Source organism: Eublepharis macularius, chromosome 7, assembly GCF_028583425.1.
Source record: "Eublepharis macularius isolate TG4126 chromosome 7, MPM_Emac_v1.0, whole genome shotgun sequence".
Classification (NCBI taxonomy): Eukaryota; Metazoa; Chordata; class Lepidosauria; order Squamata; family Eublepharidae; genus Eublepharis; species Eublepharis macularius.
In genome coordinates this window covers 65,268,343-65,556,700 of record NC_072796.1, presented here as the reverse complement: position 1 = coordinate 65,556,700, position 288,358 = coordinate 65,268,343, and the positions used below count along the sequence as shown (strand labels likewise).

General features: G+C 41.4%; 3 protein-coding genes across 4 annotated transcripts; 1 reads left to right on the top strand and 2 right to left on the bottom strand.

The window, feature by feature from the left end:
* The first annotated feature begins 54,884 nt into the window (after positions 1–54,884).
* On the top strand, positions 54,885–242,599 carry GNAL (G protein subunit alpha L). The gene is made up of 12 exons (XM_054984614.1): positions 54,885–55,748; positions 110,837–110,909; positions 111,629–111,683; positions 111,846–111,965; positions 191,243–191,340; positions 228,554–228,608; positions 229,701–229,774; positions 230,542–230,600; positions 231,390–231,510; positions 234,292–234,422; positions 236,940–237,007; positions 237,582–242,599. The coding sequence occupies exons 1-12, from the start codon at positions 55,190–55,192 to the stop codon at positions 237,726–237,728; spliced, it is 1,560 nt and encodes a 519-aa protein (XP_054840589.1). The 5' UTR covers positions 54,885–55,189; the 3' UTR covers positions 237,729–242,599.
* MPPE1 (metallophosphoesterase 1) lies at positions 240,959–258,197 on the bottom strand. Of its 2 annotated transcripts, XM_054984616.1 has the most exons (10): positions 257,830–258,197; positions 255,378–255,494; positions 252,547–252,655; positions 250,888–250,991; positions 248,579–248,659; positions 246,976–247,084; positions 244,533–244,604; positions 244,311–244,433; positions 242,601–242,741; positions 240,959–241,277 (listed from the first exon to the last, which is right to left on the bottom strand). In XM_054984616.1, exons 2-10 carry the CDS (start codon positions 255,422–255,424, stop codon positions 241,092–241,094), a joined length of 972 nt encoding a protein of 323 aa, XP_054840591.1. In that variant the 5' UTR covers positions 255,425–255,494; positions 257,830–258,197; the 3' UTR covers positions 240,959–241,091. The 2 variants fall into 2 exon arrangements, with proteins under 2 accessions (XP_054840591.1, XP_054840590.1); XM_054984615.1 differs by lacking the exon at positions 257,830–258,197 and having other exon boundaries at positions 241,092–241,277; positions 255,127–255,484.
* A 3,313-nt stretch (positions 258,198–261,510) lies between these two features.
* Positions 261,511–274,909, bottom strand: LOC129333017 (centrosomal protein of 290 kDa-like). Its single transcript, XM_054984308.1, has 7 exons — positions 274,730–274,909; positions 272,148–272,290; positions 269,188–269,274; positions 267,499–267,589; positions 266,672–266,852; positions 262,690–262,787; positions 261,511–261,741 (listed from the first exon to the last, which is right to left on the bottom strand). The coding sequence occupies exons 1-7, from the start codon at positions 274,787–274,789 to the stop codon at positions 261,598–261,600; spliced, it is 804 nt and encodes a 267-aa protein (XP_054840283.1). The 5' UTR covers positions 274,790–274,909; the 3' UTR covers positions 261,511–261,597.
* Between the last annotated feature and the right edge of the window lie 13,449 nt (positions 274,910–288,358).

Here is a 288,358-nt window from a genome sequence, read left to right as displayed (position 1 = left end):
ACAGGCCAGTTTCTCTGATTTAGTGTAAACCAACATATTACTGTTGACTTTTATGAAACTAATCTAGGTTGAAATCTAGAAGGTCTGGCACTTTGGCAGTCATTATTTTTATGTCATACAGTATTCTTGTGTTCTTTCCTAAGCTTTGCTATTTCACAAAAAAGAGTATTATTTGTCCACAGGTCCCTGTGCTCAGTTTGCCATTCAGCATTTAGTACAGGATCTTAGCACCCTCTAGTGATGCTTTGGAACAATACCTGATGAGGCACAGAAGGAGCCATTTCGGGAGTGGATTCACACAGCATGTGAAATTGATACAAAGAATATGTATACACGCTTACATAGTTTTGAAAATAGTTTCTTGGGAAACTGCCATAAGAAGAGAGGAATGGGCCCATTGGCCTGTGGGGTTCCACAAGGTTCAACCTTATGCCCCATGCTATTTAATATTAATATGAAGCCACTGGGAGACGTTATCAGGAGGTTTGGACTACAGCATCACCAATATGCAGATGATGTTCAGCTCTACCTTTCTTTTCCACCTAATTCCAAGGATGTTGGTGATGTTCTGAACCTGTGCTTGGATTCAGTAATGGGCTGGATGAAGGTGAACAAGCTGAAACCAAATCCTGACAATAAAGAGGCTGTCTGGGTTAATCAAAAGGCAGACTAGGAACTTGAGATCTCACCTGTCTTGGATGGGGTTATACTTCCCTTAAAAAACTTGGGAGTGCTGCTCAACATAGCAGTCACCTTGGAAAGACAGGTGGCTGCAGTAGTTCAGAGTGTTTTCACCCACCTTCAGCTGGTGTGTCAGCTATGCTCATTCCAGTCCCAGTCAGATCTAGCCACAGTGGTCCATGCTTTAGTTACATCTTGACTGGACTGTTGCAATGCACCCTACTGGGAGCTACCCTTGAAGAGGGTTTGAAAGCTGCAGCTAGTGCAGAATGTTGCAGCTAGACTGCTGGTTGGGGCCAGCTATCAGGATCATGTTATCTCAATATTACAGCAATTACACTGGCTACCAAGCCACCCTCAAGCACAGTTCAAGGTGCAGATTTGGGCTTTAAAGCCCTACCCCGCTTGGGACCAGCAAATCTGAAGGACTGTCTTCTCCCATATGTTCCTGCCAGGAGATCACAGGAAGAGGCCCTCCTGACTGTCTCCTCAGCTAAAGAAACTCACTTGATGGGTACACCATAGGGTTACCAGTCCCCTGCTCCAGAGCTCTTCCTTGTTGCTCCAGGAACAACATCATTCCTGGTGCAATAAGGAAAGGAAGGCCCCTGAGGGAGTCTGATTTTTCTGAGGTAAGTTCCCCACACACACACACCCTACACCCCCTGTGATCCCCATGCCCCCCAGGTTGGACAACAGGGGACCTGGCAACCCTAGTATATGAGATGTCCCACAATTATGGAATAACATCCCCATGGAAAGGTACCTGGTTCCTTCACTATCAATCTTCAGGAGACAGCCAAAGATGTTTTCATTTAGGACTGCTTTTCATTAACTTTGTTTTTATGTTACTAGCGATTCTTTTTAAACTTTGTTTTTAATCTTTTATTGTTTTATTGTTTTATTTATATTATAAGCTGTATTGAGTTCCTGCATGGTAAACTAAAGGTGACTAAAAATGTTTTAAATAAATAAATAAACGTCCAGTGTTGTGACTTTCTCAGACTATCTATTATTAGAGCAATAATTGTGCACTTATGTGTAGGCAAGACCTGAATTCAGTAAACAGAGTACATTCTCTGAATGCAGATATTTATGATTTAGTCCCTGGCATATCCATTTAAAGGAACTTAGGTAATAAGACTGGAAAGACCACCACCATAGAGGATCACAGCCTGCCACAGTAGACCCAAATCCCTCCTTTGTGGATGAAGGGAAAGGCAGTTGAAGGGGTTAATGTAAAGAACTGGGCACCAATATCAGGGACGGATCGAGGGGGGCAGGGGGTAGTATGCCCCTGGCACTGCCAGGGAGGGGATGCTGGGAGCAACTGCCAGCTGCCGGGATTGTGCGAGCGGCAGCGCGGGCGGCTTCCCAGCCCCCCGTGCTGCCTTTCGCCTGCCTCGCAGGACAGGGGGTGGCTGGCTTGCTGCGTGCCCCCTGTCCTGCAGGGCAGGCAAAAGGCAGTGCAGGGGGCTGTGAGGCCGCCCACACCATTCGCCTGCCCCACAGGACAGGGGGCGGCTGGCTGCTCCCTGTCCTGCGGGGAAGTGAATGGCGTGGGTGGCTTCCCAGCCCTGTATGCTACCTCTGCCAGCGCACCGCGTGGGCGGCATGCTCCGCCCTACGTGATGACATCACAAAAGAGATGTCATCACGCAGCACCGGGAGCGAGCGCACTGTGTGGGCACACGAAGGGTCAGACTAGGGTTGCCCTGGGCACCAGCAACCCTAGATCCAGCCCTGACCAATATAGGTGAGACTTGCAAAAATGTATACCACATCATCCACATGGCATCCAAAGGCATTTTTACTGCAGTCTGTCCAAAAATATTGTACCAAGCCAGGTTTAGGAAACATTGCAACAAAATGGGGGGCAACCATAGAAGCAGAATGAATAGAGGATGATATCATGTGAATGCCCTAAAAACAGCACTGCTTTAACAAAGCCAAGGTGGAGCAAAACATCTCTCTTGAACCAGTCTAATTAATATGTTAAGGTATTTCCTATTAAGACTGTGCTTACTTTGTAGACATATCAGTGCATTTTCTCTGCGCTTAATGTGTTGTAATGTCTATAGCACATCTACTGCTAATGTGATAGCCATGTAGAATGTCCACAATACCCTTCTAACGGAAGCACTGATACAGCCTTTAAAGCATTCCTTTTCCATATAGCAGAGCCTCATGACTTCATGAACCTTTCTTGAGCTACTTTTTGAACACTTATTTTATTTTGATCTTTAAACACTCTGTGCCAACCATCTCCTCTTTTGGAACACAATATCTAGAGAAGTCTTATGACAGTCGACAGACCAATTTGTCCTGTCTTATCTTTAGAAAATGGCTCATAGTGGAAATCTAACAAGGCATGCATTTACTGATGGTATATTATTTACTGATTGTATTTAGAGAAAATATTTTGTATACTTAGCATTATATGCTTTATTTCAAGTGGATTTTTTAAAATTTTCAGATGACCTTCCTCTGTTAATTTAAGTTGTTTCTACAGTGGCAGAATGCACTGTTAAAACATCTACATTCAGCACAAATTCCATCGCATATGGAGCTAAATAGAATTGCTCTGACCTTGAGCATTGTGATTACTAACAATGTTGAAGATCAATAAGAGAGTGGGTAGCAGGATATTATAGCTTAGAAAAGTCAATCAATAAATCTTAAGTGAAGTCTTCATTTACCTGCTCTCAGAAACATGCTTTGCTGTAATTCCAAAGTGATAAGAATGCACATACAATAATAAATTATAATTCAAAAATACACAAATATATTGCCCCAACATATATTATTGCAGCAAAAACCTGCAATAGAGGGATGAAAACCTTGTTTAGTATTGCAAATGCAAACTACTACATGTACAGAGTGACCCGATCTTTGAGTTATGCCTGACGGGTAGGGATAGATTTATTGCTATGCTGGTGGAACACGATGCTCTACCTAAAGAAAAAATTGCGCAGACAGACTGATAGTCTTGTGCCAGCAGAAATCTGTTGTTGGGGGATGGGTTTTGAGGGGAGGGGGGAATGAATCAGGATCCTATTTCCTCACAGATAAAAATAGAAATATCTCAGGCAGTATTATGGAATTTTCCTGCATGAGATACTGTTCACATCATAGAACCAGGCCATTTTTTCTGTGAAGCCTGTCATTTCTCAATCTAAGCATTCTACCCATCACAAGCTGTGTCCTACTTCTGTTTGCTTGTTTGTTTTGTTTGTATGGAGGGTGGGTGTACTTGGCTGGGTGACATCCTCCTGAGAATGTTTGGTTCTTGCATGCATTGGTTGGTGTCTTCCAAACAGGGATGATATGGGTTAACCTTTAGTGTGTAATGTTTCAATTGGTGAGTGGAGGTGAATTTTCCAGAGGAGCTGCAGGATTATATTGAGAGTTTCTGTGTTAGCCATTATTTAATTTATTTATTTCTCCAAGTATTTATATCCTGCTTTTCTCCAAAAGGACCTGAAGCAGCTGAGAACAGGAAATAAACCAGCGCACAGCCTCTTGCCACACCCAAACTTTATAAGGTACCTGATACAGGAAGCAAAAAAGCAATCCTCAGCAAAGATTTTACATAGCTGACGAAGATGGCAGTCTTCTTCTCTTCCTTCCTACTCCATCATTCAACTCTGTTGCTATCTGAGCATTAAATTGTGATTATGTCATGCTAGCCTTTTCCATGGCATAGTAGCTTGATGTAGCAAGACCATAGGACTAGTTAGTCCTACTCTTGAAAAATATGTGCATCAAATGCTCATGCAATGAATAACTTTTGATCTTGCTTCCTAATAATCATACCCATTCACACAAGAGGTCAACAATAAAGCTACACCATGATTTTACAGCTTCATTACTTTAAATCTGATTACTTCAGTTCCTACAGTTCTATTTTAATCTTTAGTCTCATTGAACATAGGGCTTACTCTTGAGTAAACTGTCAAATAAAACAATGCACATAGAAACAGACAATGTACCAAAATATTTGATGATCTATTTATTTAGTAAATATATATCCCATTTCTCTAGGGACCTGTTCAAGACGGCTAACAACGAAAAACAATTAAACAAGGAGGTTAAAAACAAGCCATTAAATACTAGCCTGGTCATAAAAACAGCATAAAACAAAAATGGAGTAGCCTACCTAAAATGATATTAATAAAATAGTCCTCAGGCCATAAAGAAACCATAAAACAATTTTTTAAAACCCTTTAGTCAGAAGCCTGGATAAAAAGAAATGTTTGGGCCTGATGCCCAAAAGAAAGTGAAATAGGCACCATGTGAGCCTCAAGGCGTTCCAAAGGCTTCATGTCTATACTTTCTGCCTTTCAAATTAATTGGCTTAACTATGATTCCATTGATTCAGTCCCATGGTAATTGTCAATGCGATATCACAGCTACCAATGCTTCTTATCTTCTGGCAACAACCATTAGGACAACAGTAAAAGAAGAAACAAAACATTTCCATTAGGGAAAAGACAGTATGCCTTTCTTTCCAGTTCAAATATTGAACAACAAATTTGTGCTAGGAAAATGAGGAAGAAATTGTATTGCATTTCCAATATTTTTTTATGTAAAACATTTGTACACTGCCTTTCCACCCAGTTTAGAGACTCCAAGACAGTGAGCAGTCAATTTTAAAATACAGATATTAAATATTTAAATAAAACATATAAATACTGTGCAATCAGCTTTAGTGAGAATGGTGGGCTAGAAATAACATAAATAAAAAATAAGCACACAGACACACAAACATACCAACAAGTAGGAGGACCAATGAGAGTTAGTGAGGGAATATCAAACAAAACAAAATCTTCACCCACTGGTAGAAGACAATGATAGAGGAGACAGACTCTTTAGGGAGGGAGTTTCAAAGTGTTGGCACGTTGTCCTACAAAGCTGATTCTTTAGTTGAGCCAAGGTTCAAATGGGAGTAGGTGGTCAGTTATACTGACCCCAAGCCGTAAAGGTCTTCAAAGATCAATATCAGCACTTTGAATTGGGCACAGAAGCAAACTGGGAGCCAGTGAAGATGAAATAAAACTGGAGTGATATGCTCCCTACAACCCACTCCAGCCAACATTCTAGCCACAGCATTCTGTACCAACTGTAACTTCCAGACAAAGGCAACCCCATGTAGACCACATTGCAGTAGTCTAATCTAGATGTTGACAAAGCACTTAGGCAGCAATTAACTTTACCATAACAAGATACTAGAATACAGAATTGCAAGGAAAAATGAGATAGGAGGCAGTTGTATCAATGATTGCTTTTAGTTGCATTTTATTCTAATATGTAATCACGTTAACCCAATATAAGTTACTTTTATTGCAAATCCAGATTCTTCCCTCTTGGCTAGTCCACAGTAAATCAGCCCAGAGAGAAGAGATAGGTGATAGGCTGCCTAAACTGTGACCAGAAGTCGTGATGGGAAAAAACAGGGAATGGAGCTTACAGAAGGGGAAGGGAGACATGTTCACTACGGTGTAAAACAGGATGCCGGACCAGATAGAACAGTCATCTGAAACTACAGGGCACTTTAGGTCCTCTTTAAACTCTTCAGAATCTCAACAATGTCTGAATTTTGCTCAGTCTTTCAATGCACAAGATTCTTTAGCATACAGATCCCTTTCTTTAATGTAGACTGTTCTGTACATGATGGTAGACACACAAATTTGGATATCCTCATCAAGCAACAGGGGCTGCAAGCTTAAAGAATATTTATGACTGCTGTATGATGATAATATTTTGGAAACAAGAGTCCAAATGCCCATTTGTGACATTTTTACAGAATTCCAAACTACATGATTGTTGTATTGTCCAGAATTCCAAACTACATGATTGTTCCTGCCTATATGGTTGTAACATTCCACAGCAGCTTGGGGTCTTGAGGAAGATGAATCTCATGCTGTATGCCAGAAAGGGGACCATGGCCTCATTAAAAGCAACAGTATCTAAACATTCACTTTTATTTATCTGGGACTTAGGTGTGTCTAACTTTTGTTGTATTATTCCCGTAGAATGTAACTGGAGGATACAATTTCTATTTTACATGTCAAATATACACATTTTTAGATTTTTCCTTTTTTGCCTAATGTTCTAAAGAGAAAAGTGCATTCACTATCATCTGTTGTAGTTATTGTTTTATCAATTAAAAGCTATTAGAGCTCCTTTCCCCCAAATAGTTTATTTCTAGGCAGACCTTTAATATATATGAATTGGTCATATCTCATGCCGAAGAATCATCCTCTGTTTCTCAGACAACTCTCTATATTTTAAACAATGGATATGGTAAATTTCTAACTTAACTTGAAGTTGTTGCTATTGCTTTCATTACCATGGAGTGATTACAGCCTAATGGAAGTATCTGAAGCTCAGAACTGAGGCTCAGAAGGGGGTTATCTTGAAGCTTTCATAGCAGCCTATATACATAGGCATTATGGGGCCATTGAAAGCAATTGTGGTTAAATGTTATTTACATTTCCACCAAGGGAATATTTTGTTTGCCATACCCTTCCTATTTGCATGATAATGTACAGCATGCCTTAACATACCATATTTGTTCAGAATTATGAAAGACTGCATGACTAGCAAACCATTTACCTTTTCTATAGATGTAAAAATATTATGGATCTATAACACTACAGAAGGGCAAACAACCTACTACAGTGCCATCCTAAGCAAATTTATTCAGAATCCTGCTCAGGTCCACTCAGTGGGGCTTACTCCCTGGGAAGTGTTCTTAGAATGGCAACTTCCCTTTCTGGTTTCACTCTCTCTTCGAGTTAACTAGCTTTGTTCATTTTGAATTTTATTTAGCTGAGGGACAAATTACACTTCTTCTACAACTGTGGAGGGGGGCATCCAGTCTTCATTATAGAAGTGAAGGAGAAGGAGTCGTTTATCCATCCTCCCATACAGTTTTTCTCATCAAAGTTGCCCCATGCCAGGTATTATTTGTTTTTCAAGGTAAAAAAAAGTACCCCCTATACAGCAAACAACTGAGAAAAAGAAAGGATGTAACGATTGGGAAATCATCATGAGAAAAAGAAGAAGAAAGATCTCCAGTCACAGATGACCCATATAATATGTAGTTTTTCCCATAGTCGTAGTCGTAGTTCTAGAGATCAACACGGCTGATTCCGCACATGTTGGATAATGCACTTTCAATGCACTTTATCAATCGTTTGAGGTGGATTTTTTGTTCCGCACATGAAAAAATCCGTTCCAAATGATCTATAAAGAGGACTGGAAGTGCATTATCCAACATGTGCGGAATCACCACAATAAGTTATTTTCATAGCTGGAAATCCTAAATAAATGCCCTTGTTTTCCAATAATTGGTCCTTTATAATTCATCTAGATTATAGTAAAACCCTTCAAACTTTTTCTACTGAAATTTGTCCTGTAAGAATTTTAAACTGAAATTGACCAATTATGCAGTGCTATCTTAAGGAGTGGGAGAATCTATGTTCTTCAATATTTTAAAAAATGTCCCTTTTATGGGAATAATCATTCCTTATTTTCTCAGCATTTTTTATTTGTTCCTCTTCTCATCAAGATTTATTTACATTTCCAGTGGAGGGATATTTTGATGTCAGACACTTTCCTGTGTGTTTTTATTCTTGATAGATCATTTTGAATGTTTAATCCAGCCTTTGAAAGCCTGAGTGTGCAAATAATATTCACAGAAGAAAATAGCCAAAAGTTTCACTGCCATCCACTTTTTTCCCAGCCAGTCTTCCTTTTGACCTTCCTTTTGAGTGCAACAAGGACAAACGTGGCCAGGGTGGAGAAGAATCAGAATTTACGCAGTAGCTTAACAGGTAACTTATGCAAAGCTTTCACATTTCTGCTTGAATGTTTTAAAATTTTACTCAGCTTTTCTCACACAATGTTATAGGGGGTGTGGTTAAATGAAATTTCACTCACAACTTCCTAGTGTAAATATTTCATTTGTATTCCATTAATGTTCAGAGGTTAAGCTAAACTGCCTTTAAAGGAAGGCAAAAGTTTTCTACCTAGTCTTCAGTCTACCAGACCAAAAGGATACTAATTGAAATATTTTCATGGAAACCAAGAAAACAAGTCTTTTTCTTGTGTCAGCAGGAATTACCTGATGTGACGTTATTGTTTTGTAAACTAACATTTCCTTATTACACATAATGTACCTTTGTTCATGTATGGACAAAGATGTAAGAGATGGACTGTTCTATTGACATTTTGCTTGCCTTGCCACTCTCAAACAGGCATCTTTGCTGGGATGCTGACATGGGACTTTAATCACTCAGATGCTAACCAATATCTTATAGTTTGGAGCATACACCTCCTTCAAAATAAGGGACTGACATTTTTGGAATCATCATATGGCCACAAGGTGGCATCAATAACAACATGTGGCTGTGAATTTGAATGGAATTGTATTATACAGATGGCTGTCATTGATTTTTTAAAAATGTGAGCTTGTATGAACAAACATAAATAAATGACTTGTGTAAGTCTACATTGAAACCCCAGCCTGAAGGAAAAGACAGACACAGGCTTGGAATAAAGGGCCGTTTATTAAAATGACCATAAATGTAATGCACGGCAAGAGCTAACTAAGCGGTACAGGTCAAGCACTGGGGTCATACCACTGACCACCGCCTTGCCTGTCTGGGCGAACCCCACTGCCCCAGGTATAGGCCATCTCATGAATGGCTGGAACCCGGCAGCCAAGCCTTGGATTCCCCCTCAAGCACCCTTTACGCCCCAGCCGACTAGCATGAGGTTAGGCCTTGCTCCTGGGGATCCCCTCAGGCACCTGCCCTCCTAGCAAAGAGCCATCAAAAGCATCCCGCCGTCCTGGCAGACCCTGCACCCCACGCATGGGGAAATGCCACAGGGGCTCACCGGCCCGCACCCTATTCCCCAAATCTCCTGCCAACTATTAACTAAACAGCACAACTATTAACTAAACCCCCTTCCCAACAGCCAATCAGGGAAAAGAGGGAAAAATTCCTACCTGGCTCTGAGCCCAGCAGCTGGCTAGTCCTGCACTAAAAACAGGGTGAGGTGGGTGGGCCGAGTGATCGAAGAGACTGGAGCTGGGGAAGGGCGGAGCAGCCAGCAAACGGCTCCTGGCTCTGCCCCCCAGCAAAGCCCCTGATGCCCGGGAAGGGAGACTGTCTCCATTCCACCGGGCGGGGCTTCAAAGGGCAGCTCCCAGCTTCAGCGGCATTCTGCTGCGCTGGGAGAGCCGCATTGTCAAAAGTTGATGTGTGTGTATTCATTACCTGATATCCCCTGAAATGTGACAATACCTTATCATTCCCATCCTACATAGAAGCTGAAACTGTAAGTACTGGTACATACATCTTGTGTTGCCTCTTGTGAAATGCAAATATGGCAGACAAAAAAGTGTAGATCAGTCTGTGTAAATCTAACCCAATTCTCTTCCGTCCTGTTTTCCTTTTCCCTCTTCTTTAAATGTTGCTCAACTGACCTCAACATTACATGTCTTCTTGTTCTTATGAGGAAATCAAGTAGCTACCCAATCAGCTGAATAATAGACAGTTAACATAAACAGGATTTGATCAACTAGCTCTTAGGGAAATCATATGGACATGCATAAATATGCATAAATATACTTTGCTGTAGTATAGAGGTTAAGTGGCTGGACTGTGAATCAGCACTCTGCTGGTTCAACTCCCACTACTACCATGAGCTCTGTAGATGGCCTTGGGTAAGCCACTCCTCTCAGCCCTATCTCCCCAGCTGTTTTGTGGGCATAATAACACTAACTTTGTTCACCACTGAGTGTGGCCCTAATCTGTCCAGAAGAGCGGTATATAAGCACACTGTAATTATTCTAATTATACTACAGTTCTCCTAAGCCCTAAGTTACAACCACATACATCTTGAGAGGACATTGCCAGCAGAAAAGCCAGAAAGACAGTGAGCAACTCTCTGTGTAAAATGACGTAGTCTAGATTCAGTCTTCATCTTGGTTGTTTGCTGATGACACATGCCAGTCTTCTCTTGATCACATTTCAAGTTGAAATAGAGATGATATTCTCTAGGAAAGGTACCATTTGTAACCAAATTTCCTTAGAACTCATTACATACTCTGTGCAAATGAAGGGGTTTAATGCAAAATAAATTATTGCTTGATTAGTCATTTTTGGATACCTAGATTTCAAAGCGCAGTGTTACTGAAGACCTTGCAAGAGTCAATGTGTTATAATAATTAAACTAGCACCTTAGTACAGCAAACATATTTTAGTAGGTTTATTAGCAATCCATGTATAGATGATTTTCTTTAAAGCCTATCATATTGATCTGTTATATACTTTGCAGAGATCTAATATGTGTATTGCTGCTTGAAAATAAAACAAAATGGGTTTAGAATTTAATGACATATAACAGTCCAAATAAATAATGTATATACATGGTCAATCTCCAATACCCAGAAGACCATCAGTCTAACTTTAATGTTTTGAGATAAGCATCTATATGTGTTTTTAGATTTATCACTTGAATCCTCTTAATGCATTTGCCAAGCACATTAATATTTAACCAGCTGAAAAAATATTACGTCAACAAAAAACTAGACAGATTTACAGTTGCTGAGGTTACACACACACACACACACACACACACACAAACTTTGATGGCATGCTCAGAACTTAGGAAATCAACACACCACTTCTATCAAAGAGACAACTTTGATCTTTCATAAAAATAGACACATTTGCAACAATACCCAGTAGAGCCAACAGGTATGTCAATTCCACTGACTGGAAGAAAAGACCACATCATCCACATCCTACTATATTATAAAAAGCAAGCCATATTGGCAACAACTCACTTTTTATCCCCGTGCACCCGCAGGACCTCCACAAGGATAAAAAGTGAGTCATCGGCAACATGGCTTTTGTCAGAGGCCCCAAAGAGGCTGCCACGGTGGTGGGAAGGCCCAGTGTGGTGGTGCAGTCCTCTAGAGACCCCAAGGAGGCTGCTGCGATGGTGGGAAGGCCTAGTGTGGTGTTGCAGCCACTGTGGGGCCTTGGGGGGCTGTGCTGCTATGCTGGGCCTCCCTGATGCCTGTGCCAAGCCTCTGAAGGGCCACAGAGGTGGCAGGGAGGCTGAGTGCAGTGGCACAGCCCTCCCAAGCCCCTCAGCAGCTGTGGAGGTACTGAGAAGGCCTGGCACAGCAGTGCGGCCCTCCCAAGTCCCTGCAGCATCCGTGGAGGTGGGGTGGAAGCCTGGTGTGGCAGCATAGCCCTCCCAATGCCCCACAGAGGGGGCCCACTGAATTAGTTTTCTAGAGCCCATTGTATTTTTCCACACAATGGGCTATGTTGTAGCAGAATTGTAATAATTTTATTTAACCCGCTTCTGGGAAAAGATTGTCTCAATATTCTGTAATATTATTAACAGAAAGAAAGAAAAGTGGCAAGAATGCAGCAGTGCTACACACAAGATAGTCAAGGTGTCTTGAGTTATTTGAGCTGGATACATTCCTAATAGAACCAGACCTGTGATTGTACCTCAAGCTGCATGTCCTAGCAAATAATCCAGGCCTACTAACAGGAGTAGGCTTGCTATTCCCCCACCCCCACATACCTGGCCAGTGAGGGGCACATCCTCCAGGGTGCCCCCCAGCAGCATAACTGGGAAGCTGGGAGCACACATGCGCTGTGCGCATGCAAGGAAAGACACTGAAGCCACTGCAGGGTAAGTGCCAGGCTCCCAGTCTCCCATCAGGAGACTCAAGGGACCTGGCAACCCTAAACAGGAGTAGTCTACTTGATTGGCAGGAACTCAGTGCAACCAGAAACCAGGAGCTGAAGAAAGGTCAGACAGCTGGAAAACAAAGCATGGTTCCACAGCAGGAAGAACACCCAGGCCTCACATGACTTGTTCCAACAAGTCCATGAGCCAAACAGAGCCTTTCTATCCTCAAGGACCTGGCTACCTATTCCAGGCTTCTCCTCCTCCTTTGACGTGCAAATAATCTTATAGGAACAGCCTCTTTGCCTAGAACCTTGCATTCTTTTTGGAATTCTTTGTGAGTGCTTTGTCTTGTTTGGTGAGCAAGAGCTGGGTCTCATGAGGGCCTTTATGGACTCATGAAGGGCCTGCTACTACAGAGTTCTGAAAGGAGGCTCAAGCACAGCTGAGGTTCTGTACCATCAATCGCATGGGATGGGCTGTTTATGCTGATCAGCTGTCCTACACACCAACAATTTTGGTTATTATTGATGATGTGTGATCTTTTGCTACAGATCCCTGGAAGTATCATGATGAAGACTATGGGCCAAGCTACACATGACGAATGACACTTGAATGGCAAGTGTATTTCTCCCTGTTCACTTGCCCTCCACTCAATCCACTTGCTGTTCAAGTGTCATTCGTCATGTGTAGCTTGGCCCTATGTGGTTGTTCCATTCTCTCACTGAATATACGTAGCAAGGAAATCTTAAATAATTTTTAACTTAATCTTTTCATCCCCTATTGTTACTGTAAATTAACATGGCCTTGAAAAGCATTTTTCAACTAGACTTTTTAAAAATCTCCTTTGGAAGTTAGTTTGCAGGATGACAGACTAACTTGTCCCTGTCATTTCCTGCAAGGTGAATTACCATGAAATAAAGCCATAGGTTAGCTCAATCTCATCAGATCTCAGAAGCTAATAGAGTCAGCATTGGTTACTATACTTGAATAGGAGACCACCAAGGAAGACCAGGGCCAGAGTACAGAGGCAGGCAAGGATAAACCATCTCTGTTAGTCTCTTGCCTTGAAAAGCCAGCAGGGGTTGCCATAAGTTGTCTAAGATTTGATGGCACTTTACACACACACACAGCCACAGAATAGTTAGCGCAGCTATGAGCTGATGTTCTTATGCTGTATGAGGTCACTTTCACCTAAAATGACTCCAGAATGGACACGTGCGCCCTATGCAGGAAACATTTGGTGGATGTGCCTGATTCTTGTTTGGGCTGCAAAATGTGGTTTATAGTGGCAGAGTTAAGGTGAGCAGCAGGTGTCTGGTAATGAGACAGAGACTACAGGCTACAGTCCACCAGGATTATCCTTTTAACTCTAACTTTTTTATACCAGTGTGAACAGGACAGGAAATCTAACGTACATCACCTCATTTTTTAAAGGAAAAAATAATAAGCTCCCTGAGTTTTCCATACTTTAAGAAATCTTAGACCTCTGGGAAAGCGCAATTTTTAATAAGGCATTGCATCTGTTAGATATACTTAAATTGTATTTTAAGGATTCACATTGTCTTTTATTTATTTATTAGATCAAACCAAGCCTGAATTCTCCTTAGAAGCTAAAATAACAAGTCACATCATGAGAAGACAAGATTCTATGGAAAAGTCGGAGATGATTTGATGGCCACACACACACATTTATTTAATTTTTATTTACTTTTATTTATTTACTTACTTACTAATTTCTGGCTAAACTTCCTAGGTCTCTGTGTGTGTGTGTATGATTATTTTTACCCTGTAATTGAGAGTGTATGTGCACACCATCTTGTTCTTTAATAAAAGTTATTGTTTGACCTTAAGAACTAGCCTCATTTGCTGTTTCGGAAGGGACCTGGTATACACCGGTGATAGATCCCAGTTACCACCTCTCATATAGCTGTCTTCCTTGCTTGCTCATTCCCCCACAAATCATATTTATTGCAAGAAGACCACTTCTGGTAACAAAACCACCTGCTTAAGAAGAACTACCCTGGGCAATGTAATATAAGATACATTCCTACCTTGCTGTATTTCCCTAGGGAGCTATAATCAATAATTATGGGAGAAACTTCACTTTGTTGAAGACTGTTTGGTAGAAGGCTGAGGGACAAAGAGACTTTTGTACGGATAACACAAACATTTGTGCTGAAATACCCTTTATCAACTGTATTTTGAATAGAAATATATGCCATCAATAACAATACCTGTCAAAATTAAGACACCTTTCAAGAGTGTTGTCTTTGTTGGAAATACAAATTAAGCCAATAGAGAACAGCCAGGCATTGTCTTCCATATTTGGCTCATGGACTGGACACATCTTAAAGTTCATGATGCTGTTGCTGAGAAAGTAGATAATACTTACTGCTCAGTCAACCAATATCAAGGATACAATACCTTCAAGAACCACCACTGATTTATTTTCCTGGCTTATGCATTTAAACAGATAAGTCTTCTCTGCATTTATAATTTTGCCATGTTCATACTGGAACCATCTGCCTACAGAAATTAAGTTCTTATGCCTACAACTAATGGTCTTCCAGGCAATTTCCTGGCTGAAAAAACCTGTTTTGTGTCTGACAGAATACTGTCCTTCTCAAAAACGCATAAAATTGTCTGAAACCACTAAACTGATAGCCTTATTAATTATTCAAGCAGCAATCTAATTCTGGTTATAAATTAATGATAGCTCAACTGCCCCTGTACTGGCTAGATCGGCACCTCAGTTAAAGGGCACTTAAGGCTCAAAGGTTAACAGAGTAGCAGGTCATTATTATTAACAGGTGGTAATTGAATAGTCTATAAAGAGCATACTTGTGTTTTTAATTGTCCTGAGAATTAATTTTCTCAAACAATAAAGACACAATTGTGTCAATGGTTGGTCAGTTCATAGAAGCTTTGTTTGATGGTTGTCACATTGTCATGCACTGAAATCTGGCAATTTGTACTGAATCCATGGCCGAATCCACGCTTCCTTTTTGTTTCCGCGCCTTTTTCGCAAGTGGTGCGCTGTTCATGCAGATACTCACATGCTTTCCCATTCCGCGTGTTCCCTGCTATCACCGCACCACAATTGCGCCTTCCTTCCAAACCATGTGATAGTGGCGGAAATCCATTTTCTTCCCACCTTTTTTTTTCCCCCCATGCTGAAAGGTCGGTATACTGGTAAACCAACTGTAGTGAGCAGCGGTTTGCGCAGGAAAAGACACGGTCACTGGAGCATGCGCATGTCACACGGGGACTGTTTCCCTACTGTGCCCTGCCATTTTTAAGAGCATGAGGAGCCAAGCCGAGCAATCCTGTATTTCCCACAATGATCGTCTCCAGTAAACAGCAGGTGCAGAAAACAAATATATTCCAGAAAGTTTAGGACGCAGGTGGGAGATTCTACCATGTGCGAAAGACAGAATGCATCATCTCATGGTGTTGCGTGGCTGTGCTGCGAAGCATGCCAACCACAATCTCAGCCATCATCACAAATATGACACTCTGAGCATCCATGTTGTTAACTACTAAAAGCAGAAAACCACTCTGAGCAGCAGAATTTCCGGACAATGCCTTTAACGTGACAATCTAATTTGCCCTCCATACCAGCCAGCCAAACGAGCAAAAAATGAGCCAATCAAAGATGAAGGGGAGGGTGCATTGCCATTTCTTAAAAGTTGGAATATCGGTATACCGGAAAATTGACCTTTTTTTAAAAAAAAAAAAGGGAAGTGACGTGCGCCATCAATTCTGACAGCGGAAGATGGAACCAGCCACTGTAGCACTTTACTCAGTGGCGTGTGGAGAAATGATTGCACCATGAAGACGCACTGGAAGGGTGAATGTGATGATGCACAGCATGGTAGCGGAATGAACCCAATTGCCACGACTGCGCAAGATAAGCGGATGGTGAGTGAGTGTGGATTCGGCCCATGTCCGTTAAAGCATCTCTCAGAAAACAACCCAATTACCAAAGATTCAAGAAAAAACTCAAAATCCAGTCCCACAGCTAGTCTTATTAAAATGAATGGGATGCGCTTCATTTATAAGAACTTGAAGATTAATAATGGGAATCCTAGAGAGCTGTTTCTTTTTCCCTGTGTCTTCCATCCAAGATGGCACCTCTCTTGAAACTATCTTTTTGCAAGATGCATCATTTGGGATGATTCTGTACTGTCTAAACTTTCTTTATTTCCACCAAAAAAATTGTATTTGACCAGTCCTGGCAGTTGTACTGAAGATAAACAGATTGACCGCCTAATTTTGTTTGATTTGCTGTTATGTTTATCAAGAAAGCAGGAAATTAGACCAGAACAGCTCTCTCTGTAAAGTGTAGAAATAATTACTAAATTGCTAAAAATATATCTAAACATTAAAACAGTGTCTGAAATACACTTTTCAACTAATTAAGATTTTTTTTGGTGATTATTAACAAAAGTTGACAAAGAATGCATAATATGAAAAGCTTCCATGTTGTGGCCTGGGACTCTCATTCTTCTGTATTAGATGAAGTGTCTGAAGAAACAAAACTTGGCTTCAAGCTACTGAAGTAACCACTTCCTATTGATTCCCCAGAAACACAGGCACTGGAGACACCACCATCCTCTGTCCTTGGGGAGATGGCCCTGCCTGTACTTCTACAACTCTTCTTCAGAACTATCTGGGGTGGGCAGTCAGAAGAACATCACATGAAAATTTAACTTGACTCGGGCCTCATTTGTAAATGCTGAAAATTCTCTTATGCAGACAAAATTAGTTCTTCAAGAGGCCTTTCTATATGACAGTTATTCTGTCTCTTATCCCTGCCCTCACCCACCTCCTACCATGCTTGCATCAGCTGCAAGCAAGGCATTTTCCCATTTCTATCCTCAAGCTCATCCCTGTTAGCAGGAATGGCTCCAATAAAGAGCAATCCTCGTTTCATGTGGGGTCAGTATTTGGTTGAGATTCATGCAAGAATAATATAGAAAGTATATCTTACTATATAATTCCCTTAGCGTCTTCCTGACGATGCACATTTATGCTGGTGCGCATGTGCGGGCGCACCAGGATAAAAGGGTGCCATGGAATGACGCCTCTGGAGGGCTGCTAGCAGCGGAGGGCAGGGCGAGTTGGCCCTGCCCGCTGCCGCTGGGCTTCAGAGCCGAGGGGGAGGAGGGCAGTGGCGGCAGGCGGTGCGGGAAGGGTGGCGCGCCTGCAAGCCCCGGTGAGGTGGGGACAAAGTGCCCACCACCCTCTGACCCCACCCCCAGGCAAGCCACACCGCTTTTGCAAAGCCAGGGCGACGGGGCAGGGGCAAAGCTCCTGCTGCCCCGTCAGCCCCACCGGAGCTGAGCCACACCGCTCTCCGTGGAGCCGGGGCAACGGGAACAACACAGCCCAGCTCTGGCGGGACTCGCAGGGTGGTGGGCACTTCGTCCCCCCACCCCGTTGCCCTGGCTCTGCCCAGCAGGAGGAGGAGGAGGAGGGCGGCGTGCCTGCACACGCCGGGGGGGCGGGGGGCGAAGTGCCCATTACTCTCTGGGCCCCACCGGAGAAGGAGGGCGGCATGCTTGCAAGCCCTGGGGGAGCACCCACCACCCTGCGAGGCCTGCTGGAGCTGCGGCGCGCCACCCTCCATGGACCCAGGGCAAGGGTGCAAGAGCAATCCGCCCACCACCCTCGGGGCCCTGACAGAGCCACGCCACTCTTGGTGGGGACGGGGTGGACGTGAAGCGCCCACCATCCTCGGAGCCCCACTGGAGCTCGTGGTGTGCCCTGGCTCCAGCTGAACCCTCCCCAGACCCCCTCTTGCCCCTCCACCTGCCAGCCCTCCCCAGACCCCTCCTGCCTCTGAGCCCTCCCCAGACCCCCCCTTGCCCCTCTACCTGCCAATCCTTCTCAGACCCCTCCTGCCTCTCAGCTCCCCCAGCCCTCCCCTTGCCCCTCCACCTACCATCCCTCCCCAGACCCACCCCCCGCCAGCCCTCCCCAGACCCAGCTTTCTAGAGCCCGTTGTATTTATTTGCACAACCGACTTTGTTTCTAGTATTAAATAAATCAGCTTGTTACACCTGGACTCATTAAATTATGTTTCAGGGACAAGCCATGGCTTAGTGGTAGTACATCTGCTTTGCATGTAGAAGGCCCCTGGTTCAGTCCCCGGCATCTCCAGTTAAAAGGATCAGGCCTCTGCTTGGGACCCCGCAGAGCTGTTGCTACTATAAGTAAACAATACTGACCATAATAGACCATCTCATTTTTACATATATTGATATAGGCCTGGATAAATAAGATGAGATCCTTTCCTGAGCCAGTGAGTCAAAACTGTGCACAGAAACACCTCTAAGAACAACGCTGTGCAATGTGAACATATGCTAAGCTTTTGCCTGTGAGGCATGTGATTGCTGAGCCAGTCTCCCCTTCTTACACCCCACATCAACCTAGGGAATAGAAACTTAGGGAATGGAACCTGAAAGTGGAGTGCAGCCACGGAGATCACAGTATTGCCAGAAAAATAGCCATAACTGGCTTTAGCCAGTTCACGTCTAGAAACTGAAGGAAAACTCGTTTGGAATAGCAGCCTCACTGGAATTACCAACTGGGTACTTTTGACTTGGCTTTTGATTGGTTGTTTTCAAAACATATATCTTAATTCTGGTTGCAGCACAACATATAAGCTGGACATCTGTGCACCTGTAGCACCTTTACTGGTACTCTTACTGTAATGCATATGACAACTGCTGGTTTGCTCAAGGACACTGACACGGCGTGTGTTGCCCTGCATCAGCAGTCCTTTTATATTTTGCCACCCCATCACCATCTTCTTTCATGTTTACAGAATATACCCAATTTATTCTCTAGTGCTGGCCATCCTCACATTGTACTGGTCATTGGTTAGTTCTGACAATATCAAAGTATCCTTTGTAGCATCTAAAACTAGCCTTGTCATTTCTCTTTAATTAAAGTAAGCTTGCTGTAATCATTACCGTGCATTGCTTGTTGTGAGACTGCTACACGGGAAAAATCCAGCATGGTTTATGAGGTGTTAGTATAATAAAATAAAAGTAATAATAAAGTGGCTTGACTTCTGAATGTCAGCACCTCAGCAAAAAACTAGAATGGTTTCATTAGAGCATGGGGAGATTCTATAGCTCTACATGCTCTGCATTCTCCGTCATACTGAATTAAAGAATCTTGCATAGGGACTGAAATAGGCTTGTACCTTAGATGTTTGAAAGCCAGTGCTATTCATACTTGACAATTTGGAAATAGCTTCTTATATCTTAAAACTTTGCAGCGTCTGTTTCATTACTGACAATGCTTTGCAGCCTCCATATAGTTACAAAGAAGACTTTTGGGAAGACAGAAATGGAGTAAGTGCTACCAGTGGATAACTGTTAAGATATATTTATTTTATTTAAAAAATTTATCCCACTTTTCTATCCTCATAGATTTACCTAGAAACTATCTCCCACGAATCAAGATAAGCTTTAAATCATGGTGCAAATAGGTTCTGCACATCAAATCAGGTGATAAATCAGGTGATAAATCAGGTGATAAAATGCCCAGTGCAATACAGGCTTAGATTATTAGGATCTCCCATTACTTGATTTCTTCGTTATATTTCACATTTTCTTTCTAAGTGAAATTTTATTCCCTTTTTAATATTTAACTTTTTCAAGCTCAGTGGTTGTGCTGCTGGATAATAACTAATCAAAACCTCACCAAAATCGCATGATTCTTTAATATAGTTACTATAACTAATCTGAAACTAAACATTTCTGAACTTTGGAACTTTAGTAGAGAGTATTCATTTTATTAGAATATTTCTATCCTCTTTTATTACTGTCTATAGCAACTTGAAACAATTTACAAATCATCATACTGGCAATGAAGAACTTTAAAATCAAACCCATCCTAATTTAAAATAAGCACATCAACTAACTGCCTTGGAAAACTTCCTCGGAAAACTTCCTCTAGAAACATAACAGAAAATCTAGGTACCCTCAAAAACCATGTTAAAAACACGGATGTACGCTGCTTGCAGAACCTGTCCAGTGTAGGCGTGATGTACTCTCCCTTTGGGCAGCTGTTCCATAAGGCTAGAACCACCATAGAAAAAAGATCTGGCTCAAGAAAATCTGGCTCAAGAAATCAGTTAAGGCTGTAGGCTGACAGAAGGTTAGGAGGGAATCTGAGATGGTGCACAGTCTCATCATAGCAGGACAGGAAAGCCTTCAATTAGGCAGGCCCAGGACCGTTTTGAAGGTTAAAATCAATGTCTTGAATTGGACTCTGAAGCATTAGTTAACCAATGCAGCTGTTTCAAGGTGGTAGTAAGGTGATCTCACATCCATGCTACAACTAATGTGAGCAGACTATTTTATACCAATTTTGTACCAATTGAAGCGTTCATTTTCAAGGGCAGTCCCACATACAGTACATTGAAGTAATCTAGCTTTGATGTTACAGAAGCCTGAATCACAATGGTCAGAACAGCAAGGTCCAATAGAGGTGTAGTAATGGTATCCAGGTAGTTTTTCTGTTGGCCAAAAGGGGAGGAGAGAGTCCTCTTTGACCATGGGACTTGCATGAACAAAAGCCATATGGGACAGGGCTGTACTAAAGAAGGAATGTAGTGGTTAGAGTGTCTGACTAGGATCTGAGAGACACAGGTTGGAATCCCTACTTTGCTGTGGTGGCTTGCTGGGTGACCTTGGGCCAGGCACAAACTACCTTTGTCTTGTTTTCTAACAGTAATGTGAGATCTAAGAACGTTCCTAAGTCCTTTATAGAACCACGTCAGTTCAACATTATCCATTGTGGACAGTGCTGATCTAGTCTCCAATTGTGGTCTCTGAATTCCAAAAAACATGGTCTATGAACTCTAAAACATTCTGATTATTCTGAAAAACCTTGAACTTGGTCTGTTTTGATACAGCTATGATGGACAAAACAGAATCTTGTTTAAGTTATAAGCAGCCTGACCATGTACTCTCAGGACTTCAAAGATGTGGTGAAGGCCATGAGAAGATACTGATTCAGCAGTTTGTCTGAGAAAATAAGCACTGACTTTTGCGAAGATGCAGCATATTTTTGCTGTATAATTATTAACACAATAAAGGTGACTTGCAGCCAAAGGTGCAGAGTTGATATCATAATGAACCCAATGGCCTTGCATGCTCCTGTGTTGATGAAGAAGGGATGGGATGGATGAAGACTTCTTTAGTGGACAAGGAAAAGCATTTTTCTTGGAACCTATTAGTCATGTTGATTACCAAAAAGAAAGTAATTAGATGAATGGTCAACCATAGACTTAGTAATGAAATTTCAACAACCACAATAGGAAGAGCCTCTTGATATGGGTATGGTTCTCTTCTTTTTGAGTTCTTATTCTTGAATAGAAGGCAATGCAATCTCAGAAGACTCATCAAGATCCCACAGAATGCTTAATATTGTACTTCAGCTTGTACCATTTACTATTTTATCTATTTGCTTTGGTAGTCTGTAAAACTGCAAGAGGGAAAGGTAATATGTGGGCCCTTGTATGGAAAAATCCACTTGTAAGTATCTGATGAAAAGTTGGAAAACCTCAAGCCAGAACAGATTTCTATGACGCAAGGAACCACGTGGATGATAGTTGGCACAGACAGTTTCTTCAGACTAATGGGGTACTGCACATATTACTGAGTGAGGTTAACAATATATATGACACGCATATATAGTATGTGGTGCTGTAAAGCTAACTCCCTTTTTTCTGTGCTCCTGAAGATGGCTACACACTCATCCAATGTGTACAACCTGGTTAAAAACCAGCACTATACATTTCTAAAACGATAGATCCATTTTTCAGGGGGTGTTCCACAGACTGTACACTGGATTAGAGGCACTTTTCTGGGACTGGGATACAGCAACTGTTCTGATTGTGGTCTGTTGTTGGGCTATACCACATTGTGCTGCCAGTTAATATCTGTCTCACAAGTCCTGTTTTCTGCGGTCCTGCCTTCAGAGGTGATGCAGGGGGCAACCAGAAACAGTTTTTTCCCAGTAATGGCATTTTGCAGATGGAATTCCCTCCCCTTTAAGTCTCGGCTGGTGCCTACATCACTCTCTTTTAGGAACTGGGCCAAAATGTTTCTGTTTACACAGGCTTTTAATTAAGTGGTTGATTTTCTAGCACTATTTTTATAGTGTGCTTTATTCTGTAAACTGTTATTCATTTTAAGCTGCTCAATGATCTATGTATTTATGCTTTGACTGGATTTTTAAAGCTGAGATTTAATTAACAATGTTTTTATGTTTTTATTAACCACTTCAGGCCAATTCTCTGGGGAGGCAGAATAAAAATTACTTACTTATTTAGAAAATTTATATATTGCCTCTTCAGAGACCTGATCAAGGAAGTTCTGTTCAAGGCAGCTAGACCTGCTTGAGATGGCCATACAAATATTCCATTAGCTGTAGATCAGAATTTCTGGTCAGCAGCTCGAGGCTAATATTATAGCTGATAGGTCTGTATAGATGGGGTTGAGGGGGGAGAGGCAAAGGTTCAGGGTTTCTCCTCCATCTGCTTGGCTGTTTTACAGTCTAGGGGAGAGCAGGAGAGGAAGAGACTTATATGGAGGGATAATGGCAGAGTCTGCCCATCAGAGAATAATGGAAGGAAACGCTTCAATTTTGCTGCCTGACAGGCAGTGTTGCACAGACTGGGTGGGGCAAGAATAGAGGTAGGGGCTAAGGCTCTTAGCCATAGATATTTCATCTGTTTTGTAGATGGAGAGTATATAGAGATTAACAGGTTTTATGGTACAAGGTGGTACAATGCAACCATTTTGAAACATTCCCTACAAATCACTAGACAAAGGAAAAATAGTTCAAATGTCCTTAACATGCATTTTAGTACACATTCATTGTACAAGAATTTTAAGAGTGCCATATTACAATAAACCATTTTATTAATCAAGATTAAATTCAATTGTTCACGAGTTACATTACATTGCTGTCTAAATGTAAGACCACTAAGTAAGCATTTACTGGATATTCAAGTGCATAAGAAGAGCATAACTTTGATTAGGATTGCACTGATTATTATTTAATCCATCTCTAGATATTCCAATTCACAATTAAAGTGGAATTAATAGTGTGTGAATGAATGCACCAATATGGTTTATTGGTCTGATTGTTTTAAAAACATCTACGCTAGTTTCTCAGGAAGTTTGAAGCAGCATAAAAGTCCAGTCAAGACTGTGCTATTTCTTGTTTGCTTGAAATTTCCCTGTTTCAGTATGTTTTACACTGTAGTGCAAGGCATTTTCCATTGTGGAAAACAATTTGTATGTTTTTTGTTTAGATCTCTTGCTGAGATCTCACAGACGCTAAATGATCTGCCAAGTGGAGTGAACATAAGCTTCTTTGTATCATGCCTGGTGTGCTTCAATGTTTACCTATTATTTTATGTGCCACTTTTTAGCAGCCGATTAGAAAATAAAACATTGCTTAACATTGGGGAAAGAAAAATGTCTTTGAGGACACCACAAAGTTTCACTTCTGTACATTTAACTATAACCATTTTCATTCCAGCCATAATCTAAGAGACAAGGGCTAAATTTGTGTTATTCTATACTGGAAGCTATAGTACAGTAGCTTGTTGAAAAAATTCTTCCTGTCTGAGAAAATTCTACAATATTTTAGTTGTGGAATCTCTCTAAACAATACTTTTGACATGAGTTCTTCATGTGTTGGAAGATGCAATGTTAGCCAGGAAGTGTAGTTTTAAATGACAGAGCCAGTGAAAATTGTTCTGGAGGGTATAGATTCTCTCACAGCCCTCTGCCACCTCTGGCATCTCTTCTTCCAGAGACTTTGCCCTGACAAAGCTCAGTCAATTCAAAGTTTTAAACAGCAAGGGTAGCAAGGTAAAAACTCCAGAAGGGGAGGCAGTCTGGCATGCCAGAGGTGGCAGAGGGCTGTGAGAGAATCCATCCCCTCCAGAGTGATCTCCACTGTCTGTCTTTCAAAACTATGCTTCCTGGCTAACATTGCCTCTCCCAACACTTGATGGTCACGCACCCCAGTGTTTCATGTAGAGAGACTCTCAGATTAGATCCAATCTGCCAAACAATTGCTGAGATGGTCCCCCCACTCATATGTATGGGTTAAAAGGTCCTCTAAGTATAGCGCCAATACAGGTATATGGTCAAACCTTAACTAATCAAGAAATGACCAGAAACACAACCATTACTTAATGCTCTGAATATAAACAGCGATTTGTGACATTTGTGAATAGTTAGAACTTTCTGATCAGGTCATTATTCTAGCACAGGGCACACAACTCACACAGTTATAAACTGCTCACTGTCCCAGAGCAGAAACACTGCAAGAAGTTGGGCTGGGCCAGTGCTTCCATTAGGCACACCTATGCAGTTGCCTAAGGCATCAGAGGCGGAGGGATGCACCCTGCCCTGTCACCATTCTACCTGCCAAGTCAGGGTCTGCTGAGGCAAGTGGCAGCCTAGGATGTGCCCCTGGACTCAGTAGGTGCCCCATGGGGACTGGGAGCCAGGTCCTTTCCTTCCTCCTACCCCCATGGGTGAGGCCCTTTTCCAGAACTGTTATTGCAGGTGGTTGCTTCCCACCTCCCTGTTGTGTGGAGGGATAAGGAAGGTAGGCAGAAGCTTTCCCCCTTCCCACAGGAAAGGGATGAAGAGAGCATGTAAGTAGTCGGCCCTGGCCTCTGCCCTATTTCATAGCTGTTTGATAGGTGCCTGTGATATAAAAATCACAGGGTCCTCAGATTAATGCAGTCTGATCTGCAGCAGGGGGATTTCCAGCCACAGTTGCTGAGTTCTGCCCAGAAGATCAAGCATGAATAGGACATTCATGCTAATAGAGAGTGACAGTGCTGATTGTATTTACTGCCATCCCAGCTGCGGGGGTGAGGTGTGATAAGATAGGGTCTTGTTGAGTCACCCCTCTTAGCACATTCCAATATCCTGCTTCCATGATAAAATCCCCACCCCAAGATCAAGGAGCAATTAATTAGCACTGATAAGTTTATAATTTGTTCCTGGAAAGATGCCGTCCCTATCTAAATTTATCAACTCAGCTCTGGGGAGATTCATTAGCAAACTGTCCCTTTGTGAGGCAGCAGGAGAGACTTTGCATTTCCTTTCACACACCCCAGCAGCAAGTAATCACAGTAATCAAACCTTTGTAATTCCCAGGAACTGAACTGTAGGGTCTTTGTTCTAATGGCTGAGGGGACTCCCCAGCCTCAGGACACATTTTGCCCTATAAGAACCAGGGCTCTTGCCCCATTAAAACTGTGTGCGCTTACTGGATCCAAGTGCTGCTCCCATGGGGCCACTTTCCCAAGTCTCTCTCTGGCTGAGAATACTGGACGTTTGAAGCTCTCTTCCTCCATGGACTACTCTACTCTCAGAGATTGGTAAATATACTTTCCCCCTCCTCACTCTATTCCAGTTTATGGCTAGCTTCCTAGGACTCTGTGTGTGTGTACCAACCATTTTTAATTGCCTCTTGTGTGTATGTTGGTTTTTCCTCTTTAAATAAAAATACTCTTTGACCTTAAAAGCACCAATTCTTGTCTGCTACCTTGGGGAAAGGACCCCGTAAATACTGGTGGAGTTATCTTGTAGTTACCCCTCTCACATACCCTTGCTCCTTGCCACTAATTCCCCCCACTTACTTGCACAGAGCCCTATTCCAGGTAACAAGCAGAGTAGGCAGTGACTTCCCCATAGCATGGTGAGGGGGCTTCCCTGCACTAAACTGGGGTGCCAAAAATCCTTGGGCCAGCCTTGAAGTTGAGAGAGTATGGAATGCTGTTTTGCTGGTGTTTTCCCTCCCCCAGCCTGATGCAAGGAGCCCACAGGCCACACAACATAGTTCCATCATGGTGCATGCAGTCTCCAGGCTGTATGTTGTGCACTAAAGTTATAGTGCATCACTATATGGTTTCATTCCAGGCAACAGAAGAACAATTAGACTCACTGTATATTTAATAAGGGTTCTGGAACTTGAATTTTGCTTTGCTTACAAATTGTTAGTGTCTGAACTGTCCCTGGCAGTTAGGTCCCTCAAGCCCTCCACAGTTAACATGCAGGTGTTTCAGTTGAAGTAGCTTTATTGAGATCCATACAGTTCAGGATGTTCACACAAAGGTAGTAATTGGCAGAACTGACAATTCAAACAAAGGCATTACTAATTGTAGGGAAACTTCCCGCTCTTTGGGGTTCGTTGACATTCTGGCATGTAACCCCAAAGAAGTTACATGGGAACAGACTAGTTTGGACTACATGAAGTACAAAGGAAAATATCCCAGTCTCTGGGAAAAGATACAATGTCCGCTGCTAGCAGCTCGCCTTCAAGGACACTTGCTGGAAGAAGTGAAAGTACATATTTTCAACAGATAACGGAGAGGCCCCACTGGCTCTCCTGTAATTAATATTAGCAGTTAAGACACTCTCAGATGATCTACATAGAGTACAGCATATAACTGGCAAACAGCAATGACCATTACAAAATTCAGAATACAATCATGGCAGCTTTGCTGGCATATATGACATAGCGATTTATTCCTAGTGTGTATGAGATAGCAAAAAACAAGCAAATTGATTGTGAAGTTTATTGATAATGTTTCTTCTTTAGTTTGTGTGTCTGTTGCATTGCTTTATTATTTGCAGTAGATAGAATCAAAATGTTAATATGTGAGCTGTTCTATATGTTCCCTTCACAGTGAGTATGAGATCACGTACATTTGTTCTCACCTATAGATGCCTGTGTTGTATTGCTTTCTTATTGCCACTGTGCTCCCAATAGCAGCTCTACTTGGTCTTCTGTATTGGCTACTTTCTTCAGCTACCCAACACTTTCTTGTGCCAGTCCTGCAAGCCAGAATTGTAGTTACCTCTGAAATGGCCTTGCCCTTTATTGCTGAAGCTTGGCAAGGACGATCCTTTGGGCAAAAGATACAATCCCTCAGAACTGCATCCCAACTGAAAAGAGAACTTACATCTGGGAATGTATTTTGCATTTAATGAATCCATAAAATCTGACTAGGCAAGGGTGACAATAAATTAAAAAAATGAATCTTAAAAGAAATTACATACCCCATCTAGATCTCATTTTCACCTGGGTCCTTTTCTCACTGGGACTTTAAAGCATTTCAGTATCTGTTCTGGTTCCCATGTTTGTGGGAGTTTCACATTTGCAAGGTAGTCATGGGACACAGTCTTGATGTTTCTCTGCAGTATCCCTGATTTCCCCCCCTGCGGACATATCACGATTTTATTTTGAAGCCGCTGCCAAGTCCCATCTGGCCTGATTAATGTCAGTGCAAACTCTATATTCTCCTTTTGTTTCTCTTCTCCACCCCCTCCTTGTTCCCAGGAGCTGATTGGTCTGTCCACCTGTAACCACTCCTCCTCAGCTCTCTGCACTACTTTTCTGCTATTCGTATCAGTAAGGTGAGGTAAGGGTCATAAGGCTGCTTCTCCACTGGCTTACTTCCTCCCGTGTATGCCATGCACTCTCTTATTTATTTATTTTAAGCCAGGAACAATTCTTAACATTGTTGCTTATTCCATGCTGGCTTTAAAAGCCAGGAACAGATTAAATGGTTGCCTTTTCCTTCCTCCCTTGGGGTATACACACACTCTCTTTTTTTTGCAAAGGCAGGAATGGGTTGTAACATTGTAATGTTACTGCACAGTCCTCCTGGCTTTAAAAGCCAGGAAAGGATTAAATGGCTGCTTTTCCCTCCCTCCCAGGCATATTTTGGGCTTTGTCAAAAAGGAAAAAAAAACCAAGCTTTTTTTTTTGTACACTCTTTTGGAAATGGAGGCCTCCAGACTTACCTGGGGCCAGGTTGCTGCTGGCGGGCAGGAGGGAGGAAGCGAGGCATGGTGGCCACCACGTCAGAGAACTCACCTGGATTTCCTCAGGTGAGCCCTCAGCGAATCAGATTCAAATCCCTGACCGCCCAATCACGGGTGGTCTGGGATTGTTCTGTGGGGGGCGAAGCCTAGCAGCGGACTGCAGACCTGCAGTCTTCACTCAGGTCTGGCAGCTGGGTATTTATTCCACTGCCAGCCCTGCTGCCCCCCACTTTGGCTCTGACTTGCAAACAGAGCAGTCAATGGAGCAGAAGAGCAGAAGATCAAAGGTGAGTGATGGAAGACTGAGCCGGGGCAATGCATGTGCTGGATGCCGAGAGAGGTCTGAACTGAGCCTTTCGCTTTGGCCCAGCTGTTGAGCAGCACCAACCCCCGAACCTGACAGAAGACCAGCGTGGCAGCAAGCACCTGAAGAGGCCGGGAGCATGAGGTTGAGCTGAGCCTTGTGCCCTGGAGCAGTGGCGCAGTAGCAGCGGACCCGAAGAACCGGCAAAGAGCTCTCCCCCCCTTTTCCCATTCTCTATTAAGGTGATCGGGGGCTGCTGTAGGCAGTGTGCTTAGGCATTGGGCTCATGGCTCCTTCAAAAGTGGGAGGGCTGGCAGGGAGGACTCCCGGGCAGCAAGCAAGGCAGCTGGCACTGGGGCTAAACCCACCCAGAGGACTAGAATGGCTCCTTCTTCCCCTGGGAATGGGTCCAATGCAGCCAGGAGGCCAAGGCTTACATGGGGGCAGGTGGCAGGCAGCAGGCCCTCTCTTTCCTGACCCACCTCCAAGGGGTTGGGGGGATGACGGGGACTCCAGGCCAGGGATTCACAGGAGTGGCAAGGCAAAATGGAGCCATAAGCCAGCTACTTCTCTGGTAGGAGCCCCCACTCAAGAAAAGGGGCAGAAGGTACGATAGCCACCCAGGGCAGCTAGGGGTTGCACTTCTGTTAATCCTAACTCTAGTTCTTTACAGATTATCAGCCTGGCACTGGACCTCCTCACTGCTTGGGTCGAGCACTTGAGGAACTCCGGGCCTGAGGCAGCTCTATCTGCCTCAGAGTCTGTCGAGGTTCCCCAACAAAAAGAAAACAACAAAACAAAGAGAGGGCTTGCGGCAGCAAGACGGCGGGAGGCACAATCCCCTTTGTCCAACTCAGAAGACTCCAGCAGCAGGGAGCACCAAAGGCCCACCAAGAGGAGGAGGACCTCTCACAGGAAGGGAAACCACCGCTGGCATCGTGAGGAGTCAGACAGCGACTAGACCTCAGGTGAGTCCTATCATCAGAAGATAGGGCCCCAGAGGAGTATTAGGATTTGGCCTTGGTCTCCTGGCCTGGGCTCAGCGTAGGTGGGCCAAGGGCCCTGGGGAGGAGGGTGACCTCTGGGAGGTCTGGGACTCCAAGGAGATCCCCCCATTTGCTTCATCCTTCACGGATGATTAGGATCCCCCTGGGATCCACCTGGCTCGAAAGGTTCACGAACAAATTCTGGATGGATACTATGTAGACATCCTTTCCTTGCTTAGGCCAGAGGCAGAGGATGGGAGGTGTGCTCCTCCCTCAAAACAGGAGAAAAAGAGGGGCAAGAAGGAAGTGGTTGAACGCACGTTCAGCAACTGGCTGGAGGGGTTCACAGTACATGGGGGTGGTCCAAGCAGCCTACCCTAGAAAGGGGCTGGAATCTCACCAATAATCTAGGGAATGTGCTTCGGGCCTGGGCTTTAGCTGGGGATAATGCAGCCATGGATTAAACTGAGGCCTTCTGCAAGAGGGACTCGCATAACCCCAGGGCTAGGTGGGATCTCATCAATCAGAAGCTGTGGCTCTGGCTGGTGAGACCTTACACAAACGGTAGGGGGGGATGGATCACGTGGGGGGCGTTCAGGAGAGGCCCCATGCTTCATGCTGGGAATATAATCAGGGTAGGTGCCAGCGGCCTAAATTAGCACAATTGCAACGCATATGGGGGCCCACATTCTTGCCCCGTGGCTCCACCCCCTCTCAGCTATTTCGGGGTGGTCGGTCCTCCAACAATACGTCCCATACGGATGGAGGACCAGGCACCACCACATCCCAGTCTGCTGGCTTTTTTTTTTTTTTTGCACAGTCCTTAGGAAACAAAGTGACAGGGAAGCTGCCAGGAGGGTATGAAACAGCAGTATTTTAACCCTTTCCTGCATTGGCTTTTTAAAAAATGAGAGTGGAATCAGCATGAAAAGTACATCTTTTCCCCCAGAACTCCACCACCAATTGCCTCTCCAGTGGGTATGGGACAGATCAATCAGCAAACACAGGATGGGGACGGGTTCCAACATTGTAATGCAGGAGTGTAGTGCCCAATGTGTGCATGAGGATGGTAAATGTTATAATAAAAATGAATTTCACATTCACATACCAAAGTCAAATTCTGAAACTTGAACAAAACCCTTTATAGCATTGAATTTATTTTGCACAGAGGAAAACCAAAGTTGGTTAAGAAGTGGCAGCTTCAACTGGTTCTTTTTCCTTCTGTTTTTTCTATCCAAAGTCAGGTTTGTTTGTTTGTTTGTTTGTTTGTTTGTTTGTTTGTTTGTTTGTTTGTTTGTTTGTTTGTTTGTTTGTTTGTTTGTTTGTTTGTTTGTTTGTTTGTTTGTTTGTTTGTTTGTAGTCTGCCGTTCTCTCTGATACCTGAGATAGATTACACAGAGAAAGTCAATATAGTCAACAGCTAGGATAGTCACTGAACAAAATACAGTATGATCAACAGCTAGGATATACAATGAATAAACACAATTGGGTGATTCCAACATGGATGTACACGTCTGTTCATTTGATATCTAGTAGTTGAATGATTCTACTGAGGAGGACCATTTAACAGAGATTGATATAATGTTCTGTCTGTGATGGCTGATTCATACATGCTCGTCATTAGATGAAGTAATAATGAGCTTGCTTGTATGAACCAGCCCATAATGTGATATACACATACTTTATTCCAGTGAGCCAAGTTACAAAACAGTCAGTATGGACTACTTTTATTTAAGGCTTAAGCTGACTTGTACCATCAGTTTGTAAACTGGAACAACAGTGTATAAGGGACTAGGCAATTCAAACCATTGATATTAAACTGTTTTCCTGAGCTGTAAAGTCCATTCACTGGGGGGGGAAGCTAGATTGCAACATGACAACTCTGTTGAAAATGACTTTAGAGGGGGAAACTCCAGTTCTCAAATATCCTGAGAGATCTCAAATATTGTGATTTTATTAGCTCTGGAAAGGGATTATATGGTTATAAAAGTTCAGGTTCAGCTCAAGTGAATGAGGAAGTGGTCTAGCAATATTTTTAGGGAAGGTTAAGGATTACATAAACAACTGTGACTAAATTCCCAGGAATTGTAACTTGCAGAAAGAACAAATAGACAATTCTTTGTTAGTTATAGAAGCAGTTTATTTGAAAAAGAAACCTCTATTGCTTCACTAAGTAAACATTGTATGTTTTAATAGTTCATAGAATAACGTCTGGAAAGGACAATAACAAAGCTTTTCCCAACAGTAATCTATAAAAATACATGGGGACAAAGAACCTTACTATTTCCCACTTAGGTGGAAAATATTTGAATGATGGATGATTTGACTTTATTGGTGATGACTGCAAAAACTTCCTTTTGCCATTTACTTTGGCTTTATTTCTCCTCATGTTCATCACAGATTTATTTGGATAGCTTATTTTGATTACTTTTTTTCCTGAATGCAGGGAGTGTCACAGGTTGGACCCAAAGCATGACCAGTAGAGTAAGGCCAACAGAGTGGGTCTTCCCCACCACTCCCCTGCTGCTGTAGCCCTCTGAGCACCCTGAAATTCTGCTCCACTGGGGGGGGGCAGGACCATCTAGAACAACATGGGGGCAGGTGGGGCTTCGTAGGAGAAGGAGGAAATGGCAAAAATCACCCTCCCTTCCGTCATCAATGGAAATTCATGCCACTGGCATCACTGCCATGACATTGAGGGAATGACACCTTTGGTTTCAAGCCTATATTGTTGTTGTTTTACAATTAATTCATATTTGTCTGTTTTACATTAATTAGAGCTAATTAAACTTTGTAAAATTATTCAAATATAAATGAGTTTTACATGTTTTTCTCAGCAAAATATGTGAAGTAACACAAAGCATTTGGGTTTAGGATGTCCAGAAGCATTTTAATCTCCCTTTTGGACCTGGCTTCCGGTGCTGTTTCTAGGGTTGCTAACTCTGGGTAGAGAAATTCCTGGAGATTTTTGGGGATGTAGGGCAGGAGTTGGAGGCAGGCTTTGTGGAGGGAGTGACCTCTGCAGGGTATAGTCACAGAGAGTCTACCCTCTAAAACAGCCATTTTCTACAGGGCAACTGACCTCTTTAGTTTGGAGAGCAGTTGTACTAGTTCCAGGAGATCACAAGACCCAACTTGGATGATGGCAACCCTAGCTGCTACACTTTCATCTCATAGTTACACACATTTCAAATGAGTCGCTGTGTTAATCTGCTACAGCAAAAAAAAAAAAAAGGGGAGGATCTTGTGGAACCGGAAATATGTGGCATATGTTTCAATGGGCTAAAACTAGGGTTACCAGGTCCCTATCCGCTCCCAGTGGGAGCAGGGAACCTGGAACCTCCCTTGGCTTTCCTGGGACAGTTGTATTCCCGGGCTTGTGCGATATTGTCACTTCTAGGAAATGATGTCATCATGGCAGTCATGGGTGTGCTCCTGCACTTTGTACAAGACAAATCTAGCCCATTTGGGGCCAAAATTGGTCTCAGTGAAGTTCAGAAGTATGCCCACAGCTGGTGCGATGATGTCACTTCAGGAAGGGATATTGTCGCACTCCACTAGGACGACACCTGGTATGCACTTTCTTTCCTGGGTGCTTGGTGGTGGCAGCAATTGGTGTGTGTGGGGGGAGGGGGTTGCAGATAAGTGGGAAAGGAGGCAAACCGCCTGGAGACTGCCCAACACTGGCAGACAACTGGGAAGTCTAGCTAAAACTCACCATCTTGTGTACTTCATTCAATACATAAATATTGACACACATGGGGAGATTAAAAGACAAAAAGTATATATAATTTTACATTTTAATGTAAATTGTTCAAGTATAAAAGGTTAGCATGGTGATTATTTCCTTGGAAAGAATAATGATGAGAGAGCCATCTATATTGTCCTGTTTGGAAAAATAACAGGATAAAAAGCAAAGATAATAAGTCCTGGTTGTAAGAACTTGTTGGAGCTTTATTCTTAGCAAGGCCTCCCCAACATGCAAACAAAAGCAGCTAAGCTGGTGTTTGGAAGGGATCAAATAGTCCTTAAAAAGTAAGTATGCAACAAGAAAGGTATGTTCCAGCAGCAGCCTTGAATTCACTTGCAAGGGAATAAATCTCCCTGAATTCAACATGTAATGTTAGTCTTATATATAATACATTTTCCGGTAATAATTTCCTAATGTGATAAAAAAATTTAAAAACTAGACTAGAATGAAAATGTGAGAGAAAGAAACTCTGTGCCACTGAAAATGAGCCTGTCAAAGGGAGAGTTTTTTATGTACAGTAGGAATTTAGGCTTGCCCTTTCCAAGCCCAACAGTGCCACCTTTTGTTACCAACAGCCCAGCAAATTTTCAACTTGCCTTTCAAAACACAGCACTGTCATTTTAAAGTTAATTTAGTTTCATGAGCCACATTAGGCAAGGTACTTCCTTTTGCTTCAGGAAATTTTCAACTGTTTCCCTTTCCTAATTAAATTTTCTTTCCAGTTGTTTGCAAGACTTGGAAATGCTTTTTTTACAAAATAAAAATGGAAATTTTACACAAGATGCAAAACATTTTTTGGAATGCATCAGTCACGTTAAGTGCTACTCTATCTAGCAAGTAAGATGATGGTAATAGGAGGGCATTTAAGTTCACTGATTAATTTGAGATGCCTTTGCTCAAAGGTCTGATTGCCACATGCACCAGGATGAGATGGTAGAATTCTGAGGCAGTAGAATGAGCTGAACCACTTCAGATTGCAGGTAGCACCGTCTCTCATGTTAAAACTTACTGCAAATAAAAATTGCAACATCAGGGAGAAAGGGTCTAATGTAGTCTTCACATGCTATACTGTTAATATTAGGGAACCTAGAAAAATGTAGTCCCTCCTCTACGTTCTTTTTTTTTTCTTTTTAAATTCTTTTTATTTATTCTCTTAAATACAGAGCATAAAAGAAACAACAATACATAAAAAATATATCAATGCCTCTTAAAACACCAATAAATTTACACAGATCTTATTAAAATTAAAAACATAGGAATGATGGCTATAAATGGCGAATGAAATTTATACATTCTGAAATAGTAGAGTCCATTTTGTCTCAGCAGTTTGCTGCCTTCTTACCACTTCATTCTGCTACAAATGTAGACGAGGCCAAAGTCTGTTTTACTGAGCAGCATAAGCGTAGTTTACAATTTTATTTGTATCTCTGTTTTGTAATTGCATAGTCAGTAATACATTTATTTGAACATATAACAGAAAAATGTGAATGTTAGATAAAATGTCAGTCTTTGAGAGAAGAGAGAAAGGAAATCCATTGCCAATCAGCATTGTGAGGTTTCTTGATTTAGCCCTTTATCCTGATCAGGATAAAATAAAAATGTACCTATATTGTAGGTATGTTTGAAATTTAGCATATTGAAACAGACAGTTTAGTTTTCAGACCTTTTAATTCTGAACAACCAATTATTTTCCCATATTATGCAAGGTGTTGGCCTATATTAGTACCTATATATTTCCCAAACTGAGCAAATAGCAAATTTCATGGACCATATCAGATCCATAAAATGTTGGGGGAAGGAAGCTTTCTGCATCCTCTGCTTGGGCCATGCCCCCCTTTATGCGCCTGATTTTCAAGGGGGGGGGGAATTCTAGGAGCTCTATTCACAGATTCCCAGCATCACATGTAGTGATATTTCTCCTAAACCCACACAATCCTATCAAAGCAGTGCCTGGGCAGCCTGATCAGTCTCTGGAACTGGTAGTTGACCAGAAACACAGAGATCCCTAGGTGTTCCTCCTTGGCATTTCCTTTCAGACTGGTGTACTTGAGAGTTAAGGGCACTGAGACATCAGGGAGATGGCTAGAGTACAGATGGTAAAAACACCTGAAGAATCCACCCAAACATGAAATATAGCCTACCTGAAGACTTATGTCATAGCAGGGATGGAAATGAGAACACTGATAGCCCACTTTTTCATCAGAAGGTCCCAAAAGCAGCTTACAGTATTCTAAAAATACAATACTTTTTCTTTTATGTCATCAATTCCCAATATATTAAACCCCCTTGGTAGGCATGGAAAGGTAGTTGCTTTCAGGGGCATAGACTTTCCAATTTCCCAGGGGAGGCTGGGGCTGGGCTGGTCCTTAAAAGAACCGGGGTCCAGTGACATCATAGGGAGGAGCCAATGACACCACAGGGAGGGGCTTCCATTGCCACCATCTATGGAGGCGGGGCCATGGAGGATTTAGGGAGGGGCTCCCCACAAATTTAGGGGGACCCCGGCACCCATGATCATTACCTGCTTGAAAATCAAAAAAGGATTGGAAAACATTTTCATAAAAAATTTCTCTTGCATTGTTTGGCGCATATATTGTTGCTAGTGTGTAAATCTTGCCTTCCAGAAGCCTGATTTTCAGAATCATATATCTTCCATCAGAGTGAATGTGTTACCACGGATCATGTTTTTATTACAGACAATTCCAATTATTAGAGATAGTAAGCAATTTGAAAAGTGGCAGAGGAAGATTTCTGATTTTGTATGGGCAGGCAAGAAACCCCGAGTAAAAATGAAAGTTTTGTGTGATGCTAAAGAGAGAGGTGGACTGCAATTGCTGAATATCAGACTATATTATGAAGCAGTTTGTTTGGTCTGGCTTAAAGATTGGATGTCACTGGAGAATTGTAAGCTACTAACTTTGGAAGGCTATAAAAATTGTTTGGATGGCATGCCTACTTGTGGCACGATAAATTGAAAGCTGATTCTATGTTTCTGCATCATTATGTTAGAAGAAGTCTCTTCACAATCTGGAAAAAATATAAAAGACATTTGGGTGAAGGTATCCCCTCATGGGTGGTACCATTTGAAACTATCGACCTGAGAGCTATTTATAATAGAGACCAATGCCTGTCCTATAAAAAGATTCTTATCCAGGAACAAAATATGTTAAGAATTAAAACAGAAGAAGAGTTAGCTTTTTGTTATGGATGGTTTCAATATAGGCAGATAAAGGACTTACATAACTTGGATCATTCAAAAGATGGAATTAAATGGAAAGACTCAGAATTGGAAGAAGCTATACTACAAGAAAGTAAGAAGAAAATTTCAGAAATTTATAAAATACTTTTGAAGTGGTATACAGAGGATGAAACTGTTAAAGTCCAGATGGTGAAGTGGGCTATAAATTGTCAAAGAGACATAACAATGGAGGCATGGGAGTATTTGTGGAAAAATACATTGAAGATTTCAACCTGTACCAGTATTAAGGAAAACGTTTTCAAGATGATATATAGGTGGTATTTGACGCCAAAAAAATAGCTTATGGAAATGCTAAGATGTCTGACAAGTGTTGGAAATGTAAAAGTCATGAAGGATCATTGTATCACATGTGGTGGACTTGTGAGGTCGCTAGGCAGTACTGGGGAGATATTTTAGAAACGATAAATGAGATTTTGCAGATTTCAATAATAAAGAACCCAGAACTCCTGCTACTGAACTTAAACATGGGAGATGTTCCTATGCAACACAGGACATTGTTATTTTATATGACAACAGCAGCAAGAATATTATATGCGCAGAAATGGAAAGTGCAAGAAATACCATCTATTCGAGAGTGGATACAAAAGTTGCTGTACATGGCAGAAATGGACAAAATGATAAGAAGGCTGGGAGACCAGAATTCTGAAGAATTTTTCAAGGACTGGGAGAGATTGAAGGAATATTTGGAGAAAAAGTGGGACGTGAAGGGGAAATTATGGCAATTTGAAAGTTATTAACTGGGAGAATTATTAGAGATAGGGATCTTTACCATTTAAAGTGAAGTTTTAATTATTGTTAAGTTTAAGTCTTGAATAGATCTGATTTTAATGGATATTATTAGTTTATTAAGGAAATACGGGATAATATCATATAGAGGGAATAGATGAGTAAGTAATAAAATAAGATATGGGTTGGAAAGCTGTTGGAAGTCTGAGGAAAAGGGGGGAGGGAAAGGGTGGGGGAAAATTGATATTTAGGTTTTTAAATAAAAATTTTATTTGTAATTTGTACTCACCTAATAAAAATTTTTCAAATATATATATATATATATATCTTCCGTCAGAGTCTCTGAATTCTTCTGTAGCATTTATTTGTAAATTGTTTATATAAACTGCAACTCCTTTTTAAAATTATAAATTCTTAATAAACACAGAAATACATAAGAGCAAAAAACAGGAACAAAGCCCCAAAGAATCATAGAAATTGTAATATAAATAGTAGGAGTAGACAGTCCTGTGCTTCATCTGCCATTATAACTGAGTCCCTCATATGAGTTTGTCATTGCTTGCCCCCCTGACCAAATTCAAGGGGGCTTGAGCCCCTCAGCCCCCATGTAGTTCACTGGTTGCCTGGCCAAATCCAGGGGGCTCGAGCCCCTCAGCCCCCCCGTAGTTTACACCTATGGTTGCTTTGGTAGTGTACACTTCAGCAGCTTTTCCGTGGGGTCAGAAGTTTTAGAGTGTGAGGAGACAAGAGCTGCTGTTTCTCTGAGGTAATTCTCTTTGTGGGGTTCAGAATGGGCAATTGCTTAGGTGGTGTGTTCTTTGGTCCCTTCTTCCCAAGACTAGAGATCTTGTAATGTCCAGGCAACAAAACAGGGAAGATACAATTACTTCTCTGGAGTGATAAAATGTCCTGAAACAAAGGGAAGCATGGGAAGAAGAAAAACAACAGCTCCCCTCCACTCCTCCATGGTTAGCTCCTACACAGAATCAGCGAGAGAACAAAAGGAAAACCCCATTTCATTGGTACTTGCTTGCTACCATCTTATTTTCCGGTTTTCAGGCAGAGAAATTTCTAGGCCCACCTGTTCTTCACCTTAGCATCTTTATGTAGTTAGATGTAGTTAGACATGTATATGCAAACACACTAAGCTACAAAAAAACCCACAGGAACACAGGCATCACAAACATTGATTCAGGAGAAAAGGAAAGAGACTTTACTGGGAATGCAAACAGAAGAAAGGATTGCTTCAGAAACTCCAAAGGAAGAAGAAAGGGGGAAGATAGGGTGTGTGTGGGAGTGGGGGTGTCATGGTTGGAATGGAAAGCCAACATAGCAAAGTCCAGAAGATACTTCTAACACAGCTTTCTAAACTTTCCATTCGTTTCCCACTTTCATTAGCTCAGATGACCTTAAACATCCATTTGATTAGAGTTTTTGCACCCATTGATAGCAAACACTTCACACAAAAATGACCCAGTTGTCCTCTTGCATGTTCCACAGGAATTGTGCATAAGAGTTTTCATCTTCGGAGAATTTTTTTAAAAACTAGTAAAGTCTACATATCCTTCACCACAATTTGAGGAAGGTCATTTTGATGAATAGTTGACATCTTCCAGCTTGAGGGGAAATAATGATCTGAGTTGAGAAGGAAGGTGGGCATATTTTTACAGCTTCCCAAAGAACTTCAGTCTCCATTACCTGGATGCTTGCTTCTTAGAGCAAAGATGCTGTAAGAATGACTTAAGCATTCTGGGAAACTTACTCCAGGAAGGAAAATGTTTACAAAGCAAAGCAAATACACAAAAAAGTGTGGGAAGAATTACCGGGAGAGTAATGAGATCATTCCAGCTCCTTCTTACTTGGATATCACAGAGCAGAGTTTGAGCTAGAGGCTCTTCAGCTGCCACTTGTCATGGTTGTTTGAGCCAGGTTCAGATTAGCTGGTCTTTCCTCCAGAGGTTGGACAGTTGTTCTGTGATATGTATCCAACTCTATATGTATCTTGGCTGGGGAAGGCAGCTGGTAGAAGTTTGGTCCATGGTTGGCGTGAACCAAAGCTGTTTTGCCATCTTCTGGGCATGGACCAGGGGTCACTGGGGGAAGTAGTTGTGAATTTCCTGTGCTGTGCGGGGGGGGGGTGTGGACTAGATGACCCTGGAGGTTCTTTCCAACCCTATGATTCTATGATTCATTAAGGGAGCGGAATTCTTGGCCCCTTAAAGCCTTACAAAAAACATGAACACCTAGTAAATCCCTTCCTGTTACAGGCTTGTGACTGACTATATGATTTCAATATATGTCCTTACATTCCCACATACTGCAAATGTTTGAACTATAGTAGTCCACCCATATGGGCATGATATAAAGACCATTTTGGTAACCCTAGTGGGCCATCATGATGCGAACCTTGATAGGGGTAAAGCAGTTCTGATGATCTTGTCAGAACTCTATAAAAGCATACGAACATGGTTGGCCTTCTTGCACAGCTGGGCTGACTTCAAAATCTGAGAGAGGTTGGTGTTATTTGCAGAGTTGATGGCTTCTCATCTTTGGGGAAATTGTGTCTCATCTTCTTGGAACTCTTCCAGTAGGCATGAGAAGCCTGGGACAAAAATTCCAAGAGATGAAAATCTGCAGAAGTTTCCTTTAAAACTGTCCCTGCGCTTAATCCACAGGCTGATATCAGAGAGTTTTACAGAAGTTCTGGGGTCAGCTTCTGAAAAGGATACTCTGGGAAAAACTATGTGTGTCTATCCCTCTGGATCCCAGCCTAAGAGATGATTCATGTAAATTGCTGTTTCATTGTTAGTTCTCCATGCTGCAGCAATAGTATATGTAACTGGGAATTACCCATGTTGGGTGGATTACATGATTTCTTCCCATTACAGTGCCACTGGCTGTGGAGAGGTATCACAATTAAAATTCTCACTTGAAGAGCATTCAGGGTGGTGTGAATTGACAAGATTTTCTCTCCTTCACTGGGGTACTCAAGAGCAGGCAGGGATCTATTTTAAGAGACAGAAACAAAGCAGGGAAACCCCGGATAGTCAAAAGCTACAAGAAACAATACCGGGAATATACAGTCAAAATTTTTGGATTTTTATAACAATATATTGGTGCAAAATGTGCAAAAGTGCAAAGTGTCAACAATAAATACAATCTATAATAAATACAATCTATAATAAATACAAGGTAACAATTATACAAGGTAACAGTTGTTTGTCCGTGTTTTTGTAATGTTCATAAAGAAACGTCTGGGTGAGAGCTGCAGTAGAGCCTTCTTAGGAATGTAGGCAGACAGTCCCACAGAGGAGGGTGACCACAATCCAAATCAAATGAAAATATTGATGTGCCGACGGGATTATGCTTGCATATTATACCATTCCCGTTTCGTATACACAACTTCTTCCTGGGCACAGTTATTGGACTGTGGACATAAAGTCAATGTGTATTAAATATATTATCACATATAAACAATCAGAAATTGCATCTCATATTAAAAATATATGACTCACTGTACACCTTCCTAATGGTCTTCAATTAGAACAGCTCACCACATGATATTTTCATTACTGGCATGAACCACCATTTCAGTGCAACGGACATTTATTACAACAAAAGGGGGACTCCAATATATACAAAAGCTGACTAGCTAATTGATTCCCTTTAGGACATAGCATCTCTTAAAGATACAGTTACATCCATCATCCAACAAGCATCAGAATACAAACATACAACAAGGGCTCAGTTTGAATGACTTGATACTCTCTGTGATACAGCCATTAGGAGAAAAGGCAAAACACACTAATCTAACCACTAGGACTTACTATCTTAAAAAACAGAATAAACAGTCATATTATTGAATCAATTTGCATAGCTAAACACCCTCTGTACTATGGCCATAATGAAAAGAGGCAAAATATACTGATCTAACCACTAGGACTTATTACCCTAAGAAACAGGAATAATCAATCTCATTGTTGAGTCCATATGGTGCCAGACTCTTTAGTTTGAATATCCACTTTGTTTCTAATTGGAGCAGCTTTCTGGGGCTATCTAAAGCTGTCCTTCCATTTACGTGGGCAGCACCACACGCCCCCTCAAAATTAGAATTCAAGAACACATTTCGAGAATTAGGAACAGGGTAGGTGAGGCGCCACTGGTACAACATTACACTGCATGTCAGCACAAATTTCATGAATCTAAGATCACGGTAGTGGATATGATCCAGGAACCTTACACTTTAGATAGCCCCAGAAAGCTGCTCCAATTAGAAACAAAGTGGATATTCAAACTAAAGAGTCTGGCACCATATGGACTCAACAATGAGATTGATTATTCCTGTTTCTTAGGGTAATAAGTCCTAGTGGTTAGATCAGTATATTTTGCCTCTTTTCATTATGGCCATAGTACAGAGGGTGTTTAGCTATGCAAATTGATTCAATAATATGACTGTTTATTCTGTTTTTTAAGATAGTAAGTCCTAGTGGTTAGATTAGTGTGTTTTGCCTTTTCTCCTAATGGCTGTATCACAGAGAGTATCAAGTCATTCAAACTGAGCCCTTGTTGTATGTTTGTATTCTGATGCTTGTTGGATGATGGATGTAACTGTATCTTTAAGAGATGCTATGTCCTAAAGGGAATCAATTAGCTAGTCAGCTTTTGTATATATTGGAGTCCCCCTTTTGTTGTAATAAATGTCCGTTGCACTGAAATGGTGGTTCATGCCAGTAATGAAAATATCATGTGGTGAGCTGTTCTAATTGAAGACCATTAGGAAGGTGTACAGTGAGTCATATATTTTTAATATGAGATGCAATTTCTGATTGTTTATATGTGATAATATATTTAATACACATTGACTTTATGTCCACAGTCCAATAACTGTGCCCAGGAAGAAGTTGTGTATACGAAACGGGAATGGTATAATATGCAAGCATAATCCCGTCGGCACATCAATATTTTCATTTGATTTGGATTGTGGTCACCCTCCTCTGTGGGACTGTCTGCCTACATTCCTAAGAAGGCTCTACTGCAGCTCTCACCCAGACGTTTCTTTATGAACATTACAAAAACACGGACAAACAACTGTTACCTTGTATAATTGTTACCTTGTATTTATTATAGATTGTATTTATTATAGATTGTATTTATTGTTGACACTTTGCACTTTTGCACATTTTGCACCAATATATTGTTATAAAAATCCAAAAATTTTGACTGTATATTCCCGGTATTGTTTCTTGTAGGGATCTATTTTAAAGCAAAAAATGAATCACAGAAGTGTGGGCAGCCCCAACTTACTTCACTGGTTCCTTCCACATTTGTCTCCCAGCCAAGCTCTATTACTAGCAGTCAGCCAGTCTTGAGAAAAAGGCTAACAACTCCAGAAAAAGGCTGCTGTCAAAGTGTCAGTTTGCTTGTCAGTTCTCAAGCCAAAGCTACGCCATGTTCTCATGTTATAATCTGTAGTTGTTTAGTTCTCTCCCTCCAGGCCCAGGTGCTGCCCAGGACGCATATATCCATGGGAGCGAAGAATTCTTATCAACCCGTTCTGGCCGACCTTGACGTCCTCATCTTCCCAGGCCTTCTAGACAGGACTAAGGGGGGAGGCCGGGAATGGGTGTTTGAAGTGTTGTTACTTTCATTTTGTGTGTCATTCTCAACAAAGCTTTCATTCAGCCAAGGCTTTCCTAATCCTTGGAATATGGATACTTGTGTCCTGAGCATTGTCTTTCAATAAACCTTTTGGAATCAAGAAACTTTGTGCTTCTTACAGAAGGGGGGAGACGAACTCTAGATAACTGGGATTCCATAGTCTGACATTTTGTTGAGAATCCTTTTTACTCCCCCGACCCCTCAACTGGGAGAGATGGATACCGGATCACATCTGAAAGACCCGTCCGGACCAGGCAAGGAGGGTGAGGGGCTGATTTCACAGCCTGACGGTGGGACTGATCAGGCACGAGCGAGCAGGGAAGGCGCCAGGCTGAGAATTGGCGTGGGACGAGGTTTTCCCCCGTGGACATCGTTGTCTATGCCCTGGCAATGGGACTCGAGACCCCAGGATGCCCACGAACGACTCGCAAGCAGCATGTTCTCTCGCTCAATGCTTGGCTCTTTCCTGGGCCCCATGCCGGAGGACTCGAGGGGGCTTGAAGGCCAAGAGGACTGGGGAACCCTCCGAGTCAACACCCAGCCCCGGGACTATTGGGATGAGGAGAGTCTCCCGGATTGGGAGGCGCTGTGCACAGAGCTAGGCTGGGACAAGGTGGTTGCTGAACAAGCGGAGGCTGCGCGAAACGAGCCAGCAAATCCTAGCAGAGAAGGGAGTTGGAGTGGTGTGAGCCAGTGAGCCCAAGTGATGCAGTATGGAATACTTGCAGTGACTGGGGTTGCCAGTACAACCGAGATGTCGGACCAAGTCGCTTCGGGGGCAGCTGCCGCATCAGGTCCCCAAGCTCAAGTTCAAGAGGCTCAGGCCACGGAGGAGGCGGTGGAGAGAGCTGATCGCCAACAGAGAGCCAGGGAGGAGAGCTTGGTCCAACCGCATGGAGAGGAAGAAACGGAGCCCGACCTCAATGTAGAGGAGGAGAACCACTGCCAAGCCCTGGAAGCGCAAATGGAGGCGATGTAAGCAGATTTAGCGCAAGCCACCTACTTAATTGCATTGCTGGTCCAGGGAGAGGAAGGTGCGGGCGAGCTGGGGCCCAGGCCCCAGCGGGACTACAACAGTTACTTGAGTTAGTGGCGGCCAGAGGCAGTGCAAGACTGGTCGCCCCGCCCGCGCCGGTCCCACCACTCCCGGTGCCACCGCCGCTGGGAACGGCTGCTCCCACAAGAAATGGTGCACAAGGGGGGGCAGTGCCCCAAGGACTAGCGCCAGGAGGCCCTCCAGCGGGGGGGCCCCTTCTGCACCTACTGTCGGAGGAGCGGCCCCAGCAGGACCAGGATCTGCTACCCCTGCGACAGCCGCACCTCAACCTCAGGGGCCGGTGCCACCGCCGCAGCTGAGGCCGCAACCAGGTCCAGGGGGAGCTGGGCCACCAGGGCGGCTCCAAGTTCCACCTCCACCTCAGCCGCGTCCGGGTGCTCCAGGAGTGCTACCAAGACCAAGGCTGCTGAGACCTGCGCCGGTTCAGCCACATCCCCAAGGCATACCTCCTAGAGGCCCTGCACCACAACGGCCACCTGTCCAACCTGTCGATGTGGGAGGAGCCAGTAAGGGCGAATTACCGATGGGATGGATTAAGCTGGAAGCTACCTTTGACGGTGATCCCCGTAAGTTAGGGGGTTTTGTCGTACAAGCCCTGCAGTTCTTCAGTCAATGGGGTTACCTGTTCCCCAATGAGGAGAGCCGAGTGATGCATCTCGCGGCCCGCCTGGAAGGCATAGCAGCTGAATGGTATGTAACCCTCTACTACATGGGGGCCACAGAGCTGGGAAGTCTGCAAGCCTTTATTGCCGCGCTCAGAGCCCAGTATGAAGACCCTCTTGAAGGGGAATGGGTCCGCATGGAACTGCAAACCTTGTGGCAAGGATCCCAGTCAGTGAGAGATTATGCAGCCAAGTTTCGTCAGCTGGCGGCCAAGTGCCCACATCAGGAGGAAGGAACTAAAATTATACTGTTTTGGAATGGGATGAACCCCAAGTTTCTGGACAGGGCGCTAATGCAAGATGATCCACCAATGCTTCTGGGGTGGATACAACTAGCTTGCCAAGTGGAGAATCACACTCAAGTTGTCTGAATAGTTGAGCAACAACAGGCCACAGGGACCCGACGAGCCCCGTCAGGTCAGCGGGGAGGACGGGGCACTCCCGCGGCGAGGGGAGCCCATGAGACGAGGTGGAGACAAGAACTGTGCCTCCAATGTGGAAACAGTGGACATTTTGCAGCCCAATGCCCTCTCCGGGTGCAGGCGCCAGCGCCCCCAGCACATCCCACTCTGGCCCCACAATCCAGCAGGGGCCAGGGTATGGCTAAAAAAGGGCGCACCGAGACGGGCTTGGAGGCGGAGGAAGTGTGCATGGAGTTCGAAGCCCAGGTCCCAGAGGCCGATGAGCTCAGCCCGCCATCGGGAAACGAGATGGATCTGTCGTGAGGAGGCCCCAACGGCAGACCGAGAAGAAGACCACCCCAGAGGAGGTGAGAGAAAGAGGGGCCATATTGTTTGTTCCCGTTATGCTAGTAAACCCTAAGAGGGGGACCCACATTTGAGTCCAAGCATTAATTGACTCAGGATGCTTCCGAGATATTATAGCACCAGCGCTAGTAAACGGACTGGGTCTAGAAACGCATGAATTAAAAGTACCAATTATCTTTGAGCAAATGGATGGCTCTAATATGAACCCAGCTGTTCTAGAGACAGAGCAAGTGCCCACAGGCACGGGCAAACATTGGGAATTGTGTCCGTTTGTTGTAAGCCAAGCCACCAAATATCTGCTCATCTTAGGCAGTAGATGGTTATGGGTTCATAACCCCTACATCAACTGGGCCGAAGGAATGATAGTGTTTGATCAAGAATATTGCCAAAAACACCGTTGGAAGGCAGAATGGGGTGGAGTAGCCCCCACAAATTCTGAAGTCGCCCTGTTAACCGCTGAGGAGCTAAGTCTAATCCCTCCAGAATATCAAGACATGGCTCAAGCCTTTAGTGAGGAGGAGGCGGATAACCTGCCGTCGCACTGGAACACAGACTGTGCTATTGAATTAATTCCAGGAGAAAAGCTCCCCAAAGGAAAATTGTATTCCATGAGTCCGGCGGAGAGGCAGGAACTCAGAAAGTTCATAGATAAGAATCTGGAGAGAGGATTCATTCGCCCAGCTAACTCCCCACAAGCCGCCCCTGTGTTGTTCGTGAAGAAAAAGGATGGGGGACTCAGACTGTGTACAGACTTTCGAGGCATCAATGCTGTGTCTATGACCAATGCCTATCTGATTCCGTTAATCCGAAACCTGCTAAGTGTACTGGCGCAGGGTAAGATCTTTTCGAAATTAGATATCAAAGATGCATATTTTCATGTCAGGATAAGGGAGGGGGATGAATGGAAAACCGTGTTCAATACCCCCCTAGGCCAATTCGAATACCTGGTCATGCTGTTTGGCTTATCTGGGGCCCCTTCGGTATACATGTCAATGATAAATGAGGTTCTACATGAATTTTTGTACAAAGGGGTCATTGTTTACCTAGATGACGTGCTTATTTATTCAGAAAATAAAGCGGCACACGTAAAATTAGTCCAAAAAGTCCTGGCCACCTTAATGCGCCACAAACTTCCCATCAAGCTATCCAAATGTGAGTTTCACAAAGAGGAATTGGACTATTTAGGCTATCGTATTTCAGGGCAAGGACTAAAAATGGACCCGGCTAAAGTAAAAGCAGTGCAAGAGTGGCAGGCGCCCACCACACACAAACAATTACAGTCGTTCCTGGGGTTTGCTAATTTTTACAGACAGTTCATTGAAGGCTTTGCACAGATAGCCTTCCCCTAACAGAGTTGCTTAAGACAAAAGGGAAAGGAGAGCAAGCCGCCAAACCTATGGCCCGACTCCAGTGGAGCCCAAGCTGTCAGCTAGCCTTCGAAACGCTGAAGGATCGGTTTACTACCGAGCTGGTCCTACAGCACCCCGATGAGAACAGAGCCTTCATAGTACAAGTGGATGCCAGTGATTCAGCCATTGGGGGCGTCCTCATGCAGAAAGGGGAGGATGGTCAAGTGCAGCCCTGTGCATATTTGTCCAGAAAATTTACAGAAGCGGAACGGAATTGGAGTGTGTGGGAAAAGGAAGCGTTTGCTGTTAAAATTGCTCTGGACTCCTGGTGCCACTGGTTGGAGGGAGCGCGTCATCCCTTTCAGGTCTGGACTGATCACAAAAACTTAGAAGCGCTCCGAACGCCCCGGCGCCTTAATGCTAAACAACTCTGTTGGGAAGAATTCTTTTCTAAATTTGATTTCACTCTGAATTTCTTAACGGGCAAGTCTAATTTCCTGGTGGATGCCCTTTCACACATGCCCCAACACCAGAGCAGGAAGGAGGAGATTATTGACACAGTGTTTTCCCCCACTCAATTGGGGGGAGTGGTTACTACTCGTAGCCAAGCAACCAAGCAGCCAGATAACCAAAAGGGGTGGAGAGCAAAAGTGAAAAGCGAAGTGGAGAAAGAGGGGGAGCGAGCGCCCACAGGAAAAATGACACAAACGGCGGCTGGAGAGTGGTTTAAGGGAAACCAGTTGTACATCCCTGCTAGTTTAAGACGGATGGTGCTTCAACAATGTCACGATGCCCGGACCGCCGGCCATTTTGGATACCTGAAGACCTTACATTTGATACAAAGACAGTTTTGGTGGCCCAGTATCCGAAGGGATGTGTCTCAATATGTAGCTTCCTGCCCCACGTGTGTTATGGCAAAACCCAGGAGGGGGAAGCTCCCGGGACTACTCCAACCCTTGGAACTCCCAACAGTCCCTGGGAAGTGGTTTCCATGGACTTTATTACTGATCTCCCCCCATCTAAGGGTTGCACCTGTATTCTAGTAGTGGTGGATCTATTCTCCAAACAAGCCCACTTCATCCCATGCTCCAGTATTCCATCAGCTAAAAAGTTGGCCAGTTTATTCATGAAACATATTGTAAGACTGCATTCTTTTCCTTCCAAGGTAATATCGGATCGGGGAGTTCAATTTGTTGCCAACTTCTGGCGGGAGCTTTTACAAGTGGCGGGCATTGAACAAGGAATAAGCTCCGCCCACCACCCCCAAAGTGATTGACAGTCCGAAAGAACTAATCAAGTGTTAGAGCAATTCTGCCGATGCTATGTTAATTTCCAACAGGATAATTGGACCCAGCTCTTGCATCTTGCCGAGTGCGCCTACAACAACGCGGTACACAGCTCAACAGGAGAAACCCCCCTTTAAAATTGTCCAGGGCTATTAGTGTTCCCCTTTGAGGTGCAACCTCCCAGCACACGCTCGGGGGACTTGGGCGAATGGTGGACCGCCCTGGCAAAACAATGGGCAGAAATCCAAACAACTTTGACTAAAGCCAAAGCTGACTACAAGAAGTATGCAGATCGCCATCGTGTGGCACAGTGGAAATTACACCCCCGAGATAAAGTGTATGTCTCCACCAAAAACTTCAGAATGGAACAACCTAGTAAAAAGTTGGGTCTGAAATACTTAGGACCCTTCCCAATAAAGAAAGTAATCAATGATGTGACTGTAGAACTGGAATTACCAAAGAATCTATGCCAGGTCCACCCAACTTTCCACATCAGCCTGCTCAAGAAAGCACCTCCCCCAGATGAGTGGCATCCCAGCAGATTGGTGCCACACCCAACCATGATAGAAGATCAAATTCACTATGAAATTGAAGAAGTCTTGGATTCTAAACGCAGACACAATAAGCTCTTTTACCTGGTTAGGTGGAAGGACTTTGAGGAGGGGTTTCGTGAGTGGGTGGAAACTTCTCATGTAAATGCTCCTAGACTGATTGCTAAGTTCCATAAAAAGTACCCAGAGAAAGCAGGAGCAGAAGAGGGAGGGGAGAGGTCTTAAGGGGGGCAGAATGTCAGAGTGTATGAGTATGCATCCATCACAAAAGTTTTGTTCTAGTTACATGTCTAAACTGAAGTGTTGTCCCTAATCATCTACTTTTCATGTTTTTCCATATTTTGTGGCAAACCTGGTATGATCTTTTGGGAAAGATTGCAGTCGAAATGCCTTTACACACCATACAGATGGGAAGGTGTGAGTTTTTGTAGGTCCCACTTCTTTGCCCCAGTCTCCTGAGGCCAGCATTCCACCCCCACGGATAACAGTACTGGACTTTTTTTAAAAAACAGTAATTGATATATCACTGTAGCATTAACCTGTTTTTAATTACTGGTTTTAATTACAGATTCTTTTTATAAAAGCTGCCAAAAGCCCTCTAGCAGCTGCCAGGGGTTGGGGCAAGGAAAGTGCATTGAACACTACTGTGTGGATACTCTGTTTCTATTGTCTTTCCATTTGCAGTGGCAGTGGAAGGAATATAGTACTGTTGCCATGTGGCTACAGCCCAAGTTATAAGAAGGAACAAAGTTTAGTGGTCCTGCACCACATGATCCACTTTTCTTTAAAAACAGACACACCTCCCAATCTGTACATTAATGGGTAGGGTTACCTGGGATTTTTTTGTTTTTTTGGGGGGGGGTGCCTATCAGAACTAATAGCCTGATGGGTGGAGGTCTGTATTGGAAAAAAAGTATCCCTGCTTAGTGTATTTATATAAATTGGATATGTTAAGAGATCATAAATCAGTTTTCTCTGATAAGCAGAGAAGATCTGACTCTTCCTATCCATCCGGGATATTTTTACCCAGCCCTTCCTCCAAGCACTCAATAACGTTGTGGCCTCATTCAACTCAGTCGTCTGATATATTCTCTCATCCTGTCCTCACTTCTCCGTCAACGCTGGGCCTGCAATATAGTTCTGTCCTTGATAGACCAAAGATTTTACTCAGTATAAGGCTGCTTCATGTGTTCATTTTGTTTTAAAATGAGGCAGAGAGGATGAGAGTGAAAGTTTGTGACTTGACTGTTGACACGAGCTTCTTTTGCAAAGCAGAAAGAGCTTTGTTCTGCTTCTCAGTCCGAGGAGCTGATTTGTTTCATGAGTGGAGATAAGCATTCAGGAATAGAAGCCCAACCCATCCCCCTGCAAACTTGCTATCCTTCCAGTGACTCGGCCAAGATTTCAAAGTGCAGATAATTCTGACCTTGATGAACTGATGATCTAACTCTGAATAAGACAGCTTTACGTGTTCAGCAAAGCTGTCATGTGATTCTTTTGGAAAGCAAGGAGAGAGGTTTTGAGTTTGGTTGCTCCTCCTGTGGCAGCTATTTTTTTTCAGCTTTGTAATCATTCTATGGTGACACTCATCACCCTTTCTCAAAATTTCAAATGGGCCAACGGGCTCCAAAAGGCTGGAGATCCCTGCTCTAAATGTATACCTTATCAACAGTGTTTACTCTGACCTTTCCTGATGTGCATTTGTGCTGACGAAAGGTAGAGGTTTTTTTCCCAAAATGATAAGAACATTTATACATTTAATATTAGTATTTTGCTACATTATGTAAGTTTATTGTGGAAGTTTGATGGAGTAGACAGTAGAGGCCACTATAAACCTCCTTTTCTATTTACTCTGTAAATATTTCATTACACCATTCATTCAAATATATCCTTGAGTGAAAATTATCCAGTGACATGTACTATCAAGCAAGCATTTTACTCCGGGACCATGAGTAAGCATATTATATATTGTTGATGCATTAATGAGCTTTATTAATGATTGTTAGAGGTCTCAAGGTACTGCTTTAACCACAACAAGTGTTCTCTGTAAGAGGGCCAATATCATCCAAAACACAGAACCAAAGTTTTCTTAATATCCATCATGAACTCCAACATGATTGTGTGAGAGCAAGAGTCCCCCGTACCTCCACAGTTTCTCACACATTTAGCCAATGAACTATCTGGGCATCCAACTGCAAACTATTTATAAAAATTACCCGTTTCTGGTCTTGTCTTGTATTGTTCAGTTTAGTCAGGATTGCTTTTGTGTTGCTGTGACTCATCCACATTAGCAAAGCAGGCAGGAGACTTCAACCCTGTAGCCATCATGGGCACAAGGCATTTTAGATTACTAGAGAATGTATTCAGTTAGCGAGTGTGTTATATGCTTTTCTTTTTGACTGTGTGGATTTTGTATACGTCCTTTTCAACTTCCCAGTTATATCTTCACTTATTTCATCCTTGCCCCCACATTCATTCTACTTTTTTTTGTCTTCAAATAAGCATCTTGCTTGGAATAAAATACTGCTACCTTTTTTACTATGCCCTCTGCACATGCCACACAGGCTCCTGAAGCATTAATACTTCAGGGAAGCAAGGAAAGGGTTACCCTCCATCCCTTGGAGTTTTTTTTTTGTTTTTTCTCAATGAGTTCACTCCATCAGCTGCTGTCCAGGGTCCTAAATTAGTAGGAAGAGGTGGAGCTGTGGACACCTTTGATCTGAAGCATCCATGACTGATGTGTGTGAAAAAGCCTTCCCCCGCCTACAGCTTTGCAAGTGTCCTGGCATCTATTCTCTCTACACCTTGTCCTTTAGGTCACCACACCAAGTAACAAAACATGTATTTTCTAATGGTAAGGCCACATGAAGAAGGAAAAGCAGAGTCTGCAACATGAAGGTGACAGAATTGCTTGGTGGCTCAGTGGGAAGGAGCGCTGCAATAGGAAAATGAAAAAGTTGAAGAGACTTCTGTAAGGCAAATCTTAACTGTGAAGGTGCTGTTCCAACTTCAGTGGTTTTAGGTTAAATAGTCCTACATAATCCAACGATGTCCACAGGAAGTATTTCATTTTGCCTATCCAGCTTCATCCCATTGAGTCACACCTCCTCATGTCCCTTTGCTTGATTGCCACTGTCTGATCTTTTTTCCAACAGAAGACATAACAAGATGAGAAGATGTATACATACAATGCCTTCAGCAACATGGTGCCCACCATTGTTTCCTGAAGCTCACATACTTCTTCCCACAGTATTACTTCCCCAAAGCAAAGAGTCAATCCTGGCTTTCCTCTGCTTCACTGGGGTAGAAGGTGCTTCAAAAGAATACGAGATGTTCTGTGTGTCTGCAGAGGCCACCTGTTTGCAAACATCTGCCTACATCATAGGAAGATTCTTGGATTGGAACCACAGCTTTGTGGACTCTTCCAGTGTTTGGGGGCTGAATAAGCTCATGGCACCCATTTTATGGAGAGTTGCACACTCACCCTTGGTAGGCATTCTGTTGTGGAGCCCAATACCTATTTTCAAAATTGCAAAATCACCATCAGGTTCAACAAGTTTGGGGATCCCTGGCATAAACTATGAGTTCAAGACAATGCAGCTTAACACAATGTATAGCTTGTTGCTATTTATGTAAACAGAATTATGCTTGAATAGGATTTAATACTCTGTTTCTGTTTACTATTAGTGACATTGATCTTCCACCTATTTTGTTAAATGCTATGTTACGTCTTTTGAAAAGCTTGTAATATTTCTTATGATTATTTGGACATCATAGCCTTAAGTTTCCTCTTTCATATAGAATATATAATCTTATGCTTCTTATTACATAAGGAGCAATATTATGCTAATTATAATGAATTTCCTGCCTTTTGTTTTTCTGCCATTAGCTGTTTCCTTATTTAATTGCAGTTTTGAACTGGTGACCTTCATATGCTTAATTTCATTACTACCTAGTATATTTCTGTGAAAACATATCTGGGTAAATGGTCAATTTGCATGAGATAAACTTTAAAACAGTATTTCTATATTACTGTTTTTCTCCTTTATTTTTATAAATAGATATAGTTTTTAGTCTATGTAATTGAAATATGTTGATTCAATATCTTCAAGGGAATACATAATAGTAGTCTTGAAAAACTTTGCTCATTTTCATAGTACACTACATGTTATTTTCAGTTGACAGCTTTATTTGTATTTTAAGTATGAAGAGTTTGTTTTAAATATAATTGAAGCATATCAGTGGGATCTCAGTTCTTTAAGTGCTGTGGGAATTTGACATTCATATAAAATGGTCTACTAAATGTAAATATTTTGCTCAAAATAAAAAAAAAAACAGCATGAACGCCCTTGAGGAAAATTAATCTCAGAGCCTTAAATTTAAGCTGGAACTTTTCATATTAGTTCCAGGAGAGAGAACCAGGGTTTCCACCAAACAGCTGCATAGTGTGATTTGCAGAGCAGCTTCAGGTTCTATGACCCTGCTCATGGGCCTGTGCCCCTACTCCTGAAGCAGCTGTCACTCAAAGTGGCTGCTTCTAGCTGCCATCACTGATTTTCAGTGGGACCCATAGCTGGGTTTTCCTGTACCCACCATTAGAGAGGAAATGCAGAAATTGCTGCTTACTGCCCTTTGCACATGTGATCACATGGAGGTTTCCTCTATTGAAACAGCGAGGAGGAGGAATCATAGGAAAAGCCACAAGAAGGGGCGAAAGAGCCACAAAGAGCACACACACCTCAGAACAGCACAGAGTACACCTGCCCTTCAAAGAGGCCAGGTGGCAAAGACTTGCAAGTTGGATGTCTGAGGGAGCCCCAGAACCTCAGCAGTTGTCTTACTTATGATACTGGCCTTAGAGATTTGCAGTGTAGAATTGCCAGCAGGAGAGGGATGCAATCCCCTCCCTCCAGTTGGGCTTCTAGTTACATGTGCACTGGGCTATAGTTGCTGTCAAACTGGTTGGATCTAGAGATTTTCAGCACAAAAATGGCTCTTAATATGGGAATAATTATATGGTGTGGCTATAAACAGGAAACCGGTTTGCTGTACAGGGAGGGCCACTGAGTGTAAAGTAGCTTGAATAATGGCACATTGTTCCCTGGAATCTATTCCAGGTGTCCTGAAGGAAGTGGCCCAGTGAAGCCAATGCTAAGTACATTATAAAGGCTCTCACCCACTTATAGTTGCATTGTCACCATTCAAACACAATAAACAGCAGGAATTGCATCTCCTCAACTGCATTAAAATTGTTATTTAACCAATTCAGAGGGTTAAATAACATATCAGATGCATATCAGTTATGGGTGCCAGAAACTTGTTTCCAACCAAAGATCTCAAATGCAATACATGCAGAACATGGGAGAATATGCAGCAAAGTATGATATTTGAATCATATAGCTTTTCTTCATTGTTGTTTTCATCTAACAGAAATTTATAAAGAAGAGCAAAAGAGCCAATTACAAGTTCTCTTTCTTGCACTCAAAACATAACAGGAAAACAACCAGCAGTGAGTCCTTGCAGAGGCAGAATAGTAAGTTGACAAGACTTGTAGAAGTCAAAGAAGTGGCCCTGCAACAGCTGTGCTTCTTGAACAATACACCAAAAGCATGTCCTTGTCAGTTTTCAGGACCATCTCTAGCACAGTAGCTGCTGGGTCCCTTGAGCTTCTGCAGTAAGTGCCATGTGTTGAAGTGTGCAAAGGCTTCCTTCATTTGGTCTTCCCCCTCACCCCAGCACGGGATGTTAGCTTTTCCTCGAGTCCTTCAATGCATGGCATCCATGGCCAGAAAGAAGCAGATGCAGCAGTTACCACTCTGGAGCTCCTTGGGATCATAGTCAAAACGCAAACAACATTATATGCAAGCAGAGGTGGGGCAATACATGGGAAGGTGGTTTGCTGGATAAGGAAGTGTAAAATAGGAGGGGGCCAAGGCCCGCGTGTAAAAAACGCAAAAAACACCCCAGGCGTGTAACTGCGCGTGTTACTAGGCGCGGTGTTTAAAGAGAGGCGGTGCGCACGCGCGCACGCGCGCGCGACACTCGACGTGGGCTAGCTGCGCGTGAAGGGGAATCCTCCTTGACCAAAGTAAGGGGACCGGGACTGCGACTGCGTACGAGAGCGTGTGCGTGTTTGTGTATGTGTACACACACGCACACCCGCGCCTCGGCTTTCTCCCAAGCCGCCTGCAGCCTTGGGTTGCGCGGTGGGCTTGCGCTGGAGTATTTACGGTAAGGTGGACCCGCTGGGTCTGTGTCAGGTGATCAGAGGCGAGGAGCGGCTCCTGCTGCCGCCACCGCCTGTCCGGAGGAAAATGCAAGATGGCCCGGCAGCGGCGGCGGCAGCGGCGGGGCGCTGAGCAGGGGTTGCCTGGCGCGCCCTCGACGGCCCTGACGCGCGGTGGGTACAACGGGGAGCGCTGAGCGCCTTCCTCCTCCTCCTCCTCCTCTTCCCCTCCAGCCCAGACGCGCGCCCGGCTCGTTCTCTCGCTCGCTCTCTCGCTCGTCCCCCGCAGGGCAAGCAGCCATGGGGCTCTGCTACAGCCTGCGCCCGCGGCTCTTTGGCGACCCCGGAGCAGCAGGAGGCGGCGGCTCCATCTCCAGCACCGCCGCCACCACTTCGGAAACGGAACAACAGCCGTCGCCCAGCGCCGAGTCCGTGGCCCGGCCGCCACAGTCCGCAGCCCAGGCCGGGGGAGGAAGAGGAAGAAGCGCGGGCAGAGGCGGCGGCGGTAGCAGCAGCAGCAGCAGCGCCGGCGGGGAGGCGGAAGGCGCCGGCGGGAAGCCGCGCCTGGGGGAGGCGGACGGGCCGCTGCTGCTCCTGCAGAACGGCGGGGGGGACGGGGCGGCTCCCGCGGAGAAGCAGCAGCAGCAGCAGCAGCACGGGCCGCCGCCTCAGGCCAAGCCCGCCTCGGGCACCGCCGCCGCCAAGCCACAGTCCCTGGCGCTGCAGAGACCCTGGGAGAAGCAGCGCCTGGAGGAGCGCGAGGCGGAGAAGGAGGCGAGGAAAGTCAGCAAGAGCATCGACCGGGCGCTCAAGCAGCAGAAGAGGGAATACAAGCAGACGCACCGCCTCTTGCTGCTGGGTACGTACCACACCACACCGCTCCACCCGGCCGCGCCTGGTGCACAGGTGGTGTTGGATCCCGCCGGGGATGGCCACATGACAGCTGGGGGGGGGGCTGACTGCTTGGGGGAGGAGCGGAGGGACGCCCAGCAAGCGGGGCCACTCTTTCCCCCGTGCGTTCCCGCTGCATTTTTCCTCCTCTCTCCCCTCAGGCAAACGATATGGCCCATGTTTGCCTAGCTGTGATCTTTCATCTCCAGTTTCTTCGCCTTGCCATTAATGCTCTACTCGCCCTTATTTCTTTTACCTTTAAATGAACCTGGGTTCATCCAAGCAGTAGAACAGGAATGGTTATTTCCTCTCCTCAGCTTCTGATTCCCTTTGTGTGTGGTGCATAGTGCAGTGTATATCGGTATACCTGTTCAGAAAGCAAATTGTACTTGTATTGGCATTTCAAGACTTAAAAGGAATGGCGGTTAACAAAGAGAAGATGTTTGTAGCTGATATCCGTTGATACTTTGCTGCCACACATAACTAATAATGCCCTCATGGGAAGAGGTGGTATGATTTGGTGACTCATAAGTGAACCAATGGAAATACAAGACAATAATGGTTTCGGTAATTGTGGAAAGATTAGGAGTTGGTGGACATTACAGAGAAGTATTAAACCCAATATTTGCAGTAGTTTCTCATGGATAATGTTATTGGTAAGATTGTGAGGGATTAGAAGGGATAAATTCTCTAATGTGCTGTAGGAATTCTTCATACCTTATTGTTCATTTCATGTTAGCAGACTGTATTCATGGCTGAATCACCCATGTTGTGGTGTGTGAGGCTAAGAGCAGGAAAGACTGACAGAGATACCAGGATACAGTGAAGTGATTTGTAAAAACTTACTCTGGCAGCTCAAGTAAAACCTTACAGGTCTGCGTTTGGTAGGGGAGGCTGAAAATCTGGGGTTGTCAAACAACTTCACTTGCAGGAATATTTTTTCTTGATCTTGCTGTATTGTAACTCAATCTTAGGAATTGGACAAGGCCTGCCTTTTAAGCCTATGTGAAGAATTTCTTAGCTATTCATTTTCAAACCATGGTATCAGAGAAGGCTGTATAAAAGGTGATCTGTTTTTCCTTATGGCTTGTTGATACTTTCTAATTGATAATTACTAGTTCTCTCTAGGAGCTTCATTATAATTGCTGCTTTTACAGTGTGAAAGCTGTAGGGAAAATTAAGCAAAGTATCTGATTTCCCTGAAGAAATAACCTGGCTTGTATATTGTTTGCTCTTTAAGTGATGAATGAATAGTTGCATTTACCAGGTACGATCAGAAATCGCTTCTTTGTTATATTGCTAAAGAGTAGTTAATTTGAATGTCAAAATGGATTCCAGATTGTAGGACACTTTTTAAATCCATTTTTACATGCTTGCCTCATACATAACAAGAAAGTAATGGACCAGTTCAAAATATTTTGATTTGCTAAAGTGCCAGCAGTTACTGCCCAAACTCTGCCAGTTCTAAAAATAAACCAAAGCTCTGTGATTGTCTAGAAGTTTGTAGCGCAATGTGTATTATCTGGTACTCAGAAAAAGTCTACTTCAAATGGTGATTGGTGTTTCAAAATGATACTCTGTATATACATGGGTAGATGAAAGCTGGACAAATTAGAAACAGAGATGGCTTTTCCAGTGTTGTTTTGGAAAGTGTTTATGTGCGTGGAATGGTTGAATGTATTAGTCAGGGGTGGGGAAGGGGGGAGGAAGGAAACAAATTTGGGATGTCACTAGAACGCTAGTATAATTGATGTAGCTGATCCAACTTGCATGGTTGCTATTTTCTTGTTGACTGCCTGCTGTGAAGATGACAAGTCTAGGCAAAAAATTGAGTGCAGTATGCCGTCTGTTAAATTTCTTGTGGAAATGTATTCTTATACTTATTTTCTGTTACCATCTGGATGTAATTTGATTAGAGACTTGCTTCCTTAGGCATCACAATAATATGCATCCTCCTAATGACTGATAAAATATTTGTCTTGTGATAAGATCATATTTTTGGTTATGCCCGTAGTTGTACATTGTTATTATGGCTGCATGAGATGATCTTTGGAGAATGGAAGTATGGTTTTGCCTAGTGGCAGACTGGAAGGGCTATGAAGCAGGGCTCGTCCAAAGAGTTTTGGCTCCTTAAGTGAACTTTTGACCTTTGCACCCCACCTCTTTTAAGTGTGCTTCAGTGTGGTATACAAGAATAATTTTATATTCTTGAATGTAAGGGGGGAATTGCCTTGTAGGAGGTTGCATCCAAAGGTCAGTTTCCTGGGAGTAAGCCCCACTGAATAAAATGACAGGTACTTCTGAGTAACCTGCTTAGGAGGATTGCTATCAGAGCAACTTCCCACTCGCTGTTTTAAACTGAAATACAAAAGCAAAAAAATGACTTCTTAAAAGCAAAATCACTAATGACTTTTTTAAAAAAAACCCAAGACTAGCTTCCAGCACAGATAAAGGAGCAAAGATCAGTAGGGCTTAGATTCTGAGCCTCTGAGAAACAAGGTTCACTGAAAGAGCAGCAACAAGGGGTGGGGGGGGGGGTTAAAGCTAACACATTCACTCTGGTCAGGCTGGTGAACATGGTTAGAATTGCTCCCCCACAGCTGCTGCAGCATCTCCCCAGGTAGGCATGCAGCACCTAGATCTTCTTCCTCGACCTCATGCAGGAGAAAAGATTCTGGGAACTCTTCTTTTGGTGAGTGGCTCTGCTCCATCCCCTGACATCCCAAGCAGTCCTCTTTTCTCCCCATCACTTAACCCCTTCCTGCCCAGGAGCTGCAGGGGCTCCTTTATCCTAGCTAGGATCTTTTGAGAAAGGTATGTTTTATTAAATACTTCACTACTTTTTAGAATGTATGATAGTCACATTTTCAAATGTAGAATACAAATTGGTGGTCCTATTTTTACAGTCTGAGTTTTCCATTACAAATATCAAGTAATCTTGTAAGACTGAGTAAGAAGACCATGAAGCATTTACATAGTTTGCCGTTACTTACTCAGTTCGCTAATGGCTGTTTCTTTTGTCCTTTAATATATAGCTGGCAATTAGTTTATTGTTTTAAATTATATTGCATCTCTTCATTGTAAACACTTCTGCCAGAGTTGAATCTTGTAAAATTTTAATTAACCTTTTTAATGCAGGAAGCCACCTTTTAAAGCAAAATCCTCAGTTTCCTATATGAAATTGAAGAATTTGCTGAAATCTAAAGCTGAGCTGAAAGAATCTGAGTTTTTTGCATGTTTCGCTTAGCTATAATTGGTGACCATTGCTTTAACAAACAAACAAAAAAGATGACACTTTGAGAGTGCTATTAAAATCTCACAGGAAAACAGCTGCTTTTCAATAATAACAAAAATGAAGACTGGGCTTGGCCTTACTTATTAAACTGAATTTCCAACATAATTACTTTGCTTACTTAAAAAAACAAAAACAGTGCCCATCTGGTAAAGAACAACAGCAAATGATACATGTGCTCCAACATGCTCTTTCTTTTATTAAACAGTTCACAGAAATACATTCAAATACTGATCTTTTTTGACCCTCAGAAAATCCAAAAAACACTTGTTTGAGTTTGCATTTGTGTCCTGGTGAGTTGACATTTGCAGAAGATAAACTGTATCACCAAGTGGGGAATTTGATGTTAAACTGACATAACCAATAAAAGCAACAGCAAACTCCCATGACAGTGATGATACCTTGCAAACACTAATAGTGCTTTAAAAATGTAAAAATATCTGCTTTATTCCATTTGTCCATAGACATTGGCAGCCAGTACGTAGTGCCACCCCAAATAATTGTTTGCAGCACCACATAGCACTCTATAATGTTGCAAAATCCACAAACTAGTTTTTGCTGTAGTCCTTACGTCTGCAGTGTCCACAAGCCAGACCAGCTGCCTGAGTCACACATTGCTGCTGGCATGTAAACACTACTTGTAATGCAGATGGTATGGGTCACCAGTGTTTGGCAACTAATTTTCAAAGACCTTTGTGTACCCATGTTACACTTAAATCTGTTATCAACCTGAACAATAATGACATTTTTGTGCAGTGCTAGTTAAATATTTTTGTTCTTTTTATTTGAATGAATAATAGTAAGAGGGGGCTGATAACGTTCACCCAAGGTTCTTGATGACTGTCTTCGTAAACTGAGAATCACTGGCTAAGATCCTGCCTAGAATTTCTGTGGGCACAAGGAGAGGATGTGGGATTTTCTCTGATTCCCCCTCCCATGGCAGCCTAAATCACCAGCTTAAATGCTGCACTTGGGGGATTAGGGATACCCAGAGTGGGAATCGGAAGTCACCCCATGGAAAGGGAGAAGCTAGTAAAAATCCTCCCCTTACTTGTGGAAATTCTAGGCAGGATCCAAGCCATTCATGAATGGAAATAGCTGCCAGACTGTTTGGGGGAGAGATGCTGTTTCCATCAAAGACAGAACTCTTACCGCCTTCTTTGCTCCCCTTCCTGTCCTGTGGATTAGTTTGGTGATGACAGTTATTTTTTCTTTAGTAACTTTTGAGCAGTTTTTTGGTAGAAGTGATACTTTTCTGTTGTCCTCTTTTGATCTTGTAAGCAGATTGACTCCACACACTGAGCAGAGAAAAGTAAGTCAAAAGCAGCCAAATAGGTAAACAAACAGATAAAACAGGTTCACTGATAGATATTTAGTGGTAGAGGACCAGCAATGAAAGTTATAACATCAAAAAGTGCACTGCAGTTGCAGAAATAGAAGTTGCCTTCTGTAGTTAATGCACTACGGTAGCCAACTCCAGTTTGTGAAATTCCTGGAAATTTGAGGGTGGATCTTGTGGAGGGTAGTATTTGGGGAGGGAGGATCCAAAGTGAGTTAGCTGTGTTAGTCTGTAGTCGCAAAATAGTAAAGAGTCCGGTAGAACCTTTAAGATTAGTCCACTGTATTGTTGCATAAGCTTTTGAAAACCACAGTTCTCTTCGTCAGATGTATGGAGGGTATGAAGAAACTGGCCAGAGATATATAGGTGGTGAGGGGGGAGTAGATGCAAATCAGTTGCAGAAGTCATGAAAGAGGTGGAGTGCACAATTCAGGCTGGATGGGGAGGGAGGGATCTCAGTGGGGTGTAATGCTATAGGAACACCCCCCCCCCCCCGCACTCATTTTCCTGGAGGAAATAGGTTCACTGATAGATATTTAGTGGTAGAGGACAAACAATGAAAGTTATAACATCAAAAAGTGCACTGCGGTTGCAGAAATAGAAGTTGAAAAACAAATGAAAAACTTGGTTCATGCAATTGGCACTTCCATGCAAATACAGCCTGGTCACAGTCCTGTTTGACAGTCACAGCCTTCCTGGAGTTAAAGGCAATGACCACAGCAATGTTTGAACAATATTGTCTCATTTTTCTGTTTGATAATTTCTTTTTGGAAAAAAATTATCCCAACCTGTGTTTTGTTCTTATTCCACTAAGACTATTCTGACAATATTTTTCTGATAACCCTTTCTGTTTTCATTCTCTGGCTTTTTCCCCCATGATACTTTGTGTTGTCTCTGTATACCCCCCCCCCCTTTAAAACTTTTTTTCCTGTTTTTTCTGTTTTCTATGCTCATTATCATCTTTCTTTTTCCGGTAATTTTTTTTAAATAGCACAATAATTGTGGTAGAAAAAATCTGCTTGAATGCCTTGTGTACAAAGTGTTTCAGTGAAGTGATCATTCTATTAATTTGTATATGAATTTATTTTTGTTGGTTTGGGCATTATGCTCAAAGGTTTGTGTTATTAGTTTAATCCTGATGGTGGCAGCAAATGTTAATAAAAGAACAGCAGCATTCTCTGGATTACACCTGTGTTCACCACAGCACAATCATATGTATGTCTGCTATGAATAAAATTGTGCCTAGTGGGGCCTGCTCCCCAGTAAGTGTGTTTAGGATTACAGCCTTAACATATTTAAATGTATATACCTTCTAATAGAGGAAATTGGGAGGTAGTCTTTTGAGACTCTAGTATCTGATATTTTGATTTGTGGAAATGAACCTGTTTCCTGAGGAGCAGGCTTCACTGAACTTGACACAGTTTACTTCACAGAAGACATGCATAGTATTGGATTTGGATCCAGGAAGCTATATTTGCTTTGAGCATGTTTTCATGAGACTCCTGAGAAACAGTGACCGTACATTTAACTATAGAAAACTGAAGATACTGAATAAGCTCAGATCTTGGGAATATGTGTATCTTCTATATAAGAACTGTGATGATAACACGTATCAATTTCATTTTTGCCAGAACTTGGCTCAGCAGAAATGTATTATCCAATCAAAAACCTCTACTGCCTCTCACCATGAAAGTGATAGTTGGATCTCACCATGATCTCCTGATAGATACATCTCCAAATGTTTCAGCAAGATAGCATGATCTGCTGTATCGAAGGCAGCAGATAAATTCAGCAGGAGCAATAAAAGAGGCATAACCATTGTCTGCATTCAGATAGTAATCAGTTTAGTGTAGTGGTTAAGAGCGGCAGGACTCTAATCTGAAGTGCTGGGGTTGATTCCCCATTCCTCCACTTGAAGCCAGCTGAGTGACCATGGGTCAGTCACAGCTCTTTCAGAGCTCTCTCAGCTCCATCCACCTCACAGGGTGATTATTATGAGGATAATAATAACACACTTTGTAAACCACTCTGAATGGGCATTATAAATCAAATGTTATTAAGTAAAGACACCAGCACAGTCTTGTCCCATGGCCCAGCCGGAAGCCAGACTGAAAAGGGTCCAGAGTACATGAGTTATTCAAGAAGGCCTATAGTTGGTCTGCCACTGCCGTCTCAATTACGTTGCCCAGAAAAGACAAATTAGAGTATGTCTGTTCATGAAGAATTGGATTACTTTGCCATGATTGCCCCCCCTTCCCCCTCCGTTTCCCTAATACACCTGATAGGAAAAATATTAATTCACAAATTATTAACTTGTAGTGGTTCCTTGTTTGTCTCTGTCCTGTTACAGTAGAGTGTGGGGAAACTGTATGGCTTGTCTCTCTAGCCTTGACCATTTTACCTCCCTGCCTGGCCTCAAAGCCAAACGTTGTTAGTTCTCTCATACCAATTTGATGTATGCATTGTCATACTGTCCCCTGAGAATTGTAGTTCAGTCAGTCCTGAGTGTGTGGACAGCATGATGAATGCTGCTAACTGATAAGTGTCACAAACTGGCAGGTGCAAAAGCAGTATATATACTTTACCATGATTAATTTTAAATGGTGCATGGCCTGACATGATGACCTTGGGGCACTGGTAATCTAATGAAGCCAGTAAATTGTGTTTCAGAAGCATCTGTTCACTGTTTAGATGCAAAACTACTTGAATTGGTGTTTGTTTTGAATTGCAAGCAGATCATCAAGGCAATTACCTGTGGTTTTCAACTTGACACAAAACAGGCATTATATACAGGGTCAGTTCACTTTTTTAAAAAAGTAGTTTTATTTAAAAAGCAAAAATAGAAATGACAGTAGAAAGTGCATAGAAACTTACATAAAATACAAAGCACTACATCTGAGTTACATTTAAGCTACAACAGAAAAATATATTCAAAATATATAACAGCACAACTAAATTATATAATAGTTCTCTTCCCCTCTCCTTAAGTGCTTATATCCAAACTAAGGTCAGTCATTTATAATCAGTCATCTCTTCTATATTTTATCTCTATAATATGATTTCCTTAATTTATTTTAGTTTCAACCTAAGTAATTAAAGAAATCTTTTTATTTTTTCCAGAATTCCAATATTGGTTTGTTATGCACATAGGAAGTTAATTTAGCCATTGATGCATATTCATACAGCTTGTCTATCCATTCAGGCATATCAGGGTGCAAATCTGTTTTCCATTTTGCTGCATATAGTACTCTCACGAAAGGTCTTCCTGTTCTTTTGTAATATTAGTAAAATATTCGACTCAGACCTGAGCTTGAAAATCTTCTGCATCTCTTCATGTATTTTTATCCAATATCTTTGTGCTTCCTTGCATGTTCACCACATGTGATAAAATGTTGCATCCATGCATTGACATTTCCAACACTAATCCTTACTCATTCTTGCAATATCTTTAGGTGTAACAAACCATCTCAAGAACCTTTTATACCAGCTATCTCTTAAAAACTGGCTATCTGTAAATTTAATATCTTTGGTCCATAGATTTTCCCATTAATTCATGGAGACTGATTTGCCAAAATTTTTCATCCGTTTTACCATACAGTGTTTAACTTGTTTCATTTCAGTGTGGTGTTGAAATAGAATTTTGTAGATTTTTCCGAATAAATGCTTCTGGTCACCACTTATTAGTAATTCAAAATCTGTTTTTTCTCTTAATCTGCCACCTTCTTTGCGAGTTTGTTCTTTGAGCTTTGATACTATTTGATGATACAACAGCCATGGAATATTTTTCTCTTGAGCTTGAATTTCTTGCCAGGTTTTCACCAGACCTTGCTTGTCTGTCATAAATTCATAACTAAACAACAAGGTCAGTTCACTTTTTGAAATCTTTTTTGGAACAAATTGCATCATCTTTGCTAAAAGTATACGTTTTGGAGCACACCTTGGGATAATTTTGAAGGGGTTTCATTTTGTTTTTCAAGGTACAGATCATCTAAACCAGAACTATGGTAGACCATAAAGTTGAATGCTGTGACCCTCACAGAAAATTTTTGAGTATCCATAGGTGCAGCTGTGACAAATGCCCCAGGAAAACTGAACTTCCTGAGATCATCCAGAATGGATTGATCGTAAGTGAGGATAGCTAATTGGTTAGCACAGCTCTTTAGCAAAAATGGAAGTCACTATAGGTGCTTTGAGGGTTTTTTTGGTGATACTTCCCGAGTCTTTCTTCAGGAAAGCCATTTTCCCCTTTTATATTTGGATTCACTAGGAAGCCCATTGGACTGCATCTGTATTGTAGAACAAGAAGCAGAGGCCGGAACTGGTACATTCACTTTAGTCATTATAATGATATGAGCAATATTGTTGAGCAAGGCATGTAGCCTGCTAATCAGCTTCTTTGCAGGTTTGGTGCCTGAGGCAGGCTGCTGTTTAGATTTGAGGCCCGTTTCCAGGATGCTGGAAAGGGATTTAATGATGAGAAAGTGGAAAGGAAAGCTTCAGTTGCCTCTAAATCTCTATAAGTTGATGGGAGTCTGAGGTAGCAAATCAGTGTACCAAAGAACCTCTCAAAATGTTGGGGGGGGGGAATTGATTTCCTGTGTAAGAGTGTAGGTACCTCAGAGCCTTTGACCATTATGCATTTGCAGTCTTCTTCAAGTAACTTGGGCTCAAGATCATATGCCTCTGAACAATGAACTGAAATATATTCATGGAAGAAAACCTCTTGACACTCCCTCAAAGAGTCATAGTAAGGATCCTTAAATGGTGGTCCATATGACTTCTAGACTGCATGGTCTTCTGCAGCATCCCTGGATCAGGTACACTCTCCGGCGAATGAGAATGTGGAAGGAAAGAGGTGTCTATGCTCATTATTTTTGCATTAGCACCTTGACACGTGGAGAACCGCCTTTTCATTTTCTTTATCAGAAGTCTGGATTTGCCCAACTGAAAGAAGGGCTTCATCATGCAGTTTCTGGGTCTGTTTGCCTCAAAGGTGTGAAATGTAGAAGAGTGCAGCTGCATAAGCAGGCTCAAGTAAGAGTCAGTGGGTGATCCTCTCCCCTTGCTCCAGCTTAAAAGTCTCAGAATAAAAAGTCTCCAGGAGAACCTTGGGATCTTTTCCTATGTGTATCCCTACTGAGCCTCTAAAAGATCAGGCTTTCTTGAAGCTGCTGGGGCATGTATATGGATTCTGCAGAGAGGTACACACTTGCAAGTGCATTAGGGAGAAAAAAGATGGTGAAATTGCCATGCCGTCTCTCATCTGCCTTCCTGTTACATAAGAGAGGAAGAAGCTAAGTGCAAATGTGCCATAGAATTGATTTTTCTAATGGTTCTCAATATAATATTCCAGTTGCTTCCGCAAACTTCAACCTATTCCTGAACCAAGTTTATGAGAGGGAACAGAGGCACAGAAAAACTGGGTAGAAATCAAGAAAAACTCAGTAAATTGTTAAGGTCAAAAACAAAATCAGAACTGTATGGAGAAATAATGCCTAAGTCCTGCTTTATACTCCTAGGAGATACAAACTTGAAATTGTATCAAATTTTTCTTCCTCAGATCCTAGGGAATGAGCACATCTTGCTTCCAATATCACATACTTAATGTAAATATTTATGTAATTGTGGGAGCAGGGCTTTTTTTCAGGGGGAACGGAGTTCTGGAACCTCTTGAAAATGGTCACATGGCTGGTGGCCCTGCCCCCTGATCTCCAGACAGAGGGGAGTTTAGAGTGCCCTCCGCACCGCTCAGCGGCACGGAGGTCAATCTAAACTCCCCTCTGTCTGGAGATCAGGGGGCGGGGCCACCAGCCATGTGACCATTTTCTCTGAGGGCAACCCACTGAGTTCCACCACCTCTTTTCCCAGAAAAAAAGCCCTGTGAGGGAGTAATCTTAAGCGTTTCTGCTTGGAGGTAAGTTCCATTTTATTCAGTGGGGCTTAATCCCCACTGTTGTTCCACAATACAGATGCAGTCCAATGGGCTTCCTAGTGAATCCAAATATAAAAGGTGAAAGGGTGGTGTTGTGAGCTACAGAACCAACGTACACGTTTAATATCTGAACTGAAAAGGGGTCTTTGTTTTCTTTTTGTGGATATAAATGGCTTGTTAGCTTTGTAGGGGCTGTGGCTCAGTGGTAGAGCATCTGGTTTGCATAGTGAAAGGCTCAGACAACTCCAAGTAAAGGAATCAAGTAATTAGTCATCTGAAAGTCGCTACCTAGATACCAGTAGTACCTATAAGTCTAACAGAATTTGTGGTAGGTATGAGCTTTTGTGAGCTACAGCTGTGGCTCACAAAAGCTCATACCCTACCACAAGTTTTGTTAGTCTTATAGGTACTACTGGACTCTTGCTCTTTTCGACTGCTATAGACAGACTAACACAGCTATCCACCTTGATCTACCTAGACAGTCAGTGTACAATGCTGATCTGGATAGACCAAAAGGATAAGGCAGCTTCATGTGTTCCCAGATGTGATGAAATCTCATAATATAGAAGTAAAATGCAGCTTCTACCATTTAATTATAGTTAATAAAAGTAATGTTCATGGGTAAGGGATACCTTGGCATAGCTGGCTCTCCAAAACTATTGACGAAATCACACCCCATTGCCCTCTTTGCCCCTGCAGCCGCCAAGTGTACAGAGGAGAGAAGCTGGCGCTGAGACGGCTTTGAGTGTGTGTGGCGGTGATCTCGTGGTGAAGAAGCAAGAACATCTTATAGGTTGCTTATGAAGTCCTATGAGGTGGCAGTGAAAGCTGCGAAGAAGGAATACGCAGCTTCCATTGCGTCAGCTAGCTCACGCCCAGCTAAATTATTTAATGTGGTACATTCACTGGTCTCCTTATCAGGTGGAGACCATCAAAATTCGAATTCAGCCATTAGCTGTGAGGCTTTTGCGAGTTTTTTTGCTGGCAAAGTCTTGTCTCCGCTGTGATTTGCCAGCCCCAGTTGATACAGTATGTGAACTAGAGGCCCCATGGCCGTCTTTGGGGTTTGTATTCGATCACTTCAGCTCTCTGTCTGGGGAGGAGGTGGACAGGATCTTGCAAGTGGTGAGGCCTACCAGTTGCCTCCTGGACCCATGTCCATCGTGGCCGGTGAAAGCCAGTGTTGGTGGACTACAGGACTCGTTGGAGGCTATTATCAACAAGTCTTTGGGCTCCGGGGTTTTCTCCGGGGCACTAAAGGAGGCAGTGGTGAGGCCCCTTTTAAAGAAACCATCATTGGATACCGCCAACCCACTCAGTTACCGCCCAGCCTCAAACCTCCCTTTCTGGGCAAGGTGATTGAGCGGGTGGCAGAGAAACAGATGCAGAGTTTCCTGAAGGAGAACTCAGCCCTGGATCCCTTCCAGTCCAGCTTCTGCCCAGACCATGAGACCGAGACACTGCTGGTCATTCTCACAGATGATCTTTGCTCTGTTTAAAGAGATTAGGGCCCGGCCGGATCTGCTATCTTTCCACTGGACCTGCAAGACAGAGCTGTTCCGCCAGGCGTATGATTGACACCCCTAGGCCTCCCTGCTGGCCACCTAGAGGAAGCTGTACCCCTACAAAGGGTACCTACCACCTAGTCTTTGCCAAATACTTCTGAAGGTGGTTAGGTGGTGGTTGCTGGAGAAATCTGCTGCTATATGTCCTTAAAATCTGCTGCTGCATTGTTTTGTTGTGTGTTTTTAAATATTTAAGGAGCTTTATTGGTTTTAAAGTTATATGTATTTTATACTACTGTATTAATTGTAATCCGCTTTGAGCCTGCTGATGCAGAGAGGGCGGAATATAAATCGAATAAAATAAATAAATAATAATTTCTGTCTTATGTAAACACTGCACCTTAAAACATCAGTAGGGTTTTCAACCTCCAGGTGGGGGCCTGAAGTTCTCCTGGGATTATAGCTGATCTCCAGATAGCAGAGTTCATTTCTCCTGGAAGAAATGACCATTTCTATGGCATTACATCCCCATTGTGCTCCCTCCCCAAACTTCCCCCTTCCCCAGGGACCAGCTCCAATTCTCCAGGAATTTCCCAAGCCAAAGTTGGTGATCCTAAGCAGCAAAGTGGTGGTTTGTGTTACTATGTGCTTTGTCGACTTATCCATGTCAAACGTACTTTGTGAGGTCTATGGATCAGAAATCCATTGAGCATTTATTTAGTTCTATTTTTTGTTACAAGAGACCAGTGAAATAAAAATAATCAGAAAAGACCATTATTATTACAGAAAAAGTTGATCACTCAGAGAAGGAGAATGCTTTAATAGAAGCTTTAAATAGCATCCAAACTGTAGCTACACAATTTATTTAGGTCATCCCTATGAAAGAGACAACTTGAACAGAAAACACAAAGATTAATTCGCTTTGGCATTATCTTGAATTGATTTATAAAGTGCATAAACACTTTGTAGCCCTCTACATCACTTGCCATATCAAAGGGGCAAAAGAAAAGTAAACCCAATGTGATTTAAGGTTTTTTAATGCCAGCTGCCAGGGGAAACAAAATCTATGTAAAATAGATGATTCGGCTACATTGGCAAAGGAAGCTCTGAGGTACACTGCACCCACTGTGGCATTACCAAGGTTCTGTTTCCTAGAAGAAGCTTATTCCCTAAGTGTGGTCTGTCCTTGGCCTTGCTCATGAGGAGCTGCCCCAGTAGGCCTTTGAGCTGCTGAGCTTGCCTGGCCTTGCTTGCGAGAAGCTGCCCCAGCTGGCTTCTGTGCTGCTGAGCTTCCCTGGCCTTGCTCGCGAGGAATTGCCCTGGCCAGCTTCTGGGCTGCCTGCTCATTGATGCTGGGCGGGGCTACCCATCTCCTCCCCCAGAATGTCTGTGGCAGCTCCACCTGGAGGGGCTTGGCTCCTAGCAACTCCTGAGCCAGGCTACTGTCCTCTAGCCGGGGTGTGGCTCTGGGCTGTAGTGGCTGCTTCTCCTCCTTGGCTGGTAAGGGCTCTGTTTGGGCTGCTTATTCCCCTTGCCTTGGCCCTTTTCCTCTGGCCTGCTTAGCCCCCTCTCTTCCCCCTGGAGGGTGGGACTAGCTGGTCTCTCCCTGCTCCCTCCAGCCCTCTGAGGCTTTGGCCTTTCGCCCCTTCCCCCTGGAGTAGGCAGGTTCTGGACCTGGTTGCTGGCTGGGGTGGCAGGGCCACTGCCTCCCAGTTGCCTCCCACTGTTCCCTCCTGGCAAGTCTGGGGGCTGGGACTCAGACCCCGGACATGGTCTGTTCCTGGTATGGAATGTAAAGTCTGCATATACGCAGGCACAATTCTAGAGTGACATTTTGGGGAAAGAGCAAGGGAGAAGAGAAACTTTTTAAATTGAACTAGATTTGATCATTATTATACATAGATTAAACTGGAACAAGAAAGGAAAGCCCTTTTCTGCTAGAAGCAGAAACTAGAATTGTAGGTTACTTAAGTTACTTTGTATGTTAATAGGGCAGGATTTGTCTTGATGAGTGTATCAGAAGGTATTGTAAGAGATGCTTTTGATTGGAATGGGATGTATTGCTCTGCAAGCATTTTGGTGCAGGTGTGGGGTGGATCCTGTAGAATCATACAAGCATAAGGGGTTTGGCAGAGGTTTTCCACATAAATCAGACTCTCTCATCATGAAGTGAATTTTTACTGCTTTTAATCCAAAGCATGGATTGGATTGGCTTTTTCACTCGGTCTCACCTAATTCTTATCCTTTCACCAATCCCAATAAACATGCCTTTCATCTATGCAGGTCCCATGATTCCAGTCATAGCCTTTTTGGTGCTCAGAGGGAACCCTCTCCTCCTATGAAAACCAGAAAGAATTGTGTTGGTGCAATTGCATCCAGAAAGGACTCAATAACAGAATCACAGAGGACTCAGCAATTTCCTAAAGGGGATTGCATTCTCCATGAAGGAGCAGTTGCATAGCTTAGAGTGCTGCTGGATCCTGGCCTAAGGTTAGAGGCTCAGGTCTCTTCCATGGCACGTAGCACCTTTTGGTATCTTTGGCAGACATGCACACTATGACCATTTCTTGAAAAACATGATTTGGCTATTGTGATCTGTGAAGTCAGATTATTGTAATATCTTTTATATAGAGCCATCTTTGAAAAGTGGCCAGAAATGTTGGTTGATCTAAGTGCAGTGGACAAGCTATTGCTGGATACATGGATTATGTCACCTCTGTGTACTGAAAGATGGGCATTGGCTGCCTGTTTCTTGGCATAATTCAAAGTGCTAGTTCTTAACTTGGAGCCAGGACAATTGAAGAACTATCTTGTCCCGCACTGTCCAGCTTGCAGTTAAGATCCTTTTTACATGCCCTGCTGTCCAAGAAGCTGTCTGCAGATAGCAGAGACAGGGCACCTGACTCAGGGCTTTTTGGGTGGTGGCACTCATATTTGGAATGCTCTCCTTCTGACATTTGCCTGGTGACTACCTTACTGTCTTTTTGGCCCCAGGACAAAACACTTCCTTTTACACAGTCATTTATCTGAGGAGTTTTATCTTCGTTGATTGCTTTCATGATATGCTTCTGGTTTGAAAACTCTTAAGAATATGCTCCTGCTATGTTTATTTATGGCTATAATCTCAATAAGAAAGCCAGAACGCATGATTAAATATGGCACCTCCAAATCTTGTACATACACATCTATATTTTGAAAACACCCTGTGCCTCTGCCCCATGGTGCAGAATGGTAAACTGCAGTACTGCAGCCCAAACTCTGCTCATGACCTGAGTTTGATCCTGGCAGAAGCTGGGTTCAGGTAGCCAGCTCAAGGTTGACTCAGCCTTCCATCCTTCTGAGATCAGTAAAATGAGTACCCAGTTTCCTGGGGGTAAAATGTAGAAGACTGAGGAAGGCAATGGCTAACTTCCCTGTAACAAAAAGCCTGCCAAAAAACCGTCGTGATGCAACATCTCCCCCCCCCCCCAAATGGGTCAGTAATGACCTTTACCCTTATCTATGTTTATATAACTTGTTTTATTTCTTGTGAGGTTCAGTTTCTTTAACTTGTATATTTAGACCGTTGGAGCTGCTGTAGTTTTGGGAGTGGAGCCACTAATTCCCCTCAGAGCTGAGAGAGCCTGTGAAGAGACAGTTATAGCCAGTTAGAGATGGCTGCACTCGTTGTTCTCTGTTACTGGTTATTTGTTAAATAAATGTTTATTGTTTGAAGCACTGCAGTTGCCTTCCAGTCTCAATACATATTAATAACTTTATTATATTTTTATTTTGTGAGTCATCTTGGACATGTTGCTGCTATATACATTTTCTAAATGTGATAAATAATAACACAAACTAGCTCTAAAAGCATAAAGGTTTTCAGAGCAGTATCAGTTGGTTTCTGCCTCAGTATTCTGGTGGTCAGTTGGTTGCATTGGTCTTGAGAGGCATCATTGTGGCTCACCTAGACTGATCTCCACTCAGTAGATATAAGAACAGGGTGTTTCCGAAATACAGAAGTGTATGTACAAGATTTGGAGGTGCCATATTTAATCATGCGCTCTGGCTTTCTTACTGAGATTATAGCCATAAATAAAATTTGCCACACAAATACTATCTCCAAAGCCATACATTTATTTGTTTAAAACATTTCTCTGTTATTTTCCCAGGCTCCAAGGTAGCCAACAAAAATATAATAACACAACACCTAAAAGTAAAATCAACAATAAAAGCAGTTAACAACAATACATACAGTATCCTACAGTACTTGCAGCTCAGCTTCTCCTAAAAACAGCAGGGGGCATTCTTCCTCTTCTGTAGTTCATGCAGTGTTCCTTAATTACAAAAAGGACAATGGAATTTAATTTCAAATTGAGGTCTGTCTTTGTCTTTATTCTATTACACTCCTGGTAACAACAGGGCAGTACAAGGAATACAAGAGCAATACTGCATCCTAAAAGGAAGTTGGAGCATTCATGTACTGCGAATATGGTCATTCTCTCCTCCCACTGTTTTATTGTCATTTTGCTCTTCTCTTCCTCCTGCTCTTGTCTTGACTTCTTCCTCTGTGGTGACTGCAGCATCCAATTAATATCTTTCCTTCTCCTCCCCTTAGGGTCAGGAAGGAATTTTCCTTCAGGTCAGATTGGCTGGGAATCCTGGAGCCTTTTTTGCCTTCTTCTGGGCATAGAGCAAGGGTCACTGGGGGAGGTGAGGGGGGGAAATAGTTGTGAATTTACTGCATTGTGCAGGGGGTTGATGTCCCTTAGGGTACCTTCCAGCTCTGTGTTTCTATTTTTCTGCTGTCATAGGAATCTCATCGTCCCCTAGTTATTCCAGCACCCACTTCAAGACGCTTTCCCTATGTGTAACAGTTGCATTGCAGCATATGGAATTAGCTGTTTCTGGTGCACAAATAAAATAATGCTGTAATGAATTTTTGTTACTTAAGCTTTTTCTGTCCTGTATATCTCAAAAATTTAGGAAAACTTGCGCATCAAAATGTAGAAAAATGCAGCATAAGCTCACTAGCCAAAAATAACATCCCATGATTAAAATTATTCATAAAAGTAATAATAAAAATGTAGTCATTAAGTTTACTGAAAACATTTGCTTGCCAAAATGGCCGATGTTTGGAAAACTACTACTACTAGACTTTGTCTAGGACAGACTGACTGTGGGCCTTGAGAATATCTCCCCCAGCCCCACAGCCAGGTCCACATTGGTACCACCAATGCATTTGAGCTGGAAATGAAATAAACAACTTTCTAAGGCCAACAAAGACCCTCTGAGGCATGACATACTATAAAGGTGGTTACGAAGGTATAGGTGATACATACAATAAACATTGCAATAGACTACAATACTATCTTTTATAGAAGCAATCTCCTGTGCCTTTCCTGATTATACTACCGCTGTAGTAATCCCTTTATAAAAATCCCTCCTAAACATTTCTGTTTTGCACGTTCTGCGAAATGATAGAAGTGTGAGTGCCTTCCTGACCACCCCAGGCAGGTTGTTCCACAAGATTGGAGCCACTACAGAGAATGTATATGAATGAACAGTTGGCCATTTTACTTGTTCTCAGGGTGGATGTTCTACGGTAATGATGTAATAACTGCATTGCACGTTCTCATTTTCCTTCCAATGTCTTGCTGTGAATAATAGGACTAAGTTTCTCACCTCAAGGGTATGTTTGGAATCACATAATTTACACAGTTCAAATGCTGTTGTGGTGGATCACTTAAAATTAGGAACATGATAATGCCAGCAGTGGGTACTGAGAGTATGATGTCATTAATGAGTATAACATTCACCTGGTAATTGCAATAGTACACAGAGCTACACAGTCTGTACACCCCAACTAATGCATTTGCTAAGACAGAAGGCTCTGTAGTTGTTGTATATGAAAATTCATATCTACATTCGTAAGAAATTGCTGTATTAATTCTGAATTTTTCTTCTTCTATAATTAATGATATACAGTGATCTTCCAGGATATTCTTATAAATTGATAAACATTTTATTCATTTCTTTTGGCCTATCTTCCTTTATGCCAAGCATTGTGGCTTGCTTCGTAAAATATTCGCAACGCTTGTAGGCAGTGCAAAATAGATGAAATTCTCTTCTCTTTTAGAGAATATTTTTGTTCCAAATTAAGCTTTTTTTCATTGTATAGGTTTTTAGGCTTATACCTCTAATACTTCTAAAGGTGGGAGAACATGACTGTGTGAAGCAGATGCCACTGCTGTTCTGTTGCCTGGCAACAGGTGCTTGGTTACACAATGGCTGTCACAGATTCTCTCTTTCATATTTAAAGCATGTCACTTCTGGTATGTAAAATTCACAAATATAGTTAACATTGTCCCACTGCTGAATGCAGGCTTATAATTGTTTTCATGTAAGGGCTTTGTTCTTTGGCTGCTTAGGTTGAATGCCTCTGTAAGTAGAATTGGTCTGGTAACAGCTGATGTAGCACTGTTGAAACTATGTGAGTGTAGACCTGATTAGTGGATGGATGGCACACTATCCGTGTACACTTCTCTTTCTGAGGAAAAGTGGAATATTGAGCATGCTTAATAAAATAAAGTATATGCAATCAAAATATTTATTTTGCCATATGATTATCTACTAGAGCTAGTTTGGTGTAGTGGTTAAGAGTGCGGGACTCTAATCTGAAGAACCAGGTTTGATTCCTCACTCCTCCACTTGAAGCTAGCTGGGTGACCTTGGGTCAGTCACAGCTTCTAGCTCTCTCAGCCCCATCCACCTCACAGGATGTTTTGTTGTGGGATAATAATAGCATACTTTGTAAACCACTCTGAGTGGGCGTTAAGTCATCCTGGACGGTATATAAATCAAATATTATTATTATTATTATTACTACATGAAGTTATAAAGCACACTTTTCAAGTTGTTCCAAAGACATTTTTGACTGAGCCATTATTTGAGTCTATAAAGGTCATATCCTTTCAGAGAGGGTTCTAAGACAATTGAACAATTTGAACAATTGAAAAGGTAAGGATTTGTTTACCATTTTTATCTTGCTGTAAACATTTAAGGCTTAGAAAACTGATAAAGGGTTTCTTGTGCATCTCAGGATCCCGTGAGCCTGCAAAATACATGTTTTCCATTGCTGGCCATGCTGTAAATCATCTGCACAAGACAGATATGGAGGATGTTAACATGTTCGTTTATATTAACACATATCAGTGTCAGAGTTGAGCCTGATAGTCTGTAACAATAAAAGGATACGTGTATCTGTTTGTGGCATATGTAACTCATCAGAAAATAAAACTAGGAGTTTCAGTATTGGCCACCAGCTTAAGGATGTCATGGGAGTTGCAGTGAAAAAATGAAAGGAACACTAACATCCTGGTCCAGATTATCTCCAGAACTACCCTGTGCTAGTTGCAATGAAAATGACAGTTTACCCAAGTCTTTTCATTCAGTATTCAAAATCCTATTAAATATGTTAACTTGCTGAATAACCAACTTGCAATATTGGTAGAAGAATAGTAAAAGCTAAAATTTTATGAGACTGTTTACCATGGTCTTTTCCACACCAGGCTTTTTCATTGGTTCTGGCCCCATTCTGCATCAGTTTCTGCCGGAGTTCTGCACACATGGTCAAAATACCCCAATTCAGTCTACAGTCTGCTTCCAAGACATGGAAAAAGGCTGCATCGGCCACAGAATCTATCTTTCCCTGGTTTTTCTGCTGTTTTTCACCCTGCACATATACCTCAATGATTTTTTTCCAGCAAAGTCAAACCGGGGCTTTTTTGAAGTGCAGAGTGGTTTCTTCTATATGAGGCCTGGTCCTGGTGCTGCCTTTCACCCTCCCCTTTATCTCTCTGCATTCTAATTGGTTGCATAGCAACCAATCCAGTTTTCCCCTGATTTATAATTTTTTAAAAAGCAGCAGTGTTGCAGATGTTGCCTTAAAAAAAAAACCCTTGCAACTGATGGGGAGGGGACAGCTGCAATATGGCTAACAGAAAAACTCTTTGGAGAGCCTTGAATCCCACTTGATATTTTAAAGTATACCTCTGTGCTTCCTGTACTTTTTAGCCCATTCTTTTTTTAAATTAACATCATTGCTGCAAGGTTTGTGCCTTTAAAAAAAAACTTGCAAGTTTCCTCACCTGATCAACTGATGAAACTGACATGTCCTCAGCTGATTAACGGATGTGTTCCCCAGAAAGCCCTCAGCAGACATGGAGTGCACGGGGCAAAATAATTGTAATAAAAATATTGCAACTGCAGCAAGCTACTAGGTTGGTTCGCAAAGTGAGCAGGGGCTGGTTCCCAGTATGTAAGAATATGTGAGTGGGCTAATGTCAAAAATACAGCTTGAGGAATGCAACTGTTATGAATGCAACTTGCAGGTTATGCTACCGTTCATGAATTTACTGTGTGTCTTTTTAGATTAGCTAGTGGTGCTATAACACCTGATTGAGAAGGGTGTATACCCATGGAAAACATTTGGGAATATGAAGATAACTTGGAAAATCTTCAGAACTCAGAGTTTCAAAATGAAACTGACCATTATATGAATCAAACATGGTTATGTCAAAGGGCCATTTTAGCATTTATAAAACAGAGAACTGCTTGGAAAATTACCAGGAATAGCAAAAGAATAGCAAGTTGATGGATATGATGATGGATTCTGACCAAATTGTTAATTATCCAACTGAATTTTTGTACCCTTCAGAAGTATCAGAATTACAAGTATATATGTTAAAGTGCACCCATTATATGTTTGTTATGTCTGAATCCACTAGCAGTCTGGTGTGGAACTGGATAGGTGATAAAGCAGCTTTTCAACTATGTTTTCAAAGCTGCAATAATCCTGCCAGGATGTATTTATTCCAAGAATTCCTATAATGCCTATAGACTTTCCATTTCTATTTTAGCTTCAGTCTATTATTCAACTAAATTTTGCAATGAGCATCAGTAAAATTCAAGGAAAATCATTAGAAGGACGCATGTTTTTAAAGGTGTTCTGATGGATTTCTTTTACAGAATTCTTTTTTTTTGTCAAACAAAATGTATTGAAAACACCTACCAAGAAAGGAGAAAAATATAGCTGAATACTACTTTTGGAATTAATCCATGGAGTGCACGGGGCAAAATAATTGTAATAAAAATATTGCAACTGCAGCAAGCTACAAGGTTGGTGCGCAAAGTAAGCAGGGGCTGGTTCCCAGTATGTAAGAATATGTGAGTGGGCTAGATAGATTGTGAGCTTGTTAATGTTTAAACTATCACAATTTTTATCATTTAAACTGCTGCTTTACTGAATGAAATTTACATTTCTACTTTCAGATAATGTTCAAAGTAAGTTTTTATACTTTCCCTTATTACAATTTTATTATTCATGTTCTAATAAACATGCAACACTTCAGACAATTATATGCTTATTTCAGGTAAAAGGCATGTTCTCCCTCTGAGGCAGAGGACATCTTGATGGGTGATTCCCACCCACTAGTCAGGGAGGCAAGAACAAGTTTTCTATTTCCTGTCTTCCTAGTGGGAGTCACCCTTTCTTTCAGTTTCATTCCTGCCTCAACAGGGAGAGCAGCTTCATCCGTGTGCTGCCTTGCCTTTCTACTGTTTTTCTTTCTTTCCTTCGCTTCTACTTTTCAGAACCTGAAAAAGTTCTTGCCTTGTTTACTCCTTTCTACTCTACCTCTTTGCTATTCTCTTTCTCTCTGCGTGCCTGCTAGAAGGCTTGCAGGGGAAGCTTTCTCCTTCCTTCCTTTGGCTGTGGCGGCCATTTCATGGCAAGACAGAATCATGGACCAGCAGAACATGCTCTTCCATCACAACAGGATTCCTCTGCGAAGGAGAGTTGGAAGCCCCCCTCACCACTGCTTCCTGGCAACAACCCCAGAGACAGTGGGGCAAACCACGAGGAAGCCACAGCTGCGGCCACTCATATCATGAAGAGACCAGAAGCACAAAAGGCGTTATTCCTCCCTGGGCAAAGGAAACACAGCAGCCATTTCTGGCCTTGCAACATTGCCAACCAGCTGGGAGGTGGCTATGGAGTAGATTCTCCACATCCTTAAGCCAGTCCAATGGCGTAAGACCCAGTGCGGGGCAGCCAAGCCGGTCTGAGATTCAACAATCATTCATGCCTCCAGAGCCCATGGCGAATGAAGGAGGGCTACTCATGAGTAATGCGATGGGATCGGGACCCGTGGTAGTACCTCAGGGATTCCTAATTGTCGTTAGACAGATTATTTAAAAAAAGAAAAGAAAAGCTAGCTTATCTTATCTCAGAAAGCCACGGCAGCCATTTCTGGCCTTGCCAATGCTGGCAACCTTGCCAACAGACCAGGAGGTGGCTGTGGAGTAGTTTTCAACATCCAAAGCAATCAACAGGCGCAGGACCCAGCGAGAGCACCAAATAGCAATGGCCCCAGGGTCCAGTGCTGCTGATGGTCTACTTGTGAGTAAAGCAATTGGGTCAGGCACTGCAATGCTATTCTCAGATTTCCTAAACTTGATTACATAAACTGAGACTGCCAATTTTTGTCAGAATGCTGAGGGAAGAGACAGGCCTCCCACCCCCAAAACAGGGAACTCTGGAAGAGACCATTTCTTACAAAGGGAATCCTAGCAGGCCCTCTGAGGCAGCTAGAAAGGAAACCTATACCAGAAAAAGAAAGGGAAACTGAAACTTATGCAGATAGTGAAGTTTTTTCTCCCTGTTGTCCATATATGCCCTTTTTTCCTCCAGGGAATGGGCCCTTCTCTCCCCAGGGTTCTCAATCTCTTTTAATCAGCACAGAGTAAATTTATTCTGTAGAAATAAAGAAAAGAGCACAAGGCCTAGCAGCTCTTCAGCCAGCTCATGCAGACATGAGTAAACCCTGGACTGGAGTAGAACTGCTCCAGTTTTTAGTATCCTGGAACCAACATAAAACATGAAACAGACGTCACAGCATTACAATTGCCTGTGCTGAGAGAGTTCTAGCTGCAATTGTATTCATCCTATCTCTGGAATCTTTCCTGTACGACACCATTTTTAACAAGAGACAGTTTGGTGTTATGGCTGGAGTGTTGGGCTGGGATCTAGGAGATCCAGATTCTCATGCCATTCTCCTTGGGAGATCTGCCTGTGGCCTTGGGCCTGTTGCATTCTCTAGGCCTGGCTTACCTTTGGGTTTGTTGTGTGACTAGAATGGAAAGATTTGAAATGTTGTATTCACCTTGGAGCCCCCACTGGGGCTGAAAGTTGGAGTTTAGATAAACACAACCATCTTTATACTCAGAAAGGTGCCCCGGGGCAAGAAGTCCTTGATGAATAAACTTTCATTGAATTGGCTACTGGCAGGGCCTCTGCTGTAACTCTTAGCAAATATATTCTTAGTTCCAGTGGTCATTATTGTTGTTGTTGAGGATCTGCAGATTAAATCGCACCTCATCTCTATTTCACTCTCTGTAGACAGCAAAAGCTATAAACTGTTAGTCTATGAGACAACCAGAATTCTCTGTTGCAATTTTTCCTTTAAGCTACTGATGAACAGGTCATTATGATCGCTCTGCCATCCTCTTGAAGGGAGTATGAAATGTGTTTAACCCTATCCTAGGGCATAAAGGGTATGGGCCAAAGTGCTTTGGATTGAGGCCATTGATCATCTCGAATAGCAGATTGCATCCTTGTAAAAGGTAAAGATAAAAGCCCAATGGCTCCCTAAGAACTAATGTTTATTTGCTATGTGTTTTTGTGAGTTCAGTTTACTTTTTCAGATATCTGTGAGTTTCATAGTGACTGTTGCTGTGACTTTACAGAGACTCTGAATCCTTTGGTCCAAATAGATAGCACTCTTATTACAGGTAAGTGCATCCCTTCTTTCTCATGCCTGCACTCGTCCAGGACAGGAGGAAAAGGAGTGTACACCATATTCTTCACAGTACCAAAAGAACGGAGATTGGAGGGTGATACTAGACTTAAAATATTCAACAAGTTCATAAAACTTAGGCATCTTAGTTTGGAGACAATGAGATCCATCACAGAATTCCTACTAATGAAGGGCCCATAGCACAGTCACAGATCACCTGTCTTGCATACAGAAGGACCCAGGTTCAGACCCTGGCATCAGTTGTTCATGGATCTCAGGGCCAACTTACACCAAAGGAGTACCTTACTGTACTAGATCTAATGGAAGCATATCTCCACATTCTGATCGTGTCCAGGCACCGAAGACTCCTCCATTTCTGCGCAACGGGGCTCCATCTACAGTTCAGAGTACTTCCATTTGGCCTCTCTAGGGCACCGAGGGCCTTCACAAAGAATTTGATCAGTGTAAAGCTAAGGGAGGAAAAGCATTAATCTACACACGTACCTGGATGACTTGCTGATCAGGTTAAGCTCTGCATGCCTACAAGCTTACAGTTCCTGATCAATTTACAGAGAAGTTCTTTATAATCCAAACAGTGACTAGAACATCTGGAAGCCCTGTTAGAACAACGCACAGTTGTTTGTTCCTAATTGAAGCAGTGGCAAAGAAGAGACAGGAGATGTCACAAGGGATCATCAAGGCCAGGTATTTATTGATGACATTGGCGAAACTGATGGGTCTACTGATTCCAAGTATTGATTCCATCCAGTGAGGTCGACTACATACAAGACCCTTACAGACTTCTGAGACTCTTCCAACTACAAATTATGAACAAGAAAGGTTTTTCCATTCAATTCCCCCTCACAGTAAAAATAAATAAAATAATATTTTTTTTAAAAAAGCCTTGTGTGGTGGACACCTATGACCAGCCTTCTGCAAGGAAAGCAACACTGCATTCCAGTACTGGAACAGGTTCCACAGACACCGGACTCTCCGGATGGGAAGCTGCACTAGAAGATCCACCAGTGCAAGGTCATTAGTCCAGCAGTGAGATGAGACCCTCTGTCAACCTACTGGAGCTTTGGGCCATTTATCTAGCCCTGCTACACTTCAGACCACAAATACTAGATGAACACGTTATAATCAGAACAGACAGCATGTCGACCAATTTCACCAGGTGCTTCCATCTCGAGGACAAAGTAACTGATGCATTAACATCACAGCGGCCAAGCATTCTGCTGTTTGCCTTCCAACCACTCCGATTCTCCTGAAGCCAATCAGGAAAATAAGAGAACAAAAACAAACAAACAAAAAAGCAGAAATCATATTGGTAGCACCCTACTGCCCTCAGCTCCCACAGCTCTCTGCTCTTCAACAGCTGTCAACACTTCTACCACTGACTTCTCCAATATCTCTGGATATGCTCCAGCGATGCCAAGTTCCGCATCCACACCTGGAATAGCTACATTTAACTGCATGAAGAGTGAGCGAGACACTCTTGGCTAGGTTATTCCCAAAAGCAACCAATATGTAACTGGCCTCTAGGAGACAGTCCACTAACAGGATATATAATGCATCATAAAAAGCCTTCACAGGAGATACAAAAGAAAAAGGGGTTAATGTCATGAAACCCAAAACCAGATCCATTCTATACTTCCTACAGGTCAGTCATGCAAGCGGTCTCAGACCCTCAATCTTAAGATGTCAGGTCACAGTCTTAACAACAGTACTGCCACGGTACTAGGGTCTGAGTCTGTCCAGACATTTCATGTATGTAGCTCCCTCTAGTGTTATAATCTGAAGGATCTGCCACAGTTTCACCAATTTCTGACTTGGAAAATGCATACAGTTGTGTATGCTGTTACCAGACATCCCTTTAAGAGCCTGTCAAGGAAATTCCTCTTATGTGCTTGAGGGCTTTGTTCCTCTCCACAGTTATATCTGCAAGAAGAGTATCGGAACCGGGTACCCTGTTAATTAGCTTGAGCTACGTATCTTACACAAGGACAAAGTGGTCCTGAGAACAGATCCTACCTTCATACCAAAAGTGAACTCTCCCACAGATCACTGGTATTATGTCTACTATCAGTTGACCAAATACTTTCCATCCCAAAGAAGAAAAGTGGCATGCTCTGAACATAAGACTTATTCTAAAAGCATTTCTTTATAGAACAGAGCAAATCTGGAAAACAGCTTCCTTATTTATCTCTATATCCTCACCGAATAAAGGGATGAGGATGTCTATATCTGCCATTAGCAGTAACTTCAAGGCATGCATTATCGAAGCACACAAAATGCAAAAAACTAGACATACCAGCTAGGATTACTACTCACTTAATATGAAGTGCTGCACCAGCACAACATTTTCCAGACATACTACAGTTAAGAGATTTGCAAGGCAGCTACTTGGTCATCTGTATCTACCTTTATTAAACACTGTAAGCAGAACACTTACGACTTAGCTGATGCCGCGTTTGGCAGAAGTTTATTACAACATATTTTATGACCAGATGACAATGACCCACCCAGAAAATAGGGACACTGTTCTGGGAAGTCCCATCAAGATGTCCTCTGCCTCAGAGGGAGAACAGACCATTGGATACTCACCGTGAATGGTCCTTCTCCTTTGAGGAAAGGAGAACATCTTGCCCCTACCGACGTCATTGTCTTTTCACTCTTCTTCTGCCTGACAAATTTACTTCCTGTCCTGATGATTCCCCTTAACATGTTTGTTCTCACCTTTCTCCTTGTTATTCAATTCTAGAGTGTCGTATTCATACTTATGACGCTGTAACTGCTTTCAGAGTTGCCAAAACTGAAAGAAAGGGTGACTCCCACTAGGGAGACAGGAAGTAGAAAACTTGTTCCTGCCTCCCTGACTAGAGGGTGGGAATCACCCATCAAGATGTCCTCCTTTCCTCAGAGGAGAAGGACCCTTCACAGTGAGTATCCAATGGTCCATTCTCTTGATAATTCAGAAAGTTAAGAATTTTGTGAAGGAGATACTGTACAGTATACAGATTTTTAAATTGATAGCATTTAAATGACCTCACCTGGATATCCCAGGCTAGCCCAGTCTTATTGACTCTCAAAAGCTAAGCAGGGTTGTACTTGCAGTGCAAAAAAAGGGCCATACCAATGCAGAGTCAAGGAAGAGGGGAAAAAACAGGTTTAGTGGAATATTTTATTTGTAATTATGGATCTACAATTACAAATAAAATATTTCTTCCGTGGTACCTTGGTTTTTCCCTTTCTCCTTAGTACTCTCAATGGCAAACCACCTGTTTGTCTCTTGCCTTGAAAATCCTATGGTATTGCTGTAAGTTTGCTGTGACTTGATGGCACTTTACACACACTTTATTTAAATAATAAATCAGTAATATTAGAATAATATGGCAGTGCATCTACACTGATCTCATGGTCTGTTTTGTCATTTGCAGCCCACCTTTCTTGCTGAGACTCAAGGCAGATTATAAAATATAGAAAGCAATTCAATCAAACAGTATAAAACATCCAGTAAACAACACAACAGAACTAAGGTTACAGAATTAAGAAACAATGCAAACATGCAAGGCATGACATAACATAATGCAGAAAGTGGTTTTCAAAGGTAGACGGCAGTGTAGTAAAAACAAGATGATACATAACAACGTGCAGTATGGTGTGGTAGAGCCAGTGTGGTGTAGGAATTACAGTGTCATACTAGAACCTGGGAGGCCCAGGTTTGAATCTCTGCTCTGCCATGGAAGCTTGCTGGATGACCTTCAGCCAGTCACACCTTCTCAGCCTAACCTACCTGACAGGGTTGATAGAATGGAGGAGAGGAAAATAATATAAGCCACTTTGGGACCCCATTGGGGAGAAAGGCAAGATATAAATGAAGTAAATAAATAAACAGTAATGTACTGCAATCCTGTTCTCTTAATAGAAGTGACCTCCTGAACTGTTCCATTATGCTAGCATAACAATCTCTTTATTAAAATGCCCTTGTGAACATTTTGGTTTTGTACATTCTGCAAAATGTATTTACTTAACTGTATTGGAGTCTTATTTTTCTTTTGCAGCTGTCAGTTTGGTGCCAGTTTTATTCTATCCTTGGCTTACCTAGGTATGGAATGTTGTTTTTTAGCGCTATGTTCACCTGTTAATCATAGATTCATAGGAGTATAAAGGATGAGGTCAAGTGATTGACCTCTTATTAACACACAGAATTCAAGCCACAGTATATCATAAACACAAGAATATGGATGAACACATGAAATTATTTGTATGAATAAATGCTTATCTCTATGTTAAGTGCACACAAGATAAGCATGACCCTATGGCCTCTGATACATTTTACCTTTTCCCTTTCTTTGTGTCTAGGATTTTCCTTTAGCTCAGGGCTAGGGCATATAAGGCTCTCTAGCAAATTATCTACAGATTCATTGTTATGGGAGAAAAGAGGGGCACCACTTTTCTAGGAGAGGGAAAGCCTTGACAGACCAAATATAGTCGGGATTCAGAATCAAAACCAATTAAACAGAGGTTTTTTGACATCAGACATGAACATAGGTTGTTTTCTGTGCTTATCTACTCCCTTCCCTCCCCCTGTTACGTAAAGTTAACTAAACACTTCTCAACTTGATCAAGTTCCAATTTGCTGTAATGACTGAATACAGATGCTTCAACAAATTAGAGCTTTTTTTGAACACAAGTTGTGTTATCATGCAGCAGCAGGACGAGGGATCTTAGACCCATGTGCAGATGAATGAGGTCTGTTTTCCAAATCTGGTCCATATTCACTATGAGAAAGTGTAAGGATGATACAGCATACCTAGGATTACCAGACTCCAGGTGGTGGCGGGAGATCTCCCAGAATTACAGTTGATCTCCGGGCCATAGAGATCAGTTCCCCGGGAGAAAATGGCTGCTTTGGAAGATGGAGTCTATGGGATTATACTCTGCTGAGGCCTCTCCCTTCCCCAAATCCTGCCCTCTCCAGGCCCCACTACCAAAATCTCTAGGCATTTCCCAACTTGGAGCTGGTAACCCTAATCATACCACCTTTTGTTACTCCTATGCTGAAGGAGCTGTTGACTTAGATTTTATTTATATGCAGCTTGAGGGGATCTCGCATACACAGCACCAATAACTAGGGCATCACTGGACAAATTGATGAGATTCTTAAGTAGGTTCATAACAAGCACTGAGACCTGTGATGTGGTGAAATCAGAGAAAGTTTTATTGAGTGGAATAGGCATAAGAACATTAGTCATGCAGAAATTAGCACCAAATGTTAGAATGCCCATATTAAGATGCAGCTATTACATATGGCCATACGCTGTCACATGTATCACTCACTAAGATGTCAGAGGCCAAAGGAGTAGAACATAAGGAGAAAAGAGAGGTTTACAGTTTCCTACCCGCACATCCAAAAGGTCCAAGATTCTCAAGCAGCAATCCCAGACATCTGGAAAAACGAATAATCCAAAAGGAAAGATTGGAGGGAAAAGCGAAAGTAATGTGACAGTGTAGCAGGTAGGGGATTAAGCCATGGGTTTACAGTAGGTCAGAAGAGTACTTTGGGAACAGATTCTGGCTGCAGTTTTAGAATTAGATGTTAGAGAGAAGATCAGTGTTCTCTATCAGACAGAAGGTAAATATCCATATACTTTGATATTTATAATTGTTCTAAGCCAAATGCAGAGGTCACGTAACTTGCCAGTCTCTGAATTATTGATAATTAACAAAGATATTTTTTCTGTAGTTTTTTTTACAAAGACAAGCAGCTTAGACTATTATGTATATTAATAATACATACTGTTAAAGATACTAGTAAAGCTTTTTTTAAAAAAAGAAAACCCAAAGCCAGCTTCCCAGCAGAATTATTTGAGAAACATTGTGACTTGTGGGCAGACCTGCTAACAAAGAACTATATCATGGTTTGTTCTTAAGCAACAATTCATGAAACTTGGTGGGAAACCAGTACCATCATTATCTCCAACGCAGGACTAATATGGTGTCATATTGCCCTATCTCTGTCTATTACGATTACAAAATTTGCCCTTCGTTCCTTGCTGGAAGATTAAATAAAATAATAAATTGTTATATAGATAAAAGCCAGGCAGACTTCTTTCCAACCTGTTAAATCATGCGTAATAGGTCAGGAATACTTGGCATTATTCATCAGTATAAACACAGAAATACATTTGTGGCAGTTCTTCCCCTAATGCTGAAAAAAATATTTTGGTTTCCTGAAAGGAGTCTTCCTGAAGCACAGCAAGTCACAGGATTTGGTGAATATTTTCTCTAGGAAGTGTGCTCAGCATATGGCAATGCTAAGGCCTGTGTAAAAGGCCTGGTTAAACATTTGGGCCTGTGACTTCTCTGTATGCAGAGACCCTTTACAGGGCTAAGCAATTCTCTCCTTCCCCTTCCTCTTTTGCAATTTTTCTTGAACTATTTTAAAATGCTATTTGGTAAAAGAAAGGGGAGGGAGCCATGAGAGCTCATTCGGGGGAGACTTTACTCCACTGGCCCTGATTCTCTCTACCTCTGACACTGTTTTCCTTCCCTTCCACTGGCTCCATCCTCTTCTTGTGTCTTCAATTACTTTTAAAAGTTTAAAAATAAATATATAAAATGAGAAGGGCAGAAAAACTTGGCAAGCACCTTAAGGATTCTGTTGTGAAGGGAGTTTGCCTAAGCCAGATGTTTATTCACTGCATGGCCAGCAGGGCATGAAGATGGCATTCTCTTGGTGTTAGCAGGGCCAGATCTAGGGTTGCTGGTGCCCGGTGCGCGCGCTCCCAGTGCAGCATGATGACGTCATTTTGATTATGTCATCACGCAGGGCGGTGGAGGCAGCATGCGGGGCTGGGAAGCCACCCGCGCCATTCGCCTCCCCGCAGGCAAAAGGCGCGGGCGGCCTCACAGCCCCCCACACTGCCTTTCGCCTGCCCCGTGGGATAGGGGGCAGCCAGCTTGCCGTGCGCCCCCTGTTCTGCAGGGCAGGCAAAAGGCAGCGCGGGGGCTGTGAGGCCACCCGCACCATGCACCTGCCCCACAGGACAGGGGACGGCCGGCTGCCCCCTCTCCTGCGGGGCAGGCGAATGGCGTGGGCGGCTGCGCTGCCCTTTGCCTGCCCCGCAGGACAGGGGGTGCGCGGCAAGCCAGCCGCCCCCTGTCCCGCGGAGCAGGCGAAAGGCAGCGTGGGGGGCTGCGAGGCTGCCCATGCTGCCGCCTGCGTGCTCCAGCAGCTGGCAGCTGCTCCCGGCGCCCCCTCCCTGGCGGCGCCGGGGGCAGACTACTCCCCCTGTCCCCCCTCGATCCAGCCCTGGGTGTTAGGCAGCATTTGACTGAATCCTACCTGCTGTATAGTATGAAGGGGAATTTTAGTGGGGCTCAGTATCTTTTGGCACAATTCTGCATAGGAAATAAGTAAGATGCCAATAAATGTTTTTCTTTAAAAAGAATAAGAGCAACATTTTACATTACTGAGCAGGTGGGGTACGTAAACATAAAGGTAGTCCCCTGTGCAAGCACCAAGTCATTACTGACCCATGGGGGGATGTCGCATCACAAAGTTTTCTTGGCAAACTTTTTGTTATGGGGTGGTTTGCCATTGCCTTCCCCAGTCATCTACACCTTACCCCAGAAAACTGGGTACTCATTTTACTGACTTCAGAAGGATGGAAGTCTGAGTCAACCTTGAGCCGGCTGCCTGAACCCGGCTTCCACCAGGATCGAACTCAGATCATAAGCAGAGCTTGGGCAGGTGGGGTACTTAACTCGAGAAAGACTCAAAACATGTTTCTGATTCTTCTTTTGGAAAATGTGGGAGGAAAGGCATTAGTGGTGTGCTGCTGTTATGATAAAGCATTTCTCCTATGGTAAAGTCGAGAACACATTTTTGCATAAATGATATCAAGATATATTGTCGAAGGCTTTCACGGCCGGAGAACGATGGTTGTTGTGGGTTTTCCAGGCTGTATTGCCGTGGTCTTGGCATTGTAGTTCCTGATGTTTCGCCAGCAGCTGTGGTTGGCATCTTCAGAGGTGTAGCACCAAAAGACAGAGATCTCTCAGTGTCACAGTGGAATGAACAGAGCATGGTTTCCAGTTCTGAAAAACACCAGGCTAACAAAACACTCTACACCCGACAATAGCCCTGCGGAGAAGATTAGCACATCAAGCACCAATCCATATGCAAAAGAACCTCCTCAGGATACAGTGAAGCCTCCCGCCATTAGCATTCCACACCCTGGGAAACTCTTACAGGATGACTCAACCCCACCCCTCCTGAGTAGATACAAATGACCTGCCAACACCTTTTCCACACTGTGACACTGAGAGATCTCTGTCTTTTGGTGCTACACCTCTGAAGATGCCAGCCACAGCTGCTGGCGAAACGTCAGGAACTACAATGCCAAGACCACGGCAATACAGCCCGGAAAACCCACAACAACCATCGATATCAAGATATGCAGTACCAATGGTTGCTCTCACTCAGCTACTTTGAAAGCCTTACTATACATTAATCTTGTAGGTAGAAGCTATTACTTTTAGTGTCTAAACTGCAAATAAAAAGCCTCTCAGTAGAAATTAATTGCAGTCAGAAATCGCTTCTCAATAGAGATAGTTTCAGGTGGGTCACTGTGTTGGTCTGCAGTTGTGACGGACTCAGCTTCAGATGCTGAGATTTCCAGAAGTGAAAGTATGATTGACATGTTTCCTTCCCCCACCCCATGTGGCTAGCCTGAAATGGCAGTTGGGGATGGAACGTTAGGGAAGCTGTCAGTTGGAGTTGGAGAGTAAACAAGAGAGTGAAAGGGAGTTGGAGCCTGGCTTTAAACCAGAGAGGGTCAGCCAGAGAATCCTCTGTGAGAGGAAATAATGTTTGTGAAATAATTTTAGTCCTAGGACTAAAGTGGGGGAAACCAGCACTAACTCCTACTTATACTCAAGAGATCTGGGAATGCTGAGGGGTAGAGCAGCCCTATAAGGCCTCTTGCTCCACCCCCTCCATTCCCATATGGACAGGAACGCATAGCTGCCTCCTCCTGTTGCCACTTGCTAGGAGTGCCGTATTATATTCTACAATGAATTGATCCAATTGTGTGTGTATTTGTTCAGATACCAAACACTAAAATATTGCTTGAAATATTCCTAAATAGTTAATAAAAAGAGGGCTCTGCATTGATTTTGTCTCTTTCAAGAAACTTCAAGTTCATTTTCTTTAACTGAATATTTTCACCAGTAGCAACATCGGGGTGGGGCGGGGGGAGACAGGGATTTTGTGTGTAGCATTAAGCTTCATTTTCAAGGATAATGAAACCCTGGTACTACCCCCTCCCTCCAAAGCATGTTGCCAGATTTCTCCCTCCTTTTCTTTATTGCTATTCGGCATGTTGACTCAGAAAAAAAGTCCTCAGACAATTTGTTTGTTGTGCTTGGATCATCACGGGGTCTATTAGATCATCTAATTGAAAAGAAACTACTTTGTTATCCTGGAGCCTCTCCAGTAATTGTTTGTGCCAGAGCCAAAAGCTTTCCTTTCCTGTAATATAGAAGTTGACTGCATGACAGTAGCTGTGAGCATCATTTTCTGAAGCCGACTTCTTGAGAGGTTATTACATAGGTTCTATATAATATATATTAATTGTACTTCTCTTGGCTCATCTTATGTGTTGAAGCATTACATCAAATAGTATAATCTCCCTATATTCTAAAATGAAAAACAGAAAGGGCTTTCTTCTCTACCATTTCATCGTGGGGGTGGGGATTTGTTTTTGAATCAAATATTAATGTTCTATGCTAGGAAAAATATAATAATGGTTGTATTTTTATTCTATTGGTCTTTGGAATATGTTTTTCATTAATTTGAGGTATAAGTATTTCATCCTGATAAAGATTATTGCTTTCGTTGTTAATATTCTTCAAAAATTTCCAGTTGAGTTTTAATAATCAAACTGGTCTTACAAACTGGTCTTACAAAAGTATGTTTGAGTTTTTTGCTACTTTAACCAATAATTACTGTGCTTGATGAAATGTGCAGTTGTTCTGGTATCCAATTAATTGAGCTGGAATAGGCTTCCTATTAGCTCTTAACTATGGGCATCAGTTCCTGCCTCAACTTCTTATTTCGAAATTTAGCGTGCCCAGATTGGATATTGCTGCCTGGACCAGGTCTCTGAAGAGCTGGCATATGTTTTTAAATAAAAAAATGAAATATTGTACCAACTACTTGTCATTGTTTACTAAATATACAATTTAAAGCATGTAGCCAGGATCTAAACATTCCCATACTTAAATGGAAACCAATTTTGTGTAAACATGGAGACTGCTGCCAGGTTTTCCCTATTGTAGCAGCATTTGGATCTGGATCCAGGCCCCTGTCTTAGTCCAGCAATCTGCAAAGCTCACACTGACAGAGCGCTACTTGAGATGAGAACTTGGATGGAGAGGCCGCTCTGATTGTATCATATATTAAACACAATCTGGCTTTTTAAAGATGACATAGCTTTGCTTTCTCTAACTATATCTGCTCCTTAGTATTTAAAATTCAAATTTATTTATGAAATGACAGCTTATTTAAAAGAAATAACTTTTTTCTTTCAGAAGGGCTTTTGTTTTGAGACTTTTCATCTTCCCCTCAATAGTTTTGAATGGGATAGAACCATAATGTTCCATTTGATAAATATTCATGTATCTTTGGTTCTGAGAAAATATCTTACTTTTGCGTCCTGTGTTACGAAAGCTGAAATTTGTTATCAAGTCTGAATACCAGCAGTTAAAACTTTTATTGGCAAATAAAAATAAAATATCTGAAGATTTTTTCTTCTGCGTTGGCTTTTGCTGTAATGGCATTTTAAAAATCAGGAAGAAATTTAGGCAGGAGCAAATGTTTACTTGATATGATTATTATTTTTAAAGCTGACCTCTTTTTTTAAAAAAGATGTGTAATTTGTTTATTAACATTTATGTTCCACCTTTCTGCTGTCACAAGGACCAGCAAGGTGTGGCTAACAAGTTAAAATACACATAATAAAACGGCATTTTAAAAACAACACCACTACATCATTAAAAGTGAAACCAAAGCTAAAAACTTAAAAAGACATAAAACAACATTTAAACACTCGAAACAAAAAGATTCAGCACAGGAGGGAAGGTCACTGAGGGAATTCCAAACAAAACAAAAAAGTCAAAGGCTTTCACGGCCGGAGAACGATGGTTGTTGTGGGTTTTCCGGGCTGTACTGCCGTGGTCTTGGCATTGTAGTTCCTGACGTTTTGCCAGCAGCTGTGGCTGGCATCTTCAGAGGTGTAGCACCAAAAGACAGAGATCTCTCAGTGTCACAGTGTGGAAAAGGTGTTGGCAGGTCATTTGTATCTACTCAGGAGGGGTGGGGTTGAGCTGAGTCATCCTGTAAGAGTTTCCCAGGGTGTGGAATGCTAATGGCGGGAGGCTTCACTGTATCCTGAGGAGGTTCTTTTGCATCAAGCCCCACATCAAGCCCCAATCCATATGCAAAAGAACCTTCTCAGAATACAGTGAAGCCTCCCGCCATTAGCATTCCACACCCTGGGAAACTCTTACAGGATGACTCAGCTCAACCCCACCCCTCCTGAGTAGATACAAATGACCTGCCAACACCTTTTCCACACTGTGACACTGAGAGATCTCTGTCTTTTGGTGCTACACCTCTGAAGATGCCAGCCACAGCTGCTGGCGAAACGTCAGGAACTACAATGCCAAGACCACGGCAGTACAGCCCGGAAAACCCACAACAACCAAAACAAAAAAGTCTTCACCTGCTGGTGAAAGATGGCAACTGAAGAGAACAGAGGAATCTCTTTGGGGAGAGAGTTCCAAGTTTTGGTGACATGACCAAGAAGGTCGTCTTCTGGGTTGCCACTAGCCTAATCTCAGAAAGGGGGGGCACATGAACCAGAGCCTCTGACAATGACTGCAGTAGTTGTGTATGTTTATAAGGGAGTAGGCAGTCCTTCAGGTATGTTGGTCCCAAGCCATATAAAGCTTTGAAGGTTAACACCAACACCTTAAATTGTTTATGGAAACAACTTGGGAACCAGGGTAGATGTGCCAAGGCTTCTGGCTGCAGCCTTCTACATCAGTTGAAGTTTCTGAACAATTCTCAAAGGTAGCCCCACATAGAGCGCATTGCAGTAATCTAGATGTAATCAGGGCATGTGTTTCTTCCCAGAAATGGCCGCAGCTTGCTAACCAGACCAAGCAGGTAAAAGGCACCCCTGGCCACAGCTGTCACCTGCTCATCCAGCTTTAGCCATGGATCCAGGAGTACCCCCCAAACTATGGACCTGTTTCTTCCAGGGAAGTACAACTCCCTTCCAGAATGGGTGACAGTTTAAATTCTGGGGCCAACCTTCCGCTCACCAATAGCACTTCTGTCTTGTTGGAATTAAGCTTCAGTTTACTAGCCTGCATACACTCCAAAACTACATGTTCAGGGATAGTAGGGATAGTATAGCATCCCTGCGCAGTTGGAAGAGTGAGATAGAGCTGAGTGTCATCTGCGTATTGATGACAATCCAGCACAAATCTGATGACCTCACTCAATGGTTTCATGTACATCTTTAAGAGCATGGGGTAAGATGGAACCTTGCAGACTCCAAAGATCAAGGGGCTGAGCACCACCTTTTGAAAACTACCTTCCATAAAGGACCAGAACCACCACAGAATAGTATCTCCCAATCCCAGCCTGGTAAGGCAGTCCAGAAGAATACCATGTTTGATGGTAATGAAAGCTGCTAAGATTTCCAGGAAAATGAACAGAGTCACGTTTTCTCCGTCCCTCTCCCAGCTCAGGTCATTCACCAGGTCAGCCAAGGCTCTTTCAGTTCTAAAACCAGGTTGGAAGGGATCTAAATACTTTGCCTCATTCAGGAAACCTTGAAGCTGTCCACCTGTAATGTCATTTATATTAATATTTTAATAATAATATTATATGTGCTGTCTTTGTTTTGTGTTGTAATATATTATTATTGCCCATGGGAATAAAATTCTGTATTCATCTGGACTCTTAGCCCACCAAAGCCTAAGAGTCCAGATGAATACATAACTATAGACTTTGGTTTCTCACAGCCCACCAAAGCCTGTGATAAACCAAAGTCTTAAAGGATCATTTATCTTCACTCCATAAAGCTAAAACTGTCCTCTCCAGTGGGCTATGAAAAATCATGCTTAATAAATGTGTTGGGTTTTTAAAGGTGTTACAGAACTCTTTAAGTGTACAATGAATATACAAATCTACTTTCTCTTAGTACTCCCTTGTATTTATAGGTCCATTCACTGCTATGGGAAACATGCCAATGTAATGTTTTGTCTCAGTGCTCTGAGAAAGGAAAAAAAAACACATGTTCACATTGTGCAACTGTATATAATCAACTACAAACATTATTTAAAGGTTCTTGTTTCATTGCTTGTTTTTGTAATATTGATCAGCTTTCATTCCTTTAACAAGCACAACATATTAACCGCCCCCCGCCCCCCCGCAACACATACAAAGACTAAACGTAGACTTCTAACCATTATTAACATTTGAAAACAATACCAAAGTAAAAAGGTGAAGGACAGGATAAGTACCAAGGATTAAGAGAAGAAGGAACAGTGAGAGAGAGAAAAGCTGGAGACAAGGTAAATGCAAAACTGGACAAGTTATCCTGGAACAGAAAAAAGGATGAGAAGAGTAGCAGAAGCGGCTTATAGTAGGAAACAGAAAATAGAAGGAGCAGATGGGTAAAAACTCTGCCAAATGTAGAGCTACATTCATAGTTCAGATATGTTGTCTTCTGTACATGCATTGATCATGAATCTCTTAAGTGTAGAAATCTGGTCTAGCTTTTGAGATGAACAGAACTCTGGCTTGTGAATAATTTCAAATAGTTTAGGAATACTTTCTGCTTGTCCTACTTTTATTCTCCAATCTCCTCATCACCTTCAGAGTTGGATGCCTACCAGAGGAGTAAGCAGAACTTTTCTTCTCTGCAATTTCCGAGGAAGGATGAGGCAACAATTAATAAAGGAAACCACCGTCATCAGATTGCAAAACCAGAGCAAGACTGTTAATGATAAGGTGTTTTGCAAGTCATTAATTCATAGGTTTGCCATATGTTGGAAGCCAGCTCATCACAGCTGTCACCTTAGAAAACCAGGTGGCTGCAGTGGCTGGAGTCCTTTTGCCCAGCTTTGGCTGCTATGTCAGCTGCTCTCATTCCTAGTTCAATCAAATCTAGCCATAGTGATCCAGTTTGCTCCCAAGTCCTGCACAAGGTGTTGGTTTTGTTCTTTAAAGCCCTACATGGCTTGTGGGACAGGGGTATCAGAAAGACCATCTTCTCCCATAAATTCCTGTCTGGGGGTTAAGATCACAGGGAGGGCCCTCCTGACTTTCCCATTGACCAAAGAAGCCCATCTGGTGAGTAAAGAGAGCCTTTTCAATGGGAGCTCTACAATTACAGAACAATCTCCCTACGGAGGTGCTCCTGGCCTCCTCTCTTTCGATCTTTAAAAGGCTACCGTAATTACAACAATTAATGTAGCCATTAAGATCCACAAATCTACAAACATGTCAGATTATAGTGCTGAAACTAAATTCCTTTTTTCTGACATCTGTAAATTTTTACTCCTGATGGAGAAAAAGCCAATACAGAAGTAAGCATTTCTTAGTAGATCTGAAAGAGGTACAGCCTGCATTGACAGAAATTACTTGATTTTCAAAGCATTTATCAGTTGTAGTATTTATCTATATGAAAAAAGAGCCCAGTTTTTCTTTAGAAAACCACAGATTTAATCCAGTATAAATGTTGGTAAATCAGAGCTCACTATAGAGTCACCAGAAATTAATGAAAGCTTATGCTGGAATAAATTTTGTTTTAAAGGGCAACTTGACACACATTTTATTTTGCTGTTATAGACTAACATGGTCTCCCTTATCAATGTTTTTTACATTTTATACATAGGTAAATAATTATAAAATGCTGCTGAGGAGTCTCCCTTGTGATCAATTCTACCCTAAGGTGCAAGCCTCAGTTAGGAATCAGTTTACCCTACTTTCCCACCAACTTTCTTTTGAAAATGTTTAACACCATCTCTGGTTACTTGTTTCTCCATAGTCTTTGAGATGATCCTTGCAACCAGAGTTAAACTACAAAAATTACATTTTATGAAACAGGGAAGTAGAATAGTTTTCCATGTAGTGGAACCCAACTCCTTTTCTATTCAGCATGGAAACAACCTTCAGAAATTTTTATTGGTTGTATGCCAACATTTTCCTTTCTTCTTTACCTCTCAGCGGAATAAAAATATTGTTGTCATCTGTCATTATTCATGTTAAATGCACCACTAGATGGTCTACAGAATTGTGCACTGCCCCAGTGCAACATTTCACAGACATTCAAATAATCACGGGAAGGAAATTGTACAAGAAAAATCAGCACACAGCAAGAATCAATGTTATAATTTCTATTTATGTAGGTGACATTGGAGAGAAAAGGAGAAACTGCAGTAGCTTATAGAATTGCATACAACTTTTTCTCTTAATATTTACAATTGTCATGAAGATCTTCTTAAAATGTAGTAAGATTAAGATCAAATGTCATAAGAAGCCTTTTTTATGAATTAACAAACATTTTATTTATTATATTATATTTGCTCAGTAAACACGTACTGTTAATACAGCTTACATGTGAATATTTCTTAGTCCTAAGGAAGCATAAAGTTGTATATGTGAGATGGAAAAAAGTAGGAAATGTCTGAAAATAATTTTGCATTGAAGTACAGCTCTGTTAATGAAAAAGTGATTAGAATGCTAATGCAATTGGGTTTCTGAACATTAGATAGTGTATATTTCTGTTTTATTTATGTCATTTATAATCTTCCTTTCTCATGGAGACTGAAGGCAGATTATACTGTAGGAGTCAGTACAGTCAATTTCAAAGACATTTAAATAAAAATTCTATTACTGACATATTAAACAACATAAAAACTATCCAGTAGGATCATACTTATCAATAGACAATACACAGTAGTCTGTAGCAGAGGTGGGCATGAACCGGGGGGGGGGGGGAAACGAACCATGCGGTTCATGGTTCATCCCGTTTCACGAACTTGTCTCAGTTCCCAAACTGGTTCATGCTAGCTTCCCTGTCACTTTGTTTCTAAAGGGCTGTGCAAAATGCTTGGTTTTATTCCCTTAGGTAAATCCTGAAACATGCCTGGGAAGGAGGGGAAAGCAGCTATTTAATTCTTTCCTGGCTTTTAAAGCCAGGAGGAAAGTGCAGTAATGTTGCCATGTTACAACACTGCAACACTTTCTTGCCTTTTAAAAAAAGAGTGTGTGTGTGCATACCCCAAAGGAGGAAGGGAAAACCAGCCATTTAGCCCTTTCCTGGCTTTTAAAGCCAGCAGGGAATAAGCAAACTCCTGCAAACATGGGAAGCAGAACAGCCGCAGCAGCAGGGAAAGGGGCATTTCATCCCCCATCAGCGGCTTGTTGGGGATCTTCCTGACAAGCAGCTGCTCCAAGCCCATGTCCGGATGCCTAGGAAACTGATTTATTGGTGCTAGGCTGTCTGCAGTAACGAACTGAAAACAAACCAGCCTAAAGTTTGTCCTGGTTCGTCGGAAATGGGCTCTGATGAACTGCTGGTTTGCGAACCACAACCAGCCCAGTTCCTGATGAACTTTGGTTCGTATTTCAGTTCGTGCCCATCTCTAGTCTGTAGTCTCTATCTTTTTACTGATGCATCTCTTTAAGACAAGTTCCTTACAATACAGCCTTCCTATTTGAGTAAAATGCTAAAAATAAGTAGTAATGCATGATAAAATTGTTTTGTAGATAGAACTTCATGGTTGTATTTTAGCACCTAACTCTGCTTTGAACTTTTCAACTTGTTTTATTACTTTATAATCTTAGAAAAGTATTCCTAATATTTAATATTGTTTGTGTATCCCTGGTTTGAACTAATAACATATCATTTTGAAGTCATTATTCAGATTGTATTAAGAGACTTAATAGGCTGCGTTGTCTGTTTCAGTTGGAAAAAATAAAGTGGGCAATTGAAAACAAAACAGAAAGAGGTTTAAGGCTGAAAACTGGGATATCAACTAAAAGCATTTTAAAAATCCAGGCAGGACAAAGGGAAGACTGTTTAAAAGTATGAGCAGAATTAGCAGTAAGAAAAAATGCTGTTTAGTAATATTGGATACAGAAAACAAGACTTAGCCAGTAATTAAATCTGAGAAGAAACAGAGAGAGACCAAAAATAGTGTCAAGATCTGAACCTTGAAGAAATAGTAACATAACTGAATTAGAAGGCTCAAGAAAGGAAGAGTCCAGAGCAAAAATATGTAATTTTCAATACAAGCCTAAAAAGACTTTCTTCAGTCTAAGCCACCTAACTCTGTTTAGATTGCACTGTTTCTGTTTGAAAGGTTCAACTTCAAAGATTGAACAGATAGCAGTGAGGAAAATTGGGGGCATCTGAGCCAGCCAAGTAACGTCTGGGCTTAACATTTACAGGTACCTTTTCCAAGTATCTTAAACTCGTGATTGGTCAGAGGTGCAAGCCTTTAGCGCAAGCTTAACAGCAAACTCTTCTTGACCCTTGGCTGTCAGTCAATGGCTTGCAGCCAGTAGCCCTCTGTGAGCTATGTCTGTGGAACTAGCGCTAGCCGGGGGCATCCTTGGGGACAGCAATGGGAGGGGAAAGTGGGAAATTTCCATTTTGTGGAATGTTGGATCGAAGTGATCCAAGAATGAATAACAGAAGAATAGCAGCTGTTATTCATGAAAAAACTAAATAAAAAAGGTTGGGGTGAGAGATTTATTTTAAATATATCATCTATCACTGCATAAGGCAGTTCACAATATGATATAATAAAAAGCCTCTAATATCAACACCACAATTAGGTAAAAAGAAAGCTAAAAAAAATAGGAAAAAACCTGAACTATGAAGTAAAGAATTAGCAACTAAAAAAAGAGACGCTGAGGGGGGAAAGAGTGAAAATCCACCTTGAAACACATGATTGCTTAGCAGAGCAGAGAAAAATGAAATGAGCATAAATGTATTGTGAAGGGAAAACATGGTTTGAACTTTTAATGTGGATATTCAGCAATCTAAATACAGAAACAAAGATAATATAATGAGAAAATTAGCTAGGGCCAGGGTTATGATGAGGAAGAGGAGGAGAAGAAAGAACAATTAAAGTAGGAAGGGGATCTATCTCTGTAGAAAGAATAGACAGACAATGGTTCTATCTCAGTAGGAAATGATCCAAAAAGAACAGGAGAAAGTAAAGGAAGAAAATAAGAATAAAAAGAATCAAGAATATAAACATTAACAAAAGGTTTATGCTGCATTATTAAGAATATGTTTCTAGAATGAGCACCATTCAGTATAATGAGACTTCTTAGTAGATGCATTGAGGACTACTCACATAGTGAGACACAGGATTGCCAATCTCCAGGTGGGGCCTGGAGATCCTCAGAATGACAACTGATCTCCAGACTACATATATCAATTCCCCTGGAGAAAATGGCTACTTACCCTGCTAAGATCCCTGTCGTCCCCAAATGCTAGCTTCCCCAGGTTGTGGTGGAGAGTGCCATCAAGTCATAGCTGACTTATGGTGACCACTAGTTGGGTTTTCATGGCAAGAGACTGACAGGTGATTTGCCATTACCTTCCTCTGCAACCCTGGTCTTTGATGGACACCTCCAATCCAATTACTAATCAAGACAGATCCTGCTTCAGAGATCTGATAAGATTGGAGTTGCCTGGCCTATCCAAGTCAGGGCAGCTTCCCCAGGATCTATCCCCAATATCCAGGAATTTCCCAACCCAAAGTTGAGAACCCTAGTGAGACAAATTAGAATCCAAAAAAAAGGTAGAAAAATGATCATGGAAAAGGAGAATCAATAAAATTGAGCACAGAATATTATTACCAGATTCCCAAACGAACTATAGAGTGACTAGAAGAGGAATAAAAGAAGTCCAGCAGAATCAAGAAGATCACTTAAATATTGGACTTCCAAGTAAGCAGAGTGATCAGTGTGAATAAAAACAGGGGAAGAATAATTCAACCAGAAGGAAAGCTAAAGTTCAAAATAAGATTAAGTTAGACGAGGGTTGGGAAACCACAGGAAGAAAAATATTAGTTGGGGAAAAACAGACACATAATACAGTACATAATGAAGTAACTGTAAAATGCCTTAATCAAAAGGTGTGACATCAGTATTTAAAATAAATATTACTCCAAACAAACAAATCACACGGCCTAGCCTGTCCAATGAGGTTAATTGGAAAACAATAGCCATAGAGGAAAGATACAAGAGTAACAGAATCAAATGTTCCAGAGGAGTTAGCCTTGTTAGTCTGTAGTAGCAAAACAGTAAAGAGTCCAGTAGCACCTTTAAGACTAACTAACTTTACTGTAGCATAAGATTTCGAGAACCACAGTTCTCTTAGTCAAATACATGAATCAAATGTTGAAATCCAAGGCTCAAATCAAAGCAAAACAGGAAAAATTAGTTGAAATGGATAAGTAATGAAGAACAATAGTTTTATTAACAGCTAAATTCTAATCAAGAGAGTGTAAGAAAACAAATACATTTCTGGATAAAGAAATCTAATATATACTTGGATACATCTGGACATTTATTCAAAGAAACATAACTATATAATACAATAATAAAACAACCAGGCTTATAGATTTCTGAAGAATCTGAAAGCCTGCATGCTGTTTTGTATCGCAAGTCTGACTTGCAAGCTCTTCCCCTCCAAATAAACAAGGGCTGACTAATATTCAGTAGTGTTGGTGAGACACAACTTTACATGCTGAGAGGTGCTATAGCAATATAAAAAGCATCTTTTTGTTTGTTTATTATTTAAAGTATTTCTATGCTGGGTTTTCATCCAAATAGAGCCCGAAACAACATTTCAACATTAAAACAACATTTAAAATAAAATATGTATAAAGTAATTCTATAAAAACTCATAAGCACATGTAACACCAAAGCCAGGGAGGAGGGCCAATAACATTTATTGTAGGTATGTCAAACAAACAAACAAAAGTCTACTAGGTGGTGAAAGACAATAGAGCGCCTTTCTCAGGTTGCCTTCTAAGATGACCAGAGTAGACAGGAAGATTCATATCGTATTAACTGGTCCTTAGGGTATGCAGAACCAAAGCCATATGGGGATTTATTCCAGCACCTTGGGCTCAGAAGCAAATTGGGAACCAGTGTACATGGAACGAGATTGGAGTGATATGGTCCCTAAGACCTACTCCATTCAGCATTCTGGCTGCAGCTTTCTGTACCAACTGTAGCTTTTCTTTTACCCTCTTCTCTTTTAAGATTCAAGATTGTTGCCAAGTAGGCCCCCTCCCCTGCTTTAAGGCCTGCTATGAACTGTGTTAAAGTTTCCTGCATTGCTGTTTCACTGCTGCACCAAAGACTGCTTTGCACGTGTGTGTTCTGGTACACGTGTCAGTTTCCTGCCTGCGTGTCAATTGCCTTGCTGCTGTTATAGACTGTGCAGTTTACGGACTCCATGTTTGGATAACTGCACAAAGGACTCTTTTTCTGGGCAGCCCTGCCCTGCCCTATATCTGGACTTCCCAGTGTGTGTTTGGACTTTATTACAAGTGTGCCCCGTGCCTGTATAGCCATCTGCCACGGACCGTGCCTGTTCCCTGCTTTGGACTGTGTTTTACGTGCTGTTCCCCCTGCCTCCATGGAAGCCTGCCTCATATGGGCCCAAGCCGCTGCTAGCAGCCGGGCGCCTGCCGGGGAGACTTCCAGCGAGCCTGGCTAGGCGCTCCCTGGTCAGTTCCCGCCTGGAGCCTCCCGCGGGTAGGTCGCCGAGCTTGCCCTCGCTACCGGGCAGCCTGCTATCCAGCCCCTGCTATGCCCAGCCGGCATCCATGTTCCTAGGCAGCCAGAAGACCCTGAGGAAGAGACTGCTTTGAGAAGCCATTTCGGCGAAGCGGGCACACCACGTCCGCAGCGAGAGTACCTCGCCCCGCTCTGCATATCTTAGGAGCCGCCCCCGAGAAGGAACTAAGTGCCGACCATCCCAAGCACTTAGAGAATGCATCTCAAAGAAACCTCCGCATTCCAGAGCTGATGACATCAGGACAAGCCCTGTCCGCTGGAACATCCTTTCAGCCCACTTGGATTTCCCCCTCCCTCTTTTGTCCCCTCTTCCTGAGGTGTCACTTATCACGATCTGATTACCAAAGTGGCCCATCTAAGCCATTCAGTAGCCCATTAGAACCTTTGTTTTAATCTGTGAGAACCACCAAGTACAGCACCTGCCCCAGGGTACGTTTTGGGGTATTTAAGCTGGTCTCTCAGACCACTCGGTGCTTAGGCCATTCCCATCCAGAACCCCTCGCTGTCCGTCTGTGGTCCCAGTGCTGGCATTGGGCCACCCTCGCTGCTGTGTCTCTGCTTCGCTCCAGGATTGTGAGTATTTCCCTTATCATCGTTGGGAACCTGCTAATGCGAAAGTCTCTATATTTCCTACTCTGTATTTCTTAGGTCTTGTATGTTCCTTGTATGCTTGTGCAAGTTTAGGCTTACGCCACACTGAATACACGTGTTTGGAACCTATTTGTAGTCTGCCTCTTTTTCACTAGAGTGTCTGGGATCGGGACCTCCGTAGACATAGGTTAAGATCCGCGCTAATTTTAAAGTTACAGCGCTAATTTTAAAGTTACAGACTGCTACAGCTAATTCCCCATTATAATAAAGAGCAGTTCTGGTAACAAGATTTTTCTGCAAACCTGGACGTTTTTCATGTTTGCAAAAATATCTCCTCTATCTCTATGGCCCCATTGTGCAGATTTTTTTATCTGCATTCTGTGGCCCTGTTCAGAAGTAGATATATAGATTTATGCTTGTGACAAATATAAGAATAAAAACTGCCCAGCAAGACAACAGCCAGTGAGACCAGGGCTCCTACTAACCAGTGAAAGGTAAGTACTGAAAAGCAGAGTTGGTTATGACAGTTGAGAAGTGAGTGCTGGGAGCTGGAGAGAAGAAATAGTTATGGAGGCTAGTCCACCAGCAGAGAGGGATACAGACCAGTGTAGGTGGTGGTGGGCGGGATATTTTTATTAAATCACCTTATACTGTCTGAATAACTGAGTGGGAAGTGCTACGAAGTTACATCAAGTTTGGCTGTTTGTAACACCATATCCAATATAATAAAGCTACTTAAGCGTGCCAGGAATGGGTTTCTTGCATTTACAGAGTAAAAAACTTGTGTTATCTGTTAAGTTTGAGCTGTATAAAATAAACATTGCTATTATTCTTGAAAAAAAATCCATCTTGTCTTGCTGTGAGGTTTACCTCAAACCTCAGTTATTGGCTACGGGCTTGAGTGGGTGTTATGTCCAAGCCAATTTCTATCCAAGAAAAACATTTACACTGGTATTCTAGGTATAATGAGGAACAGGACTGTGAAAACCTTGAGTGGTGAGGTGACGTTATCAAAGCATTCACACCAGGATCATCACATGCTTTGCTCATAAAGTATGAATCAGAAAAGTATAAATCAGAAAAGTTTATGAAAAAATGAGAGATGGTTTTTAGGTTATGCTGTACCTGGGGAATGTTAGAATTGGGTCTAAAGTAACCTGTTTGCCAATATCTTCTAATGTAAGTATCAGTGACATCTGACTCCCTGTGGGCTAGGTCAGATCTGTGGCAATGCAAAAGATAATAGTTGGCATTGTGGAATGGGACGTGCTGACTTGTATATATTTTGGCTTTGTTGCAAAATTAGATTGTTTTGGCATAATTGGCTGTGGTATAACTGAAATGAGTTTGCTTGCTTATTGAAATTATGAAGTAAATATTTCTGATTTGGTATTAGCGGTGAAATTGTTTGTTACTGCTATAACATGTACTATCTTTATTTAGGAAAAGGCCCCTCCTTTGATAGGATAGATTAGACAGCATTAGATCAGGTCCATTTATATCTAGATATGTTTTAAAAGATCAAAAACAAATGAATCAGCTGATAAGGATTGATTTTATTCACTGATTATTATAATACAAGATTTAAGGCAATATGAAACAATTTGTTTTCTTTGGTTTAATGGAGAATTACCCAGAATTACAGAGAATACAGTAATCATTTTGAAGAATTATAATTTGTTGTGATATTACTGTTATTTATCTTCTGTATTGCTTGCTTTTGTATTTAGAATATTTATTTATTTATTTATTTCATTTATATCTTGCCTTTTTCTCTAGTGGGGGAAACCCAAAGAAGCTTACATCATTCTTTTCTTCTCCTTTATTTTATCTTCACAACAACTCTGCGAGTTGGGTTATGTTGAGAGTGTGTGACTGGCCCGAGGTCACCTAGCAAGCTTCCATGACAGAGTGGGGATTTGAACCTGGGTCTTCCAGATTCTAGGCTAACATTCTCACTGTTACACCACATTGGCTCTCCAAGAAATAACATGTAGGTGACAAGATATATTAAAAAGTGAATAAAGGTAGGCATAGCACTGATAGTGCAGTGCTGTCTGTCCTTTGCTAAACGTATAGCATGCTCCACCAGCCACAGCCAGTACTACCCAGCACGTGATGCCACTTTTTGGCATTTGGGAACAGGCCAGTCTGCATAGCAGAGAGATCAAATGGGCATTGATGGATTCCCAATTCAAACCAGAAACCAAATGGTTTTATTTTAATATTTCTGTGCCTTTTCCCATACTCTATATTCAAACCCCACCAGGAACTTCAAAGCTTTCTTTAACTGGTAGTAGCAAAGTTGTTAGGTGCAGATGCTGGTACATTCTTCTGTGGAGGTAAACATGGGTGGGGAGTAGGTTTCAAGTCACCTGGAATTTCCCGAGAAAGCAATGTCCCTGCAAAGTTATCAACCAGTAAGCATAAGATGGACCCAGTGGGTTAATCTGTTTCTTCTTTCTCCTGGCTTACCTGTGAGCCAGATAGGATAAGAACAGAGGTACCATTCCATTTTTCTCTTCTTCCTTAAAGCCCTTCATTTTCCTCTTTGCTTTCTGTAGTCATGGTCACCTCGATGTGAAATAATTGTGCTTCTTTCATAGTAATTGTACAACTTTCATAGTCCAGAGCGTCATAGAACAGAGATACCACATGCTTTTCCTGGTCGTGATGTTTGTCTGGAGTTGTTCTGCCAAGAAAAGGCGCAGAACAGTTTTACCAGAGCTTGAATAACCATTAGGCTAGCTGTCCATTATGATGCCTGTGGTGCCCACCAATGAATTTCCAGGCATACATTTGTTTCTTTGACAGGACATCTCTTCCTCAAGACAAATAACCAGTCCTTCCTTTCTTCCAGTTAATTGGAACAGGAGGTGATTCAGAAGAGCCCAGGAGAGATCAATGTTGTGTCTGCAGGGAACAACCATTCAGAAACTATTTCCTTCATTATAGGAGGATATTCAGCATGAAACTTCCCAACATTTTGTGATTTGCCCCAGCACTAGGGTTGCCAGCCTCCGGGTGGTAGCTGGAGATCAGGCGCCAGAGACCAGTTTCCCTGGAGAAAATGGGTGCTCTGAAGGGTGAGCTCTATGGTATTGTACCCCACTGAGGCCCCTCCCCTAACCCCGCCCTCTCCAGGCTTCACCCTCAAAATCTTCAGGAATTTCCCAACTTGGACCTGGCAACCCTACCCAGCACTCATATGGCAGCCATTTTGTGATTGCCCCCCTTTGACAGCCATTTTGTGGTGTTGCCCACTCAACATCTTCAAAATTCCAAAGTTTCTAAGGTTGGAGACCTTTTGAGTTAAGCTGTAGTTGTAGGCCCTCTTTTTTATGCCTTCGGTTTCTCAGCTCACGCATGAAGCTCACAGGGTGCCCTTTGGGCAGTCATCCATCTATTTTGCCTTATAAAGAGGTTGTGAGGAATGAGGAGATGGAACTTCATGTGTACAGCGCTCACCCTCTTGGAGGAATGCAATAAATAAACCTATTTTCTTTAAAAGGGTTGGGGGAGAGAGAGACTCCATAATATGTTTTAAAATATAATTTGTGAAAATGCCCTTTAGTAGTAAGGCTTTTAAGGCCTAATACATGCAGCTGAGTATGTGTATCAAGGTTGGCCTTGAAATAGAGTACTTTCAGACCTTACCAGTTCATTTAAGAATCGAGACAGAAATAACTCAGTTCAGAAGAATTTTAGCAGTGTGTTCATAGATTGTGTGTTTTCTAACTGTTACTCTAAATGCTGGAAAGAGCAGGGCAGCTGTTGCCTTCATGCTCCAATTGTGGGCTTTCCACAAGCATCTAGATTTTTTAATCTTGCATCTTTGTGATTTAGGGTTGCCAGGTCTCTCTAGCCTCCTGTCGGGAGGGTTGGGACCTGGCACTTTTGTCTGCTCTGGTTTAAATCTTTGCACGTGTGCGCGTGCACTCCAGCAACAGCATGATCCTGTCACTTCTGGAAGTGACGCCACCATACCGTGTGCTTGGTGGCGTCACTTCCGAAAGTGGCGTCGCACCGGCTGCGGGAGCACTCCCACGCTCCGCACGGCTCAGATTCTGCTGGTTTGGGGCCCAAATGAGCCCCAAACGGAGCACGGGGACACTCCGGTGGCTGGTGCGATGATGTCACTTACCGAAGTGACGATACCATGCTGGGTGGGAGCACACGCCATGCACGTGCTCCTGAGGTGCCTGCTGGTGGTGGGCAAACCCCCTCCTACTGATTGCTGAACGATCAGCGGACAAGGGGGCAATCCCCTGGGAACTCTATTGTGCTGAAATGAGGTTCTTTGACCGTTTGGGACCATGAGGTGATTCAATAGCTCTTTATTTAGCAGGAACACAACACACACTGACAGACTGAACAGAAGTCCTCAATATATATACAGCAGCTCCACCCCCAGAATAACTGATAGCCAATGAGAATACATATTTTAGAATACCATCATCTGCATAAACTATATACACTGTTTGAAGTAGACAGGCCACTGATTGGTCTTTATTATAGAGGACCGATTGGCTGCTGTCATGAGAAAGTAACCAGTGATATTGCAGGGATTATGGACCAATGAGAACGCAGGCTTTGGGAGCCTTGACTGAACCTCAAGCTCAACACAGTATAGTGCATTACAATCAATACAGTAACTAATTTAGAGGCCTTGCTCGGCCCAGTACACAACACCCCTCCCCCCTTAGTTTGGAATACCCTGTTGTTCGCAGATAGGCTGGGGAAGATGAGCCAGAATACATTAGAGGCCCTGAGACCAATACATCACACCCCTTCCCCCCTAGTGTGGAACTACTTGATGCCAACAGAGTCCTGGAGTGGGAATGGGGAAAGGTGAGCCTGCCAGAGCCTGCACGGTGCAGTCGCTCCAGAGTTCTTTGGGGCCGACAGCCCCGTGTTCCTTGCTGGCTTTGCTCTGGAGGTGCAGTCTCTTGTGGGAGTTTGCGAGCCACTTGAGGCCGTGGATTGCGGAGAAAAGTCCCGGTTCTGTTTCTGCTCCCATAGCGGCCAAGGCAGTTTAAGCTGATGTAATTGAGTGCGGAGTGGACCTGATGCTCCTTCCGACGGCTTGTCTTCACTGCTGGCGTGGAGACGGGCGGCCCTTTGCGGCGCCCTGATGAAACGTGCCTGGCAGGGAACTTGCTGTGTGCCGCTTTGCTTATGGATGGGCTGCCTTGTTGGACTCCGGTAACGCGGATGCCCAACGCCTTGAACCAATCAAGTCCCAGCAAACTCGTGCAGTGCCCCTTAACCACAACAAGAGGAAGGAGGCCGTGAAAGTCCTTGTAGCCGACCACAACTCGGCCAGCTCCAACCACTGGAACCCGACGACCCTGGAGATCCGTCAGGCGTAGACTGCTGGGCTTGAGCGGCTGGTTCTTGCCCTTGGAGCACAAGCGGTTGTAGGTGTCCCTGGAGACAATTGAGAGCGCTGACCCGGAGTCAACCTCCATGACACACAGTGTTCCCTCAATACAAACCGTGGTGTAGATCTTATCTTAGTTGCCTGCTTGTGTGTGCATGATGACAGTTGTGGTGTGGCATTCATTCAGCTGGCACTCTCTTCCTCCTGGCCTTTGGCAGCGCGGAGTGAGGCGAGGAGACTGCTGCGGAGAGCCTCCTTTCCTGACAGTTATGCAGGCCCGAGCGATGTGGCCCTTCTTTCCGCATGCCCGGCAGTTGGCATCCCGGAACCGGCATTCCCTTCTTTCGTGGTCTCCCCCACAACTAGAACAAGGGGAACCGTAGTATGGCTGCCTCTCAGAGTGCTGGGCTTGCACTGCATGGAATCTGTGCACACCGTCTTCTTCCTCAGAGCCACTGTCAAAATCCCCATAGTGGACTGGCTCCTCGTTCAGGGGCAGGTCTGGACTCCGCCAACGTCGCACCTCCCGGGTGGACTGGTCTGCTGCTTCAGCTGCTAGTGCTTCTTTGAATGCTGTTTGGAAGTCGAGGTTCTTCTGCGTGAAAAGCCGGCGCTGTAGCTTCTCATCACGAAGGCCACACACCAGGCGATCACGTAGTGCCATCTCAAGGTCAGGGAAGTTACATTGTCTGGCTGCCTGTCGGAGGGCTGTGACAAATGCCGCTATCGATTCACCTTGCGCCTGGTCTCGGCTGTAGAACGCATGTCTGCAGGCTATCTCAGATGGCTGTGGTGAGAAGTGCTCCTTGAGTCTGTTTTTTATTGTGTTGAACGCTGTAGTTTGAAGCTGGGCTGGCGCCACTAGTGCCCGCGCTATATCAAACGTGGAACGCCCACACACGCTGAAGAACGTTGCTCTCGCAAGATCTGTGTCTTCAATCTTGTTCGCCTCAAGGTAGAAGTCGAAGCGGGTAATGTAGGATTCCCAGTCCTCGGCTGTTGAGTCAAACGGTTCGAAGTGGCCCTTAGCGGCCATGTCTGCCTTCTGGACGACGCGAGCGTATGTCGGATGGTGGAGGTGACAATTCCTCACGCTTAAGATTTCAGCTTAGGTCTTGGGGCTGCCTACCCAAGCACCTTGTTAGTGATATCGCTCTGGTATTGGGGCTGCATACCCAATCAGAGATCCCATCCTCGTCGCCAGTATTAAATAGTGGGTTCAGACATGAGGTGATTCAATAGCTCTTTATTTAGCAGGAACACAACACACACTGACAGACTGAACAGAAGTCCTCAATATATATACAGCAGCTCCACCCCCAGAATAACTGATAGCCAATGAGAATACATATTTTAGAATACCATCATCTGCATAAACTATATACACTGTTTGAAGTAGACAGGCCACTGATTGGTCTTTATTATAGAGGACCGATTGGCTGCTGTCATGAGAAAGTAACCAGTGATATTGCAGGGATTATGGACCAATGAGAACGCAGGCTTTGGGAGCCTTGACTGAACCTCAAGCTCAACACAGTATAGTGCATTATAATCAATACAGTAACTACTTTAGAGGCCTTGCTCGGCCCAGTACACAACAGATAGTATTAACCCCTATCCCCAATCACTGGACTTTGAGTTAGCACAAATATATGCATATCCTGAACATCCTGGCTGCAGAACTGTTACTGTACCATGTGAAGTAATATACTCTGTTGCACATGATCAGAGATTTTGTGGTTGTGTTTTAGTGATGTCTGACCACCAAGATTTCTGTACAAAGTGTGATTTCTAAAGTGTGCATAAATGTAATTGCTTGAATTATTTATTATTTATTCACTGAGATCCAAGATGGATTACACGGTGCAAGTGAAAATGCGATATAATCAACAGCTAGGACATTCATTGAGCAAAGTATAATAATGAACGACTGTTAGGCCATATGCGCTGTCACTTCTGTTCCATCTAGGGTTGCCAATTCTGGTTTAGGACATTTCTTGGAATTTGGGGCTACAGCCTGGTGTGAACAGCATGTTGGAAGGGGAGGAGCTCAGCAGGGATGTGATGCCGTAGAGCCCCACTCTCTGAAGTTGCCATTTCTTCCTGGGGAACTGTTTAGTCTTCCGATCATTCCAGGAGAACTCCAGGCTCCACTTAAGGTTGACAAACTTAGCTCCAACAGTGGATATATTTTTGATGGTATAAAATCCTTCTGGTTGACGATGGAGGTTTGGGTAGAGGTCAGAGGTGAGAGAAAAATATAGGATAATGCACTTTCAATGGCAGCTAAGGTGCATGTTCCAGGCCTGGTGATTAGAATATCTACTGGAAAATTTGCTTGCTCTTTGACTGTACAGGTATTGGTTCAGCACTAAAAGCAGCTCATTGTATGGAATGAAGTATATCAATTTTAAAAGTATTTTTGGATAGCAGATTAATTCTTTTCCACTTATGTAGGTAAGGCAGTTTGTAAAGGGCATGGGTTCCTAAAATACAGGTCTTTGTTTATATGCTTTATTTATTTAATTACTTCATTCATACCATGCCTTTCTCTCCAGTGGGGAACCAAAGAGGCTTACATTGTTGTCCTCACAACAACCCAGAGAGTATGTGACTGGCCCAAGGTCACCCAGCAACCTTCCATGGCAGAACCACTATGCCATGCTGGTTTTTAAATATGTTGAACTTGAAAGTAAACTCTTTTCCTGAAGCTTTGATTACTGATACCTCTGCCATCATCTGTCTGGGGGGAAATAGAAAATCAGGGGATTTACAACTTTAACCATAGTTCATTTCTGATCTGATACGAAAAGAAACCAATAAATTAATTTAAATATAAATTTGAAAAAATAATATTGATAGAAAATGGTCATTAATAATGTGTCTTAGTTGCCAGAATTTAAAGCATAATTTAGGAGGTTTGCAAATCTGGTGGAATCCATATGCTGTTTTGGGTTGTGCTGGTTCCTACCGGGAATTGAAGCGGGGGGGTGGGGGGGTCTACTTAAGCATGACAGGATATAATGAACACCTATAACAATCTTATTTCTGCAGGGACTATTTTCAGAGTCATTGGTAGTGGAACATGCTGTCAAGTCATAGCTGACTTATGATGACCCCTGCTGGGTCATTAGGGGCTGAAAAATGTGTGGTGGTTTGGATTTGGCTGGATTTGTTCTTTCTGCTCTGTACATTAGAATGTGGGAACTCTGGATAGAAGTGGAATTCAGATACCAAATTTATAATTTTGGAATAGCTCTGTTGTGGGCTTATACAGACTCTTTTCTCTCTTCTGTATTCCACTGCTTATATTTAGTAATGTATTGTGTAAATTCAGGTATTAGACAAGTCCTAAAAATCCAAGTGAATCCAACTCTCCCCCCTCCCCTCTTCTGCAGCGTTTGTAGATCGACAGAAAGAGGCAGTGCTGAGTTGGAAAGACAAAAATAGATCTTTACAGAGAAATATAGGGATTGTAAGTAAGTGTGTTTGTGTGCGCGCGCGCCTGCGCGCGCGCGCGGCGGCGGCGGCGAGGGAAAGGCAGCGTTCGGCTGGTTTCCAGGAGGAGTCCTCTCTTTTCACTGTGTGTTAGGCATTTTGTACAGATTTTTGTTCTGTTTAAACACTTACCTCTTCCGGAAGCTGTTTGCATCTCTTTGAGGGAGGAAAAAAACAACTGTGATCAGAAAACGACCAGAGACCATTTTATTTGAGCGACTGGTGGGGAAGAAAGAGGAGAGATATCATCACGGGGATATAAATATCAACTGTTAATATTTTTTGAATAGAATTATACATAAATAGTGCAATCTGATATCCACCCTAAGTGACAGCAATGGGGTGTTTGGGCAACAGCAAAACGGAGGATCAACGTATTGATGAGAAAGCACAGCGAGAAGCCAACAAAAAAATAGAGAAGCAGTTGCAGAAAGAGAGATTGGCTTATAAAGCCACGCACCGTTTGCTTCTGCTGGGTAAGGAAGGAGGGCTTTGGGGGGAGAGAGGGAGAGAGTGCAGTGGTGCAGTTCACTTTCCCATGGCCAGCATATAATAGAGAAGCTGTGCTATTTGTGTGCAGTAGAACATAAGACGGTAGGAATGCTGATGTCTTTTATTAAGCAATGTGTGTAAAATGCACAGATAGTATGTGTGTGAAATGTTTCTGGAGAAGAGGGGTGCTTTCGACCTGTCTTCCCTGTTTTCCTGCTCCCCCCAAATGTATACATCACACATTCTTCTCTTCCCTTTTTTCAGGAGCCGGTGAGTCAGGAAAAAGCACTATTGTCAAGCAAATGAGGATCTTGCATGTGAATGGATTTAATTCAGAGTAAGAATTGTTGATGCTTTGAGTGTTTTTAATACATGTGTTTAACCCACATTTACACAAATTGAAGAATTTATCTTAGATTTTTGCATTTAGTGGTGATTTACGGCTAGTCCTCTTCCATTATAAATAATTAGTATTACTATATGTCAAAAGATATATATCAAATCTGTTCCTTTTACTGTATTATTACACTGTTGCTACTGCAGTCCTTTATAGGCCCTTGTGTAGCTACAACATGGCGACTACTTCTTATAACAGCAAATAACTAAATGTTGTCTGTGTGTGTGAAATTAAAGATGTATGTCAGCTCATGCACAGGTTGGAAGTACTCTTATTTTTCAAATCATAAAGAAGTACCAGCAATAAAATCCATTATGAAGTGTTCATGAACAATATTATTTACCTCAGAATCTATTAGTCAGTATATTCATTACAGCTGTTTATGGATGGATATGCTAAAATATTTGAGATTAAATCAATTTGCAGTATAAATGGGCACATGCCAAATAGTCTTCCTTCCCCTCTCCAGACCTTTAAATATAGACAGTTGGCATGTGCTATATGAAGAAAATATGAAGAATTTATTTTAATTAAGCGCATGCTAAATATTGCATCATGAAATGGGATAATAATGTTAAGGATAAAAATGGGGGGGCTTATTGAGTTTCAGGGTCTTAACAGAAGAAAAACAGTCAAGTTTTTTTATTGTTTCAATGCAGAGAAAAGAAACAGAAAATTTTGGACATTCGGAAAAATGTTAAAGATGCAATTGTGGTAAGAAGAAATATTTTTGCTGATCTTAAATTGTATATGTTTAGTAATTAGGATTGTTGCTTGCAAAGAAAAACCTGTTTTTCTGATGACTGGGGTCATCTTTAGTGATCCTGTGTTTTGCATATTAATACATATTGTTCTTACGTATTTTTCTTATTCTAGACAATAGTTTCAGCAATGAGCACCTTAATACCTCCGGTTCCGTTGGCCAACCAAGAAAACCAGTTCCGAGCAGATTACATTAAGAGTATAGCCCCACTTTCTGACTTCGACTACACAGAGGTAAGATTTCAAATTCTTTTCTCCCACTTCACTCCATGATTTAAAAATATAGACAGATGTATTCTCGTATTGCTCTTCTTACACAGCAATATTCTCTATTCCAGCATGTATTTAGAGAATTATGTGATGAAAACCAATCCTGTGGAATTTAGTTTTGTGGAGTAACAAATCTGTTAAAATTGGTTGCTGCAATATAGTGATAAAAATCAGTGTGAATAGAGTAATACATGTAGTTTTGAGATTGTCTGTTCTTCTGAAGATTGCATTTTCATGGTAACATGTTTAGGAGATGGTCAGGGAAGGAATTTTTAATGTCCTTGATATTTAAAATAATATTCATAGCTTCTAAATATCAGCTCTTTTGTTATGAATATGAATTTTTGTGGTCTTATGAAGATGTCTACAAGAGAAAATACCAATCTTAGTGTTACTATGTGACTGATTTTTTAAAAAATACATAACCTTGTGAATTTGCCAATGAAGGAGATATGCATTAGCTCACTTCGATATTAAGTGCTAAGCAAAAATAGAGCTTTTTGCAGGTTTTTTCTGTTACATGAAAGTAATTGTTTTTATTTGTTTTAAATTGTGTACTGCTTCAAATCTAACAAATAACTAACTAAATAACTGCATTAACTAATTTTCAATCACTAAGAGACCTGAAAAGGTGTTGTTGTTGTTGTTGATGTTGATGTTGTTGTTGTTTTGGAGAAATCTATTTTGTAAATTGACCATGGAGCAACTTCTGTCTTATTCTGTTAGGGAAAAAATGGGGAATGAACTTTTTGTATTTCTAATACATCAATAAATGTTCCAATTTGAAGATTCAAGGATATTTTAGAAACACAGCTTTTTATATACCTATACAGCTGTTCAGAAAAGCTGTATCAGAACTATATCGTTGCACATAGTTTAAGTGGTTCCTCCACTGATAAAATGATGACCTGATCCTTGAAACAGGATACAGTATTAATCATATATCTTTCAATGATATTAACTCTTTTTTGCAAGCATAAATGTTGGAAACTATGGCTTTCTTAGTTTTTAGTTGTACACCTTTGGAAACTAGGAGTAAATGCGATTTTTAAACTGTTGTTCATGTGGGGACTTCACAACATCATTCTTGCATGGAAAAGAATTTGTGTGAAATTGCCCATGAAAAACTCAAAACTGGGACTTTTCTGAAAGCAGCACGTACGTGGACTAAGCACGGAAATCAATATTGATACTGCAAAAATCAGTTGTGGTCTCTACATTTTTTTGAAAAGGTTTGAAATTGGTCATATTTCTTAAAATCATTTTACAGTACATCTTATGCAGTTACTCCATTCTAAATCCACTGAAATCTATGGGATTAGACTGGAGTGACTCTGATCAGAGTTGCACTGTTATTTTGGTATGTTTATATGAAACTAATGTGTGAAAAATAATTGTACAGACCAAGTCATGCTTAATTAGAACCAAAGCAAGTTAATATTTTGGTTGTAGTTTTCTGTGGTGTTAGGCATTGAAGGCAGCTTCCTTTAGCTCATTTATTTGCACACAAATGCAGTATTGGTTTTCCTTTGTAGAGCTAGTGCTTTCTTTAGTTACAGTGTGTTGCAGTGTTTAGTTATTCATTAAAAAGTTTATCTTGAGCACCAAATGTAACTTTAGTGGTCAGGATGCAAAAAGCTCATTGCAATCAGTTACAAAACTCTTTGTTAAAAAATTCTTTATTAAATAGCATTCTGCAATGCCATGTGATAAACCAGGGCAATCTGCTGTTCAGAGAAAAAAAAATTAAAATCCTATAGTGCATGTGCAAATCTTTGATATGCTGAAACTCTGAAGACTGTTGTTTTAATTCTGGCATGTGTATATTTGGTAATAGCATGGCACTAGCTGGCTTTATAACTAAGATTTTCACAATATCTGTGTCAGTTGTGTTTGCTCTTGATACAATTTTTTTAAAAAAATGCATAATGTGTTACATAAGATGTTCAGGTCCATGCTCTGTTAAATTTCAATAATTTGCATTTAGTGAGCTAAGTGACGTATAGCCTTCTGAAATGAGTGGGTGGATCTGCAAATAATTACATTAGTCTACCCAAATTTCATTCTGTTGACTAAATAATGGTTGTCTGTTACTGACTTGGAATGAAGTCTGTTGTGATTCAAATGGGATGACTTTTAAAAAATCCTGATAGGAGATTAAATTGTAATAGGTAGTGATGTTTACCACCTGTTCAATTTGTTATATTTTTGTAATTTTTCGGTTTTGAAAATGTTTTGAAATAAACTGTTCTATAGGTGCATTGCAGGTACAGTATCCAGATGTGGAGGATTCTGTTAAGAAATAATAAAGCTGTACACTTCTCACTCCCTACATATGAAGATACATGCAGGCAGCTTAACAGCACATTAGGGGAAATGGGAGGTCTGTTTGTACTTCCCATTCATTCACTGCTTACATGCCTTTCAAATTAATATTGAATGTTACTAGCATCCTCAGTGTGTGAACATTGAATCATGCCTATGATGAGTGAATAGAGCATGTGAATGCTGCCTGGCAGTGCAATTCTAACATGTTTATTCCAAAGTAAATGAGTCTTACTGCCTGCAAAGAGTGTATACAGTCCTATGTATACCTTCTTGACAATAAGTTCCAATGAATGAATGAATGGAATGAATGGAATGGATTTCCAAGAAAACATGGCTGTAAACCTGTAAACCTGTAAACCTGTAAACATGGCTGTAAGCAAAATTACTTGGAAGTATGTCACATTAAAGTCAATAGATTTTTTTCCTGAGTAAAATATGTTTAAGATTGGGCTTCAGGGATCATAATTTAAAACAAACTCCCACTAAACTATGGCCAAAGCTATTTGAACGGATCTCTGAGATATTTATTTAAGCTTCTTATTGCAACCGTTTTTATGAATAACTGTCGACCCCAGCTTTTGATATTGGTAGAATTCGTCTTGTATCCTTCCCTATCCTAAGATTTAACCTAAGGAGATTTCACTGTAGTAATTCTGGCATTATTAATTGTTATATTTATTTTTGTTGTATCTTAAAATATATAGTTAACCATGTCTCATATGTACATGGCTTGGGATGTTATACCTAAGTTTTTACTAGTGATTTCTTAAGATATGTATTTGCTAGTTCAGTATTAAATGATGTAATGTTTTCTTCTAATATAATTTACTCAGACTTGAGACAATATCAGAAATTTCTAATAATTCTATTAGCTTCTTTTAAAAAAAATGGAATTTGCACAACTTACAGAACTACTGTAGTGCAGTTTTTCTTTGCTGTAAGTAGTAGATATGTTTGCATAATAGTATTATGTATTATATTTTCGGCAAGATAGAAAACTCTTAGCGTGTCTAAGGACAGTGTTTTCTGAAAAAAACTGATAATGGAAGTAGGGACAGTGTTGTTTAAAATGAGACTTCAGGGGCAGAGTGGTGATTGACATTTTTTATGTTAAGAGGAATTGACTTGTGCCATTTTTAATCCTGTATTGATGATTGTTTTGTCCTTTGTGAGGTAGAGTGAACATTTTAAGGACATACTTTGCTATGAGCGGTGGACAAACATTATGACTATTATATAAGTTTTTCCTTGTTAAATATGGTAAACTGCCATGTTGTTTTGAGCTACTTCTAGAAACATATTCTAAATATTTAAAGATAATAGCCTGTAAATGCTTAAAAGAATTAATTGTGATTTCTATGGATGTTTACAGGAGGTATTAGGAAATGTGAGCTGTATTTAAAAGTTCATTACTTTTTAGTCAATTGTTGAACACCAAACTAAATTAATGATGAACATATAAAATAGAAATGTTGATGGGTATGAACTACAATAAGTTAAATATCCTTAAACCTGAATTTAGAATTAGCGTGGCATAGTGGGTGGACTAGGATCTGGGAGACCCAGGTTCGAATTTGTTTTGTCATGGAAGCTTTCTTGGTGACATTGGGCCCAGTCATACACTCTCAGCCTAACTTACCACACTGTGCTGTTGTGAGGGTCAAATGGAGAAGAGGAAAATAGTGTAAGTCACTTTGTGTCCCCATTGGGAAGAAAAGCAAGATGTATGTGAAATAAAATTAATAAATAAATCCTATTCCTATCTAGAGTTAGGTGCATCTAGGCAATTGAAATAAATAGAATTTGGCATCTGTAGAGTATAGGATTATTACCTGGCATGTACATGTTTTTACCATTTTTATGAATGTCTTGTTCCTGTTGATTTTCCAGGAAAAGAGTTCTCTCCTTGTAGATTTTTTAAAATAATCCTATGTAGACATTCAGTTATATATTTCATTTCTCCCACAATGTGGACCCAAAGAGCCTTACAAGATTCCTCCCATCTCCATCTTATCTTCACAACCATCCTGTGACATAGGTTAGGCTAAGAGTGGGTGACCAAGTAAGCTTCCATGACAGAGTAGGAATCTGAACCTGGGCCTTCCAGATCCTCTAACTTCTAAACTGGCATAGACCAAATCTAACCACTAAAGTGGTGGCGGTGGTAGTGGTGGAAAGCACTGTCAAGTCATAGCTGACTTATGGTGACCCTTGCTGGGGTTTTCAAGGCAAGAGACTAACTTAGGTGGTTTGCCATTGCCTGCCTCTGTATTAGTGACCCTGGTCTTCCTTGGAAGTCTCCCATCCAATTACTAACCAAGGCTGACCCTGCTTCTGAGATCTGACAAGATTGGGCTTGCCTGGGCTGTCCAGGTCAGAGCAACCACTAAGCTGGCACAGACCAAATCTATTCATGCCACTTTAAATGCTTTTAAGATACTCTTGTTGTTGCTATTTATGTGTGAAAGACATGAAGACACTTTTGAATGCACCTGAATTACGCTTTTTAATGAATTAGTGACTATGTGGGAGGCCACTAATCATACATCAGCCTTCCTGCATTTTTGGGTCTGCTGGGAACAGATGCATTCCATCTGAAACACATCATTAGTGTTCCATCTGCCCTTTGTTATTTTTTTGTTAATTTTTTAGTATTTTGTTAGTGTCTTTTTCACATTTTAACTTCTCAATGATCGCTTTATCAGATTAAAAGTAAAAAAAGAAATTAAGGAAAAAATCTTCTACAAAAATATGTGAAAGTTACGGGCTCCCTCTCATCCAAAATAGAGCAGAAAGGCCATGATTAATTATGCTGCATTTTAAATTGCATTCTTGCTAGAAAGATACCTGTGGATGATTTTGGTGGAGTCTAGATACAGGACAGTTTGGACCAGAATCTAAATAAACAGTGTTTACTCCCATGCTACGAGGAGTGCTTGTAGTGATAATAAGTGTAAGAAAGCATAACTTGTGAATGGTGGCAACGCACATTAACTAAAGTAGGGGAAGATTCCGAAGTGATATTTAAGGTGATTTATGATATGCACACTAGCAGCCCGAATGTCCCAGACTAGCCTGAGCTCATCAGTTTGGAAGCTAAGCAGGGTTGGCCATAGTTAGTACATGAGTGGGAGACTGTCAAGGAAGACCAGGGTTGCTATGCAGAGGAAGGCAATGGCAAACACCTCTGCTCATCTCTTGCCTTGAAAACCCCATGCAGGGTCTACTGAATGGCACTTAATTACATTATGATACATGTGTGATTTCAGCCACAAAGATCAATCTAGTGAAAAGCAATAGACTCAAGGAGAATGGTTTTTCTATGTGTTTTCTAGGGATGTGCACTCCCCAACAATCTGGGAAATCCAGATCTGAGATTCAGGGATCCCAAAAGATTCTCTGATCTGGCTCAGACAGTTTCCAAGCAAACTTCATCAAATTTGCATGGAACCTTCTCCTCACTGTCCTCTAATGACCTTCCTAGTTTCAGGGAGATTGGACCCCGAGGTCCAATTCAATGGGCCCCTGAAGAAGGTGCCCCCAGCCACTCTCCATTGTTCCCTATTGGGAAAACTATCTTGGTGCTATCCAGTAGGCTGTGGGTGGTATTTTCAAGCAAACTCTACCAAATTTATCTACTCCTGACACTCCTCTTAAGACCCCTCTGCCCCAAGTTTCAGGAAGATTGGACCCTGGGGTTCTATGAGAAAAAAGTCAAAGGAGCTGACTTCCACTGGAGAAACACACCGGAGTAAGGCTACCATGGCTAAGGCACGCTCCCAAATGCAAACTCCATACACATAAAGACCAAAAGAACTAAACTGAAGCCTCACCACTACACAAGTGCCCCTGAACAAGCTGCCCAAGCACCCTCTGTTGTTCTATATGTCTGGAAAGTTTCCAAGCTCGTTCTCAGGGACACACACCAGAGCAAGGCTGCCACAGTCAAGGCACTCTCCCAAATGTAAATTCATCCCAGAGAAAACCCAACAGAACCAAACTAAAACAAGGGAATGGACCCCCTCCGCTGAACCAAAATTAATCAAGGGTACCAATATCAAACTAGAGAATTATGTCAGAACAGAGAATTCCACTCAAACCAAAATGAAGCAAGGGGACAGTCTTGTAATTTAGCCCATGCTCACAGAAGCCAGGCAGACAAGGAAAGCTCCTATATGAATTGGCAACTCACTACCCCCTCCCTGCCTCACTCTTGCCCCACCTCTACCTCACTTACCCCTCACTTACCCTCTCTCTCTCCAAAAAAGGCAGGAGATGGTGTTTCTTTGCAAGGGAAACAGCCAGGCTGTGTTTCCCAAATTAACATGGATTTATTCAGAGGTCTCAATCCAGTTACTCAAATTGGATCCTTCCTGGATTCTCTAATGTGATCCAGGAAAGCTTGATTTTTCCAAATCCTCAAAAATCCAGCTTTTTCCCCAAATCCCAGACCTGGATTGCCCACCTTGAGTGTTTTCTGCTCTTAATACTACATAGGAGAAAATTCTCCTACATGGTTCCTATTCTCCTCATGTCTGCTTCGAGGACCTTTATGTGTACTACTGCCTTTGGAAGTCTACCATGTCATCTTCCTAGCTTGGGATGGTGAAAGAAATTCATTTACCAGCTTTCTCCTCCTACTGGTCATTTCTTTGGTAGTGAAATGGGAAGGATATGGAAACATAGTTGTGCTTGTAGAGTTTGAGATTGGGATCATTTTTTTTTTAATTCACATGCTGTTCAGATGGGTTTTTAAAATTTTGAAATCTTACTAATCTTGCGGAACCAACCTGAAAGAAAATTTTGCTTTGTATTGCATGTTCCGTGACTAAATATAAAAATTATTCCAAGATTCTTGATCATTATATCATTACTGGCTTTTTTTGCATGATAACCTAGAGCTTTCAGTAGTATTGTTTCAGTGGTTCTTTCACATTATTGTGATGGGATTTAAAATAATTTGTTTGTTAACAAAGTTCATTTTTAAAAGTTTTATTTATGTTGCCCTATAGATTATATATATAATTTTTAAAACTTTTATAAGATTTTTGTTCTTTGTAACAAACTACAGAGATCAACAAGAATTAGGATATCAACACAGACAGTACACAATACATTGTAAAATAATTTAAAATCACTGGGGGGGATAGGTAAGGTAGCAGGAAAAAATGAATATGTGAAATAAATCTTTCCCCCTCCCTTTCCAGCAGAAATAAGTACAGTGCTCAAAGAAGCCCTTTTCTTTCATGCATATTTGCAGACAAGCACGCTGTGAGGCCACGAAGCTGATGGCCCATCAAATGAGTGAGGGGAAAAGAAGACTCCATTTCTGTGTGGTTTGTACAGTGCTGTACTTGGGAAGGGATATATCATGCCCATGGTTCTTAGACATAATCTAGTTAAAATGAGAGGTGGTAAAGTGCAATGGCTAACAGTTTGATGTATAATTTATTACAATTATTCAAAACATTTGTATGCCACCTTACCACCCAGTGTAAGTTCTCCAAGGCATTGAACAATCAAAATGTTAAAACTGCATATACATACATGCATGCATGCATGCATACATACGTGTGTGTAAATGTGTAAATATTTAAGCAATTAAACTACTATAGATAAAAATAGAGAGGAGGGCCAATGAGAGTTACTGTGGGAACACCAACAAAATAAGGAATTCATAGTTTTTTAAAGAGGTGACAGTATAGTTAACAATCCAAAAAGTAGGAAATCAGAATATCTCTGTGCCCAGATGTTCACTTGCAGACTTGATCTTGGCAACTTTTTATTTTACCCAATTATGAACATTTTCAAGATAACTAAAGTAGAAGTTGAGCAAATATGTTAAAAAGTGCAGTTCACGTAAATATTGCCATTACTTTCTCGATCAGTAATATTGCGCTTATGTTCCTGCAACAGTAATTTAGTAACAGATTGAGATCCTTTAAATACTTTAATTAGTTGGACCCAATAATCTTAATGGGGTATTAAGAAAATCATAGTCTGGGAATGAAATTGGATTTTGAGAAGTACTTTCATTGCCATTCAGAATAGTTGTATCTGCTGTTTTTTTTTGTGTGCTTGCTACATCTAGGATACTCTAATCTGGTGTATAACTAAGAAACCTAATGTGAATAAAACACACGTGTAAAGATTATTTTTTTATTTTAAAAATTACTATTAATAGTTCCTTGGTTTGAAGGTGAATACATACATAGTACATTTTCTGTAACATAAGACCATTCGTGACTATTTTACCAGTTATATGTTTACAAAGAAGTTCTTTTAGAAAGAAATGCTTCACATTAGTGGTTAACAGCATTTGAAAGATGCTTTAGCATAACATTTAATTTTTAATACCTTTTTTCTTACAATATTACAAATATACGTAGACAGATTTCTGGGTCATAGTTGATCTTATTTGATGATAGGCCAGATATAGATATTTTAAATAAATACACATACATAAAAATAAAGTGTACAAGACAAGGAGCATCCAGAATGCCAGTAAAAGACATATGCATTTCTCATTGACAACAATGACAACAAAAGGTTGCCAGGCTTAATTGTCACGCTTAATTCAGTTTCAACAGAGTCATAGCAGCAGCGGAACTGATATTCATCAGTGCTGTATGCTCACTTTATTGCTGCAGTTTTCTTCAAGAGGGCAAGGTGTCTGGCAGCTTCAACATTGTGACTGTCCTCTCTTTCTTAAAATCACTGCTGATTTCAATGCTCTGATCAACTAATTTATCCTGGAATATGTGTATGGAAAAGTTAGTTGTCTCACCACTCCAGTAGCACCTTGACACCATTGAATTATTGGACCTTTATGCTAGGCTTAGCAACCTTCAGATGTGGCCTAGAGTGTTATCAGAATTACATCTGATCTACAGACAAGAGAAATCTACCCTTTGGAGGGCAGACTTGTCTGGTAACACCCTCCCTTCCCTCCCTAAACTCTGCCCTCCCCAGGCACTACCCCAAGTCTCCAGGAATTTTCCAATCCAGAGATGGCAAACCTATATACAGCTATGGTTGGCAACTAATTCTACCAGTCAGCTGTTTTGTCAAGGCTGCTGAGAAGAAGGCCTGATTTATTCCCCATAGCCTACTCAAGAAACATACTATCCATTCATTGCTCCATCAATTTCTCAAAGCACTACCTTTACAATTTGTCTCTCTTTTAGAGAAAACTTGTTGAAAAGAGAGACTCTTTAATATATGGAATTCACTGCCACATGTTGTGGCAACTGCTAGAGGGTATTAGGGACTTTAAAAATTATTAGAGAAATGTGTGGATGAGAGGTCTATTCACAGTTATTTTAGTGTAAGAGTTAATTGGATACTCCACGTATAGGAGCAGTATACCACCTAAGCCCAGACCAAGACAACCCAGGCTAGCCTGATCTTATCTCTCGGAAGCTAAGTAGGTGGGCCCTCCAGGGTTGCTTCGCAGAGGCAAGCCATGGCAAACCACCTCTGCACATCTCTTGCCTTAAAAACCTTGCAGGGATGCTATTTATTTTATTTTGTTTGCACTATTTATAGCCAGCCTTTCTCACTGAGATTCAAGGCACATTTCATAGTGTAAGTCAATATAATCAATAGAATGGGGCATTCAATAAACAATACAATAGGGAATGGGTTGCAGAAATTTGAAAACAACCAGAAGTTGGATACAGTGCTGAAAGTGTTAAGAAACGAAAACGTAATTTCCTTAATATTTATACCAGGGTAACAATGCGGGGCAGACTTGATCGAGGTGGGGGAGAATACGGCTTGAGTTTCAGGAGCTGGAAGCAGACAATAGAGGGCAGCTGTCTCCTTGATGCAGCAAAAACTGCAAACAACCAAACTGGCCTGTGCAAAATCCAAAAGCACAAAGAATTTGCCAGCTTTTGAGCTCACCAGACCAGATGCAATTTTTTAAATAAAAAAATGACTTTCAAGATACAGTTCCCCAGTCAGGACAAATTAATTTTTGTCATGCCTGCCACATGCTCTTTCCTGCTCCCGTACTACTCCCCCTAAAACCCATTCAATAATCATCATCCCTTACTTGCTTTAAAAAAAAAAGATGATTATGCATATAACAGACACACACAAATGGTACATGACTTGGCAGGCATAGTGAAAAGGGGGGGGGGCGCTCTCAAAAACCCTGTTCAGTTCTACTCCATCCAGAAAGCTTTCCAACTTGGGCTGAGTAAATTTAAAGAACACAACATGACAGGGAGGGGGAAAGAAAATCAAATACTGTAGGGGCTGAATGGTGAGAGGGCCAGGCCGGGCAATTAGTGCCGATTGCGTGAGCCAGCCAAGGCTAGAGCGTGCCATGTAGCTGGCTGCTTGCTCTCCCATTCAGACGAAGGACCTTTTTCTCCCTTTCTGCAGCGCCCAGAGGCCCTTCACTGCCTCGCCTGATGCCGCCACTTCTCCTTGGAAATCACCTGACCTAGCAGGAGAGCTTCACTCAAGCAGCAGCCTCCTAGAAGAATGGCCATTTCGGGGCCTTGGTGCCAGGAGAGCTAGAGCAGGGCTGGGCGGGTGACACTTGCCTCACCTCAGCAGGGGCAGTGGCGGTGCCTGGATGGGCTGCTAGGGGCGTCATGGGCGCCAAGTCTGCCCTGGTTATCGGATTGGCGGAAGGGGCAGGCTGGGCAATGAATGCTGAGCGCGCAAGCCAGCTGAGGCCAGGGTGCACCATTTAGCCAGGCACCTGCTCATGCTCGCCCGCCCAGTGCCTCCTCCAGCTCCTGGTGCCGCAGCAGAAAGGCCATTCATCCAACCAACCGCCCAGCATGCTGCCCATGCTTCTGCCGCCCAAGGAGAGCAACCTCTTCAGGTGGATTCTGGCAAGGAGCCACCCCGCAGCCAGGCTCAAGGGAGGGTCCCTGGGGTGGCCGAGCTGTGGTCTGCCTGGCCTCAGCACTGCCACTGCCTGTCCCCTCTCTGCTCTGCCCCATCCTGCCTGGTCCCTCCCACACATGGTGCTTGCCAGGGACAAAGCTCACCCACTCATGCGAAGGACCTTCCCTGCCTCCCGGCCTGGCACCCATCGCTTGCGCGGTAGAAGGGGCTTCTCTTGGGCTGATGCCCTCTCAAAGGACTCACAGTTCTCCCCCGTTCTCTGCACCAGGGCCGGGGCTGTGCCAGGCCCGGTGGGTCTGTCAAAGGGCAGGAAATGGGAAAGGCGGGGCCCAGAGCATCCCTCCATGTGCTTCAGCTTAGAAGCTGTGCGCTAAGGAGTAGAAATTCGTGTGCGATTGCACACCAGTGCACATTAGCAGAAACGGTGCTGGTAACATAGGTAGATCTTTTATGGTCAGGAGCAATATAAAGAATGGAACCCGTAATTATGTAACTAGGGGAGGCATTGATATTATGAGCTGATGAAGAATGAGTTTGCATATTGGTGGAGATGGGATAGAAGGTTTTGGATTAGTGACATGGTTGGTAGATACCAGTGCTCTTATTTATATCCTGTATTTTATCTGTGTGTACGTTTTTTCTTTTGTATATGTTACTATCTGTTAATAATTTTTTTAAAAAATTCTCCATCTTCTCCTATTCCCCTTTCCACTGGCTGGAAGCTCTGCTTCAGACAACCACAAACAACACTGTAGATGTGAAACTATAGCATTTTAATTGTCATCAATGTCCTAATTCTGGTAAGCTGGATATAATAATAATTTTATGTTAGTCTCTTGCAGCAAAATTAGATCCAAGTCCAGTGGATCTTAAAAGACCAACAAAATTAATTCCAGTATAAAGAGGTAAAGGTGCAAGCACCGAGTCATTACTGACCCATGGGGGATGTCACATTATGACATTTTCTTGGCAGACTTTTTACGGAGTGGTTTGCCATTGCCTTCCCCAGTCATCTACACTTTACCCCCAGGAAACTGGGTACTCATTTTACCAACCCCAGAAGGAGAGCTGAGTCAACCTTGAGCAAGATCAACAAAATTAACTCCAGTATAAGCGTTCGTAAATCAGACACAGCTCATCAAAGACCTTTGATCATGTGAGCTCTGATTCATAAAAGCTTACGCTGGAATACATTTTGTTAGTCTTAAAGATGCCACTCACTAGACTTCTGTAATTTTCCTGGAAGTAGCAAGAATACCATGAAGGTATTCTTGCTACTTAGGTATTTCCAGAAGTGGGTGGAATGGAAGAATTAAGGCAAGATCAAGAATTGCATTCCTATATGTGCAATCTTAAAGAGAGTTGCACTGTTCTATGCTGTTTGAGTTTTATGGGTTTAGGACAGAGTGACTATTTCGAATTGCACTGTACGTTACGAAGCTGAAATTGGTTCCCAGTTACATATTCACAATTCGTAGTTCCTTATTCACAAAGCCAAACACAAATATTAGGGGAAATTGAAAATTTCTGACCTGCCTCTGAGAACTTTGTATTGGGACAAAACAAATAAGAGGTCTTAGCTCCAGAACCAGGGTTTGGATCAGCACCAGCACGTGTCTTATTAATAATAACATTTGATTTATATACCGCCCTTCAGGATAACACCCACTCAGAGCAGTTTACTGTAGGGGACAGTCTCTGGAGTTCAGGGCTGTGTGATTTGGGGTGATCCAAAGATTGTTTTGGGGTGCAGAGGGTGTTTATCTTTCCCAGTTCCTTATTCACAGCTATTTCCAATACAAGGTTCTGGGAGGTAGGCCGAATAGGAGGTCTTAGCTCCAGAATCAGTGACTGGATCAGCACCATTACAAGTCCTCTTTTAGGAGACAGTCTCTGTTGTTCAGTGCTGTGAGATTTGGAGTCATCCAAAGTTTTTTTTCCACTGCAGCTGCCCCTCTTTCTGCTTATTGACCCTACTTTTAAGCTGTTAACTCAAGAACTGGGCTTTGTGGGATGACCCAGTATAGGTCCACTTAGAGGGCAGAGTCTGCTGAATATGGAGGTGTATGATATGTGCCCCTACAAACTTTATTTTCAGTTTCCCCTAATATTTGTGTTTGGCTTTCCAAATAAGGAATACGAACTGCGAACAAGGTCCTGGGAACTGGGATGTTTCACCTTCCATGTGCCAGTCTCAATCTCTTTTTCTAATCCCTAGTGCTTGAAACGTTTGCCTATGGAAAGGAGCAGAATATATAGACATGTGGTTGTTGCTAGGTAACGTCCTGCACATTCACTTGTTCATGTTCTGATCTTGGCATACTCTCAAAAGAGGCTTCTTGACTGTGTCTTCTATAGGCCAGATATACTTGAGGGCCCCAGAGACTATTTTCTTGATGCCTGTTGCTTTTTCTGTGGAACCCTGTTCTGACATATAACAGAGCCCCAGCCTGAATATCTTCAGAAGATGGCTGGTGACAAACAATAGTGTAAATTAATGTTTATTTCTGAAACCCCATTATTTTGTTTGTTTGTCTCATACCTTTCATTTCTGAAACTGAAAGTCAAATTCTTACAACTACGATACAAATATACAAATGTAGGTAGAGAGATCAAAAAATATGACAAATGTCTCACAAGTTCATCCTTAAATTGCTAAATACAATTTTTCACAGAGTGTTTTGGGAAGCCTAAATACAGGGCTCATTTCGAGGGGGAACACACAGGAACGCAGTTCCAGCAGTTCCCCAAAGAGGTCACATGTCAGGCCCTGCCCACCTGACTCAGCCATTTTGGGCCTGTTTCAGCCTGGATTGGGGCCGAAATGGCCCGGATCAGGCCTCTGACAGGTGGTGGATCACTCTCCCGCTCATCAGTGGCCCGATCCTGACCACTTTGGGCCCCTTTTCAGCCATTTTCAGCCCCTTTTTGCCATTTTGGGCCCAATTTCGGCCCTGAATTGCCAGGATTGGGTCCAAAATAGCCAGAATAGGTGATGTCAGGGGGTGTGGCATATGCAAATCAGTTCTACTAATGACACACTTCCAGTGGTGGCAAGAGGTGTGGCATATGCTAATGAGTTCCTCCAGCTTTTTCTACGAAATGACACCTGCCTAAATATAAAATACTACTTTTACTTCATTTGAAATGAACCCAGATATTTTGTCGCTGAAGGCAAAACTTCATGTTCCGTGCAGCAATGTACAACAAACGTTCAATGGCAGCTTTCGTTAAGAGCCAAAACAGCTTTGGGGAATGTGATTTGAACCAGAAAGGTGGTGGGTTAAAGGATTCCTGCCCCTTTCCCACTGTAATTCCTTTCCTTCACAGATGCTTTTCCAGTTGAAATATTGGAAAGTTCCATATATATTATTCTGAGGTACATCTGGCACCTGGTATGGGGGAGGGGGGAAGTAGTCAAGGATGATTTTTCTTAGCTGCTCCCCTTTCTTTAAGACAGTGGATCTGGCAACTGTTTTATTTGCTCTTGACTGTACCTCTTGACTGAAGTAAAGTAAATCACTTGATATGGGTCTGCCTTTGAAGCCTGTTGAGAAGTTTCAGATGAACCTGAATGCAGCAGTATTGCATTTGATCATGTAACACCTACTTTATGTAAATTTCTGACATATAACATGTTCCTAGGCTAAATTCTGATACTGGTTTTGACCTTTAAAGCTCTATATGGGTCTGAATCTGTACGACCTTATGGAGTACAATCTATTACTCCCCCTGCCTCATGTGTTAAAATCTTGTATCCAGATGCTACTTCAAGTACCCCACCATCTGAGATGAGGCTGTCTTCTGCTAGTACTGTTTAATTAGTGGTACTATTATTGTGAGACTTCCGCCCGAGGGGAATGTGCCAGGCCTGCACCACTGAGTTCTTTAGAAGATCAGTAAAAACACACAGTACAGTCCTGTGGAGTTGCTTCAGTCTAAGTCAGTTGAGTTCAATATAGATTGGAATAACTCTGCATAGGATTGCACTGTTATTTTGCTGACCTTCCTATAATATGAGGCTGTTTTTGTAAATGAAATAGAACACTGATTCTGTATCGCTGTTTTGTAATTTATTTTTTAAAACAATTGTTCTGTGATATTGAACAATGTTTTATTGTGAGTGATTTTGAAGGACTTGTGGTGAAAAAAAAGCTTATAAATTTAAATATAAATAATAAAAGCAGCAGGTGGGGGAAAGATTGCACCTTCTCTGTTCACAATGCTATCTGCTCCAAATTGGTTCCTCCTTGAAGGGGCTGCTGAGGTTTTCCATGCATTTGTATGTAATACTCCATTCTGCCTGAAACCTGACCTGAATTTTATGTCTGTTAAGTAAGTATGAACTCTTAAAAACAATTCCTGTAATTAAAGTAAACAAGTAGGTTACCCTGGAGTGGCTACAAAGCTTCTCTTTCACACTAGGATATAAATTTTGGCCATTTGCTGCATAGTCAGCTGTCCAACTTGTATGTCTTGAACCTGGTTGATTCCTGTATTTCCAAGCAATAGGGCAGTGTCTGGAAACCCCAAGATTTTCATTAATACAGGTTTGACTATAATACAGTAGCACAGTGGACTAGATTTTTAGATTCTGCAGTTACAAAATTTCTGTCCCTTATAAAACTGACTTTTCAATATATTTGTTATGGAAAATCCCCCTGGTGAGTTATACAGACTTTACATTTCAGAAAAATTGGATTTAAAATGGCTAGATTAGAGAATTTTAAATATTGTGGCTGCAGCAGATAGGATCGTCCCAGTAAAAGACCTTAAAGTTAATGGCTTGGATCCTGCCTAAAATTTCTGCAGCTGCAAAGGTATAATGTTTGCCTATTCCCTCCTCCAACAGGAAACCTCCGATTCTCCCTATGCTATTCCAGGGGTTCTCACTTCTCCGAGGCAGCCACATTGGTTGGTGGAAGGATCCAAGCCATTATTTTGGAAATTTACAATGATTTCAACTATGCCACTGGCATATTTCTGTTTGTTTTGGTGAAAATTCACCCTATGCTATTAAGAGTTCTGTATATGAAGAAAAGCAACCAAAAAATACCTTAACTCTATAAATTGCAAAGTTGACATCTTAGTCAGTGGTGAGTATTCATTTATTTGCTTCATTTATACCCCACCTCTCTCCCCAGTGAGGACGCAAAGCAGCTTACGTCAGTCTCCATCTCCTTCATTTTATCCTCTCCAGGGCTTTTTTTCTGGGAAAAGAGTTGGTGGAACTCAGTGGGTTGCCCGTGGAGAAAATGGTCACATGGCTGGTGGCCCCACTCCCTGGTATCCAGACAGAGGGGAGTTTAGATTGCTGTCTGTCTGGAGAGCAGGGAGCAGGTCCACCAGTCATGACCATTTTCAAGAGGTGCCGGAACTCCGTTCCACCGCGTTCCAGCTGAAAAAATTCCCTGATCCTCACAACAACCCTGTGAGATAGGTTAGGCTGAGAGAGTATGACTGGTCCTAGGTCACCCAGTAAGCTTCCATGATAGAGTAGGGATTCAAACCCTGGTCTCCCAGATCCTAGTCTGAAACTCTAACCACTGCACTACACTTACACACTTGAAGGGATGGTGGTGAACTGGCAGCTACATGAGAGAACTTGCATGCAGCTTAAAATAGCAAAGTGGGTCTGCCTTTGTATTTCAGTTTCCACCTGTATTATCAGAGCATGCTGGGAAATCAGGAAGAGGGGGAAGCAGCATGCAGATGACAGTATTTTATCTTGGGTCACTGCGGACCAGGCAACTTTAATGACATGCATCTCCTGAGCAAAATGGCATGCATCACCTGAGCAAAAAGTCAGGCAGGATTCCTTGTATGAAACAGTATACAGATGTAGATTCTGCAAACAAATAGTCATCTGGAGTTCCATACTCTCTGGCCAAGCTGAAATTCAACTAGTATACCACAGCTTTTGAAAACACTTTCCCCAAACTCTTATTTTTCCTCCTTTTGAGATCCTCCATGGAGGACAATATTTTCATTATTTTTTAAACTAGGTGAGTACATTAGTGTATGTAGGTGCACAAGCCAACTGCGTATGAGTGCTTAAATAAGCTATAATATCTGCCATTTACCCCAAGGGAAGTAAAATAAAATCTCTCATTGAGTGAATGGGAACCTTTTGATTTACTTCTGTGTTTGATTACCATGGATATTTATTTCCCTGAGCCATATCCTCTACATATCCCCTCAGTGGATCTTGCATTAATCAGCTTTCTTGGCTCTTTGTAGAAGCTGTCATTAGGAATATGCATTTATTATCTAACAATGCAAAAACAAGTGACAATGCAAGTGAAAAAGGCACCATTCCATTCATTTGAATAATGGAAACAAATGGAAATTATGATGAATGAATGGCCTTCATTGTGACTGGAGGTCATCAGAAGATGATAGGCTCCCTCCCTCCCTTTCTTCCTTAATAATAATAACAATAACGATGGTTGTTGGGGGTTTTCCGGGCTGTATTGCCGTGGTCTTGGCATTGTAGTTCCTGACGTTTCGCCAGCAGCTGTGGCTGGCATCTTCAGAGGTGTAGCACCAAAAGACAGAGATCTCTCAGTGTCACAGTGTGGAAAAGATGTAGGTCATTTGTATCTACTCAGGAGGGGTGGGGTTGAGCTGAGTCATTCTGTAAGAGTTTCCCAGGGTGTGGAATGCTAATGGCGGGAGGCTTCACTGTCTCCTGAGGAGGTTCTTTTGCATATGGATTGGTGCTTGATGTGCTAATCTTCTCTGCAGGGCTATTGTCGGGTGTGGAGTGTTTTGTTGGCCTGGTGTTTTTCAGAACCGGAGCCCAATCACCACCCCCGACAGAAAAGAGGCATAATGAAAACATTAGTGGATCGTGCAAGACGGATATGTGAGCCGCGCTTTCTCAATGAGGAAATTAATCATCTAAACCACGCACTTCAGGCAAATGGCTACTCCAGAAATGAAATCCGAAGAGCAATCAAACCCAGGATGAACCAAACAACCAAGGAAAAACAGTCACCTACAGGAAAAGTGTTTTTGCCATATATCAAAGGAATTACTGATCAGATGGGAAAGCTTATGGAAAAGCATAACCTTCAAGCAGTATTCAGACCCACCCGAAAAATACAACAGATGCTACGATCAGCAAAAGACAGCAGAGATCCCCTCACCTCTGCAGGAGTATACCGTATACCCTGCAGCTGTGGACAAGTTTACATCGGGACCACAAAGCGTAGCATCCAGACAAGAATAAAAGAACATGAAAGACACTGCAGACTTGGACAGCCTGAAAAATCAGCTGTGGCTGAACATAGCCTAACTCAAACAGGGCACAGTATCTTATTCCAGGACACCAAAATACTGGACAACACTTCCAACTACTTTGTCAGACTGCACAGGGAAGCCATTGAAATTCACAAGCATAAGCAAAACTTCAACAGGAAAGAAGAAACCTTAAGAATGAACAGAGCATGGGCTCCGGTTCTGAAAAACACCAGGCCAACAAAACACTCCACACCCGACAATAGCCCTGCAGAGAAGATTAGCACATCAAGCACCAATCCATATGCAAAAGAACCTCCTCAGGAGACAGTGAAGCCTCCCGCCATTAGCATTCCACACCCTGGGAAACTCTTACAGAATGACTCAGCTCAACCCCACCCCTCCTGAGTAGATACAAATGACCTACATCTTTTCCACACTGTGACACTGAGAGATCTCTGTCTTTTGGTGCTACACCTCTGAAGATGCCAGCCACAGCTGCTGGCGAAACGTCAGGAACTACAATGCCAAGACCACGGCAATACAGCCCGGAAAACCCCCAACAACCATCGTTCTCCGGCCGTGAAAGCCTTCGACAATACATCAATAACAATAACATTTGATTTATATACCGCCCTTCAGGGTGACATAACACCCACTCAGAGCGGTTTACAAAGTATGTTATTATTATCCCTACAACAAAACACCCTGTGAGGTGGGTGGGACTGAGAGAGCTCCTAGAAGCTGTAACTGACCCAAGGTCGCCCAGCTGGCTTCAAGTGGAAGAGTGAGGAAACAAACCCAGTTCTCCAGATTAGAGTCCTGCGCTCTTAACCATTACACCAAAGGGCTCTCCCTTCTTTCCCCCAAGACTTACTGTTATATGGGAGGTGTTGCAATACCAGCTTGTGGTGGTAGACAGATGGCTAATTAGAAGATGGGGGGGGGGGAAATCATCTGTCACCCTTCCTCCTTTGGTGCCTTGGGAAGTGTAGCCTTAAAACAAAGAGGCAGCCACCTTCCCAAAGCATTTGGAAAGCATTTTGGACACTTGTCAAAATAGAACCTGAAGTGCTAGAGATGGGAGGAAGTGATTGTTTTTCCTATCATGGCTGGCTGCTAGGTGTCTCATTAGGATTGCAAACCTTCAAGCAGGACCTAAAATTACACCTCTGTTCTCCAGAGATCAGATCCGGTGGAGGAAATGACAACTAGGAGGCTGTCTATCCCCACGGAGCTACCCTCCCCCAAACCCTAGTACCACCTCAAAATTTCTAGGAATTTCCTAAGCCACAATTAGCAACCCTCTATTTCATATAAATCCATCAACCACAGCATAGTATATATAGTGGAGGAGGGCTTTGTGCTCAGCTAGATGGCTACAGACCCTATACTATGGTGTCCTTCTCTTCAGTGTTGCCCAATCTGCACATGAAAAGAACTGGTGTTGGCAGACCAAAAGACACTGTGGGATAGGGTCTAAAGCAAACACAGTATGCTACACTGTAGAATGTCTTTGTTGATTACATGATAACAGAAGTTAAGAAAATATCAGATTACAGTTTTAATGTTGATTATGCATGGGAGATTTTTTATCAGCCTTTCATAAATGAAAGCTTTTTTAATATTCAACCAAGATTATAGATTGCAGGAAAGAACTCGTATCATGGTTGTGACCTGTTTTCTGCCAGTGGTCTTTCACTGTGCTATAATGATAGATCAAGATGGGTATCTGAAGAAGTGAGCTATGGCTCATGAAAGCTCATATCCTAGCACAAATTTTGTTAGTCTTATAGGTGCTACTGGACTCTTGTGCTATAATGCTTTCGCTATAGTAGTACCAAATTCTCTAAGAAATATCTGTAAGATTACGCCACATACCAGCCTGACCACTTGGGCCATAAATTGTTTTGGAAAAGCAGGGGTCACTTTGTAGAAGAAGAGCTGGAGGAACTCATAGCATAACTCATTAGTATAACTCATTAGCATCTGCCACACCCCTTTCCATCACCGGAAGTGTGTCATTAGCATAACTGATTTGCATATGCCACACACCCTGACATCACCTATCCTGGCTGTTTTGGACCCAGTCCTGGCCATTCAGGGCCGAAATTGGACCCAAAATGGCAAAAAGGGGCTGAAAATGGCCGAAAAGGGGTCCAAAATGGTCAGGATCAGGCCGCTGCTGAGTGGGAGAGTGATCCACCACCCGTTAGAGGCCCGATCCGGGCCATTTCAGCCCCAACCCAGGCTGAAACGCCCCCCAAATGGCTGAGGAACTGCATTCCTGTGCGTTCCCCCTTGAAATGAGCCCTGTGGAAAAGGTTTTCCTTTTAGAGGGAGGGTAAAAATATTTTATGTCCTTGTACTAGCATTTTAAAATTTGTTTAATGTTGGTTTAATGAATCTCTTCATTGTCAGTGATTTTTGGTTTGTTTTTTTCTGTGTATGAAAGATCTAGGTTACTATAAACAGAAATAATATGACCTGGAATTGGGAACAGGCTGTATCAGCTTTAAACTAAAAAGCTTAAAGAAAAAGTTAAAGAAAAAGTATAAATTCTTATAGAATGTGGCTACTTTTTCTTTGTGGTCTGTGATAACCTTTTTTGGAATTTAAGGGATGAAACAATATTGAGAAAACTGTTTACAGAGAGTTTTGTATTCTATTCATCACTCAGTCATGGAAAATACAGTACATATGTATAGTTGTACCTTGATCCTTTTTTTATTTTTGAAGTGTTTTCATGGAGAGTAACCTCAACCAAAAGTAATAAGGAACTTGTGCTCTCTAGTGAGTTAAAATCGGGTCTTTGAGGGGCGGGGGCTGCATCAAGATTCCAAAATTTTTGCAAGGTTCCACAGGATGCGGTCATATCCCCCATGTTATTTAACCTCTATGTAAAGCTTTTATGAGAACTCATTCATAGATAGGGAACTGGGTGTCATCAATATGTGGGAAACACTCAGTTGTATATCTAGCTATCCAAATCCCCTGGTGATGCCGTAAACATTCTGACCTGATGACTGATAGCTATGGTCAAATGGCTGTAAGTGAGCAACTTGAAACTGAACCCAGACAAAACGAAAGTAATGCTGATTGAGAAGGCAGAGATTTTGAAGGATATTGTTCTCTCCACTTTTAATGTGATTCAGTTGACACTTGGAGACTCCGTTAAGAGCCTAGAGGTTATACTGGATCCAGCATTGCAGCTGGAGAAGCAAGTTATTGCAGCTGCAAAAGAAATCTTCTTCCAACTAGCCTGGAAGAGGACCCCTTACCTTGACATGACCAATTTGGCCACCTGGATTCATGCCATGGTAACATCAGGACTAGACTACTCTAATGTTGTTTACATAGATTTCCTCTCAAAGTCAAATCAGAGACTTCATTTTTTGCAGAATGCTGCAGCTTATTACACTCATTTGGCAGTCACTTCGTTGGCTTCCCATCAGTTACCAGGCTCAATTCAAGTTACTGACAATCACGTACAAAACACTTTGCTACCTTGGTTCCTCATATCTGCTGGACCACCTCTGTACCTATGTTTTGCCATGGCAGTTTTGCTCATATGGTAGATACCATCTTGTGACTGGGCTGCACACATCTGCAGCTGTGTCTGCACACATACATTTTCTGTTGTGGTCCCCACCTTGTGGAATGGCCTGCCTGATGAGGTTAGGAGGGCTCCCACTCTCCTGGCTTTTTGCAAACTATGCAAAACTGAATTATTCAGGAGGGTTTGTTGCTTGAGGGCTGTACTGTAAGGAAATTGTTCAAAAGAGATGGATTGGCAACGAGATAGGGACTGTAGGTTCTACTACTATTTTTTTGTTGTTGCTATAAGTATGTTCCTGCTGGGTGGTTTTGTGTTTAATTATTTATGCTTTGTTTCAGCATTGTTTTAGTTCTACATAGGATAGCTGCTTGTTTTCAAATGTCTATAAATTTTGCATTTTCATACTTTATTGAATGTCCCCGCTGTTGATCATATTAACTTACACTGTGTAACCCACCTTGAGTCTCAGTGAGACAGCAGACTATAGATAATGTAAATATAAATTAAAAAAAAAAACAGGCCCTAGTTTTTTTTTAAAAAAAAAACAGGCCCTAGAAAACCCAGGAACACTGGGCTTCCCACTGCTGTGGCTCCCTCCGGAGGGGCAGGCTCGCCTGGCCACCCCACAACAGCAGCACCCTCTGGAGGAACAGGCAGGCTCACCTGGCTGTCCCACCATGACAGCTCCCTCTGGAGGCCGCATTGGCCACAATGCTCCTGTGCAGGCGCACCAAGATAAAAAGTGTGTTGTTGGCAATATGGTTTGACTTTTATATAGAAAGATAAATTTACTTATATCCCATATTCCTCCCCGGTGGAGACCCAGAATGACTTATATTATTCTCCTCCCCTCCATTTTATCCTAACATCGACCCAGTAAAGTAGGTTAGTCTGAGAGAGAGTGACCCAGCTTCCATGGTAGAGTGGGAATCTAAACCTGAGTCTCCCAGATCGTAGTCTCATGGCCTAACTATTATACCACACTGACAATGAAAATCAAGATCTGGCTGCAGTTCTCTTCACCAACCAACCATACTCCCAATAGAGTTCCTACCCCACAAGCCTAATGCATAAATGAGTTTCTTTGAATTCAAGGAAAAAGAATTCTGTAATATTCTGTACCATTTTCCTGACACTGCAGAGATATGTGTATATAGAAAAACATTAAACATCAAATATAATTGCTGTTATTTTTGGATCCATTTGTGTGTTTAAAACATGGCTTTTTCCTGAATGCAGAAAAGTGGGTTGCGCAAATGCAGAAGAAATTTTATTTCACTTAGGGATACAGCCTTATAATGGTGGCAACGCTCTTAAGAAATGGTTGCCTTACAGATCCCCTAATGAAGCATATAAAACACATAAGGATCTTTGAATGAAATAAAATTTCTTTCCCCACTGCACGATTGTTTTTTATTCTCTGTTTCTCTTTTCTAAAGCCACTTCCTAAGCTAAAGGAAACTGTCCTTAAATTAATTACAGTCTTAGTTTCCAAATACCACATGTTTATTTGTGCTCCCTTCACAAAGTTTGTTCTCTCCCAGAGGAGCAGGATGTCCTGGAGTGGTTAGCTTTTTCTCATCCAATTTTGGAGGCAGGGTCAAAAAAACAATCTTCTCTGATCTATTGGTTGGGAGGAGTAGCCCCCAGTTCTTACCCAGCCTCCATATGAGAGACCAGGTCTGTTAGCAGCTACTTGACCACCAGTAGTCTTTATAATATGGGCACAGTTTTTAGCTCTAGCATCTTTTCTTCCTCTGTGCCCCTTCCTAGCTAATATTATGGTTCATCCCTCCTTCATCATGTGTACTTGGGCTTATAGGATGGCATATCTCATGCCTAGAAGGCCCTGGCCAGCCCTGAGGGAGTGCATAGGGAATGGTCATGCAGTACTTAGAAGGCAAGATAGATGAGAAACTTTCCTCCTTGGCTGGCCCTGGGAGCCCATGCAGCATACATAGCAGCTTGCCATCCCTCACCAGTATGGCAAGATTTTCCCTGTCTATCTTCGGCAGCAGCACATGGTTGCCAAGTGCAAAGCAACCCATGGAGCACCCACTGGTAATGCCCCTTCTGGCATTGGAGGGGCCAGAAGCCTTGTGATTCCCATAACTTCACCAGTAGCTGTGGAGGGAGCTGACAAAGGATCATCCCATAGAACATGTGAGAAAAGGCCCCACCACTGCAGAAAGGGCAGCCCATCCTCTTCCTTTGGATCCAGCCATCAGTCCTTCTCTAGGAGCCTCAGACATGGGAGCCGCACCCAGGAAGCAGGGAACCAGTGTACCAGCCTGGGATGGGGGCAACCCACAGAGGGCTTATTTACTGAACCTCATTGCATACTAAATGAGAGAGTAAGTTTGTGAACCAAGTTCATAGAGGCAGCAGCAAACTATAGATTACCGTTACAGCTGAACTAAACCACTGGCTCAGTGCAAACATAATGTGAAAACATGGTCAGTTAACCTATGATTAATCTGTAGAACTAGCATTCAGTTTACAATCACTCAAATCCTGGTTTGCCTCAATATATTTTGGTTTAATTTCCTTCTCTTGATTATGCCAGTATTAACAAGGATGTCTGCATTTAGACATCATGCAAAGCTGCAGATAAGACTATGGTTAATTAACTAGATTATGGTTTGATGAACCCTGACCATATTTGCTGGAGTAGGCTGCATTCAGATAATCATATGAACCATAGTTTAAGTAACTATTGTGATGTCTGAATTGAACAATAGTGTTCCTTTTGGATTTCTTGTAGTAGGCCTTGTACCAGTTAGAATCAGCCATTAAAATATTTAGTAGAAAACTAAGTAACCTAGAAGGGAAATGGTATTGGTACATTCTTACAATAGGATACTAAAAGCTTTGTTTTTTGAAAAACATTTATAAACATCTCCTTGTAGTGTTGGCAACACAAATATTAGAATTGTGCTGATTCAAAAATCATTGATTATGAATCTGATTATAAACGAAGGAACTAACTGGATTTTCTTGAATAAATATTGAAACCAGAAGAAATATAATTGAAAGCATAATATGTGTGTAGTGTAATATTTAAAGAGTGTAGAGTTTCATTTCAAATCTTTGTAGTCCTTCATATAAACAACCAGATTTCAAAATCATAGTTTTTCTTTGAGCTAACAGTGGCATTATGAAGCAGAAATGGTATTAATCAGTATGCTATTGCCCCTTTAAATCTGCTCTGAAATAGTTTTCATATCTTTCAAGTAATTTTCACAGTTTTCCAATACTTCTCCATATCTTTCCATTTCTGTGTGCAGGCTAAGAATGAGGTTCTGTGGTACAGGATTAAATCAGGAAAATAGAAGTCAAGTTTCTTTACAGGCAATTGTAACTTTTGCAGGGAGAATATACAAAGGAGCTTCTCCCCAGATAAATTCACTCAGTATATGTGAGTAGAATACATTATTTGGATTTGTCATTGTATTCCCTTCAAGATGTATGCCGTTCTTATTGGAATGATCAGTTTAATAGTACTGATTGTTTCTCTGAATAGTTACCAGTTTCTGTCTATGTAGATATAGTTTTATTTAAAAGTCCTATGTGGTATAAAATTCATAATCAGTGCTGCTTTGTTATGATTCTCTAAGCTGCAGTGTAAAATTACGTTCTTTGTTGCTAGCGTGCAAAGTTGTTGTGAAGTACTTTGCCCTTTTCTGTAGTAACTGCTTTGTATGAATGTACAGCTGTGTAGCTTTGCAAAGCTGTTACTGTTTATGCTTGTTGCTCTACAGTTTGTTGTTGCAAAGCAACTGTTCATGTCAACAACTTGTTCTAGGGATAACCCACCCTGGAGTATTGTGCTTGGCTTTCTTCCTCTTGTGCCCTTGGCTCCTTGCCACAGTAACATCTCTAGGTCTCTTCCACCTTAATCCCAGCATAACAGCTGGAGAGTATCATTCTCCTGCAAATGGTATTGCTGGGGAAACAGTACTAGCAGCTAATACATTTACATGGGCGTCTCAGAGAAGACCGTGCTATTGTGTTATTTAAGCAAGTTTGGGCATACTTAGTGCCTAGAGACTCTGTACACTGTCTGAAGGTTGCCAAAGTAGCAGTGAGATATAACAATAATGATTTTTAGTTGTGTGACATGGTCAATCAAGGGTAGATGAGCATGGTGCAGACCAGGGACTCGGAAACAATTGGAAACATTGGATCTAATAAGCTGATGATTCACAGAAAAAGTTTGTTGTTGCCCTCTGTTTTAAAGCAAAATGATGAGGCCGAACTGCTCTGAAATAAAGCTCATTCATATCAAAACAGTTCAAAGTGGGTTTTTTAAAATTTGCCATTTGTGAATATGCTGTTTTCTCAAATTTGAGAAGTGGTCATTTGACTGCACTGACCAGATTCAAATTTGTACTGAATATTGAGTTAGGGTATTAGTATACTGAAAGCCATTAAACAATATTGCTAACAATTAGCCAAAGTTGAGAAAAACTGGGGGAGTGTAAATATGCCTGTTCACATCTTTCTGGAAGGTTAGCTGTTTTAGGGGTGCTTCTGATGCAAGGATCCTTTGAATTCCTCAGTGGGACACTGTACCAAAAATTGAATTTTATCAGCTTTAACTGATAAATCCGCTGCTCTTCTTCCTAGAAACTTGCCATTGTGCATCATTTTTGCGCAGTTGTCAGTTGGTTCATGATACAGCAGCTGATGGGTTGGTTGTGTGGTGCACATAACAAAAATACTACACAATATCTACTGGACTGCTATTGGTTTTGTATCTAAAATCATAGTGCTAGTTTCTAGCTTTTGATTCCCAGGTCTCTGATAGCTGAAAAAGCACATGCTGCTGCCAAAAAACTTACTTTTTCAGGTTTTGTGGTATCTGGAATGAATGTTGATGCTTCTGTTCCATAGTAATGGCTCTCTCTGTAGTATTAGTATATTGAGTATGGAGGAACCTCTGTTTTTCACAAGGTGTTAGATGAATCACATCATTGGGCCTCCACTAATAGAAGGGGATTTCTGTAATTTTTGTTATTCAGTCTCTTAGTATTGTTATCTACTGATAGAATGGCATGTGTGAGATATTGAAATGTATGCACAGAATGAAAGCAACACATACCAATTTTTAAAAATTCTTTTTATAGAAAGAAATCCCTGCTGTTGTAAAAATGTGTACTAAAAAAGTCTAAGGGTAAAGATAGTTCCCTGTGCAAGCACCAAGTCATTACTGACCCATGGGGGGATGTCGCATCACAACGTTTTCTTGCCAGACTTTTTGTTATGGGGTGGTTTGCCATTGCCTTCCCCAGCAGCAGCGGCACCAGGGTTTTTGGCGCCCGCAGCCGCCCACGCACACATGCACCAGCCTGCGTGATGACGTCACATGTGATGTCATCATGGGTGCGCGTGCACCGCTGGCTCGATCGCTGCGGCTGGGACGGCGTGAGGGTGGCCTCCAAGCTCTCCCGCTCGGTTGCCCTGCGCCGCCGCAGAAGCCTGCCCACGGCTGCTGCGCCCGGCTGGGGGCATGTGCTGGCGGCGGCAGCGCAGAGCAAGAGGGCTAGGAGGCTGCAGCTCCGTGGTGCACGCTCCTGCCCCCTGCGCCTTCTCTGGAGCTCCCTCCGGCACCCCGCGCCCTGAGGCCACCACCTACCTGGCCTCAATGGGCGTGCCAGCCCTGTTCCCCAGTCATCTACACTTTACCCCGAGGAAACTGGGTACTCATTTTACCGACCTAGGAAGGATGGAAGGCTGAGTCAACCTTGAGCCAGCTACCTGAACCCAGCTTCCGCCAGGATCGAACTCAGGTTGTGAGCAGAGCTTGGGCTGCATTACTGCAGCTTACCACTCTGTGCCACAGGGCTCTAGTCTAATTTAATTTTTTTCAACAATTTAAGGTTACCATATGTACATGAAGCCTTTCTCCTGTTCTGCTTGCAGTATTTGCATGTTTTGCATATAAAAGGTCACAGTCATATGCCTTTCTTTATTGTGCCTGGAAGAAAGAAGTCTCATTTTAACATTTCATTAGACATGATAACAGATTTCCCCATAGAGGAGTTTGTTATTCAAAATAAGCTCTTCAGGGAAGGAAGTTCACATCAGTTGGTAACTGTTCCTGTGGATACCAAAGAACTTTGTACAGTACACAATGCATTGCACTACTTCTCGTTTAGAAACTTTTGCTGTAGCAGAAGTTTATGAAACTTGGTCAGAACTGAATCAACTATATCTGAAAAGTTTGAATACTGGCACAATTTTTATTGAATTTTATGAGCTTCTGATAGTAGAAGTGGCTGGAGATTCTTAATGTAGAAGAAAAATAAGAACACATGGTGTATGGGGGGATCCTTGGCATTTTCTCACAGCACAGTTTCCTTCATTTTGAAGGAAACTTTGATACATTTTTGTGACATTTGAGTTCTGCCCCTTAGTTATGACTGGATCCTGGAATCAAAAACTTGCTTCTGAATTCAGTAGTACATAACCAGTGACATGAATGCTTGCCCGTTAATCTGTAAATTTTAGCCAAGCATTCTGCCCTGTCATCAGTGTTCAGTAGAGCTATTCTTGCAAAATGTTGTTTGCTACAGAAGGCTGCTGTTTTTGCAGAAAGAGGCTCCTTCCCTCATGTCTGCTTTAACATTAAACCAAGGGAGCGCACAGGCTCAAGGAAGTCACAACCACACACAGTTTATACAGTGTAATTCCAATAATTAAATCTCATAAAGTCCCAAACTTACAGAACCTGTCCCATTGCGTCATTGTTCTTTCCATATTGGAGGCTAAAATTGCGGAAAAAGATATTGATAATGTAACGGCCTGAAGAAGGAAGTGGGTTGAAACGAGTGAAAGTGAAGGAGACCGGTTAAGCTCGTCGCCGTGGATATTGCCCTTGTCGTGGACACTGCTTTCAGTGAATTCAGTAGCCACAATTGGCTAATTGTGGCATTGCTGCTACCATCGATAATCCATGGACAGTTTGTTTGTAATTACAACCCGCGTTAGCGGTAGATATTGAACTTATCCCGCATCAATGAAAGTCATATTGAACCGGATTTCACACTGGATGTTGGTTCTGTATTCTATTGGTCTGTATTTGGGCGCTATGGTTCTGTAAGTTTGGGACTTTATGAGATTTAATTATTGGAATTACACTGTATAAACTGTGTGTGGTTGTGACTTCCTTGAGCCTGTGCGCTCCCTTGGTTTTGTGTATTCTAGGAAGTGGTTCCCTGTTGTTGGTTGGTTGCTTTAACATTAAACCATGTGGGAGGAAGAGTGTCATCTGCCATGAGTTTTAGTGTAATCTACAATCTTTGGACTATGCTATTTACGTTGATTTACTGTTTGGACTAGGAGCAGTCAGCACAATCCCATGTGACTGGAAGTTATTATGTACGCTGCATCAATGTGCCTGAATTCTAGGCTCTGTTTATATAAACCTTCAGTGTGCTAGTGGAGTGAACCTTTGGCTTATATGCACATACACCCCTGCCCCATTCTTCCTGGAGCTCAAAAGGTGTACAAAAGTGTAGCCAAATAATTGAAACAAGGAAAAAATAAACACTAGGTGAGTACAGTTTAGAAAAATGAACAACTAAGTAGGGATGTGATAGTTTTATAAGTATGTATGCTATATACAAAGGTTTTTACCATTTACCAAAAAGGGGTAAGGACAGGGTTCAGGGAATCAGCTCTGGACAAAGAGTTATCACACATTAAAACAAATCTGCTTAAAAGTGTGATGGAAATGGTGATGAAAAGTGTAAATTGATGGAACATCTTAGGTACGAGATTTCACCAAAGGCCAGTGGATGATTTAAGAAAATAAAGATTGATTGCCTGCATCAGACCAGGTCTAGTGGCTAGTTAGATGCCCCTAGAAAGCTCACTAGTAGGGCATGGTAGAGAGAGCCATTCTGCTTGGCCCCTGCACATGGTAGTCAGAGAAAGATACTCCTCTGTCTATGTAATGCAACTGAAGCTTCTCAATGACCATCAGGGAGAGTACATCCTTAGAGATGGCATTTTAAGTTGAATTTTACCTTACTAAGGGTTGCTTCAGATTTTACTTTTTCTTCTTTAAAATATACTTATTATAACAGGTATTAGAGGTGTTCACAGTATTTGTTGTTTTGTTTCTGTTGTACTTGTGCTTGTTCCAATTTTTGTTGTCACATTTGTTTTCATTCCCATCTTTTCCAATGGAAAATACATTTCTAAATGTAAGGTTTTTTTATTGTCCATCCTGTTTGAACGACATTTTCTAGTATTACACCTCAACAACAGGAGCCCCTCCTTCCACATTTCAGAGCAATTGAAAGAAGGTCCTCTGTTTATAAGCAATTAAAAATTTTGTGTGGTACTGTAAGCAAACTTTTGGGTCCCCCAAAAGGCAGGAAGTATTAATAGAGCCAAAAGTGGCTGCCACATAAAAGCTGCAGGAAGATACTTTCCTCTCTAACTCGTGAGTGAGCCATCAGTGATTGATAGAACTACTGCACAAAGAAAGACTTATCAACATGATCTGCTACAAGATCTGTTTGACTTTATTCCATTTTATATTAATGATCTCTAACTTTTCCCTACCTCTTATGTCCTTGAAGTCTTTAAACAAGTCCTGATAACTGGAAAACTCCAATGTTAATTTCTCCTTCCCGCTGTCCCTTTCCCTCCAACTTCCTTGAATTCACTCAGTCTCACCAGAGAAATTAATGACAAAAATGATTTCTTAGACTGTTTACTTTTCACTGTGAGTGAGGCTTCTTTTAAAAATTCATTTTGAGGGGCATGGTGCCACACGAGACAATGGCTGATGCCTAATCCGGAGCTCTGGTGGCCTCCAACCCTCCCCGGGTGTAAATCACTGCTTCAAAACTAGCTACTGGTAAATAAACAGTGGGAAAAACTGGTGGGGGAAGAGGGAAAACAGCAGCAGCAAAAAACGGCGCGGCAAACCCCCCAGCCAAACAGATAGAACATAGCAAGGCCCAAAACACGGGAACAATTACGATCCCTAAAATGGCGGCCACAGCAAACATAATTCAAAACGAAGAGCTGAGAGCTTTAGACAGAGAAATCAAACTAAAAATAAACTGCCTGGAGGATAAAATTACCTCTAGGATAGAGGCTATTCTTAAAAGCCAAATGGCTGAGTTCAAGGAAACGATTCATCAAGTAGCTCAGACTGCAGACAAGGCTTTGGAACTGGGAGTCTCCTTGCAAAGCTCAGTTCAATCATTACGAATGGAAGGTGCCTGGGTTAGGGCAAAGCTAATGGAAATGGATGACAGATCACGGGAAAATAATTTAAAGATACGCAGTTTTCCGGAAAATGAGGAAGGAACCACTGAGAGCGGAACTACAAGTGACAAAAGGCACAGGTTGGACACTTGTCAGTTTCCCTCAAGTTTTGATGGGAAATGTAGGCATCCTAGACTTGCAGCTTGGCTCTCTGACTGCTGTCCAATGGACTTTTCAACTGTCACTTGTCCAACATTCCGTCAAGCTGCCTACATTTCCCATCAAAACTTGAGGGAAGCTGACAAGTGTCCAACCTGTGCCTTTTGTCACTTGTAGTTCCGCACTGAGTTATCGTTTGTTGCCAGATGGATTGCTGGGGTGATTAAACTTGAAGATGGAGTTCTCCCTACGATTGAAAAGGCTTACAGGGTTGGAAGACTCAACAACCCCCGGAAAACGGCAGGAAGGGATATAATTGTGAACTTCCTCAGCTATAGGACAAAAGTGAATACAAGAAGCCAGGAAAAAAGGATACTTTCCTTATCAGGTCAGACAGATACTAATATTTCAAGATCTATCAAGGGAGACCCTTGAAGCAAGGAAAGAACTCAAACCTATTGCTAGACAACTACAGGATGCAAATATAAGGTATCAATGGAATCCTGCAAATAAACTGCTTGTGCGACTGCAGGGGAAAATATTTCAAGCAACAGATCTGGCCAGCGGTCAACAGCTTCTGTGTGATTTAAACCTTGATCCACAAGATAAACAACAGACATCTCTACACAAGGAGAGACATATGAAACAGACAACGCTGGGAAGTTGGAGCAGAATTCCTGTGAAGCAGCCAGTCTGAGCTGACAAGCAAGCTATATAAATCTCATCGTAAAAAGCTGAAGCGTCACATCTTTCAAGTACCAACAGGGGAGGGGGGACTGAGGGTCTTCTGGTTCATTGCAGCCCCTGTGTTTATGTTTCCCCAGAGATGGAGTCTTACCAACTCTATGTTACTGGCCTCTGGTCAGTGACTCAGGTGGAAACAGTTGTACTTTTGTTATTACTCTATGCTTTCTCTTGGCTGTCTCTCTCACCTTTTCCCAGTAATACTCCTTTTGCTGGGTTACGGGGAGGAGGAGAGGAAGAGAGGGAATGTTGGGGAGGGTTTTGGGGAATTTTGTGGCGGGGGGAGTTGGGCTAGTTCATGTTCAATGTTGGTTATATTTGTTTATGTAAAATACAGCACAGCCGACAACAAGAGCAGACAAACCAAAGTAATTGCAAGAACCAGGCAAAACAACCTACTAGATTATGACAAGATATACCTGTCAGGTACTGATCGATTCGGGGCTGACACTTCATCCTATTGGTTACTAAGTCATACTGCTAAATCGATAATGCATTTATGGAATGGCAATTAAGGTAATGACGTATAACTGTAGAGGGTTAAACAATAGAATAAAAAACAAGAGGGTTATGATGTCAATTCTAAAACATCATCCTGATATTTTATTTCTTCAGGAAACCCACCTAAAATCACAAAACTTACCTGCCTTTAACTCCAAATGGTGGCCACTCCAATTCCAAGCTCCTGGATCCTCTAAATCTAGGGGGGTGGCTGTTCTAATCTCTAGCAACACTAGGTTTATGTGTACAGACACAGAACAAGACTCACTGGGAAGGTACATATTTATAAAAGGTAAACTAGATTCAGAGATTGTGATGATAGCTTCTATATATGCCCCAAATTATAATCGGGTCCAATACGTACAGGAAATTTTGAGTAAATTACAAAACTTTCAAGAAGGCAAATTAATTGTGGGAGCAGATCTTAATATGATAGTAAACCATGATCTAGATCACTCATCTTCTAAGAGCAGAACCACAAGTGACAAAAGGCACAGATTGGACACTTGTCAGCTTCCCTCAAGTTTTGATGGGAAATGTAGGCATCCTGGTCTCGCAGCTTCGCTCTCTGACTGCTGTCCAATGGACTTTTCAACTGTCACTTGTCCAACATTCCGCCAAGCTGCCTACATTTCCCATCAAAACTTGAGGGAAGCTGACAAGTGTCCAATCTGTGCCTTTTGTCTCTTGTGGTTCTGCTAAGTTGAGGGCAAAAAAGCACAAGAGAATCAAATTAAACACTGAACTGGCGGGCATTCTGGAACAATTTAATCTTGTTGATGCCTGGCAACATCTACACCCGGGGGAGAGGGATTACTCCTTCTTCTCCCCAAGACACAATTCCTTCACAAGGATCAATTATTTATTAACCTCTAAAAATCTGATAGGGAATACAACTTCCACTCTTATAGGCCCCCGAATTTGGTCAGATCACTCCTGGGTAGAAGGTAATATTACCTTTACAAATTCAGAAAAACCACACACCAACTGGAGTTTAAATAAAAACCTTTTATTAGATAGAAATATACAAGAGACTATAAAGACAGATCTTCAACATTATCTCCAAGCCAATGAGGACTGTGGGGTCACTCCAGATTTTATATGGGATGCCATGAAAGCAGTCATTAGAGGCTCCTTTATTTCTCTTGGTTCAGCCTACAAAAAGAGGAAAGAAAAAGTGAGAACTGAACTATTACAAAATATAGCAGAATTAGAGCGACAACATAAACAGTCAGGTTTCAAAAAAATACTGCATCAACTCACAATAGAAAGGAAAAAACTAGGATCACTAGAAGTTACTAAAATACAAAAAAAATATTCTATATCTTAAGCAGAGATACTGGACTACCTCCCCAAAGGCCATCAAACTATTAACATGGAAGGTTAACCAGAAAAAGGCAGCAAAATTTGTACATTCGATTAGAAATTCCAGTGGTAATGTCCTCACCGCCTCACAGGGAATCCTTGAAGTATTCGAAAATTTTTACAAGAAACTTTACACATCAAGCAACCCCAAAATGCAAGAAATCAATAAGTATTTGGCACAAGCAGATGTTACTAAAATTGGGGATTCACACAGGGAGCTAATGGAAAAACCGCTAAGTGAATTGGAAATTCGAAAGGTGATTAAAGATCTAAAACCTAATAAGACTCCAGGGAGGGACGGTCTACCAGCCGAATTCTACAAGAAGTTTGCAGATCTTTTAGCACCTCAATTAGCAAAAACGTGCAATTTTATACTAACGGAAGGTAGACTTCTCCTGTCATGGACTTCTTCTGATATTGTCATTCTCCCTAAACAGGATAGGGATCCCATGAATCCTGCCTCATACAGGCCGATTGCATTACTGAACCAAGATGCTAAAATCTTTACTGCAGTATTAACCAATAGATTAAAAACTTTTATAACCTCCTATATACACACAGATCAAACGGGCTTCATGCCCAAAAGGCAAATGGTTGATAACATATACAAAACCCTCAACATCGTACACTTTGGGAAAAATATAGACAAAGACGCAATTATTTTGGCCCTTGATATTGAGAAAGCTTTTGATAGCTTAGAGCCAGACTACCTATCTGAACTACTTGGCAATATGGGATTTGGGGAGAGATTTCTTAGGGTGATACGTACAATATACACCAACCCGCAGGCACCGCTGAAAATTAATGGGCATAGATCTAATGACATTCAAATGACACGTGGGACGAGACAGGGATGCCCCCTCTCACCCCTGCTATTTGCATTAGCGATTGAGCCTTTAGCTCAAACCATCAGATGAGACCAAGGCGTTAGCGGTATAAAAATAGGGGACTCCATTTACAAAACTAGTATTTTTGCTGACGATATGGTCATATACCTAACCAATCCGGTGACTTCTTTAGATAATCTGGCATTGACCCTCACTCAATTTGGCAATATATCTGGTTTATCAGTTAACCAAGCAAAAAGTGAAATATACCCAATTAGAGTCTCCGAGAACACAATCAAATTGATCAAAGCCCATTCTCCTTATAAGTGGATTCAAAATTCTTGGAAGCATTTGGGAGTGCATATTCCCCTGAACTTTGATGAAATCTTGAGTCATAATCATCTGAATTTGGAACGTTCCCTGTCACAACTTTTCAGACTGTGGAATGACAAAAACTTCACTTTATTGGAAAGGGTTAATATAATTAAAACTTTTATACTCCCTAAATTTCTATTTTATTTTAGGGCCTTGCCAATCTATATACCTGCAAAGCGTTTAATGGGTTGGCAATGCAAACTGACGAGCTTTGTCTGGGCCAATAAAAAGGCAAGGTTTAACAAAATGATACTGACAAAGCTGCCTGAACAAGGAGGGTTGGCCATGCCAGATTTACGAAGATATTATGAAGCGACTCGCTTAAATAACACCTTAATGGACCAACAAAATCAAAAAGATTGGAAAGTTATAATGCAACACTATACTTACCCCAAAATGTGCTCAGAAATCTGTTGGAACTCATTTTGGAAATGATATTGCTAAATGACTGGCATGACGCCCCCATCCCAAAAGAAAGAAAGGCTCTAATAGCTCTACTGTTGGCAGCAGGCAAATCTGCTTTAGCGACAGCCTGGAAAAGTGAGAAGGGCCCAACCATCTCTAACTGGTTATCGAAAGTCTGGGATTTATTTATCTTAGCCAAATTAACTGACTACACTAAGCAGCGTGAAAACCCAGACTATAAATCTCACTTTATTGAATTTTGGTTCCCGGTTTTAGACTTTTTGTCAAAGGATGATTATACTAAACAACTTGTTAAATCCAGAGACTTTTTTGATGTTCTACTTGGCTTGTAATTATTTGGTTCTTAATGTTTAACTATGTATACTATTGACTGTTCTTGTATTTCTTTATACTTAAAATAAATAAAATCTTTTTTTAAAAAAATTCATTTTGAAATTACTGTGTATCTCTGAAAGGTACAAATCTCTGAAAAGTCACTTTTTCCAGCAAGATACATAACCAACAGTTCTTTACAAGGCATGATCTGAAAAGTGCATGCAGCTTTCAGCCAAAGCTACACAATTTATGTTCATGAGCATGGAAATCACGGTTAGGTACATGATGTCTGAAGCTGCCTTAAAAACAAAAATACTACTTCCTCATACAAAGGGAACAGTTTTAATAAATGCTGATAATAAAATTTATGCTTGCTGTTATATTCAGTTTAAATTGGAACAAGTTTAATGGGATGAGCCTTGGTTCCTACATATGAGACTACCCATATGACCCCCCCCCCCAGTGCTTCAGACTGGTTGGACAAAAAATATGCTCTCCTTCCCTCTCCAAGAGAGAAATTCTTCTCAGCCCCTATAACCAGGCTTTAATTAATTAATTAAGATGTCTCTCCAGAGGGTAATCTAATTCTGTATTCTCAGTTTATAGAACTTGTTTTGATGTTTGCGACAAGCTAATTAGTGATGGTAAAAATTCCTTTTACTACTCAAGCCTGTAAAGGAGCTACTGTCTTGTACTGTGCTACAGTTTGCTAGAGAATTTGCTATCAGGAACTCTTAATCAGCCATCCCCCCCTGGCTGTCCAAGCCTAGAAAGGCCTCTGGCTTCCAGGCACTTATTGTTGAAGATATGGCAGTTGTGCCTGCTGTGGTTGGATTTGTCTGGTTTGCGGTGATGGTAATGAAGAGTTTCAGGGTGCAGTATGGGTGTGGGAGGTGCAGTGTTGGATAAAATGTATGGAAGGATGCTTGGGGAGACATATGCAGGTTCAATTTCCATCCAGTCTCCAACCCATTCTCAGGCATGATGGTATTTTGACTTCCAGTGAACCCTCCACTTTGACCCTGATCTGTAAAGTACATAAGGAAGAAGGCTGCTCTTTTGCATGATGGGCTGGTGCCTGGATATTCTGAGTGTCACTGTATGCAAGTGGTCTTGTTTCTCATGGTTAATTACACCTCTGTTGAGAACATGAGAAAGCTTTCCTAGTCAGGATAAGGATGCTTTCCTAGTCAGTGGGAGTTTTCTGAGATCCTTTTAAGAAGGTAATTGTCCACCAGGTGTTGAAGAAGCCCTCAATGGATAATGGACCCTTGATCAATTATAGGGCAGTTTCTAACAGCTGTTTAAGAGAGAAATGATTGAGTGTATAGTAGCAGAGTACTTCCAAGAGTTATTGAATAATTCCATATGCTTTTGATCCATTTCAATGTGGCTTTAAGCATGGTTATGACACAGAAACAACTTTGATAGTACTGGGGAATAACATTTAATAACTACTACTACTACTACTACTACTACTACTACTACTACTACTACTCTTATATACTGCTCTTCTAGACTGATTAGTGCCTCATCTAGAGCGGTGAACAAGTTATTGTTATTATTATCCCCACAGTACATCTGGGGAGTTGGGGCTGAGAGGAGTGGCTTACCCAAGGCCACCTACTGAGCTCATGGCAGTAATGGAATTCAAACCATTAGAGTGCTGATTCGCTGCCAAACCATTTAACCATTGTACTACAGCAGCTAAACAAATATGTGCAGATTCTTCTGGATCTTTTGGCTGTATAGGACAGAATCAGTCATGCCATTTTATTGAAGCAGCTGGAGTAGGGATTTGGAGCATTTTGAAGCAGAGATTGGAGGAACTATGCTTAAAGTCCTTTTGCCTCATCATATACAGAAGATGATCGTAGGAGACATGGAACCAGCTATTTGGGAACTGTAGTTCACAGGGGTAAATTTCCATTGCTGTTCAATAGCTATACACAGAACCTGAATGAGATTGTTTATAGCTTTGGGGTTGGTAGTCATCAAGAAGTAGATGATAAGTCTGTGCTTGTTAAGCTTCCAGATGATGCTGTCTGTGTATGTGGCTAATGTCTTGGTGCCACAGTTAAATGGCTAAGGGCAAACAGGCTGGAATGAAACCTGACAAGACTGAGGTGATGCTAATTGGTAAAGGTGATGTCTTGCAGAAGTTGGGCTGTCCATTCTAGATGAGGTAGATATTTAGATAACAGATGGGGTGGTCCTGTCGCGTACATGACATTTAATAGTTTCCTTGAAAAAGGGGTTTACATACACAAACTTCTGTACACATATAAATAGTAGCTAGATTTATAATTCAGGTAGTTTCACAGCATCATTGAGAGTAAAAAAACCTTTTTCCACTCCATGTCTCTGACGAAGAGAGCTTTGACTCTCAAAAGGTCATACCCTGGAAATCTAGTTGGTCTTTAAAGTACTACTGAACCTGAATCTTGCTCTTAAACTTTCTTGATAGTAAATAAGATATTGCATAGCTCCATAGTTAGAATGCAAATGCGTGTTTAGGAAAATACTACATACTTTTGGTCATATTCACTTATGTATGTCTTCTGCTTGACCATAAAGTCTTCAGATTGTCTTACAACATTTATATGAATACTGTTTGCAGGTCCAGCATTGAAGGGTAAGGGCAGGCTGCCCTGAGATGACTTGTTGGAATTAAAAAGGCCACGACATTATTGGTTTACAGATTATGAAGCCTTGGCATCAGCCAACCCACCTGTAGGCCGATAATTCCTCACTCCTTCCGCCCACCTGATGAAGGGAGAAGCTACAGGATGACAGGCCATGGGATTTCACATGGACACAAATCTCTGCATGGATCCCCCTGCCACCTGGGAGTGGGAATGCCCTGACAGTTTACAAATAACCTGACTACATCTGGAACTGATGTAGTTGGCTAAAAGACGCTGTTTTGTCACCAGCCCTTTATCAAGTGAACAAACTATTAGTTAGGGCTGGGAATCAGAATCAAGGTTTCAAACATGCTTTTGAAAGAAAAAAACGTTCCTAGGAAAATATAAGCATAAAGCCAGCTCTTGTTCCTACCCTTTTAAATAAATTAACACTCTTTTTTCTTACTTGGGTTAAGACACAATCAGAAATTGTTGCCTAGGCAATACTGTTCTTTCTAAGAATAGGTTTCATAAAATGATACTGAAGACCCTGGAATACTAAAAGAATTCTTTTGAAATCACTGCCATTACTGAAAATTACATTGTATAGACAATATACAGGACCCTGTTTAAAGGTAGTTTAAGATTTAAATAAATAGCAATTGTTTTACTTCTCTCACCCACCCTTTGCCATGATAATAATGATAATAACAACAAGAATTTAAAACTGAATTTAAACATTCCCCTTTTGCTTCCTGTAACTACATTACTTTAACTTAAAAATGTGTGGGCTCAGACTTGGTGTAACTTTTCTTTCTCACAAGAATATATTCATAGAGGGTCCGTCAACATACTTAAGCCTGGTCTATATACTCTCTAGTCTGTATGGTGGAAGGTTGGTGAGGCAGCCCTCCATGTGAAGAGATTGAAGCGTGATGGCCTGGCTGCACAAGCGAACCAGGCCTAGGGTTGCTAACATAAAAGTGGGTCCTGAGGAACTCCCAGGATTACAGCTGAACTCCAGATGACAGAGATCAGTTCCCCTGGAGAAAATGGCTGCTTTGAAGGATGGACTCAGTGGCATTATACCCCACTGATGTCCTTCCCCTCCCCAAACCGTGCCTTCCCCAGGCTGCACTCCCAAATCTCTAGGAATTTCCCAATCCTGAGTCAGCAACTGACAGGCAGTTGCTCATATGTTCCTTATTGTTATGCTTTCTTTGCATGTGATATTTTAAAAGAGGTGGACAGGAAAGGGTCTTCTGCTCTTCCACCATGTAAAGTGTCCTTAATTTTTCTAGTAACTACAGTTCAAATATACTATGGAATAAAAAGGGTATTGAAGACTCACACTGTTCCATAGTATCATCATATAATGGTGCTTCATATTTTCTTTGCTGGTCTCAACTTCCAGACAAACTGCAGTGTTTCCCTGTAAGTATTTCAAAGATCAAAAAGCACTCTTGTTCAAATCTGAATGCCTTGTGCTTGATTTTGCTACCATTGTGCTGCTATGAGAAGGAAATTTCAATTGCTGCATGCAGTGTGCATGTGGATGTATGCAAATTTGTGTGAGCAGAGCTCAAGGAAGGGATCTTACCACCTGTCTTTCTCCAGCTCTCTGTAGCACTAAAAAACTACTGAAGTTCTGGGCCTCTCAGGAACAGTATGGAATGCAGTAAATGGGGCTGTATGGGAAGTGGGAATTGGCAAAAACCATGTCTATGAACACTTCTTTGACTGAGACTGAGTGGTAATTTTTTTTAAAAAAATGCTATCTTCTTCTTCTCTAATCCCCTGAGCAGAAGCAAAGATCCTTTGAAAAATCTCTGCTGTGTTATCTGAATTCATCCCATACCTGGCATTCTCCTTGAAGTTTTTACCACAGCAATTCTGAGGAACAAACAGATGTGTCTAACTGAAACAGCTTCCTCTTTTTTTCTTTTCTTTTTTTTGCATTAAGAGTTACTGTGGTGCAAATTCCAATGAAGTTGTTGTGTATGAGGTTCTTTTTTGATGCTTAATTTTTTTATTTTATTATGGAAAAATTAAAAGAGAAAACAGAAAGGAAAAGAAAGATACATATAACTAATAGAGGCCTAGAGTGGCCTATACAAAGTAACCTAAATGAAAAAAACCTAACTCATATTATTAGTCATTACAGTTTTTCCCCTGCAACACATCACTTTTCACATCAATCAGCTTGTGGTCTAATTAATTTTCTTTTTTCTTTAATAGATAGAGATAGATAGAGATAGAGATATATAGATATGCATATCTTATCTCATCTCTTTTAACTTCCCAGCTCCACATTCTAACATATCCTAATCCTTAATTTATTTTTCTTCTCCAGTCACAGAGAGTCATCCAGGCCTTCCAATTTGCTATGTATACAAACTATATTTTTATATCTCTTCATAAATTTGGCAATCTCAATTAGAGCCCACATCATTCCAATCCAATCCCTCCACTATCAGCAGACAAGCCACTTTAATATTTCCCCACGTCATTAAAAAAAACTAACATACTCTCTTCCTCTTCTCTCCTGTCATATTTCTCCACGCATAGCACTCTGGTCCAAACTAAAAATTTATCTTTCAAATACACATTAACCACCCAAAATAATAGAATAATACTTCTATTCCCTTTCTAATCTTTAATTTGCAAACATTTAATCCATTTTAAAGCATTGGAAATTCTCTTTAAAGAATTTTACACAATAAATTTGTGGCCCCTTTATTTACCCTTCATCCCTTATTTATTTATACCCAAAGTTCTTTATTCACATCTTCATGACTGTTCTAATCTTGATCCTCTTCCCCTTCTGGTCCAAAATAGTCTTCTTTTTTCCTATTCTTTCAACTCTTCACAACCTAAATTGTGGCTTCTCTTACTGATTTGGGGTTTTTTTTATTATTGTGTATTTCATTACCACATTTATGTTGCCAATCTAGTATGAACTTTATATATTCCAACTTCACAATTGGGTTACTTGTCTGATGTAAACTTTGAACAGTCCTCCAGACCATTTCCACTCTTTCGGTATATATCCCATTCTTCTTCTTTTTTACTTAGTCCCATAAATTAAATTCCTTCTCTGTTCAGCTCCAATAAAATCCAATTATTCCTTCATAACGTTTTCACGGTGTTATCTCTCATAGATCCAGAAATTAACATTATTAAGCCAGAGTTCTATAGCCAAAAGCATAAAATAATTTCAGAATGAAAAAACAAACGAAGAGAGACAGGGACTTATCACGAAGACATGTTATTATTCTGTCAGCTTCCAAGGTTGTTTCTTTGCACTACATTCCAGCTTCACATGCCAAACTGTTTGTCTTACCGGGTTATAAAAAAGAAACATAGGCTTCCACCAACGTAGCAAAAAGTCACCCTATGTCTGTTTGAAACTCTTTTTCCAATATAAATAAAGCAAGCTCCTGTGAATATAATCATTCCTTTTAATTCTTATTTTTCAACATATAAGATACATCCAAGTTAGACAAGAGTTAAGCAAGAGAAATTTTCTCACCGAGCTGAATAAACCATTCTGTATTGCAGGTTCCAAACAGTAGTTAAAAGGTCAAAGAAAGCATAGGTGTAAACTATGGGGGGGGCTGAGGGGCTCGAGCCCCCCCCCCCGGATTTGGCCGGGGGGGCTGAGCCCCCCGGGCAACCGGTGAACTACATGGGGGCTGAGGGGCTCAAGCCCCCTTGAATTTTGTCAGGGGGACAAGCAATGACAAACTCATATGAGGGACTCAGTTATAATGGCAGATGAAGCACAGGACTGTCCACTCCTCCTATTTATATTACAATTTCCATGATTCTTTGGGGCTTTGATCCTGCTTTTTGCTCTTATGTATTTCTGTGTTTATTAAGAATTTATAATTTTAAAAAGGAGTTGCAGTTTATATAAACAATTTATAAATAAATGCTACAGAAGAATTAAGAGACTCTGACAGAAGATATATGATTCTGAAAATCAGGCTTCTGGAAGGCAAGATTTACACACTAGCAACAATATATGCGCCAAACAATACAAGAGAAAATTTTTATGAAAATGTTTTCCAATCCTTTTTCGATTTTCAAGCAGGTAATGATCATGGGTGCCTGGGTCCCCCTAAATTTGTGGGGAGCCCCTCCCTAAATCCTCCATGGCCCTGCCTCCATAGATTGTGGCAATGGAAGCCCCTCCCTGTGGTGTCGTTGGCTCCTCCCTATGATGTCACTGGACCCCGGTTCTTTTAAGGACCAGCCCAGCCCCAGCCCCCCCCCAGGAAATTGGAAAGTCTACGCGCCTGAAATAAAGTAATTAGAAGATAAGCACAGCTTTTAATAACATTGCATTCCCGATCCTCGGCACTTCAACATCAGACACTGCCCCAACATAATCCAGGCAGTGAATCTTCTGTCAAACTCACAAAATGAGGCACAAATTGGTATCTTCGATCATTCTCTTATCAAGAATAATAAACAGCTGGAGAAAAAATCTCCAGCCACAAAAATACTGCTGCATATCTCCCACAGAGTGGGAGCATCCGGATGCCATTGCTTCCTGAAGGGATAGACGTGTATGAACTTCTTGAACTATGCACATAAAAATTCTTTAGATTGCAATGTTGATTTATGAATACATGAATTATCTATTTCATGAGTTTATTTGGATTGGAAATAATGTGGAAAAGTACAAAATGCATTGTACAAAAGTATTTAATAAAATTCTAGGTACCTTAATGAATGCATGTCTTACTTGTTGTAGCCAGTCTGCACAGCTGAGTATAACAGCATTGAACTATGTAGGGGTTTGAATAATATTGAATTAATGCTATTTGATATTACTTTCACAATCCTGTTAATCTACTCTTATGTAAAATATTTTATTCTCTAAAGGAATAATCAAGATCAATAACATATTTTTATTCTTGAACTGTGTAAACTCAGTATTTAGGGTCATTTTTTACTAATGTTAAGAAGCCAGAATTGTTAAAAATCTTTTTATATTGACTAATACAACCACAGTGATATTCCATAGATCTCCAGTATGTTAAGAATGTACAGCAATACAAGTGAAAGAAAGACCTTTTTAAAGCTGTTTATATGGATGTAGTCAATCATATTGTTAGTCTATGTGTGTGTGATAAACTCAACATATTGTAAATATTCTAACAACAAATAAAATAGTGAATTACTTGACAATTTACTTGGATACTAGTGTGCTCTTTGCAGGAATAGGTATTGTTGTATCTAAGGTTGCCAACTCCAGCCTGAGAAATTCCTAGAGATTTGCCTGAGGAAGGGGGAATGAGTGGGGGGGGGGGCTAGAATCTGTAACATATCATTGAGAGGGCCTTCTGAAGAAGAACTGATTTCTGTTGTAGTTCATGGAGAACTTCAGGCCTCAGCTGGAGGTTACAGGAACTGGAGAGTCCTGACAGAGAAAGTTAACCAAAGAATTCAGGACCACCTAACGACACCCACTTCAAAAGTGAACACTCATATATTCAATACAATTATTCAATACAATTACAATATGCCAGATTACATGCAATTAGTACAATATTCAAAATCCATTCACAATGCAAAGTCTTTGTGACAAGACCCAAAAGTGCTGAGTGCTGGTATAACAAATAGTCCATAGCCACAGCTATATGGCTAAATACATGAATCCATAAACAGAATAACTCAGTCCAATGCAATTTAATGCAACAATATAGCTGGCCAGGAAGGCACTGTAGGTCATAAATCATGTAGAATTATCCATCTGACGGGAAACCGGTGCAGAGTCCCGTTTCTGGAACCCCTTTCACAAAGATAGTATATGTGCACTCCAACGTATCCTTCATCCACTTTTGACTTGCACTCAGTAACATAATGTCCAGTGCTGAGTCGAGCAAAGGCTGCATGTGCTCGACTCAGCACTGGATGTTATGTTACTGAGGGCTCAAGTGCAAGTCAAAAGTGGATGAAGGATACGTTGGAGTGCACATATACCATCTTTGAGAAAGGGATTCCAGAAACGGGACTCTGCACTGGTTTCCTGTCAGATGGATAATTCTACATGATTTATGACCTACAGTGCCTTCCTGGCCAGCTATATTGTTGCATTAAATTGCATTGGACTGATTTATTCTGTTTATGGATTCATGTATTTAGCTATATAGCTGTGGTTATGGACTATTTGTTATACCAGCTCTGAGCACTTTTGGGTCTTGTCACGAAGACTGTATGGATTAATATAACTTTGCATTGTGAATGGATTTTGAATATTGTACGAATTGCATGTAATCTGGCATATTGTAATTGTATTGAATAATTGTATTGAATATATGAGTGTTCACTTTTGAAGTGGGTGTTGTTAGGTGGTCCTGAATTCTTTTGTTAACTCAGCTGGAGTTTGGCAAACCTAGTTTATAACAATAGTTTCTTCATGTAAACTTTGCAAACATTGCTATTATTTTAAAAATAAAAGTAATAACTGCAGTGTCGCTCACAATTATGCATACTTAATTCTGTCTATTCAGAATTATGAGGGTTATACATTTTGTAACTATACATAATGCTCTGTGGTGGTGGTGGTGAAGATGGTAGAGAGTGCCCTCAAGTCATAGCTGACTTATGGCGACCCCTGCTTGGATATTCCAGGCAAGAAACAAACAGTGCAGTCCTAAGCAGAGTTACACAAGTACCCATTGAAATCAATGGGTTTAGACTGAAGTAACTCAGCTTAGCATTCCCTGCCTCTGCATCATACCTGTGGTCTTCTTTGGAGGTCTCCCTTCCAATTACCAAGGCTGACACTGCTTGGTTTGCAAGATCTGATGAGATCAGGCTTGCCTGAGCTATCCAGGTAAGGGCTATGTGATGCTCTAGAGTTTAATAAAAGCAAAAAAAAAAAAAAGTAGCTATATACTTGATATGGGGGACTGTGGATAGTTTGCTTTTTTTTAAAAAATGTGTTCCATAAAAACAGACTTAGTTCCATTTTAAAAAATGGGAATATTGCAATCTGTATAAATTATGTACATTTTGTAAAAAAAGAATGTATGTGTATAATTTTGCATAAGTCCACTGCTGTTATCACCAACAAGAAGCTATACAAGTTGAAACTTGGAAATTCTGTATCCTTGGCAGAGTGGGAAAATAACAACAAATGCCACACTTAGAGCAGTTTACAAAGTGTATTATTATCAGCCTCACATTAATCACCCTTGTGAGGTGGGGGCTGAGAGAGCTCCAAGAGGCTGTGACTGACCTAAGGTCACCTGCTGGCTTCAAGGGGAGGAGTGGGGAATCAAACTCGGTTCTCCAGGTTAGAGTCATGCCACTCTTAACCACTACACAAAACTGGCTCTAGATAATCCCTCTTAACCACTGGCTCTAGATAAATGCTCTTAATCACTACATCAAACTAGATAAAACATCTAGTACTATGTAATTCCCTCATAACTCCTGAAGCATACTGGTCTTTAATCTCTTAGGCTAGAATGGCTTATAGTGTAGTGATCTCTGGAGGGTGATTGTGACACTCTTAGATGTACTCTGACTAGTTGCTTTGCTTCTAGTTCAGTCACGGGATCTTTCGTGTCAAAGAACATTATCCATGAAAGCAGCAAATTTTAACAGTCCCACCATCTGTGGGCTTTTCTGCACACTCAGCTTATTCCTGATTTTCTTAGCAGTTGATCCTGAAGCACTGGAATCGATTTGGGTATGTTCTTCTGCACGTCTGCCCCCCTTTGCATTTTTACAGTTGTGGAGTTGATTTATTTTGTTCTGCATGTGCCTTAAATAATCAGGATTTTCAAGCAAGGGTGCTGTAGTCATTAATGGCATCATCAGTGACATCACAGCACACACACACATTTTTGTGCATGCTTATATCAATATATTTATATAAGGGCTGAATTTTTTAAAAAAGATTGAAGATGAATACATGGGGAAGTCTTTGCATAGGGAAGCCTAAAAGGGGAGCAGCTTCATCACCCATACCTAAGCCTCCCCCCATCCAAACTGGAGAGCCCTGCCTGGGCTGACCCAGAGCTAGGAGGTGGAGGCCAGCACCAGCAGACAAACGGAGCCCAGAGCAACAGCAGTGATGTGCTTTTCAAAATATGCTGCTTTTTCTGGTGCTAGAAGTGGCCACCTTCCCCTGGGTCACCAGGACGTCTGCATTTTTTTAAAAGTCAATATCATATCACTAGATTGACATAACCACTGTAATAAAAGTTGCAACAGATTCTCTGAATTCCCAGCTTTCTTTTTTTTTGAAAAAGTATGTCTGTAGCCCCTTCCCATATGGAGATAAAAGGAAAAAGGCATATCTTCGTAATGAAAGGGGATCTAGATTTACTTTTTTTTAAAAAAATGAAAGCTGGGAATTCAGAGAACTTGTTCACCTGTTATTACAATGTAAATAGATATAGTGATACAAAATTGTCATAAAAAGAAATCAAAACAAAACCAGGGGGAATGAGGGAAAGGAGTGGTTCAACAAATGATAAACATCCAGTCATCAAAAAGTGGGTTGGAGGTGGGTGGGAATGTACAGTACAAACAAACAAAACCAAAAGAAAATTACACACAAGGAAAAACCCAAAGTGAAAACCAAACTTTAACTGGAGGCAGCTTTCTCAGACCTGGATGTCATGGTCAGATGGTTAAGACAGAGCTGGCTGAACTTGAACCCATCTAAGATGGAAGCTATATGGTTGGGGAAAACCAGGCCTCTGGAGGGGGTACAGCTACCAGCTCTTGATGGGGTCCAGTTATCTTTGGTGGACCTTGTGAAGAGCCTGGGTATCTGGTTGGATACTTTGCTGTACTTGGATAAACAGGTATCTGCAGGGATGAGGTCAGTGTCAGGGCTAGCAGCAGCCGCTGCTGGGTGGGGCGCTGGGCGCTCTGATCCTGACATCAAAGGGGGGGCAGGGATTCTGCAGGACCCTGCTCTGTGGAAGGAGGGGCAGTATACATCACCCAGACTCCCTCTCAGCCCACTTGCTGGCCTGCTCAACCTGGCCTGCTTACCCTCGGTGTCCTCCATCATCTTCACCTCCCAGCACTCTCCTCCAAGCCTCCACTCTCACACTGCCCTGCTCTCATTCCACATCCTTACTCACACCCGCCACCTCAGAGCTCTTCCCAGCCACCCTTTATAGGGCTTCCTGTCTCCACCCCGCCCTCCTTCCAAGCTTGTTCCCTCTCCTGACCGGGCCCAGCTGTGCGTTCCTCCAGGTGTTTCCCTCCAACCCCTAATCCCTTCTGGGCTACTTTGCCTTGCTGGCAGGGTGGGGTTGAGTGTGAGCCATCCCCAGCTGAGGGCTTCTTGGCCTTGCTCACAAGGGGCTGCCCCAGCCAGCCTCTGAGCTACTGAGCTTGCCTGGCCTTGCTCACGAGGAGCTGCCTTAGCCGGCTTCCGTGCTGCCTGCTCGGCAATGCTGGGCGGGGCTACCCATCTCCTCCCCCAGAATTCCTGTGGCAGCCCCCCCTGGAGAGGCTTGGCTTCTAGCAACTCCTGAGCCAGGCTGCTGTCTTCTAGCCATGGCGTGGCCCTGGGCTGTCTCAAGCTGCTGCAGCAGGGGTAGCTGGCTGGGCTGCCAGGATCAGCCACAGCTGCACCATGTTGGCTGGCTACTGGGCTTCTCTGGCTGAGCTGATTACGGAAGGTGGCCCAGCTGCGGCCCCTTGGCTGGCTGCCCAGCTCTTCCCACAGAGTGCCCTCAGCAGCTCCACTTGGAGGGGCTGGCTTCTGAGCGTCTCCTGAGCCAGGTTGCCATCTTCAAGCTGGGGTGGATGCTGGGGCATGGCTCTGAGTTGCTGTGGCTGCTTCTCCCCCTTTGCAGGTAAGGGCTCTGTTTGGGCTGCTGCTGGGTCCCGATTCTTCCTGCCTCTGCCCTCTCTTTCTGGTGTAGGCAGGTTCTGGCCCTGGCTGCTGGCTGAGGTGGCAGGACTGCTGTCTCCTGGCTGCCTCCCCCTGCTTCCTTTTGTTGAGGCCGGGGACTGTGCCTCAGACCCCGGACAGTCAGCATTCTACCATCTCTGCTGGGCTCATCAGCTGGCCCCTTCCTGTCTCAGTCGGTTTTGGCCACAGTGATTCATGCCATGGTCACCTCCAGGTTAAACTACTGCAATTCACTCTGCACAGCACTGCCCTTGAAGATGCTTTGGAAACTGCAGGTCATTAAGATTGCAGCTGCTAGGCTGCTGACTAATTGATCACGGTTTGTCCAGGGAGGTTCAGTTGGGCTCAACCAGGACCAGGGCCTTTTCGGTCCTGGCCCTGACCTGGGCCGTTTCCAGATGGCTTACCTTCTGCCGCTCCATACCGCAATGTTGCGGCTCGTGCCGGGGAAAATGCGAAATATCGCGTTTTCTCGTGCGAGTTTTGCGCAACGTCGCACAAAACTCGTGCGATATTTCGCATTTGCTCCAGGACGAGCCGCGACGTTGTGGCATGGAGCGGCAGAAGGTAAGCCATCTGGAAACGGCCCTGGTGGAACTCTCTGTCTGATTACACCCAGGCTCGCCAAGATCTTGTCTCCTTCAGGCAGGCCTGTAAGATGGAGATGTTCCTCCAGGCTTATGGTTGAGGCCATCAGGGATTCCATCAAATGAGCCTCTCTTCCAGTCTCCTCTATGTCTGTATGGGGAGTATTGACCATCTGCCCCCCATATATGAGCAACCATGTGTGGTTAAGCTGCACCATCAGGTGCTACATGGTTTTTGTAGTGCTTTATTAAAGGCTGTATTAAATGATCTTGAGTTTATCTCTGTATATTTTACCTACTGTTGTGACCCACCTTGAGCCCGCTTGCGGGGAAGGTGGGTTGTTGTTGTTGTTGTTGTTGTTGTTGTTATTATTATTAATAATAATAATAATAATAATAATAATAATAATAATAATAATAAAGTAGCCTATTTTATGGCAGCTACACTGGCTTCCAGTTGGTTTCAGGATCAAATTCAAGGTGCTGTTTTTGACCTTTAAAGCCCTACACAGTCTCCGTTCTTCATCTCGTAGCTTGCTGTTAGTGCCCGGGCACAGAGTGGCTCATCTCTTTTTCACCCGGTCAAAGTCTTTCTCTTTGGTTACCCCATCCTGGTGGAATACTCTTTCTGATGACATGCATGCCCTGTGGGACTTATCCCAAAAATTTATCACTGGTCTTTAAATTCCATTCCTATCGAACAAGTTTCATATTTCAAGTACTTAGGTGTCTTTTTCCAGGCTAATAGCCAAAGAATGGCTAATATAAATTATGTCATCTTAGATGCCAAAAGAAGCTCAGGGGCAATTCAAAAATTCTATTGGTATAAAGGAGGTAAATGCCTGACTGCAGCCCTCAGACTATTCAAGGCTAAATCCCTCTCTCAGCTTACCTATGGAGCTCCAATAAATGTCACTTCAAATTTAAAGAAGCTGGACACAGTTCAATTCAAATTCCTGAGAACAATCTTACAAGTGCCCCATGGTGTCCCAAATGCACTTATCAGAATTGAAACTGGCATGATTACAGTAGAGGCAAGGTTGTGGATTGCAGTAACCCTGTACTGGCTAAAATTAGTTTTCTTTCCCAAAGGGCTCACAAGTCTAATAATATTGGATCCCTTTGCCCCCCCATCTCAGGGCGCTGGATAAGAAGTTACTTTCATACGGTCTTTCTAAACAATACCTGTGCTCTATGGGTTACAAAAAAGCTAAAGATATAGTAAAACAGAGGATATTAGATATTGCAAGGCAACATGATATAATCAGAATAGAGAAATGGCGAGATCTTTTGGAGCCCCCCAATAGGGTAACACCTATGCCTTATCTCCTCAACCTATCAAATCAGGAGTACAGACGAATTTTCACACTAATGCGACTGGATGTTTTTCCCTCGGCTGTCCTCGAAGGGAAGTTTTAAAAAATCCCCTATGAGGAAAGGATTTGTCCCTGCTGTGAGGAAGGGATAGAATCATTAGAACACATTATATTTGATTGCAAGGTGTATAACAATCTTCGCAAATCTCTTCCTCTTTTTTCAACTTTGTCCCTTACCTGTAGCCAAAGGATATGCACTCTGAGGGGTTTCTTTTCAGATAGACATCCTAAGATCACATTTCAGGTGGCCAGATTTGGTTGGATTGCTTCAAGGATCAGGAAATCCTTAGTGTCTAAGTGAATGATTTTATTGTACCACTGAGAATTTCAAAGTTTATACTATTGTATCATGAATGATTTTACCCAGGTATTGTGAATGATTTTATTGATGTTTTATTTTCTTCTGTGGTACCTTTTATTCGTGTTTTTGTAAATTGCTGGTCATTGACCGTGGAAAATAAACTACTACTACTACTACTACTACTACTACTACTACTACTACTACTACTACTACTACTACTGCCCTGTGGGACTTTTCTAGGTTCTGCAGGGCATGCAAGGTGGAATTGTTCCAGCAGGCTTTTAAACAGTCATGATGTAGCATATGAATTTTGCCACCTGGTTGTTACTTTTTGGTTGTCCCTGTCACTGGGATTATGCTGTTCTGTTGGTTGTATACTTGTAGGACCTTCCCTAATTTTGCTGATATGTTTTTGTTAGTTTTTTAATGTATAATATTTATTGTAGTTTTATTGTTATAAACCACTTTGGGCCTTGTTTTGAGGGAGAAGTGGTCTAAAAAATCTAATAAATAAAAAATGCATGTGGAAGTCAGGGGATAAATCGAAACTGTATGGAGCCTGAACCAATGGGAAAAGCCCATGCAGAAAACCCCTTTGTGTTTATTGTTCACTACTAAAATGGTTAAGAGTACAGATTTTACCTAAAATTTTATTTGAGGCTTATGGTTTATGTGAATAAATACGCATTATGAGAGCCAATTTGGTGTAGTGGTTAAGAGCGCAGGACTCTAATCTGGAGAGCCGGGTTTGATTCCTCACTCCGCCAGTTGAAGCCAGCTGGGTGACCTTGGGCTAGTCACGGCTTTCTGGAGCTCTTTCAACCCCACCCACCTCACAGGGTGTTTTGTTGTGGGGATAATAATAACATACTTTGTAAACCACTCTGAGTGGGCATTAAGTTGTCCTGAAGGGCGGTATATAAATCAAATGTTGTTGTTGTTGTCTGTTGTCCAGGTGTTTTTGCTTTTAATTATGATAAAAGTAAAGTTTATTCCAAAACAAAGCATACAGCAAGTTAGGAGACCCTGGTCAGGCCATTAGTGATATCCTACTGTATAAAAGGCAAACTGTGTTGCTGATGACTTGCTTCTTATCCCCGCGCATGCGCAGAACATGGGGATAAGAAGTGAGTGGGGCAAAACTGTTTGCCTCCTCACGGTGCAGCTAAGGGAAGGCCTGGTGCTGTGACGCCAGGCCTTCCTGCTGCCTCGGGGCTTTTCAGCTGGGCAAAGAGAAGGCGAGCAAACACCACTTTCTCCCTCCCTAGCTGATCAGTGCCCCGGCCTAGCAGCCCACTGCTGCCTAGTGGCCCACTGTGACACAGGGCTGCCCGGCCCCCTACAGTGCAGGGTGACCCGGCCTGCAGTGGCCCAGCCTGCTGCAGCCCATGGTAGCCAGTCCGCAGTGGCACTCCACTCCTGCAGCAGCCCAATCTGGCTCCAACGGGGCCAGAACAGGCCACTGCCAGGCACAGGAGCCCAGCAGGGCACCTGGCATGGCCTCCCCAGAGGTGCTCCTTGGCGCTCCCTTAGGTGGGCAAGGGGGGCAGCAGAGCCCTCCTCAGCTGCCAAAGGAAAGGCAGCCTCCTTCCTTCTGCCCAGCTCATTTGTGGGGCAAAGGGACACCGCAGAGTCCGCCTCAGCTGGGCAGAGAGAAGGCATCAGGCATCAGAACCAGTAATTCTATTTGGCCAGTCCTGTGAATAATAATTTCTTTAACTCTGTCATTCTATCTAAGAGAGAATGCAAAAAGCAATATTGTGACTGTTGCTTATATTTTTTTTTTAATAAAATTTTTATTGGATTAGAATTATTTAATTTCACATTACAATCAATTCCCCCATTTCCCAATTTCTAACCCCCTCCCTTTCCCCCCCTTTTTGTAGACTTCCAACAGTTTTCCAACCCTTTGTCCCTTTTCCCTTACTCATTTTAAATTCATCTATCTAACAAACATATACTTTCCCTTTATTCTAAGCAATAATTCTTTAACTATTTTTAATACTCTGTACCCTATCTTTAAGTCCCTTCTTCCATATTAGACAAACAATTTGTCCCATTTTTCATAATTTCAAATATTTCTATAAACCATAAACCATATAAACCATACATTCATATAAGTCAACCAATTTAACTTATACTCTATATGTTACTTTTTCTGCATATCTTATCTTCATTCTGCTTTAGTTATATTTAATTATATTATTATTTTATTCTACTTTAATTATACATCTATATAACTATCATCAAAAGTTATCAATCAATTTGACCCATATATATCTTCAGGTAGACTTATTCGGTTTGGTACATTATACAGTTTTTTCCAAAAGTAATATTAATTAGTCAGTCCTTATAATTAGTTATTTTCTATCAATATTCTATATATTATTCTATATATAATAATCTAACACGGTAACTGCTTAGAGATTCTCATTTGCCTCTCCACCCCTCGGTAAAGTCACCCCCCTCTGCATTCATTGTGTTTCAATAGTTCTCAAACTGCCACAGTTCTCCTCCCACCTCCCATTTCTTCACTAAATATTGTTTCAGCTTCTCCCAGTCTGTGCTGAACTGTCCTGGGTCAAGGTTTCTCAATTTTCTTGTCATTTTGTCCATTTCTGCCATATACAGCAATTTATAAATCCAGTCCTCAATAGTTGGCACTTCTTGTACTTTCCATTTTTGCGCATACAAAAGTCTGGCCGCTGCTGTCATGTAAAATAACAATGTCCTGTGTTGAGCTGGAATGTCCTCCATTCCCAAGTTCAGTAGCAGGAGTTCTGGGTTCTTATTAATTTGAAATTGTAAAATCTCACTTATTACTCTTATTATTTCCCCCCAGTACTGCCTAGCTACCTCACACGTCCACCACATATGGTACAGGGAACCCTCATGTTTTTTACATTTCCAGCATTTGTTAGAAGTATTCAAATTCCCTAGCGCAATCTTCTTTGGTGTCATGTACCAACGATAAATCATTTTGTAAATGTTCTCTTTAATATTAGTACACGTCGTAGTCTTCATTGTATTCTTCCACAAGTATTCCCATGCCTCCATTGTTATTTCTTTGTTGAAATTTATGGCCCACTTCACCATTTGTACTTTAACTATTTCATCTTCAGTATACCATTTCAGCAGTACTTGATATACCTTGGAAATTTCCTTCTTGTCCTCTTTTAAAAGTGTCTGCTCTAGTTCCGAATTCTCTGTTCTTATGCCTCCCTTTGCACAGTCCGAATTGTAGAGATCTCTGATCTGTCTGTACTGAAACCAATCATAGTTTGGTGATAACTCGTCCTGTGTTTTTATTTTAAGTTTAGAAGATTCTATTCGGGTTATCTCCTTATACGTTAAACACTGTTGCTCAGTATAGACAGCTCTCGGATCTATTACCTCATATGGAACCACCCATAGGGGGGTTCCTTCTTGTAAATAGTCTCTGTACTTCTTCCAAGTTGCATATAGGCTTCTCCGTATATAATGGTGTAAGAACATAGAGTTAGCTTTTACTTTATCATACCATAGGTATGCATGCCATCCAAATATTTTTTTATATCCCTCTAGGGCCAATAATTTCTTATTCTTTAGCATCATCCAGTCTTTCAACCACACTAGGCAGATTGCATCGTAGTAAAGTCTTAGATTGGGCAGTTGCATTCCGCCTCTTTCTTTTGCATCTTGTAAAACTTTCATTTTCACTCGAGGCTTCTTGCCTGCCCAAACAAAATCTGATATTTTCCTCTGTGACTGTTGCTTATATGATAGCCTTCCCTCTGGTCAACTGATCTGGGGTCAGAGGAGCGCCGCGGAGCCAGCCTCAGCTGAGCAGAGAGTAGGCGGGCCAACTTTGCCTTTCCTCTGCCCAGCTGGTCCGCAGGCAAGGGGGTGCCATGGAGCCTGCCTCAGCTGGACAAAAAGAAGGTGGCCACCTTCCCTCTGCCCAGCTGATCCACGGGCAGGGCCCTCCTGCTAGAGCCCATTGTATTAAGACACAACAGGCTCTGGCGCTAGTTCTTAGATAAATGTATTTCTCATCTGGTTGAATAGTAAAATCATAATCACGAACTTGTTAACAGATAGTCTATTTTAGCATCTTTCATGTTACTAGCATTAACAGTAACAAGGGCTCATACTTTTCATTCAGTAAGCTGGCCATGTGTTCACCTGTATGATAAGATTTGGTGGCAATTACTTTCAGGGATGTTGGATCAGGTGTTGCAACATAGGGTTCTGTCGAGGATTTCCTTATATGTTAGTCTGTACACCTGGCATCAGAATCAGTAATTTTGTTTGGCCAGTCCTGTGAATAATAATTTCTTTAACTCTGTCATACCCTCTATCTAAGAGAGAAGGCAAAAAGCAATATTGTGACTGTCACTTATGTGATAGTTTAATTAATTTGTAATCCCCCCCCCCCAGTATTGATTTTCAATAGATATGTATCATTTGCAAATACAGCTCGTTCTGGTGTCTCATCTGCTTTTCTTGATCTTTTACCATTTTGTCCATAAAATTTATAAACCCTTACCTGTTTTGAACAGCTGTTTGTGGTAGACTTTGTATCTATGACACTGATCTGGTAGGCAAGAATCCTGCTGCTGTTTTTTCAAGACTATGCAGCTTAATAATTTTGTCTTCTGTTGGCAAATCTGCTGTTTCACATGAAATAACAGGTTACTGTAATAAAAGAGGAAAAAATAAAATTATTTTAGCCTGTTCTGTTCTAGTCTCTCCAGCATGGATAGAAGGAGTTAGCACTTTCTGCTAATGGTTGTTGTGGGTTTTCCGGGCTGTATTGCCGTGGTCTTGGCATTGTAGTTCCTGACGTTTCGCCAGCAGCTGTGGCTGGCATCTTCAGAGGTGTAGCACCAAAAGACAGAGATCTCTCAGTGTCACAGTGTGGAAAAGATGTAGGTCATTTGTATCTACTCAGGAGGGGTGGGGTTGAGCTGAGTCATCCTGTAAGAGTTTCCCAGGGTGTGGAATGCTAATGGCGGGAGGCTTCACTGTATCCTGAGGAGGTTCTTTTGCATATGGATTGGTACTTGATGTGCTAATCTTCTCTGCAGGGCTATTGTCAGGGATAGAATATTTTGTTAGCCTGGTGTTTTTCAGAACTGGCAACCATGCTCGGTTCATTCTTAAGGTTTCTTCTTTCCTGTTGAAGTTTTGCTTCCTGCTAACACAACACACAAACACCGCCCCAAAGAACACTACTGCTTAGCTGCTGGTTTCCCCGGACCTGAGCCATAGGGAAGTATTGCCTGGCCCCTGCCATCAGACTAGCACTGCTGGAGGTTATCTATTGTGTAATTTTTTTAAAAAAAAATTGTTATAAACCACTTTGTGTGCCAACTGCAAGCCAAAAAGTGAGATACAAATATTTTCAAAAAAATAGTGATCCAAAAATGCACTACATTTTTGAAATTAGAGTACTTAAAAGGCTTAAAACAGCATAAATGCTCGTCCAGAGACCAGTGCTGAGCATACTTACTTGTTTACTTATATAGGATTCTGGAATTAGACAATTATCAGATGATATGGGTCTGTCAGATTGTTGTGTGAATATTATTGTATCACTATATCATTGTATATTGCCATTATTCTTTCAGGATAGTTTTACACATTGTTAAAATGTCTTTTATTCTTGTTGCATTGTTAACATGCCCTATCACATTTTTATCCCATCTAAGAGCTCAGGGTGTGTGTTTTCTGTATACGTACATTGGTTAGGATGCAAGATAGTTATTTGCTGAAGGCCACTCAGTGAAATGCTGAAAGGAAATTTCAGTACAGGTCTCTGCTGTAGTGTAGTATTTTATTATTATAAAATTTTATCACTAGCCATGACATTACACAAAAGAATTACATAAATTCATGGAGAATAGATATAATGGCTATTAGATGTGGTAGATAATTGTTCAGGAGACGTATACTTCTTATTATGAAATGCTAGGATAAACAGTTTGGAATGGCATAAAATCATACCCTGCTTGTGAATGTCTGGCATCTGGCCGGCTAATGGTAGGGAGACAAGAGGTCTGGATTAGATGGATGTTTGGTTTGACACAGCAAGGTAATTCTTATGTGCTTATTGAAAGAAACATAAATTGGTTACATTACTGCCATAGTGTATTCTCTTATATGGTGCAGCTTGTTTTGTACAGTGCAACTAACTTATTAAGAATCTATAATTGTATTGTTAATAAATTAATCCACCAAGATAAAGTAGGAGTACTTTTTAAAAAGCTAGAAAAACTTTTCAATACAATCTACTAGTTGGGAGAAGGTAACAAAAGGACAAAGTGATCCTGTTCCCAGGCTTATTGAACCATAAATAAGTTGGTCTGTGTTGATTTCTGAAGGTGTATCAGGTATAATTTGTTTCATCAGACATTTACAAAGTCATGATATGGAAGTATTCTGTTAGGAGTTGATTACGTCATACTGGTCTCTTGGACTTACAGAAATATATCCAGGAGGGAGTACTGTTTACTAATTCTCCATGCTAATGGGTGATTGATTAAACCAGGCTCATAATACAATACAGCAGGTTATTTTTTTAAAGAAAGAATGAAATAGACACAAATCAGCCAAGAGAGGTAAATATTTGGATATATATCTTAGAAAAGGCCTTCTGTCTGTGATTATAGTTTTCTCTAATTAGCAAGGTAATTGCATGATTATTGCACACATAAAAATTATAGTAGAAAAAGTGCCTTGCTGGGGCTGTAGGTTATCTTCTCCCCAAGGGTCTTTCTCTCTTAATTAAGTGTACACTAAAGCAGGTGTACAAGGAGACTCTGAGCATCATGTTAAGCAGGTCCCTTGGCTGCCAACTTAGCTATTCCTAAATGCATTTTAATGAGTGTTATGCATTAGGTTGTGTGCTAATGAAGCTTTTGTTGTAAATTGTGTTGAAAAACTGAGGGGTGGGGGGAGAGAGAGAGAGAGAAACTCTGGGCTGGCCAGAGATTTATTTGTATATTATAACCCCTCTTTGTTTGTCTTTGTTGGTTATTTAATGGATGGGATAGTAAGGTGATCTGTACCTGTAACAAAATAAGCTACTTCACTGAAAAAACCTGTACACACACACCATTGAGAGCTGCTTCTGTCAGAGCCATAAGGGACATTTCCTGACTCCTAAACAAAAGCATGATTATCATGGGACGAGTCTTGTTTGTTTGAAAAATAGGAGTGGATATTTGTCTTTAGTTATGTTTAACCTTGTAAAATATTTAGAAAGATCAAAACATGCAAGGCAGACATATAACAAATGAACTCTGAACTATAGTTTAGTCCTGACATTAGAGTATATTAAGTATTACCCTGATAGTGTAGCTCTGGAGAAACTGCACCCTGTTTACATGGTCTCTCACTTAAACTTAGAGAAACTAGAGGATCTCATAGCAGATGCCTATTTTCTTGGGATGTAGGTACGACAATATAAAATACCTTTCCACTCTTTCAACTCCATTTGTGTTGCTTTCAAATTCACACAGTTAGCCTTAGCCTTTGACTTGTGTACATTAAACATACCAAATGCTTTAGTTATCTTTTCATACTCAATTGGTTTTTCAAGGCGCATGAAACAAATAGTGATATGAAGTAGACACATCGCTTTGTACCACTGGGCTTCTGTTAATTATAGTTATTCTCTGCTACACAAACAGGTACACGAAGATATCTGTATAATGTAAGTGTACAGAATGCCCATTTCCCAGTCTTAGGTAGGTTAAGAAAGTGGTCCAGAAATAGAGCCTTGCAAGGTGAAAATAGACTGTGGAAGACTTGAGTAATTTTAAGTCCATTTTGGGCCCTGTTTGGGAGGTATAACCTTTGAGACAGAAGAGTCCAAAACTACAACAAAAAGCATGTTGTTTTCCAGAGTTTGTTTTACTTTTGAACAAAAGTACTTAATTATATGAATCAGAAGATGACTAATTCTATCAAATCTTAATAAATTCCTGTGATATATATTACTCAAGATATACTACAGTTTGCAATTGAAAACTGACTTTTTATGGTCAGTACTAAAGCATCTGCCATGAAGCGCAAATGTAAATTAGGAAATACAAGAATTCACCAAACATATAAACATAATCAACAATTCTCACCACTATGACTAATATACTAGCACTGAGATAATTCACATGGTTTGTGGGAAATTGCTGCTTTAGCATAAAATCCTGTGCACATTTACAAGACAGTTGGTTGGATTTCCACAGAGAAAAGGGGGACCATTTTTGCCTTTTCCTCCTCTTGTGCCAGACCTCTGACGTAAATTCCATAAGACATATTTCTGAATAAATATGAATAAGAGCAAACTATTTATTTTTCCTTTATTTTCCTTGGCAATGAGAGGCAGTGTTCCCCATGCCTCCTTTGGTAGCAGGTTGTCTTTCCAGGACTGCTTTCTTCTTTTCCCATGTAGCAACAAGCCCTGTCATCTCATGGTAGGAGCGAAGAGGGGTAAAAGAAGGGCAGGGAACATCGCTCTCATCTCAGATCGTGAGTGATGTCACACTTTCCAGGTGTGACCTATAAGAACTGCCCGCAGCATGTGGCAGCACTGCTGTTGATGCCGTAAGGGCCACACCAGAAAAGCATTGGCCCTCTGGCGGGGACTGAAGGGCAGAACATAATTTGTGAAAGTAACTGCTTCTGTTGGAAACCTTTCATTGTTATTGTTAAGTGTTTAATCAGCAATTTTGTTGTGGTATAAGAATGATTAAGGATTAAATAATTATTGTTAATCACATTTATTCTAAAATTAATCTTTGAACTAATCTTGAAATTAGGAAGCAAGGTATTATTTTTTGATGGATGCCTTATTGAAAAATAAATTCATATAGCCATCTGAGTAATTAGCCGTTGAATATTCAATGAATGTGGTAACAAGTTAATTGGGTTGTTCCAATATATTAAGTATTGTGAATAATTATTAAATTAGCTAAGTCATTAATAATATATTCTAGATAATTGTTCTTTGAAATTGTGTACAGATGCATGGATAAAGGGAGAATTGCTGTTTTTTTGTAGCTAACAGGTCCTAAGAATGGCAATAAGAATTTTAATGCTGAGTTTAAAGAAGATGATAAAACCACTGATTTGATTGACTATATTTGATTCATTTAACGAATTATTGATTAAGAAATTTAAACAAAATGAGGACAGAATTGTGATGAGTAGTTAAGAGAAGGAAAAGTATTTGTAATCTAATTTAGAATGAGTTAAGAAATTAGAATCTAAACTACTAAATTTAATTGTTTAAGTTGATACTGTTGATAGAAAGTTTGAGGGATACAAATAAAAAGTTAACTACTTAGAGGGGAAAAACTGAGAATTTGGAATTTTGATTATCACGACAGTAAACTGTAGATACTTTATTTTATTGCATCTGTGCTTTAACTACATAGAAGCAAAACATTGTTTTAACTTTCCCAAGCAGGGGGGGGGACCCAATTAAATTAACTTGCAGTTGGGGTCAAAATGACCTCAAACTCGAGAAAAAGAAATGAAAACCTGATAGCTCTATCAATCATGGCATTAGCTACTAAGAAAAAAAATCAGGCCTCAAGAATAACTTTCTTCAGCAATGCAGGACAAAGAAGAGTAAAACTTGAAATTGGGGGTCAAAAAGACCTGTCATTGAAAACATCAAATCCTCACAGAAATGAAAGTGGGGTAAAATTGACCCCACCACCACCACTTTTAAAGCACAAGCCACAATTTATTTTCAAGAAAGCAATCATTTTTAACTGTTGTAATATTGAAGCTGCTACCATGTGTGAGTGTCCCACTGCTGTCACCATGTGTGACTTGCCCACAGTTGCCACCATGTATGACTTGCCCACCGCTGTCACCCGGTGTGAGTCTCCCGCAGACAAGGGAAAAAATAGGCACATAACAGACCCTTGCAATGGAAAGGGGAATTCCATTCCTGCCAGTTAAAGGGTTAACAAAAAGAAAAGAAAATATCTCCATTCTTGCTGCTAGCTTTCTTGTAACCTGCCCTCAGGCTGCACCTCTTGGAGCCTTAAAAATAAGAGCCTTTCCTGAATAACAATGGGGAACAATAGACTCAGTGCCTAGCCTTGTCTTGCAGGGGACTGGAATGATCCCTTTTTCCAGAATTGTGATACAGTTCAATTTGAATTTTTCAGTATAGCTATGGGGCAGAAGGGAAGCTTTGAGAGAGCACAACAAAGGGAAACAATTAGCTCAGTGGACAGGTGGCTAGGGGGTCCATCTCAAGTTCCAGGCTGAATGGCTCTTTCAACTGGTAAATGTGAAAAAGGTTCAAAGAATGCCTGCAGTCATGCCCAGGCTTGTCTTGCAGGTGGCCAGAATGACCCCATTTTCCAAAACTGCAATACAGTTCAATTTGAGCTTTTCCATTTGGCTGTGGACATAAGGGAAGCTTTGAAAGAGCACAAACCCAGAGCTTTTACCTGCTCTTACTATATATGCAACAATTCAGGTTGCAAACAGTGGTTTCCTTGGGGTCATTTCAACCCCCAATTCCAAAACTTGTGTAAGACACCGGATCCAAAAGTGTGATATTTTTGCACAAAAAATATCTATTGTTTAAAATTTATCTCCATACTTTATTTTTCCACCTTTCTATAAAACGGAGATAATATGTGTTGGTCCATCTGTTTATACACGGAAACAGTGCTTTTCAATTTTTCAGTATTTGTTGGTGTCACTAGAAACCCTAAATACAATTATGCAAAATACTTTCACTTTCAAGCCAAGTCTGTTGGGGGCCAGAATGACCCTTTCCACAAGTTAGATGAACCTCAAACTTAAAAAAGAAAGGCAGTGGGGAGGGGAGGGATTTTAAGGCATTGCAGTTCGTTGGGGAGAAAGCATAACTAGAACTGGGTGTTTGTAGAAAATTTTAAATGGGTAAACCAATTTTTTTCAATGACTTCCAGGGTCAAAATAACCCCCATTTCCTTGGGAGGGTTAATGTTTATTAAATAAGTCAGCATTTTAAAACTACACTCTCATATCTTCTCCTATGGCTTTTTTCTAACAGTCAATTCCAAGAACCATTCTATTAGCACTTGATGTTTGTGGGCCCCCTAAACTAGCATTCTTGATTCCAGTGCTGACTTCTAATTAGCCTGTGAACCAGCAAGGCTTGCAGATATTCATCAGCAGAGGTATTTGATCTTCTTTACAGGCTGACTAATCAGCTGTACCTATTGTTTATTTGATGGAAGACTGTGCTTTTGTGATGACCTTTGACTGGGCAATAAACTGATGGATTGAGTACCACTTCTCAGTTGATCTACCTGGAATTAAAAGTTCTCCCATGCTACTCCAGCGCTTTACCTGACCCGGCAAGTTCTTACCCTGTGTTCTCAAAGATGTTTCCATCTTGCCTGGAACTTCAGGAGTTCTAAAAAGGCACTCCTGCCTCTCCTTTCAGCTACAAATGCCCTGTGTTGTACCATAAGTTCTTTTCCAATTGCCGCACAACCAACAACCAAAGAAAATTATTGAGAACTATATTTCCCAATATTCTCCCCGTTCCTCTAATTTTGCTTTCAGCTTAATTTTAATTATTTAATTATTTTTTATTTTAATGTTTAGGTGTTTGCAATTTAGCTTTTGATTTTATTTTCTCACCTTAAGAGATTTCTAAATTGTTTAATCCATTACCATTTGAGGTAATCATAATCATTGTATCATTAGCATTTATTTATTTACATTGCTTACAGTCCACCTTTCTCACTGGGACTCAAGGCGGATTGTACAATGTGAATTAGTACAGTCAAATTCAAGGACATTTCAGTAAGCAATGTAATAGGGAATATAATGCAAATTTGCTAAAATTTAAAACCAGCAGAAATCCAGTACAGAGTTAAAGAAATGCTGAAACACAGCATAGGCAATTGTAAGACTGAAATATTAAACAATATATTTAAATAACAACCCAGTAAGATCATACTTCAAGCAGCAAACATTACATAGTAGTAAAATCTATGGTCCCTATCTGCTGGTGCATCTCTCTGAGACCACTGCCATACAGTATATCCCTCCTATCTGAGTAAAAAGCCCTCTTGAATAATTCAATTTTGCATAGTTTGTGGGAAACCAAGAAAGTGGGAATTTTCCTGAGCTTTTCAGGTAGGCCATTCCATAATGAGGGAGCTGCTGCAGAGAATGCAAGTGTATGGGTAGCTGTTGGTTCATCTACGGTCTTCCTGTGCAGTCCCACACGGGACTGCGCACGTGCAGGCCTGCCGATACCAGAGATTTTAATAGCTAAAAACCACCAGGGGGCACTCCCGCCTCCAGGCGCGCATGCGCAGCCGCTTTCCCGCCGAAACGGCTCCTAGGAGGCGGAGCGCCCCTCAAATACCCTCAGTTTTTCTTTCGCTGCCGATCGTTGAGGTTTACAGCTTTCTTCGTTCGCGATGTCTGAGAAGGCCTTGTTTAAGCGTTGCGAGACCTGCAATCGTAAGATGACAAGGTCGGATGGTCATTCCGTTTGCTTATATTGCCTTGGAGAAACACACAACACTCAGGCGTGCAAGCATTGCCGCGCGTTTACCTCCAAGGCCAGGGCGGATCGTTTGCATGCCTTCCTCTGGCAGCGTGCGATGTCGGTCGAGGACCCTCCACCGAAGTCTTCGTCTGCTCCGTCTGCGTCCTCTCGTCCTCCTGTAGCGTCGGGTTCCAAGACTCCTCGTTCACAACCATCTCCGAGTCGTTCGGAGTCGAGGCCCGAGAGGATCCCTTCGGGTCGGAGTTTGTCGGAACCGACCGCTTCGGTTCCGAGACATTTGACAAGTCGACCTCCTTCAATCTCGTCGGCTGTCCAGGCTTCACCTGTCCATGGAGCCCGAAGAAGTTCGACCCCGTCGGTTCCGAGGTCGACTCCTCCGACTCATAAAACCTCTACGGTTCCGACGACTTCGGATCCCTCTGTAAAGTCGAAGGCCGTTCCTGAAAAGAAGAAGAAAAAGCATAAGCATTCCAGCAAGCATGATAAGGCAGTGTTGGAAGGTCTACTCACCTCTCCCCCGTCGGTTCCAATCGACTCCACTCCTGTTCAAGTGGAGCAACAGGCAGAAGCGAGTGGTCGTCCTCGGTCCAAGACTCCTCCGGACCGGGAGGCGCAGGAGGACGACGTCATACTCCTCGAGAAGCCTCTTACACCGTCAGGTCGGACCCGATCGGCCTCCTATGAATCGGGCTTGGTTCGTTCGGTTCGGAGTCGACAGAATCGGTCTACCCGTCGCTCTAGCGGTCGGAGCCCGCCGCGGTCCTACCGGAGCCGATCCAGGGAGAGTCGACGTCGAGATGAACCAGCTCCTCGTTATTTTAGTAGGGAGAGTTCATACTACTCTGACCGGCATTATAGAGGTGCTTCGTTGTCTCCTTCGTTTCGAGTCGGATCCGATGCTGGGTATGACCCGTCCCGTCTTCCGTCGGATCGGGTTTCTCCACAGCCGCGTGCCCGCTACAGTGTTTCTCCTTTGTCAGAGTCACCTGAATGTGAAATTGGGCCATCTGATGAGGCTTCGCCCACCGATGATTTTCGGGCCTATAACGAGTTGCTCCAAAGAATGGTGAAAGCCTTGGACCTTGAAGTGACTTCCACTGAATCTAAATTTATGGATAAGATATTGCAACATATCTATTCGGGATCGACTCCCTCGATTGCCTTTCCCCTTATTGAGGGGTTTGCTGATCTTTGGAAGAAGCTGCAGTCTCGACCTGCATCTGCTACGGCCACTAACCGGAAGGTGGAGAGCTTGTACAGAACCAAGGATGATGCTCATCCGTTCCTGGCTGTTCACCCTCCTCCATCCTCACTTGTCACTGAGGAGATGCAAGCTCGGCCTCGCCAGGGCTCTCTGTCGGCTCCAACTGACAAAGATAGTAGGAAGATCGATGCCTTGGGCAGGAAGTTGTATACTTCAGCTACGTTTGGCATCAAAGTGGCGAATTATGCTGCGATGATGGCGGCCTACCAACTGTTCTTATGGAAGAAGGTGGCGTCTTTCCTTCTTAGATTCCCAAATACCAGCACACCTTGCTTCGGGTCATTCAGGAGGAGGCTGTCCGCCTGTCCAGGCACCAGATCAATGTCGGTAGGAGTATGGCTGACACTGCATCTAGATCACTCCTCTCCTCGGTGGTACTGCGCAGGTACGCCTGGCTTCGCACGACCGCCTTACCAGTGGAGACGAGGAACAGGGTTGAGGACCTGCCGTTCGAGGGCAACACCCTGTTCTCAGAGAAAACTGACGAGTTCCTCTCTAAGAAGAGGACCGACCGTCTGACAGCTCACTCGTATGGGGTTCTCCACCAGCCGTCGCAACAGTCTTCTCGCCCATACTATCGCTCTTTCCAGCGTGGCAGACAACACCGCTATCAACCCTATCAAGGGTATGCTTACCAGCCGCGCAGGAGCTACCAGAGCCCACAATCTGCCTTTCCCAGACGGAGGCAGGGCCAACATCCCAAACCTGGTTCCCAACAGCATCAGGCCAAGGACCAGGACCAATTGCATAAGCAATTCTGACAATCACAGGGACCTGACCCCACGTTTGGGGACAGGCTTAGTGCTTTCTTGGATGCATGGTGTTCAATTTGTTCCGATGTTTGGGTTTTGTCTATTATCCAGTTTGGTTATAAAGTTGAATTTCTTGGTTTACCTTACCTACGTCTCCCTGTGTTTTCTTCTGACCCCCCTCGTTCAGAGATCCTGGGGGAGCTCTCAGCCCTACTACAGAAAGGGGCTATAGAGAAGGTTCCGGTTGCTTCAGCTGGTTTGGGATTCTATTCCAACCTGTTTCTAGTGGAGAAGAAAGATGGTGGGCTTTGGCCTATCCTGGATCTCAGGGGATTGAATAAGTTTATACGAATTCGTAAATTCAAAATGGTTACTTTACAAATGGTTTTAACTTTGTTACCTCGACAGTCTTGGTTTGCAGTCCTGGATCTGAAGGATGCGTACTTTCATATTTCAATTTTCCCTGAGCACAGAAAGTTTTTACGTTTTGTCTATGGTCAACGTGTTTTTCAATACAATGTTTTGCCCTTCGGGTTGGCCACTGCACTTAGAGTGTTCACTAAGTGTGTGGCAGTGGTAGTGGCTTATTTACGCCTCCAGGGCTGCCAAATCTTTCCTTATCTGGATGACTGGCTCTTGGTTGGCGATTCTGCTGCATCTGTATCTAATCAGGTGTCTCACTTTAAATTTATGTTTACGCCTGGGTCTTTTTGTTAATCAGAAGAAATCCAAGTTGACCCCTGTGCGCTCCATCCAATTTATTGGTGTAATTTTGGACGGTGTTAGAGATGCAGGCTTCTTACCTGCAGAGCGTGCTTCAAAAATCAAGAGGCTTATTTCGACCCTTCAGAGGTGTCGTTTCCAATCTGTTCGCTTTATCCAGACCCTTTTGGGTTGCATGGCTTCTACTACAGCAGTGGTTCCACTAGCCAGGTTATTTATGCGACCCTTCCAATTGTGGTTCAATTCGGTGTTCTCACCGGCCCGTGACTCTCAAAATAGGAGGCTTTCCGTCCCTAGGGGGGTGGTATCCTCCCTGGAGTGGTGGCTGAATGATGCTAACTTATTTAAAGGGGTGGAGTTTGGTTTTCGACAAACTCATCTGTCAGTTACTTCTGATGCTTCCCTTTTTGGTTGGGGGGCTCACTGTGCAGGTTTTTATGCCCATGGGTTATGGTCTGAGTCTGAACGTGAGGAACATATTAATGTTCTTGAGTTACGGGCAATTTTATATGCGTTGATCTCCTTTTCAGATGTCGTGCGGAACAAGTCCGTTCAAGTCCTGACAGACAACACGACGGCAATGTTTTACATCAACAAGCAAGGTGGCACGGCGTCTGTGGCTCTCTGCACAGAGGCGATGAGACTCTGGAAGTGGGCCATAGATCACGCTGTGTGGCTGCATGCAGTTCACATCCCGGGGGTACAGAATTCCATGGCGGACCACCTGAGCAGACTCCACAGGGGAAACTACGAGTGGTCCCTCCAGGACAATTATCTCGCCCCTATCTTCTCGGAGTGGGGGACTCCAGAGTTTGACCTCTTTGCGACAGTGAAAAATCGCAAGGTCCTAGCTTATTGTTCCAGAGGAGGAGTAGGCCCAGAATCAAGTGGGGACGCGTTTCAATTAAGTTGGTCAGGTCCCCTGTATTATGCCTTTCCTCCGTTCCCGCTTCTGGCACGAGTCCTCAGCAAGGTCCAGAGGGACAGGGCGTCCGTCATCCTGGTGACCCCATATTGGCCGAGGCAACCTTGGTTTCACTCCCTTCTGAGTCTTCAGACTCGGTCGATCCGTCTCCCGGTGGTTTCCGATCTCCTCACCTGCGGGGGGGTTCTTCACCACGACATCAGGAGACTCAAACTCACAGCATGGTTGATCAGACCGGGGGTGCCTTCTCCGAGGCTGTGACTAATGTCCTCTTAAATGCTAGACGTTTGTCTACCAGGCAGTCTTATGCCCTTAAATGGGACAAATTTTCTGTGTGGTGTAGTCGCAGGAGTTTGGATCCTTTTGAGTCCACCCTTTCTGATATTTTGGAATTTTTGTGGGAGATAAAACAGGAGGGTTTGGCCACCTCCTCAGTCAAGGTTTATCTGGCAGCCATCTCTGCTTTTCACCCTCCGGTGGATAGAAAATCTGTTTTTTCCCACTATTCTGCTAAATTATTTTTGCGGGGGCTGAATAATTTGTTTCCCCCTGTGCGGGCTTTGGTCCCTCAGTGGTCATTGCCCTTGGTTCTGACTCGTTTGATGGCCAAACCTTTTGAACCATTGGCCTCCTGTCCGCTCCGTTTTTTGTCTATGAAAGTGGCTTTTTTGATTGCGGCTACTTCAGCCAGGAGGGTTGGGGAGCTAGCGGCGTTATCCTGCGAGCCCCCTTATTTGAAATTCCACCCTGAGAAGGTCGTTCTTCGTACAAAGATCGAATTTTTGCCTAAAGTGGTTTCCCGTTTTCATTTGTCTCAGGAATTGGTTCTGCCGGTTTTCTTTCCAACTCCGGCTTCTGAGGCAGAGACAGCCCTTCATTCTTTGGATGTTCGAAGGGCCATTTTCTTTTATTTGGATAGGGTGAAACCGTTTAGGATTGACTCTAGTTTATTTGTTTGTTTTGCTGGACAGAATAAAAGTAAACGGGCCTCATCTCAGACTATCTCTAGATGGGTGGTCCAGGCTATACTGACTTGTTATTCTGCTGCTAATTTACCTTGTCCTTTGGAGGTGCATGCCCACTCCACCAGGTCCCAGGCGTCGTCGTCGGCTCTCTTCAGGGGTGTTCCACTCCAAGACATCTGCAGAGCGGCGACGTGGGCCTCGGCGGATACCTTTGTGAAGCATTATGTGCTGGACATCCTAGATAGAAAGGAGACAGCGGTGGGCACAGCTGTTCTGCACTCCATCTTTGAGTGATGCCTTGGTGTCACCTCCACCCAGGTATTTAGCTTTGGAATCTTCCCATGTGGGACTGCACAGGAAGACCGTAGATGAAAAACAGGTTTTACTTACCATAACTGTTGTTCATCTAGGTCTTCCGTGCAGGCACACATGCCCTCCCTCCTTCCCCGCTGACTCTCTTGGTACTTACCTTGCAGGGGGCGGCGAAAGAGGAACTGAGGGTATGTGAGGGGCGCTCCGCCTCCTAGGAGCCGTTTTGGCGGGGAAAGCGGCCGCGCATGCGTGCCTGGAGGCGGGAGCGCCCCCTGGTGGTTTTTAGCTATTAAAATCTCCAGTGTCGGCAGGCCTGCGCGTGCGCAGTCCCATGTGTGCCTGCACGGAAGACCTAGATGAACAACAGTTATGGTAAGTAAAACCTGGTTTTTTGCCCATGTGCAAGGTAGCACCTGTTCAGATGAGCAAAGCTGCCATGGTGGAACATAGGGAGAGAGGCAGTCCTGTTGATAATGCCAGATCAAGGCCATGATGAGCTTTGAATGTGTTGCCAGTACCTTGAATTAAACCTGGTAACTGATAGCCAGTGTAGAGACTAAAGAAAATAGTAGCCGCTGTAATGGAATGCTTATCCGTGTCTCATTAAAGCTGTCAGCTGTTCAGATTAAAGATTATATCTTAAATTCTGAGCGGTGTCTAGATCTTGAAGTGAGACCTGAAAACAGTTTTTGCTTCTTTTAGAGAAACTGTCAGTACAAAATAATTTATAGAGTTCTTCTTGCAATAGTCTACCCACCAAGACACAAAGACTCCTCTTAAACGTTTAATAATTTTTTTATTAAAGTAAACTCTAGTCTTTTTAATAAATAAGATATCAAAATATAAATGCTTATTAAGATGAAACTTTCAAAGATGGAACAGATAAAGGCAACAAAAATTAAGTATCCTAATATTTCTCAATTAAATCTAAGTTTAAATCAATCAGATTTACTATGAAATACATTAAAGTTCCCATAGCACACATTACAAAGGTAAGTTTCTCACCTAGATCTTAGAGCCAAAACACACGTTAAGAAAAACCTAGGTTCAGCACGTGTTCTCTTACCTCAAGGTTTGCCGGGATCTGTAGGAGTCCTGGAAGCTTAAAGTAGGCGTCCTGGAAGCTTAAAGATCTGTAGGGGTCCTGGAAGCTTAAAGTCCTGAAAGCTTAAAGGATCTGCAAGCGTCCTGGAAGCTTAAAGGCGTCCTGGAAGCTTAAAGCTTAAAATACAGGCGCCTGTATTTCCCTTTCCCTTTTTGCTGCTCTGTAAATGCTAAACTTTAAGCTTCCAGGACGCTTACAGATCCCAGCAAACCTTGAGGTAAGAGAACACGTGCTGAACCTAGGTTTTTCTTAACGTGTGTTTTGGCTCTTAATGAGATTTCTTTCAGTCAAATCTCTGATCTGGTATCTGGGTTTAACTCTTTTATATGTTATCTTATGCAGAAATCTAAGCTGTTTTTCACGTGACATTCTACCTTGCCAAAAAGTGGCATTATGTCCAGCTGCAAGAGATATAAATCAGTAAAGATGATAGTAAAAGTTAAGTGAGCTGATCATCATTGGTCTTTTCCAACAATTAGTGAACATTTATCTTCTACTGTCCCCTATTTTTAATGGACAATAATTATACAGCATACTAGAACAAAACTACAGTAAATTCATACAGAGTTCACTAGAATACATATGTATCACTAAGTATAATGTCTCTAATCCATATTTCTGTGACACTACTTCTCTTGCTTACGAAAGTTTAACAATATAAACCTAGCAGAACCTTTGAAACTTTCAGGAAGTGTCTTTTTAATTAGCGTCAAGACCATTTTCAGTTTTGGAATGAGATACAAAAGCTGACTGAGACCATTGTTACCATTTCAATTCCATAATTTTAATGGAAAGTTAGCTCCAAAGAGATCTCGGAAATGATGTGGCACCATAGAGTTCAGTACCAGAGACTGATGGTCAGTTAGTTTACATTTTAGGCACAGCTAGATTTAGGCACAGCTAGATTTTATGGGAATTTGGCACAGTATATTCACACTGTGCTGGAGAAAAGCATGCAGAAGACACACTGCAAGGATCTACAATCGCTTGGGGAAAATGCCCCCCCCATAAAGTCTTAGACAACTAGAGACAAGGCTTTTTCAGTGATGGCACTTCAGTGATGGAATGCCCTTCTTACTGAGGCTTGCCTGGCACCCATTGTATTTTCTTTTAGGTTCCAGGCTAAACTACATCTTTTTATTCAGGTTTTTAATTAGGGGGTGATCTTCCAAATTGGTTTATAGTCCATTCTAACCTGTTTTTGTGAGACTGATTTTAAGTTTTTAACATTTATCTTTTAACATTTATCTTGCTTGATTTATTGATGCTTTGTTAATAGCTTGTTGATCTTTAATTGCTTTTTTCTGTTGGTGTGTTTATCATAGAATAATAGGGTTGGAAGGTACCTCTAGGGTCATCTAGTCCAACCCCCGCACAAAGCAGGAAATTCACAACTCTCCCCCCCCCCAAGTCCGACTGCCCCAGTGACCCCTGCTCCATGCCCAGATGTTTTACTTGTAATCTGCTTCAAGTAGGTTTCCTGAAGATGTGGCATAGAAATGCTCTAAATTAATAAAGAACGTAAACCACTAATCTGCCTTTAGAGCAAGTCTAATTACTTTGGCTTTAGTGCTGGCAACCTTTCTGGGGGATGTTCAAGACTTCTAGGAAAGCCTTCTTCAGTGTGATCACCTCTTAGACAGTTAAAACCCTGAAGAATCTTAAGGAAATATCTTCCACTGCCAGCTACCTGGGAGTCTCAGATCAACACTTCCAGGCCTCAGAACAATAATGATAATCTTTCATCATAGAGAGAGCAACATTCTGATTGCTAGTCTTGCAAATGAATTTCATCAGGGGCAAAAGAAAACATTCTCTACGTCACCCAGACTCCCAGTGTGCCTTGAAGCAGGTGCTCTGATTCCAGTCCAGCTGAAACCATTATATCTTTATTGTTGATGGCAGATTGACTAAAGACCTGAAAATTAGCAAAACGTTTATTTTTAATAGAGAGGTTTTTATTCTAGAAAAAAAAACGGACAAATAACATTTCACTTTGTTTCTTACATAGTTTGTGATCTTCCTTTGTTAAGATAAAAACTGAAAACCCACATTATATTTTCCAGAATTGTATATATTTGTCATGCATTATCTGGTGTGAAATTCCTTGTGGAAAATTAATTTCTTGGACACCACTCCCATAATTTTTTATTCCCACCTTTCCACAGAGGTTATTTAGGAACCTAAATGGGGCAGGGACAATGTCTCAGATGAGAAAAAAAAATTTTGCCTGGTTGCCTGGAGGTAATTTTTACTTGATACAGGTGACTAGCTTCTTTATAAACCAATTAATATAATCACAATAATTTCAAGTTCATGTTTAAGCCAAAAATCTTGATTCATGATTAATTTCTCAGTCATAAAAAGTTTGCCCAAACAATGAATAAATATAATTTGAATAATGTAATTGCCTTCTGGTAGAAGATTTCATGGTTTATAAATTATTAAGTAAATACCACTGTACTTGCCAACCTTTTGTTACTTTTTAAAACACTTCATTGTTTTGATTTATTTTGTGTTAAACATAATAAAAGACATCAGATTATTAGTTCCACGGTAAATGATCAGATAGCACACGGAAATATAACCTTTAAACAAAGTTGCTTTTAAATGATTTAAGGATTGCAACCTCAGCTTCCTTTTATAAGTTGGTTTTATTTAGGGCATTATGGCTGGCAAATGTTTTCTACAGCTGAGATCTATGAAACAGCAAATTGATCATGGTCAAGCAGCTTATTTTCTCAAAATCTGTTGAAAATTCCTTCACAACACATGGTTTAAAGTTTCCAACAGAATTCTCTTCCAAGTATTGGATGGAGCACTCATTTATTTATTTATATTTCAATTTATATACCACCCATCCCAGGGGCTCTGGGCGGTGAACAGTTTAAAATCGATAAAAACAAAAAACAACAATACTAAAATCAATATACAAAACAATAATGAAATAAATTAACCAAGTGCAATGGTGGGGAGAACCCTCCCCCACCCCAAAGGTGGGAGGCCGACATGGCACTGCTCCCTTTAACCACCGAATGTCTGGTGGAACAGCTCTGTCTTACAGGCCCGGCAGAACGATAATATGTCCCGCTGGGCCCGGGTCTTCATTGACAGAGCGTTCCACCAGGCTGGGCCCAGGACTGAAAAGGCCCTGGCCCTGGTTGAAGCGAGGCGGGCTTCCTTAGGGCCAAGGACCACCAGTAAACATTTATCCGCTGATTGAAGCAGTCTCCGGGGAACGTATAGGGAGAGGCGGTCCCGAAGATTCTAGAAAAGCCTCTGGCAGGGGACAGCCTTGCCTGGGTACCATTAAGGCAGGCAAGGGGCTGTGGGGAAAGGCGTAATGGTGAAGTCACGCCCAGAGGTGGACCAGCAGCTGGCTCAGGCAGCAGATTGCACTTGGAACAGGCCAGGGGAGGAGGCTGGTAGTAGCTGGAGCCTCCTGGAGCCTAGGTAGGTAGGCAGGCTCCAGGAGACCTCTTTTAAAACCCCAGGGCAGGGTAGGGCAGGGCAGGAGAAGAGAGGACAGAGCTAGGAAGGTCCTTGGCCTAGAGTGATGGACAGGTCCAGTTTCACCTCTTCCAGCAAGCAGCAGTGGGAGCTGACAGAATGTTGGGGCTGCTGGCAGTTAAGATATGTCAGAGCAGTTAGAAAGGGAGAGAAGGATTTTATGCTGCTGAAGTACGTAGCAGATATAGATGGCTGCTGACAAGTGGTATATTGTAATCATTCACTGTCAGGACAGTTGGGATTATAGTAGCCAATTCAGTCTGGTCACGACCAATGTGTTTGAGTAACTACATGATGGCAGCGTATATGGGAAATAAGTATTGGGTTCCCTTACTCGAATAACCCTGGGCTGAAGCTGAATGAGGGGTAGTGAATTTAGGGAGCAGACCTCCCTATCTGGTGGAATGTCTGGCAAGAGGAGAAGGGGAGCCCTGCGTGTAATTTGTTAAGGGATATCTAACTGATAAATAGGGACTGGCTGGGTGGTGAATTTTAACTGCCCTGAATGGCCTATGAAGCACAGAACCTGTAAAAGGGAAGTTTTTTTATGGGTGGCAGGATGTAAAGGAGTCACATCCAGATTCCCTTCACTCACCTGGGTCTGTCCTTGAAGAGAGGTCATTGGGGTACTCTAGGGTGAGCACATCCAGAAGGTATTGGGAGAGAGGCCAGGGTGAGCTAGACCCCCTCCCCCTCCATGATTGAGGTTGATCCAAGGCCTTACTGGAAAAGGGGGACACTGGAGAGTGTTGCAGCCCCCAAGTCCAACCTGCTGCTGCAGGAATCTGACTTCAGGCTTGACAACCAAGCAGCTTGCTTCAGAATAGATTCATGCTATTAGTGTTGTCAAAATAATTCTACAATACGTTGAAGTTTGGGCAGAATTCTGTGTTGTTGTGACTTAAAAGTATTTATTCTTTGAAATGTGTCATATTTTTTGTAGGTGTTCCCATAATGCTTGCAAGATTTTTACAGTCATGGCCAAGAGCCAGAATTATGTGGCGCAGGAAAACCTGTGGACAACTCTGGATTTTGTGATCTATTACAGCCTCACCTATTTTGCCAGCAGCACCACAGTCACCCTTTGTGCATTGCAGATGGCTGTGGGGGGTGATAGTGTGCTGCACATTCCACAGCATCTAATGTAGCCTTACACAAAAGCAGCTGGTAAATTTGAGACTAAGCGTAGATTCTGATGAACTGCTGAAGTGAATCCACCAAGAATTGACTAAAACATGTGTTCACCAGCTATTGCCAAAACATTTTATTTGTCGTCTAAGGAAAATCCAGTTTATAAAAAGTACTTGTTTATCTTGTGTGGGAAGCATCTTTATTTCACATAAGTGAAAAACTGAGTGTGCAGAAGTCAAAGTTTCTGCTGGAGTCAGAACTCTGCTGGTGTAAAATCATTTTGAACCCCATTTCAGTAATATTCTGGTATTACGAATTGTATTACATTTTTTTTAAAAAAATAATTTTTTGTTAGTTTGACATTTTTGCTTGGAATTCTTCTAAACAATTGTTATTAAAACAAAAAACCTCAACATTTATGCACATCGTTTTATTTTCTTATACTTTGAAGTAGGTAGTCAAAGTAATTTTACAGTTCACGGTAATGAAATTCTTGAGCTCTGATCTAATGAGTAATATGTGAAAAGAAAATTTCCTTAATGAAAACCCTCACTTTTTGCCAAGAACCTGTTAACTTTAAAGTTAACATCCACCTTCTCCTAAGACTTGAGTATGACTCAGGCTGAAGTTACATTTTAAATGAGGTGTGTGATAGACAGTACCTGTAATTACAGCCATTTTTTATCTGGCTGTTTGAACTGTCAAACTACTCACTTAGTGTGTAAAGTACCTGAAGTTGTACAGGCAGTTTATATATACATTAAATTAATCCCTCACAGCTTCTTGCCTCTCTGTTTAAAGCTGAACTATGTAATTCAGAAACATTTCTAAAGAATTTTGGAAGGATGTGGGAAAAGGGACCAGTGTGCTTTTTTTTAGTTTGATTTGACTTTATTTGTATAGCTGTATTTATAGCATAATACATGTGCTTCCTAGTTTGAATGTGTGAACTATCTATCACATTATGTGGGGGGGGGTGTCAAATCACTTCTGACTTATGGCAACCCTATAAATGACGGTCATGGCTTCCTTTGAGTCAATCCATCTCATGTTGGGTCTTCCTCTTTTCCTACTGCCATCAACTTTTCCTAGCATTATTATCTTTTCCAGTGGACCTTGTCTTCTTACGATGAAACCAAAGTACGACAGCATCAGTTTAGTTGTTTTAGCTTCTAGAGGAAATTCAGGCTTGATTTGATCTAGAATCCACTTGTTTGTCTTTTTGACTATCCATGGTATCCATAAACTCTCTTCCAACACCACATTTCATATGAATCAATTTTCTTCCTGTCAGCAATCTTCATTGTCCAACTTTCACATTCATACATAGTAATGGGGAATACAAATGTATTCATTATCTTGATCTTGGTCTCCAGTGACACTTTCTTTATAATTAAGAATCTTTTCTAGTTCCTTCATGGCTGCCCTTCCAAATCTCAGTCTCCTTCTGATTTCTTGGTTATAGTCTCCTTTGGGGTCGATGATTGAACCAAAGGGTAGATAATTTCAGTTTCTTCATTGTCACCCTTAAAGTTTTGTAATTTCTCAGTGGTCATTACTTTTGTATTCTTGATGTTCAGCTGTAATCCTGCTATGGCACTTCGTTCTTTAACCTTTCTCAGTAGTTATTTCAGGTCTTTACTATTTTCTGCCAGTAATGTGATGTCACCTGCATATTTCACATAGTACCATAAATTAACTGCTATTGATGGGGCTTTTTAATCATCTGGATTCAGTGTACATCAAGAGAGATGAGCTTCTCTCTCAATAGGTAGCCCATCAATTAGTTATGTGAATTAGCTCTTTATATATAGATACACTCAGGGCTTTTTTTCAGCGGGATCTCCCAGGATCTGAGATCTGGCACCTCTGAAAAAAGATCACATGACTGGTGGCCCCCAGCTCCCAAAGACCTGTGGGCTGTCTCCCTGGATGGAGCTTCTCCTGGGCCGCCTGCTTCCCCGGCCTCTTCCCTGGCCTTTCCCTCTCTCCTTCCCTCCCTTTCTCTTCCTTTTCTTCTTTCCTTACTTCCTTCTTTCTTTCCCTCCCTCCCTTTCTCTTTCCATGTCTTTTTTTCTTCCCTTTCTTTACCTTCCTTCCTGAGGTGCTGCCACCACCTGGCTGGCTGAGAGGCAGGCTGGGAGGGAGAAGAAAGGAAGAGAAAGCCACCCTCTTGTGACGTCATTGTGTGTTTCTGGCGGTGCACATGCACACTTTGCGCACGCACATGTGATAATAGAGAGATCCGCCACCTCTTTTTCCAGAAAAAAAGCTCTGGATACACTATTTTTTTTTTAATTTTATTCAGCTTTTATTCCGCCCTTCCCACAAGCAGGCTCAGAGTGGCTTCCAACAAGATATACAATTAAAACATACAATAAAAACATTATAACCACTTGACCCAGATAACATGAAAAAAATTCAGGCACCACTAAACAAATAAGGCTATTGCAAAATCACTATAAACCATGGGCACCGCCATGATATAAATCCAGGGTGGCTCCAAAAGGAGGGCATGGCAATCAGAAGGGGGACAAAATCCTGACTCCTAATCAAAGGCCCAGCGGAAGTGTAAAAGGTCCTGCAGGGCCAAGAACTCCATTGGGGGAGCATTCCACCAGGCCGGGTTTGGCAATCCTATACACAGGTGCATACTTGGAACAATATTTGAGAAATCCCGTAGCAGAAAGACAAGAAGAGGAAGCAGATTTCAGGATTTACTGCAATGAAATCAAAGTTACACAACCTCAGAATTGCAAGATTGAGCAATTAAATAATTTTGGTGGAAGCAGTAATTTAAACTGGATGTGTCTACCCATGGCTAGTCCAAATGAAACCAGCCTGTGAATATGTGTGTGGTGTCAACAAGGAGAGAAAAGGAAGAGGGAGCAATGAGGAAAGAAGGTGTTATAGAGAAAGGGACAGAAGGAACAGATTGACTTGACAGGCCGGAGAGGAGAAGGAATGGGGGAGGCTTTGGTGGAATGGAAAAAGTCAGTTTTGTAGCCAAATGTGGCTGCAAGGGGGGAGTGGGAGCAGCATGATATCTAGGGGCCGGTAAAAAGTAAATGGAAAACCAAAAGGGGGAGCATGGCCAGTGGAGAGAGTAGGCTCTCAGGAGCAAGACTTCAGCTGACAGAGTGAGAAAGGGATGGAGAGCAAGCAAGATAGCTAGGGATGAAAAAGTAAGAGAAACAAGCTACAGGGAGGGGCGGAGGGAGGGAGATTTTTATGTTGTCTAAACCTGAGGTGTGGGTATCATCAAGATTTGTGGTAATGGAGGGACAGTCCTGGTGTGAAATGGAACAAACTGCTGAGCCTTTATGCTCTTTCGTGTCAATGCTATGAGCAAGGTTTTCTTGTTACTTTAGTAACTTCAAAGGGAATGCTAATGGGACAGGAGATGCAGTTTTGCTGAATGAGAATTTGTTTAATTTACTGGACAGATTTGCATTTTTTTTCAGTGCTTCTTGAGTAGAGAGGATTGTCTGGCTACTGTCTCACAAGCACAGGTCATCTGGATGTGGGGATATACCATGGGATCACAAAACGAGCCCTTAATAAACAAGCTCTTTCTTACAGGAATCTGGCTGTCTTATGAGATGGCATTTTATAGCACTTACATTGATTTCAGTGGGCTTAGACTGGAGTAACTCTGTTTAGGATTGCACTGTTAATGTCTTTCATGACTCTGGTTTGATTCAAGATAGGGTCTGCCTACATCTTTGGCTTCGTAGTCCTAGGAGCATAAGGGTTTTACTGGTACAAGTGATTTCTGTTTTTGAAAACTCTAAGGGAACTTTTTTAAGTGCCTTTAGATAAAAATTGCATCTTGTGTAAAAGCGTAACCCTTCATAGAGTACACTGGTTTCATGTTTTCACTCTGAAATGGTGTGATTTGGCATGGAGCACATGATGACTTCCCTCCAAGCCATTTACATTTGAAACTGTGTTCTAAATTAATAAATGAAAAAGTTTGTACGTTGTCAGGTGCTGCTAAGACAATCCAGATCGATGAAAAGTAATATTTATTTATTTTATTAGATTTATATCCTGCCCTCCCCACAAATGGGCTCAGGGCAGCTAAAAACAAAACATCAATAAATACAGGCTTCAAAACATAAAACTATAAATATTATCACCAATCACAGTAATTCAGTTGCAGGTGTCGTTAAAATATATAGGCCACTATTAAAGATATAAGCTCAAATTCTACAGGGTCACCTGTGGGATGGCGCCCATAGCAAGATGGAAAATGGGAGTCAGGAAGAAAGATGGAAGAAGGGTTGGATGCCATTCCTCAACCAAAGGCCCAACAGAAGATCACTGTCTTACAGGCCCTGCAGAACTGCAGCAGATCCTGCAAGGTCCGAATATCCAACGGGAGTGTGTTCCATCGGAGCCAGAGCCAAAAAGGCCCTGGCCCTGGTCAAGGACAGGTGAATGTCCCATGGGCTGGTGACCACCAGTAGTTGCTTATCTACAGAGCACAAGGCCCTGCAAAGGATATAATGGGAGAGACGTTCCCTAGGTATATCGGCCCAGTCCATTAAGGGATTTGAATACCAGAGCCAACACCTTGAACTGGATCCGGAACTCAATTGGGAGCCTGTGCAGCTGGCATAGCGCTGGATGACTATGCGCCCTGAATGGGGTTCTTGTATGTCACTGCATTCTGGACCAGCTGTAACTTCCGGGTCAAGCCCAAGGGCAGCCCAGCATAGAACGAGTTGCAGTAGTCTAATCTGCTGGTGACCGTTGCATGGATCACCAAAACCAGGTTCTGGGACAAGAGGTAAGGCATCAGTTGCCTGGCCTGCTGAAGATGAAAAAAGTCCAACCGGGCAATGGCCATGACCTGGGCCTCTTTTGAAAGCATGGCATCCAGGTACATGCTCAGGCTCTTCACCATCGATCAAGGCCAGAGCTGCACTCTTTCAAGGGTTGGGAGCTGGATCCCCAAACCTGGTGTCCCACAACCTAGATGCAGGATCTTCAGGGAATTCAATTTCAAGCAGCTCTATCTCAACCATACCACCACAGCATCCAGACCTTTGGCCAAGGCATCCAGCACAGAGTTCAACTGGCTGTCCATCAACAGTTCGAGCTGGGTATCATCCACATATTGATATACGTTTGTAAGCTGCTATAACTGTTTACGGTTTGACTTTACTGGAATAGGCTTCCAGAGTACTGGCTTACCCCTTTTTGTAAGTGTTCTGTAGGATCTGAGTAATAATCTAGTGTTTCGTTCAAACTAATGCATTATTAAATTTCCAATTTTCAGGAATTCTTTGAGCATGCAAAAAAGCTCTGGGACGACGAAGGAGTAAAAGCGTGCTTCGAGAGATCAAATGAATACCAGTTGATTGATTGTGCACAATAGTAAGTGCTCCTTCTGAATAATTAAAACAGGAAAATGTACTTTTAAAATGCTGAAGATCTCTGCATGATATAACCATCTAAATTTGTAAGTGGAGACAAGTGTACGACTGCAGGATTTAGGGGTTTGAGTTGGCAAGACCTGCCCACACATCTGTTTCTGCAGCTTCCACACATCACCTGACAATAACTGGATATTTCTCTTCCCTTCCCAGTTGCTTCTCCTCCTCTATCCTGTTAATTGTGCCATCATCCTCTGAGATCTGAGTGCAGTTTTGTCACAGCATCCCTCACCAGGTCTCTATCAGTACTGTCCTCACAAGCTAATGACTAAAGGGATCTTTTAAAGCCTCTCATTGGCCCTGGAACTCTAAGATTCCTCTCCCTTTCGATTTCAGGAGAGAATTTCTAGAGTTTTAAAGCTATGGTGATGGAGTAACAGTTCTCATGCGCTCTTCAATTACATCTTACTCTTTGCATAGACGATATAAATAGAGCTACGAATGCGGCACACCTTCTCACTCTGCTATAGCCCAGTCTCCTATTGAAATGACAATTACAGGATATGGAATTTTACTAGGGGATAATGAAAAGTAGCTGGGCAATGTATATTACGCATGTAGAACCTAGATTTTTTTTCTTTTAGAGGAGGATTTTTTAAAAACGATTCAGCTCCTTTCCCAAATCCCAAGTCATTTCTTACAAAGTTTTGAGATCACAGATTTTTTTAAAAAATCATTTAGTTGGCATTCAGTGTAGTAAATACTTACACTTTGCATCCAAAAGTTGTACTTTACTTTTTTTTTTGCATAAATTTTAACATTATCAACATTATGATAGCCAAAAATTATGATGACCAAAACCTCACAACTGTCACCTTTCATAGCAGCAAAGGTACAAAGCACTAATCAGGCAAATTTTTTACAAAATTAATGAGAAGTCCAGAGGCATCTTAAAGACTAAAAACGTCTCAGCAGGAGTTTTTGTGAATCAGAGTTCACTTCCAACTCATGAAAGTTCATGCTGGAATAAATGTTGTTAGTCTTTATGGCCACTGGAATGCCATGACTACCTCTCTGGAACGTCCTTTACAACCAGCTTTAAAATATTGGATTGAATCCAGATTTCCATAAGCAGAATTCCATTCAAGAAAAGCATGTTTGTTCATTTTTAGTACTTTTTAATATTCTCCTTATGCAAGGAGCTGAAGATGCCTTTGTTTATATCCTTCCCCCCTCCCCCATGTTTAAATACGGCTCTTGAGGATTGAGAATCCCAAGGAACAGTATCCTAAGGTTGCAGCAGGGCTGCTATGGGTTGGAGAATCAGTAGAAATATCTCTCTCTCTCTCTCTCTCTCTCTCTCTCTCTCTCTCTCTCTCTCTCTCTCTCTCTCTCTCTCACACACACACACACACCACACACACACACACACACATTCCACATGGCTCCACACTTTCTGAAGCATCTTTCTGGGAAGCTTAAGGAGCTGTGGAAAGAAAGAGAAAGCAGGAAAGATCCCCTGAGCTGAAGATCAAGCCTATCAGTATTTTGTTTTAAAAACATGGAGTAAACATTTAATCAAAGACAGTCACTTTTAAATCCCATATATTTAAATTAGTGAGATCATACACATGGTTAAACTCCCTAGCTGAAACCAAAGGGACTAAAATGTGCTTAATTTTGGTTTGTTTGATCACGCCAGTGCTTAAACAAGCCTAACTTACATTGCCCACTTTGTAAATAATTGTTAGTTTTAATCTACAGGCACTAGAGGGAATAGCAAACAAATAGATGTTCATTTTTCATTTTCATGATATGTATACTTCAGCCACATTTATGTTAATATTGTACAATGGTCTTAAAATGACACAAGTTAAATAAGAATAAAGTTCTGCATATATACCAAATTCAGCTTTTTCCTTTCAGCGATAATATCTGAATTTTGTTTAAGTAAAAGTCATGTTAGTATATAATAGAGGATTTATGATAAATGGAAAAAACCACAAAACATTGGCAAAACATTGACACATTTTTCCCTGTAACTAAAACAGTTATGCAATTTGCTTATACTAAACATTGGAAAAAGAATTTCATGCCAAAAGAAAGTATTTTTATTTTTATACACACATTCATATAAACTGTGGTAAAATACAGTTCAAAACCAGTATATTTTTCTTGTCTCTATTTTTCAGGAGAGGATTGGGGTTTGTATACAGAAGTGGGAATCTGTATTACATTTTAGATATATGAAGGCAAGGTATGTAATAGTTAGGTGAAAAAATCCATAGGTGTGGCTGTGTTAATCTGCTGCAGCCAAAATAACAAAGAGTTTTGTAGTATTGAAGGTTAATTTATTTATCAGTCAACCAGAAATTCATCATTTGCATCATTTGAAAGGTTGTGTTCAGTTAATGCACACATACATGCACACGGAAAGCTACAAACCAAAGGAGAGGAGAAGAATATATCCTAGGACATTACTTTGCAGAGCATAGATGAAAACAAGTGCTATATAAAAAAGTTACATATGCATGCTTGTGTGTGTGTGTTTCAGAAAATAACAGAGAATTACAAAATGTTTAAAGAACCATTGTGTTGACCATTCCCAGTTGATGACGAATTAGCAAAGTAGGGTGATTATAAATTATGTACATACATTTATAAGGAGGGGCTATTACTTACTGTATACAGGTTTACGTACACAGATTGTGTCTTTCTCATATTCATGCATATACCTGCATTTATTCTGGATCTTGTGTCTCACGGTGCTTATTAATGCTAATTAGTGATACTTAGACATAACTGACTTGGTGTTTATGGTTATTGTATTCCCTTCCTTGTTTTCTCTCTTAAAGGACACACTACAAATAAAATTTCAGAAAAGAAAAGCCAAGCCCCTTTAGTGGAGCGCATGAGCAGAGCAGGAGAGTTGTGTAGCCTTCTGATGACTCCTCCCAGTTCCACTTCTAGACTGACACACTTGCATATTCATTTGTTACATTTTTTCAGTTCAAATATCATGTTCTCCTTTCTTCTCCCTTCAGCCTACATGTGTTCTTGCAGGCTGATAAACAGTAAATATAAACCTTGGCTGAACTGTCAGGAAGGAAAGATTCTGGTAATAAATACTGCAGGTTTTGGATTAGTGCAGAATGCTGGTTCTTTCCACATTCACTTTCTTAACACTCAGAAGAGAAGAATAGGTTAAAATCTGATTTTCTCATACCTCTTAAAAATAGAAAAGGTAAATTAATGGGTTGGTTACTCTAATGGGTGGTAGCAGTAAGTTCCAGTATAAAATGGCTAGAACTTAATTTTATTGCTTATATAAACAAGCTTCCTGTGTTGTTTAAAGTGTTTCCCCATCCATAGGTGAGATTGTGTTTGCAATAAAACCTGTTTTCTGCTACAAAGAATTCAGAATTTAACTTTATATATATTGGAAGGAAGATGGGCAGAATGATAAGGTCATTTCCTGTAAAGGGTCTTCAACATTGGACAGCCTTCATAGTTGCTGATTTTAAGATAAAATTGATTCAAAAATTCTTTATGCTTGGTCTGCTTGAAAAGTTTATAATTAATGCTAGTGATAAAAATCTTCACTGCAAAAATATTAGTGATACTTTAACTTTTTCAGTCAGTGTTCTATCAATCCTTTGACTTAAGATGTAGACAGTTAGAAATTCCTTTGAAAATATGTTTTTCAAATATTGTTTAGGTACCATAGTTTTGCAGGGGACTAATTTCTGTGATCTTTGTTCGGTGAATTGTTTTTGTGACTCTTATTTGCGCACAACCTTCTCGTCTATCTAGGGGTGTGAAGCCCATTTCCATATACATTTGTGTATATATACAGTTATATGAAGATAGAGTGCAATGTACTGTACTAAGAACAATAAAGCTACTGCTGATCAGAAAAGTTACAGTGATCATATTAAGGGAAGTCATTATAGTGTCTAAATTATCATAAGACAATTGGAATTTCCTGTCCAGCCCTAAATAACATGTCCTTTTTTAAAGAAGCAGCAGTGTTTCTAAAAAGTCAAATGATAATGATCCTCATTCTTAAAAAGTTAATGCTAATTATGCTCTTATAAAGTGGTTCACTGATAGTTCCTGATAGTTAATCACTCTTAAGACTGTTCATCTCCCCAACACACACACAGGCGTTTTCATCTGCAAGCTGTAGTTATTTTTAGCTTCACCAGTTCTGCAGAAGAGAAAACCAGCCAATTATTGCATGTTGGGTAGTGTCACAGGGAGTATTCCTACACTGTGCTGTAAACAAAAGACTGTTGGCACTGGACATGAGGTCAAGTTATGCAAAAAAAGAAAGAAATCTATATATATATATAAAGACAAGTGTCCTGACTTGTTCATCAACGCCCAGCCCAAACCCCTGGACCTAGAAACATGAAATTTGCGGAGAACATTCCTTTCATGATGTAAACACCCACTAAGAAGGGATTTTAAGAAATTTGCCCCCCTAAGGGGGTAAAAAGGGGGGAAATGTGTTTTCCCAAAAGGATACCGCTGCCCTGTGTGACTGGCAGGCTGCTGCCTGCTTGCACCCCCACCCACTGCCAGCTCGGCCACCCTTTCCTGATTGGGCCAGCCTTTCACGGTTGGTTGCATATGAGGCCTGATTGATCCTCCCCCCCCCCCCCCCAAATTCTAAACAGTATGCAGTTGCTACTGGGAGTCACTTTTTGTGTCCTGAGGTAAAATGCACCTCCTAGTCTTCCCCTAAAAGTTCACTCAGGTTGCCAATCTCCCTGTGGACCTGGCTTCCCTGTGTGGCTGGCAGGCTCCTGCCTGCTTGCACCCTCCTCTCTCTAATTGGTCAGCTGTGGAACTTTGTGTTCTGAAGTAAAAACCAGGTCAAGGAAACTGCAGACAGTTGAAGAAAAGCAGTAACTGGATTTAAAGTAGTTAAATACTGTAGCGAAGCATGGGTATCCAGCTAGTCATTTATAAAATGTATTTTATTTGACTGATAAAGCACTTGCTGATAAAAAGTTTAAATTATTTTGCTGTTCTATTCAATTTGTATGGTTCATACAGTGATGGAAACAGTTTATTTTTTTCAAAAAGAATTGCTACAGTTTTACAGAACTGTATATTGAATGTTCTTTTCACAAAATATGTAAACAAAGTAATAAAGCCTTTAAGAAGACTAGAATTATACAGTTCACATGTGAAATCAATAAAAATACTGTGTATTCATACCAAACACTACTTGTTAGCATTAAAATTAACAGATGACAAGTGCAGTAAGTTACATGTTGACAAAAAAGTAATGTTGTTTCTTTTTTTTAATATATTTTTTATTTTTAACATCTAAAACAATGAACTACAAAAAACTACGATAGTACAAGGGGAGGGAAAAAGGGAGAAAAAGAGAAAGGGAAGGGGGGGTGGAAAAAAGGGGAAGGCAACATACAAACAATAAACACTACACTTCAATGCTTTCCCTTCATACTGCCATAATTAAAAATTAAACCTTAATAAAGTAATGATGGAATGGTTGATCTTACAAAATACAAATTACAGTTCAAATTAAATCTCCCCCCCCCCCCTGGGCCTCGGACGCAGTTCTCTCTGAGCAGCTACAGCCTCAGCGCTCGTTGCCTCCCCCCTCCCTTCAGGCTTCGGATCTTCTTCTTTTTGCTTGGTGTCTTGCCCAAATTCTTGATTTTTGTCCACAAAATCCCTTAGCTGATCTTCCGAATTTATCTTGTAAGCTTGATCTTTATAACTGAACCAAATTCCTTCGGGAAATAGTCATTTGTACTTTATGCCACGTTCCCTCAAGAGAGCTGCCAGCCTTTTGTACTTAAATCTTCTTTTCCGAACTAAAAATGGAACGTCCTTCAGTATCTTGACTTTATTTCCCAGAAAGTCCAAGTCCGCATTATATGAGTTATATAGGATAGTGTCCCGGACCCTCCTAGATGAAAACTCAATAAAAATCTCGCGAGGCAGCTGCCGCTTCATTGCATATTTTGAAGAAGCCCGACGGACTTCCAAAATGGCGCTTTTTACTTCTTCTTTAGTTGCCCTCGCGGGTGTCGCCAATAGTTCCAAGGCAAGATCCCTTAGATCCTCGTTTTCCTCCTCTTTAACATTCTGGAGACGCAAAATGGTCTGTGTTCGCTCCACTTGCAGCCCGATCAGCTGGTTTTCCACCAACTTTAGCTCCTTGTTCGTTGCTCTCATGAGTGACGCATTTTCCTGAGCAGACTTCTCTGCCCCCCCCCCACTACTTCCTTGATGGCTTTCACATCGCTCTCAATTAAGCCCACCCTTTGATCTGTTTCATTCAACTTGTCAACAAAGGGTTTTATGGCTTTGATAACCGACCTTTTCACCAAATCCTCGAGCGACTCCCCTCTTCCCTGCAGGGCAGCCGAAACTGACTTGCCCAAGGCAGGACTCTGCTTTTTCGCTGCCATTTTAGGGGGGGGGATCGCCAACCTTCCGAAACTCAGCGAGGGGGAAGAAATCCGAGTCTTCTTAACTTCAGATCCCACCACTCCTTCACATGCGCTTGTAATAACAGAAGGGATTCGCTTACTTACAGGCTTCCGCCTAGTCCTGTTCTTTGCCATTTTCCGTGGCCCGGCAGCACACAAGGTGCCGCGCACGTCTGCCGGCCTCCATGGGGACAAACGGGCAATTTACCCCCTGCTCGATTTCCAGGAGGCTCTTCCCACCGCGTCCCGGACCCAGACTCCCTCCCTGGGAGTCCTGAGGGCTAACCTTTGCAGATCAGCTGCCCGGTCAGGCTGCTCGGCCGCTTCCTCTCGGACCTGCTGAGAGGAGCGTCCGACATGGCCGCGAAAACAAAACCGAAACAAAAAAATAAAGTAATGTTGTTTCAATTTTGCATATGTAAAATTAACAGCTGATACTAAGAATTTAAGTTATTACTAATTATTAAGCCAATAAACACTAACATTATCCTAAGCTTCTGTCCGGTAGGTAGGTAGGTTAGGTAGGTAGGTAGGTAGGTAGGTAGGTAGGTAGGTAGGTAGAATGTATTGTATGCAGCCAAAAGCTATTACAGTATAACAAAAACAACTACTCAAGCAGTGATAAATAAAACAACAATAAAAATAAAACTCAGTTGTTAAAATTTCCAGGGCCAAAAAAATAACATAAGTTGCATTGTATTAAATTTTAAGAAAAAAAATCACACTGATTGTTGCGACCCCCTTTATTTCTCAGATTTTTCCTTTAACCCTCTTCTTACACCTTCTGGGTAGATTGCTGCCACTAGGAATTATATTCCAAAATAATTAATTAAAATTTCCCTTTTAATGATGTGCCCAAGCATCAGGCTCTTTCGTGGGACTATGTGGCCCTGAGGATAGGAATGAGATATATAGGAATAACATACACTCTTGGATTAAAAAAAAACTTTTATTTTTATAAGAAGCATATCAGTTTCATGCTAGTACTTCAGCTTGATGATAGATAGTTAACGTTTCCTTACATAGTTTCCTTACATAGGCTCAGTCACACAGATATATGTATAACTTTCTCAGGCGCACACACAGTTTGCCTGTCTAAACCAGAATGAATATTCTCTCTCTGCTCAGTAACTAAAAACTGCAGTTCACTCCACCCACATCTCAGTCATCAACCAGTCATCTTACTCACTCATCCCTCTTTCACCCCCATTCTTTATCTGTACCACATCAAGCATTTAAAGACACACAGAGACACTTAAAATCACTACACTGATTTTCTTAGCAGCCGGTGCATATAGAGACATCATATTGATAACATGCAGGTCATCATTAGAAAGAATATTTGCCTCCCTAGTCGAAAGTAAGAGGCAGACACAGGCTTGGGTACTAAGGGCCACTTTATTAAAGCAACAACATAACAGTTAAATGCAGCAACAGGGGACTAACTATCAGTACAGTTCAAGCCAGCAGTCGCCATGGGACCTCCTCCTTGTACTTGTCTGGGCAAGACCCACTGCCCCGGGTGCGAGCCATCCATGAGACATGGTTTGGGCCCAGCCAGCCAGGCGATTGGTTTCCCCCCATAAAGCTCCAAACACCCCAAGCCATAGAGCCTGAGGGAAGGACTTGTCTGAGAGATCCCATCAGGCATTCTGCTCTTGCAGCTGGGCCGTGGAGCCACAGCCACTCCTGACAGACCCCAATTCCCCACCAATAGGGATATGCTAAGGGTGCTCACCGGCCCGCTCTCATTTCCCCAACTCTTAACTTGCCACTGCCAAGGCCAAGCCTCTGCTTAGGCCTCGGCGCTTAGGCCTCAGCGCCCCACAGGTGGCGTAAAACCTCCAGAAGCCCCAGCCGCAAATCAGTTAGAAAAATGTTGTTGCCCTTAAAGGAGAGATGAACCCCGTCACCTTGGTAGAGGTCGACAAATTCGGCCCTTATGCCTAGATGGGGCAAATAAACCCCCAATCCAGTTCCCAGAGCCTTATGCAGGCCCTTATTGGCTGTGTATCACACCCTCTATCCCGTTAGGATCCAAGGCCTCCTGCCAACCCTCTGGAGAAGTATGTCGGACCAAATAATCAGGACGCCAGGCCAGTGCTTGCCTATCAACTGCAAGTCTGCTTGCGCCTGTAGTGACAGGGCTTTGCCCTTCACCAAGCCCAAGTCTGACCAAGAGAGAGATTTTGGCGTCGTGGTAGATAATTCACTGAAAATGTTGATACAGTGTGCGGCAGCAATAAAAAAGGCCAACGCTATGCTGGGGATTATTAGGAAGGGAATTGAAAACAAATCAGCTAGTATCATAATGCCTCTGTATAAATCAATGGTACAGCTTCATTTGGAATACTCTGTACAATTCTGGTCATCACACCTCAAAAAAGGTATTTTAGCACTGGAAAAAGTGCAGAAAAGGGCAACTAGAATGATTAAAGGGATGGAACACTTCCCCTATGAAGAAAGGTTAAAGCACTTGGGGCTCTCTAGCTTGGAGAAATGAAGACTGAAGGGTGACATGATAAAGGTTTACAAGGTTATGCATGGGATAGAGAAGGTAGAGAAAGAAGTATTTTTCTCCCTTTCTCACAATACAAGAATTCGTGGGCACTCAATGAAATTACTGAGCAGTCAGGTTAGAATGGATAAAAGGAAGTACTTCTTCGCCCAAAGAGTGATTAACACATGGAATTCACTGCCAGAGGCGGTGATGGCAGATTCAAGCATAGACAGTTTCAAGAGGGGATTGGATAAACATGGAACACACAGTATAGATGGAACTCTCTGTCTAGGGCAGTGATGCTCTGTATTCTTGGTGTTTGGGGGGGCAATCAGTGGGAGGGCTTCTAGTGTCTCTTCCTCACTGGCAAACCTTCTGATGACACCTGGTTTTTTGACCACTGTTGTGACACAGAGTGTTAGACTGGATGGGCCATTGGCCTGATCCAACATGGCTTCTCTTACGTTCTTATGTTCTTAAGTCATTACCTCCCAGGTGAATGACGAGGATATGACGTGGAGCACCACTCCTCTCCTCAAACAGCTGTGGAAGCAGGCCCAGCCTCCTCAGGCCCCGACGGCCCTGCCACTCCACCATAGCCCAACGTCTCCAGCCAAGTTGGGACCCAAGTGGCATCCTCTTGGCTGGATGGGCTGCCCAAAAGAGGAAGCTGTGCCTGCAGATGAGGATCCAACGCCTCCCATGATGTGCCACCAGTGCTCCATGTTGTTTAACATTAGTCCTAGAATTGATTATGTTCTGCTTCAGTATTTTTTCTACTCTGTATTGGATTCTTGCTAATACTATGTCTTTTTAACTTGTTTCTATTTACCCTATGGTATTGTTTATGAAATGTCCTTGATACTGTATTGAATGTACTTGATACTGATTGTACTAATCTCATACTGTGTAATCCACCTTGAGTCTCAGTGAGAAAGGCAGACTATAAACGACACAAATAAATAAATAAATAAATAAATAAATAAAAGTAGCGACTCTTAGCAGCCACAAAAAAAAAGCCCTGGCAGGGAGCGTATATATGACTTGTAAGCCAAAGACCTCCTCTAGTCTACCTGCTGGATAGCCTAGCCAGCATATCTCAAAGCTGCTGCTGTGGAGGCTGCCCCAATCTGGAATGAATGGGTGCCAAATTTGGCCCCTGCCAAACCTGTTCAGTAACAGCCCAAAACTGATAACGGGTGAGGGGTGCTCCATCACAGTGATGGAACAGCACCCCCAGCTCCTTGCCTTGCTACTCCAGGTACCCCTTTAATGCCAGCACCGGGCACAGCTCCCTGTCTGAACAGGGGCCAGGTGCACAACAGACCCCTTTTGCAGTTGATCTGTCTAGGATCACCGTATTGAGAAAAACACCCTGTCCCCCACAAACTTAACATCATGTGCCATCAGGGCCTGGTCCGACTTGTTCCTAGTGGACTGGACCATGAGCTTGCTGACCCGAAGAGCACCAAAGAAAGCCGTGAGGGCAGCCGCATGGAATAGCTTGGCCTCAAAATCAGAATGACGTATGCTTGCTGAGGCTGTGCTTAACCCTTTGAGGACTGTAGGGGAAATGGGCTCCTTGCCATTGCCCCATGTACCCAATTCTCAAGCTCAGTCCTCTATCATTTTGCGAACTCTGAAATTACCAGTGGCGTTGAGCAAACTACAGACCTTGCTAACGAAGGCCAAGGCTGCCAAATGTCCTCTAATGGTTTTGGGAGCACAGCCCTTACTTCACCGGTCAACACAACATTGCGTGATATGCTCAGCAGGAATTGGCCTTTACTGCTGCAGGCCCGCCTCCTGCCTGAAACAAGCAAATTTCTGGACTGCTCAGTCGTAGGACCTCTGGGTGCTGGGGCAGTGCTAACAAAATGGTCCATTGGGCCTCAGCCTTCCAAGACACCACAGCTCCAGGGGCATCTGAGCAGGCTGCTGATGAGCCTTGGGGGCAAGCTGGCAAAACCATTCCATCTGTTGGTGAACAGAGTGTCTGCCACCCCATTGTTGTCCCCAGGAACGTGTTTTGCCTGGAACAAAATGGTCAGTTGGAGGCATCGGAGCCTAAAGGCTTTGATCAGGATCATAACTCTGGGTGATTTGGATGTGAGGGAGTTAAGCACGCGCGCCACTGTTAAATTTTCACCAAAAGTGCACCGTGTGGTTGGCCAACTCATCTCGCCACAGTCAAACCACTACCAGTCTAGGAAAAAATTCCAACAACGTGAAATCCTTGGTAAGCACACCATCATGCCAACCAGCTGCCAATCAGCGCACCAGTGCCCCTGAAAATAGAAGCCTTTGGCCCCAGAAATATCGGAAGTAACTTGGAGCTCAGTATCACTCAATAGGTCTTCCCTCCAGAAGGTGACCCCATTAAATGAGGTGAGGAAAGCCTTGGGAGGCGTACTCCCAACAAAGCAGCTGTGTCTGAACTGACTGCCCCGTGGAGGCACGAGTGCCAGAAGTTGTTGAAAGCTTGTGCACAAGGTGGCCACTATCAGACCTGTCCCCCAGATTGAATTTCGCTGGGAACATCACCTGCAGCCATAGCTGCTCATGTATCTGGCCCCAGGGGAGGCTAGGGTTCATGGCTGTATGCATACAGAACTCGTCATACTGCAGCCATACAGCACCACTGAAGTCCGTCTAGCCTTTGTAGATAATATCCATGTACTAGAAGAGCACAGCTACCCTTCAAGGCTGTGCCTGGTTCAGCACCGCCACGTATACGAAAAATCCTGGAAGCCAATTGGACCAGGTCCAGTCCACTTAGTTTCAGCCTTTTTTCCCCTGTTTTGTCTAAGTCTTCCTTGTCCTTCTTCTCCAGCTCTCTGAAGAGAAGAGTGAAGACTTCGACATACTCCCTTTTAAGATTTTTTCCCATGTGGCAGGGGTCAAATGGTCTCCAAGGGGTAAGGCAGTACCGCCAAAGGGAAGCTCCTTAAATGTAACTGATCCATAGGGAAACGGAACTTGTGTTTGGCCATTCCAGCTGAAGTTGGGACATCCAAACCAGGCAGTCTGTGCTGCTGGCACCTGTTGCAGGAGGGGGTGCCCAGGGCTGCCAACTGGCTACATCGGGTGACTCTACTGGGGCCAAGTGCCCACTGCAAATTGCCCCTGGGAAAGTCCTGGCACCGCCACCCCATAGGGGTCCATCGATACAGGCTGTGCAGAGGGATGTCCAGGCCAGTAGGTGGGACCAGTGTAGGACCTGGAGCAGTGCCCTGTCCCCATGTACTCCAAGGCTAGGCAGCCACCTGCTGGGGCAAAGGTAACTTACTATCGCCCTCTGGGATGTCCACCGCCATTGCAACTGGCACAGATGCTTGAGATCCTTCTTGTCCAGCTGTTTCGCCATCTCCTGTGGCCACAGTCTCACTTTCCTGGGGAGCACTGCATGCCTCTTCACCTGCAGGACGGGCTGATCCTTCTAGGGCAGAAATACGTTTAAGAACTTCTGCTTGAAAAGCCTATCTAGCAGCTTTCCTGGGGGATCTATGTCTCTTTGGGCCCCTCTGCGAAGGGGGTGTCACCCCGGTCCCTTTCCAGTGCTGCCAGTCGCTCCATTATCTCCCGCCTGCCCTGGTTATCAGAGTTCTCATCAGATGAGGACAGTGCTGGGGAAGGGGCCCATTTGGCTGGGGCCCTTTTGGCTGGCTGCTTTCCTTTTGAAGTGCCACTACCATTTTTGGGAGGCATCTTGCTGTGATCAGACAGCTAAATAAGACCCCTATGACCTTCCCTTTCAAATTAAGGCGAAAAGCTAAGCCTAAGAGATTTTTTTTTATTATGACTTTAGAGAATGGTGGACCCGGATTACTGATATGATGGCCATGTGGCCCACTGCTAAGATGGACGCCCGGCCTGCCCTATTCTAAAATAGCCACTGAGCGTGACAAAAAGGCCATCCGACCTGCTAACTGCTAGGCTGCAGGCCAAACTGTGGGCCCAAACTGTGACGGAGCCCATGCCCCACCGCTCAGCCATTGGGTGCCCCCTCCCGTGGGCCCACGCAGCGGAGATGGACACCCCCTGCCCACGTGCTGGTCCCCCAGGTGGGTGATGCCTCTCCCCACGGGAGGGGAGGGGGAACCTCCTTGCCTCCGAAACTGCCGCGACCCCCTCTCCTCCGAATTAGTTCCACAGAAGCCAAGGCTGCCCCTTTTCAGCACACTGGCACCAAGCCTGCCTAATAATCGGGTGGCCACACAGGCCAAAGGGAAGCCCCCAACACTGCCGCACAAAAGTGGCACTGGGGAAGAAGGAATGAGCAGGAAACTGCTCCACGCTGCCACAAACGCTACTTTGCCCTGCTGCGCCGGAATAGAGCCTGCCAGGCAACCCAACACGTTCCCAGGCCTCGAGGCTCAGAGTGAAGCAAGACATTCCCAACTGCTCCAAGTTCAAGGTGCTGACTGAGGGAATGACAGGAGGAGCATGCTCAAACACGCGTAGCTCCACCCACCCCCTAGATGCCTTAGAAGGAAAGAGCTCCCCTTCTCCTTCCAGGGCAGCAAAATATGGCACATGGCCATAACGGCCATTGACCAAGGCTGGGATTGCCATCAGTTTTATCTAGCATGAAGCTACTTGGCTTAAATGGCCACCAGAAACTTGGACCTGGGAACCAAATAATGGAGGAGATCCTCCAGTTCTGGAGTTCCACAAATACAGGCTTGCTGAGAGACTGGTTTTTGTAAATAGCATCCAGCTAACATGGTCATTGACATTGTTTGAAATCAGACCGTAAAGGCTTTTCTAAGTTGATCAAGAAGATGCTAGACAAGTAAGGAGCTCTGGTGTGGTCCTGTTTGAGGAGATTAAACTAAGGAAAACCCAGAGCTGGTAGTAATTCACCTGTCATCACCAGCATCTACGTTAAATATTCAGTCACAAGTTTTAGGGCTCTCCAAAGCAAGACCGTGATGTATATTTTAAATATATTCACAATTTAAACAGACAAGAATGCTATTTAAATAAATGGAACCAGCACAAAAAAAAACCCCTGGGCTGGGATGCACCTGGCCAGCTCACTCAGGGCCACAATCTTCATGACAAGAGCTTTTGAACATGCCCGAGCTTAAATATAGGTACTGGTTTCTGAAGCTCCTGACACAGAGTGGTGCCTGTTCTCCAGTCATCCTCAGCTAAGAACCTCAATAAGGGCTTTCTCTCCTTCCTCTGGCTTCTCGAGGCAGGCTTTGTTATAGTGCTTCAGGCACAGAGAAGGGCAGCTGGTATCTCTCAGCGAAGTCTAATGTTTTCTCTCCATCTGGCTATCATTAATGTCTAGCAACTTGTGGACCTGGGCCAGCTGCACAAATTCCCTGTCCCTCTAGTAGAAAAAAGGCATCCTTGGAGTATTTTTATCATGCATATAAAAAAAGTTGTGTAGCAGTGAAGAAAGCCTTAGAACTCTGCAGGCAGTTACATAAGGCAACAGTAATTACAGTGATACTTGCATTCCCCGGTCTGTACCAAATACAGGAGACCTGTAAAAAAAGCTTCGTCCTGAATCTTGTTGCCCTCTGTTGTACATGGGATAGTGTGTACCAGAAAATGGCCATGTTCCCTGAGTTTACTTCTGTTTTATCATGTACAGACTCACATGATGGATTGTTCCTACATATAAAAATTACCTGTGGATAAATGACAAGAATATGAGGAAGGGGGCTAAGCTAGGATGTTTCTCCTTCAAATTTAGTTTCTGCATACAGAGAAATCTTGTATGAAGGAGCATTCCATCATGTGAGCTCCCATCTACATTCTGGAGTGGTACAGCCTAGATGTAGGTATACAACCTTAGTAAGAACTAGGCCTTTGAGTACAAACATTTAGGCTTCTGAAGTTGTTTAGTAAATAATAATAGAGTTTATTAGGTTAGTTTCTACTTTTTTGTCACTGACTTCATATTTTGATAAACAGACTAAGCTAACTTGCTACCTACACAATATTTAGAATTGTGATATCTCTAATAGTATTTCCTTGTCATATCTTAGGGGGAAAATACTGCTCTGCAGTTTTTCCAAGTCAGTCTTCTAACAAAAAAACAGGGTTTTTGTAATAATGTGTGGTATTTTAAAATGTATGATTGATCTTTATGACTCATGTTCTCTGGTTTAAAATATTTCTCTCATATCTCTCTTTATTCATGCCTGTATCTTTTTTTTTTCTATTCACACCAGATTTTTTTTAGGCAGCTTTCTGACTCTTATGTGTGCTTCAGTGGCAGTTATCAGAGTATGCCTTCTTGGTTTTCATTGCACCATAAAAGTTAGGGCATGCAGTTAGTAGTCTCATTTAACATCCTATTAATTTTATTTATTTATTTATTTATTTATTTATTGCAACTGTAATACATCTGGCCCCCTATATGGGATAAGAAATACTATTATAGTTTAAGTGTTATCCTAAAACGTAAGAACAAAATGCCAGCTCAGCCATGATGTTCAGTAGGAGACTGTGGGCAGATTATTCCCTCTCAGCCTAACCTACCTCACAGGGTTATTGTCATCAGAAAATGGGATGGCAAGGACCATGTACACTGCCCTGAGTTGCTTGGAGGAAAGGCATTATAAATAGAAAGATAGAACAGCACTTGTTTTTAGGCCCACATTTGGAGTATCACCCAGAATGGGTTTTGTGTGATTATGTTTTAAGTTAATGTGGAATAAATTTATTATAAAATAAAAAAAATTTTAAAAGAGTATCATCTCCTAAAGTTTTTAAGAGCTTGTAGATGCCAGTGGGAATTGGCAAATAAGAGTCATGTGGAGGTTTCAGATTTTTTCTTTTTATCTCTTTTTTGTCTGTGGGTTGAAGATCTTAGATGGGAAGATGAGTGCAGCTTTAAAAACATGCAAAGGAAAGGGGAATTCCAACATCATGTTGGATCATAGTTTGTGTTAACTGTGCTAAGAACCCAAACTATGGTTTCTGCGTGTGAATGTACAAGCAAACTAACTTACATCTGCTTGTCACTTTTCATGTTGTGTTTTGAGATGCTGTCCTCTGGAAGTAGAGCAATATTCATAACTTTGGTTTGCTAGTTCAAACTTCATGTCAAATCGTAGTTAGTACAAACCATGGTTTGTAAGGCCGTGTCAAACACTTTTAAATTCTGATTTGGTAACTGATCACATATGTCAGTTTGGATTATTTTAGCAAACCATAGCTTCCTTAATCATGGTTTGACATGATATCTGAATTAAGTCAACGTTTGTGAAAAATAAGAAGCAAATAAGTACTAATCCACAGTGCTGTTTCCCCGAGATCTTATCTAAATCAGTAAATTGCATGTATGAGTAAACATTATCATTACAACTTTTTTCCTAGAAATTTACAGTAATCATCCTTCTGTCTGTAGAAGTATCTGAAAGCCTGGTCACAACATTCCATTTTTTTTCTTTCAAATCTCTCTGAACAGAATCCTGAAATCAGTCTTGGGATCATATAAAATTTCACATCTTATTGATTGTGTCAGTATTTTCCCAAGAACATTTCAGTTATCCAGATTATCACCCTACCTACATCACATCTGCAGCCTTCTCCATTTGTTTTCTCTGTACGTAAATGCCCCCGATAAATAATTTTGAAGGGTTTCACATGCCATAAACTATATGATATTCATTCTACATCCAGTTTTAAATATCTTAAAATCTTCTCCTGATGGTGCTAGCTGGAGGCAGTCATCATATCTGCTGTTGGTTACCAGTAGAACCAAATTGCTAGGATACCAAAGGATGGAACTACTCAGCTTCCCAGACTTCCCTGCCTAGTTTTGCTGGTGCACATAGTTGAGTAAAGATAGTTTTTTGAAATTCCCTTGCCTTTTCTTAGTTCCAGAATGCTAGAAAAGATACATTCTTCGCAGAAAAGAAATGTACTACCATAAAGTGCAAAGGTGGTTTTCTTCCTCTGAGAAGCAAGTCAGCATCTTTTTATGTGGCAGAGAAGTTTCCTCATCCATCCTGAACAGGGAAGGAGCAGACTGAGAAGGCACCTGAGCAGATCAATTTTCACATCACTTCATCAACCACAAAATGGCAACATTGAAAGCCTTCATGGATCCTACAGCTCCCAGTCTCCTCTCTTTTCCAAGCAAGCAGCCTTTCCTTTTTCCTCTTGAGAGACAAGCTGCCGCTCTTTCCCAGGCTAGACCCATGTTGGAAATAGATCCTGTCGCAGGAATATTTTTTATATTTTTATTTATTTATGCAAAGAAAGAAAAAAAGAAAGAATCTTTCTTTTCTTTCAAATCTATACATAGGCTCCTATAAGAGGTCTGCAAATATCTAAAAATAAGTTCACATGCCGTTGTCATCTATATGCAATACATTCAAATGTTGATAAGTTTGTAAGATCCTCAATCCAGTGAATTATTGGAAGTAGACTTTTGCCTTTCCAATGCTGCAGTATAAGCTTTTTAGTGACTGTAAGGGCACGAAGGATCCATTTATCTTGACCATCAGTAAGATCCCATGAGACAGGCAAATAGGACATAAACAGCCTAAAAATAAATAAGTATTCTAATACAAAATTAATAGGAGTAATGACTTCTTCCCAAAATGACCAGATAACTGGACATGTCCAAGCATATATACTTAAGAGAGGCATCTTGTAAGGTACAGGGCCAGCAGTTGGACACTGTAGTTAATCCTGTACTAAATGGTGCTTTGGTGTCCAATATACCCTAAATATAGTTTTTTGCTGAATAAGTCATAACTTAAGATCTATAGAAGCAACAGACAAAAGGCTTAAAGCCATGTTTCATTGGTTTGGCCAAATTGGAAGCTCAAGCTCACTATTCCATTCATCTCTTAACTCTGCATATCATATTTATTAACCAACATCAAGTATTTTATAAGAAAATATTGTAGGTTTCATTTTCTGTGTTCATTCAGTAAGAGTTTCCAGAAGTGGGAGAGATTCTGAAACACTCAAAGCTGCAAGGCCATATTTAAATACCTATAAGTGTTGAATTGTAAATACTGCCATTTGGCAAAAGTTAACAAATCATATATAGATTAAGCTGCAAAAACTCATCATAATTTATCAATTGATACAGAGTCTGTCCAAGCCTTCCATTAAAAAAAAAAGATTTTCTCCTGATTTTTAAGTCTGAATTGGCCCATAATATTAGTTTGTTGTGTGAGAATGGTCAATTGATATTGTTGGGATATTATTTGCCATACTTCTCTAACTGCAGAAATTGCAGGAGGAACAGGATCCATTTTAACATAAGTAGACCCTGATACTCTCCATTTATAGAGTGGTTCCAAACAAGAAGTCTCCAAGAGAGCCAAAGATGGATAATTAGCAAATATGTCTGATTGTATAAATTAAGTACTTGACACACGAACCAAAGGTATCTCTCCTTTCTCAAGGGGTCTTCATTGTGAGCAATATTCTCCTCTCTTTTTCTGGTCCTTTTGTTCATGAATCTATAGATATGGTATCACTTACCCTTCCTGTAAGATTTACAATATATAAATACTGTAGTACAGGAGCATATACTGTAGTACTCAGTAGCTCAGAAGCCACATGTGGCTCTTCTATAGGCTACGTGTAGTTCTTCCTGATGGCACTGCATGTTCCAGGAAAATGGGCTATTACTGCAGGCCCAATATAAAACTAACAGTTTTATTTTTAAAACACTGCAACTTGGCCATGATGATTATCTCAAGGTTGTAGAAATATGCAAGTTCTGTATATGAGCCTGAGTCAACATATGCAGTTGAAAGGTGGTGGAATGGAACATACCACTGTTGAATGCTAGCCCATAAAACAAAACTCTTTGCAAGTAGTAAATTTAGAGAGGTTCTAATCACTTTTTCCTGCAGAACTACAGTAAAACTTAAAGTAAGAGCATTACCTTTTTCACATCCAGCCTGACAGAGTTCTGGACTACTCAAGAGCTTAGACCCTGGCTATGATTCAGCAGTGGTAGGAAAAGAAAACTCTACCTGATCAGAGGTACTCTGGTCATTATAAGTGTTATATTATAGTTATATCTTACAGAAATCATGTGACTCTTTTGATTGATGGGAACTGCAAATGTGGCTTTCCGCAGTCCTCAGTGAGTACCATTGCTATAGTAGATTCTGAGTTGAAGCCTAGGGAAGCTCCTAAATGAAATATAGGTCTTACGAGAAAGTTGCCCTATCCCTAACTCTGTAAAATTTCCAAAGCAAAAACAATATGAGAGAGCTTCTTGCTCAGAGAAGTCACTGGAGACTGACATCTACCTGACCTTAAAAGAAATTTCTAAGGAGAAATGTTTGCAAGAATATTGGTTAATGATAGACCTTAAGGACTAGAATTGTTAGGGGTTATCAGTGTTGTTAACTTTCCAGTAATCCTAAAAAAGTATCTAAAAACACACTTGCAGCAATGTTGAGAAACTGATTTTGGATGAGCAATAGATGTCTATACTTTCTGTGGAGGTAAGACATTGCATTCTGGAGGCTGCAGAAAGCCAGTGTAAGTAGTGATAGTAGATTGGTTCAGACATCATGTAAAGTCATAACATATTAAACATGACTAGTTTATGAAACCAAGATTCAGTTCACAGATTATTAATCCTAGTTTGCCTTTACAAATGCTAGTTTCATGTTTTTCCTCTGTCTCTCATGCCTATCCAGCTATTATTATGACTTGCCTTGTAGGGCCAAAGTAAAGCTTTGCTATGTCTGCAATTTACTTTCTATTTGACATCATTACTGTATGTATTCAGATTCTACACTCCTTTCCAAGTCAAGTTATATAACTTCTGACATTAACCTCACATCATATCAGAACACATCCCAATTAAATGGCATATGCCCACTCAAAATCCAGCATCCAAGGATCAAACCGTACAGCCCATAATAGGATAATAGGTTTTATAATACAGTCAGAATAGGATAATAGGTTTTATCCTGTTTTCAGATTCTGGTTTTGTGGACCCTACCTACCTATTGCTATTGCAGAAGCCTGTGTTCTAACCAACACTGATTTGTTAACTATTGTTAATTAAACAGTTTATTAATGTGACGTCTGAACGGAGCCAGTTTGTTACACTTCTAACCAACAGAGCAGAGTTAATGATACCTACAAAACTAGTGGGCTCTCTGAGTAATCTTGGACATTTTTTTTAGTGTTTCAATCCTCTGAGTTGTTATGAGGCCTAATATATGATAACCCCATGTGCTTTGTTTGGATATCTTGTGATGATGCAAGGATATTAACATGATAACAAAACTTGTATTTTTTGCTTTTCCAAGTGAACATTGAAAATACTGCATCACCTAAGTAGGGATTTAGCTCTCCTCAAGCAGCAAGAGACCTCAGAAATTCTGTAATATCTAGACATTTCCCTTAAAAGTCATAAGGGTTTGGTTTGTAACGCTAAAGAGATTGCAAGGGAAGACATTTGCCTCACTTTGCTTTGTAAACCATGCACCTCAGTTCTGAGAACTGGAAGCCTAGAAACCTTCAGTACTGAAAGATGTCTTTGTTAATATTTTCTCTTGAGTGGTTCGTTCATAAAATATGTAGTTTGAGAGAAGCTCAATAGCACTGGGAGGGAATTAATAGTTTGCTAGGCTTCATCTGGAAAGCTAGGTAGCCCCTCTTCTTGTTATCCTAGAATCTTAACTCTGTTTCTGCCAAGAGGAGATGCTATCCCAGATGTCACTCCTACCTCTCCTTGCTACCTCAATTAATAATAACTTATAGATAAGTAAAAATGTTATTTATTAAATATTATACATTTAGTAGTTGTAAACATTTTGCAAATAAATTTTCAATACTCATCTGCCTGCATCTTTACAAATCTTTATTATGATGATAGCATATGAAAATATCAAAGAAATATTTCCATTCAGTTATATTATTTATTTGTCATCTATATATTATTTACAAGCTGCCATTTGTTTTTTACTAAGCCTGCCCCCAAAAGTACATGAGTTGTTTTCTTTCCATTTTAATGTCTTATAAGAGCAGTCTTTCTTTATGAAATGCTGAGTGAAGATATTCTTTACATTAGTCTTTAAATTTCCCCAAATATCTAAATTGACTATATTGTATGGATTTCCACATAATTTAACTAGTGAAGGGCCATATTGCTATTCATTCATTGCAGGCAAACTTACAAAAACAAATAAATCACAAATGTTAGATCACCCTATGCCCTCTTTATAAATTTGTTTCTGTAATTTACTCTGAAAGTCCTTAAACATATCCTTTGTGCATTTAATTATATTTTGGCAAGATTTTAATATTTGCTTTGGGATGTGTAACTCTTTTGATATAAACAGAGAATCTGCATATTTTATGTAAAATTACCCCTGCCTTCTGTGAACAGAAGAGGACAGGGTGTAAATGAATATTTCTATTCAATATCCAGAAATCAATCAATCTGTCTTGCTCGCTCGCTGTCTTGCTCACTCACTCACTCACTTTTGTTTACTTTTGTTCATCTTAGGGCAGCTAGTGTAGCAAAAATACAAGAATTATTGATTCATTTTGCCCCTGCAGATACCCTTTTCAAAACATGTTAGAATTAATGTTAAAGGAGAATGAATAGCTAATTCCAACATGCTGAAAGGATGGTGGGTGGCTTTGGTAATTCTTCAGTGGAAAGGAGGGAGGTGGGTTTTTACACAAGGAATTAAGCAACAAGTGCTTTGTCTTAGATTTTATTTTTTTAGCTCAATCATACAATGGCAATCTAAAATAATGAAATTTCACTTAACTCTGTGACTATTCTTTGTTTTTCCAACATGATTGCTTCAAAGATAAAAACAAATTTTAAAGAGTCATTTTTAAAAGAAAGGAAAAATATGCCTACAAATTTTAATAGTTCAGTTATGTTGATATTAAAGAACAGTAGACCAGAATGAGCTAAAACAGTGGATTGAAGGTTGCTATGGAAACAAACGCTGTCAGTCATGGGTCTGTTGAGGAAGAGTAAAAAGAAAGCACAAGTAACCTGTTGCAAAAAATACATTATTATTATTGTTGTTGGATATTTAAGCAAGTCACATAACTGTTTATGTATGTCATATAGAGAAATTGTGGCTTTCAACTTTACTTGAAGTCAGTGGATATCCTGGGAAACAATTCATGACACACATTAAGAAAAAAAAATAAGAATGCTTGCGGCTAATCGGTTTAGCTCTCAACAAAAACTATTATGGGTGAGATAGCTTGATACTGCTTTTGATCAGGTTTGCAGCTTTGTTGCTTCAAAAATAAGTCACAGGTTTGGCCAGAATGGCCTTCTGTTAGTGGCATCTAATTCTCAAATTATATACTTGGAAAATCAGAGTTTGGCCATGATCATCCTTGTTTTTATAGTTTTGAGACGAGACTGGTTGAACAAGTTTTTCATGTAGTTGTTTGGGAGACAATCTGAAAGCTGCAGCTAGTGCAGAATACTGTATCCTAGATAGAACAGGACACTAGAAAGACATCCAAACAGTTCTGCAGCAGTTCCTGTGCCCCTTCCATTCAGTTTCTCAATAACATCTTTTCCTTTATTCTGTGCCATAATATTAGTCTGCGGTAAAGTCCTTGTTCCAAGTCATGTCATTAGGGATGGGACTAGACATGATGATGACTCAGGTTGTGCCAAAGCAGAGGAATGGTGTGAATTAGAGTGAAACATGGACATGCCCTTAACTTATCTACCCCAAATGATTTTTAAAGCCATTTTTTGTGTAGTAAGACTTGGTTTTTCATTTATAGATGCACTTCTGAAACAGTAACTCCTTAGATTAAAAACGGCTTGGATTAAAAACTCCTTAGATTAAAAACGGTATGGCTTCTGCCCAGGCCATACTTTGACCATTCCATCACTTTATTCAGTGGCACTCTTGATCTAATTTGGCTCTTAGAATAGTGATGGGATGAGAGAGGGCTTTCTTCATTGTTATCATAAGACTCTGGAGTATCCTGCCTGGAGAGCTGCATGTCCTTCCTTTTCTTTCTGGAAGCATAACAGTATCCAGTTGTTCTAGCTACAGTTTTTGCTCTTTTTGACATTTTATTACCAAATGCCTGTTGCTAAGTTTGTTTGCTGCACCTTTATTGGAATAAATTAAATTTTGGGGCGGTTTCTTTATTACTTTCAATAGTGATCTGTTTTTATTGTTGATGATGATTCCAAATATGGGATAAGTGGATTTAAAAAAATTAATGAGTAATTTTGTATAATTAAATATGCATCTGTTTATATCTAAGCATGCCATTTTTATAGGATCCATATATAGTTGGTATCAAGGAAGCATTTAATGATGATGTATTGTCGAAGGCTTTCACGGCCGGAGAACGATGGTTGTTGTGGGTTTTCCGGGCTGTATTGCCGTGGTCTTGGCATTGCACAATGCCAAGACCACGGCAATGCAGTCCGGAAAACCCACAACAACCATCATTTAATGATGCTTTATAAAACCAAAGAAAAGATAAGAAGCTGGCATATAAAAATCAGGCAGTATACAATGATGTCATGGTTGGGGTATGTTTATATTATTACATTTTTAGGTTGTGATTTTGCTGAAATAAACAGTATAAAAAAGTGTACTACTACTACATTTGTCAGTACTAAAGAACAGCCACTTGCTAACAAGCATTTGAAATTATTGTACAAGAATTGCCTTATGGTTCTCATATGCCAATGGATTACGTTTTTGGAGAATGTTAAACAGACACACAGGTACGAACCAGTTGGTGCCCCCTCCCCTTTTTCTAGCCTCATCTGACTTAGTGTTTGTATTCATTGTGCTTTTTTAATGATTCTGACAAGAACTGATAGATGAAATTTGAACTGTGTTTAAAGAAAACTAAGATCCAAACATGTAAACGCAAGTCTAATATATATTTCAGAATGATTTTCTTCTGGGTTTATTTCAATTTTTCATAACAAAAAGTTAAATATTATCAAATATTTAGTTAACAGCAACATCCTCATCTTATTCTCTTCATTTATATTACAGGCTCTCCCCTGTACTGCACCAGTAAGCTTCTAATGGTAATCACTTATAACTAGACACAAGCAGATATTCCAGTTTCATAAATTTTACTGTAAGAAAGAGTGGGAGAAGAAAAGGCAGGGAATAAGACAGCTGAGGAAAGAAATCAGAAGAATTGCTATCGAAGAGAAGGAAAAAAGAATCACTAAAGAGAAAAGGGAAACAAGGGTGGAGAGATGACCCATGTAGGCAACCATCCCTCTCATGATCGTCACAAAGATCACATTGCAAACTTTTCAAAAGGGATGGGGCAAGTGGCAAGATTCAGCTGATGTAAAGCATGTGCTTAATTCTTTTCCACTGAAGTTGACGGGGCTTGGAAGTATTTTAACTTGTCTGTATCATTCCAAGGATTCTTTCCAAAGTGCTTCATTTCTAGCTTCTCTCACTGAATAGGTGAATTGGCTGGCTTGTGGCTTTGGTTTGCAATAATACATGACTGTAGCATCTCTGTTTCAGAGCTGAATGGGTTTGGACAGCTCCCTATAGTTTTCCAGATGCTCATGTCAGCACTCCTTTTTTTTAAAAAGTGTTCTTGTATCCTTCTGAAGAACACTGAAACCCTGAAATGTAGTGATCACATCATACCTCCCAACAGACATGGTTTGTACATACTTGAGCCCCTAGAATCCAGTGGCTCCTGTTATGCCACATAATTCAAAGGAAACAGGCTGCTATCTAGGACACAGTTGTGCACAGGAGAGCCTGGCTTTTACTTCAGGCACTCTCACCAGGTACAGGAAGTGGATTTAGATTCCAAATACACACATTTACTTTCCCTTTATAGAAGTGAATGCGGCTGCCCAAAAATAAAGTGCTGCATTTTTTGCACATCACCACAGTAGGGGAAAAATTATCACCAACTCTGAATGAGCTGACTCCTAGACACAGTTTTTAGTAGTGAGGAATAGTAACACATACAGACACAATTGGCTTTTGAGGGGGTGTTCTTGAAGAGACTTCGGAACTAGGCCTGTACTCACACTCAGGTTCCAACTCACAGCCTATCTTCATTAAATGCCTTTCTTCCATCATGAAAATGATGGAAATCTGACCTGAGGAAGAATTCTTTGGGCTTCCAGAGTATTTGTCTGAAGACCCAGGGCTTTTATTCAGCAGGATCTCCCAGGATCTGAGATCCAGCACCTCTGAAAAAAGATCATGTGACTGGTGGCCCAGCACCCAAAGACCTGTGGGCCATCTCCCTGGGTGGAGCTTCTCCTGGGCCACCTGCTTCCCCAGCCTCTTCCCCGGCCTTTCCCTCCCTCCCTCCCTTTCTCTTTCTTTCCTTGCTTCCGTCTTTCTTTCACTCCCTCCCTTTCTCTTTCCATGTCTTTTTTTCTTCCCTTTCTTTACCTTCCCCCTTGAGGTGCTGCCACCGCCTGGCTGGCTGAGAGGCAGGCCAGGAGGGAGAAGAAAGGAAGAGAAAGCCGCCCTCCTGTAATGTCATTGTGTGTTTCCGGTGGCTCGCGCACACACTTTGCACATGCACATGTGATAATAGAGAGATCCACCACCTCTTTTCCCAGAAAAAAAGCACTGTGAAGACCTATCATCTAGCAAATTGAGCAGGCCTGACTCTGCTCAATCTCCTGAATTGCCTGAGAACTGTAGCCTGTCAGTGTGGCTCTAAATTAGAAAGTTTTGGGGAACCTCTCATTGTTTTTATGATCATTTATATTTAAATTATACAAAGAGATTTTACAGTAGAGGGTTGCTTGACTGTGATAGCCATTGATAAGTAAATTGTTAAGCAGACATTACTTTTTATCATGAATACGTGGATTTGTATATATTCTAATTATAAAAATTCATGAAATAAATTTTCAGATAAACCCAGTTATTTCTATTTAAGCAATTATTATGGAAGTCTGTTTTCTGAAGACTTGTTATATGAATAAATTATCTAGGACAGTATTAAAAGTGGATTGTATGCCAACCAGTTGAGATTATTGCTAGCAGTCTATTGGATTACAAGATTAAGCAGCAATATCCTTAAGTATAGCTGTCTAATTATCTAGACAGTCAAAACTAGCAACATTGAAGGGTAGGCAAGGTATCCAACTGGAAATATCACTCCCACTTAGATAGCTGGTGATCAGTGTCTTCACCTCTGACAGCATACCTCATGCTTCTGGCAACATCTGTATAACAAGATCAGTGAGCACATAGGCTTCTGATGCATGTTGCATCTGACAAAGAGAGCTGTGGTCCTCGAAAGCTAATGACTCAATAAAGTTGGTTAGTCTTAAAGGCGCTACTGGATTTTTTATTATTTTGCAACTATAACACGGCTAACTCCTCTGGAACTTTGTAGGATCTGCAGTAGTATTAAATGATTTGCTAGGGAGATATATCTAACTGGTTATATTTCCTTGATGGTAAGGTGTTCATCATAAACTGTACCCTTTAAAGACAGTTATCGAGAAGACTTGAGTTTTATTTTTCAAAAATGTAAAATTTGATTTGATGATGGAAAGAAAAATGCAAAATTCCTGTGTACCTCCCTTACCTGATACTATAGGGATTGTGTACATAGGGAAGCATGAATATACGTGTCTAAACATTTCTAAAGGTTGGTTTGCATTAATGAAAATTTCCATCAGTGGAACTTTTGATCTCTTTATATCAGACTCCAAGTAACTTTATTTTCCACTAATCTCTGCTCCCTTTATATTTCCGAAATAATAAGAATAGATTTGGTTCTATTTTATAGTAAAGAGTCCAGTAGCTCCTTTAAGACTAACCAGCTTTATTGTAGCATAAGTTTTCAAGAACCACAGATCTCTTCATCAGATGCTACTAGACATCCAGGTGCTACTGGATTCTTTACTATTTTGCAACTACAGACTAACACGGCTAACTCTGGTTCTATTTTATGTACACAGTGCTTTAGATAATGTATAAAAATGTTAACCGAGTAATTTTAGCAGACTGCAAAAAAACTAGTTTAAATGTACATTGGAAACACCATAAATAGTTCCTGTTTTTATGGTTTGATCAGTTAACATCTTTTTCACCCAATATTACAAAATGTCCTTTTTGCTTCATCTCTCCCTTCCTTTTTTGTATTTAGAAATCATGGGTGATGACAGCAGAAAACAGAATTCCATGTGAACTGTACTGCTACAGATACACATTCTAACCTTAATACCGTGGGAATACACTAATCTCTCTGTATAAATGACAGTTTTCCTGTTATAAATCTTAACTAGTTGTTTGTTTTAAGACTGGAATTAATGATTTGACTCAAAAACCAGAAATATTTGTTTGGCTAAAATGTACTTCATATACTAAATTTAACCAGAAAACAGACTTCCCCCTAAACCCCTTAGCACTGTCAATTTCAGCTTTGTCATTAAAGGGAAAAAAAGTATAGGAGAACAAGTTGTTTTGAAAACTATTATATTAAAAGAGAAGAATGTTTACAAAAACTGCCCAAACCTTTTCTTGCATAAGTTTATTAACTTTTCAGTTGCATTTTATGTTATGGTTTGCAAGCAGAAGGTTCCAAGTTCAGATCTTCGTTTTAAAAGTCTCAGGTTCTTGATACGCTGCAGAGCTGCTGCCAGTCAAAATAGATGGTACTGAACTAGAGCAATCAATCATATAGCCTTCTTCATATGTTAATCATTCTATTGTTAGAGAAAAGTGTAATATCTCATAATGTCAAAATAACACAATATATAGTGTTAAATAGGAGGGAAGGAAGCATGGTATAGCCCAAGACAGGGGAGGTTACTTCAGGAACACCATCACAATGTTTCTCAGGTGTGGCTAGCTATAAAGAGCACCAGGTACTGGCTGGCTAGAAACTAAATATTTCTTTGTCTTATTTCATAGGTGTGCTTGGTTTGAGGTAGAAGTGTGGTTTGGCATTAGTCCTCAGGCATTCCCAAAATAAATACATGCTACCATGTAAGGACAGTGGCGCTGGGCTGTGGGGGGGGGGGTCCCATCAAAAATATTTTTGTGCCCACTTGTGCCACCCCAATTCAACGCATTAACTCAAAGGCATTTATGGTTTCTTGAAACAATGGAAAGTGTAGTTATTTTGTAGAGGGGCAGGATGAAAGGTTGCATTCTCCAGAAACGGTGTGTTGGCTTACCCTCCTGATTTCTAGTGGTGCCTCTCATGCCCATGTCAGTAAAGGATTTCAAGAGGAGATAGGTACAGACAGTGTCACAGAAGATACATTTGATAAAACAGCATATCTAAGCCAGATATTGATGTTGGTGTTTGATCAAAAAAATTATTTTTACCTATTTTGCCTGTTAGTGTTCCCTGTCATCTGACTGCCACTTCATATTATCTCAGCACATATATGTCATACACACTTTGTTAAGACAGCAAAGAGGAGCAACACACAGGTGATAAAACGGGCTCTTCTTGAGGCAAGAATCTGTCCTTTAGCAGTTGGTTCTTCAACAACTGCAACTTGAATGTAAAAACAAACTCTGAAAACTCATTACCAAAGGAAAAATGTGTATAAAGAGGCCCTATATTAATGAAGAATTCCCACCAGTTTATCATGACCTCAGCATAGTCTATATGTAGGCAGAATAGAAATGGCTCAGTTAGATCTGTTGCAAAAGATTATGTGTTTTCAACATGGAAACGGGTTTGTGGAGTTTTCTTGTTGCTGTTAAGGCTGCCAATCCAGCAAAACAGCAACAGGGCTATCACATAGCAGGTTTCCCTGGCAGCACACCCATCCACCCACCCCATCACATACACACAAGTACTTTTTCAGGTTTTTTTAAAAAACATACGCAACTAAATATTGTTATATCAGTATAATTTTATAACAATTACAGGGAAATCCTAAGCAGAGTTATCCAATCTAAGCCTGTTGAAATCAATGGGCTTAGACTGGAGTAACTCTGCCTAGAATTTCCCTGTAAGTGTACCAGGTGTTTTGAAATTCCTTCTTCCCTGTGGAGACTCCTTTCTATCTACTTCACTTATTCCTTTTTTGTATTCAGGAGAACTTGTATTGTACATCTGTTCATAATTTCTTTCAATCGAAACGTTCAACAAGATTTGTGCAGCACGTCTGTAGAATCTTCACAGAATATAATTCACGGGAAAAACTTTAAATTTTAAAAATATATTGTTTTTTAAATTTTTAACATTGAAAGTAAAACAGAAGTCATATTGTTGTGTGGGCAAGCTATATCAACAACTCTATAAACAAACAAACAGGAAGCGATTTTGAATTTTAAAAAAAGATTTATGACTATTTCAAATAAAGTTGGGACCCCCCCCCCACCCCACATTGGAAGTTTTCATGGCACAATATATTTATAGCATTGATACATTTGAGGTATTTGGAGCTTGGATCCGGTAAGAATAACATTAGCTACTGTTTTTAACTTTAACAGTTGGATTATAGGAGTTGGTTAACCTTACCAAGGCTCAAAAATGGAAGTGTAAACAATATAACAGGCTTGTCACTTGCCCAAAGGTAATGTGGTTAGTTCACTTCATTTAGTTGTTGCTGCCCTCTGCAGGCTGTTTAATTAATTTATATTTGAAAGTCACTTGTTACTTTTAAACCAGATACATTTTAAATGGACAAGCTGCTGGTGACTGGATGCTACAGGCATGTGCCCAAAGATCTGGTGAGATTCTCTTGAATCTCACAAGAATCTCTTGTGAGATTCAAGAGAATCTCTTGAATCTCTTATTTTTTCTATATACATCTATTAATACTTGAGCTGAAGAGAAAATCTTTTAAACACCATTGCAATATACTACATTTTCCTGAGTATAACTGCTGTATGTGTTCATGCCCAAATTGCACAAGGGAAAATGGTGTCTGAAATGAGGCCAAAAAAGACAAAGAATGAAAGAGATTTATAAAAGGCAACAGTTGGAGGCAATTGTCAGAGAAGTATGAAGTGAGAGGTGTCTTCAGAGTAAGCATTGGAGGATATACTATAAATCTGCTGGACGCAAATATAAAATATTCTTAAGAGTACACTGAGAGCTATTATTTTGTAGAACTATTTTTTTCTTTTTTTAGCGATGCTTCTTTAATATGAAAAACTTTGCGATATAAATCAAGAGCAAGATCCAGCCAAGTTAAGCGCTTTAAAAAACCTTTTTGATTTCAGGGCAAATAATGAGTACATGGTCTTAGAATTTCCAGTATTCGGGGATTTTGCATATTTGGCTCTTCTTCTATTAATTTTTTAATTCAGCTGGTTCCTCAACCATAATGTAAGTATTTCTCATATAATTTATGAGACCTTAGTGCAGTCTTCTTTGAGTTCTCTGCCTACATAAGACAAAATTTAGATTGCTTGTCAAAGAAAGTGTCAGCTGAGTTTCCTAGGCAACTTGCTAAAGATACCTATATATCTAAAGATAGGCATAATAGATAAATAATGTCAGTATCAGAAGAATATTTTTCATCTTAAGTCTGTTTCTATAACCAATATGAAATATTTAGGATAGATTTAGAACAATCATATATCTTTTGCCCTGGGTTGAAAATAGCTATAAGGGCATCATCGAATATGGGGAGAAATATGTTAAATTAAGATGGGATAATAAAATGAGGAAATATATGCAGTAGCTTCTTAACCAAGAAACTATTATAAAACTGGAAAGGGAAATTATTCTATCAGATGAAGGAGATGAGATTATTAAATTATATGAGGCTCTCATCCACCATTTATACCCTCCATTAGAAGGGTGCCCATCCGACTTTAAGAGTAGATCTGGGGTAAGGACAAATGGGTGGTTTGACAGGGAGTGCATACTGGCAAAAAGGGAACTCAGCAGTATGTATTTGATGTACAGAACCAATCCAGAGACTATTAACAAATAACTGCTAAAGTTACAGAGAGCGAAGTATAAAAAGTTAGTTAATAGGAAGAAGAATGAGGCAAGAGACTTGGTTTGGATACAACTGGGGCAGGCTGTAAGATTAAAAAAAACCCTCGCTCTTCTGGAGATTAGTGGCTAACAGCTCTGATAGAACTCCTTCCCAGGTTTCTAATGCTGTTATGCCAGTGGCCTGGGAAAATCATTATAAAGAATTATATGGAATAGCAGAGAAGCCATCTCTCTTGCTAGAGGACTTAGAGGACTCACCAGAATGGCCACCTGTTGAGCCTTCAGAAGTAAGATCTCTAATCGAAGCTTTGAAACAAAAAAAAAGCTCTTGGACTTGACTTAATACCGGCCGAGCTAATCAAAGAAAATAGAGATTGGTGGGTTCCATTGATTGCCAAATTTTTTACTGAAATAGGACAGCAAGAATACCTAAAGGTTGGGATACAGGAGTTATAGTCCCTATTTTTAAGAAAGGCAACAAGTCTCTTAAGTATAATAAGCAAGTTGTATGCTAGTCATCTGAAAGGAAAATTGTGTGAGTGGATCGAGCAGAATAAGATTTTGAGTGAAGAACAGGCTGGATTTAAGCCGGGATGTTCCACCTTGGATCACTGCATAATTTTAGATCATCTGATTACTAAATATGCATCTAATAATACTTCTTCATTGTACGCAGCTTTTATAGACTTTAAATCTGCTTTTGATATGATACATCATGACCTATTGTGGGAAAAGCTAAGGGAGATGGGAATTGAAAAGAGATTATTGATTCTGATAAAGGCTCTATATAACAATACCACGATCCAGGTAAGGACAGATTCCCAAGGCCACCTTACAGAAGCTATAAAAGCAGGGAAAGGGGTCAAGCAGGGCTGTATTTTAGCACCATCTCTATTCAACCTTTTTTAAACGATTTAGGGGAACATTTAAGTTGTCCTGAGGTACATGCTCCTAAGATTGCTGATAGGCATATCCCACTTCTGTTATATGCAGATGACGCAGTATTAATCTCTAGAACCCCCATTGGTCTTAAACGAGCTATGGGAATTTTAGCTCAATATTGTCAGGCCAATCATGTCGAAATTAATTATCAAAAATCAAAGGTTCTAGTTTTTCGAAATAGACTCATCAGTGGAAGATAGACTCGGTGGATATTGAACAAGTTCATTGTTTTAAATATTTAGGAACCGTTTTTTAGGCTTCAGGCGCTAGAAAAGTGCATGTGGACCATGTTACAACAAGCGCATTTAAAAGTGCGTGCGATTGAGAAATATTGGTCTTCCGGGGGCCAGAACATAGTGGCAGCTGTTAGGATTTTTAAGGCCAAGTCTCTTGCCCAATTACTTTATGGGGCACCTTTTGAGTATAACATCATACCATTCTTACTGGCAGTCACTGGAAAAAGTGCAATCAAAGTTTTTAAGGCATATTTTGCAGGTCCCCTTCTGTGCCTCTAATGCACATATTCATTTGGAAACCGGCATGGTCACTGTAAAAGCGCGCTTGTGAACTGCTACTATTCTGTATTGGTTCAAGCTAATGACTAAACCCTCTGGATTAACTAATAGCACAAGACTCTAGAGTACCACACTGGATTAAAGAAATGGAGCGCAAACTGGGATATTATGGTTTCTCTGAACAGTTCCTGATGAATATGGAATATGGCTCGGTCAAACCCTTCGTGAAACAAAGAATTTTTGGATATTGAAAGGCAGTATGACTTGAGTCAAATTAAAGGTTATCTCCCAGGAATAGTAAATTTAAACAAAGTGATAATGATGCCTTACTTACAAAATCTGGATAAAGCTGACTATAGGAGAGCAGTTACCTTCCTTAGAATGGATATGTTACCGTCAGCAGTCATACAGGGTAAATACACAAAACAACCACTCGAGAAAAGAGTATGCGTATGCGGGGCCAGGAAGATAGAAACAAGGGTACATGTACTTTTTGAGTGTGAGCTTTATCAAAATATTAGAGCAACCTTCATAACTCCAGTCTGCAATCAGTTCCCGAGAAGAAATGATAGATTTTATCAGACAAGGATCAGGAAATTACTTTAAAGGTGGCAAAATTTGCTGTGCAGGCCATACAGATCAAGAAGTATTTTATAGGGGGAAATATTTAAATATTTTACAACTTTAGGGATTTAATTATTTAACAGTTTGGCTTTAGGGAACTCAGGTCTTAAGGTTAAATATTTAAGAATCCGAACTCTGGAATTTTATTGGACAGCTCTGTAAATAATATGACTTACCTCGATTGTAGGTTGTATGTTACTTCTTTTGGTCTCTGACCGTAATAAATATACTGACTATATCTTTTGCCCTTTTTTTGGTGGCAGTTCCTTAGAGCCTGTTCATAAAAGAGCAAAATGGTAAAGGACAATATTGTGTGGTATATATAGGAAAGGATTTCTCTGCTGATGGGCAAAACTTAGAATACAATCCTATGCAGAATTACTGCCATCTAAGGCCTAATCTCTCCATGCAATAGAATTAGGTAGTAGATGCCTGAGCTGATAGAATGGGCTATACCACTTCAGATAGTAGGTGGGGAGACATCATAAAGCTCTCTCATGAAAAACTACCTGCAAATAAAATTCAGGACTTCAGGGAGATAGATTTCAGGCTAGCCTTTCTAGTTTCACACTTATATGAAATGACTAGCTTGATACCCGTGCTTCACTACAGTATTTAACTACTTTAAATTATAATACTTATGGGTATGTAACATTTTTTGGTTTACCAGCCACAAAGGAAAACCAGGCTCCGCAGGGAGATTGGCAACCTGAGTGAACTTTGAAGGGAAGACTGGGAGGGGCATTTGACCTCAGGACACATTCAATGACTCCCAATAGCAACTGCATACTGTTTAGAATGTGGAGGGTGAGGAGGACCAATCAGGCTGCATATGCAAATGATTTCTGTGTTCCAACTGCCTGGGGGGGGGAGGTTGAGGTGTGGAATGTTGTGAGCCCCAATCAGCCCACATATGCAAATGACCTTGAAAGGCTGGCCCAATCAGGGAAGAGTGGCTGAGCTGGCAGTGGGCAGGGGTGCAAACAGGTGACAGCCTGCCAGTCGCACAGGGAAGCTGTATCCCTTTGTGAAAACACATTTTAGCCCTTTTGACACCCTTGGGGGCAAATTTCTTAAAATCTCTTCTTAGTGGTTGTTTACATCATGAACGGAATGTTCTCCCCAAATTTCATTTTTCTAGGTCCAGGGATTTGGGCTGGGTGTTGATGAGTCAGTCAGGAGACTTGTGTTTATAGATTAATGTAGATCATTGAAAAATATAATTGTGCAGTTGCTATCTCATTCTACCATCTTAGCTCTCTACTATGTTACCATCTCAATTCTGTTTTGTGGGGTGACGAGGCCTAAGTCCACTGATTTCAGTGGCAGACTGAAATAAATCTGTACGGCACTGCACTGCTATAAATTGCATTCCTTCTACAGTTCTCAGCTTTTTGTTTTTTTAAATACTATTGTTGACTTTTATATTCTGGACAAATCAAACCAAATTTGCTATTTTCTGGAATATTTTGGGAAGAGAGTGAGATTATATAAAAGGAGCTTGTTTATTTAAAGTTGTGATCAAAACAGTGCTTGCTTAGAAGTGCATTTTACTCCCTGAGAAAATGTGTTTCATATTAGAAGTGACATTCATTTAGGTTTGTTAGGAATTTTAGGAATTAATTTGGAATCTCTTTATGCATAAGTTTTCTTTTTATGGCCACCAATGTTAATAATACTATTGTGGTTGTACATCTAAGTAAATGAAAGCAGGAAGAGGAGAGTCTCATACAGAGTTCAAAGGGAAGATACAAATCTCAATTACCAACAGTAAACAACAGTATAACATAAGTGGATCCTACATTTCCAAAGTATATATTTTGAAGAGATCTGCAACTGGTCACTGTGTTATTATCATTAGAAAGTCACCAGATGGTTGGAATATTGGGACTCTGCCAGTGTATCAGACATGATACTCAATCACTACTTAAGGCCAAACCAGAATTGAAGATTACTGCATATAGTTTTCAGACATTTTGTTGTTGCTGCTGTTGTTAAAATAGCAGGTACATGGGACCCCAATTAATATTGGGTAAGGGAGAGAGCAACTTCAAGCCTCCCCTCACATCTTTTTCTGGATCTGCAATAACTTCACAAAACTGCTTATTGCCAAGGAAATGTATGCTTTCCCCCATTGGACAAATAGTAATTCTGTGGGGCTTTCTGGGTAATGCAGGAGAGGAAAGGCTTAAATTGCCTCTCCCTCTCTTCCATGGTCCTGATATGAATCAGGATTCTAACCACCTACTATTTTTTAAACAAGTTTGGGAAGTCTATGTGTGCAATTCGCAGCTTCCTGTCTGGTGAAAAATTGAAATCAGTATTCACCAAGAGCTTCCTTCCATTCTTCGCTGTGTGAACAAACCATATTACAAGCATGCCTGGACTATAACCTTTCTAAGATAGTTTTATAAGGCTTCACAAGAATGGACTTTTGTGTTGTTGAAGGATTCCTTTTCTGTATTCAGCTGCAAGCAGAATGAAAATGGGTGTTCCACACACCACTTAATATAGTGCTATAGTCCCCTTAAAATTAGACAGTGTCTGTCCTTGAAGTCACGATCCTATATTTACTCTCTGCTACCCCAGTTCAGCCATGGTCCTGGTTCTCTAGATAAATGTCCCTTTAAACTAGCTTCCCAGCAATTTCTGTTGCTCCTTGCTTAATTAATTACTTCCTGTTCACATGGTATTCCTAAATGGGTTTTTAATTCTCCCCACCCCCAAAAGAAGCTTTAATTATTCCATGTTTTCCCTCTGTAGCAAATGTGATTGTTCATTACTTTGTATCATGAATATAATGCAATTATGAAATTAGAGTCATGAAAAATAAAAAAAGCATTTTGCATATAAGGTAAATGCAGTCATTAAAACCTCCCTTTACACAAACACCCTTCCAGGAGTTCTTCCAGGTATGAACAGTAAATTATTAAGCAGCACAAAGAATTGGAAGCAGCTTCAAAACAAAGAGAATTTAAAGGAAAGTTGCTGGGAAGGGAAATGTAATTACTTTTTTTCCCTTGGCTGCAAAATGTGCTCATTAATACTCATTTTGTTTTCATCATCCTTTTAAATTGTATGACTCTGATAATTTTAAAAAATCAAGTGAATAATTACATTTGCTACAAGGTACCTCTCCCCCCTCCTCCCACAAAAAATCCCAGGATCCTTTCAACAATTCTGGAGCATCAGAGATGAAGTAATTAGAAAATTAGAAAGATTTTTTTAAAAAAAATGCAATAACAGACTTTAAAGGAACAATAGACCTTGTACACCTCTGTAGAGTTGTCAGACCACAAATGGATAGATAGTGCAGCAACTGTACATGAAGTGAAAAAAATCAACACAATTTAGGTCTGGAATAGATGGGAAAGCAACATGAGAATCCATTCTAAAAACAGCTTGAACAAATCATGACAATATCAGACTGTTAAGTGAAAACAAGCCTCCTTTTTGATTTAAAGGTATCTTGATAGGGAACAGGCGCTCTCATTGTCAGTGATATCACAGGTATTATGCAGTTGGTGTCCATTATGCTCACACCATGATGTCCATTCAGAGCGCAGTGGTTCCACTAGCATGACAAAAATGTACATTTTACCAATAACAGCATTGTGCAAACACAGAAATACCTCCTTGAGGGGAGACCTCTAAATCCTGCTGCAGAACAGCAACTGCCCAGGCTGTACTGTAAATTGATACTCTGGAAAAGCCGTGGCATTCCTTCCTGCTTGTTGCGGGCTCTTATTTTTTAAAACCATTGTAGATTTCACCCAGCATCTTGCTTTCTGGCAGTCAGCCTGTCTCATTGCCATAGCAACAGGTTTTGATCATCCATAGAATTAGAATGAGGGCTAATTCTGCCAGTACTTACACCTTCCCTAAGAATGTTCAAGTTTCTGCTTCCATACCTTTCACCTGAGATGTGTTCTGAGTCCCTGGTCTGTATCTACTTTCTGAAAATGAAATTATCATTTACTGTTCCTAAATGTGAAGCTAAAGCAGGGAAGGTTGCCTTACTCAGGTGTGTGGTCGTAACATTTTGATGAAAAGGCTTTTTACTAGAAAGTTTTTGCCTATCTGAAGATCATATCCCCTGTAGTCCAGCATGAATTGGATACATAGTGCTTTGTAAACAGAAAATATAATTTGTCCAGTTTGGATGGTACCTAGAACCTGCTTCTAATATTATCTAACATGTATAAAATTGATGGTTAATGGAGAAGTTCAGGATGTTGGAAGCCTAATGTTAGATCTTCCATGCCTAACATTTTTTTTTCATTTCAGCTTTCTAGAAAGGATAGACAGTGTCAGCTTGCCTGATTATACCCCCACAGATCAGGTGAGTAAAAGAGGAACAGTAAGTCAGCTTGAAACATTACTTCATTTCAAATGCAGTTTACATTTTTTTTTATTTAGAACATATATAAGCCCACCTTTCTCCTGACCAAATCAGAACCCAAAATGGGCAACAATAAAGAAAATAGATTTAAAAGCAACATTTGAAAAAGCAACATTTGAAATCACTCTTTTAAAAATACTGTATATGTTTCCAGTAGGAAATGTGCCAGACTAGGAACACATGAGTTTATAATACAGGGTTTGTAAACACTGTATAGTGGTAGTCACAAGGATCTTGACTTTGTTAAAATATCTAATCTGTATTTTTCCCCTGAAGCCAGGCTTCAATAAAATAGCTAAGAGCTAAAAAAAAAATAGAGAACATATTGTAGGAAACGTGGACGTGACATGAGTCAAAACTTTTACTTAATTAGATAAAAACATCCTTATAAATTGTACTAAAACAAATTAAATGTATTAAAATTGCTTTTTGAAGTTATGTTGCATCTCTTCTTTCTCTTGAGCCTCGCTATTAATATAAAATTAAGAACAATTCTCTGAAATAAGGAACAGGAGGGGTAATCTATTTCCATGACTCTGGAAAATTACTTTTTCTTCTAAAGCAACCCCATGGTATATGGCAAACTGCTTTCAAAACTGAAGTGGTCTCAAAAATGCTTGCTATAAAGTTTAGGGGTTAGCTTTTCAAAGCCATTCCAATCAGCTGCCACAAGTCCTTGCATGCACTGAAGCAGCTCTTTTGATTCTGATCTGGATTTCCATGCAAATGGTGGTCATCTGATAACATCCGATCTGAGAGTCAAGTGATATCAAATAGCAACAAAAAATCCTGTGACAACTAGCAACCCAGGCAGTTTCTTGCTTGGGGTAGAGAGGAAGGGAAAACTGAAGGGGTGGGGGCAGATAGTAGGTTGGCTGGTGGGCAGGAAGGAGAGAACAGAGCAGGGAATGGGAAGAGGCTATGGGGCTTTCAAGAAAGGGAAAGAGGAAATAATGGGGAAGATGAAAATGAGGTGCATCTTGCAAGTTCTTGTGGATCTGCCACTTGTCTGGTTCTATTTCTTGTCTTCAGGACCTCTTGAGATGCAGGGTTTTGACATCTGGGATTTTTGAAACAAGATTTCAAGTAGATAAAGTAAACTTTCAGTAAGTACACTATTTATAATCTAAACATGATTTTGTAATCACTGCTAATGTGGAGATAACCAAACTGTAGAAGTAATATGTTCAGGCCTCTTGTCCTTGTATGATGTAGCAAAGTTGACCTTTACTCAAAAGGAGTAAAGGGCTTGGCGTTCTGTAAGTTAACCTCATTGTATATCTGCTATAAAGGCCAGTGATAGTTTTCTACGTCTAAATTCTGTTCTGTCAAATGGTTCTTGATGGAGGGGGTCTACTTGGCAGTATTCTACTCAGAGCCTTAAGGGTCAAGTATACATTAAAGTTTCTATATTGTAAGCCCTGCTTAGAGGGCTGTGAATCGTTTCTTCACTGTGTACAAGGATCCCTCTTTTCTGTGAACTGTTGTAGAGTTAGAATCCCTGTCTCAGTGGTTTTGCCTAGCCCACTTTTTTAAACTTGTTCAAGTAATTGTGCTTTGATGCATATTTGTAAATTTGCATCCCCAGCCAGATATTGTCCTCTGTGATAATTGAACTTTTTTGCCCTTTTCCCACTTGTCCAACTGCCTATTGATACCTCAAGAATGCAGTCTCAAAGAACTGGACTTTTCTGTATTTTGCAGCAAGTGTAGGAATGTGGAAATATTTGTAGAGAGCTCTAAGAAAATGTCTCTTTTCCTTCCTTGCAATATTTACTTCAATTTAATTTGGAACTGCAAAAGATTTAGAACATAGCATGAAAACTGTAACTTTCCTTATGCATGCTAAAAGATACTTCTGACTTTTCATCAGCATGTTTGATGTAGGTGGTCAGAGAGATGAAAGAAGAAAATGGATCCAATGTTTCAATGGTAAAGTACTATTTTCACATCACATTTTCAGGCTGAGAATGATGTTCAAGTGTCTACATAAAAGATGTTTTACGCTAAGCTGAGGAAGCCATGTATACCTTTTATTGAGGCCAACTAAAATACTGAAGTGTGCAAAATTTGAGGTCTCCAGAACTCTTAATTAGGCTCGATGTTAAACAAACAAAAAGTTTTGAGGGAGAAGGAGACAAGGTCTGCTGTCTGCATCCTGGGTAGAATGCTCAACCAACTTCAGTAGACATATAGAATGACTAGTATCAGTTTATACATTTGGTTTTCTGGGAAGAAGCACAAAATAGAAGCCATTAATATAAAAACCCAAGGTTGCTCAAACATCTGATGCCACACGTGTCCCTTAAAAAGCTGAGAGGAGAATGAAAATGTTGTGGTTCTTATATTAATAATACTGGGAGGAAAATTTGGTTGAGGCACTAAGTACAGCATCAATAGAAGCCAAATTTTATGCATTTTATCTAGTTAGTTTTCCCAGGTTCTTTTCCCTCCTTTTGGCTAAATTTAGATACTCCCAAAGTAGACAAAGGACATAGGTAGCCATGTTGGTTTAAGGTAACAAACGAAAACAAGAGACAACTAGCACCCGAGTTTATTAACCTTAGGAATTTTTTACTATTTTCTTTATATAATCTAGACTGCTTTTGTATTAATCCCCATAAACCCATTTAATTGTCCATCATCTTTCTAACTTGCACAAAAAAAACGCTTCCTGAATTAAACAATACTTTATTCTTTCTGTGGTACTTTTTCTCTCAGATGTCACAGCTATTATCTTTGTTGTGGCCTGTAGCAGCTACAACATGGTCATAAGGGAAGACAATAACACAAACAGACTACGGGAGTCCTTGGACCTCTTCAAAAGTATCTGGAACAACAGGTAAAATGTTGGTGTAGAAAGCAAATCTATATTCAGAGAGCCAGTTTGCTGTAGTAGTTATACTGTCATACTAGGATCTGGGAGATGCAGGTTTGAATCTCTGTTCTGCCATGAAAGCTATCTTGGGCTAGTCACACACTCTTAGCCTAACCGACTTCACATGGTGGTTGTAAGGGAAGGGAGAACAATTTAAGCCACTTCGTGTTCCCATTGGAAACAAAGGTGGGGTATAAATGAAGTTTTTTTATTTTATTTGTCATTTATAGTCTGCCTTTCTCACTGAGACTCAAGGCATATTACACAGTGTGAATCAGTGCAGTCAAGTTCAGAGACATTTCAATGAACGATGTAATAGGGTATATAAATGCAAATGTGCAAAGATTTAAAACCAGCAGAAATCTAATACAGAATTGAAGAAATGCTGAAACGGAGCATAAGCAATTTTAAGACAGGCATATTAGACAACATAGAAACTACGCAGTAGGATCATATGTACAGCAAGAGACAGTATGTAGAAGTAGATCCAGAGGAGTTAGCCGTGTTAGTCTGTAGTAGCAAAATCGAAGAGAGTCCAGTAGCACCTTTAAGACTAACCAACTTTACTGTAGCATAAGCTTTCGAGAATCACAGTTCTCTCCGTCAGATGCGTGGAGGGTAAGAAGAAACCGGTCAGATATATAGGTGGAGAGGGGAGGGGGGAGTAGATGCAATCAGTAGCTTCTGATAATGGGATCATTTGGCTTCTGATAATGAAATCAGTTACTTCTGCTAATGAGATAACCATTCATAGTCTCTATTCAGTCCAAGCCTGACTGAATCAAAATTTACCTATGAATTCCAATTCAGCAGCTTCCCATTGGATTGTTTTTGAAAGGCTTCTGTTGAACTACAGTGACCTTTAAGTCCTTGATGGAATGTCCTGGTAGACTGAAGTGTTCTCCCACTGGTTTCTGGATGTTGCCATTTTTAATGTCAGATTTGTGTCTATTTATTCTTTTGCTCAGAGGTTGGCTGGTTTGTCCAATGTACAGAGCAGATGGACATTGTTGGCACATGAGGGCATATATCACGTTGGAGGATGAGCAGCTGTAAGAGCCAGAGATAGTGTAGTTGACACCATTGGGTCCTGTAATTTCTTCTTACCCTCCACGCACGCATCTGACGAAGAGAACTCTGATTCTCAAAAGCTTATGCTACAGTAAAGTTGGTTAGTCTTAAAGATGCTACTGGACTCTTTTCAATTTTGCTACGTAGAAGTAAAGTGTATAGTCCCTATCTCTTTATTAATGAATCTCTTTGAGATCACTTCCTTACAGTACAGCCACCCTATCTGAATAAAAGGCTCTCTTGAATAGTTCACTTTTGTATAGCTTGCAAAAAGCCAGGAGAATGGAAGCTTTCCTGACCTCTTCAAGTAGGCCATTCCATAAGGTGGAGGTCACCACTAGAGATGGGCACAAACCAAAATATGAACCAAAATTCATGACGTACGAGGCCGGTTTGTGGTTCGCGAACCAGCGGTTCGTCAGATCCCATTTCTGACAAACCACCACGAACTTTAGGCTGGTTTGTTTGGTTCATTTTTTGGTTCATCACTGCAGACAGCCTGGTGCCGATCAATCAGTTTCCTAGGCAATAGGGGATTGACTTCCTGCAGACCTTCTGCTGGCCCAGAAGTGACGATTTTCTGACCTGGATGTGACATTTTCACGAGCCAAATGAACAGGTTCGCGAACCGGGGGCAGGTTTGTTAAAGTTCGTGGTTCGTGAAATTTGACGAACCACAAACCACATGGTTCGGGTTTTTTCCGGTTCGTACCCATCTCTGGTCACCACAGGCAATGCTCATGTACAGGCAGCTGTTGATTTTGCCTATGTGCAAAGTGACACCTGCAGAAGGCCAGATGAGCAAAGCTGCCATGGTGGAACATAGAGAAAGAGGCAGTCCCATAGATATGATGGACCAAGATTATGAAGAGTTTTGTATGTGATAGCCAATACCTTGAATTGAGCTTAGAAACTGGTAAGTAGCCAAAGGAGTAACTGCAGAATGGAAGTAATATTCAAGCTTCTCTTAGCTCCTCATAATAACCAAACTGCAGTGGAGTCTCCAAGTTAACTTAGAAGGGAGACCTATGTACAGTGCATTACAGTAGTTAAAGTCTTGATGTTATCATGGCATGGATCCAGGTGGCCATGTCGAAGTAGGGGGCCATCTTCCAGGCTAGACTGAATTTGTAGGAAGCATTTTTTGCAGCTGCTTTAACATGCTATTCTAGCAATAGCACTGGATCCAATATAACCTCTAGGCCCTTACTTGAGTCAGCAAGGGTCAGACAAACTCTATTAAAATATATAAAACAAATGGTGAAAAAAGTAGGTAGTCTTTAGCACTTTGAGGATTCTTGTGGAACGCCATTGGCAAATCACATTCAACTATATTTGTAATCATTGCACCCAAACATGTAACAGCATATATGGATGATGAATTTTTGATGCTGAATTCTATGAAGGCTTATATGGATTTTTAAATTGGATAGATTCATAGAAGATAGATTTATCAACAGTTGTAAGCCTCAATAGCTTTAGAAGCAGTATATCTCTGATTACTCAGCAATGTAGGCATACAGTAGAGGATTCCCTGCTTGTGAATTCCCAGAAGCATTTGGCTAGTCATTGTTGCAAATCAGATTGCTGGACTGGATGGACTTTGGCCTAATTCCATAAGCCACTTCTTACATTTTTATGAGATGGTACTGAAATTTTCTTTGGTCTTTGCAGGTGGTTACGGACAATATCTATCATTTTGTTCTTGAACAAACAAGACATGCTGGCTGAAAAGGTCTTGGCAGGGAAGTCTAAAATTGAAGATTATTTTCCAGAGTTTGTACGTTACACTGTACCTGAAGATGGTAAGATTTTTAACTATAGCATGATTCAAATAACTATCATTCTTACTGCTCCTGTAGTGTATGTAGATTCCTCAAATAACATTTTAAAACATCATCACAAATAAATGAAAGAGCACATGCATCAGCTGATGGAGAAATTTGTTCTTAAAAGATCAGTTCTTACATTCAGTAGTGAAAGCTTTCAGCCAAATAACTAACTGGTTAGTTCAAATGAGTATTCAGTCCCCATCACTTGTTGGTTCTTGGCTGACATTGTGTTCTTAGGAATACCAGCTTATAATGCTGAAGTGACAATAAAACCTGCAACTAACCAACTTCCCCTGTGAGTGTCTAGATCTAGCAACCCAGTGACTCTTTGGTTCCTTCACTCACGGTCCACATCTTCCACCTTCCTGCCACAAACTCCTGTCTATAGCCCAAGTCCTTCTTGGCTTTTTTCTTTTTCTCTCTGAGCTGGATCCAAAGGTGCCCCTGTGTCCATCTGCTTCTGCAAGAGAAATCTGCAATATCTACAGCTTTCCCATTATAGCTGCAGCCAGCCTGTGCTGCAAATCATACTGCTTCCCAAGGTCTCCCAATACTTAGGAGCAGCTATTCAGGTGATATAGGGAGGTGCAGAAGACAAGAAAAGGGAAAGATCAGTGCCATGAGCAAGACTTGCAGTCTTTCCCTTGAGTTCCTGGTTTTTAGACTCAGGGCCAGCTCCAGCATTGCCGGCACCTGAGGCAGCTTAATGCTGCCTCTGTGCATGCGCACACGCGCACCAGACTGCATGATGATGTCACTGCGTGTGACGTCATCACGCAGGGGCTGGCGCGCACACGGGGGGCCTTCCAGTCTTCCCATTCAGTTGCTCTGTGGGCCAGGCACAGCCGGCCACCCTGGCCGCCGGCTGCACCTGGCCCATAGAGCAACTGAATGGGAGGCTGCCCTCTCAGCTGCCCCACGCTGCTGCCGCCAGCATGCGCTCCTGGTTGGCGGCGGCAGCTCTGTGGCGTGCACGCCTGCCCCCAGGCTGGCACCCCTCCAGCACCTTAGCACCCTGAGGCGGTGGCCTCAATGGGCGGGCCAGCCCTGTTTAGACTATTGACTACTGTCTACTATTTGTATCCTTAGTCAGTTGACCAAGGCTCTTTGAATCCTCTTGGCAGTTTGCCAGTGGGGAGCAGTCCTCCTTTCTGTGGGCAAGCACCACCCAGCAAACGCCCTGAGGATTGTGTAGTGTCTTCCTGCTCTTCTCTGCCCAGATGGAAATTAATACAGCCAGGCTAGAAAAGGCAGAGCCAAGAGAAAGTAAACTTGCAGGGAAGGAGGAGAAACAGAAGCAACAGCAGTTGGTGTGAACGCTGCTTGGATTTGGAACTGACCGGGTTGGAAATGTCAGCGGTACCTAGCAGCAGGTGCCCCAGCTGGAAGAACTACTCCAGTCTCTTTCCCTTTTGCAGCATTCTGTGTTGCAGTAGCCATTTCACTGACCTCAGTAAAGAATTCCCTCCTTTCCTCCAAATTTTGAACTCGGAAGGGGATGGGCATATACTCATGCCCAACCTCAAGCTAGGTTTGGGAGATACTCATTGTGATGCTGGAAATGACCTGTGCTCCTTCAAAGGAGTGGGTGGTGTCCACTTGACCAGCATTCCTAGCACTTCTTTTCTCTACACAGATAAGCCCTCCCAATCTTAAGTACCGTGAACTATTTTTTTTAGGTTCCTCCTCCCTGGTTTACAGTGCAATCCTAAGCAGAGTTACTCCAGTCTAAGCCCACTGAAAGCAATGAGCTTAGACTGGATTAACTCTGTTTAGGATTGTACTGTTAGTCCCCTTTTGCTTTAGTACCCTTGCTCACTCTGCCGATCCTTCCTTCAAGCTTCCCTTTCTCAGCCCATTGCCTACTCCATCAGCCTCTTTGCTTCTGGGCTTCCTGTCCCTTAGCTTTGCAAATTCTGACCTTTCCCAACCCTCCATCATCTTTTGTATGTGTGTTTGATCCTAATCAATCTTGACAAATTCCCTTTCCCCTGCAAAAGCTGGAGTGTAGACTGTTTACTGCCTTGGAGCAAGTGAACATACCACGTAGCCGCACTAGCTGAGCCAATCAGTGTTGGAGGCTTCATTGTCACAGGCACAATACAATATTGATAACCTGAGAGCAAAGTCTATATGTCCCTTCTTAAATATTAATGTGCTGCAGCATATCTGACTCACTTAAGTGCTACCATGTGAAATAGGTACCACATAGCAAAATGATCATCAGGACATTGTGATGTATGCATATTAGAACAACAATATTGTAAAATTATATAAACTGTAAAGCTATTATGGAAGTTCTAGCCAACAAACGTAAATGTAGTTGGCTAGTTTTATCTGAGTAATGGCCTTGTATTCCAGGAATATCAGCCATGAGTTTTCTGTAGATGGAAGCTAGTAAATAGACTGGTTCCTCCATCCCCTTTAGTCTAGTCATGCTCTCCTTTTCTTAATAATATTCTGTTCTTATTTATTTCATGTTCACCACAGCAACACCAGATGCAGGAGAAGATCCCAAAGTTACAAGAGCAAAGTTCTTTATCCGAGATGAATTTTTAGTAAGTAACTTCGTTAAGTTTTGATAGACTGTTTTCATTATTATTATCTTTAAGTTTAGTTGGTGACAACATTAAATATTACAGACAAGTGGCAGCAGCTTGAAAATCAGCAACTGTAAAATAATTAACTATTTGTGTCCCTAATTTGAGAGAGTCAGAAAAAAACCTGCCAAATCACCTACCCATTTAAGTTACAAAATTATGTATACTTCTGTTTGGTGCTTCTTTGAATTTTAAGGCAGAATGTCTTTGGCACCTGGCCCATCTGTGTGGCAATTGGCTGATGGGTAACGAGTATTACTTACATTATTATTTATAACATTTATACACTGCCTTTCTGTCCTCATCAGGGTCACCAAGGCAGCTAAGTAGAGAGGCACACCACTATGAGTTTAGTTTTGGGTTTTGATACTGCATTGAATCTCCTTATGCTTTGAAAGCTGTCATCTCTGCAAGTTTGTCTTCTACTTCTCAAAGTTGTGCTCTCTTGTTTTCTTAAGTGGATACTAGAACTTGCAGTTTGTACTTCTTGAATATTCCTGAGCCTACATCTTTTGTTTGGTTTTTTTTGCAGAGAATAAGCACTGCAACTGGAGATGGAAAGCATTACTGCTATCCACATTTTACATGTGCAGTGGACACAGAAAACATTCGCAGGGTGTTCAACGACTGTAGAGACATCATTCAGAGAATGCATCTTCGCCAGTATGAACTATTGTAATTGAAAATACCATAGAGTCTGTGGTCTTAAGCAGCTTCTCTTTCTTTCTAGACTTCCTAACACAAAGTAAAGGAAGTTGCTGTCTAGATATGTCTGCCACCTCAGTTTGTTTACATTGGTTAGCCTTTTGGCTAGTTTGCAGCATCCCTCTCCCCCATTCATACTGTTTGGGACAATATATGTGCTTAATTTTGATATGCCACTTCTTTGTCATTCCACTAAGCCATTGGGCTACCTCTGTTTCATTAGGTTTGGTTACATTTGGGGTGGGTTTTTTAAAGAAAATTAATTGGAGAACCTGCTTTTTTCCTTTTAAGCAGGATTGTTAGTTCAAGCTGGTATCTGCTTGTTGAATGGTACCATGTCATACCTATAGTGTGCGCAGGTTCCTTTTTTACCATAACACTGAAGAGTACTTGATGGATGGTGAAAAAAAAAGAATAATGCACTTTGTATCAGGGTTATGAAATACTGTTGAGGATGTATACATGCGTGATGTAGCAGCACCACAATATTTATTACACTTGTCAGTTTTTAACACAGCTGAGCTGCAGGTCCACTGTTCCAGGGACCTCTTCTAAGCCATTATTGGCACAGGAAATAGAATAGAAAATGTGAGACAGGGAAGATAAGCAATTTGGGGGAGGTTTGGAGCAAGAGTCTCTACGCACCTCAGGCATTTAAATTTAGAGCTACTTTTTCAGCCTATTGCATCTAGGCAGAAAATCCACCACCTTCATTTATGTTGTTAGTTCTGTCCACAAATGATCCAACTAGCTTAGATCATTTTTGGAGAACAGTCTTCTCCCTATATATAATATATATACATATATATATACATATTATTTTTGTTTTACTGCTGGTTTATTATATTGTACAGACTGTAAAATGTAATATTATTTTGTACAATTTTATTGAGGAAAAATACTTGTAGAAGATCTTTGTGCCTTGATTATGGCTGTACCTGTAAATTGAGCTAAGATGTAAGTATGTTTTTGATTGCGCTGTACAGCTTGATGTCAATTTTACCTGCAGCAGTGGCTGGAGGTAAAAAAACTTCTCTGTAGAGTTTAGGGGTTTTTTCTGGTTTATATAAAAATGCTCTTTAGTATAAAAAATTATAAATTATGCAAATTTTAGTCATTATCTTTCCGAGTTGTTATCGTCACCAGATGTTGCAGCAACATGCCTTTCTCTCAGTCTCAGCTTTAAAACACTGAAATTGATTCAAGTGTCCAAATTGCAACCTGGTGTTTTTTTCATGGGAACCAAGGATTTTGTTTTTTAACCTTTAGAAAAATATGTTGGGTAATTCTTTGGTCATTCAAAGATCTTTCACAATTGCAGAGACAGATTGTGAATGTATAAAAGCACCATTAGATAAAGACTCATATATCTTTGTTGCAACAGCTGCTTTCATTGTGCAAGCAAATTGCAAGAAAGAAGAAAAGCTGTAACCCTTGTGTCTGGCCTAAGAGAATTACAAGATGACATTTTTATTTCTCTTAATAAAGAGACCTTAGAAAATTGTTTATTTTAAATATTGTAGAATCACAATGTGTGAATATTTCTCAAACTTGAATAATTTATGCAAATGACATTCACAAAAAAGTTGTGGTACAGTACAATTTAAAAGCAAGAATTGCTGTAGCAATAAGGCATGTCCTCTAAATATAACGTTGCTTTATATTTTATGTCAGAGTACATACTTTCCTGTGTCCAAGATAAACTGTACAAAAGTTTAAAATTTATAGTTGCAATAACAAATTTAGAAATGTTAGCCTACATAACATCATAGATGATTAAATCACTTAGATTATATTCATTCTTTAAATTTAAAGACTATTCTGAAATATTTTCAACCACACAACCTAAATCAATAAGGATAGCATGTTTGTGCTTTACATAAGCTCAGTCTTCCCCCCCCCCAAAAAAAACTGGATGGACATGTGGTTGTAAATCTGAAGAGGTATTAGTAATCTTTCTAAGTACTGTATTTTCTAAAACCCCTTCAACATTTTAGTCCCATTCTGAAACTGCTAGTTGAACATTTCAGTGATGTTTCAGCAAGGGTAAACCTGCAGGCTTTCAAAACATTTGAAAAGTCAGAGATACCACTGTTACAGAAATGAGCAGATTTCTAGACTTCCTCCTAAAGACAAACAGAAAATGTGAACTACTGCCTGCTAAAAGTTGGAGAAAGTAATTAAAAACAGTCGGGGGGGGGGGGCTCTGTTTATATGCCGTTTTCTCCCCTCCGAATTTCAGAAAACATAAACAACATCCAAAGGACCCTGAACTTAAGTTGTATGATGTTGCATTGGTGCACCCATACTCTAAGTACTTGTTTACTTGGAAAATGGGACTGGTCTAAAACTCAGCTTCAAGACTGAGCTGAGCGCTAAAAGTTGCTGCTAAAGTTTGTCCTCTAACATCTTGCTCCTAAGTGCACCATTTGGAAATGCCATTGACCTCAGTGGGACTTCCTTTTGCTTCAAAATGTTTAGAATCAGGGCAGACATGATTAGGATCTCCCCAGGATCAATTCCTTAGATTCCTATTTGTACAGGGTGCTCTCATTATGTGTAAACTCTCTACGAACCATGCTGGGGTAGACCAACAGTTGCTAACATCCTATTATGAGGAAGATTTCTAGACAGACCTCTTGACATAAGTCAGTGGGATGCGCACAGTCTACATACAGCTAGCTCGTGGCTAGTCCTCACTTTTCTGCCGGGTTTGCCATTAGTCTGCAAGCCAACTAGCCAGGGTTTTTGATGACTGTCAAGTAGACTACACATAAATATCATCTAAAGCTACTTTACATTGAAGATAAATAAGGTGACTCATCTGAGGCCAGTAAGTTACTTCTCCCAAACAAGAGCCTTTTCTTTGTAACATCTTACTGTAAAATAACTCTACATCTTGTATTGCTGACATCAAGGAAAAGAAGTACCACATTAGATGGTCATGCAGCAATAACACTTTAGAATTGTTTCCAGTTAGAAAGACTAAGCCTCTAGCAGCATAGGACACTCTAGTGCAGACACAAGAGGAGGCTTGTAGACTTATAGTGTACAGTTACAAACTTTTAATATACATATTTGATACAAAAAAACTTTAGCAAGGAAAAATGACTCATTTGATTGTAGAATACAATATTTTTGTACAGCATGAAGCATTCAGTTAATTTAATCCTGTAGAAAAAAAAAGTCATATCAACTGTATAGGACTTTCTATGTGTAAAGGCAACCCTGCCTTTGGGCTAGTAATTCAAGTACGCATTTGCTGGCATGAATGTAGTCTGATGGACTGTTCTTTAGCTTTGGTGTGTCAGTGACAAGATTACAAATGTCCAGCTCTTCATACTGCTTTATGCTTAGTGATTAAATACTGAACAAACTGAAAAAGGAAGACAAAGAGAGGCTGAAAGTGAACTAGTGTGAGGAGCACAAGCACAGCTCCTGCTGTACAGTAGATAGCAACAACTGTGTTTTCAAATGGAAGAAAGCACTTGTAGAGGGAGAAGTCTGTTGATGTGATGCTGCCCTGAAAAAGAAAACCACCACCGTTTATATCTGGCCAAGAGATTAGGAAGCTGGATTTTTTAAAAGTTTGCTTTAATGGCAGGATAGGTCAGTTCTTTGCTTAGCACCAGGACGTTCAATTGTCTAGCAGATAAAACTCTTAATTTGCTTTGAAACAGCGTATGTTAAGCTACTCTAGTGTTAAGCACTGAACTGCTCTGAGCCAATTCTGTGCCATTTGAAAGCATTTGGGTCCTTAATATGAACACAGGAGCAGCAGCTATTTGACTGGTTAGGGCAGATTTTACAAAATAATGTGGACTGTCCTGAGCCACATAATGGCTACTGGCCACAATCCGACATATACTTTTATTCCCATCGAAATCAGTGGGGTTTAGTACTGACTACTGTGTGACTTAGGGAAGACCCAGTGTTTGAGAACCGGAGAGGAGACCTGATTGGCTAACTTCATGTAGCACTGCAAGAGGAGAAAAGCTTTGCATGTAATTTAAGCCAGCAGCCAAATGTCATCCACACTTCAGAGTGTAGGAAGTAGAACTTTCTAAAGGAAGTGGGATACTTTGGTAATAAACCACTCTGGACAAAAGGAAAAGACAACATGCTTTACATGCAGAAGTGTTTAGCATCATGTTAACTTGTTTAGGCATCAAAGAACTACGCCTAGGAACTAAGAAGTAGAGGTCTGTAACTGCTTTGTCTTTTCCCATGCACAGAAGGCTGAAAAAGTAAATGTAGCTTAGGACTTGATTTTTGAAAATAGAAGTAAGTAAAAGTGTTTTACAACTGGGAAACTGTTTGTGCTCCAGGTTAATCTACTGAAAGTCATAATCTAGTATATCCAAAGTTTTTTAAAAAAACTGTATCGCAATTATTAATTAGGTTCCTCTGAACAGAATTTTGCTGCCCTATGGAATAGTTTGCACTTTTGAATGATGGAAGAGCCATGCAGAAAGATGGTATTGTGAATAAATCAGCCAAGCAAAAACAAGTCTTAATACTGTTTGTTGCAGACTACTGATGATTGTTGCAAATTGTTTACACTGCACCCTCTTTATAGAAACATACTAAATACGCTTGTATTTAGAAATGGTTGTAAAACTTAAGAAAAAATCCTTTGCACTATACAAGCTGGATAGCTCCCAGGTATGTGTTTCATAAAGTTGGTGCTTTGTATTCAAGTTAAGTGTACTTTTGGTATATGATGGGGAGGAGCTGTTTTGTTTTGCTTTTCTACAGGTAGCATCAGTCTGACAAAATAGCTGATTGCTATGTTGATTTATATTATGAAAAATTATCTGACAAAATAAAAGTAACTTAAATTTACCATTATGAAACTAGGATTGTTTCTGTTCCTCCAACTGAATGATGGAATGCTGATTTCTGGAATTTTCCCATTATGTAACACTTCACAGGCACTGTGGGTGTGACCACTCAGAATCAACCGGGGCTGAAACCACCATAACAGCTGTATGAAGGAAGAGATAATGGAGTCTTTCTTAATTTATCTGATTCTTTTTTAAAAAGACAAGCATTATCACATTGCCGGAATGTTTTACCTTAAGTGTTTGGTTCAAATATTGTAATGTGTTCTCAGTTAATATATGAAATAACCCAGCTTTTATGCACAAGAGCCAGAAATCATAGCTATTCCTAAACTTCTAGCTACTTTGGGTTTTTTAATGGGTAGTAAGCCTATAGATATCTTAAATAATCAATACAACCCATTAAGTGGTTAGGCTCTCTGCTGGGTTGAATTCCACTACTGCCATGGGCTCTTCGGGTAGCTTTGGGTAAGCCACGCCTCTCAGCCCCAGCTCCCCAGTTGTATTGTGGGGATAATAACACTGACTTTCTTCACCGCTTTGAGTGGGGCACTAATCTGTCTAGAAGAGTGGTATATAAGTGTTGTTGTTGTTATACCATAAGTATCTCAACACTATCTTGGATATAACAGGCAAGGATCAGATAAGCCAGTGCACAATAATCATCATGGACCCAGAAGTGAAATTTTATTTGCATGTTCCACAAAGTTATTATAATCTGTGTACCCAGCCCTTCAGCGCAGCCTAGTAAAATTTAAGACCTGTATTTAAGGATGAGTTATACTTTGGGATTCTTCTGCCCTCTACATCCTGTGAACCTCATCTAGTCACAGGCATCATTCTAGTTGGATCCTCTAAATTACCTGAGCAGTAATAAACTGCAATTTATTATTTACTTCACTTATACTCCACCTTTTCCCAGTAGGGATCCAAAGCAGCTCTCATTGTTCTCCTTATTTCCATTTTATCCTTACAACAACCTCACAAGGTAGGTCAGACTGAGAGACTGTGACTAGCCCAACGTAACCCCGTAAGTTTCCTTGGCGGAGTGGAGATTCAAATCTGGACGTGCCAGATCCCCGTCCTATATTCTAACCCCACTACACTACAGGCTACATGCAGGGAATGGCTGATGGTGGAAAACCACACTAAAATGAATAGCCTGATCTGGAGAGAGGATCAGATAAAACTCTCAAATGTGCATCTATTCTTTCTGGAGCTCCATGTGCTCAGCTACATGCAAAGCCTCTATATGCACTTTGCCTAAAGTAGATAACACTTTGGCCATGCTCATGACAACAGATAATGTCTTTTGTAATGACATTAGTTATGGAAAGAAAAGCAGTGTATTGATTTTAAACATTCTTTCTGTCAAATGCTTTACTTCATTACTTGATATGTTTGGGGAGCATTTAGATTGTTTTCCCAGTATGTGTATCCATGGGAGGACATGGATTAACAAATCGGATCAAACTAGTAGTCCCCTATTCTGCATCAAAACGAAGCAAAATGTCAACAGATGGAATCAAAAGATCCAGACATGCCTTGCATAAAATGCCATTACAGTTATACTCATTTATGGGATCAGACTGATAAAATCCTATTAGTGTTCCATTCATTAAGGATTACTTTTAGGTCTCTTCCTATAAACTAAAAATTCGGATAGCAAGAATTTGAAGTTCTGCTAAACAAAACTGATGGAGTTAACACACCTTTTGGGAAGCTTCCACAGAAAGCACATCATACTTTTCTGTGAAAGGATCATTCCTTTTATCCAGCGGAGCAGCATCTTCTCCTGTACACTGAGAGTCACTTGGTCTATAAAGAGGATAATGCTGAAAGAGATTCAAAGCAAACGCCAAACCATTCACTAAAAAAATCATACAGTGATTCTTGGGATAAGTAAAACTGAAACACTATGATCTTGAACACACCTGTAACAGAATTGGGGATGAAGGTGGAGGTTTGTCCACATTGCTGCACTTCTTTTGGTATTGACTTTGCTCCTGTCAACAAAAAGCAAGTGATATTTTGTATATACCCTTTTTTTTAATTTTATTGGATTAGAAAACTCTATAATATCTATTACAATCAATTTCCTTTAAATATTCCAGTTCTAACCCCCTCCCTTTCCCCCCCTTTTGTTGACTTCCAACAGTTTTCCAACCCCTTATCCATTTTTCCCCCTACTCATTTCAAACTTATTTTATTCTATTAAACATATACTTTCACTCTCTTCTAAGCTTCTATTATAACACAGTGCTATCTCTATTCCCTTTCCCACTTAACTTATCAACTAAATGTTACATTCCTGGCATATATCCTTTAATAATAACAGTCATTTGTCTAATTTTATACTCCATATTCTATCTTATTTCATTCTTGTCTCATCAATATGGGGCAAACAATTTGTCCCTTATTCTGCATAACTTTAAGTACTTCTATAAGCATTGTATACATTCACTGTAAGTCAATCAATTTAACTTGTACTCTATATGTTACTCTTTACTTCCTTATATCTTATATTCATTCTATTTTAGTTATATAATTTCTCCATTATACGATTATCTGCCAGAAATAAAATTAGTTAATTTCTATCCTTATAATTCTTATAATAACACCTCTATTACTTAGTACTATATATAGTAATCAAATAAAATATTTGCTTAGAATTTCTCATTTAACTCTCCTCCCCTCGGTAAAGTCACTTCCCTCTTCTTTTGTTGTATTTCAGTAATTTTCAAACTGCCACAGTTCTCCTCCCACCTCCCATTTTTTCACCAAATATTGCTTCAACTTTTCCCAATCCATATTAAACTGTCCTGGATCAAGGTCTCTCAGTTTCCTTGTCATTTTGTCCATTTCCGCCATGTACAGCAATTTGTAAATCCAGTCCTCGATAGTTGGCACTTCTTTTACTTTCCACTTTTGCGCATACAAAAGTCTAGCCGCTGCTGTCATGTAAAATAACAATGTCCTGTATTGTGCCGGAATATCCTCCATTCCCAAGTTCAGTAGCAGGAGTTCTGGGTTCTTATTAACTTGAAATTGTAAAATCTCACTTATCACTCTTATTATTTCCCCCCCAGTACTGCCTAGCTACCTCACAAGTCCACCACATGTGATACAACGATCCTTCATGCTTTTTACATTTCCAGCATTTGTTAGACATGTTCAAATTCCCTAACGCAATTTTCTTTGGTGTCAAATACCAACGAAAAATCATTTTGTAAACGTTCTCTTTAATGTTAGTGCATGTCGTGATCTTCAATGTATTCTTCCACAAGTATTCCCACGCCTCCATTGTTATTTCTTTGTTAAAGTTTATAGCCCACTTCACCATTTGCACTTTAACTGTCTCATCTTCTGTGTACCATTTTAACAACACTTTATAAGTCTTAGAGATTTCCTTTTTATCCTCTTGTAAAATTACCTCCTCTAATTCCGAATTCTCCATTCTTACCCCTCCTTTCACAAAGTCCGAGTTATAAAGATCTCTAATCTGTCTATATTGAAACCAATCATAACTTGGAGACAACTCGTCTTGCGTTTTTATTCTTAGTTTGGAAAATTCTATTCGTGTTATCTCCTTATATGTTAAACACTGTTGTTCATTATCGACAGTTCTCGGATCTATTACTTCATAAGGAACCACCCAGGAGGGAATTCCTTCCTGTAGGTAATCTCTATACTTCTTCCAAATTGTGAAGAGGCTTCTCCGAATGTAATGGTGTAAAAACATAGAGTCTGCTTTTACTTTGTCGTACCACAGATATGCATGCCATCCAAATATTTTTTTATATCCTTCTATGTATGTACCCTTAATTACTTTATAGTGGAGGTAATGAAAGAGATTTCACCATTATTCATCAATAAAAAAATCAGACTATAAAACTGCCAGAAGTCTAGAGAATTAAAGGACAAGACAGGAGGCAGGGATATATGAACTCATTCCAGAGGAAACACCTACCAAACACAAGAAACAGGCTTGCAGCTAAGGGTGCATCAGTGTAATGCAGGGAATGGCTGATGGTGGAAAACCAGATGAGACGGAAAGAACAACACATTACCATAAGTGCAAGAGAATTGGGGGGGGGGGTGCAAATTGAGCAGAAAAAGTAATTTACAAAAATGATTTTTTTTTAGTCTCCTACATTTTTGAGTAAGAAAAAGCAGTTTCCCACATTAAAAGAGTTGGCTGATCAGTGCTTCCACTAACATGAAGGGGGATACTTAAGAGATAGGAATTTTGTCTGCACACTGAAGCAACTCAGCTTCAGAGTTAAGAAAACAACATTAATAGGAAAAGGCACAAACTAGAGCCATAGGGTAAGGGATTACATTTTCGGGGCACCTTAATGATGAGTGTATCCTTACCTGAAATGAGCAGTTCAATTTGTGAGAGAGCTCCACGAGCTTTGCCTCTGCTGTCCTGCAGATTTTGCAGCCATCTCCCTCCATTGCAACACTGTTCACCATGACAAAGCTAAGAGTAATGGAGGAGGGGGGGTACATTTTAAACCCAATATATTTGTGGTATAGGTACACTATTTTTATAAGATTCAAAACAAAAGTACTGCATCCAATCCAAGCTCTTGAATGTTGGTACACATTCCAATCACAGTAATGTGTTTTCTGAAACCAGCTCAGTATATTCAGTCAATTTTCAAGGTTCAGAGGAGTAGTATTTTACCTTATTGTATACATATATAAATAGACATTGGTAACCTTGGGTCTGATCAAAATCTCTTCACTGTTCCCTCTCAACCCATTGTGACAATGTGACCCCAACCCTACCTTCCTGGATCATATCTGACTAGTGTACGATTTCTCAAAAACAAGGAAAGAGACGCCACATCAAGTGGGAGCCCCCCACCCCCACCCCGCCTTAGGTAAATTCAGTATGGAAAGAATACCAAATTCCATCTCCTTTTGAAGAGCTTCTTCCCCCTTGGAATTTTTTCTCATGCCAAACAAGCAGGCAAAGTATTGTTATATGGGGTGTGCTTGCACAAAGCACATGCACTTGCCTACTCTTCGATATGCTTTCCAACCAATAAAACTGAGATAGCTGCCCTCTCAACCAATATCATTGAATAACTCAAGCACATAACTCAAAATAATATTTTATGTTGCAGAATTTTCATCTTAAAACACTGTGGCGCTTTAAAATGCAGCTTGTCTATTCAACAAAGAGTTGGAGAACACCACACAGGGCACACACCTCAGGATTATAACCACTGTCTACATGTTTATCAATACAAGAGTGCAGGAGTGTAGGAAAGTGCAACCACCCGAACAGCTTAAGCACCACAGAGAATTCAGAGAATTCCTTCTTCCCAACCTGTTCTGATGAACACAGAAATATGTTCATTATTATTTATCAAAAGAGAGAACACACCTAACCATACTGGCAATTTTAATAGGATCACATTCATCAGTATTCCTCAGAACACCACATCCAAAGATCAACACTCAGAATACAGAATGTGGCATGTTTGCAGTTTCAACAGGGGAAAATGACACAGGAGGATCTAAAATATGGACCAACTGAACTGCCGTTAGCAAAGAAATAATGCTTGGGAACTGTGAACATGGAATGCCCAACATCCATCCTAGTTTTACTCTAAATCCCACTGTATTTAGTAGAACTTATTCCCACGTACATGAGCACAGGAGTGTAACCCAAGATTGACTCCTGATGCAAAACAGCTTGTAAGTGTTAAAATGAAACATGCTAATGTTGATCATTGTTCCATCATTTTAACGTTCACAACAAATTATCACAAATATTAGGTATAATATGAGGGGTAGCTCTTATCCTGGTAAAAGTCTTAAACAAAAAAAACCTCACCAGGATAGTGCAAGATATGCTTAGATAAAGCAATCTGTTCATTATTGTTTTAATTCATCATAACTTCTTGGCAACATCAGGACACAAAGTGTAAATAAACATTCAAAGTTTAAAAAATACACTTACTTTATCCCTTTCAAAGTTACCAACTTTTCAGAAGTGAAGTTGAAAACTTGTGAAAAGCGTTTTAACTTGAATGTGGTCATTCTGTGTATAAAAATAAAAAGTATGCTGTATTTGAGTTAGAATTCATTCTAAGCATCTCTGCTTAAACTTGGCTGTTAAATAAATGGCTAACAAATGACAGATCTCTTGCCCAGTGACTTTACAGGAACACTTCACTGTCATAGGTCAAATATGATGAAATAATCGGGGTTTTGTGCTTTTCCAGTATCTCTGTCTTGGGGATTTTAAAACACGTGGATTGGAGACAAAAGAAGTGGAACTGAAGGAATGGATCAGATCTACTTCCACTCTCTGAAACGCTTTATGCTACCTGAAAAGCTACTCCTAAGGAACAGGAGATCCCCAGGAACAATGTGGGGTATAGTTCCAAGTTAAAGATCTACAAAAATTACTCCCCACTTTGTGCGAGCAGAAATGCCTTCCACTCACAGAATGGCACCTTTTGATCCAACCTTTGGTCCTATCCCCACCACCACCACCACCACGCTTCCATTTATTTGCCTATCCTTAGAGTTCAAGCAATATGGGCTATAGCATCTACTTCACCTAAGCCATATACAGACACTACAATAAACCAGTTTGAAAGAATTGCAGTTTATTATGATGTTCAAATGCAGACTACCTTAGAAAATAGTTTGTTGGAAGGCACTAAACCAGGATTCTGAACCATGGTTTATACATTGCTTGCTAACAGTCCTTGTCTTTACATCTGAATTCGGAAATCCTAGTTTGTTCAGTATACTCCTCACCTCTCTCAGTTACCCAGAGATAGTGGTACAGAGCAACAGAAAGACATAATACAGACTCATGATAATTGGGCTACCTCTGACTTTGGCTCTACAAACAGCCAACTCCCCACGATGAGATGCTGAAAGCTTAAGGTACTACATATGCAAATATTTCAGCAAGGAAACATCTGAGTCCAAGCAGGGGAATATTTTACTTGTTGAGGAAGTAAAACCATCTCAGTGCAGCATGACAATACAGTAAGCTTCACCCCAGAGGCACACATGGATGTATGTCAAGAGATGGATCAGCGTGAGGACAATACAGCTCTATTTTCCTTCATTAATGTCACTACCTAATCAAACCTGATCTACTATATAGTTTGATGTCATCCACACATTTACGATGTGATACAGTTCCCAGAGATATAATGGAGACAGCTGAGGTTTTGTAAGAAATTACTATGAAACAACACCTGGGGAAAATTGACCCAGGACTTCAATGTTCTGTCAAAGAATAGAAAAGGAGGCTGTCATGATAAGGATTATAGAGAAGGACTTCAGATATTAAATTGGTCTGTAATTAACCTTTTCTAATCAAGCCCTAGGAAAGTGGATATCCTTCCAGGAAGGAAGGTGCAATGAATGCTTGGCAGGGCAGTACATCATTTAATTTCACTGACATCTTTCCTTAGAATGTTTGTTATAGCTGACATCCTGGCGTGGATAAATGTATGTTGCTCTAGCCATTTGGATGCCATCATAAAACAAGCTCCATGGCAGACATGACTAGGTTAGACCCTAGCCATGGAGGACGGGTTTTACCTCCCTGGAGTGGGGGGAGCATTCCAGTCTCTGGGGAGAGGGTTTAAAAAGGGCTGCTAGATTTTGTGCACATGATTCATCAGGGAGAGAGGAAGAAGGGCATTAGAGGAGGCTTGTCCCTATCCCCTACCTCTCCAAGGGATGTTCACCCAACTGGCATGGATGTCCAGGTACTGCTTGGTAATTCTCAAAGAATAGTTAGATATTAGACTTTTCTTTTTTTTAGCTTCAAAGCTTAGTGTACTACTCTTCCTATATATCACTGTGCTCTCTGTATTTTATATTCTACTGTAGTACAATAGAAATCCTTCTTTGGATTAGTCAAGCTGTGTCCATGGTTCTCACCCACGAGCCTCCTGCTCAGTCGTTTGCTAGATCTTTGTACATGCATAAAGTTTCACTAGTTCCGCAAGTGGTGAGGAGTTCAGCCTTTTCAGTTTGGGTGGTGGCAGCTACCAAAGGAGCCTGAGACTGGGAAGGTGTGAGAAGCCCATGCCTTCTGTCATAATAGGGGTAAAATGCACAGCTGATACAATCTTCAGTTTCTCAGAGCAATCTTTTCCCATACAAAGACTCACATTTACAATGAAGATTCTATCTTAAAATAAATCAAAGGCTTGGATTCTTACAGAAGGAAGTTGTTATTCTCATCCTGACAATTCTCACCAGGTACTAAATTCTGTTTTCCCAAATACTCACTCATAATGAAAGCCAATGTCATGGTTGCCAACAATCACAATTAGATCAGTGTGGGTTGGATGCCTAAACATTTTCTGAAAGCGTCTTACGTCATCTGACCAAGCCTGCAGGAAAATATATAAAGCTTCTAATGCTGAATAATGCTAGTTAAAAGGTTATTTACACCTTTTCATCATGGTACTGCGATTTGTCCCAGACCTCTGCAAACTGCCATCAACCATGCCACAACTTGGTTTAAACCAGCTACCTATACAGTATTAATATTACAATTAAGATTGTGAACAGGTTTCAGAACACAGGCACTTGGGTCAGCTTTCTGTGAAAAGATGCCCACAGCAGAGAGCCAGCGTGATGTATGGTTAGAGTGTCAGACCAGGATCTTGGAGAACCAGATTTGAATCCCTTCTCTACCATGGAAGCTTGCTGGGGGACCTTAGGCTAGTTACTCACTCTCAGTTTAACATACCTCATAGAGTTCTTTTGAGGATAAAATGGAGGAGAGGAAAGGAGAATTAAGTAAGTTATCTTGAATCCATTGGGGAGAAAAGTTGGGTATGAATGAAATACATAAAATAAATAATACATTTTAAGGTAAGCACATGTGGTAGAGCATGCCCTCAAGTCATAGCTGACTTATGGCGACCCCCTCCCCCACACAAATGTAATGTAATGTAATGCAAAAATAGTCATGGTGGTGGTGGAGGAAAGTGCCATCAAGTCATAGCTGACTTACAGTGGCCCCTGCTGGGTTTTTTAAGGCAAGAGACTAATAGAGGTGGTTTGCCGTTGCCTGCTTCTGCACAGTGACCCTGGTCTTCCTTGGAGGAAATCCATCCAACTACTAACCAAGACAGATCCTGCTTCCAAGATTGGGCTTGCCTGGGCTATCCAGGTCAGGACAAAATGTCCATGCTTTCCTAAATATATATTTAAAAGAACAGCATCTTAGCAACATTGATCCAAATGCAGCATTATATTTTTTTTAAATGATCAAGCAGCAACACCCTACTTGGGCCATTGAATGACCTGACACCAGTAGTGACAAAGGACAGTGTAAGCAAAGGATTACTGATTGACTTTTAATTCAACATGAATAGAAGGTTTTCAGCAACTGTGTACAACTGAACATCGTAGGACTTGTTCAGCCTACTCAGCACATCCTGGTTCAAACCACTTTCTCTTCTGAGCATCGATCAAGATTTAGACATACAAAAGACTCCAACACACTACCTAGTTAAAATGAAATGCCAGGCTAAACAGCAAGTACAGCTTAATGATTTCAAAATACTTTTGTTTAACTAGATTATGGATTGGTGGTAAAGAGTGCCCTCAAGTCATTGCTGATTTATGGTGACTCCAGTGCGGTTTTCATGGAAAGAAACTAATAGAGGTGGTTTGCCATTGTCTGCCTCTGCAACCCTGGTCTTCATTGGAGGTCTCCCATCCAATCACTAACCAAGGCCGACCCTGCTTATCTGACAAGATCAGGCTCACCTGGCTATCCAGGTCAGGGCAGATTATGGATTAGGCTACTGGTTAGTAACATGACAACATCAAAGAAATATATTCATTCTCCACCCCTGTGCTTTTGTGTACAACTATTTTAATAAAAACCCTGTTTTTCTTCAAGAATATTTTAGCTTTGCACATAATACTGACCTGAGGAGAGCTCCACTTCCCTTCATCAAAGATATCACCTAGAATAAAAACAACTTCCGGCTGCAGTAGCCATAGGGCAGTTTGGAAGGCTCTTTCCATTTGCCATTCTCTAAGAGAAGAAAAAGAAGTACTAGTCTAACATCTTCCAATGAATATTACAAAGAGCTTGTCCAGACCTGCTGTAAAAGGAGAGGGGTATGTAATTTTGCAAAGAACCAGCCTTCCTCAACAAAGTTAGGAAACACTTTTGTGTATGTCACAGGGCATAATCCCCCACACCCCAGGAAAAAAAATCAGAACTAACACACCACAGCACAGCTATCAATAGAGCTTTGCAGAAATTCCCAACTGTCACCTTTTCACATTTTTCAGCTAGATTAGATTGATTCTGGAGCTTTAAGTTATACAAAACTTGAAATCGAGGGTTCAGACTAGTCAAGCAGCAGAAACAAGTTTTGAGCCAAGCTTGCCTCTGCTTTCTCTAGTTATTGTTTGTTTTAAAATTAGGGCAGCACCTGAAAAGGTGATCCACACCAACATTTTCACAAAGGGTGAGCACCTCAGGCTTTCTGAAGAGATCCAAATCACCAGAGGAATAAAACAGGAGTTTGGTTTTGCCCCACTGTTTTCAATTTATATTTAAATGACATCATTCCAAGGTTATTAGTTATGAGTTTTTCTACCTTCTTTAGGTTTCCATAAATTATCAGTTCTTCTACATGCCGATGATATGGTTCTGGTGTCCCTCACTCGCTTGGCCTCAAACTGATGTTACAAAAGCTAGGCAAGTTCTTCAGAGAAGAAGACTTAAATATTAAATATGCTAAGACCAAAGTGGTCCCAATAAACCTAAAAAACCTTTAAATATCTTGGGGTAATCTTTAGCAAAATTCTGTCTTCAAGGGCTCATTTGGCAATCATCAGATCTACATGTTTAAGAACCATAGATGATGTTCTGAAATTTTACAGCATGAAGGGAGGTTTCCCAAATGACCCAGCTCTGAAATTTTAAGAGTACGGCTGTCCCATAATTTCTGTATGGAGTAGGCCTGAGTCTAGAATGATCACCTAGTCACGAAACTGGAATCCATCCAATTCTCTTTTTAAAGAGAATTCCAACCCTGCCCAGAGGCACCCAGCAGCTCTGATGCCAGCAGAACTTGGGTTGTCTCCAATCAGGGCCTGTGCACACGTTGTCATGCTTAGATTCTGGAGAAATCAAAGGAATGACACTACTAATTTATTCTGCAAGCAATGTCTCATGATGATGCAGAAAGATGCTACCTGAGTATCTTGCAACAACAATATTATCCACAGCTATTCCGTATCAGATGATACCCAGGGTATTTTTATGGCAAGTACCAATATTTGGGGTGGGGTGTTTAAGTGTGATGTAGTTGCAGACAAAAAAAAAAATCAATCTCCAGAACCAAATTATCTCCCCGGTTTAAACTGATTTAAAAGGACCATGTCAGAGCTCCCAATCTAGCATTACCCTTCAAAATCTCAGAATAGCCATTACACCAATTCTGTTCCAGACACTATGCCAAAAGCTTTGCTTGATGGTCTCTATTCCCCAAAACCTTTACTTTGCACTTATGTTCTAGAAGAATTTGCTTCATTATATTGTCTTGCGCTCTTTACACAAACCCTAGAATAATTTCTTGCAGAAGTGGCATACAGTGCATTCTACCTCCTCAGCACTCTTACCACGATAGTCTCATATCATCCTGTTACATGTGTAGCCCAGGAATGAAGAAAATTATGCCTGAATCTGACACTGTACAAAGTGTGCCTGTATCCACCTTATGGAAAGATAGCCTAGTATGCACAGACCTCCTACACCCATTTTCAGAAAACAAAAGAGCCTTAGAGCAGAACTACAAGTGACAAAAGGCACAGGTTGAACACCTGTCAGCTTCCCTCAAGTTTTGATGGGAAATGTAGGCATCCTAGTCTTGCAGCTTGGCTCTCTGACTGCTGTCCAATAGACTTTTCAACTGCCACTTGTCCAACATTCCGCCAAGCTGCCTACATTTCCCATCAAAACTTGAGGGAAGCTGACAAGTGTCCAATCTGTGCCTTTTGTCACTCGTAGTTCCACTCTTAGCTGCTGAGTTCAGCAGTACATTGATTTTCCACACCCAGAATGCACATAAAGCTAGAATGCACATAAAGCTATTCTGTACTCTCCTTCCAGGTCCTCTTGCAATTTTCATAACTATTATCTGGTGTGTTGCACCTCAAACTATTGCTCTAGAAACCCAGTATGACCAAGAGAATCTCAAGCGGGATAGTATTCCAACGGAAAGGTGCCACTACTGAAAAAGCCCTGGTTGTCACCTGTCTCACTTTTACTACAGGTGGGGGCACAGACAGCAGGGCTTCGCGTTAAAAGTTATTTCACTGCCTTCTTCAAGAAAAGGAACCCATATTAAAGTTTTGATTACAATTAAAAGACCAATAAACTCTTTAACTGTTTCACAACTATAATTTTTCAGGCATACAACCAATATGTGCCAACTGTACCAAAAATACCTATCAGTCCACTGCAAAATGTTATTTACAGTTCATTCTTACCTCCTTAACTTGTCCAACCAATGTCCTTGGATTTCACCAAGCAAATGAGTATCAGATAAAAATATAGCCTTCAAGACAGAATCTGAAGTCTGTTCACGGCCCTTTGGAGCCTGATTTTTCAATTTTGGCCAGTGACACTGAATTATAACTATGTAATAAATCAAAAATTCACAGAAAACAATCACAGGAAAAGTAAAACAGAAGAGCTTCAGGGCAAGAGAGCCTTTTTTCCTCAAACAGAGTTTGCTCACAATATTGAAGCGCAGAAATGCCATATCAGGCAACTCTTTCTCCCCATAGATGGCACTACAATTCACTTATTCAGGCTATTAAACCAAACATATGTTTCTTCATTTCAACAGGAAGCCCTGCAAGAGACACAGAAAATAACATTTTACAGTAGCTGTGCTGAATACTCATTTATATGATGAGATACCACATCCCAACTGGAAATAATAAAATTGCTTTGAAAGCCCTAAAGTAATATAAACAAATAAGAGGCAGATAATTTATTTAACCAGGAAAACTAACTACATTAAAAAGGACAACTGTATATTCAAGCTGCACTTAAAGATACAAATTATCATGTGAGAAGCAGCCTTAAACATTTACATTTTCTGGTCCTAAATGTCTGGTCACCTAGAACTCTCTCTGGCTTGTTAAGAGAATTGCAAAGGGGTAGCCATATTAAGACTCTTATATAACACCTTAACGTTGGACAAGTTAAGATGCTATATAATAATAATAGTAATAATAATACATTATATATATATATATATATATATATATATATATATATATATATATATATAATGCACAATAATACACAATATATAACAACAACAACAACAACAACAACAACAACACAATTCACCAGACATAACAGTTGTGGAAAATCGAAACGTTTGGATAATAGACATTGCAATTTCGGGGGATGCCAGAGTCGAAGAAAAAGAACAAGAAAAAATTATTAAATATAGAGATCTGGCGATAGAAACCACCCAACTATAGAAGAAGAATGCAACAGTAGTCCCCATTGTCATCGGGGCACTGGGAACTATTTCAAAAAATTTTGCAACTTATATGGAAAAACTGCAGCTTTCAGACATAAACATCTACAGAATTGCAAAAGACTGCGTTTCTTGGAACAGCGTACATATTGCACTAATACCTGGCTGATACTTAGGTCGCTGGTGGAAACTTGTATCAGTTCAGCAAGGCCAATCAATGATAACATGTGATCTTTATTTATTGATTGTGTCACATGTAATTTGATGATGATGATAACGACATTTAATTTATATACTGCCCTTCCAGACAACTTAATGGGCACTCAGAGCAGTTTACAAAGTATGCTATTATTATCCCCACAACAAAACACCCTGAGAGTTGGGTAGGGCTGAGAGAGCTCCTAGAAGCTGTGACTGACCCAAGGTCTGCAGGCTGGCTTCAAGTGGAGGAACGGGGAATCAAGCCCGGTTCTCCAGATTAGAGTCCCGCTACACCAAACTGGCTATAATGTTACATCTGTTATGGCACCTTAAAGATTAAGCGGCATCTTAAATACTAACAACATTTATAATATTTATTTCAAGATAAGGCTTCATCACAGCTCACTTCCTTAGATATATAAGAAAGTGAGCTGTGACTTCTGAAAACTCATCTTGAATTAAACACTGTTAATATTTAAGGTGCCACTGCAGTTTTGCCTTATTTTGTCCAGAGAAAACCGGGAGAGGGGGGAGAGGGTTAAGTCCATGGCTAGTGAATCTTGTCAAAATTCAATGTATCCCTTCCCAGGAAGGAAAGTCATGCAAATTGTGGATTAGCTCTCCACTTGAGTGTAGTGCAAAGACTGATCTGTGCTCTAGCAATTTCTCACTTTAAGAGAATCATGAACGCATTAAAGGGGATCTTAGGAAAGCCATCCTGTCTCAGCTCACTGAGCAAGGTGCAACGCAGCATCAATCCGTTGCAGAGTCCTGCAGCACCTTTTTAGGTAGGTAGCCATGTTGGTCTGCAACAGAACAGCAGGATTTGTGTTCAGAGGCACCTTAACCAACAAGATTTCCAGGGTATGAGGAGTCAGAGCTCCCTGCTTCAGATATCAGAAGAGAGCGCCGACTCTCGAAAGTTCATATCCTGAAAATCTTGTTGGTTTCTAAGGTGCCACTGGGCTGAACTCAGATCCTGCTGTTCCGTAGCACCTTGACCACTACAAGAAACGTATTGTGTAACTGTCGTCTGATCAAGTTCAGAGAATCCTCAGTCAGCAGCACCGTAGGAAAGATTAATTTTTCTCATACACAGAGAAGGGAAAAACCGAGAAGTGTGTTGGCCTAAAAAGTCCAGGATGTTGCCGGGCTGTTGCACGGATTGCCCAGGAAACGTACATGAAGCCTTTCCAAGAGAAACGTGAAATTTATTCAGCAAGGCGTGAAAGGCTGCGCGTGTCGTTACGGCGTAGATACTGAGCAATCCCACTGGACTCCCCCCAGGACCAGCCCAAGCAAAGCGGACCCTTCTGCAGCTCGCACGGGAAGGGGCCGGGGCAACAAGCAGCCTCGGCTTGCACAAGGCGAGGAAGTGCCATTTCTCCCATTGGTGAGCGGCCTCAGAAGGGCAGGCCGAGCTTCTCCACAGGGAAAACCCCCCGGGCCTGCGCCACCTCTGGCCTGGCCTCCTCTCGACAGTCTTACCCACCCTGCGGGAAAACTGCCGCCCAAAGCGCTGGAAGCTCGCGAGGAGGCAGCCGCGGCAGGGACGCCCGGGCAGGAACAAGAAACGCAGGTCCGGTTGACACGTGTTACTGCACGTTTGCAGCGGTCCCCCTCAGAGTCCAGGCTGCACCTGAATGCTCGCTCGGCATCAGTGGAAACCGCCATTGGTTGCCGGAGATCGCTCGAGTCCTCTGCGGCCTGTGCCTCTCATTGGCCCAGGGAGGCGGTCGCGTGGTAGGCAGCAGCTTTTCCCCCTTTCGCCGCTCTCTTTCTCGAAGCACGCTGGCTGCGGAAGGGCAGGGGTGTTTTCGGCGGCGGCTGTGAGGGTTCACGTTACGCGGGAGGCGCAGGGGTGCACATTTTAATGATACTGATTATGCACAGTGGTGGTAGAAGACAGCTTAATGCCCCGGCCCTGAGGCAGTCTTGCAGAAAACAGTCATTTACTAACAGAAGCTGGTGCTTTGGGAACGAAGGTATAGTTCAGTAACTATAAGGTATGTGGAGCCTTTCCCTTCTGTTTTGTATCTTTCTTTTCGTTCCCTAGAAGCTCATCGATTAACAAATCTTGAGCAGTAAAAACTTCTTATTCATCGTTTTTCTGACTGAAGTGATAAAACGACTGAAACAAATGTTGCTACTGCCAAAGTAATCTTAGAGTCATTGAGCAAATAAACCAGTGTTTCCAACGTGTACGGGGGGGGGGGGCGGGGGGCGGAGTGAATGATCGATAACAGGAATCATTTTGTAGAAAAAGCTGGAGGAACTCGTTAGCATAACTCGTTAGCATATGTCATGCCCCTTGACATCACTGAAATTGTGTCATTAACATAACTGATTTGCATATGCCACACTCCCTGACATCACCTATCCTGGCTGTTTTGGACCCAATCCTGGCCATTCAGGGCCGAAATTGGGCCCAAAATGGCAAAAAAGTGGCTGAAAAGGGCCGAAAAGGGCCCCAAAATGATCAGGATCGGGCCGCTGCTGAGCAGGAGAGTGAGCCACCACCCATTAGAGGCCCAGCCACAATCCAGGCTGAAACGGGCCCAAAATGGCCAAGAGTCAGGTGGGTGGGGCCACCTGACGTGACCTCTTTGGGGAACTGCTGGATTTGCATTCCTGCGTGTTCCCCCTCGAAATGAGCCCTGATCATTAATAAGTGGCTTAAAAATACAGTCTCTGATATTCTCAAAAAAACTGACATTCAAATAGGACATGTAAAGATGTATCAATCTTATTAAGACCAGAAGAACAAATTTTATCAGAATAAGACCTATTTGAAAATTTTCCTTTTAAAATCATAGTCTGTCTCTCTCATAGATTCCAAACCTGCAACAGAGTGCTATTTTATATAAGGTGCAATCAAACAAATTTGAGCTAAACAGTTAAGTTCCATTGATATCCATCATGAGGCATAGTAAAATATTATAGATGATAAAACGCCTCAAGCATCAGTTGCCCATGAACTCAGATACAAATATTTTTGTTGGAATAGAGACAACTCAGCATGCCTGGACACTGGAGAGAACTATTCTTCCCCTTACATTAGAAGTAGATTCATCCTCCTTTTTCTATGCCTTTTGTTCTCTGTCTCCTCCAGGTCTTGCAGGAAACCAGACCATTCTGCAGAGCACTTCTGTTCAAGTTTAAATCTTTGCAAGCTTGCATTTATATACCCTATAACATGGTTTACTGAAATTAACTGTTCTACCTCACACTGTGTAATCCACATTGAGTTTCAGTGAGAAAGGTGGACTATAAATGACATAAATAAAGCTTGCAAGAGACATGCAGCAACATCAGCTGACCACCTGAAATATCATTATTTTGATTAGCTTTTTATTTTTCTTCTAATACAAAAATGCAAGTGCATGTGAATCAGCTTCAGTAAGTTTTATCACTTATTATATTATCATTAACTTCATTTATACCCCATTTTTCCCCAATGTTATCCGGACAACAACCTTATGAGATAGGTTAGGCTGATAGAGTGTGACTGGCCCAAGGTCACCAAGTGAGTTTCGATGGCAGAATGTGGATTGGAAACTGGTTCTCCCTGATCCTAGTCTGATACTCTAGCCACTTCACATACTGCCTTGAAAAGTGTTTCACCATGCATGATTCCACAGTTTCTGGACCGTGCAGCTTTGCTGCATCACTTGCCAAATATCCCGTTGTTTTAAGCAACCAAAGCCACATGCTTAATGTTGCAACTCTACACAAAATTACTCGTCTTGATTTCCAGTGGGATTGGAGTGCAGTAACTCTTAATAAAATTGCAGTACTAGTCTCCTATTGAATTAAGAGAGATGTAACAGTGATGAACTGTGGCCGGGTCTATACAGTGCCTCACTTAGTTTTATGATTCAGAAATTCTTAGGCTGAATTGCACCAACCCTGTATAATTTTTGACATTTTTCTTTAAACAGCTTCTCATAGTTTGAATGGGAGGTGAAGAGAAAATTAACAAACCCTCTGAGGAGCAATCTTTGCCTGCTCTGTAGAGAGGTGAAATTGAGAGACTCGTAGTTTCAGAATAGTTTCACATGCAGACTGGGGGCTAGCCTAAACCACTCTAGGGCTCACTGAATGACTTTCAATATTCTTTGGATTATTGGTCAGTACTAATAATGTCAGGTTTGGCAGTAAATAGGAGATGACTACAATGAAGCTCTTCACAGTTCCATGTAATATTTTAGTGTGAGTTAGAAGGCACAGTTTTTCCAGATGTGAACCCTCATTTCCAAAGGTCTGTCCACTTCTGTCTGATAGAAACCTCAACTTTCTGCAAGGCACAGATAAGTCCCAGTATTTCCATTTCAGTTCCTTAACTGTAAAATGGAAAATACAAATGCTTATGTTGCAAGGATTTCTGTGATGTATTGTCGAAGGCTTTCACGGCCGGAGAACGATGGCTGTTGTGGGTTTTCCGGGCTGTATTGCCGTGGTCTTGGCATTGTAGTTCCTGACGTTTCGCCAGCAGCTGTGGCTGGCATCTTCAGAGGTGTAGCACCAAAAGACAGAGATCTCTCAGTGTCACAGTGTGGAAAAGATGTAGGTCATTTGTATCTACTCAGGAGGGGTGGGGTTGAGCTGAGTCATCCTGTAAGAGTTTCCCAGGGTGTGGAATGCTAATGGCGGGAGGCTTCACTGTATCCTGAGGAGGTTCTTTTGCATATGGATTGGTACTTGATGTGCTAATCTTCTCTGCAGGGCTATTGTCGGGGATAGAATGTTTTGTTAGCCTGGTGTTTTTCAGAACTGGAAACCATGCTCTGTTCATTCTTAAGGTTTCTTCTTTCCTGTTGAAGTTTTGCTTATGCTTGTGAATTTCAATGGCTTCCCTGTGCAGTCTGACAAAGTAGTTGGAAGTGTTGTCCAGTATTTTGGTGTCCTGGAATAAGATACTGTGCCCTGTTTGCGTTAGGCTATGTTCAGGCTAATTTGGGCAAGTTGTCAATAAGGAGTACTTTGGGGGTTGTGATTTTTTTAAGTTACTTCTGTTGTAGGTATCCAACTGAAACAGCCACTTATAATTCTATAGGAATACAAGTTATAGTATACAGTTAAAATAGAGCAAGTGGGGGGAGCACTGTACCAATTATGCAAAACAAGAAAAAATTTATGAAGTCATGATTTTATTACAATACAGACCATTTTTCTGATAAATATATTTTACAAATAGTAATAGATTTTAAACACTTTTATCAGTATAACTTGTTTGAGCATTTTATTTCCATAAACCTCACTAGTGATTGCCACCTGTCAAAGCTGATTCAAAAGTGATTCCATATGTTGAACACAATTGTTTCAAGCACTTCTCATATTGATCATTCAGTTTTAAGGATTCTCGAAGAGCATATTTTAAATCTTCTATTTCATCAAAAAAATCCTGAAAAGAATGCCAGTACATACCTTTTAATTAAATTATACTTCCAAATGAGGCATAACATCTATCAACCATATATAATCTAAAAAAACCAAAAGAGTTATTGAAAACAAATACTCATTTGGCTCACATATTATTCTATTTAACTTCAAACTAATTTAGGATATACTCCTGATTCCCTTCTTACTGATGGAAGTTCTGATCTACTGCAATATATTCAATTTTTAAAAGAACACAAAGGCATCACTACCCAATCCCACTTATAGAGTAGACTTTATAAAACCTTAAAGACTTCTGTTCCTGCCAGGTATACTTCTGCGGCAATGAAGACTTAATTACAGGAAATTTGACACTGTTATCTATTTCACCTGAATATATACAATGAAAGATCAGTCAAAGGAATGCTGATTGTGTCCAAATTAAATTCACTGAATGTGGAACATTGTCTCTTCACATACTTTCTACAGATATTCATAAGAGGAGGTAAGGTAGAGACGTTGGGTTGAATCCAGCCAGCTTTTTATTCATTCTCATCTAGCTCCCCTCTTAATGACCAGCCATGTCCCACATACCTTTTGTCCCACTAGCTTAGCCTTTTTGGTGGTCAAAGGAGATTCCCTCCTTCCTTTCCTCAAGCACAAAAGCTTGTTGTATCCAAACCATTGCCTCAAATCTAAACAAATGAAAATTTCAGCCAAAAAGACCTTGATAGGGAGTTCCATAAAGGGGACACAGGTTGCTTGTGAATGCAGCAATCTAAGCGGACACTTCTAAGCACCTTTTTAGGAGGAGGGATATAACTAAATGCCACCCCCATGATGAACTACATTAGTCACACCACAGATGCATGCACAAAACAAGGCTCTGGGTACAACAGAATTTAACTCTGATGGCTGAATATTCATATGTAGCTTGCAGACTTGTCATGGCCTTAACGTGCCAACAAATCACCTTGTCTAATGCAGCAAGCTCATTTCTCAGCATTCTTCTTTCTTTAGACAGCTTTTCATTTTCCTTCTTCAGATGCTGGATCTCCAAAAGCAACTGGTCTACAATTTAAATTTGTATATATTGTCTTTAAACTCAAGAGCTCACTAAGAAACATAATCATGAAACACATTCATAATTTTCAGATTATGTATTTTTAGGGTTATATTTCTGGGCAAAATTAAAATTTGTCTTTTCTTATAAAATCCTCTTCTGAGCAAGCCTTGCCAGTATGAAGTCCTTCTAGCTGGAAACCTGCATACTGTAGATGCTATTGAGCCAAGTATAATTTTGTTGTCTGCTTATAACCTGCTTCCACAGATCAAAGCACCTCATCGGATCAGCCTTAAGGACTGCTACAGTGATAGGAAATTACAGCTGTGGGAAAGGGGCATTGAAAAGCCAAAGAAGCCCTTGAGCTACAAATATTGATACAAGTAGCACATGGATTACAAGAATACAAACTGAATCTACAAAGTGGGAGGGAGACAGTGTTATATGGTATGTGAAGCAGAGATGTATGGCTCTGGTCCACATGCCAAGCACATGTTGGCTTTAGCAGCCACAACATAAACCTTCGTCTGGAGCAGCTGAAGGCCATTCATAGCATCAGGTTGCCAGGGGAATACAATGCCATGTATAGTTCTCTACTTATGCCCCTTGCTCAGTCACATTTAACTGTACACATTCTTAAAAAACAAAATGAGTATCTGTTCAAGACAGTACCCAGCCTTTCAAAAGTTAATACAAAATTACTTGAAAGTGCAAGGCGACTTCCCAGAGATTGAGCACATTTTTAGAATTAATTCTAAGTATGTAAGTCAGAAGAAGGTACCTCGAGACATACTGTCATTTTTACTCATTAAAAATTGAAGGATACAATTTCATTACAACACAGAAAGGAATTGTTGAAAATTGAAGGAAAAGAAATACAAGTATTTCAAGATCTGCCACCAAATATAATAAAGAATTGAAAAGAATTTGGAAATCTTTTTGCTCTAGAAATATTCTTGGCACAGAGCAAGAAAATAATAACAGGTGAAAAAGTGGAAGCACTTCTTCAAGACTTGGAAACAGAGAACAGTACTCAAGGTTCGAGCTGAGAAGACGTGAGCCCTTCATCCAGAGTGAAAGAAGGAGTGATCAGTAAGAGGGGGGGGGAGAGAAGAAAGGTGGGAAAATAACAGAATTAAAATAATTTCACTGAATTTGAATGGTTTAAGTTTGCCTTCCAAAAGATCAAGAAGTTTCAATCAGTTGAGGAAATTAAAAACACGCATTGTATGTATTCAAAAGACCCATAGGAAAAACATTAAGAATATCTATTAAACTGTAAAAAAGTGGACAAGGTTTATACAGCATCATCGCAAGTGAAGAAAAAAGGTGTAGCAATTTATATTAACAGCCAGTGTCTGGAGATTCTTAAAGAACTCAAAGATAATAATGGAAGGTATCTGATTTCAAAGATCAAATTACCAGAAGGACAAGTATGCACACTGACGTCAATATATGCGACTAAGAATTCTAAAAAGTATTTTTTTAAAGTATTAGCAAGTATTATTAGACTGTCAGGAAGGAGAAATTTTAATTTTTAGAGATCTGAATTGGGTACCAGATTCCCAAATAAACATCTAAAAATCTGGGAGGGAATCTTCCTAAATATGTATTCAACTATATGCACATCTTGGAACTTGAAGATGTCTGGAGACTACTGGACCCAAAGGAGAAAGATTATACATATTTTTTCAGACAGGCATCAATGTAGAAACAGACTAAGTCCTCCAACTTCACCACTGACATTACCAATAGATGCCTATTATAAAATTACTACAAGAAACAGAATTGATCATGTAAATTACGAATATATGATAGACAAGCATGGAAAAATAAAAACATGGCAAGAAATTCAAGCTCAAGGGGAAAACATTCCATGGTTGCTGTACCATCAAGTGGTATCCAAATTCAAAGAGCAATGATCCAAAGAAGGTGGTCAACTAACAGATAAAATAGTGTTTGAACAACTAATTAGTGAAGAATCCAAAACACTTGTTAGGAAAAGTATATAAAATTTTATTGTAACATGAAACAGAGTAAGAACAAGTTAATAACTATGATAAAATAGATGCAAAAGTTTAAAGAAAATATCTCTATGAGCCAATGGGAAAATTGATGGACTAAAAAAATTAAATTTATGGATTGTCAAATGCTAAGGGAGAACTGGTATAAAAAATTTTTGGAAATTCCAAAAACTAATAAGAACTACAGAGGAAGGTGCTGGAAATGTCAATGTATGGATGGAACATTTTATCACATGTGGTGGACATGCAAGAAGGCAAGAAGATATTGGATAAAAATACATAATGAAATGCAAAAGATATTAAGGCTCCACTTTGTGTTGGACCCAAAAATATGTTATTAAATATTTTACCAAGTAATATTACAAAATAACACAGTGAACTTTTTAAATGGTGGTGAGAGTAGTATATGCAACAAAATGGAAGGCTGAACTTTGTCCAGATGTAACTGAATGAATGAATAAATGTATGTTTATGCATCAATGGCTAAATTAACCTCTTGTATACATAACAGACCAACTTCAGAATTTCAGGAAAAATGAAAAGTTTTTTTGACTGTGGCTGAAAGATAAGAAAAGTTATTTTAAATGCTGAACATAAAATGTTAAGTATAATGTATTTTAACATAAGTAAGTAGGGGATGGAAAGGAGAAATATTATGCAGTTTTAATACTGTTATATATATTCTGTTTTTGATATTATGTTTACTGTCTAATGTTACTTTCTGTTATATTATGTAGTTTTAATACTTTGTTACATATTCTGTTTTCGATATTCTGTTTGCTATCTAATGTTACTTTCTGTTATATATTCTGCTTCTGATATTTTCTCTACAGTCCATTATCTTCTGTTTCAATAAAATAATATTTTAAAAAATTAAAAAAGACAGTACCCTGCCAATTAAACCAAATAGGACAATAAAGGGAGTACAGGAATCCATGTCTACCCCAGACTTTGTTAGCTGAATCCAGTCTGCTGCTGTTAGAAAACAGCCAGGGGAGGGAATCACTGCAAAGGTTGCCAAGGAAGAAACAAAAGTACAGCATGTCAGGATGGGGAGAAAGGAGCAACCACAGGAAAAATTTAGAAGGCCAGCATTAATGTATCCTGGCTCCAGATGTGGCCCTAAAAATTGAAAAATTACAAAACATCTCCCCCACCAGGGACTTTTAAAAAATTTTCCAAAGGCAAAATTGGGAGAAATGTGGGAGATCTTCTGAGTGACACATCCATGACTGCAATACTGGAAGCGCTATTTTGTGGGATTTTGCATGGTCCAGTAAAAGTTATTACACTTCAGTCATTTTTGGATTTTCCCCCTATGGATCAACATAAAGGAAAATTTACAAAATGTAATGATTTGCTTTATAAAAAAGTATATAGTGTGTTCCAGAACAGTTGTGTACAAGCAACAGTATGTTTGGTCAGAGTGTAACTATATGATTTGAGTTGATTAGTGGGGGCCTGGTTGGGGCTGATTTACAGAGGCCTCATTTGTTTGGAATTTGCCACACTGTCTATTTTACTGGGGGAAAAGGATTTTTTAAAAAAAGAACAGCTTGTTCTTCTTCAAGTCTCAACATCGGTATCAAGACTTCTTAATTCCAGAGGGTTTTTTGTTCTATGTTCAGTACTTCAAGCTGAAGTACGAATTGCAGATTCAGAGTACAGTCTCATTCAAGTCACACAAAGAAGGATAAAGGCCCTACAAGCCAAATTCCATTCCATGGAACTCACAGCAATTCCTATTTCCAGAACTAAGATGCTTTATAAGTCTACCTATGGATAGAAAATAATCTATAACAATCCATATTCACATTCCTTCTGGAACAGCATGTGTCAAGAAGCATGAAGGCATCCCATATTCTTACCTAAATATCTGCAGGAACAACCCCCTTTCCTTTTGCACATACATTTGTTCGATGATGTTTTTCTCCGTGCTGCAGAAGTGCCTGAAACAGTTTTGTCCCTTTTTGAAATCTTTTTGCTTTCCAACTCCATTATCTTTTGTCTTGACAACTGAAGTTGTTGTTCCAGCTCATTAATTCTGACCTATGATAAAATAGTAGAACATATTTAATACATAAGAAAATGCTTACCACCTCAAGCATACCAGAAATATACTTGTGAATTAATTCAGGGTGACTTCTTTATTTACATTAGTAGTAAGCAACAAAAATAAGTGAAAAAGCAAAATCTCATCTAGATCAAAAATATGCAAAGCTGGGGGAGAAGAAAAGGATTTTTTTAAAAAAAAAACTCAATCTTTCTACAACGTATCATGTATTTCATGATACCCAGCTTGCATCTTTGAGTTCTTAGAACACCAATATCCCATGACCTACTGCAAAAGTAAAGCAAAATAGCACAGATCCACAGTTAAGCACTTTGGAACAGTCTGGATTTACATTACAAAGCTGGTACAGGGCAGTACCAATAATCTGCTCAGCAGGAACATGTGCAGCCCCATTCCAGCAATGGCGCTGCATGCATAGTCACAAATACATACTCTTCCCCCTACCCACCCACCCCCACCCAGGCCATACAGGATCTTAGGCATTTATGGAACACATCCAGAAGGGCATCTGTAGAGGTCTGTTTCTGTAAAAACAGTTACCTTTGCAACCGTTGATTCGATCATCACTCTGTGGGGGCAAACTTATTTAGTATTTACTTCGAACAGAAAAAAAAATCTTACTGAAAGTACTGCAATTGTTTCACTTTGTTCTTGATTTGTTTTTATTTCTTTATTATGCTTTCTCTGAAGATTACTGTACATCTGACGCAATCTGAAAAACAAAATATGAAAAAATAAGAAGGAATCACAGAAGCTTCAAACATAACACACAAACACAAACCCCACTGAAAGCAACTGAAGCTGCATAAAGGAAATGCTCAGGGGATTCCATTCACTACCTTCTTTGGGTTTGTTTTTAAAGAAAAAGTGGCTTGGGAGCACAAATGTATGGTTGATAGAATAACAGGAAGGTCCAGAGAGACCAACCAGAGGCAGAGAAGCAGCAACAACAGGCCCCAAGCTGCCCTTGACATGCTAGCACTGGGTGAAGCTGAGCCCAGATGTCTCTAGAGATTATGGAGATCACAGGATTTCAATCCTGACAGGAATCTATACAGTATGGCAGCAAGCCTGTTAATTGGCTGGTATATGCTCCTGCAGGAGACAGAGACAGGGAAACAGGAGAAGACAGAAGAAGATGCCACTCCCAATTCTGCAGACCTAACAAGGGCTGCAGGAGTTGATTGACCAAGAACTCCCTACCCCTCTCCTCCACTGAGGCTCCAAGCAAAGAGGACACAGGACTTGGTGACTCACACTTGTAGAACTGCCTCAGTAACGAATTCAAGACTGTACAATCTGCTTTACTACTGCAAGAAAAAGCTGTAAACTATTTGCTGTACACAGAAGTAAACTGAGGAAGACCAGCATCAAAAGGAGAGAATCTCAAAAGCAAAGGTAGGTTTAAGTTATTTCCGCGTGGACCTTTTGCTCCACCTTGGCATTCTTACAGCAGCATGGTTTTGGGGGGAATCCATATGGCACAGTCCTTTTTTCATCTTGCCTCTGTGTCTCCCCTGCTTTGCTGCAATCTTTCCCAAATCTGGTTTGGCATGATCTTTTGAAAAGATCACAGACAAAGTACTTTTGTGTGGGCAGGAAAGTATGCAATTTTAAAGATCCCACTCATACTGGCACTTTTCTTGCCTGAACCCCTGCAGCATCCAACCAACACCAGATGGCTTTTTCAGACTTTAAAAAAAAATCAGGACTTTCTATGTCACTGTAGTATTATAATGTTGATATATTGCCAACTTCATTTTTAAAAAGGAACTCTCTAATCATTTTCACTGCAGAGCTATAAGGGAAAAGGTTCAGACTACACACACACTCTTATAACTCCTCAATGAAAAAAGCTAGACTTTTTTTAAAAAGTAAAAGCTGAAGTAGATCACAGCAATAGATTGGTATAACATTACAAAGCTGTTGTTGCAATTCCTGAGATGTTGCAATTCCTGATTTTTTTAACAAACCCACTGCTGAAAGATGAGCAGCTGTGAAGGAATGACTCAAGAAAACTATGAGGAAAACCTATGTGGATGTTCCATTGCCACTCAGAATGTCTATTTTCAGCAGCAACAAAAGCTACAAAAAGAATTGGCTCCATCTAGAAGCAGCATCACATTATACAAACGCAAAGGGATAGCTTTGACATCTGACACTACAATCCTAAGAAGAGTTACACACTTCTAAGGGTGCAACTGTTTAGGATTGCAGTGTTAGTGTATCATTATACGCTCAGATATGTAGGAGTACACCTCACTGAATAGATTGACTTTCAAGTAACATGTTATTCCTAAAAAAGCTTACCGAGCAGTTTCCTTTGCTGCTTCATGTTGCCTGCTGTAAACTCCATCACCTCTATTCCATAAACGTATTTCCGTTTGAACTAGCACACTAAATCAAATGAATAAAATGATTTTAAAATGTAATTATTTGAACTTAAAACTATACATTTACTGAATCTTTTAATCTAAACATTTACAACTGGAATTGCACTATCAAAGGTTCATCAAAAATACATTCCATCTCTGGTACAGTCGCATTTGGGATTATTTTATACTGAAAAAATTAGCCGATCAAATCACACAGCTAGAATCCTCAAGGTATAACTCATCTTTCTTCGGACAATGATTACCAGTCCTGGAATTCCTTACAGACAATGAATCATTGAATTTATCAACCACTGATAAGGAGTGCTATAAAGCTTTAATATACTACTGACGACACTCAACAATAATTTTTTTTCTTTTTTATTACCTTTAACAATTGTATATACTGCTAAATACGAGTGTTACATGTATAGAACTTACTTTATGATTGTTTACTCTAAACGTTTAATGTTAAAGTTACAAGTTGGAGTTTAAAAGTTATATGTTTGTATTATAAAAATTACTGACACAATAAAAACTGTCTCTTTTCAACTACTTTTATCATCTAAATGTGATGATTTTTTATAGTTCGGTTCTGAAATGTTTTTGTCACCAAAGTAAAACTTTCCTGCTAGAATCCTTGGCTGGATTTTTTTTAACTTTTTCAGACAAAGCAACTTGTCTTCTTTGCAATGCAGTGTTCAGCCTTTTTTTAAAAAAAAAAAACTTTTTCTTCTGTTCTCAAGTGTTCTCTGCAATTCTGATTCACTGCAATGTCAGTGCACTTTTGCCAGCACTGTTTTTTTATTTTCCTGCCCATTTTCAACACAATCTACTTTTTTTAATAGATAGGGGCAGGGTTTTTTTTGTGGGAAAAGAGGTGGTGGAACTCTGTGGTGGAACGCAGGACCGCACAGTGACATCACTTTGGGTCAGCTGGAACAAGGGAGTTTTTTAAAGTTTAAATTGCCCTTGGTGAAAATGGTCACATGGCTGGTGGCCCCGCCCCCTGATCTCCAGACAGAGGGAAGTTTAGATTGGCGCGGAGGGCAATCTAAACTCCCCTCTGTCTGGAGATCAGGGGGCAGGGCTACCAGCCATGTGACCATTTTCAAGAGGTACCGGAACTCCGTTCCACCGCGTTCCTGCTGAAAAAAAGCCCTGGATAGGGGTTACCGTTATAGTGCTATAGCATTGTAATGATAGATGTAGCAGCAGGTTCTCTGAATTCCCACCTCTCATTTTTTAAAAAAGTTTTCAGCCCCTTCTCTTTTTCCTTATATGTCCGTAAGGGAAGGGGCTAGAGACTTACTTTTTAAAAAAAAGAAAGCTAGGGATTCAGAGAAGCTGTTACTAGGGGTCTGCATAATGGAAAAAACAAGCTGAAATTACACACAGAACTCACTGGTTCAGCTCGGTAAAGCAGGTTCCAGAGCAGTGAACCAAATTCAGGAAACTAAACTGAAATGAGCCTCTTCTGCCCAAGGGTTTGTGTGTTTTCACTGGGCTTCCTTGCATTCCTGAGCAGCACCAATCAGATCCCAGGGGGAGAGAGAACTTATGTTATTAATTAACCTTGTTGGCTAGAAGGGAGAATGAAACCAATGCACACAGCATAAGAGCATCTCCCCATCCCACCTCGTAGCTATCCACCCTGCCAATCCAGTCCTTACAAGGGGAGACCCCCTCCCCTCCTATCAGCTTAGAAAACGTTTGGAAGGAATAGAATGTAATTCAAAAGACACTTCCCTGAGAGTAAGCACTATTGAATAACACGGGACTTACATTTGAGTAAACCTACTGGGGTGCATCTTGGTTTGTTTTGCATTGCTAACCAGGTACTGATCTGTCTCCCTCTCCCAATGAGGACACTTGGAATCACTGTGAGGAAAAGTGCCACGGGAGGAGGTCTGTTCAATAAATCAAATGTGCTAAAAGCCCTGGAAGACTTCAATCATACATTGCAATTCTAAAGAAACTTCCCCAGGATCAAGCACTATTGAATAACATGGGACTTACATCTGAGTAGACCTGTTTAGGATTGCTTCCGTAGTCTTTCAAGGGCCTCTCTTTTTCTGAGTTAATTGGCAAGCATGTAACTTCTCTCTTTCAAAAACAATCCTGCCTGCCCCCACAGCAAAAGAAAAACTTAAGATTTGTTTGAGCGGGTAATCAGCCAATCATCCATCCTGCCTGCCTGCCTGCCTGCCTGCCTGCCTGCCTGCACTTGAGAGATGGAGATGATTGGCAGCAAGAACGCCCCATTTTGCAGCGGAATGCTGAGGGGTTTGGCTTTGCCCTCATTATGGGAGCAAAGCACCAGGAAACAAGAAACCAACAGGCAGCTGCAGAATGCAAATATAATAAGATACTGGGACTATAGAAAAAGAAAAAACATGGAACAGGATTGTGTTTTGCACGTCCATGAGATTTTGAACTGCTGTTCTCATCTTGGTAGCCCTGTGATTAACTATAGACTCATATAAAAAAAATCATTATGGCTTTAAGATAATTTCAAAGCTGATTATAGCATGCTAAATTTAAATCTTTAGAAAACGGAAACATACTCAGATTAGTAATAGCCATAGATTCGGATCCCATATTAGATTATTGAAGATATATGGAGTTAACAATCTATACATGTGTGAAACATTCACAAGAATGTTAACATATCAGCAATTATTGAATCAACTCATACTTCCATTCTTCCAAAAAAAGTGTGTGAATTGGCTCTCAGTTTAAGCTGAAGAACACTGATCTGTCAGTAATGTTAGCTTGGATTCAATGCTGGTTAGCCGGTATGCTAACGTGGTTGTTATACGACACACAGAATGACAGCCAAAGATAGAGCCCTGACTTGAAACTTTGACACACAAGGAACACATTTCCATTTCTTACTTCTTCTTTGAGACGCAAACAGGCATTGACTTATTTTGCTCATCAAGTTGCTTTTGTGTCTGTGCCAAGTCATATTCCAACTGCTTGTTTTTTAGGCGTACATGTCTCAGCTTCTTAAGTAGCAGTTCATTTTCCTGATGAAGCTGAAGAAGTGAGAGGGAAACACAGATACAGATTAGGGTTATCTGATTGAACTGGAAACTCGCATTGTATCTGTTGCCATTCTTGAAAGATGTTCTTGCTTTAATGAAAAGCCTTTTACAAAGCCTAACCTGCTTGTACCAATTCTATAAGACTCTTCACATTTTATATGGCACAAAACAAAAAAGTGTTTTATGACTGTTTCCTACACTATTTTCCTAAAACACGAGAGGTATCCCTTCTCTCGGGTACCTCTAATAGCCATACTTTATAGTATCATGCAAGGAGTGCCTTTTTACCATACTTCTCACTAAAGAGGGAAGCATGCTTCAGGTCATCCCATGTATATCAAAGACCCTTTTGGTTCCTCTTTTATTTCTACTCAGCTGTCTGCTCCTTTTGCCACTTTCTCTTCATCATTTGTCACTTCATTCTTATTCTTCAAAGACTCTCAAAACCTAGTTTTTCATTTAAGAAATTACCTAAATCACCTAATTCATTCTTACCTAATTCATTCTTACTGTTAAATCTGCCTGGTCACAGCACCCCTTCCTCATCTAATTGTAAACACTATGGATAAGTCGCTTATGTTTTTCTAAAGCCTTGCACACCAGTGTGTTAAATCAACATTTCTTAAACCTTGAGAAAACATGCATCCCCTTCAGCCCTACTAGACTTTACAGATTTCAAGCCATTTTTTCCTTCTACAGAGCTTCCCCACACACTTAGTGCCATTTATTCCTGCTTCCTACAGCCCTTCTTCCGAGAACATTTCATGTGCATCTGAAATGACTAGGCCTGTACCAGTAAAGAACTTGTAATCACCAGACCTTTATTTCAGCAATCACAATGGAATCATGATACACACTTTGGCCTTACCAGTTTGGGCAACGGTGGAGAGTGCCGGCAAGTCATAGCTGACTTATGGCAACCCCTGGCAGGGTTTTCATCAAGAGAGACTAACATAGGTGGTTTGCCATTGCTTGCCTCTGCAACCCTGGTCTTCATTGAAAGTCTCTCATCCAATTACTAACCAAGGCTAACCCTGCTTAGCTTCTCAGATCTGACGAGATCAGGCTTGCCTGGGCTATCCAGGCACCAATATAGAACACATTTCCTTCCACATACATACACAAGTTTTCACTAGTCCCTGGTTGGAGAAACACTGCATTAAAAGAAATTTAAAAAATGTGCAGCTATATTGCCAGGGGATCTTGCCTCTACTTATTGAAGTATATATTCACATAAAGACCGTGTAGTGTTATGGGAGCCAGTATGCAGCAGATAACACATGTATTTTGGAATAACCTGTGAAAGCTCAAGATCTAAACATTGTCCTAGGACAGCCAGTCACTGTCATTTATAGCACCAGGGTTGTTGCAAGACTGGCAGTCCACTGAAGTCAGTGGGTTTAGGATGCAAGTCTGCTTACCTGTAAGTCCCACTGTATTTGGTTTGGCTTACTCTCGGTTAAACATGCATAGAATTGCACTGTTACAGAGTTATTTCACTTATTTCAATAAGCATAGAGTGGGACAATTTTACATAATGTTGCATAGAGAACCAGCATTACATAGTAGTTAGTGTGTCAGACTAGGATCTGGGAGACCCAAGTTCAAACACCCGATGTACCATGGATTACCTTGGGCTAGTAACACTCTCTTAGCTTAACCTACCTCACAGGATTGGTGTGAGGATGAGAGAACGATGCATGTCACTTTGGGTCTCCGTGGGGGAGAAAGGTAGGGTATAAGTGAAGTAAATAAATAGGGTTGCACTACAAATGCAACTATTTTTAAAAGCTTTGTTAACTGGCAAGAGCTTGGAAAGCACTGTATGGCTCTCCAGTAGGCAATGGGTAGATTTAAATAGATGTATTTAAAGTGGGTAATAATGAGGCGCTCTTTCTCTTAGGGACACCACTTGCTTCTTTATGGAGCATGTGTACTTTTTAACACTTGTGAATGACACTCAGCACAGATCAATTTTCCCACGAACACATGAAGCTACCCATACTGGGTTCACTTGTCCCTCAGGCTCATTATTGGCAGCGGCTTGGCTTTCCACGAGCTTAGGCAGAGGTCTTTCAAATCATTTATTTCTGAATCCTTTTAACTGGAGATTGGGGGGGGGGGCACGAGGAGGACTGAACCGGGACTTTATGCATGCAGATGTCTACCACCCATGGTCCCAGCGGCATGAAGATCGGGGATCTGTGTTGTATCATCTCGACATTTGGCCACCTAACGGGACACAAACTATCCGGCGATCCCTCTCTGTTCTGTTTCTGAAATGTGTATCCAGTAGTCGAAGTGTCGACGGATCATCTTTGTCGCTCAGGCGGGGAGGGAGGCGCCGGGCTGAGGCAAAAGAAAGAGGACAAGCGTCTAGGGGGGAGAAGGGGCCGCTCCCCCCTCCCCGGGACGCTTCCGGCCACTCACTTGGATGCAACTGTGAACGGAGGGCAGCGTCCTCTGCCCCCCTCCTCTGGCCTCCCACATAGCCCAGAACCGGGCACCAGAGGGAGGGCCAAGACCTCCCTCCGCACACAACAGCCAGTAAGACTGTACAATGGGCGCCTTGCCGACAGACAGGGCGGAGACCCGGGCCAAAGCAGAGCGTTCCGGTCTTCAATGGGGAAAAAGCGCAGGCGACGGTGTAGGCAAAGCCCCTACAAACGGGCAGCCCTCAACAGTGCCTGCCTGGACGTCTGTATGTGTTGATCGCACTGAGAATGCGATGGTCAACGGAGGCAGATTCATAACTGCGGCGGGGCGGGGTGGGTTCTGCCTCAAAGGATCCTTTAAAAAAAAACGTTTAGACTCATAGGCAATCGCCGTGTGTGATTGACTAATGCAGAAACAAGCAGAGGAACAACCTTCCTCCACTGAAACGAACTGAGTGAGGTCATCACGATGCGACGGCTGATTCACACACACCCCACCCACTTCCGTGCCTTTGTGCTAAAGGGTTTCCCGGGAAACAGGGCACTGAATTGGCGGGGAGACGTCATAAAGAGCAATTTTAGTCTGTTGCAACCAAAATGTCAAGGAAGTCCTGTTGTACCTTAAAAGCTAACATGTTAATAACACAAGTCCCATCGCATTAAATGTCACTTTAGTTGGCAGAGGGATTAATGTGCAGGGCAAAAAAGAGCAAAAGGGCAAGGAAGACAGTTTTGCTACAAAGAGTGGCCAGAAAGCCCAATTGCCTGCCCAGAATAATACTGTCACCAGAAACTTCAAAGAACAAGCGAAAACAGAATCCTGCAGAAGGGGGTTGTGATTTTACCAACTATTGAGGAAGGGGCAAAGTAGGACAAATATGAACAGTGAACATAAACTTTTAAGGAGAAGCAATTACTTTTTGTGATGAGCTAACCATTTATATGCCTTTCTCTCGGATGGGATCAGGCTCACCTGGGCTATTCAGGTCAGGGTCATTTTATTAATACTAAATCCAAATCTTACATTATCAAACCTGAATATAAACTCCAACTGTGCAGTTTGTGTAATAGTTAAAGAGTGTTGGACTAGGATCTGGGAAACCCACCCAGGTTCAAATCCCCAGCCTACCATGGAAGCTCACTGGGTGACCTGGGGCCAGTCATACACTGTGACAGCCAAACCTACCTCACAGTGTTGTTGTGAGGATAAAATAGAGGAGAGGAGAATGTTGTAAGCTGCTTTGAGTCCCTAGGGAGGGAAAGGCAACGAAGTAAAATAGAAATTAAAAATTCTTGCTGGAGCCTCTCTATAATAAAATGTCTGTTGAAGGACAGTCTAGGGTTGTTATGCAGTCAGGAAAACCACCTCTGAATGTCTCTTGCCTTGAAAACCTATGGGAGTTGTCATAAATTGCCAGCAACTTGACGGTACCTTCCACCACCTCCATCACCATTATGTCTATTGTGGATGCCTTAGGGTGACTCAAATGCTCCTAGTCCTACAATAGTTCCTTGGTGTTTCAATGTTTAATGTTTAATTTAATTCTGTTCATTTTCTTGCACAAAGACTGTCCCATTTGGCTAAAGTAAATGGCAGAAGAGTATTGCTGGCATATGATAGCATATACCACCCTGAGAATAAGCAAGTGAAAGGACCCTTGATGATAATATTAAGTGCTGTGATAGTGTCAGTTGGATAGATATGAGGTCAGAGTTGGCCCCAGGGTTTGTTGCAGACACTAGTACCTGTTTGTATTTCCATTGGGTGTTCCATTCATGCTTGTCAGAACTTGTTTCAGGCTGGGAGACTGTCTGAAAACAAGGACCATTTTACCTCTCTAGCCCATGACAGGAAATAAAAGTCTTTTAGAGGGAAAAGATTTCTGTATGCAGGATTCCATATTTCGTAGTTATATGTAGTAAATAGAAGACTCCTGACCAACACTGCAGGGAAACATGTAAAGTTTTGCTCCTGTGCCCCTAAAGTTTAGTGGAGCCTGAAAACAATCATGTAGAAGGTGATGTTAGAGAGATGGCTCTCAGACTCTTGTTTGTAATCAAATTTGATTGTGACCACCACAGCACTTCCTTTGTCAGCCTCTTTGACAAGAACAGCAATTTCATTTCTGAAACCTGGATGGCATTACATTGTGTGAAGTTGGGATTATGGGACAAGCAATGTTGCTTGTCCACAGTTTCAGAAGTACTCAGTGTAAAAACTGATCCGGGGAAATCCATGTTGAGTCTTTCTTTTTATAGTGCAAAGAGGATGTTTGCTGTATGTTGGTGTAATGCTTAGAGGTGTGCTGAAATTATTCCTTCTATTGAAGAAGGCAGAAAGAAGCTTCCAGATCGCTGCAGAACTATGTCATCTATTTGGATCTGGATGGAGCAGAAGGAGAATCCCCAAGCTATGACAGACTCTTCTACTAGGCTCAGGTTGTGGCAGAACAGATTGAGAATGTTGCAGTGTTGTGGCTCTCTGTAACATGGAGGAAGCTTGAAAGCTTCTGTTTTTTCTGTAGAGAGCCATAGTCATTGGCTGAGAATAGTATCATTTTCAGCTTACTGACACTTTGCCTTCATATGACCCTGGAATAATTTGTTGTTGTTGATATTATTTGTCCGGGGTCGCAGGGCCTCCCCCCACCCCACCCCACCCCCGACTTATCTTCACCCACCAGGACACTGAAGCCAGGAGCAAACACCGCCAAGCCAGGGCTGCCATAGGAGCCAGAGTTAGCAGTCGACCAGAAATGAGGGATCCAAAGGCTGCAGCTGCAGCACCATCAAGCCACAGCCACTGCTGGGGCTGGCAATGGAGGAGCTGGCTGACGGGCAAGGCCCCAGAGGCCACAACCATGCTGCAATTGCCTGGGGGGCTTTCCCACCATCAGTGGGCTAGGTGGCTGCCCTCCCCAGCAGCACTAAACACAGCTCAGCTTGCAGAACACTCGTTAGTAGCATTGCCACAGACAGCTGGGGCAGGGCCATCAGAGAGAGCACAGGCGCAGCAGCCTGGCTGCCGTGCTGGCTGGAGCAGGCTGGCCAGCCCCATCCTGCAGAACTGCCCTAAAGGACCAGGGAGAGGGCAGGGGTGGGGAGAACCCCTGAAAGCTCTTGGAAAGGCCTTCAGCCCCCTCAATCAGCCCAGGACAGGAGGGACCAAACCTGGGGTAGGATGGAGCCTAGGGGAGGGAACCCTCTCAGGACAGCTCTATAAAGTCTATTCCAGGGTGGCCAGGAAGGAAGAATACTGAGTAGTCTAGTGGCAAGAGAGAAAGGCAATAGGCTACTCAGAGGGGAGGGGGGCTCAAGGGTGCTGTAAACCCTCCTCCTCATTTCTGAGGCACACCAGCAGCTGACCTGGACAAGCAGGCCAGCCTGGAAGGTGAGCTGCACCCCCAAGCTCCAGTGCCTGACATCATCATCATTATTGTTGTTGTTATTGGAGAGCTAAGTCAAATGTTGTATAGTCCAGATGGCACAAAAAATGATATTGTTTCTTTGCACACAGCAGGCTATCATATCACAGGAAGTGAGCATGAATGTAATGTTAGCTTAAATGAGATGTGAATTACAGTGTTAGTCTGTTGGAAGCAGAGAAGCTTTCTTTCCCTGGAATTTCTACATAAATTAGAATATAAAAACATGACTAATTCTATAAAAGTTAGTTTCTGCAGTGATCCTGGTTGGAATGTGACTTTTGAAAGAAGCCCTTTAAAACACAACACTCAAAAACATACCACCTGATGATCAACACAATTTCAGTTTCATCAAGCTGAAGCTATTTTTAGTTAACAGCTTTAAATAGGAAATATGCACTGAGCAATTATGAAGGTTTGATGTAAAGGTGAGAAGACTGGAGCACTATACAAGTGGGAAATACTCTGCATTCATGATCAGGACTGCTTCTGTTTGGCAACATTTCCCTGTTTTTCTCTCATTAATGGAACTTCCACACAGTGGTTCCCACCAGACTTTCCTCTCATTTTCCCCTCCCTCAGTAGTAGGAATATTATTATAATGGTAGGATGCTAGAGCAACATACCTAAAAATTTTAAAAAATGGCAGATGACTTCATACCTTCTCACTCCAGCTTCCCCGAAACCCACTTTCAGTAAGGTCTTCCCAGAAAGATCATACCAAACCAGATTTGGAGAAACTTGCAGCAGAGCTAGGGAAATCCTGGAAAGTGGGCAAAAGCATATTTGAGCTTCTACATGACAAAAACTGCTGCTGTTCAGGGGAGGGGCAGAGAGGGGCAAGAACTCCATATAGAAGCCACCATGGTGATCCAAAGGCTGAAGTATAAACTCTTGCAATATTACTACTGCCATATATAAGAAAGGAATTTACACATGAAATAGGGGGACTACAGCCAGAACAAATTGCAACTAAGATTAATCCTCAGAATAAGGCACCTAGCTCTACTGCCCACTCACCAGAGAATCAGGAGATGCTGATTGATTTGACCTCCCGTTTCCCTGGGGCGAACAAAACTGCTCTGCTGTCTAGCTCTCCAGCAATGTGCCCACCCTTGCAGACTTTGAAAGCAATCTGTTGGCATCCTTTGGACTACTTCCCATCTTTGAGCAAAATGATACACTTTCCAGATTGCAAAATTTAATAATCACTCTGGAAAATATTAGGTTGCAGAAAACTCAGGACATTGAAAGAGATCGTTTATATGCTAAGGGGACAGCTATTGAGTCCACAAAAATTAACTTCATACAAAGCTGCAAGCATTTTGAGCCCTTTTCCCCAATTGGCCTTTCCTACTAGCCTAAGAGAAAAGGAACCTTGACACCTCTAGAGGTGAGAATAATTGACTAAATAAACAGAAAATACACTTTCTAACTTGGAATATGACTGGATGGAATAACAACATGAGTATGAAGGGAACAGAGGAACTCCTGAAAAGCTACAAGATAATCTTAGTACAGGAGACTTGGTCAATGGAAAAAATAAACCTTTCAGGCTATTCAACTTATTCTCTTGAGGCTGTAAAGAACAAGAAGAAGGTATGCCCCTTGGTTGGTATTGCTTGTCTCATCTCAACAACACTAGTTGTGGAAATTACAGTATTACCTAATTATCCACCCTATGCAATAGTCTTGTACTTGAATTTTTCAACATCTCTCATTTATAGTGATTAACTCCTATATCCGTCCTACTGTGCATAAAATGGATGTCTAAATACTGGAGTAAATTCAATGAATACTTCCAGTATATTAATTCTTTATATCTAGAGGCTATGTTTGTGGTGGCTGGCAACTTGAATGCATGCACTGGGGCTTCCAATAAAGAACTTTTCCTTAAAAGCTTTGGTAATCAATCTGCAGCTATTTTCCCCATCAGGGTAAGAAAGTCAAAAGACAGAGCTGGGGGAAAAGTAGCTTCTCTAATAGCTAATGATGGTTTGATGATTGTCAACAGTTGCCCTCAAGTTGACAACTGCAGGGATTATACATGTGTAAACCACTATGGTGCTAGTGTTATTTATTATTTTATTGTCTCCTGTCAGCATCCGCCACACCTATGTCATCAGCCGGTCACCCTGCTGTGTTCTCACACCCTCAGAGGGATTTTCCCTCTACCTCAGAATGGGATAGGGAGGGGGTTGCTTCACCTGGTTCCTCCTCCTACCCGGTTGTGCATGGCTCTCTGCTCCCTAGGTCATACCAACACTGTTCATCCCTGGCTTCACGGGGAGAAGCTCTTTTATACCCCCTTGGGTTTTCCTCTTCCCTCATCCCCACCAATCACTTTTGTGCCCCAACGGGGTGTCCGCTCTTCCCCCAGTGGCTAAAGGATCAGATGGGCTCCTGGCTTGACAGGCAGCCCAGGTTTGCCCTTCCTACCTTGCTGGTCTCTCCTCCTCGCTAGGCCCAGGGTTCCGGGCACTGCCCTCTGGCTCTGTCCAGGTTCTCTGTCATCGGCCCTGACACACCCCGCCCACCTCCAGGGAGGATGAAATCCTTGTCAGTTGCTCAGCGGGACTCACTGGGGGCTGCTCCACCCACAGCAGCAGCATCCTCAGCCCCGGCTTTCTCCTTCAGCAACCTCCAACACAGCACCCACAAGGCTTCCAGGTGCACCTTGGCCAGCTCTGGGCCCTGCCCAGCCATTAGCTCTTCTGCCGGCTTCTGGGGGTTCGCACCCGGCCAGCCCCGCCAGCAGCCACCCACTTGCCTCTCCTGCTGCTTGAAACCTGGTAAGTGAGCTCTGGGGGCTGAGGTTGGTCCAGGGTAGGGCCCTCGCCCCGTTGTGCCGGCAAGGGATGGTTGTGCCGAGTCTGGCACGAGCTGCCACATTGGACATATTCTTTTAATGGTTTGGCTTAATTGAATTCCTTGGAACAACTGAATATTGGGACCTGCATACCTGTGGGACTGCCTGTCCCACTATGTCTCCCACAGAGCTTTGTGCTCTGCAGATAAGCAGCTTTTGATGGTCCCTGGCCCATGGGACAATCGTCTGGCCCTGGCCTGGTGGAACACACTCACGATAGAAATCTGGTCCCTGTGTGACCTATTACAGTTCTGCAGGGCTTGTAAAACGGAGATGTTCTGCCAGGCCTTTGATTGAGAGCCAGTGAATTGTCCCCTGCCTGTCCCCCCATGCATTCTATCGCTGGCTGCCCCAGGCTTATATCACAGTTATATCCATGCTTTTTAGATAATTTAATGTAGCCTGTACTGTTTATGGTAGCCACACTAAACAGGACGGGTTCCAGAAATGCCAAAATCCAAAGGGAAACACCCCAGGAACCCCACAACTCTACAATAAATGTATCAAAATGAATTTAATTACAGTATCATTCCCATTGTATAAACACAAGAGTATACAAAAATCCATACAGTATTGCAAAAGTTCATTCAATAGTATACAAATCGTATAGTTACATATATACAAATCCATACATCTCCCAAAATACTGTTAGTAGCAAACACCAGTTCTTTTGCGCAGCTAAATCCTCTCCTATGTGAACAGCTGGAGAGGAAGTGATACTTAAAACCCATACTCGTCCTACATATGAAGACGAAAACGTAACGAGTTCAAAACAGCCGTAAATACAACTGTGAATGTTCAAAGCGGCTAATTCCGAAGTGCACACACAGGATCCCCCGCAGGATCTCCCGGTAAATGGCAACGAGCCCGCCAGCTACAGTTGCTCGTTTCGGTTTCCCTTCATCTTGGCCTCCTTTCTGCCATAGAACTATTATAAATTACAAGCCGCATTTATTTCAATAAATAAACAGTATATTCCATTCCTTTTACTTACATAACAATCAAGATCACAATTTCCAAACTGATACGTCCATCACATTTTTCATTCTTCTTAAAGGTACAGTAATGTACATCCCCTATTGCTGCAGTCATCAAACAGCAATCACAAGAACACTGCAAAATTAATCTCGCTATTCAGCCCATAGGGTGTCAAACAATTCATTCTATGAATCCATTGGGCTTCAAGTTGTAATAACTTACTGTTGTTGCTATTGTCAATTTGAACCACTTCTAATACCGAATATCGAAGTTCACTTTCATTATTATGGTGTTTAATAAAATGATCTACTAACCGGGCTTCCAGATTTCTTGTACGAATCCTAGAGAGATGTTCCCTTATTCTCACTCTAACTGGTCATGTTGTACTGTCCACATAAGTCAGAGGACATGGACATTGAATTATATACACTACTTGTGATGTTGAACATGTAGAGAAGGACTTGGAATAAAGCGGTCTACCTGTCTCTGGATGTTTAATCGATGTTAAAGGTATACTTAAGGCACAAACATTACAATGCCCACACGTATGGTGACCAGTCGGTAATGAAGACGAGGCAGTAGCCTCTCTAAAGTCTGAGTGTACTAAAACATCACGCAAACTTCTAGTACGCCTGAATCCGACTTTTAAAGGTAAATCACACCCTGGTATATCCTTAATAACATGCCAATGTCTTTTAACAATACTGGCTATGTTACCGGCTAAATGGGAAAATTCAAGTCCCCATGTAATGCCCCCATTCTCATGCCTCTGTATGTCATGAGAATGCAGAAGGTCTTGCCGTGGTTTGGCTACTGCTCAGCTGAGGGCACTTTCTACTACTTCCCTTGGATAGCCCCTAGATTCAAATGCTCTACTCATATTATATGCTTCCCATTTAAAGTCTGAGCCGCTGATGGAATTGCGTTTCAGACGGAGGAATTGACCGTAAGGAATATTGTTTTTGAGGTTGCGTCTGTGAAAGGATGAATAATTAAGATAGGCAGATCGATCCGTTGGGTTTTTATAAGGTCTAACCCCTAGTCTAGTTTCTGAGATTTTATGTACTACCACATCTAAAAATGGTATACACTGCTCATGTCCCTGGTGGGTGAACTTTATGTTATAATCTATCTGATTCAACCAGTTCACAAAATTATTTGCATAGTCCCGCCCCCTCATTATGAGGAAAATGTCATCAATGAAACTCTTCATGAAGACAATGTGTTCAAAAAAAGGATTATTGTCCTGGTTTAAAATAAACCGTTCTTCCAAATCAGCCATAAATAAATTGGCAATGCAAGGGGCTGCCGAACTCCCCATGGCAACCCCCTTAATTTGATAGAAAAATTGTGGCCCAAAGCGAAAATAATTCCTCTCTAAGATGATATCTAACAAATTCAAAAGAAAGGGGGTGGGGGGGTGGTCCGTGCGTCTGTTTGACAACACATTCTCAACAACTCTTCTCGCCTCCTGATGGGGGATCGAAGTATATAGTGCTTGTACGTCTAAGGTCATCAGGTAAGCCTCCCTTGGAACTTTAAGATCTTCAATGAGGTTTATAAACATGGTAGTATCTTTAATATAAGTTGGTGTTTGAATCACCACTGGTTGTAATATTCTATCTAAACAAATGGCTAAAAGCTCTAGGATGGAATTCGAGCCCGAGACGATTGGACGACCCGGGGGAGGTCAAGTCTCTTTGTGAATTTTAGGCAAACAATAAAAAACCGGTGTACGAGGATTAACATTAATAAGACACCGATGTAATTGGTGTGAGATATAGTTAGACCCCAAAGCTTCGTCTACAACGATTCTAATCACTCTAGCAATTTCTTGTACTCGGTCGTGATCAATTTTCTTATAGAAGGTCTCATCCGATAATTGCCTGTTAATTTCATTCACATAATCTTCTGTATTCATAATAACAATTCCCCCTCCTTTATCCGCAGGTTTGATGACAATGGTCCTGTCATTACTCAATTCCATCAATGTTTTGCCTTCAGATCCACTCAAGTTATGCCATACCTTTCGGTTTTGTTTCTCCAATGCTGTAATGTCCCTTGTAACCAATTTTTCAAAGGTGTCAATGAACCCATCCACTACCTTAGGGGTAAATGTGGATTTATATTTAATTCCCAAGGTATCACTTCTAGTCTCCCCAATGCTGGCTCCAAAATGTTTTCTAAGTTTAATCAGATGAAACAGTTTATAGAGGTCCACCCGTGTACGGAATGAATTATACTTGGGTGCTGGTACAAATCCTAATCCTTTATTCAATAACAACACCTCATCAGGAGACAGAGTTCTATTGGAAAGATTAAAATCTAAGTTCTGTACTTCCCCTGTCTGGGAGGGTGTCCATGCCCTAAAAAACTCCTATTGGAATGTCTGGGGATTGTTCTACTACGTAAAGTACGTTCCCCTTGTTCATCGCCCGACTGATCAGTATCAGATGGGTCGGTAGTTTCAAACTCCGACCCTGCCTCGGGTAATTCGGCCCAAGTAACTTTTTTCTTAGCTTTAGTGTCCTTCCAATCATAAATATTACCCGAACTATAATCTCGTTTATCACGGCTTATTTTCTTTAGCTTTAACTCTTTCAACTTATTCTCACAGTCCTTAACCAACCTGTCAATTTCACTCGTTTTATGACGGAACTCATCATCGGTGTGTGTTGTTTTAAGTTGTTCTTTCAGTTGTTCTATCTCAGTATTCATTTCATCCTTCTCCCTCGCAATCCTCTCTATCAGCAACAACATTAAGTCAAAAGAACATTTATTCAAAATCGAAGCCCAACGCTTTTTGAATGTTTCATAATCTCTATACATCCCCGGTGGCTTGTACATCCTCAAGCCCCTTGGGATAATATGTTCCTTGCAGTATTCAGTTAAAGATGCTGCATGCAGGCATAATTTCGTTTCTTTAGTCATTTTTTCTAATAACAAATCCCAATCACGACTTGGGACAGCACCCTGATTGGAAGATATAGATGGAACAATCGATAAAATCTTTTCCCTTTCCTCACGGGAAAAGGCAAAAGTGTCTGTGTAATCAGACATGATCCCTTGACACGCAAAGCAGCCACACTAAACAGGACGGGTTCCAGAAATGCCAAAATCCAGAGGGAAACGCCCCAGGAACCCCACAACTCTACAATAAATGTATCAAAATGAATTTAATTACAGTATCATTCCCTGTCTGTCACAACATGATTGCCTCTTGGAGCACTTCACACAGGAACGTGGGGAAGGTCTGAACCACTAGAGATATTGCCCAAGAAGAAGACGTGGTACGAAACGGGAATTGGAGAATCGTGCCTGCACCATCCCGTCGCCAATTCTGCCTCTTGGCATTATATTCACCTAGTGGAGAGCAGCGAGTCAGAATTCCATCCCCCTTACTTCCTGGTGCTCTCTGTGATTAAAAAACATTTCAGAACTTTTGAAATTCATTGGCCAGACAAACATGAATTGATTTTGTATAGCAATATTTACTGACATATTTATTGATATATTTATTGTATTTATTGAATGTATTGTATTGCACTTTTGCACTTTAACACATTCTAAATATATTAATTGAAGAGTTTTTGACTGCACTTCATATCCCTGCTGTTCTTTAGTCTACCTGAGAGAATGATAAGGCAGCCCTAAGCAGAATTACATCCTTCTAAGCATATTGACTTCAGTAGACTTAGAAGGGTATAACTCTGCTTAAGATTGCCCTTCTTTGATATGTTAATACTTTGGAAATATATTGCTAATAGTATTTTTAGCAGTTCCAAGCTGTGTGTGATTCATAGTATAATGAATCAATATTTGCCTTATTATTCACAAGCTGATCCTACAAATTCTGCGCTGTGAAGACAACAGATGCAATTTTCTATAAACCCAGGCTTGAGTATTCCAATGAATAAAATGTAATTATGCTCCATACAAAATATCCAGAAAGCATACTCCAACAAGATATATTAGGATGGAAAAATATGATTGGCTGAATATATAAAGTTAAGAATGCATTAGAAATCTGCTGTAAAATGCTAAATTTACTAACCAACCTATAACATGTAATGCATATTTAAATTCTTACATGTATATTAATATTTTTAAGTACGCATCAAACCCTAGTTTCCATTCTGTTACAAAGCACCCTTTCAAATACTGAAGAAAATTCAGGATGTTAATAAATTCCATTATCATTTTATTAATCACTTCTTCAAGCTGACAGTTATTTTTCTTCAATACTGAGAATAATAATGAACTCAGTAACATCAAAGTACTTTGACAACTGTAAAGAGCTGCTTTGGTGTTGTGGTTGTCCGGAGTCTGAGGCTCACCCCCCGGACTTACTAGGAAGAGGGGGTGGGAGACAGTTGGGGGCCAACTACCCAGCCACCCCAACGGACACCCTGGGCCAGTATGGACCAACAATAGAAGGGGGGAAAGAGGCACCCCAGCCACAGGAGGGTGGAGCAGCTCCCAAGCCCCAGAGGGTCAGAAGGAGCAGGTGGAAGCCAGCCAGCCCCACCTTCCAGTGGGAGGCTAAGAGCCCTGACAGGGGAAGTAAGGACAGCCAGGAGGGGACCAGGGCAGAGGGAGAAGGCACAAGAGATAGGGACAGCCAGCCATCAGCCAGCGAGACAGCAACCTTACCAGCAGGGCAGCAGAAGCAGCACAGGGCCACACCCCAACCTGCAAACAGGGAGAAAGGGAATAGAGGCCAGCTGAGGCGGCTGGAAACTCAGACCAGAGGAGACTTGGCAGCCAGCCAAGAGAGCATAGCTGTAGCTGCCCAGGACCCTGAAGCTCAGAGCAGATGAGGCTTGGCAGCCAGCCAAGAGAGCACAGCTGTAGCTGCCCAAAGCAGCCACACTAGCTACCCCAGGTGTAGCTGCTTGAGGCAGCCAAGGCCAATGCTAGAGGGCTAAAGAGGGGTGTGGCTGGCAGGTGGGGCCAGGAATGAGGGAGAGGATATAAGGGAAGTCCACCCACAGGGTGGTAGGTTGTTATGTAGGGGTGAGGCCGAGACTGAGACCGACAGCTGAATGGGGACAGCTGCCATGGAAGGCAGCCAGGACAATGTCAGGTTGAAGGGACCTGCAAGTGGACTGAGAGGGTGCGAGGGTGAGGTATACCCCCCTCCTTCCACAGAGAGGGATCCCCCATATTCCCTGAAGGTCCTTTAAGGCGGAAGTCAGGCAGGCCGGCGTCTCACAGGGCGGTGCTTATGGCAGAACCTGACCGTGGTTAAGAGTATCCGAATAGAACTGGGATGACTTTGGTTCCAATTCTCACTCCTTCATTGAGCTTATTTTGTGATCATGAGGTAGTCAGTCTTTTTCAGCATCACTTACCTCAGAGGTGCTATGAGGATAAAATGGGCAAGGGGAAACATAAAGATGGAAGGGATCCAAAGGATCATCTAGTCCAACCCCCTGCACAATGCAGGCAATTCACAGCTACTTCACCCCCCCGTGACTCCTGCTGTATGCCCAGAGGAAGGCAAATACCTCCAGGATCCCCAGCCAATCTGGCCTGGAGGAGAATTCCTTTCTGAACCCAAAGTGGTGATCAAGATTACCCTGGACATATAAAAAAGACCCATAAGAACCTAGCACCAGCTAATCCCTTCATGTTCTTCCTTTTTCAATCTGCATACATCCATACTGAGTCGCAGGATCATCATTGCTGTCAGGTGGCCATCTAGGGAGAACCGTATATTCCTGGGATCCTTAGTGGAAGGGCCCAAAATGTAATAGATGGGTAGACAGAGAGTTCACCTTCAGTATGCTCCGAATCTTTACGGAGCATACCGAAGCAATTCCCGAAACCCAATTTGGGGGTATCCTGAAGTGGGAATACCGAATATAGCCACCTGTGCACAGCCCTAATCATAACATATTGGCCCAGGATAATACACTGTGTTTCTACTGACCATAGTGCAGAGTGGTGGTAAGCTGCAGTACTGCAGCCCAAGCTCTGCTTACGACCTGAGTTTGATCCTGGTGGAAGCTGGGTTCAGGTAGCCAACTCAAGGTTGACTCAGCCTTCCCTCCTTCCGAGGTCTGTAAAATGAGTACCCAGTTTCCTGGAGGTAAAGTGTAGATGACTGGGGAAGGCAATGGCAAACCACCCCATAGCAAAAGTCTGCCAAGAAAATGTTGTGATGTGACATCCCCCCATGGGTCAGTAATGACTCGGTGCTTGCACCTTTACCTTTTTAAATACCATAATATGTCATGTTTAATACTTATGCTTTGTTCAGGCAACAGCTGTTTCACATTTCTGCAATTCCTAATCCTGTGATATTGCTTATTATATGTATCTTTCTATTGATTGCATTGATATACAT

Excerpts from the sequence above, each read along its gene's own strand:
- GNAL (XM_054984614.1), top strand. The coding sequence starts at position 55,190 with ATGGGGCTCTGCTACAGCCTGCGCCCGCGGCTCTTTGGCGACCCCGGA. Across the intron at positions 110,910-111,628 it reads GTGAATGGATTTAATTCAGA|AGAAAAGAAACAGAAAATTT; the intron begins GTAAGAATTGTT and ends GTTTCAATGCAG. Across the intron at positions 230,601-231,389 it reads ATGGATCCAATGTTTCAATG|ATGTCACAGCTATTATCTTT; the intron begins GTAAAGTACTAT and ends TTTTTCTCTCAG.
- MPPE1 (XM_054984615.1), bottom strand. The coding sequence starts at position 255,401 with ATGGCATTTCTGCGCTTCAATATTGTGAGCAAACTCTGTTTGAGGAAA. Across the intron at positions 252,656-255,126 it reads TGGTTGGACAAGTTAAGGAG|AGAATGGCAAATGGAAAGAG; the intron begins GTAAGAATGAAC and ends TTCTTCTCTTAG. Across the intron at positions 250,992-252,546 it reads GGAAGTGGAGCTCTCCTCAG|GCTTGGTCAGATGACGTAAG; the intron begins GTCAGTATTATG and ends ATTTTCCTGCAG.
- LOC129333017 (XM_054984308.1), bottom strand. The coding sequence starts at position 274,789 with ATGTGGGAGGCCAGAGGAGGGGGGCAGAGGACGCTGCCCTCCGTTCAC. Across the intron at positions 267,590-269,187 it reads GCAGCAAAGGAAACTGCTCG|ATTGCGTCAGATGTACAGTA; the intron begins GTAAGCTTTTTT and ends TTTGTTTTTCAG. Across the intron at positions 262,788-266,671 it reads TTGTTCCTGCAGATATTTAG|ACCAGTTGCTTTTGGAGATC; the intron begins GTAAGAATATGG and ends TTTAAATTGTAG.